Below are 288358 nucleotides of genomic sequence, written 5' to 3' on the forward strand. Positions count from 1 at the left end.
AAGCTGATAATAAAATGCTCAAAGCAATATGCAAGCACGTAGCCAAGGGGTAGGGGGAGTCCGGACCCCCCTACTTCGAAACCGTCAATGCAAAAATTAAGGAGCGATGAAACAAAAAGAAACGATAAAAAAAAGAATCAGCGTTAAAAATATAAAACTACAGCAAACATTGGGTTACTCTTTTTTATGAAGAGCTTTGTAGGAGGAAACGGAACGGGTTCAAGTTTAAAATGGACATTATTGGAACGGAGCATTCCGAGTTACATGTAACTCCACGCTAATCCTAAGGACTACAAATGACAATCGATGAACCGGTTCGATCCGATAGACTCTCAGGTAGAACTTAAGAAATACCCACGATCACCAATAATATGAGCCTGGTAACTTAGATTCCAGTTACACGTGTGAAAGAAATTTTCAATTTCACGGCAACACTAATCCATTTTAAGGATGTCTTTACTGCCAAAGAGATCTCATTGTTATACTTGACGGCATTAAACGAAGATAGGAAAAAAGAAAAAGAAGACAAGACGAACCGAGTTCGAATGAGCTCGAAAGCCTATATATTTTTCAATATTTTTTAAAATATGCTTTTACTGGAGATTTCTTTATAGTTCATTAAAATACCTACTAACATGTCCTCATTTTATTGTCCTAATAAACCAATATGGGTATGTTTCCAGTAAAATAGTTTAGATTGATCGAGCCCCTGGTGTGTAACCACAATATTTCATATTACGACACCCCCATTACGAAATCCTGGCTAAATTAACTAATGTATGTTGCCAGTAAAATAGTTTAGAACGATCCATCCCCTGGTGTGATAACTACAGTGTTTCGTCACGGACCTCCCCCCCCCTCCTATTACGAAATCCTGGCTACGTGCTTGCAATATCAATACAGTAGAAGCAATATTGACCGAACTAATAAGGGCCTGACAAACATCGGATAATACAGAATTTCTGCTGAATGAATAGTAGTACTATACGTATAACAGGAATGGCAGAATATAATAATTAAATAGGCGTGTATTAATTGCTGTAGAACACGTTCAATCGTTTCAGTGCAACTTGATAACGAAAACAAACGACAAAAAATTTTAAAAAGCAAAGAAAACCACAGTACAGTAATTCTCAAAGTTACATAGCAAAATAGTCCTAAAATTTCTATCTTGGTTTTTGACAGCAGTACACATGGTTGTACAGCTGTTCCGTCAATACACTCAGGGGTGTAATGGTTTACAAAGGAGAAAACCTAGGTAAGGAATGACTACCTTTTCTAAATAGGCAACAAAAATGGCCTTATAGCCGTGCATGTTAGAACTTTATGTTTGTGATGCCTGGTAAGGCAGCAGAACCTTCTCGATTTTTTCTCAACTTTGTATTCTTATTTCCGTTTGTTTACACTAACTGGAGTGTCGCCTTCGCTTCTGCGTGTCATAACGCGTGTACATATAGCGCGTGTCATTTAAAACGTAGGCCGTTCGCTCTTCCATTTATTCCTTTTCAGGAGCATCTCGGTTAACCTGGAACTCGGTTAGTCGGAGCTCAGATAATTTTGTATCTATTGTAATTACAAAATACATGGTTAAGAAAAGCAACTTAGGTACAAGCTTAATTACACATTTTGTAATATCGGTGCTGAACAGCACTCCACGTCGATGTGACTTAAGTTATCTACAGAGTCCCGAACATCTTTCTACCATACATAAGAAGCCATTAGATTATATACTTAGACACATAGTTAGTTGATTGCAAATGAAACAATGCAAGTTCATGATAAGTGTATGTCGACCATTGTATTAGCAGCCCTCACTTGCGTTTATACTTAAGATATCAGCATTGCATTTCTAACAAAAGCCACTGCCGTGACATAGAGGGAACGTTTGGAGATTCTTGCAGAGAAAAGATATCCAGCAATACATTTAGTAACTAACTAACTAAACTAACTCTATGGCCTATGGAACCTGGAGGTTTAATTGGGTGTTCACGAAAACTCTCCACTGACTTCTATCCTTATCCAACTGGATCCAGTTTCTACTTTATATTTATATTTCTGCGACATCCATCTTAATATTGTCCTCGTATCCACGCCTAAGTCTTTCTAATGGTCGCTTCCCGTTAAGACTTGTTCTTCCAGTTAAGACTTTGAAAGCGTTCCTACTTTCTTCTATTCTGTCTACATCACCTGTTCATCTGAGCCACCTAGATTTAATGGGTCTTTCGCAGAGACGTTCTGACGAGTGATTAGTGTCATACTAAAGAGTTCGACTAACATATGTTTCCTCCTGTCAAAAAGCCTTTAGTATGACGTTAATCATACGTCCAAACGACTCTGCATAAGGCGGGATGACTCTACCAATGTTTGGTAAACCACATAAATTAGATAGTTCCTCGTTATGAAGTATCTGCCATTCCCCATTCCCGTTTCTCTTGGGTTCGAGTATTCGCTTCAGGATTTTGTTCTCAAATACTTTCAGTCTATGTTTCTTCTTCAGAGTAAGCGACCATGTTTCGAAACCATACAGAACAACAGGCATGATTATCGTTTTATATATTTTAAGCTTCAAATTTCTCGACAGAATTCGCGACGACAAGAGATATTGAACAGAATAATAACACGAATTCCCTGCTTTTAGTCGACATGTAATGTCTTCATTAATATGGTTTTCATCTGTTAATTTTGATCATAGATATTCGAAAGTATCCACTTTATCAAAAGTATTATTAGATATTTTAACGCACGCATAATTTGTCATATTACGATTCCGACGAACTTGTATGTATTTAGTTTTCTCTGTATTTATTTCTAAACCCATGTCCCTGCATGCGTTGAATAATATCTCTGCATTCTTTCTATTGTTCTCCTATCATCTCCTATTAATTTTACAACATCAGCATTTGCCGTAGCCTGGTGAATACCGTTCAACTCTAGGCCCTGGTTGCTATCTTTGATTTTCCTTATAGCGTATTCCAGAACAAAGTTCAATAATAATGGCGACAACGCATCTCCTTGTTTGATTCCATTCCTCAACGTCAAAGCTCGTGGACAAAAATTTTCCTATCCGGACTTTACTTTGGGATTCATTTAAACATATCTTAGTTAATCTAATTAGCTTTTTTCGGTATTCCAAATTCTGTAAGAATGTTGTACAACGTTTATCTTCTAACCGTGTCCTAAGCCTTTCTAAAATCAATAAATAGTTAATGTACCGGGGTATTGTATTTCCACTTCTTTTCGAGTATTTGGCGAATGGTAAATATTTGGTCGATAGTTGATCGATTTCGTCTAAATCCGCACTGATAATCTCCAATAATTTCATCTGCGTATTGGGTCAATCTCGCTAATAGAGTATTTGAAAGCATTTTATAGGATGTTGACAGAAGAGAAATCCCTCGATAATTATTAAAGTCAGTTTTGTCGCCTTACTTGGGAATTGGAACAATGACTGATTCTTTCCACTCTTGTGGCAATTCTTCCTTTTTCCAGATAAGGAGAATGAGTTTCTGTATCTTGTTCCACAATTTTTGGCCTTCAGCTAAAATTAACTCAGTCGGAATTTAGTCGACACCCGGAGATTTGTGTTTCTTTAATTTCTTTATAGCGATTTCTACTTCTATTCGGTTACGTTCTAGACTATACAGTTCTGCGGTGTATATGTCCTTTCTCCATGCACATAGTTTTTGTTTTCATGTTAAGTAAATCGTCAAAGAAATCTTTCCAACTATTTAAAATAGTATCTGTATCAGTGAGAACTGTTCCGTCAGCTTTCTTTAATATATGACCAAGAGGTTGATAGCTTTTCTTAAATTCGTTGATCCCCTTATACATGTCCCGAATGTTTTTATTCTTGTCATCATTTTCAAGTTCCGTAATTTTAGCTTTCAAAAATTCGCGTTTCTTTGTTGTAAAAGTTTTGGAAGTTTCTCGCCTGATGCCTACGAAATTTTGTGTAGTTATTTCACTCGGATTTTGTAGCCATCGTAATTTTGTCTGTTTTTCTTTCTCTTCTAGTTTATTGCAGTCCTGGTCGAACCATGGTTTGTTTCTATTTCCGCGTGTCCCAATTTTTCTTTTGCTGAAATTTTAATGCTATCTCTAATTTCAATCCAAGTATCCTCAACACTAGTGCACTCCGAATCTTCTAAAGCCAAGAATCTATTCGAAACTTCAATCTCGTATTCCTATCTTACCTGGCTCTCTTCCAATTTATTTAAATTAAATCTCTCCGTTTTCAGACATTGAATATTTGTTTTATTCAACTATAATCTCACTTATGTTATCGCTGCTACCAGGTATTGATAAGTGTTACAATCAGCCCCACTAAACGACAGAACATCAATTACGCTAGATTGTCTACTTCTGTATAGGCCTACTAAAACGTGATTAATTTGATTATTTGTTTTTACGTCTTTTGAGGTTCAAGTGTATTTGTGAATGTCGCGATTTATTAATTTTGATTTCTTCGTGATCAGGTTTTTGGATGTTGCAAAGTTCTTGAGTCTAACACAGTTGTCATTACTTCCTTATGCAGACTTTCGTTCCCTATAATCGGTTTAAAAATATCCTCTGATCCTACCTTCGCTTTGAAATCCCCTAACGGAATTTTCATATGGTATTGCGGGAGTTGGCCAAATATTCGTTCCAGTTCTTCGTAAAAACTGTCTTTTAAATCGTCATCCTATCTTCAGTTGGGACATGTACATTTAAAACAATAATATCACACCACCGTCCCTTAAGAGTAATAAAAGAAAGTCTGTCAGTAACAAATTCAACCTGCTTAATTTCTTATATTATTCATTTGTGAACGAAAAACTCTGTTCCTAATTGTTGATTTTCATTTCCTTCCCCGTAAAAGAAAGTAAAATTTCCGGAATTCACAGTTCCATATTCTTCGAACCGAACTTCCTGAACTCCTACTAGGTCCATCCTGTATTGCTCTAATTCACTCGTTACGGAATTTAACGCGCCTGCCGTATAATGACTCCTAATATTCCATGTTCTAAATCTCAAGTCAATTTTCTTTTGCTGAGATCGTGCCAAGTTATTGTCCGAGGCTTTTGTAAATATTTCTGAACAAATGATTTTTTTTACAAGATGAAATTGTTAGCCTTACCCAAACCCCCAAGCTGGAGGCTCACTCCTTGTCGTCTGTCCGCTACTCCTTATTTGGTTACTGCTTATTCAGTATATTCGCAGCTAACATCTATATCTAGAGACCTTCTTCTCGATCCGCAACCTAAGGACGCGCAACGCCATAGTGGGAGGAAACCACATTACACGGTTCAGAGATATGTAATGGGTCAATAAATACATAAAAAAGGCCTCATTGTCTCATTGCTTACCTTGTCATCACCGAAAATATGTCGTAATTGGCTCCTGGCGAGTAGTGAATCATACATCGTACAAACAATGTGCATAACCTCCGTCATATTGAAAACATTTGAGCAAAAATTGCATTATGGGGAATAGGGCAGTGGACTGTAATGGTTGGGAAGTCAGTGCTTTTCCGATACCATGTAACAAATCCAGGACTGACATGGCATGGAGCTCCATCAGTAGTAATACATAAGTTTCCAAAGAGGAAGACTTATTTCATTGATAAATTCAATAAATTGTTCGTTATATAGATCACATTCGTAAATCTGTCAGTCGCTGCTACCACAGCACAAGCTACTCGTTTCGTACTTGATTCAGACCGATAGTACCAAGCAGGCACGTACGCAGGTTTCTGTCCGAAAGGGGTAAAAAGCATTTCGAGGGCAAAAATTCAGTAGTTAAATTACATTAATTTTTAAAAATCATCCCTAAAATTAGACTAAATTTTAAAAAAAAATCAGGATTTCAAAGGGTTTCTGAACACAGAGGACACACTCCCTGCGTACGTTCCTAATGACAAGTATCACAAGATTGTTAACCTCGTTTCTCCAAAGTATCGCGTTTAATTGAAGGCGCAGGCGAAGCCAGTTCAGAAAAAAGAAATTAGAAAAGATACAGGATTTACCAGTTTGTTTCTATTCGTTTGATATTTTACAATTGGTGTGTAAGATTTCTCTTCTGATATTTTTATCTCTTTCGAACAAATCTCACGATCTACCCGATAATCAGGGGCGAACGACGGTTTCATCAGCCTTGTCGTGAAATTACGTACAAATTTATCGCCGAATACCATTAGAAAAAGTGGATCTGTAAAGGTAGGGGGACGCATGACGTCACACCATCTCCCGTGCCTATCTTTGCCTATTGTTATTCTTTCAGAAAGTAGGGGAACGACACACAGATATTTTCTGGAAGTCGGGGACGACGTCCCCGCGTTTCCCATCACTTTTACCTCTGCCCCATACTACAGACTAAATATTAAGGGCCGCTTGGACTCACTGGTAGAGACAGCACTATGATGCATCGTGTCTCTGGTTCGATCACAGTTCGTGCCAAGTGAACTTTGTGTTGGATAAACACCGTGTGTGATGTTACATCGGGATCTTTTCCACATACTTTCCTTATTCTACCACTTCATTCATTATCATTATCATCGTTCCACTCAGCATTAAAAAAAACTCTTCAATCCATTATTGCTTAAATAAATAATATCTGATAAATTGATTGTCATCCTAATAAAGAATTGCATCACGTGCTCTTCACGAAACGAGATATGTGGCACGTATTATCCAACTAAACTTTTTTTCTCTGTGTCTTTCATTCCCATCATGCGATGGGCGGACCGTAGAAGGTGACGCCTTCTCTTAGGCCAGAGTGATGTTACAATGGGAAGAGTATTATTGTGGGTGGATACAGGTTGCTAGTATATTGTAAGTGCAATCAGAATGCTTCTCAGTATTACTGGTTTTGTGTCTAAGTATCGGTAGTGCCATGTGTCGGGTTGGTTTGAGGTGAGGTAGAGAGGATCGGCAGTTGTGTCATGGGAAAGCATGTAGTGCCACTAAACGCGAGAATTTAAGTAATACATCGTTTATACTCTTTTAAAGTTCTGCTGAACACACTTCTTGTTACGCGTGAAACAAGAATTATAATTTAATTTAATTTAGAAACAATACAAAAGAAACAAAGTACAGTGTATTTCAGGTTTAATACAGATATTTTAAGCACTGACAGTGCCATCTCAAAATTTTCTCTAGAAGTTTTATCTGACGGAAAGAGATTACTTCCTAAAGTTACGAGAGACGTTCAATTTCTAACCGAAGTTCCTTTCTCCCAAGTGTTGCTGTGCGCAGTTCGGAATACGTGTCTCATCCTGTGATAGTGTAGTCCTAACACACCTGCGATAACGAGTAGTTGAGGAGATAGAGTCTCAACGGCGATAGACGACAGCAACAAGCCTGGCCTCGCAGCCCCAGTAGAGCATTCCTGCATTACCACTTCCTCTAGAATGAAAGCGTCTCTGCTGAATCTCCCTACTGAAATCTCCAGAAGATTAAGTGGAATATGGCGAAGAAACTTGTAAAATATGATTTAATGGTTTATTAAATATACTGGAGTGTCAAAATTGGATCTGTGCTAACTATCTTCCAACGTTTCAAATCCAATAGAACATCTTATCTAACTTGTTATGCCAAAATGCTTTTACACCAACAAACATAAATGTACAGATTACTATTTATATATTTATTCCACTAAATTCCATATCCCCATGAGAGTATCCAATATAAATCCAGATTCCATTAACTTTCCATGTATCTATTTCCTACTCACTGATTATACTTATCGAAATAACATCAAAGATTCCTAAATACCCATATACATTGTACTCTTATTGAAATCCATTTTGATATGCTAATTTGTTTTCACAGTGTCATCCCTAGCAACTAACATTCCATATCTAGGCATGTGCAAACTTATATAACCTTTGTTATCCATACTCCATAGCCACATTACCAACAAAACTCTCTCGCTCTCCCTTTGTTGAAAGTGTATAAGTGGTGTTCAAAATTCAAGGCAGGAAGAGAATTCATTCTGAACGTGGCTGTACTCCACACCGAGCCACTGCAGTCCACGAAATCAACATTCGTAGGGTAGAGCTGCTCATTCATAAGTATTCAACGCATCAGTATGAGAGATTTGTGTGCGAAAACAAAAATCAGCATGGGAAGTGTGGAAACGATTATCCATGAACACCTAAGCTTACGGAAAATAACAACCAGATGGGTCCCAAAAATGCTAACATTCGATCAGAAGCAGTATAGGTAAAATCTTTCATCTCAACATCTGCAGTGATTTCAGAGAGAAGGCGTAGCTCAAGTGGTAGAGCGTTGGCTTCGCATTCAGGAGGTCGTGGGTTCGAATCCCGCTGCCGACCATCCTGACTGAGGTTTTCCAGGGTTTCCCTCAGTTCTACCAGGCAAATGCCGGGATGGTACCTACTAAAACAGGCCCTGGCCGATACCTTCCCAAATCCTTTCCATTGTTATTGTTGTTGTTGGATATCCAGTGTAAAATGCCCTCTGAGCTGTATCTGGTGATTGTTAAATAAATAAATAAAAAAATAAATAAATAATAACCTACGATGAGAGCTAGATGCATTTTTACAACTCTCGCACAGATGAAAACGTTCCAGCATGGGGTGAAAGCATTCAGATTCGCCGCAGCCGAATAAATTCAAGGCACAAGCGTCCGCTGGCAAAATAATGTTGACGGTATTCTGGGACAAAGACAGGATTATTTGCACTGATTTCCCGGCACGCGGGACCACTTTCAATGCCACGTACTACAGCATTTTTCTCTGTACCAAAGCCAAAGAGGCTTTGAGAGGATAACGACCATTGAACGGTGAAGGAAGGGCGTCATCATCCTGCATGACAACGCGCATCTGCATATGGTCACGACCAGTGGCGTATTTAGAGTGGTGGCTTCCGGGCTTAAAGCCCCCTTCCCCCGAGATCTTACTTAGTATAGTAAAGTAAATGAAATATCTAGCAGAATTTTCACATTTCAAGGCAAAGCCCCCCCCGAAAGTTAGCAAAGCCCCTCCCGAAACAAAATTGTAAATACGCCACTGGTCACGACAATTGTCAAGGCTATCACCAAACTTGTTATCATCCGCAGTATAGCCTCGATCTGTCTTCTTGCGACTTCTATCTTTTTGGTTCTCTTAAGGAGCACTTGGAATGAAAAATTGGGATGACAAAATACAAACATATGTACTAAAATGGCTGAAAGATCGCCCAAAGAATTCCAAGAATACGGGCACTCCCACACCAATCGATGGGACAAAAGTGTGCGTACAGAAAGGTACAGAAATTGATTCGAATGTTGTCTTCTTTATGTAAAAAAAAAATCCGGTTATAACTTAAACGTCCTTGTTGTACAGATTGAACGATACATGACGTTGTATAAAACTTTAATTTTTGGTAGTTACACTCGATCTTTTTAAAAAGTATAGTGTACACTTACCTCTGCATAGACTTGCTTTTTAGTAAATTCAAGGTAAGTGCCTATGCCCAGCAGTATACTAATACTAGGTAAGTATACGAGTATACGCACATTTACATCCCAAGGAACAAGTTATTAATTGAAAATCATCGTCCGACTAAAACGTTACCAGTATCAAATGATATAACAGGTTTCCCTCATATTACACGCTCCAGCTCGTCTTTATGCCAATCAAATGCACGACTGATTTAGCAGTAGTTTGCGATAAATGGCATTATGTGTATTTACTGATAAGGTATACATAACGAAGTAGTGCCGATAACTGTAATCAACATGAATCACTTTCTGATAGGTATTGCACCTGATAAGAGACAGAAGAGAGCGAAACAGCAGGGTCTACGTGGTAGTGCGAGGGAGTATTCACAGCGAACATGGGCGTCATTTAAGGTAGCCAGGGGGAAATGTACCTTCATAAATGGTATACAAATAAACTAATAAAAACGTGAAAGTCTTATGTCGGTAGACAATCCCTCCCTGGTAAAATTTGAAATGATGTTACTAATAGAGAGCAGGTGCGTTATATGTATAAAGGAGAATTTGATTGTTTCATCTTTTCTTTTTACGACTGTACGTGTTCTGGTTGAAAGTTGTGGTATTGTTCATGTACGGGAGCAGTTAAACCGGAACCAATTAAAATTAACCCAAAATAGCCTGCATATAAAATGTTCCCTAAAATCTTGATAATGACAAGTAACAATTAAAAGAGAAATTTCCTGCAATGCAAGGCTACATGAACATGTAACGTCCCATTCAATTGTTTGTAAAATTTCAAAATTTCATGGCGGCTCTTTATATTTCGAATATTCTGAACTGCCATACGCAGTTTCAGGCCATGTAAAATTAAAGAAGAAAATTATTTTAAAAATCATGAATCATGTAGTCAATCTAGTCATTATGCAATTTGTGGCATCTAGTTCGACTTCCTTGGGGAGCCTTAAAAAATTCAATATTTTCAAAAAGTTGAAATTTCCATAAAAATTGAAAACATTTAAGGCTCTTGCGGGGGAATGAAGATGAAGTACAAAAATTATTCACGAATGTTATACTAGTCAATACACAACTTTTGACATTTTTTCACCCTAATCCGTAGGACAAAAACTCTTAACTTTATCTGGATCTTTTAGAGTATTTTCCGAGATGGCACTGTTAGTTAATGCAACTGTATTAAACCTGAAATGGACTATAGTTTGTTTCTTTTCTATTGCTTCAAAAAAAAATAATAAATTGAACTACAATTTTTGTTTTATGTGTAACAAGAAGTGTGATCAACAGAATCTTTAAAAGAGTAAAAATGATGTATTACTCAAATTGTCGCTCAGAACTTATTAAACCACTAGTATATCTAGGAAAATAGAAATTTTTATTTCGAAGTTCAATGACTGCGATCAACCATATGGCCTATAAAAATGCATACGATAATATATAGTCAGGGTTCTATCCAATTTATCTTATATCATTTATTTAAGTAATCATGAAATGAAGTGAAATTTCTATTTTAACTTGTATTGCATTGCTAACTGGAATGATAACAGACGAAATGGCACAATAACGAAAATAGGAGAAAACATAACCCCGATGTAAAAGTCACACATGATGTTTATCCAACACAAATAAATTCACTTGGCACGAGTTGCATTCGAACCAGAGACCCCGTACACCAGAATGAGCGCTCTGTCACTGAATATTTAGTATATGGCGATAGTATATATCGCGCTCTGTCACTGAATATTTAGTATATGGCGAGTATATAGTTTGTAATATATGGCGATAATTTGTAATACACGGTTAAAGTGGATCACTAGGTGTTCCCAGTGCTATGCTAAACGCTGCTTAAATAGAGTGGCGTTGCCAGATAGTGTCGAGTGTTTACTGATACCAGATAATAAAGGAAGTAATCATGGAATTCTGCTTGGATACTTACTAGAAAAATTAGTTTTCAACTCTTACCGCAATTCCGCTTGTCAAACTGCAACGCTAGAATCCAGGAATTTTCTTATTGTGACTACTACAGTAAAAGTACAAATTTGGCGACAACGCATTATGGCGTTCTGCGCAAGTTTCGTCTCAAAATCTATGTAAATTACTTCCTTAAATGTAAATTAATATTTAAATAAAATATGAAATATAACACGAAAAACGGTCAAACAATATATCTATTTCGTAATAAGATCGTTACTTTAAAATACTTTACACATACGGATAAACATTTCGTAAAACTGAGCACTTCTTGTAAGATCTTAATGCAAGTGCCACCTTGCGTGGTCATTGTAAAAGGAATCAAAGATTTTCTTTTATTTGTTACATTTTTCGATATGAGGAGACACAACCAAATTAATCAGTGTCTTGTGCTGTACCTGATACATTACTCTATCTTATAGTACAATATTTATAATATGTAACGTTTCTTTGCGCAGTAGTTAAGGCAATGAGCTAAAATGTGTACTGACTTCCGGGTGGTGATCCACCTTAATATAAATGATTCATTAGTTTTGAAACGCCTATATTTTCAATAAGAAGCAGCAGGTGGTCGAAATAGCAAAGAAAAATTTCAGCGAACTTCGATACTCAAACGCAATTTTTTGCTCAGTAAATCAGGCAAATATCGAGATAGTATCTTGTTGAAAGTCAGGATTATTACTTTTTATTCTTAAATATACCTAGTAGGTATCTCTAGCCTCTATGCTGGTAATGCTTTCTTCTAAGAATATCGTATGGGTATCGTGAGGCAAAACAAAATATCATAGAGCTGCATTTGAACACTAGGCTATTTGGTGAAGGAGTGTTCTTCACAAGAGTGAAATGTAATTTATCTTTGGTACTGGTTACATTTTTATTCATATTCGACCTTAGAGAATCAAGTGCCCGAAAGTATGTCTGGAAGTAACATTGCTGTGGTTGCCCTAACCTTCTTTCCCTTCTCTTGCTTTCTCTCTCTTTTATAAATAGAGTGACATTTTCAGTTTGGCGAGAATTGGTCACATGCTATTAACAGTCACATGTTATACTTCTTTTTTTAATATCAGAACATGAGCAACTCTAAAGGTGTGACTTCATCTTTATAACCATATCGATCTCTGGGAGGGGGACTAATGTGCAAATATTAATTTTAATGTTAAATTCGTAGTCGAAAGACATCATGTTCTATTGTACTGGGTTGGAATTTTGCGACCTCTTAAACAACGTGGCTATATTAGAACTGAGATCCAAACTGCATGTGCTCCTGCCGAGAATCGAACAGGATGTCAAGCGCCGGAGAAGACTACGCTGACCATATAGCCGCGGATGAGCTTTCATCATTTGCGAATTCTGATTAGGAAGTATTGGATTTAAATACCTTTTTCTCTATGTACTGAAAATTAATTATGAATTTTAATTAGAAAATAATGTCTCGTTTTGTGCAATAGAAAATATTAATTTAGCTGAAATCATGTATTGTATAGAAAGACTGAAACTAGATTGTAATGATGATTTCTGGTGAGTCTACGAGCAAACCTCTGCAACGGTTCGCGATGACAACGCAAGAACAGGTTTTCTCTTCTGAAAACAATAAGACCAGACCGAAGAGATCTGAAAAGGGCAAGAGACCACATGCTGCTCGAAAACTCTTTCATCTGAGCCATTTTTACGCGCCGTATTTACGCAGCCAGACTTTTCCAGCGTATAAAAATTCGGTACGTAAACTTACGCCAGGTCCCATACAGTAACGTATTGACACAGCTGCTAATAAGACTAGCGCATGAAGTTTTATGGCTACGTCGGAAAAATGCATCAATGTATGGCCCACTTTCCTAATCATCACACTATCACTTTGTATTCGAAACGAGACTACTACCTATATTACTATTAACATTTATATTAACGTCTGAGAAGGATAACGTTACGTTTTTGAAACTGTTATGAAATACAGTATTTTTACTAAAAGAATCTTCATTATAATTACAAAAAAATTGTATTGAGCAGAGCAGAGCAGAGCAGAGATTTCTTGGCGGTTTTTGTGGTTGATTTAAGTACCGGGCTTGGGCCCTTGCCTTCCATTTGTGTTGTTGACTGTCGTTTGTTTTGCGTGCGTATTTGTTGTGAGAGAGGACGCAACTGTCGCGCTCCTCTTTTGCTGTTCCTATGTCAGTTTAGTGGTTGTGCGTTTTAGGGGTGCGGCATCTTGTAAGTTCGTCTTCTTGGGTTGGCCGTTCCTATGGTGGCTATGTGTTGGTGTGGTGAGACTCTGATTGTCCTCCAACCAAGCTTACCGAATTATTCCTGAAGTTCAAACATTTATATAATGAGTTTCTAACATTAATATTGTAGACAAAAAGAAAACGATATTCAATCTCTATCGTCTATTATTTTATGCTATCAAGGAATGAATTGTCAAATAGTAAACTCAAGCAAAGACCTTGTTTGAAACAATATTTATTGAATGAGTTTGAATTAAATTTATAACATTAATACTGCCATCTGGAATTGTAAAAATAAGCTAAATAAAATATTTTATGAATATTGAGTATGGTGTGATGTTCAGTTTGATGGTATAAATAATATTGTCCAAATTAGACAGTGATTAATAATAATAATAATAATAATAATAATAATAATAATAATAATAATAATAATAATAATAATAATAATAATAATAATTAAAAACTAACTAACTAACTAACTAACTCTATGGCCTATGGAACCCGGAGGTTCAGTGCCGCGTTCACAAAAGCTCTCCACTGACTTCTATCCTTAGCTAATTGGATCCAGTTTCTACTTTGTATTCCTATATCTGCGAGATCCATCTTAATATTATCCTCCCATCTGCGCCTAGGTCTTCCTAATGGTCGTTTTCCTATGGGTCTACCAGTCAAGACTTTGAAAGCGTTTCTACTTTCTTCCATTCTAGCTACATGACCTGCCCACCTAAGCCTCCTAGACTTGACGACCCTAACAATGTTGGGTAAACCGTATAAACTATGTAGTTCCTCGTTATGAAGCTTTCGCCATTCCCCATTCTCGTTCCTCTTGGGTCCGAATATTCTTCTCAGGATCCTGTTCTCAAATAATAATAATAATAATAATAACAATAATAATAATAGTGAGTTTCATTTTACGGCATATTTTTGGTACTGGGGGAGGATATTTTGCTTAATTTTTGTACTTCGTTGCTACATTTTCTGTAGACCTATATTTTATGGTTTAGGTAGGTTAGGTCAGTTTAGGTTAGTTTGGGTTAGTTTAGGTCAAGTTAGGTTAGAATGTTTGGAGCAGTACTCGAGCAGACGGTTCTACCAAATGTTCACACATTTATTGCATTTCCGGTTTATTTTTGCAGAACATGCACTACTGCATAAACCACGAAACAACTAGTGCTAGGTGGCCACTAAAAAGCACAAATGCTATCTAAGCAAGTCAGTGTAGGAGGGGGGCCCGAGCGGAGCGAGACGGTGTGTTCGTAGGGAGCAACACATAAATGAGGTTAGTGGGAAAATACATAAAATATTCGCAATAATTTTTACATGGTGATTTTGCCTGATTTTGGCCCCCAATTCCTACTTTTTACGGTGTAGATTATGGTAAATTTGCAATCTATGTGAAGTAGTACCGTAAAACGGGGCTACTTTGACAGGTTTTGGACTAGTTTAGATGTGTACATGGGACACTTTCTGCAACCAATGAATGATACTATTCTCATCATAACAATAGGTATCTAGGCTATCACATCCACTACTAAACCTAAGTCTCTACAAGTAAGTTTTGGCGGGAATAAATTAAGAAATACCGGTCAAAGTAGCCCCGGGAGTGGGGCTACTTTGACATCTTATGTATTTGCTGCATAAGGTCAAAGTTACTCAATGTATGGAGTTATTTTGACATGGAATTTATGTAAAGTGTATAAAACACGGTTTTGGTCATGTGTAAGGTACTGCATGCTGTATACTTGATAGCCACGAAATCTTTATTTTGTTGTGGTACATCATTATACACCACTATACAAGTTTTTCTAAAGCTTTGCTTTTAACATCTTTTACTTTGAACATGCACGGTGCTTTACCTTACACTGTTACTTTATTTTTTTTACTTTACTTTACTTTTAATATAATTACATATGTATCGGTATGTTATCTTTACATGTAACAATGGAAAGAAAAACCTTAATCGTCAACATCACAGTCGTAACAAGCATACAGAGGATTTTTTGATCCACCATTACAAAACCCACGCACCCATTTTTTGCACAGGACAGATTGAATCCACTCTCTTCCACCCTTCCACGACACGTTGATATACATCGTCAGAGTGCGAATTAGATTATTCATTTTGGGGGGAATAAATAGTGGTGGATCTGGTCTTTAAGTTTGGGGGACAGGAAGGATATTGAGAGGGGGTAGAAATACAATGGGAGAAATCCCTCATCCCCTCCGTCAATTCGCACTGGGGACAACATATCAGCCTTTATCTATGAAAGTATATGCAACAATTCTCACAGGAAGCACGAATTGCTCATTTGTCAAAGTAACCCTAAATGTCAAAGTAGCCCCGTTTTACGGTACATCTCTATGTGAAGTAGTAGTACTACTACAATCTATGTGAAGTAAGAGTAGTAGTACTCAACCTGAAGTAGTACATCTAAAATGAAGCAGTACATAATTTGTTAATTATGATTACGATTTATATTTCTGGACTTTTGGAATCTAAGGCCATTTTAGTCTGTCAGGTATTAAGAAGACATTCCTCGGCGACCCGAGGAATTGAGCAGGGAAGGAAGGAAGCGACATGAAACTTTCGTGCTATGCACTGTTACGGAAAATACCTGGTATGAATGAGAAAAATTCAGGGAAAACCTTACTCAGGAGTTGGCCTGATAAAGGCCTTTACTCTTTTTCGACTGAGTGTTGTATCTAGAACTATTAGAAACGAAATCTTTAAGTTTTACGTCGTCCCACTTTTATGCCGACTAAGCTAAAGGAGATGATGATGATGATGATGATGATAATAAATGAATACAATCGAGGAATAAAGAAAGTGGGAAGAAATGGAAGAATCCCGAGAAAAATCACGCACACAGTGTTTGTCCACCACAAGGCTCAGATGGCGGGAGCTGGGATCCAACCAAGAGCTCCATGCACCAGAGGTGAACGCTCTACTACTGAGTCACTGCGGCCCCTACAACCACTTGAATAGAGAAATAGGATCAAAGAACCTGTTCCTTGGACGCTAAATCCGTAACAAAAAGCCATTATTCACAATGTCTTACTGCTTTCGCCAAGGATTTTATAAAATAGAGGATCTGCCCTTACAACAAAATCTTGAAGCCATACGTCACAGTTTCATCACCCCTACTCTGCCCACTCCGCCCAATACGATCGCAATGTTTTGAGCCAGCAATCAGGGCGAAAACGAAAGTAGCCAATCAGACGATGGCGGAAACGAGAGTAGCCAATCAGACGTTCCGGCTCAGACGATGCTCTGTTGTTTTTTGGCTTAATCGATTTAATAGGATGAAGATACATGTGGGCAGATCCTCTATTTATAACATACTTGGCTTTTGCTCTATGGACATTAATATTAAAACCGGAAGTTCCAATTGATGTCTATATGACTTCAGTTGCAATAGAGGAATAGAACAAGCGGTAAAACACATTCTTGAGATATTGAATCCAAATCAAAAACTGTTTGCTGCTATCTATTTCCGTTTCATCTATTATGCTATTCTAACCAGAAATCATAAACCTTCACCTTTTCCGCTTTCAACAGATAAATAAAAGTAAGAAACAAAACTCATTCTTGAGAACTTGAATCTGTCAAAATAGGCTGTTCGATATCCCATCGTTTTTGCTATATAAAAATAAGTATTCAAACCGGAAGCAGTGGCGTAGGGAAGGGGGGGGCCCAAAGACAATGTACTTTGGTACTGTGATGTTTGTAACTTTTTATATATTTTTATGTTTATATATTTTTTGTTTGTAATTTTCTATATGTACCTATAACAGCACTTGCCCCCCCCCCTCAAACACACATCCTGGCTACGCTACTGACCGGACCTCGCTACGCTACTTACCAGTAACTTCACATCCCGAGACGTCCGCATCCCTACAGACGTCAACGATCTTTCCCGACATGGTTATGCATAATTGGAAATTACAAAGTATTTCAGGTAGCACTAAATATAATACAGTTTCTGAATTGAGATGTCTATTATCGTTCCGTTATTAGTAGGCATGGGCGGCGATTAGGGGTGGTAAAGGGCGGCAGTTGCCCCTCCCCACTTTTTTGAAGTAACCCATTGATGTATATAGTATCATTTGGAAATGTAAAGTTATTGTATATATTACTAATTCATAGAAAAGAATGATGCCATATATTTGCCGTTGAGTGAGTACGTATTGGTTATTTCTCTTACCGTGGTGTTAAGAAAGCAGGAATTGCCACGGAAAATAGTCCAAAATTTAACCAATTGGAGCACAATAATTTCAACGTACTTTCATTTTTTCTTACAATGTTAGTCAGCCACTTTGAAACTAATTGAAATAACACTTCACAAAATAAAGAAAAAGAAAAAAGAAAAGAAAAGAAAGAAAAAAGAAAGAAAGAAAGAAAGTCTTCCGCAAGTTATTCTTTAATTGCATAAAAATTGACAGATCCTAAAATGTATTTTCTTTTTTCTAATAGTAAGGAATATTGAATAAAAACAGAGTAAAAAGACACAACTTCTACCTTTTCCATTGTTTTGTAGTGTAATATACGAGTAAAGTGGTGTGTTTAGGGGTGTACGAGTGTATATACAATTGAATTTAGTGAATTCAACATAATTCTAGATTTCAGGATTATTTTGTATAACTAAAATAAGTCGTAACTCTTAACATTATCTTTATCAGACGTTAACTGAAAGAGATATCTTGATAACATTAAATTATTATTGATGTATATTTTTTCTTTTTTAAATTTAATCTAATTTAATTTAATTAATAATTGTTTAATTGAAGAACTAGACAAATGAAGTTCTAATACATGAATTATGGTATGGATTGTTAGAACGAATGGAAAGATAAAAATCAAAAATATGAAAAATTACAAAGGGAAACAATAAAAATAAAATTATATGATAGAACACTGAATTGAGAGTAAACTTCAAAATTAACTGATATTTGGAATAATAATAATAATAATAATAATAATAATAATAATAATAATAATAATAATAATAATAATAACGCTTGTAATAAAAATTTAAAATGAAACATTAAATTATAACAATTTCTTATTGTTACATATTGAAATTTTAGAATTTTAAAATGAAACAATTAAAATTATATAACAATATTCATTTAATGTTATGAATACATCTTTTCCAGCCAGTTAACGTCTGATGAAGATAACGTTAAGATATTGAAAGTTTTACTACCTATTTTAACTTTAAAAAATAAGCATATACTCTGGTCAGAAAAGTATTAATTATTACTTAAGATACGGATCTTGAGTGTAACTAATTATTCAAGTATCATTCTTGATTCATTAGTTTAACTACGTTAGATATCTCCTTTGTCTTAAATTCTTTTTCCAACACTCCGTTGTCATGACAAATTAAGATAATATGTTTTTAAGTAGAAGATCCAATCTATACTACTATATACATAGCAAAAGCGATTTACTCAAAAATACACAGGTATAGATAGAAAACTTCGACGCTTGAACCGGAAAACTTTGACACGAAATTAAAAGATAAGTCGAGAACTGTCTTGAAAGTCAGAAGTAAAGAGGAGTATCATAAGTCAGAAGTAAAGTGGAGTTTAAATTTTATGTCAGGAGTAGAGTATTTTGCTAATCCCACAAGTTAGGGAGAAGAAACTCTGCATATAAACTCCTCACTGGAAATAACTAATCACATTTTTAAACGCTTTTTAAAATTCTGCCTCTAAAGGGGAAACTGGAATAATTTCTATGATAGTCAAATTTTAGTTACTTTACTGAGAAAGTGTCTAATATGAGGATTCGCTTAACTTGGACGTATGAAATTCTGTATTTATTATTATTATTATTATTATTATTATTTTGTTTTGTATTTTCGCTAAATGCTGTATGGATTTGTTATATATATATATATATATATATATATATATATATATATATATATATATATATATATATATATTGTATTTTTTAAATCAAATTGTAAGATCCTTTTTAATTCTGAACAGATACACATGTTTGTTTCTTATTTTTATTATATTTCTGGAGGTCATTTTGTAAAGTTTGTTGGGTGCCATTTGAAAGATCCTTTTATGTTTTGTTAGTTTTCTTTTTAATTATTCTCTCGTCTTTTATTTTCCTATAATCTTTTCTTCTATGCTTAATTCCTTCTTTACTACGTATACTGCACTTTTTTTAAAACTTGGTCATGGATTTTTTAGTTTGTTTTGTATGTTATTATTTTATGCTTATTTTATCTTCGTCATTATTAGTAGCCTTATGAATCAGTGTATTTTACTTGAAGTGTTTAACTTAGAAATATTTATTTTCAAATTGTATTACCAGCTACATAGTGTCTTATTGAACTTTTCTCTTTCAATATTTTGTAAACTGTTAAAATTACATGGTTAATAATAGTTTATTTTTGAATTTTACACTGTATACTTATCCTATATGGTATACCTTTTCTATATGCACGTTAACTATGCTTATTTTTTTTTTTACTATTGTTATTTTTGTACTTCCCAGTTTGTAACAAATACTTCATGTTTTTATGTTATTTTTCTGAACAAATATTTTATCCATTTCATCTATTTTTGTATAATCAGTTGTATGTTGTTAATTCTATTTGCATGTTTGTAAAAACATTTTTTTTTCTTTCTTTGGGGCACCTGCGGCTGTAATTCTGTTCGCTTTCAATAAACATATTTCAAAGATTTCAAACATTATTATTATTATTATTATTATTATTATTATTATTATTATTATTATTATTATTATTAAGGAAATGCGTGTTTCAGGTGTTTTCCAAACTTTCCTTTCTAAAGGCATAAAATGAAGGCAATTTCTGTAATATTAAAGCTTCTGGATTTACATTCATGTGATAAATTACTTACACTCTTCTTTTGGTATTGTGAGCTTTCTAGTTCTAAGCTCGAGCTCGGTAATTATCAATTATGTTGCTCAGTTCTACTAGTCGAATATTCTTATGGTATAATTAAATATATAAATAGATGGACGACAACTTTTTTTCTTAAAATATTTCCAATTTCTGTAAAATTTTTCAGATTTCCAAACTGTGCTATGCAAAACTGTCGAAAGTATTATAGAATAACTTTGTCCGTCCATCCATCTATCGACAGGTGTCAGAGCAAAAATGGTAAGAGACATTCAGAAGTGTTTATTTTTTTTAATCGATTCTGCGTCCCAAGAATAGGTTCCGTCTCCTCTCTTAACTCTCTATTCAAATCGGCAGTGGTTCAAATTAGCCATTTCCTGTTTTTCGGGTTTATCGTACTACAACAGAAACAGCAATAAATAGTTACAAGCAATTTTTTACAACCGATTCAGCGTATTGAGAGAACATATTGTCACAATCCGCAACAACATACACCAAGACACGCAGCGGTTGAAAGTTACTAGTATATTTCCTGTTTTAATACTGGTTTCTATAGAGTAAAAACGGTAAAAAAAAAAAATATCTATCCAAAAACGTTTTCTCGCAATCGTTTCAGCGTCCCCAAGAATAACCTTCCTATCTTCTATTAACTGTCTATTCAAACCGGAAGTGGTCGAAATCAACCATTTCGGTTTTCAACATTTATCACCATAGATCGAAACTGGTAATGGTTAGCGAAAAATGATTTTTAGCAATCGATTCAGTGTCTCAAGAGAATATATAATCACTATTAACGAAACTACCATATCGGAAGTGATTGAAATTTTCTAGTACTAACGGTTTCATCACTTATTTCATAGAGCAAGGACAGTAAGAGATATCGAAAATTGTATTTCTGACACTAATTCAGCGCACCAAGGATGAGTTTTTTTTTTTTTTTTTCAGCTTTCATCTATCTGTTGAAATGAGAACTGGTAGAAATGTACAATCTTTTTTTACAGCACTGATTATATAATGGATAAAACGAAAGTAGGTAACGATAAGCAGTTTTTTAATTATATATTCAGTCTGCAAAAATACGCTTCCCCTCTGATTTTATTCTTCTATCGCAATTGGAAGTGACAGATATAATTACCACTTCCGGTGTCGGTGTCAATAATAATCTTCATAGAATAAAACAGTAAGAAACAGCGAGTAATGGCTTTTTTTAAAAAAAAAAAAAAAAAAAAGAAATATGGATTCAGCAGGTGAGAAACACAGTCTAGATTTGATCTTATTTCCCTACTGCAATTAGTACTTACAGATGTACAACTTGAAGTTTGAGTACATGGTTTGACAGATGTTTCACACTGTCAAACAAAATTCGCTTGTTTGAATTCTAACTTGTCGTGTGATTTAACCGGAATACATAAAGACTTTTTCAATTGTAACTCATCGTTTGACTTTGGAAATTAGTTATTACAAAAAGACTTTCATTCCTAATTCACGTAACTGTAAATCAAATAAACTAAATAAAAAAAATTCAGCTGTTGTGTTGTATAGTTTCTCCATGTAAATATTTTACTATTGTTAAATTTTATAATTTATACATGTATTTTTTTTTTTTTTTTTTGAATTTTAAAAAATTTTGAATATGTTAATATTGCTAGATAATGTTGAATATTCAAAGTATTTACAACTGATTGGAACATTTCTTTTGTTTTATGTATAGTAAATATACAATGAATTAATACTTTACTTATAGAGAAAAAAATAACAATTATATCCAAATAATCCTTTTTGTATATTTGGATTTTTTATATCTCTTTTCTTAAAGCAGGAAGAGCTTCTTATTTCTTGTTTTGTTCCTGAACAATTCACAACTCGGATATGACAATGACGGAGTCCTCAAACTGGATCCATTCCAGTTAAATTGCTGTATAATTTTTAACCAACTAGCTTTACCGTTTTAGTAATTTCTTACTATATGAGTAAGTAGGCCTGTCTTAGGTCTGCCACAACAATATGGTGTTTCTTGCATACTCATTATGGCTTCAGAAGTAGTATTTGATAAGTGACCTTCCATTCCTTAGCTTATATTTAGTTTAAAGATACACAAGGGAATATTTGAATTAACCAGACTTCGAAGTAGCTTAGGTGTAGGTTTGGTAGGCTCTGGTTTGCTTAAGTTAGGTAAGCACACCTTAAATTTAGGTCGGTTAAGCTTAAGTATGCTTCATTACGGTAAATTAGGTTTCGTTAATTCAGATTACAAAAGTTCACTTCATATTGGTTCCAGTAAGTTATCTTGTGTTAGACAACTTCAGTTTGGTAAAGTCTATCTTTGTTTAGCGTGGCTTTAACAGCCATTTTATGAATACGTTACTTTTAAAGTGACTTTTATGCTTGCTTAAAACTAAAACCTAAGTAAACTGCGACTTTTTAAAGAAACAAACAATAGACTTTTATGTGAAAACTCATTATTTAGACAATTATACTAATGGCATGGTTAATTTAGGTAGATTACGTTAGTTTGGCTTCGGTTAGTTAAGTTTACTGCAGACTATTTTCGGCTAGTTAGATTGTGTTCGATGTACTTAGGCTAACTCTACTCGCAAAATGCTGCTTTCAAAGTAATTTTTTAACGCATGTGTAACATTGAAACGCGACTTAAACTCAGGAATGTCATTTGCTATCCAAATGCAACTTTTTACAGGAAAAACAACAGACAAAGAACAGACAGGAAACAAATTATTTATAAATATTTAATTTGTACTTTCATAAAGTAAATATGTACTAACTCAAAATTGAAAAGAATAGTAAGTGGAACATTTCTTTTATACTATTCTTCTTTGAATTATATTTTTAAAAATTTTAACCGTAAAGTTATCAATTTTAGGCAGGTTTAAATAAAATCTGCACCATACATTTGTAGTTAAACATAGGATAGCTTAATTATAAATTAATAAATGTAACGTAAATCGATAAGATACAGACCTGAATAAACACTAAGATAGGTAAAGCCCATAACAGCTTCATTTTCCTTGGCAAAACCAAAGAATAAGCTTCCGACACTCTGTTGTCTTTAAACTGCTAAGATATTAAACAAATCTTAAAACAAAAAAAGTCCAAAGCTTTGTGTAGCGTGAGCTATCGTTACAATACGACAGAAGGCCACAGAAAAGATATTCAAATCTCTAATTACCAGTAATTCAGAGCAACCATTTCTTCGTGGTAAAAGAAAGAAGAAACAGAAAAACCACTTAAAAAAAATCTTCAATTGTTTAAACTTTCCACAATGTTCTGATAACACTGTATTTTTCATCGTTCTTTTTTTCTCTTTCAGGTTATAAATAGTAAAGACAGTTATACTTGGCCCCCATAGAGTTTACAACAGGCGGCTTCATCTAAAATCAATCGCAAGATATGAAAAGTTCAAAGACTGATAAGAAACTATGCAACTAGAGCTTATTATTGCCACACGCTTTAAGTCAAACAGGATCATTTGCAACGCACAATTGCAACGCGAAAGCCATATGAAGGGCAAAACAACGCAATGAAGTTGAATACAAATGACATATTTACCAACCAGTGTTCAACTAATATTTCGACATTTTGCTTACTATAAATCCATTGTTTCTGCATGCTTTTTGCTATTTCTCAATCAACAAACAGTATGATATCTTATTCTTTTCCTCAAACACAAAAAGAAGTAACTATTTAGTGTACTGTGTTCTTATTACTTTTCACACACCTACGCAGAAATATGACAGACACGTCGAGAATAAGTAATATCATTAAGAAAGTTTATTCTAAAACCCGTAGTTCACAACAATTTGTTTCATTTTTAGGCCACCATTTTGTAACTTTTAAATTTACATTTTACTACATCGTGAAGTCTTGTGTCATAAAACGAAGATTTTGTGATGACAGATCACAGATGGCGCTAACAATAGATTATTTTCCAAGGTGAGTATTGAAAAAGGAAAAGTGCTTAATTAATTTTTTGTAGCATTTCAAATACTGCTTTTGTTACTGGTATAATATAGTTAAGTCAATACGTTAATAACATTAAATGTGTACTGCGGGTATGATCAAACGAATTGGTAAATGACAGAGGGAAACATATTCTTTCAAATAATTAGTAACGTAATACCTTAAGGATTTGAAATGATAATAATATCTCACTGTTGCCAGTTACAACGACTGGATTAGTATGTTTATATTTTCGGAACAAACTATTTATTACAGAATAATTAGTTTTCTCTTATAGACACTAACTATTGTATTTTAAAAGATACTTGTGTAGTTTTGGCTCACCACATTTTGAAAGATGTACACGCAAAATTCAACACTCTGTATGCAAAGGCATGTTTATAAGGAACAAACTACTGCAGGTTACAGAATTAAATACAAAATAATAATATGTATTTTAGGTTTACAAATGTAAAGTTACTAGTGTAAAAATATTACAAGTGCTTTTCGATGGATTTTAGTGAGTGCATATGAATTATGACTGTCACCAGCGGTATATTTCTGCACAGTATAAAACCTGTATTTATGTGTTCTAGTATGAAATCATGATAAGTGCTATGGCTGAAACTCGTATTATTGCCAGAACCCACTTGTTTTTAGTACATTCGCTTACGCGCATGCGCATATTCACCATCGTTCACGCGCCAGATCCCTTTGGATGCAGGCCGTACCATCACTGGCTTCGCACTTGCCCCTGACTCGGTTAGATACCGATTTCTAGTGACCACTTAGCACAGGTTGATTTGTAATTTTACACTAGATTTTATGCCTAACACCCGGAAGCCGTATTTATGTGCAAATCGTAAAAGAATGTAATTTTCAACAATAACTTTTGGTGGCCTCCTTTGATTTTATCTGTGTCAAAAAAGATATTTTCATGTCGCCCAGCGGATACCGTTTAGAAGACAATGAGAAGGTAGTTACTGAAAAAAATACATTTTTTTAACAATTCTTTCTAATAATGCGCCAAAACTAAACCAGCACTTTTTAAAATTTAAAAGTGTCAAGAAACTTTGTACACTTCTGAAAATATTAATTAATCTCTCTATATAAAAAAGAGGTTCTGAGTGAGCTTCAATAAGAGAGTGACTAACTGATTGATTGATCAACGCGCAGGAGTATATTTCTCAAAACTTTTTTTTTCTTTTTTTGTTCGCCGTCCCGTTTAAAGGGATGTGCCCTTTCTTCGGGTAATTAAAAGCGCCCGAGTTCCAACGTGTAACTATGGCTTTCAAATCTTTCATTTACGGTTATGTGTGATTTCACGTTTAACAGAGACAAACATTTTAAGTACGAGTACTTTAAATAAATCAGTTAACTATATCTTTTTCTTAAAGTTTATGATATAAAATTGTTGTTCAAAGCCTTTGTATTTTAATAAGCCTTCTCTAACATCAATGCACATGAATTGTGCTTCCATCTTCCGAGTTCTTTTAAACTATATGTTGTGGAAATTTATATGTTTGTGGCTAATCCTTTCAACAATGAGATCTCGGAAACTACAGGCTCTAGAAATATGACGTTTTCAGTGATCGATTGGAAATTTTGCGTAGATTGTCCAGTTCTAATTGAATATTTTAAAAACATGGCCGTTATTTCTCTATTACATGTTTTAGGGTACGCATGGAAGCGTTGAATTTTTTTTTAAAAAAGCACCATATCCTACGCGTTATACATTCCAACAACACGCTGTTGTATATAGGGGTTGCATATGCCCCAGGCGTTTATTTCATGGCCAAATAATAATGAAAAAGGAACTATAACCATTTCTCCAGTTTAAGCAGTAAGATGAATATTTAGTTTTGGAGTGATTTGCCCAATGAACACTGCGATTATAATTAATTGCGTATGTAATGTATTTGCTTATTACATACTGCATGGAAGAAGAAAACACTGGTCATGCATGAATTAGAAACTCCAACCGGAAGTAGGCTCAAATCTTGCAAACGGTGCGAAATATTGAAATCTTCTTTATGGTACGCCTTGCCGATTTTTTTTTTAAATCAAGACTTTTTCACTTGTGTCTGTAAAGGGACATGTACAGATAAGAGGAATGAGAAGGATATTTATGCTCATATGTGAATGATGCGCTGTGTAGAGAGCGCAGGTTCAGCTAGTACTAGTGTAAAATTTTTCAAAGTCAAACTTTGTACAGTTCTATATACCATAAAACTATGAAATATTAGAGATGAAATATTAGAGGTCTTAGCATTGAATTTAGAAATGATTTTACTATTATTTCTACAAGTTAACTAAAAAAAATTCTCGCCGTTTTGACGCCAAACGACCGTGAGTTACTCTGACCATCGACCTTCAGTAATACAGGCACATTGTACACATACCATATTCATATCTCGTCCAATGTCTAAGAAAATTGGAAGTATCGAAATAGCTTGTTTGCGTTTATTTTTGTATGACTTTAAAGTGGGCTTGTCAGTTGCCGGAACCCAGGCATTTTGGAAGAATGCCGTGATCGAACACATCGGCAGACACTGATTTCAGAAGTTCCGTTTTGGGGATGTGAGCCTTTCGGATGAAGCCCGCAGTGAACAACCACATGTGTTGGATGACGAGGCCCTAAAAGCAGCCATCGAGGACGACAGTGGTCTAACGTGTGATGAACTTGCAAAAAAGGTTCCATGTTTCCGATAAAACAGTCAGATTGCACTTGCAGGGAATAGGGAAGTCATACAAGTTAAGCAAGTGGGTGCCCCACATGTTTTCGAAAGCCAACAAGTAATAAGTGAGAGCCTGTTTCTCCTTGATACTCAGCTCCTGAAGACACCCATCTTTGATAGCTTGGATCATCCATAAACGTAACAAAAAGTGGATCATCCATAATATTCCCAAGGGTACCAGACATTGGTTGTCACCACGCGACCCTGTTCCTCTCACCTAAGGACCGACTCTGCATCACGCAAGATTGTGCTCTGTGTATAGTAGATTTGTGGCTAAGTGTTCCATTACGAGTTCGTTCTACCTATCAGGCGATCACCGCTGACCTCTACTCTCAGCAGTTGCAAAGGATGCACCTTGCTATGAGACAGAAGGATCCGGCGTTGGTGGATCGAAAGAGTGTGTTGTTCCTGCACACCAACGCCAAGTCACATGCGGTAAAAAGGATCCGGGAGAACCCTATTAGATTAGGAGATTATTGTTAACTCATTAGATCTTAATTTTTATTTAATTATATTATTGCGCGAAGATGAGACTTGTATCAATTGATACACGACATCGACCTCAAAATTAAATGTTTCAAGGTAAATTCTAATGATTGATCTGTTCGAATATAGACCCAATTGTTGATTTGTGTACTGTATAGGCTCTAAGTGGTATATATGAAAAAAAAATACACTGTTAACTACAAGAATGTTTGTGTTCTCTTAACTATGACACACGTAATCCTAACAACGATATTCCTATTAGTTGTAACTTAATAATTAACATCATCTTCATGTTGTTTTATCCTTTCTTTCACTCTCTCTCCTTCTCTCCTATATATGACATATCGCAGTTCTCACACCATACCCTGTAAATGACTCCTTCCTCAACATTAATGTTTTAAGTTCCTTTTCTATTCTTCTTCTTTATTGATCTTAATAAATTTTTTCCACTCTTTCTATAAGTTTTGACCCCACCTTTCTTCAATAAATTCTCCGTTTCTTCTCCCATACTTTCTATACCATGACATTTTCCACTCTGATCCTCTTCATTTCTCTTTCTACCTCTCTTTCTCTTCCTGCGTTCTTCTTCCTTCTCTAACTCCTTCTTGCTGTAACCGTTCTACTCTAATTATCTGTAGAATTTCTGTATGCTCTCTTTCCTTCCTTCCTCTTCGTCCTCCAGCATTTCTGTTCTTCTTATCATATTTGTTATGAAATTTCTCTTTGTACTCCTATCCACGTCGCTCCTCTCATGGCAGTACACCCCCGCTGAGCACTCTTTTTTGGTACCATCTCGAAACCAGTCCTTCTCCTTGTTTTATTATGGTAATGTCTAAAAAGTTCATTCTTCCATTTTCTTCCAACTCCATTTCCAAGCTTATGCCTTTTCTTTATCTTCCACACTATCTTTGAAGTTCTCTAATTGTCTCCTAGTCCCTTTCCACAAGCCTAGACAATCATCCACATACCTACAAAACATGATCAAGTTCTTACCCCTTCTTCTTTCACCTTTTCCCCCATTTGTTCATAATTATTTCAGCCAATACTAATTTTATTGCTTGTTACAAGTAATATGTGCGTAGTAAATGTTAGAAGAAATTAAACCTCAATAAATACAGTGTGTTAGTAACAGTGTCTATTTTCATTTTTCTACCAGTTTTTTTAAGTGCGATTTTATTCCCATTTCAAAGTAGGCGGGCCGCACAAGGTAACGCATTCTCTTGGGCCATGAGTATTTATTTATTTGTAGTTTTCATTGATAGATGGGTAACTGGAATTATTTATTGATTTTAGCTGTTTACAATTCAATATTATAAAATACAAAAACACAGAATGCCTGCAACAACAAGCAACGACGTGCTGAAATGGCTGAAAAGGCTTCTTGACTCTAACTTAATAGTTCAGAGAAGAAATCCGTGAGGATGGTGAATTTGCTGAGCAGATCTGGAGCGGATTTCAGCTTTATCATGTAGGTGCGTAGCGTGTATACTATGTTGGTCAGGTTTAAATCCTTCAAGAAGTTCTTTACTAAAATAGTTTGGATGATGTCTTCAGAGGATGAATGAGGCTCAGGTCTTGAAGTGGATGTAGGAGTAATGTCTTGAAGAGGTGCTGAATGTGAAATTATGTTTGTTGCTGTTGTTTTCCTTTTTTGAGCTCCTTCGTGGCTAAGCGGTTAGCGTACGCACCTTTCTTGTGGGAGAGGGGTACGATTCTCGGCGCTAACTCATGTGGTTCGGATTGCACGTTAATCAGTAGGACCCGTCTCATATAGCTTTGCTGTCCTTTTTACTTGTAGAATTTGTTTTATTCGCGAAGATTCGGAGTAATTAGCAGAATGAACGCCTTTACAGTTTACACATTTCACTGGTGTGACTCTAACCCTCTTTTCGTATTGGTACGTACAATGAGAGGCAGCGCATTTAACGCATCGAGGCAGAGCTTGGCGAGTTGCTTCCGAATGCCCAAATCTTTGTCACTTGAAGCATTGAAACTAAAAAAAAAAGTGATTCAATGTGAACATTTATGTGCAGAAATTAAGTCTTCTTTTAAGAATTTGGTGACATGTAGTTTTCTTGAAAGTAATCAAGAAAAGTAGGATGGAGACTTTGTCGCCTTCACGATTCTGGGTTCGCATTAGTGAAAAGGAGAATATTGCTGAGCTTTTCCGGGAGTGCTGTTGTGATTTCTTCAGTACTGGTATCAATTGAAAGGAGGCGAATAACTGCTTTGACGGTCAGTTCCTTCATGATTTCAGCGGCATATTGTAGTTAATGGAGCTTCGTGTTGAGGTGAATTGATTTTAAGTTTAGCGTCCCGTTCAGCAATGAGGCTATATGAGACGGAACCTACTGATTAATGTAGAACCGAACCCGGATCTCCCACACCAATCGCGCCTACGCTAACCGCTTAGCCGCGAAGGAGATCGTGGAGCTTAATTTGTATTATTATTATTATTATTATTATTATTATTATTATTATTATTATTATTATTATTATTATTATTATTATTATTATTATTATTATTAGCGGTTAACAGGTAAAATGTCCACAGATCAGAAATATAGTAATTGATTGATCTAATTGACTAGAACAAAATGATATATGCCATTATAAAATCTGATGAGTAGTTTTTGAGAAAATCAATAATAAACAAATAATTTTGTAAACCAAAAAATTTATGCTGAATGGAAATCATGCTATCTATTAAGGTGAGACTCATACTGAAGTTCTTCATGAGCTTCATAAGTGTGTTAAGAAGAAGATGAACAAACAAGAAAAAGATTAGTATACATAATTTTATAATAGATAATCAATTGTAAAATGTTTAGAATTATTATATAACCTCGTCTGTGAATTCGCTTTATGTCCTAATTTACATAATGAACTTCCTCATTATCAAACTCTTCCATTGACAGATTTCCATCGTCTGTCCAAATTCCGATTTGTACACGAACCTGCATTTCTGGGTTAATCTATCAAGGAAACAGGAATACTCCAAAAAAAGAAAAAACACAAATACGATTTTGTCCATCGAAAACTTACTTGGACGGAGATCAAACCAGGGACCCCAAGCACCAGAGGTAAGCGCTGTACAGTGTAATTTTAGTTCTGACATTGCTAACTCCGCTTTCATGTTCACACAGAGCGCTGCCTGGTTTTTAGATTTCAAGTACTGTCTGATATCTCTACGTGGAGCATTTCACTTATTAACTCATGTCTGATGTGAGTGTTTTTGCACAGATTGTGGTGTGAGTGGTGTGAGTACACAATTCAAAAAGTTATCGGGTGCAGAACCGAGAAACGACTACCTACACAAGACAAACAGTGACCCAAATAATAACTGCGTTTGGAGATCGCTTTAGCAAAGACTCACCTCGTAAAACAATCTTACTTCATTAGGAGAAATGTGCGTTTACTTCAGCAGGTGTCAAAGACAAAGCGCGTGATGAAAATATGTAGACGTGTGAGGAAAGACGTTATGCCAAAGCTCGGTGAATTCACACGTCTTCAACTAAATTGCCTGGCAAAATAGCAGCTGAATTAATACACCGCACTGTTCAAAATAATTTCTTAAATTTGACAAAACATTTCTTATCTGTGCACCGAGACAATATTTTCTTAGAAATGAGATTTGGCGATTCTCATTCATAAGGAAAGTAACAGTATATTTTCTCATTTCGCTTTAAACCCTGTTCGGTCTAAGCTCTAAACTGCGATAAACAAAGCCACGTGAAACTAAGTCTCGCTAATTTGCTGTTGGCCTAGAAACCCTTGTTCACCTCCGCAAAGTAGTTCATATGATTTCATTATTACTTTTACTATTGAAGCTCCATATAAAACTAGTACATTATCATAAATGACAAAAATATAATACGGATTATCTAATAATACTGCAATCGAAAGTGGTTAATGAAACAATAGAAATAAACTCTAAGCATGCGCAGTAATTATGGCGCCAATTCAACTGTGGAAGCGTATTCTGCTTTTAAGTCTGAAAGATGACTCACATGAATTCCAGTTCCGCGAGTGTTGTGGTGAAACACCAACACGGGAAACCTATACTCACTAAGCAACAATTGCTTACCAGATAAACTTATTTTTCAAGTCTTTTTCTTTCTTATCTGCTGCTGCCCTAAGTATCTGGACAACAGTATTGTCAGAATGCACGTGTATAATTTGTTCTTTCCCCTGGGGAGTGGAAGTGATACATCGCTAGCCAATCGTATTTGTGACGAGCGGAAGGATACAAATATTTTGTTTATCGGAGTTTAGAGCTTATGCTGAACAGGGAATAGAGTTTCAAACTCTTGTTTCAAAGAAAACATATTCTCGGTGAACAAATAAGAAATGGTTTCTCAAATTTAAGAAAGTCAGTGCACGTTCAACAATGCTCACTGTGATACTAAAAATTAGGAACGTGGTGACTGCTCGAACACCCTGTAGAAGAAGAAGAATAAAGATAATACACTGTCGGTGATAGGAACACGTTTCAGAACAAACAATTCAAACTACAAAAAAGTAAAGCAGCATCTTGTGTTTTGGAAGTCCCTATTTTCATTTTCTGAATAGTTTTAAAATATCATTACTGACTGTTGCGTTACGCATCTATTTCTAAACTTGAAAGAATCTTTTATTTTATGAAGTCTTTGAGCCACAACGAGTAGTGTTTGAGCACAAATAAAATTTTGCTCTCCAGCGCAAGTAATATGCATCCATCTCTCAAAAATGTATATGTAAAAAGCAACTACAATTGCCACATGTACACTCCGTGGAAGAGTTTGCTTTGTGTGCCGTGATAGGTTTCCAATAATTATTAAAACTGGAAGTGATAATAGATTTCTGAGAGATATTAGAATGGATGTTAAATACATTGTTGCCGTGCTTAACTGATAGTAGAAAAGCGCTTCTCGCTATCTATTACCGTTTTTACGCAACAGCGATCAACGTTAAAACCGAAAGTTTTTTGTTAAATTGTTAAGAGGATATATGGTACCGGTATCTATTCTTGTAATGCTAAATTACCGAAACTCCGAAAGGAAGCATTTTCGCATCCTGATTGGTCTATACTTTTTGTCTTATCTTGGTGTCAGAAATCACCGCCAAAACGTTGTCGGTGTTGTTTTGAAACACCCTGTAGTTATATAAGCGCTCCAACTACATCTAGTAACATTGGACATATGGCAGGGAGCGAAATGGAAAAGCACATTTGTACTTGCTTCACTCCTATCTTCCCACACTATCGTCAAGTGGTTGCAGTAACTTGACAATCAGCAGCAGTTCACTCCCATAACAGTTATATAAGCCCTGCAACTACATCCAGTAACATTGGGCATAGGGTAGGAAGCTAAATGGAAAAAACACATTTATATTTTCTCCGTTCATATCTTCTCATACTATCATTAAGTAGTTGCAGTTACTTGACAACCAGCAGAAGTAAACTCCCATAATAATTATATAAGCGCTGCAAGTACATCCAGAAAATTGGGCATACGGCACGGAGCTAAACTGAAAAGCATTTTTTACCTATCTCCCTGTGTTATTCCTAAGTGATGATAGTCATTTAAGAATCATCAGCAATCTACTTCCGTAATAGTTACGGTTTTGTCCACTCACCAGCGCTACACTCAGCTTCTTTTTAACTCTTCTACGACCAAACCCTAAAAATTCCACATAAGTGACCCTATTGAGAATCGTAGTTTCTAAACACTGGTTTGTCTGATTAGAAATTATATTAGTACTCTGTGTATTCTGTTATATATTTTAGAGTAAACGGCATACGTTATTTACTTAGAAATCAATGTTGGCTCATGGGGGAAGTCTCATCGGTTGAAAGTAACATTTAATGCTCGAGATTCTCGTACATACGTTCTAACGATCAAATATTATTTCTTTATCCATATCACTTCTTTCACGGGACTCCTCTAGTCTTGAAAATTTAACAAAAGATAACAAAGTTTGTGAGGTATGCCTATAAACTATGTTTAAGAACAATTATCTTTCATTTATTATATATCTATACATTTCTTTCATTATATCACTAAAGATTCATAATTGTTTTTAAACACTTTCTGTGGTCTTGAGCCATCTACTTGTGACAGACATAACATAAGCGTTTGAACTTTGTATTACTATGAAAGATTGTTTAACAACATAATGCTAAATATAAATGGGCAGAAAATTTCCCAAATAGTTTTTCTTTTTTTTAATGAATATCGTTTTTATTATCCTTTACTCACCGAGTGGGAGACGTACGGTACCCCAAAGCAATTGTTAATCACTCTCGTAATAACACCAAAAACATAGCACGCGCTCCAAACATATGTATGATGTATAACTAGGGTGACCAAATCGTCAACTAGAAAAAACGGGACACCTTTTATTTCTGGATAGGTTGCTCCCCTAAATATAGTTTTTAGCCTCTCCGTTCTCTCTCTCTTTTTTTTTTTTTTTTTTTTTGTCTCTCTCACAAAAAAGGGTAAATTTACTTTTTTTTTTTTTGTTTTAAGACCTATTGAAAAGGTTGTGGAATTAATTAGATAACAAGTAACTAACAGCAGCTAACAAAAAATGAAATATTTAAAAACATTACTAAAAATATATGAGCGCTCATATCTGTCACCGACAGGATTTATAATTACTCCCAGCATCGGATTCCAACTCCTTTTAATTGCATTTTCTTACTTTTAAACATTATTTCACTTACAACTAGTTTTCCTTTTACTTTCACTTTTATAGTTCTGTACCTTTGCTCCCCTTTCGTAGTGTGTTACATCTTAGTCTAATTTGAAAACACTGTACTGTACTGATGACAGCGCCTCAATCTTCCACCGCCCGAAACAGAGAGTAAGAACAGGTTAGGTTTGTTCTCCATAAGACTTTCAGCCCATTGCACTGTCGTCTGTGGAGTGAGGAGGCCTAAGAAGGAAATCAATGAAACCACCACATCGAATACCGCAAACGTCGTAATGACGTTGCTCAGTAATTAGACATATTCCAATATAATCATATAGCTTAGAAAATAATCATATCAATTAGGAAATTTTAGCAATTCGAAAGGTTTTTTGTACCTAATGTAAGTAAATACGGGACATTTTGGTGTCCCGGGAGAATTTTTCGGGACACCGGGAATGGTAGTGAAAAAACGGGACAATCCCGTTTTTACGGGACGGTTGGTCACCCTATGTATAACTAGCAAGGGCGCCCATGTTGTGGTTTCCAAGGGGGGCAAGTATAAGCGACTTTTCAAAAATAGTTTCAAATTTTGCTGTAACTAATGTAAATATTCTATTGGATTTTCGATATTCTGAAGTACAATTTCCTGAAGGGGGCAAGCGCCCCACCTTGCCCCCATGATAGACGCCCTCGATAACTAGATTTAAAAAAAAAAGCAGCAAGTAGAAAAAATGAAAAAAATAACGTGATCCTAAAATTCCCGACTTGGTCGTCGAAAGGTTGCTTAGATCCTTTCAACGTAAATGAAGGAGCAAAGAATATTGGCGCTGGTTTACATAATTGAATTCGACATCTTTTCAGGACGGACGAAGTGCTCTGTAAAGTGCTCCGAAAGTGTTTCTAAATCAACCTATGAAAATTAAGTACCAAGTATTGTCTTATTTTGTTGGAAGTATCCTTGAGAATGGGATAGTTCCTTTCTTTTAGTTCAATAAATGAAATAAAGCATACATAATCACTAAAATGTACTTCACAATGATTATAATATATTTTGAAATAATGCATGCTTAATCATTAACATATTCTCCATGACGTTTAAAACATACTTTGAAATATGATATAATTAATCATTAAAATATACTTAATGAAGATCATCATGATCATTAAAATATTCTCCTTAATGATTAAAACATACATTCAAACTAAGAAGTAAAGGTCATGTTTGGGTCAGTGGCCAAGAGTGTCATGAGGAATTGGGTAGACACAACACCACATACACACACACACCTATTTATATGTGTGTATCCTCTATAATCATTCCTACAGAGGGTCTAGGAAAATGGTGCCCTTCATTTCTAGGAAATGTGATGCTAGTCGGAAAACCTAAACTTCGGAGTATTAACATACTACATGTATATAAAATCTACTAATTATGAAATTTTATACTTTATGCTCAAGGTATGAATGATCAGGGTTCATCAGCGACGACCTTTACATAGAGCGACCTGGGCAACTGTCTGGGGTATCGCACTTCAGAGCCCTTGATCATAGAGGACACATGTATGGTCAATGCGTCATCCATTACAAAGTTTACGAAGTCCTAATCGATTCGATCACAGTTTTATAAGTAGCCCATTTGCAGGACACTAGAAAATGCAGCATGGATAAAAGTATTCCTTCCATCAGCGTGGGATCTACGACTAGACAAACTGTCTAGGGCCGCTGAGCTCAGAAGGAGCGCAAAAGGAAAAAAATCAACCTTTGGAACAATTTCATTAGTGGATAGCGTATCAGAAGGTAGTTCAGTGACAGGCGAACGGGCATGCGACCATAAGTTTCCTAGGTCGCAAAACACCTAAACCCACCATTGTTCTTCATCTACGTATATATTCAGTGTATTAGTGAGTCCCGTTGTTCTTCAATTTATCCTGTTATATCCTTTAGGTAAATTAATAAAATTTTAAAATTCAAATTTTATTTTCTGAGGAGCCTTATGCAAGTGATAGCTTTCTGCAGCGGCATAGCGACGTAAAGCTAAAACATTAAGTTTTTTTTTTTTTTTTTCCAAAGTAGTTCAACTTGCTTTGGTGTGAAGCCAATTAATGAGAAAAGAATGTCGTTCGCAAGGATCAAACTTCGCTGAAAATAATAAGATCCATTTACTGACTTGCACACAACTGAGAATAAATCTTGAAATGAGTTGTTAACCAACTTTTTAGAAATACCTCCCCCCGCTGGCACAGTGTCTAAGGCATGGGCCATTAATGTACACTCATGTCCAAAATTATTGTCGCATGTCTATAAATATGTTTTTCTAGGGGTATAATTTGATAACGAATCCGATCGGTATTTCTTATAATGTTAGTTGAGTTGATTTTGAGTTTAACGTCCCGTTCAGCAGCTAGGCTATATGAGACGTGGACCTACTGATTAACGTGGAATCCGAACCACATGAGCTCCCGCCGGGAATTCTTATAATGTTAGTATGTGCATAATCGGCAAAGACATGTATGTGGCAAATTTCATGTCAAAAAAGCAGCAAATAAGAACAATGAAACGAAAATAAAACTTTCTTGTCCATTTAGCAACATTTTGTTTTACTCATTCTAATTTTCGTATTTATAATTCTTTTCTATCAAATTGACCACAAATATACATTTCAAGATTATACACATATTATCAGTATTAAAAGTACCCTGCAAAATCATTATCAAATTATATTCTTACAAGAAGACAGTTATAGATATGCGACAACAATCATTTTGGACATGAGTGTACATAGTTCTGGCTTCGATTCCAATTCGGAGAGCGTTCAAAATTTCAAGGCATTACGATGGTTCCATTTCCATCTTAATCTGAAATTCCACGTCTTATATAAACTTGATACTAAAACGGGACGCTAAGGGACTTCTTAGAAATTTTCTAAGCATTATACACTAGGGATTCCATAATACAGTGTAAATAAACACACATCCAGAGCAGGGCCGGATTAAGGGAGGTCTTAGGGGGAATATAGCCCCGGGGCTGCAGGTGGGCACGTGCCTCCACTCTGATCAAAATCTCTAACTGGCTATCAAAAAAGAATCATGAAGACACAATCATCATCATAAAATAAAATATGATAAAAAATATGAAACATATTCCCTTAAACATGTACGTCCAAACCCTTTTATATATTTTCCCTGTCTGTCTATGTGTCTCTACGTCCAGGATACAGAAAATCCCAAGAAATACTTGATGGATAACCAATGTACCGTGATACATCGTCATTTTCAGCACATGTAGCTCCAACGGTGTGCAACATTGTACCACTACACTTCACTGTTATGTTTAGTGATAATAATGTATTTTAAATTTGTGCACACTAGTAGAATGATGCTATTTAAATAAAATATTTAATGCTGAGTTGGCAACACTGCTTCTCCTATGGTAACACTGTTTGTGGTTTTCGATATACATTTTGTTCTCATTATATTGTGCAACTTTTGTTTTGATTACTAATTCCATGGTATAATTTTTTGGCTTTTCACATTTTGAAGTCCCGTAGCTCCTATCCTTCTGGTCCATAATACTTAAATTTTGCTCATGTTCATTTGTCATGATGCTCTATCAGATGTGGTATGTGGCAATCAGGTTTTAACAAAAACTTGTGGGACCCTTCCGTGTGGTAAAAAATATAATTAAGGGAATTAGTGTTAAACAGTTAAAGTAAATACAGCGGAGTATTTCCTTCACTTATATTTGCCAGGAAATCCATTCATGAGTCAAGAAGGAATTGACTCTCCAGAACTGAGTCTTCTTATTGATATGTTGAAGAAATTGACTGAAGCGCCGAAAACCGAGAAAAACACAAACATTGACGACATATTTCTCTCCACTTGCACAAACTACAGGTGGCTCTGAAGCTGAACACAAACAAGGTCAGAAACGCGTAGTCAGCAATGATGAACAGTATGCTAATATCCCAGCACTTGAAGATTTTGCTCATCAAATTGAAGTTGAGATGTGGAAGTGTAGTTAACATGATGGAGCTGAAGAAGTGTTGCTGCATCGAAACAGCAGAAAAGTGGTGCTGCCAGCAGCAAAAGTGATAAAGATACAAGTGTAGAGATATTGGATTTCCCTCATTAGTATTATTCAGTATACAGACAATTCAAGATTAAATAACGATTTCATTTTTTATTTTTTATTTTTATTATTTTTTCTCCTTATTTTCTGTGGATGATGTAAAACAGTCATAACTTGGAATAATAAGACAGTCAGCAAACATTTCAAAATTCTCTTCAGCAGACGATTCCTCATTCTGTGTAATTTTATGTAACTTATGTAACCTGATGTAACCGAATTGTTCTGTAACTGTTGACAAATTATTAAATAAGTCGAGAATTCCATTTACCTTGCACTTTCCTCAATCCTTACACGTGCGTACTTTGGATGTTTTCTGTATTTTCGATGGTCAGATCCAGGATTTTCTAAGGGGGTGCATCAATAACTACCAGTACATTTGAAACATTTGAATTGAATTTAAAAATGTTAAAAACCCTTTAGGCATTTGTGGTGTGAATGGGGAAATGCCCTGGAAATGCTAAGTGTCTGTTCTCGGTGAATCCTTTTCTTCCAACTTTTAGAAAATTGACTTTAAAATATCGATTTTGCAAAACTTCCCTTTGTTTTAAGCCTAAACGGAAACATGACAGCAGGAATTTTCGGAAAGGGTTGCTATTTTTACTGCTAGCTTCTTACTTCAGATTGTGTACATTTCCAACAGAGTTGGCAAAAACCATGGTTTTTATTGAAAAAACCAAAAACCCTTTTTTTTTGTTTGTTTGTTTGAAACAGGTTATTTTTGGTTTAAATAATTTGCTCTATGTATATATATATTACATATGGACAGAAATAAGCTTGTTTCATCTTGGTGTTATTATGCAACAATCGGATTATGCTGGAAGGGATCACATAACCTTAAAGTGCAGTCCAAACCGTTTCTCGACTTACATCCGAAACAAATTGTCCTCCATTTGAACTCGAAAACGGGACTAATTGGCCACAAATGCGATATGTCTGCCGACTTACTCACGAAGGATCCTGATAAAAATACCTTGTACTGATCTTCACATGCTTCTTAATATAATTGTCAAGAGTAATTTCAGAAAGACAAAAAGATAAAGAGTTGCACAAGTGAAATCATTATAGATAATTACATATGGACAATTTCAAATTACTGCAGAGTACGGAAAAACTAATTAAGTCCAAGTTAGTTCACTACGACTTTTATTAGACCAAGTTAAAGAAATGCAACAACTTAATTTGCATATCAGTAAGAAAAGTGAATAAAGATAAGAATTATTTGAGTCCACTTTGGCTCTGACCCATTTATACATAAATAGATATCAAACATTCTTCTGATTTCAGTAAATGCCTCTCGTGGGGTTTGTATAACCTCCCAAAAATGTACGGTATTTCGATGTATTTTATCAATAGTAAACATAATTAAAACGAAACAATATTTAGAATTTTTCTTTGCAATTGCATAACAATAATAACAAACTATAATAAATCATAAAAGAAGCATTCATAAACTTATATAAAATTGTTGCTTTAGTGGTATTATCCCTTTGAGTAATGAATGGGAAATTTAGGTCTCAATATAATACGATTAATATGCAGGAGTGACACGCGATAACCCACAAATGTATGTTCATCAAGATTTTACGAACGCTTACACTTTTACGAACGTTTTTCGTTCTTTGGTTTAAACCACGTTGGTTTAAACTACCCAACCCTGATTTACAACGAAGGGGGGTGCACGTTCACCTTTTCACTCCTAAATCCGGTGGCCATATATATATATATATATATATATATAGGATGTATCAAAAAGAACATTACAACTTTGAGAACTCATATTTATTTATTTATTTATTCACGGACATGGTTTTGGTGTCACTGTGTAGCAAAATATATCACTTTTTTTTTTTTATCTTACACCTAAAGAGATTCAATATGACTTCCATTGGTGATCTCTTGAATGAAATCTTCATCCAACCGATGTAGCATTTACACACAAAATCCCTTACGAGCAATTCTATCAGTGTCTTTTAATTCTTGCACCATTTGTAATTTGTATGATTTGAGAAGCAATCGTTCTCTTAACACGCGCCAAACTGTCATGAGTGGGACGCCCAGCTGTCGAAAAGGACACCGGTTAATTTTGTAGGACTGTTCACAAAGCTATGTGCTCTATAACGTCTTCAGATGTACAGGGACGACCTGAAGATTTGTTATGTCTTACAGTAGTAGAAAATGGATCGATCTGGGCCAGACCTGAGCCAACCTAGGACAACTCACAAGCCACTGAGAAAATGACCACCTTGCACCGTGAGACCACGGCCTTTTACGACCTCCATTTTAGGGGTGAATTCGTTCCCTTTTATGAGCACTTTTAAGGGGGTGACCTCGTTCTCTTTTACGACCTCCATTTTAGGGGGTGAACTCATTCCCTTTTATGAGCCCTTATTTTAATATAGCAGAAATTACGAACACATAGAAGAGAAGATAACACATAACACTACGTAACATACAGCAGAACAGATAATACATAGCACAGCTAATAAAAGAACATGGCTTATTTTCCAACCCCTATTTTACCATAGCAGAAATTACACTGAGATTATGAACACACAGCAGAACAGATAATACATAGCACAGCTAATAAAAGAACATGGCTTATTTTCCAACCCCTATTTTAACATAGCAGAAATTACACACGGTCTTTTACGACCTCCATTTTAGGGGGTGAATTCGTTCCCTTTTATGAGCACTTTTAAGGGGTGACCTCGTTCTCTTTTACGACCTCCATTTTAGGGGTGAACTCGTTCCCTTTTATGAGCATATTTTTCAACTCCTATGTTAATTACGAACACACAGAAGAACAGATAACACATAACACTACGTAACACACAGCAGAACAGATATCAGATAAGAATATGAAACATAGAAGGGGTGTAATCATTCTCTTTTACGACCTCCATTTTAGGGGTGAATTTATTCCCTTTTATGACCACTTTTAAGGGGGTGACCTCGTTCTCTTTTACGAGCTCCATTTTAGGGGGTGAACTCGTTCCCTTTTACGAGCATATTTTTCAACCCCTACGAACAGATAGAAGAGCACATAAAACTACGTAACATAACAAGGGTGAACTCGTTTCCTTTTCCAACCCCTATTTTACCATAACAGAAAGTACACTGAGATTATGAACACACAGCAGACCAGAGAATACATCAAATCATTCCCTTTTATGAGTACATTTTAAGGGTGTATTCGTTCCCTTTTATGATTACTTTTCCAACCCCTATTTTAAGACAATGAATAGCGATTCGATACGCTCTTTGAACCGATTTGGATGAAACTCGGCATATGGGGGGTTTTCAACCATGCTGAGTACGAATATCATACCATTTTAAGGGGTGTATTCGTTCTCTTTTACGAGCACATTTTCCAACCCCTATGAACAAACAGCAGAACATCAGACTACGTAACATAACGAACATAAAGAAGAGCAAATTGAACCCCTATTCTGAACATAGCAGATAGCACAGCTAATAAAAGAGCATGGCTTATTTTAACATAGCAGGCCTCCATTTTTAGGGTGAACTCGTTCTCATTTTTCAACCCTTATTTGAACATAACAGATAATACATTCGAACCCTATAGCAAAGATTCTTTTAAGGAGTGAACTTGTTCTAACCTATATTTGAACATAACAGAGATGATTATTTAAAGAATGCGAAACTTCCGTGTTTTGTTATCAGTTACATAATAACTTCCGCCATATGTAGATAATTCTCATTACGTCATTTATCCGGATTTGAAAAAACATTGACCTAGTTTTCTCTTTAACAGACAATAACTTGTCATTCAACGATAGGAATCCCTGAACGTAATGTAATCAATCACAAAGGTATAAAAAAAAGAGGGGAATCCCCCAGAGGATGACTCATACTATTGCGCAATATTACGCAATGCTGTCAGACAGGTATAAAAGACTGCCCGACATGTTTTTTGTAATCACTTCCTGTTCACCATCCGAAGAGTAAAGTTCAGATATTTTTTGTGTGTGTGTGTGCGTTTATATTATTAGTGTGGTTTATTAATAGTGTGGTTTTGTTTTCTTTTGTAAGTAAGACATTTTATAATAATACTATTAATATTATATTATAAAAACTCAGTTCAAAATTATTATAGTAACTTTGAAGAGTTAGTTTAAAAAAAAAAATGGCAACAAAAAAGGTTAAATCAAATACTATCAATTCTGATACTCTATTTAATAATAATTTAAAAAAATTTATTTTAAAATGTGATACTGATTTAAATGAGGATAGTGGATGTTTTTTAAATAATAAAATAAAAGACTGTTTAGATATATTACAACAAGAACAAATTAAGACATCGTTTAAAGTAAATTTTTCTTTGGGTACAACTTTTGTAAAACCAGTAGATTTAGAAACATGTAGATTCTTTGTAAATAGTGGTAACGAAATTATTTTACCGAGTACAGATGTGAATTCTATAATAGAAAAATTATTTAATAAAATTTTAGTTGAACAAGAAAATAGGGCTATTAAGAAATCAGGGTGGTCTTTATGTTCTGAAGCAAACCATCACTTAGAAATTAAAATCAGTAAATATGATCCGCTTTCCGCTTCTTCTTTTATAAAATTACCTCAATGGATTTTATCCAAAAAATGTGTTATAAATATTCAAAATAATGATAATAGATGTTTTATGTACTGCATTCTAGCTGCGTTGCATCCAGTAAAAGAACAACCAAATCGTGTGAATAATTACAAACAATATAGTAATACTTTATTACCATTATTTGAAAAAAACAATATAAAATTTCCAGTCGAAGTAGAACACATAAGCAAATTTGAACATATGTATAATTCCATATTTCCTAAGGAACAAATTTCCATTAATATATATGGCATTAACTATGATAATGAAACTATTTTCCCATTACATATAAGCGAAAACACAGCTGTAGGTAAACATATTGATTTACTGTATTGTGAAGAAAATTGCAATAGTCATTATTGTCTTATAAAAAATATCAATGCGTTATTGAAGAGTCATAAAGAGAAAACTTATGTAAAATTGCCTCAATGGATTTTATCCACAAAATGTGTTTTAAATATTCAAAATAACGATAATAGAAGTTTTATGTATAGTATTCTAGCTGCATTGCATCCCGCAAAAGAACATCCAAATCGTGTGAATAATTACATACAATATAGTAATACTTTATTACCGTTATTTGAAAAATTTCCAGTCGAAATAGCACACATAAGCAAATTTGAACATATGTATAATTCCGTATTTCCTAAAGAACAAATTTCCATTAATATATATGGCATTAATTACGATCATGAAACTATTTTCCCATTACATATAAGCGAAAACACAGCTGTAGGTAAACATATTGATTTATTATATTTAAACTCTCATTATTGTCTAATAAAAAATATCAATGCGTTATTGAAGAGTCATATAAAATTGCCTCAATGGATTTTATCCACAAAATGTGTTTTAAATATTCAAAATAACGATAATAGAAGTTTTATGTATAGTATTCTAGCTGCATTGCATCCCGCAAAAGAACATCCAAATCGTGTGAATAATTACATACAATATAGTAATACTTTATTACCGTTATTTGAAAAATTTCCAGTCGAAATAGCACACATAAGCAAATTTGAACATATGTATAATTCCGTATTTCCTAAAGAACAAATTTCCATTAATATATATGGCATTAATTACATTCCTGTGAAAAATAAAACTGGGAAAGAAATTACACAAGCATTTATAACAGTACTGAGAAAAGCAAACAAAAGCCCTAAATTTTTACAAACTGACAGGGGTCGAGAATTTTATAATTCAGAGTTTCAGAAGGCGATGACCCAAAATAACATTAAACATTATTCCACGTACAGTGATGTGAAAGCAAGTATTATTGAAAGATTTAATAGATCGTTACGTAACATAATGTGGAGACAATTTACACTGCAGGGAAATTATAAATGGATTGGCATTCTGCCGGAATTACTACATAAATATAATAATACTATTCATTCCACTATTAAAATGAAACCTATCGACGCTGTTAAAAAAGAAAATGAAAAACATCTATTGACAAACATCTATTGCAAAAAGTTTTCTGTGATAAAAAGAAAAAGTAAATTTAAGATAGGTGAATATGTAAGAATTAGTAAACTTAAGCGTCCTGGTTTTGATAGAGGTTTTACACGCAATTGGAGTACAGAAATTTTTCGAATTGCTAAAGTTTTCTTCACTAATCCTCCGACATATCACTTAGTAGACTCAAATAATAAACCTATTGAGGGAAGATTTTACGGACACGAATTACAATTAACGAAATTTCCAAACACATATTTAATTGAAAAAGTGTTGCGAAAGAAAAATAATAAGGCCTATGTGAAATGGTTAGGTCTGCCAAAAAGTGAAAATTCTTGGATTGATTTAAAACATACTATATTGTAAAAAAAGAGAAGTCAAGAATTTATAGGTGAAGCATGTCGTCACAATATCTGTAATAGAAATGGAATGGAAAATTCCTTTTACATGTATGGTAGCAGGTCCTACAGGTTGTGGAAAATCATATTTTGTTAAAACATTTCTTGACCATTATAGCAAGTTATTTAAAAATATTTTATGGTGTTATGGTGAATGGCAACCGTTGTATGATACTATTTCAAACTGTACGTTTAAAGAAGGTTTACCTCAAAATAATGAATTTCAAGCACACGAGGGTCCACATCTTGCCATTATAGATGATTTAATGCGTGAGTGTGACCATCGGATTGTAGATATATTTACTAAGGGTAGTCATCATAGAAATATAAGTGTAATATTTATCACACAGAATATTTTCCATCAACAAAAAGGAATGCGGGATATTTCGTTAAATTGTCATTATATTGTTTGTTTTAAAAATCCTAGAGACCAAGCTCAAATTAATTATCTCGCACGACAATTGTATCCAGGTAATACAAAATTTATTCAAGAAGCATATCAAGATGCAACTCGAATTGCTCATGGTTATTTACTCTTTGATTTAAAACAAAATACTCCTGATGAGCAGCGAGTTCGAACAAATATCTTTCCAACAGATTCTTTTAATTATGTTTATGTACCTGTAAAAAAATAATAATTGTAATATGGTTTATATTCTAACAACTATTTGTGCTTTAATAGCCGTAAAAATGATTAGTAAGGAAAATGCACTTTTGTTAAAACTTTTAGCAAAGTCAAAACCGAAAGCACGTAAGGCAATTTTACAAAATGCAGATCCTGATTTAATTCGCTCTATTTGTGAATGTTCCTATAACGTATTACAGGGAAATGTTCCATTAACTAAAACAGAGATAAATAAACTAAAACAGAGATATTTGGTGAAAAAAGGTCCGTCATTAAAACAGAAGAAGAAACGAATAATTATACAAAAAGGTGGTTTTCTTACTGCTTTGCTTGCACCTATTATTGGAGGTATACTATCTAGTTTAATTAAATAATTATGCAAAACGCACAAAAACTTATTTTAATCACACCAGAAAAATTACATCATTATCAAACGATATTTAATCTTGATGATGAAATGAAAGAAATTTTAAATAATAAAAGTTTAAATGTAGAAGATAAATGGACAAAATATAGAGAAGTCTTACAAAAATATTTAAATATAATTCAAAAACCGGCAGCAGTTACAACAACAGCAACTACCACTACTACTACCGAGGAAGAACAAGGGGACGAGGATGAGGAGGATGATGATGAAATAATATCTACTCTCCCTGAAATTTGTAAACGTAAAGCGAGACCTTTATTACGTAAATTGAAACAAAATCCAAATATTCAATGGGACGATAATGGAAATGTGAATATTAATAATAAATTAATTCCAGGTGCAAATATAGTGGATTTGATATCCGATTTTGTTAGATGTCGTAAGAAAAATATTTCAGTTGCTGGCTGGAAACCTTTTGCTACATTATTAGCAAAAGCCAATATACCTTTAGAGTACATTGGTAATCCTCAACGAATAGATTATATTAGAAAACTAACAGAAGAAGACGAAGAAGACGAAGAAGAAGATGGTCCTCCACCCCGTAAACGCAAATGGTGTACTTATAAGCAATAATACTAATAATATTCTATTGTTATCTATTGATATTTTTAAGTATATAGAAAGAAAGAAAGAAAGATGAATGAGCCCTATCTCAATTACTACATACACCAAGCAGGAAGTGATTATAACGTGTATAGAGGTGCACCATATCAAGAAGGTTATGGCATTGGTAGTTTTCTAGGAGGTTTATTTCGTACTGTATTTCCTTTATTAAAACAAGGTGCAAAAACTGTTGGTAATGAATTGATACGTACAGGAATTAATGTAGCAGGAGATGTACTAGATAATAATAGACCTATTGAAGAGTCTTTACAAGATCGATGGCAAGAAGCCAAAACAAATTTAAAAAACAAAGCTCAAAATAAATTAAATCAGGTGTTGGAAGGATCTGGAAGAAGAAAAAGAAAGAACGTTCATTTTAGTGGTGGTGCTGGTGTGAAACGGATAAAAAGATCCAAAGATATCTTTGATTGATTAATTATGGAGCAAAGTGATAGTTTTTATCTCACACTTCCTAGCAATAGTTCTATGAAATATTTTCCTCAAAATACTCTTGCTTGTTATACTACTAAATTATATCAACCTATTGTACTGGAGAAAGGAGTGTGGGAAACAGCTGTTGTTGAAGTGCATTATACAAGTTCATTTCAGAATGTTTCCAAATATACTAATAATATTTATTATCGTCTCATGAATACAGAAAGCTGGAACATAACTCAAATCTTACCAGGACACTATTATAATGTCGATGATATTCTATCTCAAATTAATCATAAAAGTGATATATTAAATTTACAATTAAAAGTCAAAGCATCAGTGAAACGAATTGAGGTTAATAGAGTAATAAAAGATCAAGAGAAGCATATAGAAGTACGCCTATCTCCTGAACTAGCCAGAATACTAGGTTTTGATCATATTCAACAAGAAGATATTGCAGTTGTTCATCATGCTCGTTATCCACCTGATTTACAAAAAGCGCTACCTACACTTATGTATATTTACAGTGATATTGTAGAACCACAAATGGTGGGTGACACCGTAGCTCCATTGTTACGTATTATAAATACAAATATTACAGAGCATGGTGTTAATAATGTACATATTTTTGATAATCCTCATTATGTCACTGTGCAACGTAAACAATTTGATCAAATTATTATTGATTTAAGAGATAGTACAGGTAATCCACTTCCTTTCCAATATGGTAGTGTATGTGTAAAATTACATTTTCGTAGACGTAATACGGTATTGTAAATTTTACCATGTGTGAATATAATAGTAAGAAAAGAGAAAAAAGACAAAAATGCAGTGTGAGTGTATGAAATCAGAATTAGATTTATTTGCTGGTTTACCCACTCAAACCAGTATTATAGGTAATAAAATAGTTCCATATAAACCTGTGGCTTCATTAGCTGATAATGCACCAATAGAATTTGTAGTCCCCGGTCATGGGGATGACTATATTGACTTACCGCACACAATGTTATATGTTAAAGGTAAAATTACTAAATCAGATGGTTCTAATTTAACTTCTGCCGATAAGAAAATCGGCCCTGTAAATGATTTTCTCAATGCAATGTTCAGTGAATTGCAAGTATATTTAAATAATCAACTTATTTCCTACTCTTCACATACATATCCATATCGATCGTATATTGAAAAACTACTAAATTATAATGCTGAAGCTAAATCAACGCATCTTCAAACATCAATGTGGTTTAAAGATACTGCAGGGCATATGGACAGTGTGGCTGATGCTAATGTAGGATTTAAACAACGTTTTCTTCTCACTGCTTTAAGTCAGTCATTTGAATTATTGGGTTATATTCATGCTGATATTTTCAATCAGGAGAAATTTTTACTGAATGGTGTACAATTGCGTATTAAACTAATTCCAGCTAAACCTACATTTTGTCTAATGGGCGACGCAGATGCTGATGGAAAAGTTGTAATTACAGATGCAACATTGCTTGTGAAAAAGGTTGATGTATCACCGGCCGTTAAAATAGCACAAAATAAAGTATTACAAAATCCTAAATTTAGAGTAAAATATCCTATAACAAAAGTGCAGGTGAAGACAGAAACTCTGCCACAAGGAATTATGGATAGTACACTTCCAGATCTATTTTCAGGCCTAGTGCCTAAACGTATTATTATTGGTTTTGTTACTAATACTGCTTTTAATGGTAATTATCAAACAAATCCATTCAATTTTCAACATTTTAGTATGTCATTTTTTACATTGTATGTTGATGGAAATCCAGTCCCCTTCAAACCATTACAAACGGATTTTGATAATAATCTATATGTACAAGCATATTCTACGTTATTTACAGGTTCAGGTATTTATTATTCTAATCAAGGTAATGATATTTCACGTGCTGAATATCCTAATGGTTATACTCTACTGGTGTTTGATTTAACTCCTGATTCAAGCGCAAGTGCTGCATTTCATACTAGTCCACAACGGCAAGGAAGTGTACGTTTAGAGGTTCATTTTAAAGAAGCACTGCCATCTCCTGTAACAACAATTATTTATGGTGAATTCTCTTCAGAATTAGAAATTGATTTTCAGAGAAAAATATATATTAATTAAAGAAAGAAAATGTTAAATACAATTGAGCTTTATGAAGCATTACAACAAAATTTGCCTAAAGATCATTTTATTGGTGTGTATGCTGCTGATGAGTTACCTTTGTTTATTCATACATTTCCAGCCGCTATAATTATAAACACTGATTCTAGTGATAAGCCTGGTGAACATTGGGTTGCTGTTTATATATCTAATATGTGTGTGGGAGAGTATTTCGATAGCTATGGTATACCTCCCTATATACAACATCATATAAGGTTTTTAAAACGAAACTGTCTGTATTATACATGGAATAATAGACGTATTCAAGGTGATTTATCTCAATTTTGTGGACATTACTGTTTCCTATATTTAGCATGTCGTGCATCTGGTTATTCGATGCAGGATTTTTTAAACAAATTCTCACTCACTACTATTGATGCTAATGATATTATGCTTCATTCATTTATGAGAGTATGATGATGTTATTTTTTTAAACTCCGCCATTGCCGGTCCCAAGCCCTGGATGAGAAAGGAGGAGGGTTGGGGGTCTTGCTACCCCCGTAAAAGAAAATATGCTCATAAAAGAGAACGAATACACCCTTGTTGTGTTATGTACTCTTATGTGTTATCTAATCTTCATGTCATGTTAAAATAGGGGTTGGAAAATAATCCATGTTCTTTTATTAACTGTGCTATGTTCAACTGCTGTATGTTCGTAATCGAGTCCACCCCTATTCTCTGCTATGTTCGTTATGTTCACCCCTGCTATGTTTCGTAGTCTCTGTCTGATGTGCTATGTAGTCTGATGCTAAGGGGTTGAAAAAATGTGCTCATAAAAGAGAACGAGTTCACCCCTGGCTCTGTCTGATGTGCTATGTTATAATAGGGGTTGAAAAATATGCTCATAAAAGGGAATGAATACCCCCTAAAATGGAGGTCGTAAAAGACCGTGTGTAATTTCTGCTATGTTAAAATAGGGGTTGGAAAATAAGCCATGTTCTTTTATTAGCTGTGCTATGTATTATCTGTTCTGCTGTGTGTTCATAATCTCAGTGTAATTTCTGCTATGGTAAAATAGGGGTTGGAAAATAAGCCATGTTCTTTTATTAGCTGTGCTATGTATTATCTGTTCTGCTGTATGTTACGTAGTGTTATGTGTTATCTTCTCTTCTATGTGTTCGTAATTTCTGCTATATTAAAATAAGGGCTCATAAAAGGGAATGAGTTCACCCCCTAAAATGGAGGTCGTAAAAGAGAACGAGGTCACCCCCTTAAAAGTGCTCATAAAAGGGAACGAATTCACCCCTAAAATGGAGGTCGTAAAAGGCCGTGGTCTCACGGTGCAAGGTGGTCATTTTCTCAGTGGCTTGTGAGTTGTCCTAGGTTGAGCCAGGTCTGTTCCAGATCGATCCATTTTCTACTACTTCTTACCGAACAACAAGTTTCAATAAAACACTTATACCACTGATAAATACAGGGTATCCAATATACAATGCAGCCCGGAGTTTGGAATAGGAGAACTTTTGAACCGCAAGCGGTACACAAATAATGGTTATATGAAAATGAAGCCTTGTTCATGCATATAATTAAGAACTAGGAAGAAACGATAGAAGTACATGAGGGACCACACAGTGTTGCCAGATATAACAGAAGGTGTAAATTAATTTATTTACAAATCACGTAAATTGACTCATAAATCATAGTATGGATGTTCTGTTGTAAATTTTCAGTTTGTGTAGTTGGAGTAGCTTGGAAACTATGGAGCAGAATAAAAGAATTTTTCATTTCCATCGATAACCAATCGAAAGAGGCCTCTGAAAGGGGTAATTAGGGAAATCGTAGTTTTCATAAAATAACACTCTGAATTGGCAACATTGCTGATGTTTCCGTGCATCAAAAGATGTGTTAAGGATCTGTCTATATTGTGCAATTCCTAAAACCAATGAAAAAGAAACTTTGAAATTATCATGATAAAACTTTTACTCACATACACCCGGCAATACTGCTATTCATCACTAAGTGAATTGTCAGTTCTACAGCAAATGTTGGAAGTGTCTCCCGTTTTGATTCAAGCACAGGTTCACACGTTTCACAATGTTGGCAGCATCTATACGAAGAGTAAAAGTGTTCATGTTCTTAGTGCCACCTTGAATGTTTGTTACGAGGTCTTGTATAGTTCAAGGATTGTTATTATATACCTCTTGCTTTAAGCAGCCCCATAGAAATGAATAGCAGTGTTGCCAGATGTATGTAAGTAAAAGTTTTATCATGATAATTTCAAAATTGCTTTTTCATTGTTTTCAGTAATTGCATAATGTAGACAGATCCTTAACACACCTTTTGATGCACTGAAACATCAGCAGGGTTACCAATGCAGAGTGTAATTTATGAAAACTACGATTTCCCTAGTTACCCATTACACAGATCTCGTTCGATTGGTCATCGCTAAAAATGAAAAAATATTTTTTACGCTTCATTGTTTCCAAACTACTACAACTACAGAAACTGAAAATTTACGACAGAACATCCATACGTATGAGTTACGAGTCAATTTATGTGATTTGTATTTGCACCTTCGGTTACATCTGGCAATACTTTGTGGTTCCTCGTGTACTTCAATAGTTGCCTTCTAGTTTAAAATTATATGCATGAACAAGGCTTCATTTTGGTGTAGGGGGTGCGGTGGCTCAGTAGTAGAGCGTTCACCTCCGGTGCTTGGGGTCCCTGGTTCGATCCCAGCGCGCGCCGTGAGACTTTGTGGTGGACAAACACCGTGCTCATGGGTTTTCTCGGGGTTCTTCCGTTTCCTCCCACTTAATTTATTCCATCATTTCATTCATTTTTCATCATCACCGTCTTCTTTAGCCTAACCGGCATAATCGTGGGACGTAAAACTCAAAGACTTCATTTCATTTCATTTTGGTATAACCGTTATTTGTTTATCGCTTCAGTTTCAAAAGTTCTAGTATCCCAAACTCCGGATTGCATTGTATATTGGACACCTGCAGTATGTCTACTGAGAGGATCTTTAAAATACTTTGTACGAATATTACGTTGCACAATTGTCGCAGACTTAGATTCTTCAAACCAAAACACACAGTTAGCACACTCGGGACCAGTAAAGGCAACTATCTTTGCTGCAACTACCGCTAGCGTTTGTGGCGGCTTGTTTCTGAATTAGTGTACTACGTGAGTCAAAACTTGGTGTATTTTGCCAGAAAATGACACCAAAACCATGTATCTAAGATAAATGAATATGAGTTTTCAAAGTTATAAATTCCTTTTGATACACCCTGTTTATATACATATATATAGTATTAAAAAAATAAGTTATTATGAAAGTTACCTATAAATGCACATATATATTTATAGAAGATAATAAAGCTAAACTTGGAATATTTTATGTACGTGAGCGTAAGAACGTCGGGTAATAGAAATCAATGTTAGAAAAGGAAAATAAAATTAAATGAACTATTGCAAGACATACACAAGCAAGAAACCAGAGCTGCCTTCATATACTTAAATAAAGATAAAACGGGTTACAAATATCACGAACTACATGTAATCGAAAGAAAGCTAACCTAACGTAAATATTAATCTTAGTACATGCAAGCATTCGCACAATTTAACTACAAAATTACTTACCAAATTTCAATGGTATGGAATTAATATCCATAATGTGTTATTATTAATGTCCGGATTTGTATGTAATTACATATTTTTTTCTTCATATGTAGGCTCGTCAAATCCTTAAATGTTTGTGATTCACACCTGTAGGGTATTTCAACTCAAGTTTCATATTGTGGCAGAGCCCATATTTTATGATTAATTTTTATGTATATTTTGAAATATTCACTTGATTAAAGATTTTATTTTTGTTTTGGTGAAGGATTAAAAACAAGGAAATAATTAATGAAAATATAAGTTATCTCACGAATGCAATTCTGAGTAAAATTTACATGATTGTATTGTCAGCTTTTCAGAAAACATCGCAGCACATTGTTCTCTGTCTGAGAATTCAGGAACTGAATTCTGCAAATGTGTAAGAGAGAACAATTGACAGAATTTACGATGTTGCATTTGTAAAATTATTGTGAACAGGAAAACACATTCACGGGTATGTAGAAATTGTCTAGAATCATGAGACAATGCATTCCAAGTGTTGCGAGTTGTTGATTTACTATGAGGAAGCGACCTCGTTTTCCTCAAGAAAGGAGCACGCACGTGTCTGACGTCATTCGCCACAGTCGAATTCCATGGCACCGGAGTTCAACAAAAACGGAGGGACGAGAGGTCTCGAGACAGAGAGACAGAGAGAGAGAAGTGAGAGTGACAGACAGAAGCGAGTCAGGAGAGGAGTCCCAATGCTACTACGTTTAGCTAACTAACGTTTGAGTTATCCATTGAGTACATTGGATGTGGGACTCGATCAGACCAGTATCGTCGATGACTGCAGAGGAGTGTCTTATCCATTGAGGTACCAAACCACGACAGAGATATCAACCCAGGCGATATCTTCCATCCAGAGACCCGTCATGGAGAAGACCACCGAGGACCACCAGCTGAATTTGAATCCAGAGGTATGTGCAACCTTAATGACAGTAATCAACCGCTCAATGCTTGGATTGCGCTGCTCGATCTGGTGATCATTCTAAATACCCGAAACTAAACATCACATTTTTACACTTTGACATTAATTATGAGAAATACAAAGATCTATCATTAATTTTATATCTGAGTTGTCATTTTATGGTAAATCCTTATAAGAGCATGTACGAATCATTAACCTCTCGCTTAAAAGTATAAAACGTTCCCACTCATTTTAGATGGTGAGTGGAAGGTGACTTTTTCAGTTCAACATTTTTATCCCCGTTTTAGACACGAACTGAAGAATTGTCAATATTACATATTTTTTACATATTTTCGCCAATATTACGTATTTCTATGGTTTCTACATATTTTTTTTTACATCAAACTGTCTTAAAATTTTGCGTTAACTGAAATTTTAATTTAAATTTTTTTTAAAAAAAAATAAACTAACCAATTGTGCAAGGCTTGCAATTTTGTCATGTCTATCTTTTCGTTTCTTTACCGAAATAGAAATATATATCTCATTTTTTTTATTTGTCAAACCATGTTTCGCAGAATTTTCGTCGATATCAAAAGAAATATAAGAAGAAACAAGTAAAATTCCTTCCTCCGGGGTACATTAGCAGCGCCCTTTATTCTCAACTCTGGAGGAAGACAGATCACGTGCCTGACAGACAATTGGCCAGGAAATATTGCATACTCATACGCGTGTTAATATTACGTTTTCATAAATATGTAACACATGTAATATTATATATTCTTATATCATATTACATATTTCTTACATTTTTAAGCGATTTTGTAAGACACACGGTAGGCTTCAATAAAAGCCAACAATGCCTCACTTTTACTTGCAGCCATGATGGCAGGACCTGCACTGACAAGTAAACCTTACGTTTGGGTGAATCGAGTTGCTGACTGAGACACATATGAGAAAGTAGTACTAATTGTGGTCAGTATTTCAGTGAAGTTGTAGGTGCGAAGCTCCAGGGGTTTAGGAGATACAGCTACCAGAGCATCAGATGGAAGTACAGAATAGTCTTCATACAGTTGGAAATAAAAACTCTGTAAGACCTCTTGTAACGACAAAAGGTGAATAAAAAATATATGGGTACATATTAGGACTAGGGGGAAGTCATATAGTAAGGGTATCATTGACGGCGGCCATCCTGAAATCCGCCATTTTGAATTAAGGTTAAGTTTTTAAAATAGGAATAGGGTCATGTGATACATGATTTAAGGCGCAAATTTAATCAGAAGAACAATGGTGACGTTAATTTTGATTTATGCGCAGTTGGTAAAAAGTTACAGGGAAATTAAATATTGTCGCAGCATATGTATTAGTCCTTTACCCCACCTTGTAAATTTTGTGTTAATGATAATAATTAAATAAAAAGCAGGTGGATAAATATTAGGTCTGTTGTAAGAGTTACCTTGATGGCGGCCATGTTCAAATCCGCCATTTTGAATCAGACAAAAGTTTTAAACAAAACGCATAACATTGACACTTTATTAATAGCAAATTTTACCATAAATCCAACGGTATAACAATTTTTGCTTTATCATTATCCGGCATTTTATCGCATAAGCAAGTTGCTAATTTAAGGAAAAATGACCAAAGTGGAATTGAGTCATAATTGAACTTGGGTCTTTCTTCCAGAAAAATCCTCAATTAGTACAATCAATATGTAGTTCAGAAAAGAGTGCATGACTTGCACAAATGCTCTGCTCACAGTGAGCACACCTGACAAAGGCAATCGAGTTACACTTGACACATTTGTCGTTAAGAATTCCGTCAAAGCAGTAGTCGTAAGGAGCGATCCATTTAATTTTGTGCTGGTTAATGATAAAGCAAAAATGGTTATACCGTTGGAATTATGGTAAAATTTGCTATTAATACGGTGTCAATGTTATGCGTTTTGTTTAAAACTTTTGTCTGATTCAAAATGGCGGATTTGAACATGGCCGCCATCAAGGCAACTCTTACAACAGACCTAATATTTATCCACCTGCTTTTTATTTAATTATTATCATTAACACAAAATTTACAAGGTGGGGTAAAGATCTAATATATATGCTGCAACAATATTTAATTTCCCTGTAACTTTTTACCAATTGCGCGTAAATCAAAATTAACGTCACCATTGTTCTTCTGATTAAATTTGCTCCTTAAATCATGTATCACATGACCCTATTCCTATTTTAAAAACTTAACCTTAATTCAAAATGGCGGATTTCAAGATGGCCGCCGTCAATGATACCCTTACTATATGACTTCCCCCTAGTCCTAATATGTACCCATATATTTTTTATTCACCTTTTGTCGTTACAAGGCGTATTACAGAGCTTTTACCTCCAACTGTATGAAGACTATTCTGTACTTCTATGTGATGTTCTGGTAGCTGTATCTCCTAAACCCCTGGAGCTTCGCACTTATAACTTCACTGAAATACTGACCACATTTAGTACTACTTTGTCATATGTGTCTCAGTCAGCAACTCGATTCACCGAAACGTAAGGTTTACTTGTGAGACAGCTGTGTGTTTCCGTCAGTTAATAGCACAGTTATCGTAGCAAAACATGATTCGTTTGTTCAATCCAAAATAACCGTTCTTCAGTCCAAGCCCACCTGACGCTAAATAAGGTCTAACCAGAAACCCCACGCACAAGAAGTAAGGGCCTACTAGTAAGCCACATTGGCCCAGTTGGTATTTATATACAAGAAACAACATTTCTGTGTACAGCTAATGATAAAACATAACGTAACAACACTGACACGTCTCTCTATGGGGTCATAGTGGTTCAGTGGTTGAGCGCTTATCACCACTGTGAGGAAGTGCCTGGTTTCATCCCACACCATGTGAATTTATTGTGGACAACATCGTGTTCGTGAGTTATATTGGGATTTTCCGTTACCTGTCCATATGTAGGGCAGTGATGTGATTCAATATTGTTATTTGGACATAACTAACTTTCAGATCTTTTTTTTTAAGTACAGGTACTACGATTTTTAAAGTGCCTAAAGCATTAGGATCAATCGGGTATTATACAAGTGCAGCTGGCTTAAAAAAAATAATTGGGATAGATCACAAAGAAATTAAGTTCAATTACCAAAGCTAAGAGAAAGAGAAACAGAAAGTTTCTATAGTGCGCTTCATTACGCTGTTGGACATTACAAGAGTTACTGTATTTACAATATGTACAGTAGATATGAATCTTTCAAGGTCTAAACGAAGCCTAAGATAGAGGTTTTAGATATGAACTATATCCAAAAAGATCGAAAATTGAACTTGATTCATTTGCACTCTGAACTAGTGATAGCTCCCTCGTGGCTAAGCGGTTAACGTACGCGCCTTTGGCGTGGGAGACCCGGGTTCGTTTCCGGCGAGAGCTCATATGGTTCGGATTCCACGTTAATCAGTAGATCCACGTCTCATATAGCCTCGCTGCTGAAAGGGACGCTAAACTAAAATCAACTCAACTTTGAACTAGTGATATGTTACTCGCGAACGAGTCTGATCTTCTGAACGGTTCTTTTGGATGCGTGAGTGAATGATATTCGTGAACCATTTTTACTGAGTCATGGTTCTTTGGAGCTCTCTGGGAGCTAAGATTCTTCGAAAACCTTGATCCTTAGGAAGACATGACTCTTCGGGAGCCAATTTCGTTCAGTACCTTGCCGTAGCTTACGTACGAGGAAGGGTCAGAAACTAAGGTTACAAAGACTGCAGTGCAACCTGTATGTATTATTCAAGACAACCAATTTAGGCAACAGATAGTAGGCTATATACATTAGTGTTTTTTTCACATAGTCACCATATCGCTTGATACACTTGCCGCAACGTGGGATGACTTTGAAGATTTCCTCCTGATAAAAATCCTGTCTTTGTGTGTTCAGCGATGTTGTCACGAATTGTTTCACCTCTTCGTCTGAAGCGAAGTGACGAACATTTTGCTGAATTTCGAATAGAGAAATTCCAGATTCCGTAATCCAGATTTCGGAAACTTTTGGCCATATCTAATATATATATATATATATATATATATATATATATATATATATATATATATATATATATATATATATATATATATATATATAGATAGATAGATAGATATATAACTATGATCCTGACTTAACTCTTGAACCACCCAACCGATCTTGATCAAATTTTCAACATAGATTAGGTTCGGACCTGGGATGGTTTTTATCATTTCACTTTGACAGTACATGTTGAGGGATGGGGGAGATATATCAAAATGATCTAAAATGACCGATATTATTGCCGAGTGCATAGTTTTCGGGGTCGCTGAGACAAACAGTGACACATTCGATGCCATTTAGATCCGAATTCAGCCCCACAACTTGGAGGAGGGAGGAGGAAATATCTAAACATGATAAAAAAATTACAGATATTAGTGTAGAATCCATAGTTTTTGCGGTCACTGAGATGAACAGTGACACTCCCGATTCGTTTAAATCCAAATTCAGCCCACAATAGTATATTTAATTTTTATTTGCATAGATTGCATATTACTTTCTGGTTTTTCATTATTTTTTCTTTGTTCCTATCGAGTTGAAAGTGCTTCAATAACACTAGTTAACAAAGGTTTTGTTACATAAAAGGAAATACCTGTTCTTAAAGGAACTTTTTGCGCTGAATTCGAATATGCACTCGGTTTTTCTCCATCACGTACGTTTTTCCCGTAACAGAGGGATTTTCGGGAAAATCCCTCAAAAATTTCCCTTTTCGTTTATTTTACACCCCAAGATCTTGTCCCCTTGCATATACTAACATAGAAATTATACCTAAGTATACTTTGATTCATATTTAACAAACCCTCCAAGTTTCGTAATAATCGCTTTATTCTTTCTAGAGAAATAAATATGTTTGTATGTATACTGTGTGTACTGTTTATTGCACCTTATAGTAATGCTTTCAGATCTCTTAAGTTGAGGTAAAACGTTTTGCTTTATTACTACAAACACATATATAAAATATAATACAATATAATTTACAAGTGTGACAATTTACAATAAACAATAATACAAATGTACCAAAAGGTCATGAAAAGACAATCAAAACTATCACAATATATGAAACTTCCATTGGGTTACAAAAACGTACACTACTTCCTTCTTTTGTAAGAAATGTTGCATTCTCTAACAAGACCCCAACAATAGTCCCCCATCATTGAAGGATCCCATCGTCCCTGGTACCTTTTCTCCATTGCCATTATATCTTGGTGGAATCTTTCCCCCTGTTCGTCGCTGAGAGCACCTAGGTTAGCAGGAAAGAAGCTGAGGTGGGAGTGCAAAAAGTGGATTTTTAAAGACATCCTACAACCCAACTCTTTGTATTTCTGTATCATGTCCTGTACGATTTCTGTGTAACTCTCAGCTTTGTTATTGCCCAGAAAGTTGCGCACAACACACTTAAATGCTGTCCAGGCAGCTAGCTCAGCACTGTTTAACTTGCTGTCAAAGCTATCATCAAGCATTAATTTCCTAATTTGGGGACCAATAAACACTCCCGCTGAAATCTTAGCATCACTCAGGTTAGGGAACTTATCTCGCAAATACTTGAAACCTTCACCAGATGTGTCCATGGCTTTGACAAAGTTTTTCATAAGTCCTAACTTGATATGAAGTTGCGGTAGTAATATCTTATTAGGATCTACCAAAGGAGCGTATTTGACGTTGCATTCTTCAGGTACGTATTTCACTCTAGGTTCCCATTCCTTCACTTCATAATGTTTGTCATCAGCTTCTTTCTTTCTTTTGCATTCTGTTACATTTGATAACAAATATTGATAACCATTTCATGAACAAAACGAAAAAACTTGGAGAATTGTATATATATGTATTAAGATATACATATACTGTACGTTTAAAAAAATATACGTTGGAAGTACATTCTATTTTTATACACGTTTCTAATTTACAGAGAGCAATACAAGTGTGTTGTTGACTATTGTAAATATTCATTTTTATGTCTGTGTTTGTAGTAATAAAGCAAATCTTTTTACCTCAACTCAGGAGATCTGAAAGCATTACTATCAGGTGCAATAAACATTGCACACAGTATACATACAAATATATTTATTTCTCTAGAAAGAACAAAGCGATTTTTACGAAACTTTTAGGGTTTATTAAATATAAATCAAGGTATACTTAGGTATAATTTCTATGTTACTATATATAAGGGGACAGGAGCTAGGGGAATAAAATATCTGAAAAAGGGAAATTTTTGAGGGAATTTCCCGAAAATCCCTCTGTTACAGGAAAACTGTACGTGATGGAGAGAAACCGAGTGCATATTCGAATTCAGCGCAAAAAGTTCCTTTAAGATCAGGTGATTTTTCTCATGTAACAAACAAAAAGTTTAAATTTGTTAAATAGTGTAATAGTAAAAAGTGATTTATTAACGAAACATATTACTAATTTTTCTTACTTTAAACCAGCGAAGTGGGTAATTGATGCTAGTCTTTTATAAAACGCATTTAATCTGTTAATACGATTTTAGTTTTAAACTCCACACCCCTTCGCCGTTTCTAAAAAAAAAAAAAAAAAAAAAAAAAAAAAAAAAAAAGCAAGTGAGCCGTTCAAACGTGCCGGCTGTTTGTCGTGAGGGAATCGTTTTGCCTACTATTACACTGAACGCACCATTTATAGAATAACGTTTAGAATTATTATTGCTGTCACTGACATTCAGACTTCTCTTCTGCGCAGTATGAAAAATATTGCACTTAAGACTCACTTTTCTGATTTCTTGTAATATTGTTTAAAGCTTAACACATAAATTAATTTTTAAAAAAAATCGTTACAACATTGTAATAGGAGCAGTAACCCTCAACCATGTGCGTTTCCTGTCGACAAACTCTCACCATGAGACCCATCTGTTTTCCTTTCGAGTTAGCAATAAGTTCTATTGCAATAATTTATTTCCCAAGTGTTACAGAGTAAAGAAGACGTCGGATACCGAGATATGTTTCTTTTAAGGAGCTGAGACTAGCGCACTAGGGCAATGTCATTTTTCTATTAAGTTCTTATCTTTCTCGCTACATATTTGCTTATGTAGTGAAGCATTTTGATTTTAGCCTCTTGAAATATTTATAATTTTAGTTTCCGGGGATGGGGTATTTCCACCATTTGCACACATGCAATATATATATATCAATCAACTCGTACTGAAGAAAGAAACGGATCGGTACTGGAATTAGTCACTTCTGATCAACCACTTCCGGAACATGCAGGTCATGGGTCGATAGGACATGATCCACCACCCATCGTTACCCACTGATCAACCGACACACCATTGTCCACTCTGACACACCGACCCACCAATCTACTCTCTTCAGTACATTGTAGACAGCATCTTCTGAACACTGGTGAATTTGTCTACGATTTACTTCCAAGGTCTCCATTTCAATTCCTTTTTCATTTATTTCTATTCACTTACCTGAGATGAGCATATCTAAGTGGAAAAAGAACTTCAGGTACTTTTGGATATTGATATTTGTAATTGTAATAATAGCAATCAGACTTACTACTTGGTTTTAAAGACATAGTCTATGCGTTTTACATTGTTATCCTTTACATTGGTCCTTGAATTGAGACTTTCAAATTTCATCATATTTTCCACTGAAAATTATCTGTAGTTCAACAAGGAAGTAATATGTTAATAAAATTGATTTCGCCGTAATATGGCCCATGACAATCCCTTTACCATTTTGTATCGTAACGGTTAGCTCCACTGATATTGTAACAGAGCGGTGCTTGAGCGATTGGCCATATAAATTCAAACTCCAATTAGTGATTATTTCACTGCCTTGTTTTATTACAAATGTAAATTCTTTAGCCAGTGGACAGAAGGGCGTGGATTATGGGTCAGAGTTGATGACGATGGGTTTTAGTTGGTGGTGAGTCAGAGTGGGTCACGGTTTGAGGTGGGTCATGGTAAGTAATGGTTCGGAGTGGGTCACAGTGAGTCATGGGTTACTGTTGGTGGTGGGTCAATGGGTCATGAGTCAAATTTTCATTGATCCACTACGTCTCTGCACGGTACCTAATACAATTTCCAGGGTGCTGTTTGCAGCGATTGCACACGCGCAACATATATATATCAATGAATTCGTCTTGACGAAAGAAAACGTTCGGTACCGGAATCGGTCACTTCTGGTCAACCACTTCCAGTACACAATACTTAATACAGTTTCCAGGAATGGGGTGTTTCCAGCAATTGCACACATGTAACATTTATATCAACCGACTCCACTTGATGAAAGAAACTGATCGGTACCAGACCACTTCAACCCCGTAAAATGTATTAAGTACTGTGTACGGAAGTTGTTGACCGGAAGTAACCTATTCCAGTATCGATCGCTTTCTTTCTTCATGACGAGTTGATTGATATATATGTTGCATGTGTACAATCACTGGAAATATCTCATCCTCTGACACTATTATTCTCGTATCATTTCGTTCAGAAAACTAATCAAATTAAATTCATACTACCGATACAATGATAATATAAGCTAAGAATTGTAGTTTTAAATTATATGATGTTTTGTTAACTCTTCTTGTTTACGTTGAGGTACATAGTTGAAAGTTTTCACAAGATTATGTTGTCAAATATCGGATGTTAGCAAACTGTGTTGCTATATAAATGCAACCAAGAATGTTCTCTCCCTTTTTGTGGAAGTCTGCGTTCCATTGGCCCTCACATCGTGAATTGAATGCGAATAGAGATAAGGCGAAGGTCTGTTGTTAGTGAGGGTATATCCAACATACTACCTGGTTATGGCAGTTCAGTTACACCGTGAACTTTTGTACGGACAGAGTGAACATGGGACCTCCACAGAGCGTCATAAGGGCGTGTATGCTATACGAGTTCAAACTGCGGTCAAACGCCGCTGCAGCGGAGCGGAAGATATGCCAGACCTTTGGTGAGATTGTCGTAACGACGACGACAGTGCAGCGGTGGTTTAACAAATTTAAGAACAGTGACGAAAAACTCAAAGACGCACCCCGTGCCAGAAGACCAACACATGTATAAAATGAAGGTCTTCAGGCAGCAATTAAGACTAACAGTGGTCAGACATGTGAAGAACTGGGACTCCAATGCAGTGTGAGTGAAGAAACCGTTCGACAGCACATCCATCAACTTGGGAAGCACTACAAGTTGGGTCGATGGGTCCCACATGACTCACTCCTGGTCAAAAGACAACGCGAGGAGACACCTGTGTTTATTTGCTATCTCGTCTTAGGAAGGAGTCATTTCTGGACAGGATGTTGACATGTGATAAGAAGTAGGTGCTGTACGAAGATCTACAGCGCCGTCATCTTTGGTTAGCATCGCATGAATCGGTTCCAAAACAGCCGAAATCGGTACTGCACCAGAAGAAAGTCCTTCTGTGTGTTTGGTCGACTGTTCGTGTTATCGTGCATCGGGAACTGCTACCACCCGGTCAGAGTGTGAATGGAACAGTGTTCAAGTTAGCAGTTAGCAGTTGAGTTGAGCAGTTGAGCAGTTAGCAGGAACAGTTAGCAGTTGAGCAGTGTTCAAGAAAAACTCAAAATTCTGAAGCCAACACTTCTGAATAGCAAAGGGGTCCTCTGTTATATGACAACGCTAAGCCACACATGGTTAGAATGACGCGGGACACCATTCTACGCCTTGGATTGGAAACACTATTGCATCCGCCATACTCCTCGAACATTGCACCGCCCGATTATCACCTGTTCCATTCCTTGGACAATCACCTTAGGGCACACAAGCTCAAATCCTTAGTAGAGGTAGAAAATGCACTTGATACCTTCTTCGCTTCACGGCCCACCAAGATTTACCGCGATGGAATCCATGGCCCTCCAGAACGTTGGCAGAAGGTCGTCGATGCTGATGGTTTTTTTTTTTATCTCCCAAATACGTCCTAGGTGACGTATGGTTGTTCGAATGTGGTGGGTGAAAAAGCGGCAGAAATTTCTTGGTTATCTTTATATTTTGATTGTTACAGACGGTAGAAACGGTTCGAAGAAAGAAGTTGCCCTAATGCTAGGGTCCAGTTTGGTACTCCCGTTAAAGGAAAAGAAAATAAGAATCCTAAAGGCATCCAAACTTTTCAATGTCCCTTGGTGTTCGACACATAATTAGTAGACAATAAGTGCAAAGACATAAAAATCCTATACCAACCAGATTGGGAAGAAAGTCACTTATGTGTAGGTGCGCATTCAGAATTTCTATTGGGAGGGGTTCAACACTAAAAGACACTACGTCCATGTAGTATTGAACAGGTATTGAGCTACACCTGAAAAAACGGTAAGTAATTCTCAAGTATTGCAACCTATATTCTCGGCAAATATAATAGAACTTCTTTGCTTTGTAAGGACGGAAAGAGTACAAAGGAGCAAATCTTCAGACTACATCAATAATTTCTCTCCTCCAACAAGTGTAATTTTATTAAGAAAGTGTACAAATACAGGGTGAGTCATAAGTCTCCATACAAATGATGATAATACTACACTACAGTTATATGATAATATTCCAGGAAACTTACTACCTGAAATATGAAAAATAAACATTAGTCATCTTGTATAGAGACTTATGACTCACCCTGTATATGTCGAGTTGCCAAGGTTGGGGGGTGATCCACCTCGGCCAGAATAAACTTTCTAGCTGTCTATCGCAAAAAAAGTCAAAATTTGCTTACATCTATGGAATATAAATAACCATCGTTACAATCATGCTTATGCGTTAAAATGTTTACGGGTTGATTACATTAAAGTACTCAGTCGGATAATCGTTCTGGTTATCTATTGCAGCAAGCAAAATCCAAAAATTCACTTTTATGTGTGAGATATGAGCTTTATACAATAGCCACCTTTAAAGTCACCATTACCCTTTAAGTTGTAAATGTTCTGACATTATTAACGAATCTGATATAGATAATCGTTCTAGTTACCTATTGCAAGAAACAGAATTTTATAGAATCCGTTATATGTATGGTGTTTGACTTATAAATATTCTCTGTTAAAGACCCCGTTATCCGTTAAGATGTTAACGCTCTGACTTCATTAACAAAATCGGTTGAGATAATCGCTCAAGATATGTATTGCAGAAAGCAAAATTTAAACCAGTTGAGAATGCTCCAAGAGCATTGCCAGAACGAACTTAGAAAAAATCGAGAGATGGAGCAGGAAGGATAACTGTGATTGTTCCTACAAGTATATCTTTTAACCCCACCTTCTTGTCTTTCTCGCAAAATATCATCTTTCTATGACTTACAGTTCTCGAGATATGGCTCCTTAAATCCCCCGAAATTAGAACTTTTTGACCTATATCTGTGGAACGGTGGCCAGTTGGCCAGTATCCAGTTGATCAACGGCCACCGGTTACTATTTGGTACCAAACGGTTCAGCATCCTCTTAGGTATTGATCAACACCAATATAATATCTCTATAACTTATGGTTCCCGAGATATGGCTCCTTAAATATCTGGAAATCGGTCATTTTTTGGACAAGATCACGAGAACGGTAAGTCATAGAGAGATGATATTGGTATTGATCAATACCTAATAGATTAGTAAACATTTTGATACTGATATTGATTGGTGGCCACTGGCCAAACCAGTGGCCAGTTGGACAGTGGCCACCGGTCATTATTTGGTACCAAAATATTTACTATGCTCTTAGGTATTGATCAACACAAATATTATTTCTGTATGACTTACGGTTCTCAAGATATAGCTCCTTAAATCTCTGGAAATCGGCCAAATCAGCATTTCCAATGCAGTAACTAATTGTTATAACTGTATTGGTTTGTATTTGTTAGGTGTAATATTAAGTGTCTATGTCCGTTATTTCACGGGATAGCTCCTGAACGGGAACAAATTTTTAACTTATTTTTTCGCAATACAAAGCTAGAGCGATTATCTTGCCCCAGTTCATTAACGGAGGTAATCCGTTAAAATTTTAACGGTTAACAGTGACTTACTTCCATCCGTTAGTATTTCGCATCGGTGTTCAACATCCAGAGGAATATCTATTATTAATGACATAGAAATGAAATCGTTTCAATGTGACCAAGTAATAAATACCTATATTGCAATATCTCCTTATAGTAGTAAACAAACCACGTGCTTCGGCACAAGTACCAGCAAGCAGCCAACGGATGCCGTAATAGATGGAACACAAAGATTTACGAAGAGGACCTGTCACAGAATATTTTGGTCCTAGAATATTTTGGTACCCCCAATAAATAAAAGAACATCCGAAAAAGAGGCAGAGCAATAAAAGTGACAGCGGTCATAACCGCAAATTATCTTTCCCTCAGAAGAAGAAGGACAACTTGGCACGCGACACAATGATTGACAGGTAATAAACAGACCGCTCAGAATATGCTGCTCCCTTCAAAACAAATGCTTTATTCTTGTCTAGCATATTTTGGGTTCTGCAATGAATAAAAGAACATCCGAAAAAGAGGCAGGACAATAGACCTGATGACGGTCTTAATCGCAAGAAGGAAAAGTTGCCACGCGACATAGCGACAGACAGCTAATAAACCAACCTGTGAATAAAGAAGTAAAAGAGAAGATTTGCTGATAGTATTCTCAATTTTTTTCTCTTCTTAACAATTGTGAATGAACATCTAAAAATCACGTTTAGATTTCTATGGAATAATGCTTATTTAAGAAGACAATATATATATAAGAAAAGAGGTATATAAACTGGTTATAAGAAAATGACGCATATAAATGTTCAAAATTTCGGCTTTTATATATAAAAGCCGAAATTTTGAACATTTATATCTGTCATTTTCGTATAACCATGGCGTACGAAGATAAGGGGTTCGTGATTTAAACCTCCTCCTGAATCAAGATATTATAGAATGTATGTAAATGAAAATGAATGCTTTCTTTTGCCACTGCGTGTAATGATTTATATCAAGCTATGCATATTAACAAGAAACAACCATGTTCGAAATACGTATTCTTAAGGAGATGCAAGAGATTCAAATCTTTTTGGCAAGATTAGTGTATCTTACAAGTTCCCAAAGTAAGGAAGATAAAAGTCAGTATATGAATTTCCCATTAAAAGTAAACTAACAATCGTTGCAGCTCTTTTGGAAATTCTGTGCCCAAAGTAACAAATTCATATAATATTCGAATTTCAAAATATTTATTCAGAAAATACTCAATATAAATTAAAGGTGCCAAATTCGAATATTTAAATTCTTTTTAAAAAATAAGGGAAATTTAAGCTCTTTATTAAAACTGATCGGATACGTGTTACAGCATTTATAACAAATTCGTCTTCTGGAGGAGGAATGGGGCAATTTAGATAGAATATTCAAATTTCCGGTTTTATATTAAATTAATTTTAACTGTGCGAAGAACGGACACTTCTGACAATGGTCTATATGGTGAGTTATGAATTATTTTATACATTCAAAAAAGAAATTTTATTTCATTTTACTACTTAAAATGTCCGGCTCTTTGAACCTCTACGGGAACGATCTGTTGTGTACACTGGTGACTTTTCATATAGCATCAGTGCTGAAACTAAACCCTAATCTTGTAAGAAACAAACAAATAAGAGCATGCAGTTCTATGCACAATATAGCGTATAGGATTTTTTTTTCAGCTTTTATCAACAAAAATAAGGTAAAGGAATAAGGAATTGTGTGAATAATGATGTTACACTAACCCATATCCTATTTGTTTATGGCTTTAATTTTATAAACTGAACTTTCTGAAGCTTAAGGTGAAATGCTTCTCAAATGGAGAGCAGGACGTAAGCAATATATATATATATATATTATTTACCAAATCAAAAATCGTTTTGTATGTTTCTTTGTTGTTTTTTTTTCTGTTAGATTGAATTTAGTAAACCTAAACACATATGTAAAAATGCGTAACTTCTGGTAGTTGATAAAATAGTTAACCAACCGAAATGACACTTGCGGTATTTGGGTTGTATAACTCACACATTGCTGGTGACAACTGCAATGCAAGTTTGAAAACTAATCAAGACACCCAGCCCTGGATTGAACATATAACTCACAAGTAGTGCAAGTTGTAAACGCACTTGATTAATTGCAGTCTCCACTACAAGGAAACAAACATAGTTCCTGAAGAAGAAAGTCATTGAAAAAAATTAAAAATGAAAATTTCGTCGTTTTGTTAAAAAAAAAAAAAAAGACGCGTTTTTATGGGAGGAAAACCTCTATCTGAAAAAAGTTGGCTTTTTAAAATCTCTATCGGTCACCACTAAAAACCTAGATTGAACTTTCAACATTATTTATGTACCAGACAATTCTATTCTTCCACGGCAGACAGTCAGCGAAACATGGACGAAAAAGGACGCGCGATGCTGGCTGGCTATAAGGACTTGTTTGTTATAGTTTATTCGTTTCTATTTTCGTTCCCATATGATTTTTCACCATACATTCATGTCCAAAATTGTCGCATGTCTATAAATATGTTGTTGTAGGAATATAATTTGATACCGAATTATTATATTTCTTATAATGTTAGTATATGTATAATCGGCAAAGACATGTATGTAACAAATTTCATGTGAAAAGAGCAGTAAATAAGAACAATAAAGCGAAAATAAAATTTTCTTGTCCATTTAGCAACATTTTATGTTACTCATTATAATTTCGTAAGATAATTTTTCCCTGTGAAATTTACCACCACAAATAAACATTCCCCGATTATACACATAGTATCAGTATTAAAAGTACCCTGCAAAATAATTATCAAATTATATTCTTACAAGAAGACAGTTATAGATATGCGACAATCAATTTGGACATGACTGCACATGTTACGCAGAATATGTGTCACTCGAGATACAAATGTGCAGAGTAAAAATGACGTTGATAAAAAAAAACAAAAAAAAACAATAAGTAGAATACGGAATGCCAGAATAACATTGTAAGTGATAGAGCAATAAATGATTTAGCATAAAAATTTGAGGTAAATAACCTTCTGTCTATGGAAAAAATTCGATTATTATTAGGTATATTGTATAATAGAATGACTTCACATGCAAACACGATACAAAGAATGTCTTTGCACACGGTTGTGTGAACTGAAATTGTAGCACTGCATATATTGTTTTACGCAATTTTACGTATCAGTAGACTTACAAATACTTCAGTGAACCACGAACTCTTATGTATTTCAAATTTAACGATTACGAATTAATCATTGAGCTTTACTTCCAGGTTCTAATTTCCTCGTGACTGTAAGTGTACTTTTCAATATGTCAAGTTCAGTAATATAAAGTTGAACCTAAAAGAAAAAAATGTCACATGAGAAGTGATATAAATTGCTGCCAGTTATTCGAAGTACTAAATAAATTAGTTTTGTAACTGGATTTCCTGTACGATGCAATTCGAGAATACTTTGCGAGCAAAAATAAGTTTGGAAACATTTTATTACATTACTGACTTGTCTAATAAAAATACCAGTTTGTTACTCCATGGGGTCTAACTTTTTATTTCAAACACAGTAGTTACACAAAAACAATATTACTTATTGTAATATAGTACAGTAATTGTAATAAAAATAGTTTACTTAAAGAAACTTTGCACAAGGATTTCTCGTTAACTATTGTTATAAAAAGATATCAGTTCTATTTTATATTGCTTTATTAGAACGAAACACACAAAACTCTAGTGCATTAAAGTATTTATCGTTTATATCATAATCTTTGCGCCATCTATGTACAACCTAACGAGCTTAGCAAAACGAATTGATCTAAACTTAGATGTTAGGGGCCAGGATGGCTCAGTGGTAGAGCGTTCACCTCTGGTGCATGGAGTCCTTGGTTCGATCCCAACTCGCACCAAATTAACTTTGTGGTAGACAAACACCGTGTTCGTGGGTTTCCTCGGGGTCCTCCTTTTCCTCCCTTTTCTCCCTTTCCTCCACCATTACTTTCATTTCTCATCATCACCGTCTCCTTTAGCCTTGCCGGCATAATCGTGGGACGTAAAACTTAAAGATTTAATTTTCATTTTGATGTAGGCCTATGTGTTATATTTAGGGTAAAGACATACCGAAGATACCTCGCGATCGAGGTCGAGGTTTAAGTCGCGTTTGTTACCTCCATGTCTAGGTCGCGATAGATGAAGGGCGCACATAGAGAGGAGGTCGCACCCTCGCTGTAAGTTATCAGTTTGAGGAGAAACATTACTGTGACGCGTGTGAAATTATCCCGCCAGTGCATAAAAATCACTGCGAAACCCCATTTTGAAATTGAAATAACCAAACAGTTTATAAATAGGGATGGACGCGAGACGAGCTATGAGAAATGCTAAAGTCTCGTCTCTTATTTCGCAAAAATATTTGAGTCTCATCTCTTGTCCATCTCTATCAATAAATCAAAGACTTTTACATTTTTTCAGTTTTCTGTGAAGAAATGCTCCCTTTCAGCACTCAGGCGAAAAATTATTCTCCAGTAAAATAATAATAATAATAATAATAATAATAATAATAATAATAATAATAATAATAATAATAATAATAATATTAATAATAATAATAATAATAATAATAATAATAATAATAATAATAATAATAATAATAATAATAATAATAATAATAATAATAATAATAATAAAAATAGATATGTCTTCAGGTTTCGAGGTGGAGGGGTATCAACTTCAACAAATGAAGTTTCGTCACTGCAATTCCATTATTCGATGTTACGTCCCTATGGATACGTGCCTGTCTTTACAGGTATTTCTTTACCTTATTGTCAGTAACGAATTTAGGTTCAGAGCGCAAGAACGTTGTTGGTTGTGTTCAAGAAGTTTTAGCCTTTTTCCACATGTCTTCGAAACGCAATTATGACCTTCAAAATGTGTTAGGACACTCACTACGAAGTTATTGTGAAACCCGTTGGATCGAGAGGCACGTTTCCATTTTGGAGTTCCAGGGAGATTCGCTGAAAATAGCCGAATCTCTTCAATGTGTATCCCGTTGGCAAGACAACGCTTCTGCATCTATGGCAAACTGTTTATTACATTCGATTCTTAACGGTGAATTTATAATTACTATTGTCAGTTTAAGTGATATCCTGAACACTGCTGTGTGCTCAGTAAACACTTACGAGAAGAAAACATAGATGTGTGCGCGGTACAGGAGAAAACACATGCAATTGAAGTACTGAAGAAGAAGACAGTTTTTTCTATTATCTTTGAACATAAAAAAAAGTGTAATTAGAACCATGGATGTCCTCTTCGCATTCTACGATTGACTGACAAAAAAGCCAACCGGACAAACTATCCCAATGTTTCTGATAAAGAAGAAGCTAATATTAAGTCTTATTGAAAAAAAAAATGTGTGTACATTCCATTAGTAGATTGTGTTAATGTTGATCTTCAGAACCGTTCTATAAACAGTCTGTCAATTGCTAAGATTTAAACACTTTAGTGCCCGTATAGCTGGAAGAAATCTCAGATATGAGTGATTGAAAGAAAGAATTGAAAATATTTGTGACAAATGCTTCCCTCTGCTTTTTTGCGATAGGGACACGATAGAAACGAAACTTTTACATGAGGTATGATCTTTGAAGAAAAGTTGCAACTTCGAAATTATCAAAACGTTCAACACGGCGCAAGTAGCATTCATATTCCAAAATTGATGTAAATATCTATCTATTTTTGAACTCTGTTACAAATATTGCTTTCTTGGCCAATATCCACAGCGACAGCAGAAAGAAGCTTTTCAACTCTAAGAAGATTCAAGAGCTGGATAAGGTCTAGGATGACAGAAGATAGGTCGACTGGACTTGCATTGTTGTACATACATCGCAATCTTACGTGGACATTGAAAATGTTATTAATAGGTTCCTAATTTGATAAAAAGGATGTTTCAGTCCGTACTTTAAGCAGCACTAGTACAGACAGATAGCATTAAAATTATGAAACGAATAGCAAGAAATTATTATTTTAAGACTTATTTGTCATTTCGAAATGATACAAACTTTCAGTTATTGGTATAAAGTAATATGATAATTTTTTTAATCCATTGTTTTGCCGTGTGCTTTGATATGCACCTATAAATAGGCGAAATAAGGATTACATCTTTTTAAACTGTGTTTACATTCTCAACAAATTTGTATTTTTTAATGTCGTTTTGTTAGATAAAATTAGTAATTGACAAACACTTAAGCCGTATTCGAGTTGATTCGTCCTGTATTGCCGTCTTAAACTTTGTATACAATAAATTACTTTTAATAATGTGTATTACCGTTGTTGCAATAAGTTAAATCAGTGTGTACAGTCAAATTAATCTTACAAGAATGAATTCTAAAGTTGCCATATATTAAAATTAGAATAGCGGGGATTCTAAACCGTAAATACTGATGTGAACTTGTGTATTAGAAATACTAATCTCGGATCCTTCGAACCTTTTTTTTAATTGATTTCTTTTTTAAGTGACACATCCAATGTACTTTTCTAAAGAAACTAAAGTAGACAAATTTACTTTTTGCGTTTATTCAGTTCAACAAAAGTGAGTCTTGATTGTAAAGTAAGTATTACAGTAAGATATCTGTAATTGTAAGGATATATGTAAGGCAAGTTTAGAAAAAAGCAAACGACATATGGCAGATATTGTTCATACGGTTTTCTCTCTAAGAAAAACAAAAAATAATTTCTAAATTTTTATCATAATAAAGGTAAAACATATTTATTCTAATGCCACATTGACTTGATCCCTAGTCTTCCGTTGCAAGCGCTGCTATCGGCTGAAGGAATTCCACTCGCTTTCTCTCGCTTAGCAACAGCTGAACCCTTATTGGCTCAACGCGTGGGTGTGTGAGGGTGTGAGCTTTAGTTCACATTTTTGCCACGGCTCAAGACATTTTGGCAACACAATAGTAGTCTTGGCCCATCTCTTATAAAATTTCTAATCATTTTTAAAGACTGCTACTTGAAATCGTACTAGCATACAAAATTACTACGGTTTCACAATATATGAAATACAGCATAAACATTTTAAAATAAAAAATATTAATAATGAATCTAAGCTAAACAAAGTGCTAAGGATCAATTTGCAATCATTTCTGAATATATAAAGACTAGGTAAACGCGTAGACTAGGTAAAAACAGACTTGTTCAGCTGGACTGAATAGAATGGTCATCAAAGAAATACACACCCATGAGATCATACATTACCATTCATGGGTTGAAGCAAAATGTGTACGATTATGACACATTTTTTGAAGTTTATAAAGTCATTAATAATTCAAGTATGTTTGTCACAACACGATCATTCGTATATAACATCCAATACATTACAATAAAAACACATGAACTAGAAAAAATAAACAAATAAATAAAAATAAAAAACACTGTGCATTAGAACAGATCTCTTATTAGCAAACGGCTCTGCGCACGCCCACTGGCCAAATAGCTCACAGCCTGAGTCTTGAGCTTGAGTCCAAATTTAACTCAATCGCGATTGAGATTGACACAGATATGTATCGGTTTACGTTGAGTATAGCAGTGTTGGGTAAGTTACTTGTAAAAATGTAACGCGTTACAAGTTACTTTACTTTCTCTTAAAATGTAACGCGTTACTAACGCGTTACTTGCCCCAAAAAAGTAACTGTTACTTTACTTCGAAAGTAACGCGTTACTAACGCGTTACTTTTAGGTCGGAAACTTTGAATATGTGAAAAAATATTATTACTTCAATTTTCCGTACTACTATTACTACCGCTATTTTATTATTATTATCAGTAATAGTAGTAGTATTAGTATTAGTATTAGTATTAGTATTATGAGTATTATTGCACGTTCTGAATTGCTTTATGTAAATGCAAGGACAAATTTTTACTTGACAGCTATATGAATGTTTTCTTATAATGTAACATTGACTAAAATGCCATACTGCGTTACTCATAGGGATGGGCTACGGTGATGAGACGTACTGATTTTCGCAGTAGAGTACTGTTTTTAAAAGAGCTGTCCTGCGTGATGCGAAGACGCTGAGAAAGTCGAGAAATATCCTTCTTTTAAATGTTCTGCGAAATGTCCAGAGTTAATTTATTTGCAATATCTTAATCTTTCATTCTTATTTCACATTTTGAATCAAATGCACTCTTTCCCTGAATGATGAACCGCTGTGTTTTTTAACACTCCTCAAAAGACTAGGGATGGAGAATAATCAACAAACCATTTTTTTTACAATACATTCATTGCGTTTACTGAGAAGGGCTTGTTGAGATATCGGTAAGGTAGGAAAAGTTTATTTTTCAACTTATGTTAATGATGATCAAGTTAAGTACCTGTAGAAGTTTCTTTGTGCCGGTCTAAAGTTTCTCTCATTTCTTAAAATAATACCACGCTTCGAAAATCTTTTTATTTTATTTTTTTTTTAAGCCCTACACGAAGTTTCACTGTATGTTCATAGAAATAAACCATTTTGTCATTCATCAAAGCTGTTGAATTCCTGGAATACTTTAGTTCAGTGCTTCTTTTTTTAAAAAAAACGTTGATTAACTTAAGGTTAACATTAAATGAAATAAGGATATGCGTATTGCCGACGCAGTAAACTACCATATACTAGTATACCTGTGTCCTACTTTTCGTTTGTTAGAATCTGGTCACTCTAGGATGGGCGAGTTTTTTTTAAACTCGATTCGACTAGAAACAGACATCTTTGAGCTCGACTCGAGAACTCGGCTCGAGAAATTTCCTCCAGCTCGACTCAAATTCGGGTCGAGTTTCAAGTGGAATCGAGCCAAATCTGGTGTGTAGTTTCGAGTACTCTCTTCAAGTATCTTGCATAGACAATCTATGTTATTAATGATACAACAACAACAACTACTACTACTACTACTACTACTACTACTATTATTATTATTATTATTATTAATTATAACAATACTGCGTTTAAACATGAAAGATAGGCGGTTAGTAGTTGAATACTAAAAAGCTAGTTGATTGCCAACCTCGGTAGTCGTGAAGTCTAGGAGTCAAGAACATTGTTCACGAGCTTCTGAATTTGGGTTGAGGGTCTAGGTTGAGTATTCGGCCTCGAGTCAAACATTGTTAAAAGTTATAGGGCACTGGCCAAATATCTTCAAAACTGCTCGGCCCAGGTTTAGAATTGTCAACGACTTGAGCAGCCCGGCTCACAGCTCATTCACTATCGACCCGAACCGAGAAGTGAGCCGAGTCAACAGCTCGCTCAACCGAGTCGGCTAGAGCCTTCGACCCAGATGAGCCGAATCGAGCAAATGGCTCATTCCAACCAAGCCAGCTCGAGACGATGGTTCACCCCAAGAGAGCCGGCTCGAGCTATCGGCTCAGTTGAGCCGAGCCGGTCTCGATATTGAGACGAGAAGAGATGCGAGCAGTGTCCCCTCTCGTGAGCAACACTAAAAGTATGCCATATTACTTCTTAGATTACATTTCTCATGGCTTTCGCTTTCCACTGTACTCAGGCCATGATTTCAAAACGAGTTAAAACGAGTGAACCATTTATCAAACTCAACTCAACACGAAACTAGACGCCAAAAATAGTGGTTCGGCTCGGAACTAGACTCGACAATATTACCTTCGACTCAACTCAAAACTCGACTTGAATCTGAGTCGAGTTTTAGCTCGACTCTTGCCCATCAATATGCGATAGAAAAAATGATTGCTTAATATTCTTTTGCTAAACTAATTACCTGTATATAATAATAACAATGTTGTTAGGTAATATTGAAAATACAGAATATTGAGAAACATTACAATACAACTAATAAAATGAGAACACATTAACTGAAGGTGAATCAAAACTTGCCAGTACTAAAATCGATATATGCTTTTTAAAAGTAAAGTGATGCCCCGGCGGGAAATTTTGTCAACAACTAGGGTACCATATTAACGATATAGAGTAAGGGGTTAATGTAAATAAACTCTGTTCTGATGAGCAAGCCTACTTTATTACTAGAAAATAGTTTGTTGATGGTTTGTAATATTAGAGTTCTTTCAGATCAGTTTGCGGATCCTAGAGTCCCGTGGATTATAGAGTTTGGAACAACTAGCTTTAAATTCTATCCACCATCATCTTCAGCTTTTAAGAAGTATCTTTCAAATGTCCGAACGGTAAAATATTTTCGTTCTCCATCTTTATAGAAACAACACCAATCAAAGTAAAATAGACTACCGGTACAATTGCACTCGTAGTTCACTCAGTGAATGGATTGGAGCTGTCAAAATCTATGACAAAACTTTCCAGGTGCTTGCAATCAGTACAAGTGATTTCCCTGAGCCTGTCCTCATCTTCCAAAAACAGCAAGTGGTGCTATGATCTTATCTGATTCTTTGAGTGCCGGTGACTCACTGTCGTCAATGACATCGTTCATGCTCCATTCCTCCATTCCGAGAAATTCACTTACAGGAAATAAACGTTTGTTTCCGAAAAATAATATACATATATTGTAGTTACTCATCCGAAATGTAACGCGAAAAAAGTAACGCAAACTAGGTACGTTACTTAAAAATTTGTAACGCGTTACCGTTACAGTTACTTTGGAAAAAATGTAACGCGTAACTAGGAAACGTTACTGAAAAAGTAACGCGTTACAAGTAACGCGTTACTTGCGTTACGTTACTTCACAACACTGGAGTATAGTAACACTTTATCAACAAAGTGGTCTTAGATTTTTCTCCAATCCAAAAAAGCGGGTGTTTTTTCATGATTAAGAGATGATTAAGCGGGGGAAGAATATGGGACCTAAAAATCAGGCGGTACCCGCTAAAATCGGGTAATCTGATTATCGGGTAATCTTCAGAGTATTGTGAAGTTTGTATTAAGGAACAATTGAAAGCCATCAAGACACTGAATTTTATTCTGGAAATTCTAGAATCTGTGGAAACATTTTAGTTGGAAGGATATTAACTTCGTTCAGAGGTAAGTTAAGAAATACTTTGTTCTCTCTCATGAAAGTATTTTTTGAATAAGAGTGTGTGCAGTAAAAATAATTATTTTCAACGATTTCAGATAAAGATAATTTAGTATTTTAATGAGTTTCTATACATTAATTGTAATTATCCGAATTCAACCTTTTTGTTTAGGAATATAAAAATGTGGGTGTATCTCTAAAACTGAATTTGGCAATATGAAGATAAATACGTATTACGCTTACGCCACACTTAAGTCTATATTTTTATTTAGCGAACCAAGTATCAAAAATGTCTTAAGTTTATTTTTCAGAGCTGGGCTCCCCCTCAGAAAATTCCTGGATCCGCCCTGTCTCTGCATTTGTATTGCGTTGCATATTACATTAGTACTTTAGCGTTATTTCTTGTTTTTGGTTCTTTTGCTTATACATATCAACTGTATTACAACACATTGTAGAATGTAGTACAGCATAATAAATGTTCTTTAACTTTAAATTTACTGCGTTATTTATGTATACAGTGCTTATTTAATGCTTATTCGTGAAATATCTAGTGCATTTGGTCCTAATAGATAAACGGCGGGTTTTTCTCCTATCTTTGGAAAGCTATAGAATGTTTTTCCTCTTTATAATACAATGTTTTTACTCTTTATAAAATGCACTGTAGTTCTGAATGTATCTCCACTATGTTCCGTCACTGAAAGTAATGTCGGGAAAACACTGAAGGCAACCTAGAAAATGCAAGAAAATTGTTGCCCAACAAATAGGGGATGTTATCTCCACTATGTAAGGTAAATATATATATATATATATATATATATTTCAATGTAGTAGTTCTATCTCTCACTCTTCGGATCTGATCACTTTATATCTACATGAAAACTATAAACCTAATCGAGATTCTTTATCACCCCACTCTAACGAGTCTGCCATTTCTACTTTACAACAAAAGAAATAAATTCCTTAAGAAATAAATCGTCCTCTCGCTGTTGTCTAGGTAACAGGTTCAAAATACGGTTGAGTTAAAATTATACACTCAAGGGATTTACGATGGATAACTATATTTATTAAACTTAATATTTTTCTAATTAGGGTAAGATGAGTGACTAGAATTTTGAGGTTCAAAGGACGTTACTTCGCCCTTGAAAGAAAATCTTTAATATTTTCTCGGCTTCCCAAAGAACTCATCATGAGAGTTCAAGGAGCACAGACTCTAATTTAAATATCACTAATCATAAACAATAAAAGACTTCTCTAATATTTCTTTGGGAACTGCGGTAATATGGAAAACTAGTACTCTCTCTACTCTAGGTCCATATTCCTTGCTTTCAAAGACTGATTAACTTCACTTCAGTAACAATCTGGCCTACACCTGGTTTGGACTCTCAACACTCTGAGAAATCCAGAAAAGGAAACTAACTAAAATCTTAAAGGATTGGTAAGCTTAGGGAATTAGGAGTAGCAGCCGTCACTCATGGCCCAGCTATATTATTACGTCTTCCATTCAAGACTCTAGGTTAAAAGGTAAACACACACTCTAATACTTTCAAACACGAAAGTAGCAGTTTGAAACAAAAACACCAGCCAAGCCTCACTATTGCCTGATTGTACGGGGAACGAACCCAAACCGCAACCTGGATTCAATTTTAATGGGAAAAGAACCCTAGCACCTGGAAATTTTCAAAAAACCTAAGTGACCTGGGTTCACTCTCTCCCTAGGGTCACCTCAAGAGCAAATTACTTTTTACTCCTTCTAACCATTTACTACAGCCCATTTAAGTCATTACTCTGACGTAGAGCTCAAACTCCTACTTTATTCTTTAATTCCTATTCCTAACTCTGGAATTTCACCTAAGTTACGGCCAGAGACCACTTTCCCTAGCAGGACAGGAAGCCACGGACTAACACATCCACTGGTCATCCAGTAACTAATCTAAAGGACAAACTCCCAGGAAAAAGCTTACTTGCTGATTCCCTTTGGACTGAACAGCCGCCAGCATAGACCTCTACTCTAGAAGCCTCCTTAGCTGAAACAGCAAAAACTATGTAAAAAAATCCGCCTTTTTATATGTTTTGCCGGGGACAGAAAAACTGAAGAAAAAATTTAAGTATTCAACGGTTCTAGAAACTTCTACAGCAGTAGAAAATTACTGGAAAAGCAAGCAAGAAAAGATAAATCTTCAAAAAACTATAGTGGGAGCGAGAGTAATACTCGATCTAACTAATTGAATCTTGATCTTAAAAGAAAATTTGGCATTTATAAATGAAAGGGATAATGCACTAATTGAGATTTACATACATTTACATATTATAAACATAGTAAGATTATATATTACGCCAGGGTGCGAATTACCGGGGGGGATGAGGGGGATTTTCCCCCTCAATCACATTTTGTTCCCCCCCAAAGAAGTCAGCTGAAGTATCCCCACCGGGGATGCTCGCTTTCCCCCTCAAACTATGGTTAGTATAACTCCAAATTTCACTGATTTTTGTTATTTCCTGTAAATTTAATCTTCTAGCTGTATTTCGAAATGATCGATGTAAACTGTTCAGTTTTGGTCATTTGTACTTACCACCTAATTACCCACTATTTTCAACGTTGTTTAGTAGAACTATATTATTATGACTACGGTTGTTACTTGCAATTGTACCTTCGTACCCTTCAGTTCGTCATCGTTTGTGAATTTGAATGTACTTATTGCGTATAACAAAGCCACATATAGATTTATAAATGTTCTTAGCGGTTGGCCAAGAAGAAGTAAACAAATAGCTTCTTCTACCATACTTGGCGAAGTTCGGATATGTCATATTCATCCTCTATATTTGTATCGATTATCATCTTATTTTAATTTTTGTTATAACATGTTATTTCATTTTCCAGTGTACTCTTTGTTAGCACATGGTCTTCATTCCCTAGTAGGTTGTGTGTATGCAACTCAAAAGTTGCATTTAATTTGTGATAATTAGCATAGTAATCACTGCTTTTACAGTTTACGGAAATGAACTTTTGAAACTGTACTCAAAATCTGAGATATAGGTATTCTCTCGTAAGTATATGTTAACGTACACGCTGGGGGATACGCTCTTAGTGAGCATACATGTTAATGAAGGTGATTTTTAGGTGAATAAGCGAATAATTCAAGATTTGTTTCAGCATTTGTTAATATGACTGGTTCTCCGTGTCATTGTCCGTGTCTGTATAAGCATTTCAACTGGAGCGGTTTTTTTTTAAGTTAACCCTTCATTTTTCCATCTTTTCGCTGTACAGTTTGCTGTCCACGCAATTAATGTTGTCTGAAAAACTTCAGTGTAATGTTTTACTTTATTTGAATAACGTAGCCCATAGTGAATCAACTCATCTTCAACCTAACAGTAAAGTAATTTTTAAGTGTTGACTTTCTGTACCCATCACGGAATATTTGGAGAAAAAAAGTCGTGATGAGCACAGATTTAGCGGGAAGTAGAAGCACAAGCTCGAAATTTGAATTGAGAGATTTTAAATATTTGGCCTTCGATTTGACCTTGATGTGAGAAATCGGGGCCAGCAACAATCCATTTCCTATTTGATAGGCTAATATCTAGATTCTCTTAAAAAAAAAAAAAAAAATGTCCGGTTTAACTGATAATTTTAGTGGTTTTCACAAGACTGAAGTAGGTTTCTTTTCGCAACCTGTATGTATTAATGCAAAGTGGAAGCTTTCAATATGAGTGAAAAAATTAACATATGCTTCTGATCATGGCTATCGCTCAAGCCGAATTATTAACTAAATAAACCTTAGAGAACTACGAGGACAAGAGTGAGTACAACATTAAAACACGTTCAGAAAGGTTTAGTGGGGTGTGTGTATGTCAGACAATATATATGTGCATATTTATTGTCGGTATATTTATTAAATTAATAAATCTCTTATTTATTACAGATGTCACACACACACACACGCATACATACATATATATATATATATATATATATATATATATATATATATATATATATATATGGGGGTAAGACATTTATTGTCTCAGTTTGAAATTTGAACCTTCAGACTATGTCCTTTGGCCTAATTTTATACCCCCCAATATAGATTATCTAATTCGCACACTGTATTACGCTATAATTATTAAATAAATAGTACTAGATACATGTGTTAGATAAATACGTGTCAAGCCTGATTTACTAATTAATATACACAACTTAATTATATATATATAGATTTAATCAGTGGCGGCGGTTGGACGTCAAAAGTCGGGGGGCAAGACATGATCTCAACATTTGTATCAATGTTAGTTTTTTGGTTGCTTCTAACATTTTGTTTGACGAAAGGTTGTATAACTATTAGGATACTGTATTTTGCAGTTAAAATACCGTATATCGTGTTTCATATTTTACTAAGTAAATTGACAAGAGCAACGCAAGTAGATACTAGCAGTTTGTACTCTTAAACAACGAAGGTGTAAGAAGAGATTTGATTCCTTGCTCATGAACATCTTAAAATTCTGTCTGGAAAATTGTGTGGTCGGATTAGGGGCTTATTTGATAAATTCGCAAAACAAACAGAAAGGATAATATTAATCTAACAGTAATGACGAATGAGGCTTGTTTCGCAAAAGTTATATTGAAACTGGAAATTAATGTGCAACTTATATTTTTAATTCCATGCATGTTATTACATGTTATTACTCTTAGAAAAACAGTAAATACTACAAGCATATGCTGCGACATTTAAAGAAATGCTTTTGCAGCTTCCCGAAAAATGTTGGTTGTCATTAAGTACAGTTTTCACTTTCTTGGAATACATCAGAACTCAACAATACTTAGAATCACTTCAGACTCGGGTTATGCAAAATAATTCTAAAACTAGGGATGCCCACGAGACAAGATTTGAGGCTGTTTCGTCTCGAAAATGTGCTGTAAAAGTGATGTCTCGATTCGAAAAGTGTATTCTTCTCTATTGGAAGAGCAGTGTCTCGACTCGAATTTTGTCAGGAAAATTCTGTCTCGACTCGTCTCGTGCGCACCCCTACCTAAAACCTAGAATTATGTTGAATTCACTAAATTTAATTGTATATACAAAATTGTATACAGTATGTATACCCCTAAATTTATATATTACACTGCAAAACAATGCCGCGCCTTTGACGTGGGAGACCCGGGTTCGATTCCTGGCGGGAGCTCATGTGGTTTGTATTCCACATTAATCAGTAGGTCCACGTCTAATATAGCCTCACTGCTGAACGGGATGTTAAACTCAAAAAAAATCAAATCAAAATATTCCTTACCATTAGAAAGAATAAAAGACATTTTAGGACTGTCGATTTCTGTGCAATTAAATAATAATTTGTGAACAGTGTTTCTTCCAGACATGCTTTTGGGAAGCACTGCCCCCCGAAGCTCTGAGAGTATCCCACCCCCCGAACGAGACCAAAATAATACGTCTATAATATAATAATAAATAGAATAGTACAAGCAGTGCTCCCCCCGGAATACTAAGTGTGCACCCCGGAACATTGTTCCTGAAAGAAACACTGCTTGTGAAGAACTTCTTTTTTTGCGAAATATTATCTCATTTAGTTCTAAAGCAACTGACTAATATATCTAGCCCTTGTAAGAAGAAATGAAAGTACACTCGAATTGTGGCACTCCAATAGGTTAATTTTTGGGCCATTTTTCGTGGCAATTAAAACACAATTCATGTAACTTTCTTCACTGGACGGGAAGACAACCAATACGTACTCACGGAACGGCAAATATTTTATGGCACCATTTTTATTCTATGAACCATTAATACATATAAAAACTTTATATTTCCAAATGAAATTATATACATTGATGGGTCATTTCAAAAAAGTGGGTGGGCAACTGCCCCCATTTGCCCTCTAATCGCCGCCCATGGATTTAATATTAAAATATATAACATGAATAATCAAGCAAGGTAACGAAGTGCCCCTTGCAACTACCAGCTTCATGAGATGTTGGAAACATGAATGATTAAATGGTATAATTCTTTCATTAAAATACATGAATACTAAATTCTTGATGTAACTTTAACAGTTGTTATTGTAATTATAAATCAAATACACAAAATGCATATTTGAAAAGATGCAGCAGAATTTGAGTTGGTAAAATAATAATCTTTAGTCTGTAAAATGTAATGGTTTGTAATTTAAAGTTCCTTCAATATTTCGGCTGATTACAATACCTTTATGTATCGAGGTAGCCCCATGAGCTGTCGTCCAACGAAGTAATTTCGTGAAAATCTTATGCACACTTCCCCCACAAACTTTGTGTTCGTAATTTTATTCAAAGCTGTTTTACAAAAGCCCACCCCTTTTCTTATCTTCTCCATAAAAGGTAGTAAACTTCGAATGTTAGGGAACACCCACAGCCAGGTTGTCATTACGTAGATCGAAAGTTCTAGAAGGAGTAGGACAAATCTCCAAGGTCCAGTACCTCAAGCATTACCCTCAATCGACCTCACAGGAGGTGACATCGTCCAACGTGAATTTATCAATACAGCTGATTAAAGTAGAAAAGATGGATTTCTACACTAAATATTGTTTATGTATGCCGATATAGATAACATCACTCTGTAGAAAGCATTATCTGGCATGTTAGTCAATATCAAAATATTGACTCGACAAAGTAACACAACAAAATATAGAGGGCCGCGGTGGCTCAGTGGTAGAGCGTTCTCCTCTGGTGCTTGGGGTTTCGGGTTCAAACCCTGCTCCCGCCAAGTGAACTTTGTGGTGGATAAACACCGTGTGTGTGGGTTTTCTCGGGGTTCTCCCGTTTCCTCCCACTTTCTTCATTCCACCATTTCATTCATCTCTCATCATCACCGTCTCCTTTAGCCTAACTGGCATAACCGTGGGACGTAAAACTCAAACATTTCATTTATTTACAACAAAGTATAGCTAACATATAACAAGATGTGTGTTGTGTAAAAGTAGCAAGTAAGGGAATAAAAGTCAAGATATGGAATATGATGTAGATATGTGCAGGGTGAAGGGCTTCTGCTATTGCACCTAGTTTAGTTAACTAAAGAAGTTTTTACAAAATGTTTCAAAGAAGCTTGAGGCTAGATAAGTGTATTTCTTCTTGGGGGGAGGGAAATACAGTTTTGTGACATCCCTAGAATCGAACGACGGACTTCCGGAATCATATCCCTCAGCATGTAAAACTTGGTTTCAGAAAAGTCTCGTCAAATATGTTCTTTAACCACTTCTATTTTATTCATTTTAGGAATTTGTCATGAAATTCTCGTACCTAAATTTGAATGATACGAATTTGTAGAAAATTTAAACAGTTAATTCTTACAATTAAATAAGTTATATTATGTAATTCATGTATAACTGCAGATTTTAGTATTACAAATGTAACTGTTACCGTTGGAATTAGCTACATTTGTAACACTATTGCCAAGTAGTTACTGCATCGTCGCAGTGTCGTGTCATGATGGCGAATTTCAGAACTAAGACACTTGAATGAAAAATGGACAAGATCTGAACGGCATAAGACCTAAATGGCACCATACCTAAAATTTAGGTCTAGTGCTTATATTTTTGTGTCTTATGCCGTTTAGATCTTATGAATGTTACCCACTTACATCACTACTTGTTGCCGGGAAGAACGATAGACTCGGATCTGTATTGTCAACAGTTAGCGCTAGTGCACCTAACAGTTCAAAGAAACTGTCGAAACTGGTTAATAGAAGTGGTGTCATATGGCTACAACACCAGACCGCATACATCTTTAAAGATCCGTTAATATTGCGAGAACTTGCCTGGGAGCTTTTAATGCATCCAAAGTACAACCCGGGTCTTGCACCATAAAACTATCATTTAATTCGGTCTCTGTAGAACTTCCGGAACTTAGTTTCAAAAAAGACTTGTGAAAATCACGTTTATTTATTTACTTTTTTTTCAACAGAAAGCTTAGAAATATTATAGCGACTGGATGTTGCTCGAAAAATTACAGAAGTTCACCAAACAAAATATTACATATGTTTTTTCATAATATTATTTTCAAATAACAATAAATTTATTCTCAATTTTGACCTTTGAAGGCTCCATACTTTTTTTTGACAGCCTGATGAAAGGACAATGTGTCCCGTCACTGAGCATGATTTTACTAATTACTAATGTTGGCCATGAGATCACGTATTGGTTCACGAAATATTCTCGTCTCGTCAGGGTTCTCGAAAATTCTTCTCTCGTATCGATTTCTTATTTTATTTAATTGACTTCTGTTTCTTGGAAGTGTTATAACTAGCTTTGGCAGAACATTTCATTTAGTATTAAGTTTTTTCCTTCTTAAATACTGATCACCCACATTCTTAATTAATACTCATACGAAACTAAACTAAAAGTCACTGATTTCACAAAACTACTAGCATATAATTTTGAAAAATAGAAGTTTGAGAATATAGGATGGAATGCAAAAATTCTGACTAAACATCTGACCTCTTACAGGTATCAGCATGGGCGGTCGAAGGGGAAGGCAGGGCTCCAGTCATTTAAATATAACAAAGTTTACATATAATTAATAATTTACGTTAAATATTTACCGATTGAAAAATAATATGGTATCTCTTCTGTTTAAGGAATGACCAAATGCACAGGTTGCTACCACATCTGCTATAATCGATTGATCTAATACTCCTGTGCGGATCATTTCCAAATTGGTTGAGTTGATTTTGAGTTTAACGTCCAGTTCAGCAGCAAGGCTATATGAGGTGTGGACCTACTGATTAACGTGGAATCCGAACCACATTAGTTCCCGCTGGGAATCGAACCCCGGTCTCCCACGCCAACATGTCCAAATTGGGTGGAAATGGTTTAGATAATGGAACTGTATTATTCCACACCATTTATAATATTTTTTTGCAATTTTTATTTAGATTTGTGTCCATTTGTTTGTTATGAGTTTATATTGACACAAATCTAAAGAAAAATTACACAAAATATTATAAATAGTGTGGAATTATATATATATATATATATATATATATATATATATATATATATATATATATATATATATATATATATATATATATAAATATATATATATATATATTTGTAACAGCAGATTACACAATTTACTGTGATTATATATCAGAGGCAGATCCAGAAGGGGCGATAGCCCCCCAGAAGATGATGATTTCTTATTTTATATATAAATAAAACCCATCCCAGAGTTTGGAGCTCTTAAAGGTAGCTCTAAGTAGCAGTATTATAACCCACCGACCCCCAGAAGTCCGTCCTGGATCCGCCCCTGTTTTATATTTGACAGTTTGAAGACAAACGTTTCAACAAGGTACTATAAATACTGCTACACAACTATCGCACTAATCTAAGTGTTTAAAAAAAAAAACATTTTTTATCAGATAGAAAATATGGTGGAAAAACAACGTTTTAATTCAGTTTTTGAGTTTGAATTTTATTCGCTTTTTTCCACTTGGTGCAAAACAAGATGTGATATATAGCTGTTAATAAAATAACTATAGTGTTTTTTAGTCACGAATAATAAATAAATATTTTTGTTAGGAAATTTTAAAGAAATTAAATGAAATTTTAAAAAAAATCAGTCTTATGTAAATAGGTTCTGTGTACAAGGACTTGGATTGAAATAGTTTTGCACAAAAGTATACCGTTTGGTTCGGGGCAGTAGTTCTTGGTTAAAGATAATAAAAACTACCTGGTACTATAATATTTATGAAGAAAAAAGCTTAAAAAACAGTGTGTTTAGATTTTCGGACGGAAACAAAAATTTTCCGTTTTTTCAGCCCTCAAAATCTCTAGCTGTAACACATTTTTTGGTGTTTTGTCATCAATTGTGGCGTCTGGTTGAATCTCTCTCAGCTTTTCTAACAGTTTTTCATATGCAGAATTCTTTACGTCCTTCCCCACACAATAGGCTTTTTTTTTATTTTACTTTCCACAAACATGATAGTTCCTTGTATACCTGAATAAATTCACGCACAGAATCCCTTGTTATAACGACCTTATCAACGCAGACCATTCATCTTCAATGACCTTGGCATGCGACGGAGGAGAGAGTCACGTGATTTCTTCCGCTGTCGTGATTGGCGGACCTAAACATAAAACAGCCACCTTGCATGAACGAGCCCATACACGGTAAACATGCATGCAGAACGGCAAAAACATCAAGCATGTTTTCAGAAGATTTTGAAAACTTTCAACATGAATGAACGAGGCCATACACGATCAATTTGCCTGTGGTTTTATCATTGTTCATGCAAGTCGGGCTGTTTCTTCAGCTATGTGTTTACGTGTATGGGCCGCATTACACGATCAACTTGCCAATTTGATAATTTTTTATAATTTTTTATGCATGTTGGAAGATTTCTTCATGCATGTGTCTGCGTGTATGGATTCCGCATACCTAAACGACATAAGATTAAGTGATCTCTGCGGGGAACGGACAGAATGGCAGGAGGACAAAATGGCAGGGGACATAATGGCAGGAAATAATGGCAGAGGACGAAATGGCAGGCGGACGAAATGGCAGGGGACAAAATGGCAGGCGGACGAAATGGCAGAGGACAAAATGGCAGGAAGTTAATTTGAATTGTCGGGTTTTAAACTATTTTGTTTTTGCTTGATAAATGAAGATTTCAACATAAATTTTCTATTTATTCATTATGCTCCAAAATTCGAACTGCTAATAATATTTCAATTCTAATTGACAGTCATCTACAAACACCTTACTATTGCAAGCTTTCTATTCATGCCAGCAGTGTCTTAATGAACGAAATTAGTTTTAGTCGTTTTCTTTTTTATATATATTATTTAAGATCTTTTCGGGTATTACTAGAAGGAAACAGCTTTTATCTTTATTTCTCACTGTGATCTGTATATGCTCAAGTGAAGACAAACAGTTTCAAAAGTTATTGAGGTTATTTGCAAAACATTTTAAGTATAAAGAAAAAAAATGGAAAATATATACATCATCCATATTAACTTGCGAATAAACTAACCTCGGTATTGTACAAAGGATCAGATACTTTTTGTGGCAAAGAAAACGAATTAAAATTGGTCGATTCGACTCGTTCCGAAGTTTATGACGAGAGGATATGTGGGATGTGTACTCATTATTTTCTGGTGACTGTCTCCAGTATTTTTGTCTATAAAATATGCATAGGGACAAATTCAAGGGAAGCTCGGGGCAAAAATCATCGGAGGAAACAAATTGTAGAATACTCACAAGAAACACTAGAACTTTCGGTAGACATAGGCAGGCCCGTGCTGGGATACTAATGAGGGCGGTGGACAAGTCTACTGAAAGGGCGCCCATACAAACTGGAATATATATATATATATATATATATATATATATATATATATATATATATATATATATATATATATGGAGAGAGAGAGAGAGAGAGAGACTGAAAAAGTATGGGTAATATTTTATATCAAAATCATCACAAAATTTGTTTTAATATTAACGTAAATGGCTAATTTGTGGAAACCTCGAACAGTGTTTGGTAAACGTATAAATTATGCACTTCCTCGTTATGAAGTTTCCGCCATTCTCCTGGCCACATCACCTGCCCATTTGAGCCTCCTAGACTTGATGACCATAACAATGTTTGGTAAACGTATAAATTATGCACTTCCTCGTTATGAAGTTTCCGCCATTCCCCATTCCCTTTCCTCTTGGAGTCCGAATATTGGTCTAAGAATCTTGTTTTCAAATACTTTCAGTCTGCGATTTTCCGTCAGAGTCAGTGATCAATTTTCGCAACCATACAGCCCAACAGGTATGATTATCGATTTATATTTTAAGCTACAAATTCCTCAACAGAATTCGCGACAACAAAAGATTTTTAACTGAATAATAACACGAAATCCCTGCTTTCAGTTTACATCAAATATCTTAGTGATTATAGTTTTGGTCTGTTAATAATGATCCTAATATGTAAAGATATCCACTCTGTTGAAAGTAAATATTATTTGGTATTTTAACGCATCCATAAAATACAGTATTACGATCTCGACAAACTTCCACGTATTTAGATTTCCCTGCATTATTCTATTCTCATATCCCTTTTTATCGTCATCCTGTCTTTCGTCATCCCTGTCTTTTATATCGTCATCCTTATTTTCTGTTGAGGCATGTTCATTTAAAATAATAATATTACACCACCGACCCTTAAGAGAAGTAAAAGAAAATCTATCATTAACAAATTCAACCCATGTAATTGCCGATATTATTCGTTTGTGAACGAAAAGCCCTGTTCCTAGTTGGTAATTTTTAATTCGTTCCCCGTAAAAGGACGTAAAATTTCCCGACTTGATTTCTCCATTTCCTTCTCATCTAACTTCCTGATATCCCACTAGGTCTATCCTCTATTTCTAAATACATTCGTTACAATTTTAACGCGCCTTCCCTATAAAGACTTTTAATATTCCATGTTCCAAATCTCATGTCGATTTTACTTTGCTGAGTTCGTGGCAAGTTATCAGTTCTGATCCGAGGATTCTGCGAATATATCTGAACAAGCCTCTTTTTACAGGATGAGATTGTTAGCCCCACACCAAATCCCCAAGCTGGAGGATCACCCCTTGTCGTCTGTCCGCGATTGCTTATTCAAGTATGTTCGCTGCTAACTCTATATCTAGAGGCCTTCTCCTCGATTCACAACCTGAGGGCGCGCCATGCCGTGGTGACAGGATGACCACATTTCACGAAAATTAATATAGCTATATTTTAGAAATACAATAGGTACTGATTATCCGAACACTGCTTTAAAACACATAGGAACAATCAATATGCTGGATATATGGATGCATATTAAAACTGTGAAAGCTTCGATGCCGTGAAAATCGTAAATTAGAGACTAGTGTCAATGTAGTATTTCATGAATGCATCGTACGTTTGATTATCCGAACTATCTTGATGTATCACATTGTTTCGTTTCATAGCTACATAACTTCATAATATTTTTGTAAGTGATTATACTCTTTACCTGTTTTCTTTCAATAGCAACTGTATGAATTTATAATATAAAACTGAAACATAGAAGAATATTTTTTTAAAAATATAATGTGATATTTCGTAGGGCATCTTATGTAAAGGGCGCCTGATATCCTTCACAGGTTCTTTATTAACAGTTACTATTTGAATTTATTAAACAAAGCTGGTAAACAGGATAACTAAAACCACTTATCTATAATGTGATGTTTCGTAGGGTGCCTCATGTAAAGGGCGCACTGTACCTTTCACAGGTTCTTTACCAACAGTAACTGAATGTATTTATTGTACAGAACTGTGGTATAGAGAAAAATAAAAAAATCGTTCATCTTTGATGTGGTTTTGCAAGGGCGCCTAATGCAAAGGGTGCACTGCACCTTTCACGGGTTCTTTACCAATAAAAGTGTAAGAATTTATTACTAAAAACTTGTACCTTTATTTATATTGTGATGTTTCGGAGGGCGCATCGGAGTTCATAAGTTTTTCAAAGTATCAAGTTTGAAAAGAACGAAGTTTGTCTTCCACTGTTGTTATCTCATTGCTCATAGATACCAGTGATGAAATAATTGGTCGAAAATCACGCGGCCGCTTCTTACATCAATTCATGAAGAAAATTAGTTCCAATATTAGGTACCTAAGTGCAGTATTAACAAAAAAAATCATATTGCAACCATGCGTAACACATTTTAATACTTACACTTGGAATAAAAATATGACTGGATAAAGACGATTGCCTTTGTCTTTGAATTTCATATGTGAATAACAATATAGGGCTTTTCAGATAGAGGAGCGGGAGGGGCAGGTTTTATTAAACAAGATCGTACATCTGATATGTTTTAACTATAGGCAACTTGTACTTGCAGACTAAACTCAGTCTTCTGAAGTCAAACGACAAATACCATTAAGATGTTCAAGAGAATAACGTATCAGCATTATTACATACTACAGACACAAAGATACCACTAGGCTCCCAAGTTTCAAAATTATATTGTGTGTGAAAGCAGTTAGTAGATTTAATTCTTTGTCACATGATAGCTAGACCCTGAGAGAAATTCAGAGGGAGTCCACGGGAAAATTCTTTCGTAGTAAATAAACGTTGTACTACTTAGAATTATTATAAAACCAAGATATCAATTGGAAGATGGTTACAAAGAAATAAATTTAAGAAAAAAGTTAAGACATGGATAACTGCTATTTACCCTCTTTTACGCTCTTTAATCAATTTAGCTGTATTTATATGCTTTGGACATTTGAGGTAGAAATGAATAAATCGAGAACCGTTACCTACTAACAAACACAATAGGTAAAACCTAAAAATACGAGCCCTAGGAGTTATAATTTTTGCCAAATTAACTTCCTGCCATTCTGTCCTTCTGCCATTTCGTCCGCTGCCATTTCGTCCGCTGCCATTTCGTCCTCCTGCCATTTTGTCCGCTGCCATTTCGTCCTCCTGCCATTTCGTCCGCTGCCATTTTGTCCTCCTGCCTTTATTTCCTGCCATTATGTCCCCTGCCATTTTGTCCTCCTGCCATTTTGTCCTAAATTCACATATTCATGTCCACCACAAAGCTCTATGGCTGGTTTCGGGCCAGCTGATAAATACCGTAAATTGAAAATATTATCATGAACGCATTTTATTCTACTATGGACTCACGATTTAAACATTCCATAGCTGCCCCTAGAAGATCATCAAAGGGAGAAGTTTTCTACATGTATTGTCATATTAAATAGCATTGTTCCGATAATCGAGTAATCAACAACAATTCAATAAAATTTCTAAACCGTTTCGTGGTTAAGAAAAAAAAATTATCTACTTATCGAACTTTCCAAATTATCGAAATGTTAAACATTTGAAGTGTTCTAAATTTTAAAAACTTTCAAGTCACTCGGCTCGAGACTGGAAATGACTGAGAAACTCGAAATGTTCGAGACACTCGAAGTGTTCGAGATTTTCGAAATTTTCAATACACTTGAAGTGTTCAAGACTTGAAATGTTGGAGACCCTTGAACTGTTCGAGACTATAAACGTTTCAGACAGTCTAAGTGTTCGATACTCTCGAAATGATCAAGACACTCAAAATGTTCGAGATTCTCGAAATGTTGTGTAGTACGGTATCTCACTTTTACGACGGTGTAGAAGGGTTATTACAATTTATAATTTGTCATATTTGAGGTTCTAGTTTCGATTGAGACTCCCACAGTAAAGAATACTATATCAGAAAGACAACGAGCAGCCTACAGTTCCTTGTGATGTCAAATTAATGATGCTTTATTCAATAAACAACACATTAGTAGTTATATAATAGTTTAATTGAAAATCAATTCCGAACTTACTTCTAACAGCCTGTTCATCAATTTATACATTATAATTAGCATACACTCATCACATATTATTATACTATTTATATCTACTATATATTCATTTTCCATATTTCACTATTTTTAAAAATCATCTTTATGCCATTGTAATTCGTAGAAAGCTGTTTTAATAATAGAAATTAGAATCTTCATCTCAATTCATATACATATAGGCATCATACTATAATCTATCGGTCACGGTTTCATAAAGGCTGCACATTATGTTATCTGATATATCAATTTTATATATTAATTTTACACAAAATGTAAAAGTATAAACTACAAGGTAAAGCTTCGACGTTTGATCCGAGGCACACATATTTTAACGACGCACTTTACTGTAATCCATATTAACTAACTCACAAACTGTCTTTTTTACTATATAATCAGTTTATATCAGTTTGTTCATCCAATAACGATTCGTAAAATTTAAATTTCACGTATATTTTAATTTTAGTATATGAGGATACAGACTAGTGTCTAAATTTCCCTTGTACACATACTAAGTAATGCGCTGAGGTGTAGCTATACAATAGCTGCGCATTACAGTTGGAGACACTTGAAGTGTTCGAGACTCGAAATGTTCGAGACGCTTGAAGTATTCGATACTATGTAAATGTTTTAGACACTCTAAGTGTTCGAAACTCTCGAAATTTTCAATACACTTGAAAAGTTCAGGATTCTACATATTCGAGACACTTGAAGTGTTCTATATTGGAAATATTTGAGACACTCTAAGTGTTCGAGACTCTCTAAATGTTGGAGACACTTGAAGTGCTCCAGATTCTAGAAATTTTTGATACACTAGAAATGTTGGATATTCTGGAAATGTTTGAGACACTCGAAGTGTTCGTTCGATACACTCGAAGTGTTCGAGATTCTCGAATTTTCAACACACTAGAAGTGTACGAGACTCGAAATGTTGGAGACACTTGAAGTGTTCGAGATTATGAAAATGTTCTAGACACTCTAATGGTACGAGACTATCGAAATGTTCGAGACACTCGAAGCGTTCGAGATTCTTGGCATGTTGGAGACACTTGAAGTGTTCGAGACTCGAAATGTTCGAGATACTTGAAGTATTCGACACAATGTAAATGTTTTAGACACTAAGTTTTCGAGAATCGCGAAATTTTCAATACATTTGAAATGTTCAAGATTTTGCATATTCGAGACACTTAAGTGTTAGATACTGGAAATATTTGAGACACTTTAAGTGTTTGAGACTTTCGAAATTTTCAATACATTTGAAGTGTTCGAGAATCTCGAAAATTTCAATACACTTGAATTGTTCGAGACTCGAACTGTTCGAGACACTTGAAGTGTTCGAGACTACGGAAATGTTTCAGACGCTCTAAGTGTTCGATACTCTCGAAATGTTCTTGAGTCTCGGATAGTTTGAAACAAGCCCTAAGCCAGGGAGGGGCTAGAGGGGGCACTGCCCTACATAAATTACTTTTCGTCCCCACTAAAAGTGACGCTGAAGAGAATTTTCAAACTGACTCGAAACCAATTAAATTCTTCCGATGATATTTACCAAATTAAATTCAACTTTAAGAATTCTACTCATTTCTGTGTAAAATCATATTTCTTGGTAGATGGCCGAAATATCTTTCATTGTCTTTATCAACGCTAACCGCATAGCCACGGAGGACCTCTGTGAATATTATGAGTTTGGATATTATGTTCTGATAGGAAGAGCATTTTCCAGGAGAATTGTTGGTCACAACAGTAATAATAATAATAATAATAATAATAATAATAATAATAATAATAATAATAATAATAATAATAATAATAATAATAATAATAATAATAATATTAATAATAATAATAATAATAAAAATGTTTCCACTATGGTTTTCTTTTCTTATAGGTTAATTCTCATTTTCTTCTTTTTTCTCGAAACTTTGAAATTGTGGGTTAACCTTGTCTTTCAACACCACTCAATTTCAAGTGTAGAAATGAAGGACCAACGTTAGGATTGGTAAAACTAAGAAAAGTAAAGAAGTACTGACCATTATATTACCTGTATGTGATTGTTAATAGTAATATGTGATTAATCTGATTCTTGGACATGTTTAAGTAAATAGCTAAAATGTAATGTCTCAATTTTCCCATATTATAACTGTGTCCATACCCCTACTTTACCAGTCTCGATTGTCATTAATTTTTAGTTTCATTTGAGCGTTTTGTATATTTTTTAATATTTTTGAAAGGTACAGAAAGCCTTTTATTTCTGTTGTTGTCAGATAAACAAAGAAAAATTCGATTTAAAACAAATTGTTAGGAAGATGACGCTTTTAAACTACATCCTTTGTAGGAAGACTAATTAGATTGGAGACATCTAGCGAAGAAACTGTCTCCTTCATAACGCCATAGAGGGAAAAATGGAAGGAATGAGAAGAATAGGAAGAAGATTGCAACTGGTCGATGATTTGAGAAACGGAAAAAAGTATTGAGAGTTGAAAGACGTAGCTCAAGATCAACAAAGGAGGAGAAAACATTTCAAGACCCATACCTGAGGAAACACACGCACACATCAAGAGAACACGCTCAGAGAAACACACAACTCTTATTAGTCCCAAGAAAGGCGACAAAACTGACTAATAGTTATCGAGACATCTCTCTTTTGTCAACATCCTATAAAATCCTTTCAAACATTCTATTAGGAAGATTGACCCCATACACAGATGAAATTGTTGGGGATTTAGAGAAATCCATCAACTATCGACCAAATATTTACCATTCGCCAAATACTCGAAAGAAGTGAGAATACAACTTTGTCCTGGAATACGCTATAGGGAAAATAAAAAATAGCAACCAGGGCCTAGAGTTGAACGGTGTTCAACAGGTTGTGACGTACGCTGATGACGTAAATTTAACAGGGGATGATAGGAGAACAATAGTATGGAATGGCGAGGTCATATTAAAAGCTTGCAGAGACATGGGTTTAGAAGTAAATGCAGGGAAAACTAAATACATGGAAGTGCGTCAGGACCGTAATACAGCAAATTATGAATGCGTTAAAATATTAAATAATACTTTTGATAAAGTGGATACTTTCAAATATCTAGGATACTTTCAATATTAGCAAACGAAAATCATATTACGAAGAAATTAAATGTCGACTAAAAACGGGATATTCGTATTATTATTCAGTTCAAAATATCTTGTCGTCGTTAATTCTGTCGAGGAATTTGAAGCTTAAAATATATAAAACGATAATCATGTCTGTTGTTCTGTATGGTTTCGAAAAATGGTCGCTTACTCTGAGGGAAGAACATAAACTGAAAGTATTTGAGAACAAGATCCTGAGACGAATAATCGGACACAAGAGGAACAAGAATGGGGAATGGTGGAAACTTCACAACGAGGAACTACATAATTTATACGGATTACCAAACATTGTTAGGGTCATCAAGTCTAGGAGGCTTAGGTGGGCAGGTCATGTAGCTAGGATGGAAGAAAGTAGAAACGCTTTGATAGTTTTGCTGGAAGACCAATCGGAAAACGACCATTAGGAAGACCAAGGCGCAGATGGGAGGACAATATTAAGATGGATCTTGCAGAAATAGGAATCCAAAGTTGAAACTGTATCCAGTTGGCTAAGAATAGAAGTCAGTGGAGAGCTTTTGTGAACGCGAAATTGAACCTCCGGGTTCCATAGGCCATAGAGTTAGTTAGCTTATGAACCATGAGTAGATGCCTAGGCTGATACTACAAATAGATTAAATGTGCATTTAATGAAAAGATGGGTTCTACTGACATTGAGTAGTCTATATACTCTTCGTATGCTAGAGCATAGGAGAGAGGAGGAGATAAGATTTCACATCAGGTTACGTCACACACAGTCACACACCTTCATTTTCATTAAAATTGGAAAAGCCAAGAGAAACAAATTTCATCTCACTTTCCTTTGTGGCAGTCGGACGCAAATCATTAGGGATGCGCACGAGACAAGATTTGTGGCTGTCTCGTCTCGAAAATGTATATTTCTCTATTGGAGGAGCCGTGTCTCGAGACTCGAATTTTGTCAGGAAAATCCTGCCTCGACTCGTCTCGTGCGCATCACTACAAATCATCACACTTATCTGCAAAAAGCACTTTTCAAATCGGATTATTGGGATACCCTCCAGTTCCAATGTTCGGGGGACATGTCCCCCCCCCATTTCCCCGGAATTTATGCTCGTACCTACAGCTGAGACAACTTTCTAGCATGAGGAGAGGGACATATCCTGCTCTGGCGTTTTTTGTACCCAAGTAGCGGAAGTGGAATTAATACATATTGATGAGATTACTAAACGCACTACAGCACGAAGTTCAGTTTGAAATACTACAGAATACGATTGTTTTTAAAACATGGAAAAGACAAGAGAAATCAATTTCATCTTAGACTCCTTTGCGGCAGTCGGACAAAAATCATCACACTTATCCCAAAAAGCACTTTTCAAATCGGATTATCGGGGAGAAAGTCTCCCCAGGTCCAAGATTGGGGGGCATGTCCCCCTTGTCCCTCCGGGATTTGTGCCAGTGATTAAGAGTGATCGGTAAAATGTTTACAGAAAAGGGGAAAGAGGTGTACGTGGTATTTATTGATCTAGAAAAGACTTTTGACTTCGTGAATTGGGAATTGTTGTTGGAAGTTCTGAATAAAGCTGAGTTGAAATGAAAAGATCAAAGACCAATACGAAACTTTATATGAACTAACAATTAAGTGTTAGGATAGGGAGGAAATGGTAGAGGAGAGTACAATTGGAAGAGGAATTCAACAAGGATGCTGTCTCTCACCTACATTATTTAATGTATATCTAGAAGAGAGAGAGTGAAAAAGAGTCTACAAAATAAAGACGGCATTTCAGTAGAAAGTACAATGATTAGGTGTAGGGCCTATACGTTTTGCAAATGATACGGTGCTTGTTGCAGAATCTGAGAAGAAAATCAAAAAGATGTTAGCAAACTTGAGGAGGGGCTGTGAAGAATATGGGATAAAAATAAATGTTAGAAAGACAAAAGACATGGTGATTGGAACAAGGAAACATTGTCAAATATAGAAGTAGAAGGGGAGAAGGTGTATTATTAGTAATGATCTGAAATGTGAACGTGAAATAATAGCAAGAATGAGAATTGCGAAAGAGGCCTTTAGGAGGGAAAACAATACTGTTTTGTGGGGCCTTGAATAAAGAGTTGAGAAAAAGACTCTTAAAATGTTTTGTTGAGTTGAGTTGATTTTAACGTCCCGTCCAGCTTAGAGGCTATATGAGACGTGGACCTGCTGATTAACGTGCAGTCCGAACCATACGAGCTCAAGCCGAAAGAAAATGCTTCGTGTGTAGTATTGTACTGTATGGGTCAGAAACATGGACATTACGAAAAAAAAATGGAAAATGATTGGAAGCTTTCGAAATATGGTTGTGGAGAAGAATGGAGTGAATTAACTAAGCAGAAAACGAATAAGAGGGTGTTAGAAATGGTGGAGAAGAAAAGGAATAACTTTAGATATTATTAAGAAGAGGAAGAGAAACTGGTTAGGGCATTGGCTTATAAGGAACTGTATCATGAGAGACGTGCTAGAGGATAAAGAGAGGGAGGGGGCGAAAGAGAGTATAATTGATGGACGATATAAAAATAGAAAAATCGTACGTGAAGACGAAGGTAGCGGAAGACCGTGGTGAATGAAAGCTTCTCAGTTGCGGCAAGTGACCTGCCAATAATGGCAGAATACCTACAATGATGATGATGATTTCTCCCAGTAACTGCCATGCAGCCTTATTTTTCTTCTACTATCGTTTCTTCTCTTCGCACTCACAGGAGTCTTATCTCATGTTTTTCCAAATACAACAGATCATCACACAGACGATCATAGAAGATCAGAGTTAAATTCAGACCTTCTTCTAAGGATGCACCAAGAAAATTTAAGGAGTTTGAGCGTTGACAAAGTTCACACTCATGAAAATTAATATGAATAAAATTGTAATTTTTCTCGGAAGAATAAAGTGCACAAAACCAAAAAGTTAAGAGTATAGCATGTCGAAGCGAGTTTTAAAAAGTTGATTCATTTGTCAGAAAAACAACAAATTATAGAATCTAGAGCATTTGAATAGATTTCAAGTCTGTAGCAGTATCTACTTTCATCAGAACACTACAAATATATTTTTCTGGAAATTTAGAGGTTCGTAAAGGACAGCAAATATATATATATATATACAGTGGCGGATCTAAGGGGGGGGCTATAGGGGCTATAGCCCCCCCCCTTGACGCTCAGATATACACTGGATAAAATGGGCTTCAATCCTGCTTTACACTGGATAAAACGGCAAAATATGGTTTAGCCCCTCCCTTGATCATATCCTGGATCCGCCCCTGTATATATATATATATATATATATATATATATATATATATATATATATATATATATATATATATATATATATATATATATATATATATATATATATTGAAGTTAAGGATGGATATACTTTGATTTATTCACTTGTAGGATTCATAATTGTAGAAATATGTAAAAATAACCAATATGCACTTTGAGTTAACCTTATATCTGTCAGTGGAGTGAAATCTATGTAAACTTATTTTACTTACTGGGCATATTACCTTTACTCCTCCCAACTTACAGAAAGTACTATAGTTTTGTTGTAGTTGACTTAAGAAATATAATCCAAAACTATTTAATTTATGTTACTTTCACAAATTTTAATTCCTTTTTCGAAATTTATAAACAGATATAAAATAATTTTTTTCCCGTAGAGTATCAAAATGCTGCATTGATCACACTTTGATGCATATATATAAATTCTATATCATTATGATTTTCATTATAAGCATCAAGAGGCAATTCTGATCTATGTAATTTTAGAAGTAGCAAAATGGGATCTACAAAGAAACAATACCGCAAGCATGCAGTACATTCTTCCTTTCCTTCACCCCTTCCAGGTTGATGATACATGAAGGTATTTACTTAGCGATGTGAATATGTTTGACATTTTAATGATTCCATGCATGTGTTCACCAGAATTCAACATCCTTGCAAAATGATTCACAATCAATATACCTATTTGAGGCATCAAGACGACATTTGCGAGTGTCTTGGGAACTAGAGCAAAGGCTTCTTTCATACATTTGCCGACATTATGAATAATAACAATAAACCACACGGAAACATGGAGAAGTCGTGTCTACGTGATTTCTTTTTACCCCTTCTACCTGGCTTCTGAATAGAATTTTAACATGTTGGCCCCACATTCGTTGACCTATTGAAATACTAAAACTGACTTCCATTTTCCAAGAGATAGACATCAAAAACCATATAGCTGTACAGCAATGATGCCAGTTGGCGGGAAATTATGAGAACTGGCTGAAATTCGAGAATTTTTTTTTAAATATACTAACATGGTGCACATTCTCTCTCACACAATTCATATACTGACTCATCTCAAGGTTGACCGATTTTGCATTCATCTAAGCAGGCAAATAGACAGCAACCATATGACTGAAGAAGGGTACTAGATAAAAGCAAAGAAAACGAAGTAAAACGAATCTGGTACGATGGACTCCTGCTGCGAACTGATAGTGAGTAAAAACCTACCTTTTCCCTCGCACACCTGAGATGTGTTTGTTGTTTCCGCAGTTATAAAGTGTTCCTCCATTTTTGAGAAGTACAAGAAGAAATATCAAAACCATCCGATACTTATGAATACATGGAATAGATGGAGACAAAGATTGCAGCTGACTAACTTTTCTGCCTGGCACCATTACTGAAAATAAATCTTTTGATAATATCACGTTGGTGTGCTTGAACCTATTTCATCTGTCCTTATAACTTTTCGGCAATTCTGGTCTCACGAATTTCTCACGAGAATACGTAGGACATATGTCTGGAATAGTATTCTTTCTTTCTAAACTAATGAGTAAACTCATTAAGAATACCAACTGATATCAATAGACAAGGAAAAAAAAAAACAATTCTTCATATTCCTATCATTCGGTGTACATCTCTATGATTTTTTTTTTTTTTTTTTTTTTTGCATAGAAGCATAGTTTTCTTTTTTTCGAATTCGTGTTAGGACGAAAGAGAGAAATGCAACACTTGCTCCACGGAGGTTTTGTTTTTATTTATTTATTTATTTATTTATTTATTTATTTATTTAAGATAAGCTATGGTAAGAATCGAGATAAAACTGAGATTAAACAAGAAGTGGCTTTCGGATCAACAATTTAACGGGTTGTTACAGTCCGTGTCGGGAATAGATACAAAAGTAAGATCCGGGTTAGATACCTGTAATATAGAGCTCTTTGTGATAAAAGTTAGTTTCAGAAACACAAAAGACTTGAGACGTCAAACTAATGTAAAGTAACTGCAAAATACCCTGCATGTTGCTGCATCTTTTTGTAGCAAGCGGTGTCCACTGACACAAAAATCGTGTTAAGATCAGTAAAATGGAATTGATTATTGCTTTGCCGAATACATCCACTTCCAAACTATAAGAACAACATTGTGTTCATTAGGAAAAAGAAAGAAAGAAAGAAAGAAAAAAGTACATAGCACTTTGTAAATGTTGTTTGTGATCTTGTCATGCATAACTGTAAATAATGTCTTTTTATACTAGAGAATGAATTCAATTATTCATAAGCTCTGTAAACAAGTATTTTTCAATTTTTTTCTAGATATTGTAAATTAGTTGGCGGCAAATTTTGCATCTAGTCGGGAAATTTCATGGATTCGGACTGGAATTTCACTGTTACCAAACTGGCATCACTGTTGTACTATCGAATAGCGTGACTATGGGAATAGCGCACGAGTCTCTGGCGCGGATTCGATTCCAGGCAGAAGCTCATGTGTTTCGGATCCCACGTCCCATATAGGTTGCCTGCTGAGAGGGACGCAAAACTAAGACAATCAAATAAAATCAAATATACAGTCCGCTATTAGGTTTCTGTGGTCATAATGTATGCACTGACCACATAAAGAATTCAATGAAAAGATTGTTTAGTTTTGCTTGTAATCCTGGGGCAGCGGCGGCTCAATGGTAGAGCGTTCACCTTTGGTGCTTGGGGTCCCGGGTTCGATTCCAGCCCCCGCCAAGTGAACTTCCTGTTGGACAAACACCGTGTGCGAGGGTTTCCTCGCGGTTATCCCGTTTCCTCCCACTCTCTTCATTCCACCATTTCAATCATCATCACCGTTTCCTTTAGCCTAACCGGTATAAACGTGGCACGTAAAACTCAGATTTCATTTCATTTTTTGCTTGTAATCCATGCTAAGGGGATGTCCACATATTACGTAACGCGGCAAAATGTGGGAAGGGGTTTGGCCTAGCGTTACGAAGTGTGTCAAGGGGGAAGGAGGGGGTTATATTTTCGTTACGTAACGAGTTTTTTTTAGCTGTAATATTTATTTTTATTCTCAGGTTTATTGCAGTCTTTCAAACTAGTTTTTTCAATTCTTTTCTTTTCTATAAATAAATAAATAAATAAATAAATATTTATATTGTTTTGGGAAATTGTGAACTACAGCCTGTATAAACTTAATAATGCAGAAGGGATTCGTAAACGCTATTTGATAGTAGCATGACTGCTGACGAACCTTGCGGTTATTACAATACAATAAAACTCCGTTGGGTTGATTTTGAGTTTAACGTCCCGTTCAGCAGCAAGGCTATATGAGACATGATTATCGTTGAATCCGAACCGCATGAGCTCCCGCCGGGAATGGAATTCGGGTGTCCCACAATAAAATTACGTTTTGTTACTATCCCAGCATTGCATTTATGGCATACACTTTTCTGCAGGTAGTTATTAGTGATTGTAACTAGTATCGCGTTCCCACTAGTATCGCTATTTTTGAGAATATTAGTTTCTGCGACGGAACGATCCTCGATTTGCATAAAAAAATAAGATATTAAAAACCTAATTCGTCGGATATTCATTTCGTACGGAATTTCTTTATTTTTGGATTTGAATGTTTCTGGAGAAATCGAGTTTTTTTACGCATTTTGCCACTGATTTAGAATAAGAACAATTTGAAACGGGGCAAACTGAAGTCCAAAGAAGACGCTCGAAAGCAAGTTCACAAACGAGATGTCCCTGCTCATTTACGAGTGCAGCCACTTCTAATCTGTGGTCGACGAGGAAAAAAACTTCTTTGCATTGTCACCAATGGTGAACTTCAAATGCATGAAGCATCCTGGATCGTGGAAAAAGCAGTCGATATCAGTTCTTTAGATCTTATTTCACCTACATATTCCGGCAGTATTTCCTCCTTGCCAATCATCGGTCACCTAAAAGGATGGGTGCGATATCCTTGGGAAAACGACAGTATGAAATGTCGAAGAATTAAGACTGGTTAGTTACAAAACTTTATGGGGTTAAAATACTTATTATTACGGTAATACAAGCATTTTATAGTAAAAAAGGTCTACCATTAATAATAGTTTTTTATTGTAATAACCACCAAAATAAGCCAAATTGCTGAAAAGCAAGAATCAAAAAGTGTTACGTAACACATGGGTTCGGCCTTGCGTTACGAAGTGTGACAAGAGGGAAGGAGGGGTAAAAAATTGGTTAAAAATAGCGTTACGTAATATGTGGTGAGCCTCTAACTAAGAGCATCAAATGTTTCACGTATTCATTATCTAGGCAAATTGTTGTCGTCTTCAAAAGTTATTACTTTAAGAACAACCAGTAGCTTGAAACTCATAGGTTAAAATCTGCAGAAATTGATAATATGATTGTTTTCATTACTCTTTTCACACGTTTACTTGGTTTCTGCGGAAAAGGAAAGTACAATACATGCGTACTATCAATATTTGTTATGGATATTAAAAAAATGTTTATTGTCTCATGGTTATGGCAATAGGGTTAGGCAAAATGAGACAGGTGGGTATAGAAATTGAGCTATTATAAAATAATTGGTGGAATGAGAATATGCGAGAACATGAAGAATACAAACGGACATGATATTGCCCTCCACAAACTCGTGTGGGCAAGGATCAAAGCAGGGACCCATGCATCAGAGTTGAGTTTTGTATCTCTCTTTTTTTTAACAAAATAAACTTTTTTGATTGTTATTTAAGTCTTTTTCAGCTGTTGAGAAATACCGGACACTACAAAGACATAAATAAAGAATCGAGGATAGTTAAATTAGCAAAGGCTCTCCTACAGGGAATCGAATCCGGAATCACATACACCAAAGGCACACGTAGTAGCCACTAAACAAGCAGAGAGGGCTACGATATTGATGATATGGATAAAATTGTAATCCTAATCTGCCGCATGCAATGGGCATTCGGTATGCTAACCACCAAACCACGCCGACATCTACTTGTTCCAATAACAATAGGAATTTGATATTTTCAAGCAATTTGTTACATTTTCGTTTTATTTCTTCCTTTCGTTGTAGTTATTCAAGATGTTGAATACTTGCACCATCTTTGATTTTCAGCCCATTGGTTTATATGGGGAAGTATTTTCTTTCTTAATCAACTGAAATTTTAATGGTTCGATTTTCCTGATTTCGTTGCCAAATCTATTTTGTGAAAATTAAATTTATTAATATAATTTTTATATTTAGTAATCAAATTTTATTTTAGTAATATTAAATTTATAAGTAATTCAAATGTATTTTGAAGAAGCAAGGAACATTTAACTAGATTTGAGGAAAAAATAAATAAAATCACGTCATGAAAATTAAAGTTCACATAAAATACAAATAGAAAAATAACTCTACAGAAAAATTAATGGCTTAAAAGTTAAAGATGGAATAGGTTCTTAATGAATTAACCATCTAAACTGCTGTTTAATGCGACTTTCACGATGAGAATCAACAAATAATGGATATATGTGTTAACGAAGCCTTTTTCTGCATTTAGCAATCGGTTTATCGAACTCACTGTTTCTGTATGGCTACTATACACGCCTTCGCTGGGAAAGATCCCGATGTAGTTCTAATGTTGTTCGGATTCATGTTAAGCTGTATGTCTATATCTCATGCATCTTTGGTGCTGAAAAGGCATTATACTCCAAACCAATTGAAAACCCAGTTTCTCAGAAACATTATATAATCTATTCTTTTGCTATTTACATATATCGTCCCCAGAAAGCAGAAAGGTGCTAAGCGTCAGTTTCTTTAATTTCCAGCTAAGCGCATATCCTGACTACCCATTCCATGTTTAATGTTGTGCAGAAAGGAAACAAGTGGCAGGAGACAATATGAAAAGTTTGTAGTGAAAACTGAATTCTAGAAGAAAGAAAGAATCGGAATTAATTAGTGTTTCATTCGTTTTTATTCATCTCCTGAGAAATTTGCAATTTGGCGCTTAGCACCTTTCTGCTTTCTGGGGTGATGTGTTATTTCAAATGCATTTTACAAATTCATAACGGGAGTCAGTTAATAACTATTACATTTAGTACTGAATCATCATTTTATGTGCGTTTATCGAGATTGATTCAATCGTTTATTATGCCATTTTTAGAGATGCTATTTTTAGAGAACAAGAAACAATCTTAAACTTCGCATCTTGGAAAAGATTTCAGATAAATAGCTGGTTCCAGTCAATAACCGGTTAAGTGGAGAAAAGTAAATTTTACAGGAGAGCAGTTTAAAGTTAAATTTTACAACAGTTACCATGCTAATTTTGACAGAACGAAATGCTGTAACTTCCTCAATTTTATGAATTCGCCTTAGCCGCTTCTACACAATGTAGAACTATCACTTTTCAAAAAAAGTCGACTTAGGCGGTTTTTACGGTCAGCATTTGCCATGCTGTATCTGAATTAGATCTACACCAGATAATGAAAGTGGCGGTTAGTCCTATAGGTTGCATGATTGTGCACAGAGATGACGTGGGTCAATAGAAACTTGACTCATGATCCACTGACCCACCACCCACCGTGACCCATGACCCACTGAACCCACGACCTACCATAACCCTCTCTGACCCAGCACCCACCATGATCCACACTGTCTCACCATGACTTACTCTGGCCCATCATCCACCGAAACCCATTGTCATCAACTTTGACCCATGATCCACGCCTTCCACTAACTAAAGAGTTTACACTTGTAATAAATAAGGCTGTGAAATTATCACTAATCGGAGTTTTAATTTCTAGCTCAAGCACCGTTCTCTTACAGTACCGGTGGATCTGACCTTTACGACATTAAATGCTAAAGTGTTTGTCATTAGCCAAAGTACAATGAATTTCAACATAGTTATAATATATAATTATTTCCTAGTAGAGTTACATATACTTGTCAGTGGAAAATAGGATTAAATTTGAAAGTCTCAAATCAAGGTAAAGTAGGCGAATGTAAAGAGGAAAATAAATAAATAAATAAATAAAAGCAGTGTAAAATTTTTCATATAATTAAGCATACCGTCCAAGACTTGAAATTTCCAAGGAATAGAGTTTACAGTACAAATTTTATGCCTGTTTTTCTCCCAACTTTATTGCTTAATTGCCTTATGCTCTGAACTCTACATATAATAAACATAAGCTTAAGCAATTATTAAAATAGAAAACAGTAAATATAAAATTCGAAGCACTGTAGTTTCTTTTCTTTTTTCTTTCTTTCTTTCTTCTTCTTCTTTTTTGTTTCTCAATTCTATTTCAAATGTGACTGACCCGAATCCGAACTATCTAACCTAGTTATCCATTTAATAGGTACATGATATTTCAGATCAGCACACGAAACTGAGATTTCGGCAATAAATTCTTAAAATTCTGACAAATCTTTATCTTTTTAAGGGTGAGAAACATGTTCCAAAATTCGATTCAGGATGTTTGTTGCAAAACACTAAGGGTAACCCAAAATAGATTTTAAAAAAAACTTATAAATATAAATATGTTCTACTGTATTCTTTGTAAAAAGAAGAAAGAAAGAAAGAAAGAAAAAGAAAATAGAGAAAGGAAATTGGGAACATTCGTTGAAGGGATCTGCAGATTCTGAGCGGTCTGTTTATTACCTGTCAATCATTGTGTCGCGTGCCAAGTTGTCCTTCTTCTTCTGAGGGAAAGATAATTTGCGGTTATGACCGCTGTCACTTTTATTGCCATGCCTCTTTTTCGGATGTTATTTTATTTATTGGGGGTACCAAAATATTCTAAGACCAAAATATTCTGTGACAGACCTCTTCAACCTCTCTATAGGCTCCACCTGCAAAATTGACTATAATAGCAGGCACCTTGAGGCAGGAGATATCAGCTATTAACTGATAACGTCTTTCCTATCTCTCCAAGCTGTACTGGACGGGAAATACTCCTTTACCCCAGTGTTGTCAGATGGCGGGAAATTTCATTGGCGGGAATGCTGGAAATTCTGGTTGAAAACGGGAAATTTTGTTAACTTTTCTTTCTTTTCATGGCATCTCTTTCTCGCTCCTTGTCTTCATCTCTTTGTACTTGGAATAATACATAGATTGGAAGCGTCTTTGAAGATAAAGAGAACCAGAACAGCAACAGAGGTTTATAAACTGAACCAAATGGAACTGATTGTTAATCGCGCCAATATCCATTTTCTGCGAGGAAAAAGGAGGGAGAGAAAGTTTATAGCCTTTTGCTTACTATATTTGTTATGGCCAGTCATTAAAAAATGTTAGTCTGAAGTGAGAGATAGGAAGAAAGGATATGCTTGGAAGTAGCACACACACACACACAAAATGTATATTTCTCTCTATACCAAATAAACTACAGATAGAAAATAGAAGAATGACCCTATAATAGATTTCTCCTCCCGCAGGAAAAGATCTAGGCTGCTTCTGATTGATTACTCATAGCTATTTGATTTTAGCTTGAAGTTATTAATATAATGATTAATTAATTAATTATTAATTAAATTAATTAATGATTGCTATTATTCCTTGGCGGGAAATTTCAAACACTTTGAGCGGGAAACTTGTTATTATGAATCTAACAACACTGCTTTACCCTTAGAATAGAATAGAATAGAATATTTTATTGTCATTGAGCTTTACAAGCAATAGACAACGTCCGAATGAAATATACATAGCTATAGATATAGATATATATATAAAATAATCATTACATACAGACAATCAGTTATTGGTTAATATTATTATGAACAATCTAATAATATTTGAAATAAAGTGATACTGCAAACTAGGACACAATATCTTGACATTCAATAAACTCTTGAATCGAGTAAAATGGATTCGTTATTAACCAGTCATATAACTTTTTCTTAAAAACCTTAAATGGCAGCTGTTGTATGGTGGATGTTAGTTTATTAAATAGCTTTGGTCCTATAACTAAATAACTATTTTTGATCTTCGATAATCTAGTGAAGGGTATATCAATTTTCTTACACAATCTAGTATTATATGTATGTACTTCATCTCTGAGTGTCATATTTGCCAGGTTTTGCTTAGTGTAAAGTAGCACTTGATAAATATATACATTAACTACTGTCATTATCTTAAGCCTGATAAATAGTGGTTTGCAGTGTTCTTTATCATGTGTTCCAACAATAATCCTGATGGCTTTCTTTTGCAAAACTAGAACATCATGTGCTTGGCTACTGTTACCCCAAAGCAAAATCCCATATCCAATTATGCTGTGGAAAAATGCAAAATATGAATTCCTCAGATACTCATAAGGAACTGTATCTTTCAATTTTCTTAACAGAAAGAGCACTCGGGAGAGCTTTGTACATACATATTTGACATGTTGTTCCCAGGTTAGTTGGCTGTCTATACGTATACCAAGAAATTTAACCTCAGATACATCATAGTTTCCTCTATCATTGCAGTGATTGAGACTAAAGGTTACTTTTTTTGTTTTATCTTGATTTAGCACAAAACCATTTCTTTTAAACCAGGTCGCTGCCTCTCTTAATGCAGCTTGAGCTTCTATATACACTTCTTCAAAGCTTGTATTTATGTTAAGTAGCGTAGTGTCATCCGCGTATAGAATTGATGTGGTATTAGTATTTAGAGGCAAATCATTTATCATTATTAAAAATAGTACCGGACCCAGAACAGAACCCTGCGGTACCCCATATTTCACTTCTAAGATGTTTGAATGCATGTTGTTAACACTGACTATTTGTTTACGTTCCTTTAAATAGGATTTTACAAAGTTTAAACTGCTACTGTGGAATCCGTAATACGCTAACTTATCACATAGAATTTTATGATCTACACAATCAAATGCTTTACTTAAATCGCAGAATGTAGCTAGAGCAAAACCCTTATTTTCAAAAACTTCATATATTTTTTTCGTTAGTGATTCTACTGCATCAATTGTGGATTTCCCAGATCTGAATCCAAATTGAGCTTCTAGAATTATGTTTTGCTCAGTCATATATTTATATAGCTGATCTTTAACAATAATTTCCATAATTTTAGAAAAAACTGGAATAAGGGATATTGGACGGTAATTAGATGAACACGATCGATCTCCCGTTTTGTATATAGGAATAACTTTTGCTATTTTAAGTGCTTTAGGAAAAATACCTTGAGAGAAACATTTATTGAAGCATATTGCAAGGGGTTGCGCAATTTGATTAATGATAGCTTTTATAAGGTTGTTCGATATGTCAAATATATCCTTACTGTCCGAAGTTTTCATTTTTTTAACTACTTTTATGACATCATCAGGGCTAACATGGTTAATAAGAAAAGAACTATTAAATGGACTATGTTGACTTAAATACTGATACATATTTACATTAGTATCTGCATTGTTTTTCTTGATTTCCTCTACGGAAGTAACAAAATACGTGTTAAGAGTATCAGGCGACAGCGTAACATTATTGTTGTTATTATTATTACTATTGCTTACCTTGTTGATTATCTTCCATGCAGTTTTGCATTTATTTGATGCTAATTCAATGCAATTTTCATTGTATGTTGCTTTCGCTACCTTTATTGCAGATTTATATTTACTCCTTTGAGACTTATAAATATCACTGGATTCACTAGTCATTTTATTCTTATATATATTATAATACTGCATTACTTTAGCTTTCATGGCAGAGAGTTCTGGGGTATACCACGTTCTTTTACCTAACTTTGTTTTCTTTGTTGAATTATATCGGACCACCCTTTTAGGCACACACATATCAAAAATATTTAGAAACTTTGTTAAAAAAAGATCAAATGTATCGCTGGCATTTAAATTATCATACTTAATGTTTACTTCCCAGTTTATACACGATAATTGTTGAATGAAACTTTGCAAATTAGTTTCTGTGATGGGCCTAGTTGCTATAAGTTCGGTGGTGGGAAAACTAAAGTTGCAGGATTCTACTTTTGTTGTACTTAGACTAGCAGGGCATCATGATCTGAGAAAGGAAATGCATCAGGCAAAAGGTATTCTCACTCATTTCCAAGGCTGCCAACCGTACCATAATTATGGTACACGTACCATAATTCCAAGTCGTGTACCATGTACCATAGTATTTTCATTATGGTACGCAAAAGTACCATAATCCAGGAGATGCGACTGTCTTTTTCATTTCGCTTAAATATTAGAAAACTTGATGGATATGGATTTTTTATTTTTTTTTTTCTTTTTTTTAAGTTTTCTTCTCCACATAAAGCATAGAGCTATAAATACGATACTGGTTTCACTTCTCCAGGTATTCTTTGTCTGCAGGTTCCGAAGTATGGTACCATAAACACATTTCTCAATGGCTTTTATTTCCCTGTTTTCCTAAGTGGGAGGCTAGTCGAGCGAGCGTTACCCCCCAGAGCGAACGCGGCCTAGGTGGCTATACGGTAATTTTAGTTTCACCAGAGTTGTAAATCATACTATGAGCCAGTCAGGGTTTCCAGGTCTTTTCTTTTCACTTCCCGCGCCAGAAGTGTAGAATGAGAATGAACTGCTTCAGTTGGTTTCTTGTGACAAGATATGAAGGTTATCGAAGAAGTATTGGTGTTAGCTGCAGTTTCTTCTTATGTAAAGAAAAAAAGACGCAGAGGAAACTAAGTGCAGACAAAGTAAACGACCAAAACAGCTTACTTTATCTTAATCAAACTTGGAAAACAATTCAGTTGGTGTTAGATTCTTGCTTTTTCAATTTATTCCTACATCCATATTAATCTGTGTATCTGTATAAAAAGGATGTGTATGTATGTTAGGAATGGTATAGAGACGAGATGAAACTCAATACACTCTCGGTCTCGTCTCGAGTCGAAAAACATCGTATTAATCTTGGTCTCGTTTCCATCAATATATGGAGCTCCTTCGTGACTAAGCGGTAAGCGTACGTGTCTTTGGCGTGGTAGACCTGGATTCGATTCTAGGCAGGAGGTTATGTGGTTAGGGTAGGGTGATCAAATCATCAACTAGAAAAAACGGGACAACTTTTTACTTTTAGATAGGTTGCTCCCCTAAATATATATTTTGGCTCTCCCTTCTCTATTTCTTTCTCTCTCTCTGTATCTCTCACAAAAAAGGCAAATTTACACTTTTTCGTTTTAAAACCTATTGAAAAGGTTGTGGAATTAATTAAATAACAAGTAACTATCAGCAACTAACAAAAAAACAAATTTTGAAAACATTCTCTCTTCCAAGCGACAGAGAATGTTTATCCATGTTGCCCACCAAAATATGGTTGAGGTGAACAAGAAGACTGAAAATATATGAAACACTCATCAATATGTCAACAACAAAATCTGTCACTGGCAGAATTTATAACGAACTACTTTCAACTTCCAACTAGCTTTATTTTCTTTTTCTTACTTTTAAACATTATTTCACTTAGAACTAGTTTTCTTTTTACTTTCAGTTTTATTGTTCTATACTTTGTTCCCCTTTCGTAAATGACAGTATATTATATCTTAGTTAAATCACGGAAAAACTGTACTGATCTGATGACAGCGCCTCAGTCTTTCACCCCCAAAACAGAGAGTAAAAACAGTTTGTTTTTCATAAGACTTTCAGCCCGTTGCACTGTCATCTGCGCAGTGGGAGTCTTGAGAGGGAGGCCTAGGAGGGAAAACAGTGCAACCACCACATCCAATATCGCAAACGTCGTAATGACGTTGCTCAGTAATTAGACATATTCCAATATAATTACATAGCTTAGAAAATAATAATATAAATTAGGAAATTTAGATTGGAAAGTTTCTTGTACCCAGTGTACGTAAATACGGGACATTTTGGCGTCCCGGGAAAATTTTTCGGGACACCGGGAATGGTAGTGAACGGATGGTTACCCTAGGTTAGGGTCCCACGTTGAGCTGTAGTTCACGTCTGATGTAGCCTCGCTGATATAGTCGAAAGAGACGGAGCAAGAGGCATTTTTTTCTAAGATATCCTCTGTATCGAAAACAAATATTAGACCCCAATCAATAAATTCCAACATTTACACTACTTTATACTTTACTAGCTATGCACGTGCCTTTGGAGAATGGGGTTCCGGATTCGAATCCTGTGGGAGATCATTGAAAAGTTTCAGCGCATAAAGGTTGTTTAGATTCCACCTTAAACTGTAGGTTCACATCTTGTATAGCTTCGGTGCTGAAAGGACCGCTAAATTCCAAGCCACCAAGTATAAAATTTACATCATGATATTTTTAACCAATTCTCTGGTTTAATCTTTTAATTTTTTTCTTCTCATGATTTAGGCTAATTCTGAAATTCCTACTCTCTACCAATTTTAGCACCTTATTTTAAGTTTCAGAACAAAGTTGATAAAACACGAGCAGTTGCAGTTAAAATAAATAAATAAAATAAAATTACATATCTTTCCCAGGAATATTTCTAAGCTGCATGGAAAGAAATGTCTAGAAACTGAAACATTATGTGTTTGTTTTACAAAACTAAATTTCGAAATAATTTGGCAACGTAGTTTTTCGGTCATTTCAAAGACTGGAAAGAGAATAAGATGTATTGAATCCCAATTTAAAATTATGGTCTTTGCTGTTTAAAACATTTTCGATATACCTAAGTACCAAACTATTAGAGGTGGCATTTTCCGCCTTTCTCTTGTGAACACATCTATGGCTTAGACCATCTAAGGGCAATTGTTCCATCATCTAACATATCCACCCCATAAAATGCCGCATAGCCGGCCCTGACCCTTTCGGGCTGTTGCGCCTTAAGGTTTGGTATATATTAGGTATATTGGAAGTTGGCACAACATTAACAAAGTATTTATCATTATTATTATTATTATTATTATTATTATTATTATTATTATTATTATTATTATTATTATTATTATTATTATTATTATTATTCATAGTGAACATACAATTTAGCTCGATGTAGCTCTACTTAACGTATTAAATGAAATCATAAAATAAGAATATTCTTCCTTCTTCATTCTGAAAATTCTGTTCCATTCCCTCCTACTCTGGAACAAATATCGCAGCCACTTCTCTCCACATTTTAATTTTTAAGTCGCGATTCATGTAGTTCGGATCTCTTAAATTATATAGGCATGGCCTTTTTTTTTTTTTTTATTATTATTTCGATTATAAACGCCTCTGTGTTAAACACACTAATCATGATTGGAGATGTACACAGGACACGTTTTCAAACACAACTGAAAATTTCTCTTTGTGATTACACTTGTGGTTATCTGTTTGGGGGTGGAGTTTGAGCTTCGGAGATAGGGGCTCAAATTCAAGTTATTTCGTTGTTTCATCTTTTGCCTAAAGCCAAATATTTTGCTTATAGATTACCATGGCACCAGCTAACTGTGAATCAAGTGTATCACGAGAAATCACCGTTTTACATAGATTTTTCTGTGATTAGCTAATTTTTTCGGAATTTCCTTCTATTTTTGTGAATTTTCTTTTGTTATACACACACATACATTATAATAGCAGAGTTCCAATCTCTGCACAAAGCGTCTTCCAAGCAGCTGTTTCTTGCTACAATCCCCTTGCCTGGCAACACGTCTTTCCTTTCTGTCATTCCTTTTGAAATCTTTTAAACAGCAGGCGGTCTATTGTTCCGACCCGCACCAAATACGCTGGAGCCGGCGTTTCCTCAGCAATTTTATTGCTTTCGCGTTCATGTTTAGCCGCTCAGATTTAAATACATGGTCAGCGTATTTCAAGCTTACGCATGAGCAATAAATGCGCTTTGCGATCGCTACAAATAGCCGGGGTCTAAAGGACAACTTTGTTGCACTTCAGAAACAAGCGACTGGGATGGTGCGAGAACCGTTATTGCCAGATGAGAAATTGCCTCTCTCTCTCTCTACACCGCAACAGAAATTAAGAAGAAAGGGAACGGTAGGGCCTATAAGAGGATTGTATTGTATTGCATTTTCTTCAAGAGTCATTTTATTCATGTATTATAGATGTTAAAAGTACGAATGAAGTGGACACAGGAAATATATACAATTATAATGGGAATGGAGTTTAAAGTTTTTTTTTTTTTTTTTTTTGTTAGAATGTAATTATTGTTGTACATATAGAGCCATTCAATTTTGTGCGTGATAAACCTATCCACACCATGTTTTCTTTTGTCAAAGTACGTGTTTCTTTGATTGAAGTTTAATATTCCTTTCAAGACAGAGAGATGTAATGTTAAGTTGAGACGAGATTTCGACCTGTCTTGTCTCGAAAAGATGTAGAAAAAAATAGTGAAAGACAGAGATTGCCTTAGCTTTTGCGGGTTCCGCGGAGCTTTTTGCTGGTTGCATTTCACAATATCAAAAGTAAAAGTGTCGATGACAGAATCAAAATATCGGCAACCGAATATACCTATTCTCGATAAGAGTGGTGTATTTGTTCACAAATCGCAATATTACAGAGAGCTGTTTAACATAAATCATATCTTGTATACAATCTAGAATAGCACTTTTAAAAAAGAAAAACTTTTTTTTTTTGGTAAATTTTTGCGTTTGCTTGCCATGAAAAGTGTAAATTAATTTTCAGTACCTTTTCCAAGATGACTTCTGAATGCTAAATTTTATGAAGCTATTTGTTTATTAATACACATTTCTGGGTATTACCGGCATCTATGACTCATCACGTTTGAGGGATGACATCCCTCGACGAACACACTATCCGACGAAGGGAAAAGGAAGGAAGAGGCCTGAGGCTTATATGTTAACAGGTGTCATTCCAGTATTTGTCTGCTGTGAATGAGGAAATACCAGGAGAAACCACTCAGAATGACTGGCCTGAAAAAGTTATTACACCCTTTCGACAGTGTGTCCCCACTGGGAATCGAATCGTGGACCGCTCGTACGAAAGGCGAGAACATTAGCCACCACGCTACGCGGGTCACCTATTTATGATACTAGAAACTGATCAATTGCTAATAAATTGCCTCTCTAAAACATATTTCCAGCGCTGTTGTTCTATTCAAGTTTGCATCTGTGATATGCAGTTATTATTATTATTATTATTATTATTATTATTATTATTATTATTATTATTATTATTATTATTATTATTATTATTTCAGTCTTTTTACTTCGGGATAGAATCAACACTCTCTGTTACGCTTGTTAGCTAGCGTTTGCTCCTTTGGCCCTAAATTTGACTCCCAGTGCGATAATATTACAAGGAATGCATTACGGTGGCTTGAATTCTGGCTGAAACTATAGATCTACGTCTCACACAGCCTTAAAGCTGAAAAAGGATGATAAACTTCAACAAACAAACAAACGACAGACACGATGCATGGAGAGATGTACGCTGGAAACCACTCGCAAATATAGGAAAATAATCTCTTGGATCAGATTGGTGACGAGAATGACAGATATTATGATGAAAATAAAGGCATTGCTGCGGCAGTGGGTCGATCTTATTGTAAGAAGAAATGCTGATGGATTCCTTATTAGACATCAAGGAACAAGAGCAATCTAAGAAACCGTTTTATATAAGGTAATTTGTGAAATCAAGAAACACTAGAGCAATCTGGAAAAATGCCAAAGATATATGATTCTGGAGAAGGGTTCTAGATAGATCTATTTATCATGGTTTGACAACGTTTCAGTATGCTAAATATAATTTGTTTTCTGAATATAAAGAGATGCTTTGAGTTACTTCATATTTTTTATTTACTTTTGACCAAATAATTAGTATTGCCCGGTTGCCCGGTTCGCCTGTGTAAAAGGCACCAGTGCTGAAAGAGCTGTCTCGTCTCGAAAAGTATATCTGTTTCCACTGGAAAAGGGTTGTTCATCTTGTATTTCGTTTCGAAAATTCTGGCTCGCCTGGTCTCGTGGGTAAAACTAGAGAGACACGGACTTATTCGGAATCCGAACCACATGAAATTAACCGGAAGTCAGACTCAGGTTTAAACACCAAAGAGAGTAACAAAGTTAGGTACAAAAATCCCTTTGAAACTTCCATACACTCTATATCACCGAAAAAGCGTGGGTAAGTGGTATGCCTGGGTACTTCGCAATCGGGAGGTCCCGGGTTCAGCCCATGGCAGGTTTTTCCAGAATTTTCCCCCTTAGTCCTACCAGGTGAATGTTGAAATGATTCCTTTAAATATATAGGCCCTGGCCAACTTCCAAATTTCCCTTCCTAGATGTTGCTGGTACTTCAGTGTAAAATGGCCCTTCAGATTCAGTCTCTGAAACCTTGTTAATAAATAAATAAATAAAAGGATAAACTTACAGTCAGAGACAGAATCTTAAAATTCCAAAACTATTGTCTGCTATTAATACATAAAAAAAGAGAACATACTCATGAAATACATCACAAAGTTGTGAAAGTTCTAATTTTTATTGAAAATTAATGCTTCAGTGAAGCCACTAAAATTCTCATTTTAGTGTTTTCTCTTTACCTTCGTCATAATGTAGCATGATAAAACTGATACAATTGTGTTAGCCGTCTTCTACGATGGGGTACTAGATTAATTACATTGAATATATATTGAACCCCGAATGAAATAGTTTGAATTATATTTCGAGTACAATCAGTGAGTATTTTAGTTTTCTTTTTTCCGGATTCTTTGTCCGAGAGTCAGGGGCGGAGCCAGGGGGGGGCGATCGGGGCGATCGCCCCCCCCCAGAAGAGGAAACTTTCTTATTTTATATATATAAATAAAACCTATCCCAAAATTTGGAGCCCTTAAAAGTAGCAGTATTACAACCCACCGCTCCCCCCAGAAGTCGGTCCTGGATCCGCCCCTGCCGAGAGTACAAACTCCAGCTCAATATCATTTTCTTTATACATATACGATCTATCAACGATTGGTTATAATTTCGAAATTTCATCGAGTTTGTAATCTACCCTTATATCAATCCTGACCCGGAGGTATGGTCCTGTAATGTAACTTTCTTTGAGGTAACTTAGTGTAAAGGGGAAAGCCTATACCGTGAGTTATGGTCTTAAATGATAATCTGTGGACCCACCGCAAATGTCCCTGGTTTGGAACCCACATAAATATTAGGTTAAATCCTTGATAGCTTTGGACTTAAGTAAGGACTAAAACACAAAAACTCAAGCCCCCTTCATATCAACAACATCAATTATATGAATGTTTTACACTCAGCTGACAGTTTTACATTAAATTATCATCGTACCGTACACTTATGTTAACAAAAGACTTTTTATTAAGTGCCAAGCAGAAATAATTTGAGGCCCATCTTTCTCTCCCCCCAATCCCACAATTGCGGAAAGTACGAAATGAAATCTTTGAGTTTTGCGTCCGATGCTTATGCCGGCTAGTCTAAAGGAGGCGATGATGATGAGAACTGAATGAAATTGTGGAATGAAGAAACTGAGAGGTAACGGGAGAACACCGAGAAAACCCACGAGCACGATGTTTGTCCACCACAAAGCCCACTTGGCACGATCTGGGATTGAACCAAGGATCCCATGCATCAGAGGTGAACGCTCTACCACTAAGCCACCGCAGCCCTTGGAAAGTACGAGAGGATACAAGGTACATTAATTCAGTTCTTGCTTCAACAGTAACTTATTTCTTGAAAACGAGGAGAAATATGTCAAAATGTGCTGCTTGAGAGCCAGTTTCTGCTACCGCTATTCTGACCCATTGTTATTTAACTTTTTTTTTTTTTTTTTTTTTTTTTCATGCAAACTCCACGGCTTTCCAATTCCCCAAACCTCAAGTTATAAAACGGAACTTCTTTCCTTCCTGCATCAAAGAGAAAATTTAAGATGAGCCATGACCAGGGAATACCGAATACCTAAGAGTTGGGGGTGGAACTAGAGAGTGGACTGTTTAAACAGAGCCATCATTGTTTTCGAATAAGGTCAAAGGAACATTGATCCTTCGGCGACATATCGACTCTAAATCGTCGGCATCTGGAAAAAAGGAAAACTTTCCGCTTATGTCTTCAAAAGGGATGAGAGGGAAGCTGATTTAGGTTTGAGAGGCAGTATTTTTGTGCAGTTTCTCTTGTACTTCTCCCCCTTCTCTCTCTCTCAAAGAAAATAAGTACATTTGGGTGGGGTCACATCACATCTTGAATCTTGGAAACCGAAGGACCGAAACCGAACCGATCTCAGTTCGCAACAGTGAGTGCTAGTGGATAGTGTTGTCGCCTGTTGTGTTATAATGGAAGTGGAATTGAGTGGTGACGAATTCGGTGGTGATAGTGGGGGGCGTTTAACACCGAAGAAAAAAATGATAAATCGTGGGGATGCAGCAAGAAGTGAACGTGCGGGTAGTCGCAAACAAAAATATAGAGCTGCTTGGGAAAACGATAGTGACTTTAAACTATGGCTGGTTCCCGACAAAGACATGTTCAAAGCTCGTTGCAAGTTTTGCAATGATTCCATGAGAGCAGACATTTCTGTTCTGCGGAATCACATGAAAAGTAAAAAACACGAAAGCGCGCTAAAAAGTGTTCAGCCGAAGTCAACTTGTATGCAAAAGTTTTTACAGCGAGGAGCTTCAACTTCTGCCGAAGCTGATGTTAAAGAGGCTGAAATTAAAATATCTGCATTTATGGCTGCCCATAACATTCCGTTTTCTGCTGCTAACCATCTCACGGAGATGTTGAAAAGTGCTTTTCCGGATTCAAAAATTGCACAGGGACTTTCCATGAAGAGGACAAAGTGCACTAATTTGATTACAAATGTAATCGGCGCTAGCTATAAGGAAGAAATCGCTGCTAAGCTTTGCAGAAGAAAATTCTCAATCTTAGCAGACGAATCTACCGATATAGCAGCATGTAAGACGATTTGTGTCGTGGTGCGATTTTACGACGATGAGGAAGGCCGCATTGTAACTAAGTTTTGGGACTTAGTAAATATCTTTGACAATGAAGATACTGTTTCTGAAGGTGCTACGGCTTCTCGATTGTTCTCAATTATCATGAAAACATTCGAGAAATATAAAATCCCAAAATCAAATATTGTAGGGTTTGGTTCTGACAGTGCAAACGTTATGATGGGTAGCCATGATTCAGTATCAAGTCGTATGATTCTGGAATGCCCAGGGATCAAAATTATGCGCTGCATTTGTCACTCCCTCCATTTATGCGCGAGTGAAGCTTGTAAAGTCCTACCGAGGCGTTGTGAGGATCTTGCCCGCAACATACACACCTTTATGAACCATAGCTCGAAAAGGCAAAACGAGCTTATTCAATTTCAAAAATTTGCCGAAATTGAAATACACAAACTCTTGAGGCCTTCACAGACAAGATGGCTGTCCTTGCTGGATGTTGTGGTGAGGATTCTAGAACAGTGGGAAGCGCTGAGGCTGTATTTCTCAGACAAATGGTTGTCTGAAAGGACACTAGCATCAGAAGAAATTTATAAGGATCTGCACGATCCTTTTGTGCGTTTGTATTATTTATTTCTAAAGTGGGTTCTTCCCAAATTTGTTTCCATGAACGTACACTTTCAGTCATCGAAAGTGGTGGTGACAACATTAATGGAAAAAATGAAAGTCACGTTACGTGAACTACTGACATCGTACCTAAACCCCGAATATGTAGCTAGGACCCCACTACATAAGGTGAACCCAGAGGAGTCAAAATATTTCATTAAACTGGAAAACATGTATCTGGGTATTGATGTAATGAGAGAAATATCTTCACCACAGGTAACAGCAAGGGCGGATCTTTTAGAAGATTTCCGCACAAGAGCCAGAAGTTTCATGATTGCCGGTGCTAAGGCGATTATGAAGCGCTTTGACTTCGAGGATGAATTCCTCTCTGGTATTTCGGTTCTGGAGCCAAAGAAAGCGCTCTCTGCTAGAGAAAGAGAAATCACGCCTTCACTTCTTCCTCTAGCAAATTTACTACCCCCTGCTGAACCTGATAATATGCAAGGAGTAGATGACCAATGGAGACTTCTTCCACTGGATAAACTTCCGGAAGGACTAAAAGAAGAGACGGAAATCGACGTTTTCTGGCACAAGGTAAGCAACTTTGATTCAGCACATTATTTTAGGCATGAATGAATAATGTTAAAAGTTACTTCAAAAAAGATGTTGCGAGAATCTTGATGGTTTCTAGTTTATCATTTCACTAGCGATGGGACCTGTAGTTTAACATGGAATCCGTACCACAGTACTCCTGACGGGAATCGAACTCAATCCCTCTCGTAAAAGATGAACACGTTTACCATTTAGCCATCGGGAATGTGTTTTTAAACATTGTCTTGAATATTTTTCTGTGATTTTTTGGAGCACCTTTTCTATTATTTTTTCCAAGTTAATTTAACAATGTTCAGGATTAAATTATCGAAAGTTTGATGAAGTAGTGGTTTTGAAGTCCCAATGCTTTGAAATAAATATTATGTTTTATGTATTAATATTTAGAGGAATGTAGTATTCAGTTGTTTGAATTGCGTTGAACATTAAATCATTATTATACACTGGATGTTGGACGTATGTTATCCACCAAATTTAATGTTTCTGTTTAAAACACTCCTTGAATAAACGTCCGTTTTCAGCACTGCGGCTATATGTAAGCCAGTAGCCATGATTTTCTTATAAGGGAAGGGCGAAAATAATAATAATAATAATAATAATAATAATAATAATAATAATAATAATAATAATAATAATAATAATTATTATTATTATTATTATTATTATTATTATTATTATTATTATTATTATTATTATTATTATTATAACCTATTAATGGGAAAGATGGGAGGGAAGCGAAGATGAGGAGGAAGAAGAATACAATTAATCGATGATTTTAAAAATAAAGACAAAAGAGAGGAAGCTGAAGATCGAAAAACATGAAGGAAACATTTCCAGATCCGAACCTAAGAAAGGAAAAAAAAAAAAAAAAAACATTTGTCCCAGGACCTGCCGACAGGAAGTGCCGACTTAATAATATTTTATACAGACACGTACTCAGGAATTTATTTCGGGTGGAATCCAAAACTTTTTGGGTGGGGTTTAAATTCAATATGAGGATAAATTATATTAGAATTATAAAATCGCCCACAAAATTAGATAAGTTTACAGAAAAGTCGGAATTTCGGGGAGGGTCCTGACCTCCAGGACCCACTCCTCTGCGTACGTCCTTGATTTTATCGGATCGCACCTCTGCTCTAGAGACTAGATCGCGCACCATTAATGTTTGGGGTCGCGAGTTTGATTTCCGGTAGGAGGTCATAGAAATCTGAATAGATAAAAGTGGACATATTTCACTTAAACTGTAGAGTTAACTTTCCTATAGGCCCGGTGCTGATTAACATCCAGAAATATTGATTTTACGCGCAGTTAAAGTTAAATCAGGTTTTTTTTTTTTTTTTTTTTTTTTTTTTTTTTTAAGGAATTAACAAATTGCGAAAGACTCATGTTCATCTCTAAAAATATCTTTTTTTCCCTTGTTTTAGGTCTCCCAGGTTAAAAATTCGGAAGGGAACTCAATTTACAAGGAATTGGCAATATTCGCATTAACGGCACTTTCGATTCCTCATTCTAATGCGGACTGCGAACGAGTGTTTAGCAAAGTGAATTTAGTAAAAACTAAATTGCGGAGCAGCTTAATAACAAAAAATGTAGCGGGGGTAGTTATGGCCTCACAATGTGTGAAGAAGGAAAATACATGCTGCATTAAATTCAAGCCAACACAAGCTATGGTGAGCTCATTTAATAAGAATACTATGTATGAAGCCAGGTCTACTCAGCCTGAAGACAATGAAGACCAGTTTTACTTCGAAAATACGTAGTCGGTGTATGCATCTTAGGAGGGAGTGATTTGCAATGTGTATATATGTATATAAGCGGTTAGTTTCCATTTTTATTTAATGCAGTGCTGAAGATATATAGATTAAGTGGAACAATCTTCAAGAATTGTGTATATATTATTAGTGGATAAAACAAGCATTACTATTCGCGTTCCAGCAGTACCGGTACCTGTTTCCTGGTAAGTAAATATAGTTTTAATATTTATTATAAATCTGAATGCCGTTCATACTAGCTTTGGAACTATGTTGTCTTAATTAAAAATAAATTCTGATCAAAGCAAAACACTTTTAAAATAATTATGTTACAGTTTCAGTAATGATAGGCCCTAGATACATTCGGCATGATGCAGTACCGAAACTGTAACACAATTATTAAAAGTTTTTTGCTTTTATCAGAATTATGGGGTCTATATATATATGGGGTCTATATATTCAGAACTTAATATTCTCTAGATAGTGCTCTGTCAAGATGGTCGAATGTACAGAATACATGAATATCATAAACGTGTTCATAATTTGCTGCGTAATATAATCTAATGCATTATATAAAAATTAAATCATTTAATTTACAAGTGTGTGTGTGTATGTGTCACTGTTAGGGGAAATCAAACAATAGACAGAATCTGCTACTTAACGGCTTATGTTTTTCTTATACAATATATCAATTATTATTAATAATAAAACTATTACAAAAGAATAAAAGCTATCAGCTGCATCACATTCGGGAAGAGTGACGTAATATTTAACGGCACAAAAAATTTTATTCTGGTTTTCACGAAAACAAAGATTAAAATTTGTTCAGCTCAATAAAATTCCGAGTCGATTTTCTCGGAAATTACGCATCAGAATTTATCCTTAAGTATGTTATTTTGTTAAACTCATTGCGATCTATCAACTGATATATGTCTATCTTTGGATACCATACCAGTTCAAGTTTACTATACTATTTAAGAGTTCATGATAAGTTTATGCTATATTTCATTAACTATGAACTATCATCTTGCTAGTACCCATAATGAAAAGCTTGATTATTGTATACTTCAGCATTAGTTTCATCTTAATAAGTAGCGTGGTTGTCGTCCAGCATCAATTTTTAGTTTACAAAAAGAAAAGAAAAAGTTTTTCTCAAGAACTTTGCCTGAGCTTTTACACCACTGACGCACATCACTTTCCTCTGCTCGGCAAGATGTATCGATTGGTATATGTCTGATCCTTGGACAGTTTTTCTGTTAAACGTTAATAATAATAATAATAATAATAATAATAATAATAATAATAATAATAATAATAATAATAATAATAATAATAATAATAATAATAATAATAATAATAATGGTGATGCATAATTTCGTTCAAATATTATTATACCAATACATATAAGAAAGAATGCTCATCTTATTCTTTTTTAAAAACTAATAATAATAATAGTTTCAGAAAATAGTAGTTTTCCAACTGATAAATAAACAGGGGGGGGGATTAATAATTGCTCTATGTGTGACCTCGATTTTTGGAGCGTACCATAATACTCTACGAAATACCATAATTTTGACCACTGCGCACAATAATTGTCAGCTTCTGAGTTGGCAGCCCTGCTCATTTCCGCGCTGCATCGGATAGGAGGTATTACTCTACCTCTAAACTGCATCGCCGAGGTCGTACCAAACCATCAAATCCTAAACCTACGAGCTGCTATAGACAGGAGGTCCAATTTATAGAGGAAAGAACTATTACACAAATTACTTATTTGTAATCTAGTGTACAAACTGTATAGTAACTTTTATAATAAAATAAAGGCGAGGGAAAACCCATGTACAGTTACTCTACCGTATGCTGCAATACCCAATTTTAAAGTTCAAGTCGGTACCTTAGTCCTGTAAAGCAGCTCTCTTAAAGGTGTAATAATGTGCTGGGAAACGACCTATACTTTGAGGGTTGTTCTTGAATAATGGCCTGTAGATTCACAAATTACTCCGGATTCAAGGCCTTATCATTGTTCAGAGATCACATTAACACTAGGCCCCGTCCTTCATAACCTGAGTATTACATAAGATTATACTGAGAAAAGTCCGTTATCCAGACAGCGGTATATTGTACAAATATACGGAATCCATAAGTTTAGTACGAAAATCTGTAAGGAGCATAAGTTATCCATATGTTTCATACGTACTCTACTTTTCCATGTTACAGAATGTAACATCATGCCACTGCAGGATGTCTGACATCTAACAGTTTTCCGCAGATTACATGCGTTTTCCTTATATTACGTATCAGCTATATGATATACATATACGTCTATCTGTATATGAAATAGTTACCGCCATATACAGTTCTTTCTTTTATACGTAAACATTGTATACTTATGCGGAAAATATTTATACTTATAACGGAAAATATTTATACTTATGACGAAAAATATTATGAAAGGTTTGTTTTCAGTTATAAGTTTCATGTAGGATGTTACATATGGTAACACATTAAGTTCAGAAACTACTTTATTAACGCTTGAAACCTACGTTCCTACGTATGTCACATATGTTATTTTCTCAGTGTGTAAAACACACCCACACGAGAAAGCAAAATGTGAAATATGTAGACACATAAAGATATGACTAAGTTTCGCAGGTGGCTACCTCGCTAAGCAATAGTTTTTACTGTATTAGATCTCCTAAAAATTTGAAAGATACAAATAAGAATTTGATAAAATCTAACTTACAATACATTTACAAAGCATTGTTGCCAGAGATTTTTGTTGTAAACAGTTCCGCTTCTTTATCAATGAGTGCACAATCTTAAAAAAAGTTTCAAACAAAAATTTCGAAACAAAAATGTTCAAACAAAAATTTTTAAAGAAAAAATTCGAACAAATTTTTTAAACTAAAATTTCAAACAAAAGATTTTCGGTTTTTAAACGAAATAAAATTAAAACAAAAAATAGTTCACACAAATTTCAAACCAAAAAAATTTCAAACAAAATTTTGAAACAAAAATTTCAATTAAAAATTTTGAAACAAAAATTTACAAACAAAAATTTCAAACAAAAATTTTCAAACAAAAATTTTGAAATAAAAAATTTGAAACAAGAAAATTCAAACAAAATTCTGAAACAAAAAATTCAAACAATAATTTGAAACAAAAATTCTTCAGAAAACTTTCAAACCAAAATTTTCAAATCAAAATTTTCAATTTTCAAATACCCACACACGTGAAAGCAAAATGTGAAATATGTAGGCACATAAAGATATGACTAAGTTTCGCAGGTGGCTACCTTTCTAAACAATAGTTTTCACTGTATTAGATCTCCTAAAAATTTGAAAGATACAAACAAGAATTTGATAAAATCTAACGTACAATACATTTAACCACCGCAGTGAGAGGGAAAGGCGGTTAAATAACAACTTGACTGTACGGATGGAAAGGTAGATATTTACTTTGTACCCTTAACTCACAATTGAAAGATACCGAGTAGCCTATGTTAAATAATTTGGCAGAGGCACAGTATTTTAATGGCCCTAGGCTGCAAAACATTTAGATGAGGTCTTGTCCGCACCATACACCCGCTACCACTTGCCTACACTGTAGATACACTGCACTAGTGTTCCAGCAAAGACGAAAAATAGAGACATACTTCTTTAGAAAGATATCCAATCTTGCGAACTCAGATCTCTGGTTCGAGTTCGATAAATAAACGTGTGCCTGTGTAAACTCGTGTCCTATAAATCGATAGGGCTCTAGAGCACGAGTTCCAGCTAGCACAAGCCTCACCGAAGCTAATGAGCGTGGGCAGGAGCTACTACGAGCCTAATTAAGGATAGCGAGCTCGAGTCGATAGAGGTTGATGAACGCAAGATCGAGCTAATAAAGGTCTCCTCAAGGATAATAAAAACCTGAACTAAAATGAGTGTGAATCTGAGTTAGTGCGAGCCTAATTAAGGGTAGCGAACTCAAGTCGATAGAGGTTGATGAACGCAAGATCGAGCTAATAAAGGTCTCCTCAAGGATAATAAAAACCTGAACTAAAATGAGTGTGAATCTGAGTTAGTGCGAGCCTAATTAAGGGTAGCGAGTTCAAGTCGATAGAGGTTAATGAACGCAAGATCGAGCTAATAAAGGTATCCTCAAGGATAATAAACCTGAACTAAAATGAATGTGAATCTGAGTTAGTGCGAGCCTAATTAAGGGTAGCGAACTCAAGTCGATAGAGGTTGATGAACGCAAGATCGAGCTAATAAAGGTCTCCTCAAGGATAATGAACTTGAACTCAAATAGGTGTGAATCTGAGTTAGTGCGAGCCTCATTAAAATTAGCGGCGAGAGCAAGTCGATAGAGGTTAGTGAACACCAGATCGAGCTAATAAAGGTCTCCTCAAGGGTAATTAACTCAAATGAGTGTGAATCTGAGTTAGTGCGAGCGTCATTAAAATTAGTGACCACGCGCCCTATTGAGGATAGTGAGTATTAGTCTCCATTACCAATAGGAACAGAAAATAACGATTCATGGTACCAATACAAATTACGGGACAACTTAACCCAAGAAAGTACATTTATAAAGCAGCCACACTACATAGGATTATGTAGAATCTTTAAACTCACAACTGTTTCGGAAAATGCATGTGCATAAGTTTGCTGCAATGTCTGTGATCTCATGGTAACTGAAATTGCAGGAAATGCTGAATATGCAAGCCATATAGATGACTTTCTGCCCTCCACTACTACCATTACACTGATTTCACACAGTGATACTGTATATCAAAACTAGACACAACTCACTAGCACACTCACTATAAGGGATATTTCATCGACACCTGCGAATTCCTGAAGTTCATAAGCACCAATTGAAGATTTAAACGGTACATTTCGTAATCATGCTCTTATGTGATTTCCCGTCAGGAGATACTGTCAAATAGCGAGCTTTTTATTGTCAGAAAAGATCCTGAAGTCTTCCACAAATAATAAAGAAGGGAAGACATTTAGGCGTTATGAGTTATATCAAAAAGCTTGAGAACGATATAAATTGTATAATTTTGGGTTTTTTCTTCGTTGTTGAAGAAAGTGCAAGTTAGATGGGAGTTTCATTTGTGAAATGACTTAACCGATATAGTCATATAAGAAAAAACTGTTAGTTGTGATCCAGTAAAACAAATAAATAGAAATAATAAAACTAAAACACAAAAAATTAAAACCCATTAACTTCCAAAATATTTTAAATGAAGAGGTGGAGAAGTAAGTTTATTGTTCAAATATGATTAAATAGAAAATGGTCTTACAAATGTGTGATGGAGAAAACTCAATTCAAAACACCATATCTTTGTTTATTTGGAAACCTTCAGTTGTTTCGTTGTTAAGAGGAAAAAGTTTTATCAATTGTTCGATCTAGTAGCAGATCGAAATTTATAGAAAATTTATTCACAGATTGAAATTCTTACTAACATGCAGTAGTTGTATTTTTCAAATTTGAGATTTTCGGTAACTTTTTGTAACTGGTTCCAGAACAGAAGGAGATTTCATAATGCTTTGGATCGGCATCACTGGTTTCAACAAAAGAGTTGTCATTGCTAAACCCGCAAAACTAGAGGACGACGTTTGCAAGTTGGCCATGACTAAATTGGGTAGTCAGTTGTTTACTGCATCGCCCCTATGAGCCTTTATCAGTCATTGAATACGAGCCTTATGCCGACAACCATTCTCTACAGTGTTGCCGTCGATTCGTCACTTACTCCTCTTAGCACTTGTCTCAACTCACTTTCATACTACGCCCGATGTCGCTAACACAACTGTTAGGGCAATCGATGCACCAGATCTTTGGCACTCCAGACTTTGAACTTCGTCAAACACATAAACCTTGGCGTTTATCTATGACGGGTGATCCATAAAGAAAGACAATAAGGAGGATGAAGTTCCATAAGCGCCTATGTTACATACGCATCTTGCAAGCGAGGCTTTCGAAAAATAACCTTTTCGGCTTCTTTTCTTAGATAAAAGAGAAGAAAGATATCTTAGCTGTTGTTAGAGACAAAGTTGTTAGTTGTTGTTGAAGCCAAAGAGTTAGTTGGCGAAACTGTAACACGTGTTGAATTTTAACGAAAATATATACTTTTACTCAGCAAATAATACGTTTATATTTAATTATAACAAAGCAAAGCTTCTACTTATGAAAAATAACACTTTTAAATTCATTTTATGTTATGCATTTAGTCTGATAATACAATTTTAGTTTTTAATTTCCTTCTCTCCCCGGTGTAAAAATATAAGTGAGTCACTGAGTCGTTCAAATGAATCGATTAATTTTAGTGAGCGAACTATTGAGCGGCGATCTCAGAGGTGAATCGGTTTGCACATTACTAGTTTGTACAGCGGTGGACACTTCTAAATGGTACAGCCATATGGAGATTTACGGCTAAGGTGTACCATTTAGAAGTGTCCACCGCTGTACAAACTACCTATTTTACGGACTATAATACGTACTTTTTTTTCGAAAAATACCCTCCAAAATTCAGGTGTGTCTTGTACTCGAAATTAATATAAATATGTCCAGTGTGCGATTTAAAATTCACGCCAGTCTTAAAAATGGCCATATATTCGATGCTGAGGGAAACCTATCTCTATCTGGCAACCAGTGGCAACGGTTGGACGTTAAAAGTGGGGGGCAAGACATGATCTGGATATTTTATATCAATGTTAGTTTTCCTGGTTGCTTGTAACACTTTGTTTGACGAAAGGTTGTATAACTATTAGGATACTGTCTTTTTCAGTTAAAATACCGTATATCTTGTTTCATATTTATTAAGTAAATTGACAAGAGCAACGCAAGTAGATACTAGCCCTTTGTACTCTTAAACAACGAAGGTGTAAGAAGAGATTATATTCCTTGCTCATGAATATCTGTCTGGAAAATTGTGTGATGAGATTAGGGTCCTATTTAATAACAAACTGGCAAAACAAATAAACAAAAAGGATAATGTTAATCAAATAATCATAGTAATGAATAATGAGGCTTGTTTTGCAGAAGTTATATTGAAACTGGAAATTAATGAACAACTTATATTTTTAATTCCACGCATGCTATTATATGTGTTATTACTCTTAGAATGACAGTGAATATTACAAGCATATGCTACGACATTTAAAGAAACACTTTTGCAGCTTCCCGAAACATGTTCGCTGCCATTAGGTACAGTTTTCACTTTCTTGAAATATATCAAAACTCAGCAATACTTAGTCACTCCACATTTCAGTTACACAAAATAATCCTAAAACCTAGAATTATGCTGAATTCACTAAATTTAATTGTATATACAAAACTGTATATATACACCCCTAAACTCGTATATTACACTGCAAAATTAATATTCCTCACTGAGCTCCTTCGTGGCTAAGCGGTTAGTGTACACGCCTTTGACGTGGGAGATCGTTGCTCGATTCCGGGGATTCGGGGGAGCTCACGTGGTTTGGACTCCACGTTGATCATTAACTTCACGTCTCATATAACTTCGTTGCTGAACAGGATGTTAAACTGAAAAAAATCAAATCAAAATATTCATTATTATTAGAAAGAAGAAAATACATTTTAGGAACTGTCGATTTTTGTGCAATTAAAGAATAACTTGTGAAGGATTTCTTCTCTTGCAAAATGTTATCTCAATTAGTTCCAGAGCAGCTGACTAACATATCGAGCCCTTGCAAGAAGAAATGAAAGTACGCTCGAATTGTGGCGCTCCAATAGGTTAATTTTTGGGCCATTTTTATTGGCAATTCAAACGCAATTCCTGTAGCTTTCTTAATTCCACAGGAAGACAACCAATACGTACTCATGGAACGACAAATATTTTATGGCACCATTTTTTCTATGAACCAATAATACATACAAAACTACTGTATATATTTCCATATTAAACTATATACATTAATGGGTAATTTCAATAAAGTGGGGGGGAAACTGCCCCCTTTGCCCTCCTAATCGCCGCCCATGCTGGCAACATTGGATTCAACTGGCAGCAGCAGTGCACCGATGCGACGAATATGAGTTGAGAGGATTCACAAGCTTGTTAACATTGTCTCCCTGCTGCTCCGCCATCAAGGGCGCCGAATTCTCTGTAAATTTGTGGGGGGGGGGGGCATTCAGATGCAGAAGGTATATATATGAGGATTTTAAGACAAATTGCATTCAAATTATGGCAAATATTGCATATTCATAAACACACTAGGGGGGCCCACATGAGCTTTGGGGGGGGGGGGCAGGATCGACATCCTTGCCAGCCATCACATACCTACAACCACAGTCTAGAATATACAGACCGTAAATTCTGCGAAAAACTGGAAATATGGCAAACCGTAGCGCCTCTAACATGCAACGACAGAACTAACCAGTCGATCTGTTAGTCGACAACCCATGACGTCACGCTTCAAAACCATGGTAGCTCCAACCCACTTACGACAAAAGATTGTTCTCCACCAAACGTGCCATCTAATAATAAAAATGGTAAAAATGTTACGGTATTTTTTTAAATGCTTAAAAATTAAGGTGCGACTTATAGTCTGTAAAATACAGTATCTGATTCTCATTCCAGATTATTTCTTCTGGTGAAAATGCAATTTAGATCGGAGAGAACCACTGGTCCTTCTCGCGTATCACATTAAGATATAATTTCTTTTTCTCTGCACAGAAACGCTTAAGTGATTGACTTACAGAAAAAAAAAAACGTTATGTAGAGCATGAAATGACAAATGGTAATAATTGAGAATATGGACTTTCGATTCATTTAGCACGAGACGCCTGAAAAAGTTGTTTTTACACCTCGTGTGATTCACCAAACTGACTTCATCAGTCTTAATTGACATTGAAACTTGCTTCGTAATGTTCATTTAACTCAGACTTCCCATATAATTGGTTGTTGGTTGTTGAAAAGAAAACATACTTTCTTGCATAGTTCTGTGCTTACAAATGAAAATCTCAGTCGAAACACAACGCTTTCAAACCACAAGTGGTTTACAAAATACAAATACCATTAGTTTTAGTATTTATTGAGTATAAGAATGGAATTTCTGGAGAAAACAAATGAAATCTTTGAGTTTTACGTCCCAAGGCTATGCCGGTTAGGCTAAAGGAGACGGTGATGATGAGTAATGAATGAAATGGTGGAATTAATAAAGTGGGAGGAAACAAGAGAACCCCGAGAAAACCCACGCACACGGTGTTTGTCCACCACAAAGTTCACTTGGCGGGGGCCGGAATCAAACCCGGGACCCCAAGCACCAGAGGTGAACGCCCTACCACTGAGCCACCGCGCCCCCAAGGAATTTCTGGAGAGAAACAGTCTGACTTGGATCTGCATATATACATAACAGTGCGATATTTTATTTTGAGTACTTAACCCTTACATCTATAATATCATTATTCTGTGTCTGCGTACAGTTCACTTAAACTTAGGATATATCAATCCTTAGAATATGACTGTTATAATAAAAGTCATTGGAGTGACATCCTACGCAGATATCCACTTCGTTTTCTTTCTTTTTTTTTTCATAGGATAAAATGTTAATATGATACATGAATTGTCATATACCTCCATTACTTCGTGGCCTATAAAATCTAGTTTGGAATAAAGGAATGTAATTACGTTATTACATTTAGATGAACACATAAAATTTATTGATTAGGCTTATCGTGACTTTTACCATCTATGTGTTGTATTTCTTGGTATAATTACTCTGTTCATATCGCATAAGATTCAAGCTGTAATTTAGTATCATCTTAACATAATAGTGTCTAAATGTTAGATATTACTTTTTCGTAGGAGCATGATTTCCAATGGCTGTTTCTCAGAGCTAAGAATCAGGGTTGCCATCTGATTAATCTTTTTAGACACAGAGCCCGAAACGACTCAAAACGACACAAAAATACATGTCTTTAAATTTGTACGTACTTTAATGTATACAAATGAATTGCCTTCTAATGGTGGACATAAGGAAATATGTCGATTTTTTTAACATTACGGATATGTCCGCCATGAACATAAAAAATGTGAGCAACTATAGCATGTCAAAATGGTCTACTGTCTTGTTTTCATTAGTTTTGACGGATTAGTGATATGTTTTGATCTATTGTACATCAAAAATTTATACACATGCGCGGAAACGGGGGCGGTTGTCGCTTGTCTCTTGTTATCAGTGTTACCAAGGTAGCGCTTTGTCGCTTGATTAGAAATTTTTAAGGATACTTTTATCAAAAACAATTGGTTCATTTATCATTGTTAGAATAGAAATTTAGCACCTTTTAAACATTGTCTAGTGGCTAAACTAGCATTATTTCCACTAAAATTAATATTTCTAGCGTCTTCTTGCAGTGTGTTTAGTGACAGTATTATTCACGTTGTTGGCGGTGTGTTTAGTATCATTACGACATATGTTTGTGCCCTATTAAGGACAGGTTTGACATATATTTTTATGCCATGTCTTGTACTTCGGGTTCTGTGTGTATACGGTATTCTGTTAGGAACGTGTGTGTTCCTTCCTAGCCAAGTAGCTATACATGCGTACCTCCTGAACACGTGGTTCCGAGTTTGGCTCCCGATGCTATGCTTCGGTTACAAAAGTCTAATATTTGTTCAAATCCAACTTTATGGCCAACATCTCGTCTTCTAAAGCCTTAGTCAGGACTCTTGACCTGGTCATGTGATCCAGATCTCTTGGAGGAGATATATAACGGTGGGAAACGACCTTCTAGTGCGAGAGAACTCTGGTTATATCAAGTTAATGTGAGTTTTTGATGCATAACATTGTGTCCACAGGTTTCTCATTATTTTACCAATTACTCCCACATTTTCATTCTATCGATTCCTTTCATAATTGTACACAGTTATTAATCATCCGTCTCCTCTAGTCTGTAGGGCATAAGCGAAGAACGTAAAACTGAGTTGTTTTTTTTAAGAGTTGATTTTACATGATAGCCTATGCACCCAACTCGTTATCTTTTCTGTATTCATGCCTTGGTCCGGATTCAGAACTTGCGTTAATAATAGGTCCCATCTTTCATAACCTTGGTATTACATAAGGCCATAAAACACAAAAGCTAGATCCAACTTTGGTAGTGACGCTAACCCGTGGGGAAAATCCCATTTTGTGGGATTTTTTGACATTAATTTTTCGAGTGGGGATAGAGGGAATTTACGTAAAAAAAAAAATTGGCAGCATATATGGGAATCTCAAAAAATCCCATAAAATGGGATTTTCCCACGTTTTAGCGTCCCTACCAAAGTTGAATCTAGCTTTTGTGTTTTATGACCTTGTGTAATACCAAGGTTATGAAAGATGGGACCTACTATTAAAGCAAGTTGAGAACCCCGACCAAGGCATGAATTCAGTGAAGAGCCGGAAATAGCCTAATGACAATTCAATAAACATATAATCAGTGCTAATTGACAATTTTGGTTATCGGTATTGAAAATTGCATGTTAGTTTGAAAGTGATTTAAATCCCAGAAAATTGTGAATAATAAAAAAAATAGGAACAACAAGGAACGTAAAATATACTCTGGAGTTAAAAAAGTCATGAACGAAGAAGGTAAATTATCAAACGAGAAACAGTGAATTTCCAAATGGTCTCACACGAAATAACTGGAGATTGAAGTTTCATTACGTTCAATAGAACATTATGGCACACAGCGTAATGAAAATACAAAGATCTGACAACAAAATGTGCTTGTTTTCATCATCAATTTCAATAGTCTATTTTAATTAAGGAAAATACTTATATTAGGAATTTAGAAGATCGAAATTTACAAATAATTTCCCTAAACATTGAAGAAAGTAAATGATATAGCTTCAATTTTCAGATTTTATAAACTTTGAAAATTTTATACGCGAGAAATTTACGAGCAAAATGGTAATTTTTGACTTTCAAGGTGCAATTTTATAAGGTTACAGGTTGGCATCACTGAACTTTGGTCATGCAAAACAGCTTCGAAATCTTCAATGTAATGTGTTAAGAGATAATTCAGACTCATTATTGTGGGGCAAAAGTGCGACAATTTTGGAAACTTACAATTTTTTCTTAGATTTTCAATGATTGTTTTTGATTTGATGCAACTGTAGAGCAAATTATTACTGTTATGCTTGTCTTGGTAGCTATAACAAAAATAATATTTGTAAATTTTGTCAAGATCTCGTATACATTGTCAGCTGCAAATTGTCTACACAATTTAGTTTCGGACCTCCTTCGTGGCTAAGCGGTTAGCCTACGCGCCTTTGGCGTGGGAGACCCAGGTTCGATTCCCGGCGGAAGCTCATGTGGTTCGGATTCCACGTTAATCAGTAGGTCCTGTCTCATATAGCCACGCTGCTGAAAGGGACGTTGAACTCAAAAGCAACTCAACTCAACAATTTAGCTTCGATTTGATTGTGAGAAATCACTTCTTTTACCTCACTCATCATTTTTCAACCTGTTCAATTGTTTAGTCGTAGTGAAATAGAGAGCCCTGTATAAAGTAACCAACATGTGTCCAGGCCCCAGTATTTGCTAATGCTCTCTTCTTTGAGACGAGCGGTTGCGGATTTTATTTCCAGTGGGGACACTTGGTCGAAACGTTGTAAAAGCCTTTCCATGTCACCTATTGTGAGTGAGTTCTTTCCTGGCTCAGTAGCTCATGTGTCAAATGAACGTGAACCACTGCGAGCCACCACTCATCGTGATATACCGTTCCACAATGCTTAATGCATTATCCACAGCATCTTCTGAAGACTAGTGAATTTGTCTACGTTTTACTTTCAAAGAATTCATTTTTCTTCTTTTTTAATTTGTTTCTATTTACTCACCAGAGATGAGTATTCCAAGTGAAAAATAACTTCAGGCACTTTTGGATATTGGTATTTGGAATTGTAATAACACTAATATGACTTAATATTATGCTTCCGAGACGCAGTCGAGCTTTACACTTCTTTTCTTCACGTTCACCTACTTTGCTTTGATTTGAGACTGAGATTTCATCCTATTTCCCACTGAAAATTATATGTAATTCAACTAGGAAATAATTATATATGATAACTAGATTAAAATTCGTCGTAATTTTGCCAATGATAAACACTACTATTTTATATCGTAAAGGTCACATCCACCGGTTGTAAAAGTGCGGTGCTTGAGCGATTGATCGTATAAAGTCAAACACCGATTTGTCATAATTTCACCGTCTTGTTCTATTACAAGTGTAAAATCTTTAGTCAGTGAAGAGCAGGAGGGCGTGGATCATCGGTTAGAGTTTATGATAGAGACCTGCACGGGCCGGGCTTGGCCGGGCCGAGTCTGTTATTTCTTTGTGCCGGGCCGGCCTTGGGCGGGCCGACACTGTTATTTCTTTGGGCCGAGCCGGGCTTGGGCTGGCCGACACAGATTTCTCTTCAGGTCGGGCCGGGCTGGGGCCGATTAATTGCAATTATTTAATAATTATTGACTTACGTTAATCAATAATTGGAATAAAGCCAAACGTTGAAGAAGTGTGTCCGTGAAAAATGTTACAAAGAATTCAGTAGCTATTTACCTTTGTGTTGCTTGGCGGCTCCACTTTCACTATAGAGGATTGCAGGCATTATGCGGTAAATTGAGCTCTGACCTTGACCTTCACTGAACTCAAAATATAAAAAGAAGAGGTGGAAATGTTTTGCCTGTCGCTAAACAATATTACCATCTTCACTTTATGCTAAAAATCAATTAAGTTAGAGTTTTGCTACAGGGAATGGAGTTTTTGTTCTCTCGGTGACGGGCAAAGTTCTAGGAGGCAATGGTACCATTCGGGAGGCAAGCGTCAGGTTGTGAACCAGAGTTTAGAAAATGTTTCTGAGGGTTAGGTCAAATTTAGTACTAAATTTTGAGAAAGATTCAGGCTCGAACTAATTTTTAAAAAAATTATCGGACCGGGGTCGGGCCAAAAACTTTTAAAATTTATCGGGCCCGGGTCGGGCTTGGGCCAAGAATTTTAAAAACTTATCGGGTCGGGCCGGGCTCGGCCCGAAAATCTCCAAAACTTTTCGGGCCCGGGCCGGGCCTGGCCTAGGTACGTTCGGGCTAGATTGGGCTTGGGCCGAAAAATTCGGCACGTGTAGGTCTCTAGTTTATGACGATGGGTTTTTGTGAGTGGTGGGTCAGAGTGAGTCACGATGGAGGGTGGGTCGTAGGTCAAGGGTTCGTGTGTCACGGTGAGTGATAGATCAGTGGGTCACGGGTCAAGTTTTCATTGACCTACGCAATCTCTAGTAGTTCTCTTCGCTGGTCTAGTAGCTGTCAAGTGTGCCTTTGATGCATTCGGTCCCGAGTGCGATTCCCGATGGGGGAACACATAAAATTTAACTTTACCCTTTATGTGAAAAAAGTCTGTTAGTATCTTCTACTTAAATAGTTTCCTTCCTACTAAAATCCATGACAAATTTCGTCTTAACTCAGATGGCAATACTGCTGAAAAATCTAACTTCTTGCTGTTAGTGGAATGCATAATTTTATCTCCTAACCGAATACCACCAAGAAATGTTACGTCCTTGTCACTGTCACAAATAACAATACTGATAGTTATTCAATACAAAAGAGTAGTTGATAACCTTGTAATGCATGCACATGGTAAATTTATGATGATAGTTAGGCATCATAAATGCATTTCAGATGCGTTTGCTGTTAGATTATAGGACATGAGTGTTATGTGAGACACTCAATTAAATCTGTAAGTACCATATCATTTTTTATTGCTGTCATTCCTTTCACATAACTTCAATATTCAAAATTCTATATTCAATCTCTGTATTCTTTGGTAACTGGCTTACATAGTATTTTCTTCTGGGGTTCTGAATGTGTTCCTAATGATTTTTTCACTACAGAATCTAACAAGAATTTTAGCAATGATAAAGAAAACTGGATAAAAAGACTGCGATCTTGGAAAGTGATTAGGTTTTGAATCAGGGCCCACAACATTTTTGAACGGCCCTAAAATCGAATTTTCATATTTCATACGGAATAAGCACAACATACTGAGTTAATTGATAGCTTGGGTTTGACTACACTCCGGATATAAGGCGTACAAGAATTTTTTTGATTGAAATATATTGGATTTTTTTTGATCCAAAAATGAAATCAGAAAATATCTGTCACTTACAGCGTTTCGTTTATTATTTTATGAATATTAATTAGACCCATATATTGACGCTCATTGTTCATAGTGCATATTATATTTTTAAAAATCTGGTATTACCGAATATATTACAGATGTAACATATTTTTATTATTATTAAGTATTCTGTCTAGGAGCGTCATTTCAGATTTTGCTTGGGGAGGGGGCAAGACCCCTTGATATAAGTAAAATTTCGTGTTTTTCACTGATTTTCTACTATTCTATTGATAAAATCCATATAAACCTCAAACTCAGAGGGCAATTGCCCCTCCCTGCCCCCCTAAATGACGCCCCTGATTCTGTCTTTTGGCAGGTTCTGGGTTTTCCCAATTTTAGATTTAGGCCTCCTGGAAATGTTTCTTGCACGTTTTACCATCTTCACCCTCCTCTTTTAACTCCCAATATTTTCTTCTGTTTCTCAAATCATCGATCAGCTGTGTTCTTCTTCTTCCTATTCCTCGCTTCCCTTCCATCTTTGCTTCTATGGCGGTATGAAGAAGAAAATTTCTTCGCAAAATGTATCAAATCTAATCGTCCTTCCTACGAAGGATGTTGGCTAAAAGCATCCTCTTCTCTCCTACCCTTTTAAAACATCGTTTGTTACTCTCTCTGTCCATTTTATCTTCTCCATCTTCCTCCAACAACATATTTCGAAGCTCTCTAGATATCTCTTCTCTAACTTACGTAATGTCCAAGTCTCTCAACCATACAGTCCTGGGAGACCCGGGTTCGATTCCCGGCGGGAGCTCATGTAGTTCGGATTCCACGTTAATCAGTAGGTCCACGTCTCGTATAGCCTCGCTGCTGAAAGGGACGCTAAACTAAAATCAACTCAACTCAACCATACAGTCCAATACTTCATATATAGCACTTGACCAACTTCTTCCTAAGTTCAATATTGAGCCTGCTAGTTAAGAGTGATCTTTTCTTGCAGTATATTATAATATATGTAGTATTATGTATGTTAAAGTAACATATAATGTAACATTCGTGGTGTAGTAAACATTTTCTAATCACGGACAACTTCACGGTAATCGGAAAGACGGAAAATTGTCGCTATAGAAGAAAAGACAGAAAAGTATATTTACCCAATTTTGTATTATGTATATATGATTGGAGTATTCCAGATTGGTATATAAATGGATATCTATAATACATGAAGTTTGTCATCATGGAAATGTTGGATCCGGAATAGTAATAACGTATGCAATACTGTTGATAGAAGTCCTGACATTGTATTAAGTCATTGATTTATTCTTATTTCTGGTTTTTGGGCTGAAAGTATTGGTGCGGAAAGGTTTCCCCACTGCTATTCTGCTGTAAATTGGATACGTATTAGACAGGGGTGTCCACAAGGGGGGGGCTATGACGCAAAGTGCGTCATTGAAATTTTTTGGGGGGGTAAAAAAATCTGTATAAATATGTTTGAGAGAGTGTAAGAATTAATCGAAAAGAATATTGTTTTCATGGAAGAACACCTACGGGTAGACAATTGGGGGGTGCGTCATGGACATAAGGGGGGTGCGTCATGGACATAAGGAGGGGCACCACTGTATTAGAAATAATATTGAAACACCGTGTTTGCATCAATAGTGTTAAACTTCTGTTACATATGTATTACATATGGGGTGAACTTACATTTGTTAAATGCAGGAAAGAAATACTTACCCATAATATATATATAAGGCTTAGAAATCATAATTCGGGGTTGATATTGGCGATGAAGATAAGACATGGGTACAACACAAGCGTTGTACAACGTGTTATGTTAAATTAACACAGTGATGGAAAAGTGCAGAGAACTCGAAACATTTTTACAATACCGATGGTGTACAAGGGCAGTGTGATCCCATGTTGTGCATCCGGAGCTACCTTCCTCAAAACCCCAGTGCAATACTCAAGTACTATCCCGATACAGGATTCTCTTGAGATAACCAAACATGGAAAAAGTAATAGTGACAGTGAAACAGGGCGTGTCATTATCCGAGAAAGGATACCCTCTTTTAGGGTGTAGTATGTCGTTGAAGGTTCACTTCATCGACTCTCATTTAGAATTTTTCCCAGACATGTGAAGTGATTTATCAGATAAACACGGCGAGAGCTATCACAAAGCTATTTAAACAATTTAAAAGCGGTATGATGAAAGTGGATGCCAAATTTGTTGTTCGATTACTGCTGGAACATTATTCATGAGAGTGATACACGTCACAAGCGAAGAAAAGAATGGACACTTCCGCTGCAGGGATTCTATTATCCCGAAAATTTTCCTGACACGTTCTATTCCTTATACTAGTTATAACACTCACATGATAATGTGAATATTTTCTGTAATATGCAGTAAGATGTTTATAATGTTAAAAGTACCATAAGTTCAAAGCAGGTGCAGAAATGTAATAAAAATATTTGTAGTCAGTGCCTTGTTCTTTATAAGAATCAGAAGAGTTAATCCAGAAAAAAAATTTAAAAGTTTATTTATTTATTTACTTTTCTAAGACAGTGATTGTTTCTAAGGAGTTAGTTTAGCAAAAACTCTTTTTATATTTTCTCTGTCAGTCCGTGTCTCCTTCCGGGAGACATAAGATCTCAAAAACTACGAGGAAAACGATAATAGATTGCAAGAAGCAATTCCCTGCAATCGATTTAACTTCCATCTGTAACTCTTTACTAAAACCGGAAGTGATAGAAACCTACTATAACTTCCGGTTTCAATATTGATCTACACAGAGCAAGAACGATAAGGGATAGCGAGAAGTGTTTTTTTCTTTATATACAGGGTGTCCCAGAAATCCCCTGACAGGGCAACTCTCTTATTATCACAGTTAAGCAAAATGTAAGAGGAGAAACCGTTTCTAAATATGATGTTTTCAATTTAAAGTGAAGGATTTTTTTAATCGGACGAGCCGTTTGGGCTGTACTCTTTATGTGCCCAATGTTAAACGAAAATGCAACGTTGCCATTTATCTAGACACACAACATAAGTGAGTGAAGTTACTGTCTTTTACGCTAACGTGTAGATGGTCATTCCCCATTTCAAACATGCCCTCTTCACTTTATGTTGTGGGTCCAGGTAAATAACAACGTTGCTTTTTCATTTAACACTGGGTGCATAAAGAGTGTACAGTTCAAACGGCTCGTCCGATTTAAAAAATTCTTTCACTTTAGATTGAAAACATCATATTTGGAGATGGTTTCCCCCTCTTACATTTTGTTGTAACTCTGATAAAAACAGAATTATCTTATGTCAGGGGACTTTTGAGACACCCTATATATAAATTAAACACAAATTCTGACCAAAGCCTTCTGACAATTTTGCCTTCATCAGACAAGATAATGTGTCTGATGAAGGTAAAGTCAATTTGCCGAAACTGTAACGCTATTTTTATTAGTTAATATATGCTTTGGTCAGAATTTTGTCTTTTAATTTATACAAGAAGTTCCAACTCTATATATATAGAATAGACTTAACGTTCTAAGAATAGGTACTATCTTCTATCTTAACCCTCTATTCAAACTGGGTAGTGGCAGGAATCAACCACTTGGAACCAAATGTGGTAGAAATTTACTGTCACTCCCGGTTTCAATATTAAGAAAATATCAGCTATTACAAAAATCAGTTGTTGTGGCAACAATAATGCTTTTGAGTGTAGAACGGATGGTAAAAGCAGTAGTAATTAAGACCGAGACTACTCAACCCCATAATTTTGCAATTTATGAAGGGCTATGGCAGGCCAAATGGCGCATATTTCACTGAATAGTGCCAGGTTCGAACATTGGCTTGCCATGTCAATCTTTCTCAGTGGTAGAACTTTCATCTCTGGTGCATAGGGTCCTTAGTTCGATCCCAGTTCTCGGCAAGTGCTTTGTGGTGAACAAACACCGTGTGCATGGGTTTCCTCGGGGTTCTCTCGTTTCCTCCCATTTTATTCATTCCACCATTCCATTCATTTCTCATCATCACCGTCTTCTTTAGCCTAGCCGGCATAACCATGGGACGTAAAACTCAAAGATTTCATTTTTAATATGGGACCAATCTATCATACCTTCAATGTCTTGATCTAAGTATTAAAATTATTATCATTACTATATCTCCGTTTAAACCGATTAGGCTCTTTCTAGCAAGTGTAGATTATTGGAAGAGTCTTTGTTCCCAAAGAACTTCCTGGCTACATGACAATTGTCCAGAATTAGGTACTGAGTTTTGTAGATTTGTTAAAAGATATTTCTCGTGTATCTGTTCCAATTGTGTCACAGTGGATTTAGAAGCATAATGGCTGTAAATGAGTTAATGATTGGTCTTATTGTAGCATACCGACATTTCCATATCTCTTTTATTTTACATTTTTTTTTTTTTTTTCATAATCACGATTTTGCTCCGAGGCTAAGGAAGACTGTCATTACGATAATGAAAGAAAGTGTAAAACTAAGAAAGTGGGAGGAAGTGGGGGAATTCACGCACACAATGTTCGTGCACCTCAAGACATTTGGCGCAATCTGGAATAGAACCAAGGACACCACGCACCAGAGATGAGTAGCGCTCTACCACTAAGCCACAGTGGCCATTTTATGGTATATGTACAATATTACTACTACTACTACTACTACTACTACTACTACTAATAATAATAATAATAATAATAATAATAATAATAATAATAATAATAATAATAATAATAATAATAATAATAATAATAATAATTTTAGATGAGTTTTATAAAGGGAAATCAATTGTAACAAATCTTGTACATTTTAAAGACTTTACATATTTAGGACTTAAGAATAGATTACAAGTAGACACTACATACACACACACACACACACACACACACATATATATATATATATATATATATATATATATATATATATATATATATATATATATATACCAAAAGCCTTTGAATCCATAGCGCATGAAGTTGTTATTAATAAATTAACAAATATATGCCTCTCCTTTTTACATTCGATGGTTTATGAGTTATCTAGGAAACAGAAAATTTAGAGTAAAAATGGATCAATCAACCAAAGTCATGGTTGTATAAAGAATGGCATACCTCAGGGATCTCCTTTGGGACCCCTTCTTTTTTTCCCTATTTATTAATGATCGGCCTGAGAGAATTAAATATCCAAATATTTTGTTATGTTCTGATGATTTATTTTTTTTTATAATAGTAAACAGTGAGTATGATAACTATTTACTACAGGAAGATTTCGATATTATTATTAGTACATGGTGTAAAAATAACTTATTGAAAAGTAAATTGAGAGAAAACTAAATATATATCATATATTAACAAAACCCAATACTAGGTGAGCAAATATGTAGTTAATGGAATAACGTTGCCTAAGGCCGAATAGATTAAAGATTTGGGTATAGTATTTGACAGAAATATGAAATTTAGCTATTATATTAATGATATAGTCCAAGGGACAAGAAGAATAATAGAGTTTATTTTCATACAATGGCTTGAGTTTAAGAGTGCTAGTTCATTTGTACATTTACACAAGATGCTTGCAAGATCAAAACTAGAGTTTTATATAGTTATTTGGAAGCGTACAGGTATAACATTGGCAAACAAAATTGAATCAGTCCAAAAATGTTTTATTTGGCTACTATGCCATAAAATGAATACAGATTACTACTCACGTAGTTATGAATACTGGAAACAATTTTGTTGATTACATGCATAAAGTGACAGCAGAACACTTATTTGAAAGAGATTTTATTCAAAAAATACTAGACAATAGATATCATAGTGAATACTGCTTACCTAATATAGTAATAAGAGTATGAATGTATAATATGAGAAATAAATCAACATTACTTCCCTTGAATCCAAAGTCTTTAATTTGGAGAAAAATGATCAATTCTTTTCTTTTAGCTTAATTTGCTTTTATCAGTACAGAAGCATAAATATTGGAGCTCCAAAAATATTATTTGTAGTATTTTTGACGATATACCTATTTTGAGACTGAAAATATTTGGTATTAATTTGACAAAAAAAATGGTATTTATTTGATCGTTCCTATCTTACTTGGATAACTGTGGTAATTCGAGAGCTAATACATGCAACTAGAATCTCGCCCAGCAATAGAAACGATGCTTTTATTAGATCCCTGGATGATCCTGCCAATAGTCATATAACCGCTACCAGGTTATAGAATTAATTTTTATGGACGCTCTGTATATTTCGTAAAGACAGTGATTATTATTTTCGATTTATACTATATTCTGCGACGCAAATGAGTTCTTTCTTTGGTGGGAATTGCTTCCTTTCCACCAACTGGACAAAGAAGTCTTTCATTGCTTTTTCATATATATATTTAAAACATTGCTTTTTGGTGAGAACATTTCAGTGAGCCACAAACCTTTTCAGTGTTTCTCCCTGACTTATTAATATGCACAGTATATATTCTGCAGTTATTTGGATCTGAATTAAGTGCTTTCTTTAATCATTTATGGAGATACTAGCTGACCAGATTTTCAAGTGACCAGAGTGACGCCAGTCACATTGCTTTTGCAGTTTCTTATCTGTACTTTCTCACGCCCGAGTTATCACAATGCATCGTGACCAGTAGACTAAAATTAACATAAATGCTTTTCCGTATTCTGTTTGCATGTGCATGCAGGTGATTTAATTGAGTGGTTTTTAGAATGAACTGCCAACACTCTTCAGTCGACCACTGCAGCTCGTATCTAAAACTTTTGAGCTCGGGGAGTTTGACTCCAGGCTTAAAAGCCGTAACCACGCACGTTGCGTCGGGAATCAAGTATCATTTTGTGTTAAGGGGCATAAGCTATTAGCTGCTGAAGGACGTTTTCTTACGGCTAGCCCCAACCAGTGAAGTCCCAGGTTCATAAACCTTGTGCGCCAAAAAGTTATAAACGCGCCCTCTAACATCAGCATTCCACGTCGGAAATTATTTCGCTGAAGATTCACGTGGACTCTTAAGAACTGCTTGGAGTAGCAACCAGGATACTACGTGGGATTACCCCGGCGAATCTTTCCCCAGTGCTAATCCCCCAAATGCGTCAATGGTGTGAGAAAAGTATTTATAGTGTAATTTCAGACATAATCTCATATATATAAAGGGCTACAGAGCATTAAAAAGGCAAAGTGTTATTTTAGTGATGAAGATTATTATACATATTCTGTCTTAGGTGTTGTGTTCATTCCTCTTCGCTATTTTTTATATAATAGCAGGCCCGTAGCCAGCCCAAAAATTTAGGGGGGGGCGGTAGACGTTAGGGGGTGGCCGACCCAATTATATTATACTTCATCACCATATTATAGTTCATTTGCAAGCGTACCGCGAAACTTTTAGGGGGCCAGCCAAAGTTTAGGGGGGGCCCGGCCCCCTAGCCCCCCGTGGATACGGGCCTGTATAATAGTATTCTAATAAATAAGTATAGTGTTATTTAATCCAGTGTGTTTTCGTTGTTTGAGTGAGTGATGTTTGTGCGCGTTATGGTCTGGATAACCGTCTGATCGTCCGTGAGGTTTTCGGGACGAGACATTCGAACCTCTCGGCGCCTAATGCTCATCTCATCGTTGAGACCGACGAGCGATTTGGTAACAATTTGTAACCCCTCCTATCCAGGTAAGTTCTGGTCTTAGGAGAATACTTATTGGCAGAACCACGGAGGACAGAACCACGAATACCGAACTCAAGTTAGTTACAAATAAATGGCAGCCCAAACAGTGACCCAACACCAGGTTGGTTATAGTCATATGCTTGTCTCAAAGATTAAGCCATGCGTGTCTCAGTGCAAGCCAAAACAAGGTGAAACCGCGAATGGCTCATTAAATCAGTTATGGTTCCTTAGATCGTACCTATCCTACTTGGATAACTGTGGTAATTCTAGAGCTAATACATGCAACTAGAATCCCGCCCAGCAATGGAAGGGATGCTTTTAAAAAATTATTGTTTAATAAGATACTATTTCATTTTTTCATTATTTCTTATTATTTCAGTAGGTAGGTTATATTGTATGCTAATACAATAGGTTATATTGTATGCTATTGATATATGTACTAATATTTTCTATACCAGAGTACCACTGACACAGTTTCCTCAAACGATAAGAAAAGACGAAAAAAAAAAGTTTACAAGTGTACAGGAAACAATCCTCACAATCAAAAGCTATTGAAATTGTATAATTCTTTAATCTATGGTGATTGTTTGGCTGATGAATTCCTGAAGTTTTAAAGAAAGCATTGTATATTTTTAAAGATAGATCAAGAACATAAAAACAGACATGTGACATGTGATAAGTACTAGTACTTATATAGTTTACGTGTACCTGCATTGTGCCATGGTGATCATTTAACAAAATTAAGCCAAGAAGATAATACGAAGATAAAAATTTATTTCGCTAATCACAATAAATACTGTAGTTTTATGTATATAATAAAACAACATTAATAATACAAGAAAGATATCCAATCTAAATGACATTAAAATTCTTTTTTAAACAAGATACGCTCATAAGGTTCAAGTTAACTCTGAAGAACTCAGTACGAACCTAGTTTATTATCATTTTATATCTTAAACAATCCTGCTGTCGCTTTAAAACAAAGGGTAATTTTGCCGGGAAGTTTATGGCCAATCACAGGAACCGTTTGTCCTATGGCAGTGCAGAGAAGAAACGACAGATAGATATGGATTCCAGACGGTAAGTAAACAGTGGAGAACGCGATGTTGATACGGCACTTTTGTCTTCCAATCATATTGCTTGTGCAGGTCTGTTGAAAATTCTTTTAATATACTGTATATATATATATATATACATGTTTCTTACCTAGCAGAAACTTTATATTGATTTCTAAATAGTTTTTAAAAACTATAATATTCTTAAGTATGTTTATATAATTAAGCCAATGAATTTGAAGGAAATACTAACAAATGATAAATCTTATGATATGATGCTTTGTTTTGATAGCCATAATTATTTGGGGAAAGCTTTCCGATAAGCACGTGATATTTGTTTATTTATGTTTACTTTTATGTGGTCAAAATATTCCTGGAAAACTTTTTGCAGCACTGATACCAGTAGATGAATCATATATGATCTTCATAGTGTTGTAGAGTCTATCTAGTGCATGGTTTCTCAACCTGGGGGTCGCGAAGATAAGTGGAAGAGATAAATATAATTAGAATCTAATACTGGAAAATATTTTTAAATATTATTTTGAATTTTGTTCTAATAGGCATATTTTTATTTTTAGACATACTGTTAAGAACAATAAAAAAATAGGTCTACTAAACATTTTCAACGGGTGCAGAGTTGTTTAAAAATCAATTTAAATGAAAGAGTTATGATATGAAACTAATGAAAACTGCATATTGAAATACCAGAAAAAATCAAATGCAATAAAACGTGCATATTGAACTACAATTAAATTTTAAAGCTAATGAGATACTTGAGCAAGCGATTTCTTGTCTTTGTTTTAATGCTTACTATGGAAGAAAAACCACTTTTGCACAGGTACGATATAGCAAATGGAATTATTACTTTTAAAGCAGCAGATACCAGATCAGGATATTCTTTTGAATTTATCATTTTATCATATGACCCAAAATTGAGAGAGTTATAAAGTTTTAAGATTTTCGAACTGTCTCCATTTTGAATCAAACAGTATAACGCAGCGTTTCCCAACCTTTTTCAACTTGCGGCACACTACAGGTGTAATTTGAATTCTCGCGGCACACACACATACACATACACACACACACACACACATACATATATATATATATATATATATATAATTGCTACTATTATTTCTAAATACGAAATACCTTGGTATTTTGCTGTGATTACTGATCTCCTTCTTACAGAGAAGAAAGCTCGATCACTGGTTTTCTCCCGTGGTTAATCATTATGCTTATTTTTCATTCTAATTTTAATATAGAAAACAATTGCAATGAAATATAGGACTCGGGTTTTAAAAAGTCCAGTTTCTCTTTCGAAAACTGTATCTAATCTTTCACTAAAAAGGAAGATCACTAAATAACGAACAAATAAACATATATCCTATACCTTTAAAACACAAATGTAGGTAATTTGTATACATGTTTGCTTTGTTGAATTTATTGAATGATAATTTAAAATTTCAAGTTACGAAATAGTCTGCAACAATAAAGAAGGTCATGACAATGATAAATACTTTTTTGAACATTAAAAATGTACAGAAAAGTAACACAGTATGAAACTTAAAATTGTAGATTTATAGTAGAGGTTCATAGTAATGTGAAATACAAATATATTAATACATTTCCCCCTATGTCTTGCAATTTGGTTCCTATAGAATTAATAATTTGTTTCGATTTCCTCGCGGCACACCAGCGGCCCATTCGCGGCACACCAGTGTGCCGCGGCACACCGGTTGGGAAACGCTGGTATAACGGATCGCATTCAATATTTGTAATATGAATGAACTGACCGAATTTGGTTTTAATCCATCCGCTTTTGAGGAATTACTGTATCCACTATACACAACAAATGGGTTCTACTGTTATAGAAATAGATGCATATCTTGAAATGTCCCCAATAAGTATATTAAAAATCCTACACAAGCTTATTACAAACCAGAAGTTATAAGGGGCTCACTGGCAAGAGGATTTGATAAAATGGGGGTCGTGATAGGAATCAGTTTGAGAACCACTGGTCTAGTGTGTTATGTGTAATATCCTTATGACAAATGTTTGGACCAGTAGCGTCATTTCAGATTTGGCTTGGAGGGCAAGACTCCATGATATATGCAAAATTTCGCGTTTTTTACTGACTTAGTACTATTCTAATATATATATATATATATATATATATCAAACTCATGGGGGTAAATGCCCCTCTCTGCCCCTAAATGACGCCGCTGGTTTGGACACAAAATGAATCCAAAGAGATGGAATCTGTTTGGATTTCTGAAAATTACAAAATTAGTCCTTTACAAGTTGCAAATCAGAACCTTTCAATTTGGAAAGAATTTGCTATTTTTTTTTTTAAAGAATTCTTTTTAAGAAGTTGTTAACTATCTAATTGTTTAGTTTTACAAGACAGAGCTTTATTTTTAAAAACCTACAAGATCAATAATACTAATCTGTGCACTTCAAATTCAAATGTTTTTAAAAATCTACGTTTCCCCAACGTCTTACAACAGCATTTCAATAGCTGACGGAACCATAAAGACACATAATATGACAATACCTTACAAGGTATTTACAAGCATGTGAAAAATTGGAACAGTGAGATTTTATTTTACAAAATACTACTCTAGTTAAACCATACATGAGCTAGTAATTTAAAAGCAAATGTTCCCGAATGGTTAGAAACATGACATTACATTAAATTTATCATTGATTTAATTTTAAAAATGAGAGCTGTATTCAATTGTTTTTTTCTGAAACAATTTATGCAGACTTTTGTGATACAACTGAGAAATAATAGATAAGATCTACAGCTAGATTTGGGATAGTTGAATCATATTTTCGAGGCAATGTGTTTGTCAAGAGTGTGCAGAGAGGGCGCTAAAAGTAAATTTTTATTCTAATTAGCCTTCATGCATCAAAACATTTCAAAACATAATGAACATTACAGACATTCAATCATTGGTTTCAAATTGATTACTATTATTATTATCACTACTCTCTCTTGGTTTATTCCAATTTTGTCTTAACCCTTTGGGGATCCTGGCTTTTTGGCCTATTTTTTAGACTTTCATTCAAGCAGCTACTGTTTCGTCACTATTTATCCTAGGATCATGGTTCATACCTCGTTCTCTTCAGAATAGAACTGGCTTTCAAATGGTACCACTTACATGCTCATACCATATACCAGAAGCGGGGAAAAAATGTCAAAGTGAAAATTTTGGAGGGAAAAATTTTTTTCTCGAACTTTGGCCCCCCCTGGACCCACCCTGTGTGATCGTAGCCATCTAAAAAAAATCTGATAAATAGTACTTGGTGTACTGAATGTGTGTGCCAAATTTCAAGTTTCTATCTTGAATAGTAAGGGAGGGAGAATTTTTATCAAAAATTCCCACAGTGCCCCAACGTACCATAAAACACTATGATCTGAGGGAAAAAATTCCTGAGACATCCATAATTACCCTAGGACTATAATCCACCAATCATTCTCTTCAGAATAGAACTGTCTTTCAGGCGGTACCATTCACATGTCTCCATCATGTATCTAAGGTGGGAAATTCCTCAAAAAAGGGATTTTTTGGGACAAAATTTCCAGTTTTTCAAACTTTGCCCCTCTGGACCCCCCCTGTTTTTACGCAGAAATCGGAAAAAAACTTCTGGTAAATACTACTCGGTGCACTGAATGTTTGTGCAAAATTTCAATCTTCTACGTTCAAAAATAGGCCCGCCAGAAAAAATTCCCCTACTTTGCCCCACTTTTACCCTATACAGAAGTATATTTGGATAAAAATTCACTGAGACGGCCCTAATTACCCTAGAATAATAATTCGACCGTCGTTCTCTTCAGAATGGAACTGCCTTTCAGACGGTATGACTCACGTGGTCCTATCATGTATGTGTGGCGGGAAAATGACAAAAAACGGGATTTTTTGCGGCAAAATTTCCCTTTTTTCAACTTTTGCCCCTCTGGTTCCGCCCCTGTTTTAACACTGACATCGGAACAAAAAATCTGGTAAATACTACTCGGTGGACTGAATGTTTGTGCAAAATTTCAATCTTCTACGTTCAAAAATAAGCCCGCCAAAAGATATATATACCGACAATGCCCCATGTTTCCCTATATAAAAGTATATTTTTCAAAAAATCCCTGAGACGTCCCTAATTACCCTAGAATAATAATTCGACCGTCATTCTCTTCAGAATGGAACTGCCTTTCAGATGGTATGACTCACGTGGTCCAATCATGTATGTAAGGCGGGAAAATGACCAAAAACGGGATTTTGGGGGTAAAGAAATCCCTGTTTTTACCCCTTCGCCCCTCTGGTTCCCCCCCTGTTTTAGCACTGACATCGGAACAAAAAATCTGGTAAATACTACTCGGTGGACTGAATGTTTGTGCAAAATTTCAATCTTCTACGTAGAAAAATAAGCCCGCCAAAAAATATTGAACATAGGCTTAGAAAATGAGAAGAGAAATTTTTGACTTATGACGTCATCACCTCCTGTGTCTGGACGCAGGACGGTCTGAAACCATACGTAATGTCTTCTACAAGGCCTCTGGACTTGGAAAACAAAAAAAACCCGGACGAAAAAGCTCAAATAGAAGAGAAATAACGCAATGTACCATGAAAAGTGCATATGGTACAAATTGTACCATAGGATCCCCAAAGGGTTAATAATCTAATAGTTGTCTCCAGTAAGTGCTGATAGTTTCTAGATCTTATATGAAGAACTTCTTTGCTAGCAACGAGTAAGATATTCATTTGTGTAGGTTTATTAAAAGATGTTTTGCTTTTATGTATTCCAACTGCATGAGGGACAATGACTGTACTTGGAATGGTGATTGGTCGTACTATGACTTTCAAATATTTTCATATCTCTTTTTATATAGTCTGGTAGGTCCTTAAACTAGCTTATTTTTATAACAAATGTTGTGAGTCAGCGACACTACTATATCTCTCATTCATTGATCCCTTTTATTGGCTATAGAAGTTTCAGGTCTCTTTCGCAGCCACCGTTATATTCTTTCAATTTCCATTACAGTTCGTATTTATCATTTAAATGTATCTGATTTTGGGTGATTTTTATAATATGTTTTGGTATGGGAAATCAGTTTCATGTTATGTACCAGCAGCTGGTGAATCATCTTTGCAACAGTCTTGTGCCTTTCCAGATAGTCTGTGTAAGCCTTGTACAGCATGAGCCAGTAATATGTTCAATTATTTCTGACGCATATCCAGTGGTATTATTACAATTTTCTAACAACGCTTCTGTACATATCTATATCTATCTATCTATATACATACATACATATGTATATAGTGTGTATACATATGTTTCTCTGTAAATGGAGTTTGGCTCTGTAGAGGACTATTATAAATAAATAAATAAATATATATACAGAGTGTTCAATATACAATGCAACCCGGGGTTTGGGATAGTAGAACTTTTGAACCTGAAGGAATACACGAATAATGGTTATACCAAAATGCAGCCTTTTTCATGCACATATTTCTAAACTAGGAAGCAACGATTGAAGTACTCTAGGAACCACATAGTGTTGCCAGATGTAGCCGAAGATGTAAATTAATTTTTTTGCAAAACATGTAAATTGACTCATAACTCATATGTATGGATGTTGTGTCGTTAATTTTCAGTTTGTTTAGTTGGAGTAGCTTGGAAACTATGGAGCAGAAAAAAAGAATTTTTCATTTCCACTGATAATAACTAATCGGATGAGGCCTCTGTAAGGGGGAACTAGGGAAATCATAGTTTTCATAAGTTAACACTCTGAATTGGCAACTTTGCTGATGTTTCAGTGCATCAAAAGGTGTGTTAAGGATCTGTCTACATTATGCAATTCCGGAAAACAATGAAAAACACACTTTGAAATTATCATGATTAAATTTTTAGTTACATGCACCCGGCCATACTGCTATTCGTTTCTATGGGGCTATTTAAAGCAAGAAGTATTCAAGAACAATTCTCGAACTATTCAAGACCTGGAAATGAACATTCGCAGTGCCATTGAGAACATTAACACTTCTAATCTTCGTGCTGCCAACTGTAATTAACAAGTTGCTGCCAACCTTGTGAAACGTGTGAACCAGTGTTTGAATCAAAACAGGGGGCACTCTCAGCATCCACTGTAAAGCCTGGTGACTCATTTCTGATAGTAGCATTGTTGCCGGATGCATGTAAGTAAACATTTCAAAGTTTGTTTTTCATTCTTTTCAGGAACTGCTTAATGTAAACAGATCCTTAATACACCTTTTGATGCACTGAAACATCAGCAAAGTTGTCCATTCAGAGTGTTAATTTATGAAAACTACGATTTCCCTAGTTCCTCCTTACAGAGGTGTCATCAGATTAGCTATCGGTGGGAATGAAAAATTATTTTTCCTGCACCAAGCTACCCCAACTAAACAAACTGAAAATTAACGACAGAACATCCATACGTATGAGTTATGAGTCAATTTACATTTGAAAAAAAAATATTCACACCTTCGGTTACTTCTTGCAACATTGTGTGGTTTCCAGTGTACTTCAATCGTTGCTTTCTATTTTAAAAATATATGCATGAACAAGGCTTCATTTTGGTACAATCATTATTCTTGTATCACTTCAGGTTCAAAAGTTCTACTATCCCAAACTCCGTGTTGCATTGTATATTGGACACCCAATATATATATATATATATATATATATATATATATATATATATATATGAGGGAGAGAGAGAGAGAGAGACAGAGATAGCAAATGTAGGGGCGACTTTAGGACTTTAATTTTGGGTAGGCCCGCTCCCTCGTTTATAGATACATATACACAGGGCCGTATTTAGGGGGTGTACTGGTGCACGTGCACCCCCCTTCGTTGTAAATATACAATATCTAAAATGACAGTCTAGGAGTGAAAATACCAACATTTTCCGAAACTTTCTGCTATTATTTTTCTGTTTGGGACTTAAGAGAAAGCAGAGCTTTGCAAAAGCAATAGTTTATATCAATTTTCCTAACGTTGAAGGAAAAGGATTCACCAATCAAAACAAAATAACATGTGTCAAGTAGAAAAAAAAAACACAAGCCAGGAGAAGAGAATATTTTACCTACATATCACTTGCGACCCTCTTTAAAATACTACCCTCCCTCCCCCCCCCCTTCGTTCTAGATATCAGCATTGTCAGGGATACACAATATCGTCGCAAATCACTTTGAAGAGTTTCAGTGTGATTGATCATTTTGTTAGTTATTGGTGCAACCCCCTCAGAAAATCCTATATCCGACCATGCAAATACACATTTGATTGATTAATGACAGTAAGAAATTACTTTTACAGTAGTGGTTGAGTATATTTGTTAAATAATTATCTACCATTAATATAAATAGTGGAAATTATATTTATTCTTTATTGTATCTTTTAGCATTTATATATTTTCCAAAAATTTTGAAGGAGACCCGTGGCTACCCGGCCTACCCGCTAAAGCCGTCATTGAATAGATGGATAGGTAGATAGATATGATTCTCTTAGGAAACAAATCATAGAAGTTAGGAATCACCAATGTTTCTTACTGGATACCACAAGGGACAAACGATATATACAGTATCCTAATACAAGGTGGTGTGAGGAAATTATGTTGCACTGCCAACATATTGAAAACGAATTGTCCAAGATACATGGTTGTCAAAAAGTATTGGAAAGACCTTAATCCAGCAATGATAATTGACGATGATAATAGGTATGTGTTTCAAATATAAATAACCCCACCGCAAACTCAGCGAAAAACTGGAAACTTGGCGACAGTAGCGCCCCTAACACGCGACGACGGAACTAACCAATCAATCTGACGTCACATACGTGGACATTTCGAAAGTAACTATTATTCTTTCGCTCCTTTAGTTACATTTGGGGAACACCTTTTTCTGTTGACGTATTTCGCGGAACTTAGATATTTTGAAACTGAACTCTTTAAAAGAAAGAATAATCTGTTAATATAAAAAAAAGTTGGAAAGGAACGTCCAGTCCAGAGACAGTACAAGAAAAAGTGAACATTAGCTTCTCTGATCTTTCTGCACTTCATCTAACACTGAGATGCGAAGCAGACGGCAACAATCGTTGGTTACTATGACAACCCATGACGTCACGTTCCAAGACCGATGGCAGCGCCATCCACACACGACGACACTGATCCCGCCCACTGAGAGCGCTGATTGGTTCTTTAGCTGTGCAGACGCTCCAAACTGATTTCAATAGCGTATATAGGAAGTTCCTCGTCTGTATGTATTCTAGTCTGTGACCCTAACCACATCACTCATATAATAACAGTTCTCATTCTTGATATCTGTGAGCATTTGAGATTAAAGAATAAACGTTTAGACTTCTTCTGAGAGATCATATCGTGTCCTTAGAGCGCAAACGTTCTAAATTCAATTTTAGAAATTTTTACACCAGAGCAAAAATAATGGACACATGATATATGAGGACATATGACATGGGACAATATTTCATTCACTATTTCTTGTAAATAATGACGATTTCGTATGCTTTCTTATCGCAATGTGAAAGAGCACATCATGCGCCATCTACCTAGGTATAAGTATAAAAAAAAACTCAATTTCGAAAAAATTGGACTTAGAACCTTTGCGCTCTGACTCGATATGTCTAACCCTATAGCTATTAGAATTTCTAAAAGACAAGATAATATAAAATTTACCATTCCCTCATCCCGCCAGTAACATTGTGATATGTTCAGAGCAAACCAAGGTTCTTTAAATAGGTCATTTGTTTTAGGCTGTGAAAAATTTAAATCCAACAAGCTCTCCCTTCCAGCTGCCTATATATATGTGGGGGGGAGAGGTTATGAAACGGTATAACAAACGGTTCTGCGAACTCAAAATATTTTTACAACCGGTTCTAACGAACCGGTGCGAACCAGCTGAATAGCATCATTCCGAATATCCACATTTTCTGCAATTTTCACCTGATATTTCATGTTTTAATATGTATTTACAGAAGTTTCAAGTTGTTACTTCTCTCAATATGAAGGTAACCAAGAAAGTTCTGTCTCTTTTTGTCTTCTTCTTCTGCGTTCAATTGGCCCTCACACCGTGAGTTGAATGCGAATTGAGATAAGGCGAAGGTCAGGTAATGGTGTAGATATATCCAACATACTACCTGGTTGTGGTAGTTCAGTTACACCATAAACTTGCGTAAGCACAGAGTGAACACGAAATCTCCACAGAGCGTCATAAGGGCGTGTATGCTGTACGAGTTCAAGCTGGAATCAAACAGTCGAAGACAAATCATGTCCCGGAAGACCAACACATGTACAAAATCAAGATCTTCAGGCAGCAATTGAGGCGAACAGTGGCCAGACATGTGAGGAACTGGGACTCCAATTCAGTGTGAGTGGACAAACCGTTCGGTAGCACCTCCATCAACTTAGGAAGCACTGCAAGTTGGGTTGATGGCTCCCACATGATTTGACTCTGGGCCTGTTATGCTGTCTTTGCTGTGTATCTTTGCTGTCTCGTCTGAGAAAGGAACCATTTCTGGACAGGGTGTTGAAATGTGATGAGAAGTGGGTCCTGTACGACGCTCCACGGCACTGTAATCATTGGTTAGCATACAATTAACCGGTTCCAAAACAGCCGAAAGCAGCACTGCACAGAACAAGGTTCTCCTCTGTGTTTGGTGGACTGCTCGCGATATCGTTCATCGGCAACTGCTACCAGCTGGTCAGAGCATCAATTCAGCTGTGAACTGTCAGTAGTTGAGCCGTGTTCAAGAAAAACTCAAAACTCTGGAGCCAACACTTGTGAATCTTAAAGGGATTCTACTGTTATAGGACAGCGCTAAGTTCTATATGGTTAGGATGACCTGGGACACCATTCTACACCTAGGATGAGAATAGTGATGAGCAAATGGAAGACCAAGACCAAGACCGGTCCGGTCTTGGTCTTGGTCTTGCATGCAAGAATCTTGCAAGTTTTGCATTTAAGAAATCTCAAGCTTTTCATAGGTAAATTTTACTATGGATATAAGGGATAATAAACTCTGCAATGCGCCAATAATAACGGAAATACAATGTACGTTTCTAAATGTAATATAGTTTAACGTCGTGTAAGTATGATAATAGTGTACAACATAGGTGATGACTGTAGCAACCCACATTATGCTTTATTTTTTGTGTAATTATGCTTTATTTTTTTTCCAAATTATGCTTTATTTTTAATTTCAGTCATTGTTTTATATTAATCGTGTATAATGTATAATATTTACTATACATTAAATATTCTAAATATCTTGATCTATTTATTAATATTTATGCAACCAGCTTCTTTCATATTTAATGTAATTTCTACTTAATGCATTGTAAAGAGATACGTATACTTTACTCGAGTCAGTTTTTTTATCTCTTGTGTGCGCCTTAGAGGTGCATATATACAGAAAGGAAAAGTAAAAGATGCCACCAAAAAGTACAGAAAGTTTTTAAGTTCAAGAGGTATACATAACAATATAGTGTGGAGTTCTTGTGTATTATTCATTGTTGGCGGAAAGTTTTCTTTTTTTCCTTTTTTCTTTTCTCCATACCAAAGGCTTACACCGAAAAGTTTACAGAAATAAAAATATGCTTTTCATTGTTGCATTGTTATGTTCTCAATGATTTTGCATTGCAAATATTGGTTTTAAAAAACTATGCAATAATTGCAGTTAAACAGAATTTTGCGCTATTGCGCTATATATATTTTAAATTATGCTTTGTTTTCTAAGATTATGCTTTATTATGCTTTTAAAATTAATTTCTTCTGTACCCTTAAGCAACCACAACCATGTTCAAGGTACCAACCATATGTCTAAATTGCTATTACGCTTTTTATGCTTTTAAGTTGCCCTAGTGATGACCTTTATTTTTTTTAATGGGTGCCCACGCTTCACTACTTATAAGATATGCCTAAATCACAACGTTTCACAATCTGTTTATGTTTTTTTTTAACAGATCCAACACTCCACTGGTTCCCAAACTGGGGAGCCTACCCCTGAGACGCATTAAAGAAAATCAGACGGCACAGATTATTAAAATACCATGAATTGCAAAATTATTTTTACACTCTAAAGGCCTCAGATTTTTCTTTTCAACCACGATTAGCTAATCCTTGTATTAAAAAAACTTCCAATTAAATAATGAAATTTTGGTTTTACTGATTCCAATATGTACTCTATGGGGCAGAAACATTGACATTACGCAAAAGGGATGAAAAAAATTGCAGACTTTCGAAATATGGGCATGGAGAAAAAAAAAAGGAGAGAATTAGCTGTGTTAAACGGACGGAAAACGAATGAGAAGGTGATATTAGTATCAGGGGGAAGAAGAATTTTAGATATTATTAAGAAGAGGAGAGGAACTGGTTAGGATATTGGCTAAGGACGAACTGTATTATGAGGGACGTGCTAGAGTATTGTTGAAGGAAAGAGAGGGGTAGAACGAAGGAGACTGTAGTTGAAGGAAGGTATTAAAACAGATAATTGCTACGTCAAGACGAAGAGACTAGCTGAGGACCACCGAATGTCGAACCTTGTCAGTTGCAGCGATGATGATGATGATATGTTTACCAATATTCACCAAAAAAGAGAGAGGAAATTAAAATAATAATTATTATAATCTTTAGAATAATTTGAGTGAAAACTGAAAACGACTCAACTGTCTATGTCTTTTGTGTAAACTCAATTTATATAAATACTATTGACCTGTATTAGAAATACAAAATAAAGGCATCAAACTCCAAGTTATTTGAAGTCTCAATTTGTGAATACGGATTACTAGCATCAATTACTCACTTCGTTGAGTTAAATTATAGTAATAAATAATAATAATAATAATAATAATAATAATAATAATAATAATAATAATAATAATAATAATAATAATAATAATAATATATTTCGTTAGTCAGTCACTTTTTACTATTAGTAAAGCGGTCATTTTCGATTATTTTTATATTTCTCTCCCCTTCTCCTCCCCAACTTGCGAGGCAGAATTTGGATTTAAACGGCATCACAAGTGTCACTGTTCGTCTCAGAGACCCCAAGAACTATGAATTCGGCAGTAATATCGGTCATTTTCAATAAACTTATATATCTCCTCCTCCCCCATGTTGCGAGGCACGGCATCGGGTGTGTCATTGTTCTTCCCAATGACCTTGAAAACCATGGGTTCGACATTGATAATGATCATTTTCGATCATTTTTATATATCTCGTTCCTCCCTCAAGTTGTGGTGCTGAATTTGCATTTAAACAAGATCGGAAGTATCATTATTCACCTTAGAGACGCCGAAAACTATGGATTCGACACTAATGTTTGGTCATTTTTTATCATTATTATGTATCTCCCTCTCCCTCAAGTTATGAGGCTGAATTTGGTCATAAACGGTATCGGAAGTGTCAGTATTCAACTCAGCGACCTCGAAAACTATGGATTCGACACTAGTATTCGTCATTTTCGATCATTTTTATATATCGCCCCTCCCCTTCGCCAAGCTGCGGGGCTCAATTTTGATTTAAACAACATCGGAAGTATCATTGTTTATCTCAGCGACACCCAAAACTATAGATTCCATTTTAATGTCGGTCATTTTCGAGTATTTTAAAATATCTTTTCCCTCCCTCTTCCCTAAACTGCATTGTCAAAGTGATATGACACAAACTATCTCAGATCCTTTTTTGGGCAATAAGTTCTTCGAAATATGTACTAGGCGGGCTGCAGAAGAAGAGAAAGAAATGTTTCAAATAATATGATTCTCGATAATGTTAAAAAAAGATATTCATATGTTAAAATAATAAGGCAACTAGTATGTTGTCAGGGGCAACCATAAATATAATATAAATAAATGAAATCAATGTAAGGGACAAAGTGTGTGTTATTTTAAGTTCTCAAATATAAAATCAAAAAGGAAGAACCAGTGATAAGAACTGTTGTATCCTATCCTAATTTATCCTGATGCTATCTAATCACAGCCGAAATAATACGATTTGTCAGAAAAGCTGTTCAGATAGCAGGAATTACGGTAAAAATTCTCAAAATAAGAAACTAAGAACTATAGAAGTAAAGAAAACGGAAAGCCGTATTTCTATTTGTGACTTTCAATGTGACTTGAATGAACTTGTTAGCCATGTAACTTAGTCTGGAATTTCGATGTTCGCAAAGATCGTATTTAATGGATTTTTCTTTAACTATCATTATGATTTCTCGGTTTATTGTATTTTACTTTATGTTATTTTATCCTTGAGTTTATATCTATAATAGTAATTTCTCGAAGAATGTCTACATATGTCTTAATGTTATGTGTTTTCCTGTGATTGCCAAAATGAAATATCAATCACACTATTTTTATTATGATGCTAATAAGACGTTAATTATTATGCTATGTCCTGATTATTATCGATATTTCAATCTCAATTTATATTTTGTTTAACTACATCTTATATTCGATCATTTCTGTGTTCAAAGAACAACTATATGAATATCACATACATCTTTTTCAAAACCTTCTTCATGAAGCCTAAGTAAATAATCAATAGCTTCTAACCAGCATGTAATGGCCCCAAAAAGGACTTAAAAATCAAATAACTTGTAAATCAAATTTCGAATGTGCCTTATCGTCGTTGAATCGTAGAAATAAATGAAGATGATGATAAAGTTTAAAATAAATATGATGATGAATATGATAATAATGTTATAGAATTAAATATGAGATATATGTATATTTATATGTGAATTGTAATTTTCAAGTATACGAGGCGCATTCGAAAATTCAAATGATTAACATGTATATGTAAACGGTCCAGAATTCTTTTTATTTTTATGAAGTTAATGAATAAAAAGAAAAGTCCGTCGGGCGCCATAATATACAACGGTACGTTTGTATATTTTCTTGTAATTTTGGGCAATAAGTTATTCGAAATATTTACTAGGCTGGCTGCAGAAGAAGAGAAAGAAATGTTTCAAATAATGTGATTGTCGATAATGTTAAAAAAAAGATATTCATTTGTTAAAATAATAAGGCAACTAGTATGTTGTCAGAGGCAACCATAAATATAATATAAATAAATGGAATCAATATAAGGGACAAAGTGTGTGTTATTTTAAGGGCTCAAATATGATATCAAAAAGGAAGAACCAGTGATAAGAACCGTTGTATCCTATCCTAATCTATGTTGAAAATGAGATAGAGTTCTGTCAGGTGGTTCAAGAGTTATTAAATTTTTATTTATTTTGTACATTTTCCATCCCCTCCCCCTTCCCTAAGTTATACCGTCAAAGTGATTTAATAAAACCACCCCAAGTCCGAACCTAATCTATGTTGAAAATTTGATTGAGGTCGATCGGCTGGTTCAACAGTTATTAAGTTTTATTTATTATTTTATAACTCCCCTCCCCGAAGTTTTACCGTCAAAGTGAAATGATGAAAACACTCCCAGGCCCAAACCTCATCTATGTTGAAAATTTGATCGAGATCGGTCAGATGGTTTAAGAGATTAGGAGTCACAAAAATAGTCACTTTCAATTTTATAATATAGATTTATTGTTGTAGTATAATTTTATATCGCTGAATCCTCGATGTGCCGTATACCTAAGGAGGCTAAAAGTTATATTGATAAACAATTATTCAACGTATAAGTATCCGCCCATGAAATCAAACTTGCGGTCACATGCACTAAGTTTTGTCAATGTCATGAAAATATTACTTCGCTATTAATTTTATGATCAGAGATTAAAAATTTCTAACGGATGCTTGAGTCTCGGAACCAAGGTCATACCCATGTAGTCGGCACCTATGGTGTACGGAATTACTGATGTTCAATACTACATTTCTCTTTAGTTTTGGAACAACACCACTAACATGTTTTGAAATGAAATGAAGTATCTAGCTTAACGTTCCACGATTATGCACTAAGGCTAGGGGAGACGGTAATGACGAGAAATGACTGAAAGGGTGGAATGAAGAAAGTAGGAGCAAACGGAAAAACGCCGAGAAAATCCACGCACACAGTGTTTGTACACAAAAAAAAAACAAAAAAACTCACATGGCGCAAGATGACACCTGTGTGGCTTGAAAACGAGCAATATCTACAGAAAACGCGAACAACCAATTCAGAAAGCGACATACTATAGCTACATGGTACAGGGGCAGATCGACTGACACGGATTGCATAAACTACTGGGAACGCATTCACTCCAGCAGCATTTTTACTGAGGCCAAGAATCCCATCTTCTTTTTTACATTTTATGAAAAAAAATTCAAGTAGTGCCGATATTTGTGCAAGACTCTTGCGCAAGAGTCTTGGTCTTGGTCTTGCAAAAACTGCAAGACCAAGACTCTTGCGCTCATCACTAGATGAGAAACATTATTGCATCCGCCATACTTCCCGGACAGTGCACCGTCCGATTATCGCCTGTTCCTTATTCGGAAAATCGCCTTAGATTATGTCAATTCAAATTCCTAGTAGAGATGCAAAATGCACTTGATACCTTCTTCACTTCACGACCCAACAAGTTCTACCGCGATGGAATCCACGGCATTCAGAACGTTGGCAGAAGGTCGTCGATGCTGATGGGGACTATTTTTGATCTTCCAGGTACGTCTTCAGTGGCATATCGATGTTGGAAGGTGGCGGGCGAAAAAGCGACAGAACTTTATTGGTTACCTTTATACATATTAATCTGAGTCCTCTTATCAAAAAATCTAGTGTTTTAGAAGATTCAAGTTTTGTTGAACCAGCCATTTTATTCTAATTTACCCTTTATTATTATTATTATTATTATTATTATTATTATTATTATTATTATTATTATTATTATTATTATTATTATTATTATTATTATTATTATTATTATTATTATTAAATATCAAATGACAGGACGTCCTTATCTTATTGAGACCAAAAAAGCTCGTACCAATCGGGATATAGTCTCCATGGTCATCTGTTAAACATTCTATGTAATCTAAACACGACAGGGACACGAACATAGAAACATCGAGAACTATCAAATTCCTTACATGCTAGTACAGGCAGATTTGAACCCCCAATAGGCTTCACCACACGATCGTCAGCCTAACACCTAAGACCGCTCGGGTACACTCACCAGTTCACCACTGAGCTATCACGGCCCTAATGATGCCACAGAAAGCTCGGAATACAAAACTCCGAAGCATACACCGTATGTGCACGTCCTAGATCAGAACCAAAATAAACTATAATTTATTTTGTTTCAAGCTTGAAAATTATCTAGTGCACGTAGCGACATCTATTAGTGTCAAGTGGGCAAGTGATAGACTATTTATTATTAAGAATTAGCGTGACGCACTCAGTTGACCTGTGTGAAGTTGGCCCGAAAAATCGAGATAAAATTTAAAACTCTATATAGAACGATTGCCCATCGTTTGCCCATGTTTGCCCACCCAAAATTTTTGTTTGCCAACAAACAGAACCTAAGTTATACATAAAAAACAATTTTAGGGCCAACTTCACACTGGCAAAACAAAGTGTGAAAATAAAATATTGCAACATGCAAATCGATTGCCCATCGTTTGCCCATGTTTGCCCAACAAAAATTTTTGTTTGCCCACAAACAAACAAAAAGTATAAACAAAAACTTTTTTACGCCTAATGAACTTTACAAGCAAAATAAAAGATTTGTAAATATTTATATTATTTCTACATTAAATATTAATTGCTCATATTTCTCTATCAAAACCAACCATTTTGCGCTACATAAACGGAAAATTATGGAACGGACTATGCATCCAATATTAAAAATGACACAATCATATTACTTCATTTGTAGTAGGCAAATTGTAATATTGCGGAATCTAACTTTTTTCTATATGTGTAAATACAAGAACTATCATTAAACAAACAAAAAAGTTTGCTGGATAAACAAAATTATTTGCTGGACAAACTAAGGCAATCGTTGGGCAAGTCAAACAAGGGCAAACATAGGGCAATCAATATTTGTGATAAGAAGCATAGCCCGCTTGAATTATCACATGTAGTCTCAAAATCGTACGAAAATAGGTTCCAGGTTCTTTTCTATCGTTGGGTAAACAAAAACTAATGCTGGGCAAATGAAATCAGGTGCTGGGCAAACAAGGGCAAACATAGGGCAATCAATATTTGTGATTAGAAACATAACCCGCTTGTATTATCACATGTAGTCTCAAAAACGTACGATTTAAGGCTTTTCTACCGCAGATCAAGCAATAACTAATACTGGGCAAACGAAATCAAGTGCTGGGTAACAAGGGCACACATAGGATAATCAATATTTGTGATTAGAAACATAGCCCACTTAAGTCTCAAAAACGTACGAAATTAGGTTCCAGCTTCTTTTCTATCGTTGGGCAAAAAACCTAATGCTGGGCAAACGAAATCAAGTGCTGGGCAAACAAGGGCAAACAGGTCAATCAATATTTGTGATTAGAAACATAGCCCGCTTAAGTCTCAAAAACGTACGAAATTAGGTTCCAGCTTCTTTTCTATCGTTGGGCAAACAGAAACTAATGCTTTGCAAACGAAATCAAGTGCTTGGCAAACAAGGGCAAACATAGGGAAATCAATATTTGTGATTAGAAATATAGCCTGCTTAAGTTTCTAAAACGTACGAAATTAGGTTTCAGCTTCTTTTCTATCGTTGGGCAAACAAAAACTAATGCTGGGCAAACGAAATCAAGTGCTGGGCAAACAAGGGCACACATACGGCAATCAATATTTGTGATTAGAAACATAGCCCGCTTAAATTTTCACATGCAGTCTCGAAAACGGTTTGCCCAGCACTTGATTTCGTTTGCTCAGCGCTAGATTTTGTTTCCCCAACGATAGAAAAGATGCCGGAACCTAATTTGGTAAGTTTTCGAGATTTAAGCGGGGTATGTTTCTAATCACAAATATTGATTGCCCTATGTTTGCCATTGTTTGCCCAGCATTAGTTTCTGTTTGCCCAACTATAGACAAGAAGCTGGAACCTAATTTCGTACGTTTTTGAGACTTAAGTGGGCTATGTTTCTAATCACAAATATTGATTGCCCTATGTTTGCCCTTGTTACCCAGCACTTGATTTCGTTTGCCCACCATTAGGTTTTGTTTGCCCAACGATAGAAAAGAACCTGGAACCTAATTTTGTACGTTTTTGAGACTACATGTGATAATTCAAGCGGGCTATGCTTCTTATCAGAAATATTGATTGCCCTATGTTTGCCCTTGTTTGACTTGCCCAACGATTGCCTTAGTTTGTCCAGCAAATAATTTTGTTTACCCAGCAAACGTTTTTGTTTGTTTAATGATAGTTCTTGTATTTACACATATAGAAAAAAGTTAGATTCTGCAATATTACAATTTGCCTACTACAAATGAAGTAATATGATTGTGTCATTTTTAATATTGGATGCATAGTCCGTTCCATAATTTTCCGTTTATGTAGCGCAAAATGGTTGGTTTTGATAGAGAAATATGAGCAATTAATATTTAATGTAGAAATAATATAAATATTTACAAATCTTTTATTTTGCTTGTAAAGTTCATTAGGCGTAAAAAAGTTTTTGTTTATACTTTTTGTTTGTTTGTGGGCAAACAAAAATTTTTGTTGGGCAAACATGGGCAAACGATGGGCAATCGACTTGCATGTTGCAATATTTTATTTTCACACTTTGTTGTGCCAGTGTGAAGTTGGCCCTAAAATTGTTTTTTACGTATAACTTAGGTTCTATTTTATTTATTTTATTTATTGAACAAATTCCCAGATACAGCATAACTTTGCCATTTTACACAGGGACATGCTAACAAAAGAAAGAAAAAAAACAAGATAACAATAACAACAACATAGAAAAAAGAGTGTAAGAGTAAAACTATTCCGTCAAAGCTCGTTTAATTGCTCTTTCAAACACTGGGTAGCTCGAAAAAATGTCCACATCAGTTGTTACTTGATTATAACAGTTTGGTATTCTATAAAAAAGAGACCTCTGTATAACAGCCAACCTAGGATGGGCAAGATGGAATAAGTGGGTATTCCGAGTGATGCGGGAAGGGACACGTAAGGATAGTTCCTGAAGTAATATTTCCGACCTTAAGTTTCCATTAACTATTTTATGTAGATATTTCAGGTCAGAGATAGTTCTGCGTACTTCAGGAGTCTGAATATTAAGATGTCGCAAGAGTTCCTTCTTAGATAATATTCGAAGTGCAGGAACACGAAAACGGACTATAGCGATGAAGAAATTGAGAACAGAATCAAGTATGGAGAGATGTGTAGGTGCTGCCATGGCCCATATGGGAGAGCAGTATTCGATCTTCGGCGCTATTAATGTCTTATAAAAAGTTTTTGGGCAAACAAAAATTTTGGGTGGGCAAACATGGGCAAACGATGGGCAATCGTTCTATATAGAGTTTTAAATTTTATCTCGATTTTGCGGGCCAACTTCCAACACCTACTCAGTTGCTGTTTATTACAAGGATCTCACTGTGCCCGTTGTACATTATGCAACCAGCATTACCTATCTTTAAATCAGGGTTGTCAAATATTCCAGGATATTATCGTTATTCACAGAATGATTTTTTTTTTTTTTTTTAATCATAAACAGGGTATGAGCTACTTATAATTGTAGCTGTTCTAGCCTAATGCTAAGCCTATGTGCTTTTGTAGCATAAGTTTCAGCGTTCAATTCCCTGTAGAGCGTTTACAGTGGTTCTAGATGTGCCTTTCAACTCTACATCTTGTCCTGTATAGCCTCACTGCTAACGCGAAGTACAAATAAAAATCTGTTATTTTTATTTTTTATTTTTTAAATAATACATGTTTCGATGCCTATTCCAAATCTCTTGTCGACGCGAATTCTGCTGAGGAATATGAAGTTAAAATTATATTAAAACGATAATCACGTCTATTGTGATGTATGGTAGCGAAACATGGTCGCTTACTTTGAGAGATAAACGCAAGCTGAAAGTATTCTAGAATAGAATCCTGAGACGAATATTGGATATCCGGACCCAAGAGGAACGGGAATGGAAAATGGCGGAAACTTCTTAATAAGGAACTACATAATTTATACCGTTTACCGAACACTGTTAGAGTCATCATATCTACAATGTTTAATGGGACAGGTCGTATAGCCAGAATGGAACAACCAAGGAACGCTTTCAAAGTTTTAACTGGAAATCCAATCAGAAAAAGATCATTAGGAAGACCTAGGCACAGATGGGAGGACAATATTACGATGAATCTCCCAGAAATAGGAATACAAAGTAGAAACTGGATCCGGTTGGCTAAGGACAGAAGTCAAGGGAGAGCTTTTTTGTGAATGCGACATTCAACCTCCGGGTTCCATAGGCCATAAAGTTAGTTACTTATTTCTTTAATCGAGTACAACAAGAATCTACAAAATGTTGGTGTCTGAATGTTTTACCCTTAACCGTTAAAATGATTTGAAGAAAAATACTTTCAACATCGATAAACAACTTGTATTTTACTAGAATGGTCAAATTACCATACAAAGTAAAAAAAATCGATGTGTTAATTCAACACAATGGGTCTGTGTTACCCTTAGTTGCCTAGTGCTACTTCAGTTCCATCGGATTTTGGGGTAGATTATTATTCAAATGTATCAGATAAATCTACTAACTAGCATAGTCTTTATAGGTTGAAAAATACCGAGAGTATGTCTAAGAAATTAAAAAATAGATGACATCACTTTGCTAATGTGGATTTTGTCTGAAAATTCTAGGCTAGCAAAACTATTTTTGTGAAAGATTATACAAAATATAACACGCTTTTTAATTGAATTAAATATCAAGTATAAAGCCTTCATCATAGCAAATATATATAATAATACAACTTCTGAGAGTCAGTTACTTGTATACGGGTAATGAACGATATTTTAAATCTAGTTATTGAAATAAGAACAAGCATAAGTGGGAGATATTCGCTTATTGCAATTTAGAATTTAACATCTTAATTGGCAAGTATTGATAGCATTACATTTAAAATATTTAGTTTGGTTTTATGGTTGAACCATGTCTTCCTGATCATAATTTCGTAATTTTTAAAGTATTTTTGTACTTTGGTTACAAAATACACGATGTTTATTTCAAAGCAACATTGCCATGAAATAGGCCTTATATATAGCCACTGAACAGCATTGCCCTATTATGGTAAAACATCATAAGAATACTCTCATTAATTAACAACAGTTTCGTTGAAATATTTTTTCCTACAGAGCAACTAAAAAAAATTAAAAAAGAACTTTCGCGGAACGTAGGAGATAAAGCTTCTAGAGTACTAAATTTGAGTGTTCCCTGTTGACGAAGATTAGAAATATCTTTTTTTAAAAAAAAAAAAAAAAAAAAAGGAGAGAGAGACCCGCAAATCATGTATATGAATATTGTATGAAAGCAATAATGCCAATTAAATTATCACTGAAGTCATAATTCGTCCGGATAACGCAATAGAATGCAATGTTGGTTGAGAGCAATACTGCCTAATAAAGGGTTAAACATTAAAAACTATTTTTACACTTATATTATTATTATTAAGTATTCTGCCTTTCGGCAGGTCCTGAGGCTAATTGTTTTCAATTTTAGATTTGGGCCTGGAAATGTTTCTTCCACTTTTGTCGATCTTCAGCTTCCTCTTTTAACTCCCAGTATTTTCTCCTATCTTTCAAATCATCGATCACCTGTGTTCTACTTCTTCCTATTCCTCGCTTCCTTTCCATCTTTCCTTCTATGGCGGCGTGAAGAAGACAATTTCTTCGCAAGATGTGTCCAATCCAATTGGTCTTTCTATGAAAGATGGTGGGTAGAAGTGTCCTCTTCTCTTCTATCGGTTTTAAAACATCTTCGTTTGTTACTCTTTCTGTCCATTTTATCTTCTCCATCTTCCTCCAACACCACATTTCGAAGCAATCCAAATATTTATTCTCTAACTTCCGTAATGTCCAAGTCTCTGAACCATACAGTCCAATGCTCTATATATAGCACTTGACCAACTTCTTCTTAAGTCCAATATTGAGCCTGCTAGTTAAGAGTGATCTTTTCTTGTTGAATGCTTCTTTAGCTATGGCAATTCTTGACCTGATCTCTTTGGTGCAGTGTCTCTTGTCAAAATAGTTCCCAGATACTTGAAATTATCGACCTCTTCAAGTTCTCCTTGTTTTACTCTGATCCGTAAGGGCGTGTTTCCACGGGATATTCTCATGACTTTCGACTTTTCGATGTTAATTCCCATTCCATACAGTTTTCCAGTGTCAACTATTTTGTCAATCATCTCATGTAGTCCTCCTTCGGTTTTAGCTATTATAACAGTATCATCTGCATACCTGATCTTGTTAATGAACTGCCCTCCAATCTTGAAATCTCCAATTCCCATTAATGCTTAATTCATTAAACATTCACTGTAGATGTTGAATAATTGGGGCGACAAACTATAACGTTGTCTGACTCCTCTTTCAATCTCCACACTGCTGGTTTATTTTTCATTCAAGCACAAGTTCACTCGTCGTCCTACGTACAGGTTTTGAATGAGTCGTCGGTCTTTCCAGTTGACTCCGATTTCTTTAAGTATTTTCAGAAGTTTCGTCCAATTGACTCGGTCGAAAGTTTTTTGTCAGTCGATGAAGCACAAACACAACTCTTCCTTTACATCAAGAATTCTTTCTGATATAATTCTCGTCAATCGAATAGCATCTCTGGTGACTTTTCCTTTCCGGAATCCAAATTGATCTTCTTCTAACCTCTCATCTATCTTACTTTCCAGCCGCCTGTTCAGTATGCATGCAATGACCTTTCCAGCGTGGGAAATCAGGCTAATGGTTCTGTGATCACTGCACTTCTTTGCTTGCTTTTTCTTGGGCAATGCAATCATTCTAACATCAAGAAAATCCTTTGGTCATTCTCCACTCAGGTAGTTCTTGCTGATAAGTGAGGTCAGTAATTTCATTGCATTGTCTTCTAATCCCTTGAGCAAATATATTGGTATGTCGTCGTCTCCAGTGGCCTTTCTCTTTCGCATGTCTTTGATTGCTTGTACTACTTCACTTTTCAATATACTGAGTCCTTTTTCATCATCATCCACCTCTTCATCTGCTTCGATCGCAATATCTTTCGGGCGGTTCTTCTGATCATGCAGATCTTTTATGTATTCATCCCAAATTCTAAGGCTTCTTTGATGGCCAGTGGTTACATTACCTTGTTGATCTTCAATGCCGAAAGTTCGTATACTTTTGTTAGCTCTCCCACCTAATTCTTGTGCTTTTTGGTACATCAGATCATATCTGCCGCGCCGTTGAAGTTCCATTATTTCTTCACATATCTGTTCCATGTGCATTTCTTTGGCTTTGTCCGTCTCTCTTCTCAGTTAATTATTCAGCCTTCTGTATTCATTGATGTCCGTGTTTTTTGCCCTTCTGTGTTTCTCCATCTTCTTAGGCATTGCTTCATTTATCCGTGGTTTTCTCGGTGTTCTTTCTATCCTACCAATGTTATTGTGGAGTGTGTCAAGTAGAATCTGTTTAACTTTTCCCCAACTATTCTCTATATTGTCAACCAGATCGCTCAATGTACAGAATTTTTCTTCAATCTCTTCTTTTACATCATCCTCGATATTTCTTAGTAGCTCTAAGTTCCATTTTCGATTTCTCCTCCCATTTTTCTTGATCGACTTTAACCAGGTTTGCATTTCCGCCACTAGGAGATTGTGATCCCAATCAATGTCCGCTCCTTGCAGTGTCTTCACCTCTTGTACATTATTTCTGATACGTTGCTTCACAAGAATGTAGTCGATTTGGTAGCGATTCTTATCTCCTGTACTTTTCCACGTTTACAGCTTGTTTTTTCTTTTCTTAAACCACGTGTTCATCTCCACCAGATCATGTTGCCTACAGAAATCGATAAGCATTTGACTCGTTCGTTTTTTCTACCTAGTCCAAATGGTCCTACTACCTTATTCGCAGCTCCTTCTCCTACTACGTTGTTGGAGTCTCCCATTACCACCTGGCGTTGATCTTGCCTCTTCCTTCCTGATGCGATGTGTCACTAATCTTATTATACATTACTCCTACTTCATTTTCATCATGGTCGGTTGCTGGCACATACACTTGTATTATCACAATATCCACTGGTTTTGCACTTAGTTTTACAAATATCAGGCGGTCATTACAGTATTCTACTTTGGTTACACTTCTTGCTACTTCGTTCTTCATTGCTATTGCGACACCATTCTCGGGCTTATCGCCACCCGAATAGTATATTCTGTAATTTCCCGATATTATCTCATCTTTCCCCTGCCATCTCACTTCACTCAAGCCCACTATGACCACTTTACATTTGTCCATTTCCACTTTTAAATTTTCAAGTTTTCCTTCACGTCGTAGAAGTTCCCATGCTGAAATGAAAGTTATTATTTTCTCCTCTGATGATTCTTCCCGGAGTAGTCCCCACCCGGAGATCCGAACGGAGGACTATTTTACCTCCGGAATTTTTTACCTCAGGAAGAACCATTATTACAGTGCATAGTGTTTTAATATCGCTGATTTTGAATGTTATGTATATGATTGTATTCTAGTAAGTACTACAAGAAAGCATCAACGCTATTCTGCCTTTAATATAATATTGTATCTTTAGAATAAATGCACTTTAAATTCTAGTATTTGAGGAAGAAGGAGAAGATAAAATGGGCAGAAAGAGTAACAAACGAAGATGTTTTAAAACGAATAAGAGAGAAGAAGACGCTGCTAGTCACCATCTTTCGTAGGAAGGCCAATTGTATTGGACACATCTTGCGAAGAACTTGTCTTCTTCACACCGCTGTAGAAGGAAAGATGGAAGGAAGGCGATTAATAGGAAGAACAAAACTAATCGATGATTTGAAAAATAGAAGAAAATATTGTGAGTCAAAAGAGGAAGCTGAAAATCGAGAAATATTGAAGAAACGTTTCCAAACCCAAATAAAAACTTAAGAAGAAAAAAAGCTCATTATTCCCAGGACCTACCAAAAGGCAGAATACCTAATAATAATAAAATCTTGTAACTAACTTTCATGGCAGCTGCATGGAGAGAATAATAGTTAGAAATAACTTAATGGTTGGCAGCGCTGTAGCAGACGGCTATTTTGGATGGAAGACGTTGTTATGTATATCATGTTCACGTTGGCCAGAAAGTCTTTATTAAAACTTGTAATTACATATCCAAAACGCAGGGTGAACACATCACTGACGCACTAACTTCTGCACACCAGCGCTGCCAACCTCGAAGAACAAAATTATCGATTTTCGTCCTTAAAATTATCGTATATTACAAAAAATTATCGTATATTCATTATAGGCGCGATAATTGTATAAACAAGTACAATACTACTAATAATAGCAATAATATATAATAAACTTAGCTAGTAATCTCAGTTTCGAACTCCAAATCGGTGTCACTATCCTTATCATACTTAATTACGCAAAGTAATTACGCGATACGTAATTTCACTTGCCACAGAACGATTCTAACTTCTTTGTTTTTCACATCCAAACAAAGGCCCTAACATTCACGTGAGCGAATAATAGAGCCATCTATCATGAACAAACAATATTGCCACCTCCACGTAAATGTGATGGATGCAGGAATGCAGGGTTACCAATTCTCAAATCGTTATTGATTTACTTTGGCGAGAATGACTGTTAAAATGCGTGTTTTATAATTCTTTAATGCACATTTACAATTTATTTGCACATTCAAAAACTACTAAAAAGTTTACGTTCTAAAATTATCGTATATTCACCTATTATCGCAAGGGCATTATCGTATATCATACTAAGACTTAAATTATCGTATATCACGATAAATTATCGTATGGTTGGCAACCCTGCTGCACACGTTTCTTTTCGGGTTTATGGATGACTAGAACGACGTCTATCCAAATACTTTCCAGGTGAAAAGCTTCTTTCTCCCACGTGATTAAAGTATGACAACTTGGTGGCTCCTTATTGAATCGTTCACGAAGCATATCCATCAACTCTAGCATATTTTCGTTGTTGTGCTTCTGTTCACGGACCCACACACCGTGACTACTCCTCCAAAGTGAAGTCACTGGTATCCAGGGGCGGATCCAGAATCGACTTCTGGGGGGCGGTGGGTTGTCATACTGCTACTTAGAGCTACTTTTAAGAGCTTCAAATTCTGGGATGTGTTTTATTTATATATATAAAATAAAGTTTTCTCTTTGGGGGGAAATCACCCCGATCTCTCCCCCACCTTGGATCCGTCACTGCTGGTATCTGCAGTTATTGATCACCAAACACGGAAAATCGAGACAATGAACTGGTCAATCACAAGACTTTATCCTGCTTCCTCTGAGGGCAGTCACGTGACAGTTATGCAGGAAACATTTGGCAATTCACGTGAGGAGCACTGTTCCCATATCAATGATCAGAATGGGAGGTGCAAATCTTAAATACCTTAATATCTTACAGTGTTACACGCATTTAGTTCAGATGTAAGGTGGTTGTCTGGACACATTGCACGTTGTGAGTGAAACGGTGTGGATATAATGTAGAGTACAGTTCGTGAAATGTAAAATCAGGGGCGGACTGGGCATATTAGAGCCTAGGCCGCGGTTACCAAGGAGGGCCCTCAGCCTATAACACCAATTTCCAAAATAGCGTGCAATGAACATCTGCGATGAACCATCGCGTTATGCAGTTGTAAATTCGTTGTTACTTGGTAGTTTTTGCAAGCTATGATTTTAAATTAGTCATTGGAAATTTGATGTTACAGCAAGTTTTAATCAAGCAGCAAAGCACAGGATTTCCAGAAACACGAACTCTCAAGAGAATATTTTATAGTTATTATTGTATTGCCATATAGTAGCTGAAACACTAAACACATAATACCCAATAACTTTTTTACTGTGGAATGAACAGAACGGCTTACTGAAAATTGAAATACTAAAGAACTAATAATAAATTCTGACTGTGGAATGAACACGACAGTTTCACTGAAAATGGAAAACACTGCTGAAACACTAAACAACTAATAATTTTAAAAAAGTTAAGATTCTTTTCAGTTCAGATGATGAATTGCAGAGTTCCTGAATAACTTCTTCCACGAACACTAACAAGGAAAGGACATGAACATGTCAACGGGACTTCCAAATTAAACCTTGTCCATTCGATTAACATAACAAAGATATGTTCATACACAAAAAGTAGGTGCCAAGGACAAAGGAGTAAGTCCCTGGTGCTCATTAACGCTGTTAATATAAAGAAAATCGTAGACTCGCAGTGAAATAGCTATTGCATGAACACTGTTCATTGGAAAGTCATGGTTTATAGTTAATTCTCTACAGCATGAAACAAGCTTCCCAGAGGTGTTATGTATTGGGGCTCACGATGTACTTGAACAGGCTAAATTGGGAGAATTTTAGGAAAATTCCCTTCAGAAATCCCTACCATCAACTTTGGACCCCTCTGGAGTAGCCCCGGGTAAAAGTACACAATTTAAATGTATCTCTAAAAGTACTATAGAGGTTAGTAAATGTGTATACCAAGTTTTGTATTGATAGATGGAATATATATGAGGGAAAAATGTGTATTGTTATACAAGCTTTTCCCTCATATCTATTCCGTCTATCAATACAAAGCTTGGTATACACATTTCCTAACACCTATAGTATTTTTAGAGATACATTTGGATTGTGTGCTTTTGGATTGAGAGAGTAAGTCTTTTTCGATTTCTATCTCTACATCAGATTGCGCAAGCTGTTGATTTATCTCCTTAAAATATGTTTGTATTTTCGTAAAACATTAAACAGGCATCTTCTTTTGCCTCTATTTTCTTCTGAAGCTGCAGCTGCAAATTGTCTTCAAGTTTTCAACCCACACAGTGGTTGAAACAGAAAAAAAAAGCTGGACAAAACACCAAAAATGAACTCTATCACTGGAACTTTATCACTTAGAATTAGCTGCAATTACCTGCTGCTGTCTGGCAAACAAAGCGAGCTTCAATGAGTCTGGGCACGAGCTTAATGCTCACAGAGATTGACTGCTTGTCCCGTTATGCCGTCTTCGCACACATGGTAAACTGCTGGAGGATTTACTTTACCCGTAGCTCCTCTCCCAATAGAGATGCTAAATGGGAAGCTCAGAAGTCACGAAACAGACTTCCACAGGTATCGCGGGAAATGGTGCCAGGAAAACTCTAGGAAAGATATAAACCTAGACTTGCTACACATTTTTTGTCATCGTCTTACCCGATAGTTTCATCGTTCAGAAATAATATGCCTCAAATCATAACAATATGTCGAACGAAATGTTACAACTTTTAAATAGCCATCGCCAATCTAATGTTTGGACACGCGAGACTTTTGAAAATGATTAATTTCACAATCAAATTTTGTGATTTTTATTCTATTTGATTGGACAACTCTCACTGTTTTGTTTCCAAATATACATGTTGCGAGATAGTTTCGCTTCTGTCAACATTTCTTACACTGACTGACTTTGAGTTAACTTCATTATTCATGTTTATATGTAATTTTGCGTTACTGATCGAAAACATGTTTATTTTGCTGATAATGAGATCTATACTTTTAGTAAGAATAACATTACCACAAGTCCTATTTTTTCATAACGACCCAAGATGGTATTTGTAAACCTGATTTTGAAAATGTCGACTTTTTTCGCCACCTACATAGGCAACCCGCATCACTGACCATAAACGATAACATTATTCACATTACCGCAGAACAATCGAAAATACCCTAATATACCTTCAAAAAATATCATATTGACAAGAACGCGCTTGTCGATACGCCTGCAAATAGTTTCGCCGCATTTTCTGGTCATTTCGACCACTGTGTGCCATAAGATAGTCCAATCCGTAAGACTGCAGGTTTTTCTAAACAGGCTCCGTTTCTGTAAACAAGTCCTGATACACAGAGCACTTCATTACAGTGTTAAATTTTGTCCATTTATTCGGCAAAGATTCAGCTTGAAATTTTGATTTCAGATCAAAGCGCTTGTCCTGTACAACATCATTGAGGAACAATAAAAATGTAAGAAATCTTGATGATGATGGACAGTCATCGTCTTGGCTTCATTTTTGGTAGCGAAACTCGTTAGTATCAATTATCGCTTCCAGTGTCTTGTTTTTGCTCCATGATCGTGTTGCACCATCTTTTTGAAGTTTTCGTAGTCTGTCATATCCCTCGTGGCTTGCATCAATCATTTTCGTCCAAGTATCCATTCTTTTGTAGGATTCAGACAGGAGCACAGCACTGCTGGTTTGAACCACTCCACTTCAAACAAGTTTGCAGCTTCAGGAATTTGCTCCGTCGAATTTGTCATGACCAAATTAAGAACATGAGCCATGCAGTGGGTGTAAATGATTTTAGGATTATCCTTCTTCAGTATTGCTTTAACTCCTTTATAGCAGTGATCTATCGAATTAGTTTTTATTTCTGTTTTAGCTTTTCTCTCTTTCTCTTTCTTTTTTGTTTTCATTAATTTTTCCTCCGAGAGGGCCTAGGCCAGTCCGCCCCCGTGTAAAATATCAGACATGCCACATCATTAACTCATCAGGTCTCATACATTTCTCGCCAATAGAATTGTTAACTAACAGATCATATGAACTGAAGATCGAGCAAACTAGTTCATTGGTCTTTCTTGAAAAAGAAGATGCTCACAAGGGAACATCTTATATTGAAAGTAGCATTGCCCACTCAAACAATGCGCAATCGATAGAGGAGTGAAGAAAAGTGAGAAATCAAAAGTTTTACGGGCCGACACCAAGAAACACAGGAGATACAAAGGAAAGAAGGATCTAGAATCATGTGAAGATAGCAATGCAAAAGATACACTGACACAGAAATAACTTCAAAATGATTAAAATAATCAAAATGGCATGCACACAAAATGGAGGTTTCTTAAATGGCACGGAACACAAATTATAACATCTAGCAAATTTAATTATGAGTAGAACCGCACCTGTGAAGTCTTGATGTACAGTGTTGACTATGTTTGAAGTTAGGTCTATATGCATTCCTATATGGAGTTTTGAGTGTTGTGTTTGATACTATTCTGATTTTCCACTTGGGCAAAACTGCTCGGACACGGTGCTTCGTTCCATATTTTCGCACTTCAGTGATTATATTCTTGTTTGTGGTTTCATATTTTGGTTTTAACTAGTTCGAATTGTGTACTGTATGTAGTCTTCTACATCCAAGATTCATAAAGGAATTCATATGACGTATCCTCAAACGTTGGCAACACTGCACATCAAGATGTCACAGGTATGGTTCTGCTCAGGGCAGCGGCGCAAATCTGTCTTCAACATTGGGAGAGACAAATAAGCCGTTTTATTTATTTATTTATTTATTTATTTTTTTTTTTTTTTGTTAAGCGATGCTCAAAATATTTGTGAAGTTAAGAAACAATCCTGTGGAGGATCGGGGAACAGAATTGTCTTCAACATTGGGAGGCGGACAGATTTGAGGCTTATTCTGGGGAGAGACATCAATTTCATCTCACTTTCCTTTGTGGCAATCGGACACAAATCATCACATATATATTTTTTTTTTACCATAAAGCACATTTCAAATCTGATTATTGGGGGGACAGTCCCCCACTTCCAAGATTGAAGGGGACATGCCCCCCTCATCCTTCCGAGATTTGCGGCAGTGGTTGTAGTCATAATTAGATTTGCTATATGTTATAATTTGTTTTCTGGGTCATTTAACAAAACTTCATTTTGTGCTCAGTTGGCAACACTGCATTACATATGATGTTATTGAGCATGTCTGTGGGTACAATGTTTGCTTACTATACTGTTGTGTAGGCTAAATGTGATTTTGATTACATTACTTCGAAGCTATTTCTGTGTCAGTGTATATTTTCCATTGCTATCTTCAAATTATTCTAGATCCTTCTTTCCTCTGTATCTCCTGTGTTTTTGTATGTCGGCCAGTAAAACTTTGGATTTCTCACTTCTCTTCACTCCTCTATCGATTGCGGATTGTTTGATTAGGCAATGCTACTATCAATATAAGATGTTCCCTTGTCAGCCATTTTTATTGGTAGTCTCCTCAGCTGCATGGACATCAGCTCCATGTCACTATGTGTTTTGTTCAAGTCAATGGAGCTGACAGTATGACATGGAGTGAAGAAACTTTACTTTTGTCCATTCAAGATACTTTCTATGGAATAAACTAATGACTAACAGGGTCGTGTTCATATTTAAGAGAATTCATTTCAACAAATGTAAGCTACCGCTTTTTGCGATTTTCGTTATATGTCGGGACAAAATTAACTTTGTTGGTAAATTTAAAGTGACTAATATGCAGCACGTTATTCACCTTTGGTATTGGGGGTCGTATGTTCGAATTTCACTCCGAACATGTGAGTTCACCACATCAAGCTCAGCTCCTTTGGAAGCAACACATAACACCGAAAGTCTAGATAATACAAATACTAAATATAGAACAGAACTTCCGAGCAATACTTTCTACTTACAGTAAGTAAAAGAGAATGTTATTAAAGACAGAAATAAGCAATTGAAACTACGTGTGCGTCAATATTACGAAGAAATATGCACCAGAATCAAAAGTGAGGTTTTCAATTTTACATTCATTTAATCTATCCATAAGTACGGTAAATTAGTTTGTGTATAAATTGGACAATATTTATCAATGTATTAGATTTCTCATCTGTTGAATGAGAAACGATGCTATTTCGCTCTCTCGAGGAAATGTAGAACTAATTATGTTAAAATCAAGATTCACTTAAATTAAACTAAACAAGAACAGCAGCTCACCGCTAGGGGTCTCACTTCAGCTCTGAAAGGTCATCAACCATTAGGAAGTAGTCACGGAGGCTTAGTTGCCCTGAAACTGTCAGTTTTCTTTTAGGTAGAAAATGTGTTCAGATTGATAATATGAATGAAAACTGATATGTCAGGTCATACAAAAATCACGCATCAACCTAGGCTAGAGTAGGTTAGGTTAGTAAATTAGAATCGAATGTCTCTTGGGACAGAGTAACGAAATGGCCCCCGAAAAAGAAACCACCCCTACACAGTCGATGTGCCATCATGGAGCGTGAGTTTAGGCGACATACAGTCCTCTAATTGCTGTTTGTCGTCTCGACTGCACAATGTATGAGACACGCGCTGTTGTAGTAGGCCGTGATTGGCTGCCAACTTCGGAAGAGTCCCCATGTACGTGTAACAATATTGTGGCAATATCAAGGCTACACTCATTAAAGGTTATACTTCTTCCAATTTCTCGATCATTCTTCTCCGTGTGGACTCGTATAACTCTTATTTCCAAGTCATGTTGCTCTGAATAATATCTCCACAATGCACCTTATCAGTTCTCCGATTAACACGCGCTGTCTCGTTCCTTTCTTTTAGTTGCACCGTGTAGGGAAAGTAGACCCCTTCGGTGCTATGGTCACGCTGGCATTGCGCTATATTTATTGCGTCTGATGTTTTTATATTGCACGTCTAATATTTTTACCATATATTTATAATATTGTAATTAGTATGTACGTAGATAATTATTAATAGCTGCATTACACTGAGAAAAATCTGTTATCCGAACAGCAGTATATTGTACAAATGTACGGAACTCATATATTTACTACGGAAATCTGTACGGAGTATACGTTATCCATGTTCTACACATGCACTGCCTCTTTCCCCTTTAGATGTTACATCATGCCACTACAGGATATCTGACATCTAACAGTCTTCCGTATATTATATTACATACGTAAGCTATATGTTATATACGTCCATCTGTGTGTAAGGTCCTGACCGTCTGTATACAGGTCTTTCTTTAGTACGGAAAGTATGTTTATTCAGAACACTTATACAGAAAGTACATATAAAATATAATTTTTCAACTATAAGTTTCCTGCAGGATGTTACATAGGGCCAGTGGCGTATTTGGGGTAGGGATGGTCACAAAGATCCGGTTCCGGAGGAACCGGTTCTCGGAGATACGGTTTTCAGAACCGGTTCTGGAACCGGTTCCGGACCTGGATCCGAAAATCCTGTTCCACAACCGGATCTTAGGAACCAGTTACAGATCTGGATCTGAAAACTCGGTTCCAGAACCAGATCTTAGGAACCGGTTCCAGACCTGAATCCGAAAGACCCCAAAGACTCGTAAAGGAGGCACAAAGTTCATCTTCAAAACACTGCAAAGAGGATCATGCACTTGTGCCCTCCCCGCACAAACCCGCTTGTGTCTCCAGAAAAAGAAATTGATCCACCAGTGGATGTTTAGCCAAATGAGTTGGCCAGTTTGCCTGTTTAGCCAATGAGTTTGCCAGTTACCCAGTTTATTTAGCCAAATGAGACAAGCGGCCGCCGCCTAGCATCTAGCACACTGTTCAGTCTGCCAGCAGCTCGGGTTTAGCGTAAGGATGGTCACAAAGTTTCCGCGAGGAACCGGTTCTTGGAGATCCGGTTTTCAGAACCGGTTCCAGACTTGGATCCGAAAAACCGGTTCCAAACCTAGATCTGAAAACCGGTTCCAAACCTGGATCTGAAAAACCGGTTCCAGGCCTGATCCGAAAAACCGGTTCCGGAACCGGATCTGTTCAGACCCTAAAACCGGTTCTACTAGGAACTGGTTTTGGCCATCCCTAATTTGGAGGGGCTTCCGGGATTAAGCCCCCCCGAAATCTTACTTACTGTAGTAAAGTACATGAAATATCTTGTAGAATATTCATATTTTCAGGCAAAGCCCCTCCCGAAACAAAATCGTAAATACGCCACTGCATAGGGCTGTACGTTAAGTTGAAAAACTACAGAATTTACGCATGTAACTACATTTTTATGTATGCCACATAAGTTTTTTTTTTTTTTCTCAGTCTAGATGCATTTATTACGATCTTACAATTTACGCAATTTTTCCTTCACAGTACATTTATTTCCTGAAAATTGTCAACCTATCTTAGTTTGTCATTACCGATGGTGGCCAGTAATGACAAGTTACACTGTATTTGGTTTCAAAATTTCCATGCAGAATAACTGATGATCAACGTGAAGCATTTACAATATTTGAGGTAGCAAACTATAGTAGATGCTTATAATGTATTTTCTTTACCGCGTGAAGAACATGTTTTTACATGTAGACACGTTGTAATCAATGTAAACAGCAGTATAAAATTATCAATCTGAACATCCACATAACGCGTAGGCTACAGAGATAATGACTTATTGTTTCTTATCAAGTAAAAATTTGTAATACTTTTTTTCTTGAATCGTACTTTACAACAGGAGGGATGATTCAAATTAATTACATTCGATTCGAATCGTGATCAGCTTGTCTTATGAGTGATATGTAAAACACATTGTCGTTCTTTAATTTTCGCTTTTTATCGACTTCAAATAACACTGCAAATTTATTGCTTCCTCGCGTCTTGTAAATGTCAGTTACTGATAATTAAATATAATCTATAATTTATGTAAGGTGCGATCAATTAGTTCATTGTAACATGTGGCATTTGATTTACAGTACAAGTAAAAAATTGATATTGTTTTAGTGTACGAAAAAACCTGTTAACTTGACCAAGTTCATAATTTAAGTTAACCACCTCTCTGTCTATCTATAATAGAAATGATCGATATTAGAGTTAAATCCATAGCTTTAGGGTCGCTGAGATGAACAGTGACACTTCTGATGCCGTTTAAATCCAAATTCATTCCCGCAACTTGGAAGATGGGAATGGGATATTATATACTATAAAAATAATCGAAAATGGCTGGCAAGACATAAAATTTCGTCCTTCGGCAAGGGCGCCGATCCTGGGGGGGCAGGTTGCCCGGGCCCCCCGAAAGCCCGTGTATGCCACATGTATTTTTATGAATATGTATTTTATAGGTATTTTTTCTATGAATATACAAACGCACATCTGATTACCCCCCCCCTCACAGTCAAAGAGAAAACGGCGCCCTAGCCTATCATAGAGTGCTCCAGTAATAGTAGTAAAAAGTGGGTGATTAACAAAACATTTTACTATTTTTTCTTATTTTAGTCCAGCGAACCGGATAATTGACACTAGTATTGTATATTGGTCACATTGAATTAGCATTATTCCTTGCTTCTAAATGTTTAATCTATTTCTGAATGTTGTACATTTAATAGTCGATAGTGTATATTATATTCCTCATTTCGTAGAAATCCTTGCCGAATATGTTTGTTACCTTTTGGTAAGTCAGTGAACTCAACGGAAATAATAGACAGTTTGTTCTTTGAGAGTAGCTACTTCAAAAAGTTGGAAGCTATCCCATTCATGGACAACACACTAGTCTGGACTGGACTACTAAATATATTACAGTGTATAATATGAATGGGATAGCTTCTAACTTGTTCTAAAGACTTACCACTAATAGACATACAGCTGTAAACTATACCTCTAATTCCTGTATTTTTGAACTAACTACTCTCAAAGAACAAACTGTCTCTTATTTCCGTTGAGTTCACTATCGAGGCGAGAAATAAGGTTTTATTTTCTCGTCTCCTAAATTCTGCAGAAATCTCGTATTGATTCTCGAAAGCTTTCTTGTTTCGGTTCGTCTCGTCTTTTTATATTTATTTCCAAAATTTATTCCTCATTTTCATCTAAAAGTTATCAATATCTTTCTACACCACAAAAAGTCCACGAAGGGTATAATGTAACAAACATTTAAACCATTGGAGTAGCTATATTGTTTATCGACTTGGGCATCTCTAGACCTTGATTAATGTTTTTCATTGTGTTTATACAATCATTTTATCAATTTATACCGTTAGACTTCCTTACTATATTTTACATAAGTATCGGAAGACTTGTAGAACGGTTTTTATCAGTTCGTCCCTCTGTCGACAGGTATCAAGGCCAAAACTGTAAGAGATATCGAGATCAGGGGCGTCATTTAGGGAGGGCAGGAGGGGGCAATTGCCCCCCCCCCCAAGAGTTTGAGGGATACATATACTTTAATCGATTGTATACTAATATACTAGTACAAAACGTGAAAATCTTGTCAGTGGTGCTCTTGCCCCCCTCAAGCGAAGTCTGAAATGACGCCCCTGATCGAGATGCTGTTTTCTTACAATAGATTCAGCATCTGAGACTCCTACATCAACTATCTACTCAAACTGGAATTAATCATTTGGAGTCTTAACGTTTATCGCCACAGAACAAAAACTGAAACACGTAGTGAGAAGCGGTTTCTCGCAAACAATTCAGCGTCTCAATGCAATATACCATGAGTATCCCTAACACTCTATCAATAGTGGAAGTAGTTCAAATTTAACATTACTTCCGGTTCTAGTATTGATTTCCACAAAGCAAACACGGTAGGAGATGGCTAGATACAGTTTTCTATAATCAATTCACTGTCCCAATAAATAGGTTGCATCATTTCTATTAACTCTCTATTCAGACCGGATGTTGTTCAAATTAGCCATTTCTAGTTTCAACACTTATCACCATAAAGCAAAAACAATTGGGGAAAGCGAGTACTCTGAAACGGCTTTTTCATATCGCTTCAGCGTCCGAGGATCAGGTTGTATTTTTCATCTTACTACTCTACTGCAACCAGGAGTTATAGATGTAGCACTTTACGTTTCAGAATTTAATTCCCACAGTTTGTAGCTGCGGTGAAGCAGCCCGGTCCAGGGGAGTATTATTCTGTAGCTGCTAGAAAACTACTAAGTCGAAAAACGTATTATAATCCTGTGTACTTGCAGTAGTCAGAAGGACTCAATAAAGTATTTGATTAATATCTGACATTTATCAGTGCTTACCTTAAAATGGTCAGAAAAATTCCAGTTGCCTGAAATTTTGTTAGAAGTATCTCGAATTTATCATGAAGTAAAACCCGTCAAAGGTACTATAATTCCCTCTCAATAGAGTATTACTTCCGGATAACCTCGTTGATTACTTCTGAAGTTAACATATTAATACAGTATAACCACAATCTTTTGCATAAACAATAGTATATGAACAGCACTCGTGCCTTGACTCGCTAAGGCTTCCACACTCTTGCATATATGAACACTTATATGTCTGTCAAAATATAAGGAGTTGATGAATTAAATCTTTCCATGTCAAGCAGATTATTCTTTATACACCATGAAGAATTCCATACATTATAGAATGTTGAATAAACCTACCTTGTTAATCAACGACTTTTTTTTTTTTTTTTTTTACTGAAAAAATGTCAAAAGATTGGTATGGTTAAACTTATACTTTGGTACAATAAAAGTATGTATCTTTCAGACGTATTCTTTACTATAATGCTATGAGCATATTCAAATACTTGCACTGATACGTTTAGTAATCACTTCTTGCAATTTTACTTAATAGAACTTCACACAAGATTTTAACAAACAAATAATGAAATATATATATTCTGATGAGAAATAGGGCAGAATATTATATGAGATTTCACACACTAAAAGTTTTCTTTCCAATAAACCACAAATAACTATACTATTAACACACGTGATTCCTTTGTTCTTCCGTTTGTTTTTAATATGTGGGCTAAATAACAAATCTTTCTCCGTTTAAATTGTTCTCTTTATGAATTTTTGTTTGGGTTTCACTATAGATGAAGTTATTCTTTAGCAGAATACAAAAAGTCAATTCTATACTTCATTTTAAAATAATTTTGCCATCGGTAATTTGTTTTACAACTCCACTCGCCACCATTCACCTTCACTTTTTTTTTTGACTTCCTTTCACTGTTGCCAGTTCTCGCTAGGTGGACAATATTCTTGAACAATAGCAAATACGAAACGACGTTAGCTAATGCAGGAAAAGTCGGAGAAATTTTTTTTTTTTTAGTTTCTATAGCCGAGTTATAAGTTTAGAAGTCTAACGTAGTTTCACACTTGAAAAGATAATTGTGAATCCCGTAACACTTTGAGATCTAACAAGTAACCCTTTCGTAAAGTCCGAAGTTAGTAATAATACGAAATTTGAGTAGCAGATATCAAAAGGTATAAGAGTTAGAAAGTTGTAAAATTAACATTATAATCTATGACAGATCTTATTTGCACTTTAGTTTCGAACAGTAAAGTACTATATAAAATGTTTATGCGCAAAGTGACAAAGGCTCAGAAGACAGGAATTACACAATTACAATGCGGTTACAATGGAAAATTGTTATTTGAAGAAGTTGAAATGAGAGTCAACGACAAATAATTCCTGTTTGGAGTTTAAGCAAGATCAGATAAGAAAGCATGAGTTATGCAAATACTCTGCTCAAATTACAAATTCAAAAATGCAACTGAGTCTCATTTGTAGCATTTGCCTTTCACTATAGAGTCAAAACAGAAATCATGCTGTGAAATCCAAGGTTCAGGCGAACTCGTCTAAGTATCCATCCTTGTGAAAAGAGAAATGAATCATATTCATGGAATGCGGTGCAGAAAAAGGTACAAAGTGAACGACTGATGCCCTGTCACGGTGACAGATGTGTTTCTTTGCTTTGAAATCACTACAACAGTGACGTATATGATGAAAGACCTATACAGTCGAAAGAAATGGGCATCCAGAAGCTGGATCAAACCAGTACGATCTCTCACGGGCGTCGTTAGTAGGGATGGCCAGAACCGGTTCCTGGTGGAACCGGTTTTCGGGTCTGAACGGATCCGGTTCTAGAAGATCCAGTTCCGGAAGCGGTTCTTCGGATCCAGGTCTGGAACCGGTTCTGAAAACCAGATCTTCAAGAACCGGTTCCTCGCGGAACCGGTTCCGCTGAAACCGAAACTTTCTGACCATCTCTACGCTAAACCCGAACTCTTGACAGGTTGTGAACAGTGTGCTAGATGAAATGGTAGAAGTGACAGGCAGGCGCACAGGTTTATCTCGGCCGCTTGTCTCATTTGGCTAAATAAACTGGGTAACTGGCAAACTCATTGGCTAAACATGCAAACTGGCCAACTCATTTGGCTGAACACCCACTGGTGAACCAAATTTTTTTTCTGGGGGCACAAGCGGATCTGGGCGGGCAGCGCACATGCTCATGGACCTTTTTGCAGTGTTTTGAAGCTGAACTTTGTGCCTCCTTTACGGGTCTTTGGCTTCTTTCGGATCCAGGTCCGGAACCGGTTCCTAAGATCATGTTCTGGAACCGGTTCCTAAGATCCTATTCTGGAACTGGGTTTTCAGATCCAGATCTGGAACAGGTTCCTAAGATTCGGTTCTGGAACCGGTTCCTAAGATTCTGTTCTGGAACCGGTCCCTAAGACCGGGTTCTGGAACCGGGGTTTCGGATCCAGGTCCAGAACCGGTTCTGAAAACCGGATCTCCGAAAACTGGTTTCTCGTGGAACCGGTTGAATCGGAACCGGAACTTTGTGGCCATCCCTAGTTGTTAGCGGAGGATCGGGTGGACGCGTCCCCCTCAGATTTTAGTCAAATATAGGCCTATTTAAAGAAACTATACTACTTCGTGTATATATAACTTTGTCGGAAAGGGGATTTTGATTTTTATTCATCCTACCCCCCCCCCTCCCAGATTTAAAAAGCTATTGACGCCAGTGGATCACTACAAGTAAGATGTTTCATCAGTTTAAATGATTCTTGGGTAGTCTGATGAGCAGGGCCCGGATCTTGTTGACAAGTCACCTTTTTTCTGTTACGCATAGGATAAGGCAACTTCAAATACAAACGTTATCCGTCAACTCAAGGTTCTAAAAGTGTACTGTTTTAGGGTCAACTTTTGGTCACTTTTTGCCTTTTTGAAGTTTCAGGTCATTTTTTAATATTTTAAGGTAACTTTCAGGTCACTTACGGTCTTTTTAATCTTTTTTCTTCTACATAAGAAACTCTTAAAACGAACACTGGTTACGGATTTGGAAAATACGAAGTTATATCTTTTCCTGCTTCCTTTCTATTGGGGTGGAAAACTGCATTTCTAAAAAGCTAATGAACAGTAAGCTGTAGCTGGTTGATTAGGGGTAAGGATTTGTAGGTGTCCAAGCAGATGGCTTTGAATTATTGACCGCAAAGGATGTGATCACGAGAATAACTAACAGTGGATTAGAAGACTTACAGAGATTTTAAAGTTTTTTTTTGTTGTTTTTTTGTTTTTTTTATCTATTATTCTCATGTATTCAGTCTACACTTGCGAACTTCTATTCTTCAAGTGTACTCCTAGTTTCAATTCCGGAGTGAATTGACGCTTTCAATACGTAAAATGCCGTACAATGGACTGATCAATAGACCAACTAACTGAAACAAAACTTTTGAGAATGAATGAGAAATGGTAATTAAAATCCAATAAAAATGACAATGTTTACCTAAATAAACGTTTTTTAAAAAAACGTAAATTTGAAGGTCAATTTTTGTGAATTTTAAGGTCATTTTACAGGAATTTTAGTGTCATTTTATAGGTCACTTTTTAGAAAATTTTAGGTCAACAAGATCCGGGCCCTGCTGATGAGTAAATTTACAAAACACGAATTAAGTAAGAGAGGAAGGCGGAGGAACCAAAGACTTGGGGAGAACCAAGTCTACTTATAATAGAAATTCATCTCAGTCTGTGAATAACGTTAACTTCTAATTGTTAACAATCACCGCTTCGTTACTTGTATTTACAAGTATTTATTCCCTGTCAAGGATAAATATAATTTATTAAATAAGTGAAATGAACATAGTATATAAACTACAGACAGTTGTTATCGTTCCCGCGAACCTACGTGAAGCATATTGGCATTAACACGTCGTTACCGCAACTTCATCCAGTAACATTAATCAAATGGCAAAGAAGCCTCTATTTCTTAACATGGAAACGCACATTTAAGTCTACATTGTCCCTATTTTCTCGTATTGCCGACAAAAGAGGTTCATCTCACTTGACAACCGGCAGTAGTCTGCTTCCATAAAACTTGCGAGTTTCAACATTTTAACAGCGCTTAATACAACTTGTTTATAGAGTGTTTGATTTACCAACCGAATCTAATTTATATATTTACCCTTTCTGTCCATTTGTCCATCCGTTCTGGAGATTAAAAAAAAAAATTCTAAAGCTTCATAACGAATCACTAAGAAATTTGATTAGGATGTAGAGTTTCGAAAGTTAAAAACCAGGTTCATTTGATGAAGGTGATATTCAAACTGGAAGTGGTAGAAATCAACCATTTCCAGTTTTAACGTTGAGCACTGTGGAGTAAAAACATTGATAGATAACAAGAAGTGGTTTTCTATATAACCTATTAAGCATCCCAGGAATCTATTATCTCTATACTTAACTCTCTACTAAAACCGGACATGAAATAAATCCATTATAACTTCCGGTGTCAATATTGACCTACACAGAGCAAAAATGATGAAAGAGTGAGGCGTTTTCTTACGATCGATTTAGCGCTCTAAGTACCTTCTCTCTCAAATTCTTTCTAACCAAAAGTGCCAGAAATCAATCACTTCTGCTCTAATGCTGATCGTTATAATGTGAAAACGATAATAGATAGCGAGAAGCGGTTTTTTGAGTACAAAGATTATGTTTCACTTCAGTCTAATCTCTCTACTAAAAGTGGAAGTGATAGAAATACACTACGACCCCCAGTCTCACTATTAATTGACAAAATACCACGCCATAAATCCGAAATCTTTCACGTTATGTATTTCTGATAACGTCACTTCTCACCCACTGTGCACAAGTGACGGAGAAGTGGGATGAAGGAAATTAGATATGTGGCAAGGCACAAACGCACGTCACGTCAAGATAAGAAACAAATACTACCGTGATAAAATTATTTTATTTTATTGTAAAGAGTATTGTAGTGGTTTTGTTTTTAATTCCGGAAATGAAATCGAGTATACTGTACGTGAATGAAATGAAGAACTGAAATGAAGAATAATCCTTCAGTTTAAGGGTCTTCACTACAGCGAAATTAAACTATCGCTTAATTTTAGAGTTTTTCTGTAATATCTTCAAAACAAATAAAAATATTAGAAAAGCAGAAACGTAGTGAACTAGACAATATGATTTTGCATGTGATACCGTTATCAGAACTCATTTATCTGCTTTCGATCTGGAACTGTAGATGGATTTAGCATTTTTTACGGGTTCTATAAATAGAGCATACCAAAAGCAGATAGGTGAATTGTGGTAAAGGTATCACATGCAAAATCGTATTGTCTAGTTCACTAAGTTTCTGCTTTTCCAATATTTTTATTTGCTTTGAAGATATTACAGAAAAACTCTTAAATTAGCGGTAGTTTAATTTCGCTGTAGTGAAAACCCTTAATGTCCCACGATTATACCCTTCAGGCTAAGGGAGACGATGGTTAAGGCGAGGAATGATGATGAAAGAATTGGTGGAATGATCATGAAAGGAAATGGAAGTACCCTGAAAAAAGCCAGGGACTCGATGTTGTCCACTCCAATCTTACTTGGCAGTGGCTTGAACCAGGGATCTCACACAGTAGAGGTAAGCACTTGACCACTGAACTACGGTCCTGCACTGTATGTAATAATTAAGGTGCACTTTATGCCTTACAATATATGATACTTTTCCTTTAAAGTATTTAATAAGAACGAAATAGAAGTTTTCTATAGAAATATGAATATTATAGTAACAATAGCCAATGTAAACTTAAATCACTTAATATTAAAATAGGAAAAAGATATTACAGTACTCGTATTTTCAAAATGTAATGGGAAATAGGGTGCGCGACTGTATATATGCCCTTGTCTTTGATATTGCAACCACTTTTTCTATAGGCTACTAATCACTACTGCCTAATTACAAAGAGGAGTCATAAGCTCTGAAATATTACCACAACTCAAACAGTAGGCGCGTGTATACGCATTGATCAACCGTAAGTACAAGGTCAAATTGACCCTAATGGACTATTTAACACGGAGACCCCTACTCTGTCAGTAACTTCAGTAAGTTCTAGTGACAGTGACGGTTATTACTCAACAACGTGTGGTACGTGAACTGTTGCTGTGCGAGTTTCAACTTGAGCATAACACTGTGCAGCAACCCAAAACATTTGCTCGTATGTAAGGAAGAAGACTCTACGGACAGGCACCAGTCTTCTATTGGTCTCCCCTCCTCTAGCTTGCCTGGAGCTCTAGGAGTAACCCAACCTCAAAGCCTCTAGTCTGCTGCGTGATTCCAGGTTTCCCTTTTATCTTTCTTAGCTTCTGTCGGAATCCCAACCTCAGTTTCTTAGCCTGCTTCGGGCTCTGTGACTCTTAACCCCTTCACTGCTTGCTTCGGAGCATTGTGGTTTCCTACATCTCTCTACCTATCTTGCCCGAAACTCTGTAGAAATTCTGCCTCAAGGCTGCAAGGTCTCGGGCTACCTTTTCCTACCCCGTATTAGAGAAAGTTGTATTATAGTGTTTCTGTACATACTGTTGTTATATTAGAGGATTTTTATAATAAACCGGTAATGGAAGTGAATTCTGGATTCTGATTTATTCAACCTAGAACTACCTACCTCTTCAAAGGGAAGAATTTTTGCAATATAAAGCCCACTACTGTAATCCCAATAAAGTATGAACCATATTCGTTTACCGCCAATAATACCTTATACTATGCGGAGCACTGTGTTTACTACATACAGTAGTGACACCATGTGGTGCTGCTGTAAATCTTTTTCCTTCCATCGGAGTCAACAGCTTACCTGCTTAGAATAGAAGGAAAAGGCAAAAAAAATTATGAATCACACAAGCATAGGTGTGTTATACAGGGTGTGTCAAAAGTTCGATGCCATAGCCCAATTCCAGGGAGAAAAAGAGGAAAGTTATTGGAAATAGGTGGTTTTAATCTACAATGAGCTTTTTTTATTTTTTTTTTCAATCGCACCAGCTGAATTCCATTTTGGTGTAGTGTATTCACTCAATAGGAGTGGAGTTCGGCAAATATCTTTAAAGTTTCTCATGCTGAATTTTACAACAGTATCCCTTTCTCCCTCCGTCCGCATTTGCGGGATTACAGTGTCTTAACACCCACTGCGTCTGTTCTATCTTCCCAATACCATGGCTAATATGAAGGAGATGTCAGGCAATGTAAGACGGCCTTGAAAACCATGGTACGTGAACAGATGTTTGTAACTGTAGCAACGAAGACTCCACGAGGAGTTCACAAGCGGCTGTCGGATAGCCACAAAGTTCCAGTTCCGGCAGAACCGGTTCTCGGAAATCCGGTTTTCAGAATCGGTTTCGGGCCTGGATCCGAAAACCCGGTTCCAGAACCGGATCTTAGGAACCGGTTCCAGACCTGGATCCAAAAACCCTGTTCCAGAACCGGATCTTGGGAACCGGTTCCAGACCGGTATCCGAAGAACCGGTTCCAGACCTGGATCTGAAGAACCGGTTCCAGACCTGAATGCAAAGAACCGGTTCCAGACCTGGATCCAAAGAATCAGTTCCAGACCTGGATCCGAAAAACCGGTTCCGGAACCGGATCTTCTAGAACCGGATCCGTTCAGACCCGAAAACTGGTTCCACCAGGAACCGGTTGTGGCCATCCCTATTCTGGTTGGCCATTTAGTTATCGGGGGTGTTTTCCAGAAGTTCTCACGGATAATGACTTATTTATGACATGAGCCATTAGACGTATAGTGCGTCAGACTTTATATTCGAACTGCACTTGGTTGAAGAAACAAACTCTATGTTACTCTATGTTAAATGAAAAAGCAACATTTACTGTTCAACAGGCAATTTCGTTGGCCTCTTACCTTACTTATAATACAGTATTGCTAACAAACGGATTTGAAGGAGTTTAGGTTCTCTCACGCAACAACGTACACATTCTCCGTGTCACTTTGCATGCACTTACGTTCTGCTCCAGTAGCCTGCTGAACTGAAAACGTTCCTTTTTCATTTAACATAGAGTGTCTTGCCAGTGTGGAACTGAAACAGCTGGAACCACTGGAAAACTTACAGCATCTCTGTTCAAGGTCGCCCATGTTGTGGTTTCCAAGAGGGGGGGGGGAGCAAGTATAAGCGACGTTTCAAATATAGTTTCAAATTTTGCTGTAACTAATGTAAAAATTCTCTTAGGTTTTCGATATTCCCAAGTACAATTTCCTCTTAGAGGGACGAGCGCCCCACCTTGCCCTCCCTGATGGGCGCCCTTGTCTCTGTTTATTTCCAACAACTTTTCTCTCTTTCCATTTTTCGTATTTTTACTCACATGTAGAAGGCACAGTGGCTCAGTGGTAGAACACTTATCTCTAGTGCATGGGGGTCCCTGGTTCAATCTTTGGCCAAGAAAGTTTATGGTGGACATCATGTTCGTGGGATTTCTCGGGGAACTTCCTTTTCCTCCCATGTTCTCATTCCACCAATTCTTCCAGCGTCCATTAACTAACTAATTCTATGGCCTATGGAACCCGGAGGTTCAATGCCGCGTTCACAAAAGCTCTCCACTGACTTCTATCCTTAGCTAACTACATCCAGTTTCTACTTTGTATTCCAATCTCTGCGAGATCCATCTTAATATTGTCCTCTCATCTGTCCCCCCATTCCTAATGGTCGTTTTCCGATTGGTCTTCCTGTCAAGACTTTGAAAGCGTTTCTACTTTCTTCCATTCTAGCTACATGACCCGCCCACCTAAACCTCCTAGACTTAACGACCCTAACAATGTTGGGTAGACCATATAAATTATGTAGTTCCTCGTTATGAAGTTTCCGCCATTCCCCATTCTCGTTCCTCTTGGGTCCGAATATTCGTTTCAGGATCTTGTTCTCAAATACTTTCAGTCTATGTTCTTCCCTCCGAGTAAGTGACCATGTTTCGCAGCCATACAGAACAACAGGCATGATTACCGTTTTGTATATTTTGTAATTAGTTGCTTTAATTATCGTCTCCTTTAGTCTAAAGAGCATAATCATGGGGCGTTAAACTCAAGGATTTCATTTCATTATTTTTTTCTTATTTTTGTATATTTTCCTTTTATGGGGGAAATAACACCATATCAGTTATGGGGTAAGCACCTCATTATGAATAAAACATATGCAAATGGGGTAAAAGTCCAAATTTCTTATGGGGTAAAATCCGAATGCGGATTTTATACCCCATCCCTCAAATTTGTAAATAATCTTATTCCTAAATTTAAAATGGAACTTACAACATTCTTTAAAAATTGTTCCAGGCTCTCTTCCGGACTTTTGATACACTCGATATACAATTTTTCGCTCTAAATTCTGTTTCGTTATCAAACCAAAAAAAGTTCTTCTTCGTGACTGGCATGACGATTGATCAATGGTGTTGAAATTACTCTATGACAACAATAGTAATTATAAACGCATATATGCTTATGTAGTGACAGACTAAACGATTTCTCACACACGTGATATTATAGCCTTCTTTGTTATTTGTTGAGCCACATTTTTCTTAAGCAAAAAATCTATGAATTGATTTCTTTTCTTAAGAGAAAAGATGGAGATGATTGGAGGTACTGTCGTTCTTGCCTGCCGATAGAATAACTAGTTTTGCCTTTTTAAACGTTACAGCTTGTCGCTTTATGTTTGCGCTATATGAAATTAACGAACTGTTACATGTTATGAGCTCAGATTCATATGTTTGAGTTTGTCTTCTTTTATCGTACGTACACGTCATGTCTTATCAATAATGGTTAACATTTCTCTCGTCTTCTTTGTTTTCAAATGTTAGTCATCCCTCCCTCTCTTATCCCCCTTTACTTTACTCACACACATACGCATACTTACATACGCATAAGGTGGATGAGAAGTCATTCTTTCTATCCATAATTATTAAATCTAGACCACAGAAGTCCCTGATATGTCATTTGTTTTTTCTTACTCCCGAGTGAAATAAGTATCGTCATTTGTTGCTCCGCGTAGCGTAATCGTTAACGCTCTTCCCTCCGATGCGAGTGGTCTCAGGTTCCATTCCCGGTGGGGGCATTCAGATGAGAAAGTGTAAAACGCTTTGTTTAGACCAGCTATCCTGAATGAGGTTTTCCTAGGTTATGCTCATTCACACCAGGCAAATGCCGTGGTGGTACCTATCGTGTAAGTCCCAGGCCGCTACCTTTCCTTTTCCAATCCTTTTTTTCTTCCCATCCCCCGGATAGTGGGCTCGCCGAGGGACATCATCCCTCACACGTGATGAGCTAACATGGCCGTTGATGCCCAGAAACCTAAATCCTAAAATTCTAAGTATGATCATCGTGAAAAAAAGTCGAAACCAAGATTTCAACAGATTTACAAGATTCTACATGTCGAAGATTTATAACCTCGATTTATGGACATTTCTTTGCTCTTCCTGGTGTAAGTACACTCCGTTAGAGGCCATACCTTCAACAGACCAGCACTAAATTTGGAGCTGTTTTTTCTCTATTTTAAAATTTCTTCTTACCCTCAAAAACAAATGATACTAGTAAAGAGTAAAGATTAAAACTTGGAAATTTTTCGAAAACTGTTTTAACGATTTTGTTTGTATTTCAAAAATAAGATTTTTCATTAATAAGTTTATAGTACAAGTATTATTAGTATTACTATTAGTGTTATTGGTGTAAATAAAACTGATAAGGGGTAGTTAACTCATGGTGATTAGTTCTTTTCAAACATTTTTTTCTCAACAAAGACTTCGACGATTTTCCTTATACAGGGTGTTTCAAAACAACACCGACAACGTTTGGGAGGTGATTCCTGACACCAAGATAAGACAAAAAGTATAGACCGATTTGGGTGCACAAATGCTTCCTTTCGGAGTTATAGGCTGCCAAAAACATAAAAAAATGATCTTTAAATGTCCATAGCTCCAAAACTATGAGACGTACCGTAGTCAGGTCAAGACTTCACTTAGGAGCTAATATCTGCGCTATCCAAAAATACGTGTTACAGAATTCTAAGGTACTCACGCAACAAGTTTTATAGAGGGAGTTTTTCTACGGGCATTTAGTTGGAAGTATTCAGTAACTACTTCTATGAAAACTGTTGCGGGAGTACCGCAAGATTCTGAAACTTGGGTATTTGGATAGGGCATATACTGATTCCTAAGTGAAGTCTTGACCCGACTACGGTAGGTCCCATAGTTTATGAGCTATGGGCTTTTAAAGTTCACTTTTTCATGTTTCCGGCAGCCTATAACTCGGAAAGGAAGCATTTGTGCACTAAGGTTGGTCTATAGTTTTTGTCTTATCTTGGTGTCAGGAATCACTTCCCAAAAGTTTTCGGTGTTGTTTACCAGACTCTTGCTAATCTGGCCTTCAGTAGCCCGGCCTCTCATTAATCCGGCCCCACATCTAGCCTCTGCCACATGGCGTTGCAACAATCTGTGAACGAATGTCTTTCATTATACTCTAACTGCGCTTCAACTAAAAGTTTGGGACATGTTTCAGTGTCAGTTATAATCTACGCACAATCCCAAGTACTAAGTCTTCTACTATCTTTTACATGATAGTGCATGTAACTTTATATTTAATAAGGTATATTAAATATTAACATATTCATACATTACTGTATGTATGAACCTATTTTCGCTAATCCAGTACCCCTCTTCGCGAGGAATGGCCAGATTAGCGGGAGTCTGGTGTATTTCATAAATAAGTGCTTGATTAATAATTACAAAATGTAACACAAGTAATTTTTTCAAAATAAATCCGTAAGAGGAGGCTTACCTTTAATGATGTTTTCTTTCGGAAGATTATCTTAAAAACGACTCAGGTTAGTTTGTTCGTATTCATAAAATAAATCCTTTAATAATAACCGCAACATGCATGAGTCATCATTATTGTAGAGTCAACTTAGCCTGCCATTCAATTAAATCAAAGTAGTTACCTAGTACAGTTATTTGTCCTTTTTATGATAAAGGATGTTTGTGATAAATTATAGTTTCGTGTAGGAGATTTAGGTTCATATTGACTTAAGAAGAAGTTGCTCAAATGCTATAAATTATATGGAGCATTGGACTATATTCTTCAGAGACTTGAACATTACGGAAGTTAGAGAAGAAATATTTGGAGAGCTTCGAAATGTAGTGTTGGAAAAGATGAAGAAGATAAAATGGACAGAGAGAACAACAAACGAAGATATTTTAAAACGGATAGGAGAGAAAAGGACACTTGTAACCACCATTCTTCGTAGAAAGGCCAATTGGATGGGACACATCTTGAGAAGAAATTGTCATCTTCACACCGGCATAGGAGGAAAGATGGAAGGGAAACGAGGAATAGGAAGAAGAAGAGCACAGCTGATCGATGATTTGAAAGGTAGGAGAAAATATTGAGAGTTAAAAGAGAAAGCTGAAGATCGACAAAAGTGGAAGAAACATTTCCAGGCCCAAATGTAAAATTGAAAAAAAAATCCTCATTAGTCCCAGGACTTGCCTAAAGGCAGAATACTTAATAATAATAGCGTGTTCAGAATTTACTGAATCTTACCGTAACCGCATAAATAAACAAAGAACGAATGCCATCCGGTAGGGGAGATGTACCTAGATATAAAGGTAACCAAGAAAGTTCTGTCGCTTTTTGTGGAGGTCTGTGTTCAATTGGCCCTCACACAGTGAGTTGAATGCGAATGAAGATAAGGCGAGGTCAGTTATTGGTGTGGGTATACCCAACATACTACTTGGTTGTGGTAGTTAAGTTACGCCGTGAACTTCGTAAGGACAAAGTGAACATGGGACCTCCACAGAGCGTCATAAGGACGGGTATGCTGTACGAGTTCTAACTGCGGTCAAACACCACTGCAGTGGAGCGGAAGATATGCCAGACCTTTGGTGAGGGTGTCAGCCGTGGTTTAACAAGTTTAAGAACAGTGACGAAACACTCGAAGACCCGCCATGTGAAGGAAGACCAACACATATAAAAATGAAGATCTTCAGGCAGCAATTGAGGGGAACAGTGGCCAGACATGTGAGGAACTGGGACTGCAATTCACTGTGAGTGGAGCAATCATTCGGCAGCACCTCTATCAACTTGGGAAGCACTACAAGTTGGCTAGATAGGTCCCTCATGATTTGACTCCAGGTCAGAAGACAAAGCGAGCAGACACATGTGTTTATTTGCTTCCTCGTTTGAGGAAGAAACCATTTCTGGACAGGGTGTTGACATGGGACGAGAAGTGGGTCCTGTACAAAGCTCCACGGTGCAGTTATCATTGGTTAGCATTCCATGAGCCGGTTCCAAAACAGGCAAAACCAGCACTGCACCAGAAGAAGGTATTCCTGGGTGTTTAGTGGACTGCTTGTGGCATCGTGCATCAGGAACTATTACCAGCTGGTCAGCGTATCAATGCAACTGTGTACTGTCAGCAGTTGAGCCGTGTTCAAGAAAAACTCAAAAATCTGCAGCCAGAACTTCTGAATCGAAAGGGGTTCTCATGTTACAGAACAATGTTAAGCCATACGTAGCTAGGATGACCCGGGACACCATTCTACGCCTTGGATGGGAAACACTGTTGCATCCGCCATGCTTCCTGGACATTTCACCGTCCGACTATCATCTGTTCCATTCCTTGGACAATCACTTTCGAGGACGCCAGTTCAAATCCCTACTTGAGATGCAAAATGCGCTTGATACCTTCTTCGCTTCACAGTCCACCAACTTCTACCTCGATGGAATCCCATGGCCTTGCAGAACGTTGGAATAAGGTGGTCGATGCTGTTGTGGATTATTTTTGAAGTTTCAGGTACGTCTTAGGTGACATATCGATGTTCGAAGGTGGTGGGTGTAAAAGCAACAGAATTTTCTTCGTTACCTTTATATAAGAGGGATCCGTGTTCATTTGTGAATTTTTGCTCACTCGTAGAAAGCGTCAGTTACAAGGAGTCAGTCTTTTAAGTGTGAACGTGTAGTGAGCGCTGGCCGGATTTGCAATTTGCACCAAATTACGCTACGACTTGACCAGAGCGTGTGCATCAAGTTTTGCCAAAAGCATGATGATATCCAAGCAGAGACAATTTGCAAGATCCAACAGGATTTGAGGAGGACGATGATATGGGTATCTCACAGATCAAAGAGTGGTGAAACAGCTTCAAACTTTCTTGGCCAAACAGAACGTTTCGGTGATTCGTCAGGCTCTATGTTCCCTATACGATATCGGGGCCACGGTGGCTCAGTGGTAGAGCGTTCAACTCTGGTACGTGGAGTCCCGGGTTCGAACCCAGCTCCCGCCAAGTGAACTTTGTGGTGGACAAACATCGTGTGCATGGGTTTACTCGGGGTTCTCCCGTTTCCTCCCACTTCCTTCATTCCACCATTTCATTCATTTATCATAACCACCGTCTCGTTTAGCCTAGCCGGCATAAACGTGGGACGTAAAACTTAAATATTGCATTTCATTTTTCCCTATATTATATCATTTGATGTTTCTTCCTTTCCAAAGTCGGAATTTCGGTTGAAAGGGGACCGATTTGGTTCCAGAGAAGGCATTATTGGAGTACGATGCCAGAGCTTCAGATCATTCTGAAAATGTGTTCCAGAATTATTTCCAGCAATGGCATGATCACTGCAATAAGTATGAGCTTTTCCAAGGGGGATATGTTGAAGGAGACACTGAGTTGAGTTGAGTTCATTTTTTACTTTAACGTCCCCTTCAGCAACAAGCCGATATAAGACGTGAACCTACTGATTAACGTGGACTCCGAACCACATGAGCTCTGGCCGGGAATCGAACCCGGGTCTCCCAGATGAAAGTCATTGTATATCATCTAAATAAATGTATCTTTGGTGAATAGTGTATCTTTGGTGAATGTTCTTTTATCACACAACGTGTTTGTCGCTAATTGCAGGATATACGTGGGATTTTATCTTGAAATTGCTGGCAAAAGTTATACCCACATGTATCTTATTTAAGCAAGAACATTGTTCTGTTGACTTGAAGCGTTAATCTTTAACATGACTCGCAAGACGATAATAGTGCCGCTTTGTTGATGACATGAGACGAGTGTCCAGAAAACAGCTAGACCATCAATCAGATTGTTCGTAGCAAGGATTGTTTATCTGTGATATATGCTATATGTAGTTTGGAGGTAAAACTCCTTGTCCAAATTACCTGTACATTTGTGTGTATTGACGAGGCGAGGTCGCCACGGTTCATGTGAAAATGTCATTAGACGAACAGATTATACAGGGTGTTGAAGCACAACACCATTATACTTTGGAAAAAGAATCCTTACATGAAAACGTGAATAAAAATGTAGAGCATCGTGGGTGTACAAATATATCATTTCAGAACTGCGCTTTCCCAATATCGGTCGGAACCATAAACCAAAAAAAGGAGTCAAAACTGGAGAATAAAATATCCGACCAAGTTCAAGTAGAAATGAAAAAATGAAATGAAATCTTTGTTTTACGTCCCACGGTTATGCCGGTCAGGCTAAAGGAGACGGTGGTGATGAGAGATGAGTTAAATGGTGAAATGAAGAAAGTGGGAGAACCCCGAGAAAACCCACGAGCACGGTGTTTGTCCAGCATAAAGTCCACACGGCACGAGCTGGGATCGGACCAGGGACCCCAAGTGAACGCTCTACCACTGAGCCACCGCACCCCCCACCCCAAGTTCGAGTATAAAAATATGGGGCGTTATGCAGAGTCGTTTTGACGTACGATTATCGTCATACTAAAGGCCTGACTACTGCAGGAAACTTATGTTTGTCCAACTCTTTGTACGGCTGTAATCAAGCGTCAGAACGTTTCTGCATAAGTCCTTTGGAGTTTATTTCCATCCTACATTCCATTAATGAAACCAATAGAAATTCATAGTCTTCAAGAAACAAACGATGTTAGATAAGGAACTGTAAACTAGCACAGGTTTCACATCCATTAATATAATACTGAATGCAGTCTACGCCATTGCAGTAATATACAAACAGAAGAACTTGTTATGGGATTAGTTCATTGGGAGGACTATAAGTCTCGGCCTATAAGACTGTATATGGCAGAATTTATTTTTACCAGGAAGTCTATAATAATGAGATAAAATCAGTTTTTAGGAATTTGAGTTCGATACCTGTAATTTTCTTGATTTTAGTTTTGAGTTTAGCGCCGCTTTTCCCGGCGAGGCTATATCGGGCGTGGACCTATAGCTTAAGGTTAGATTCGAACCACATGAGCTTCTGTTCGAAATCGAACCCGGATCTCTCGCATTACTGGTACGTACTTTATGCGCATAGCCAGGAGGTAGCTTCAATATACAGTTCACAGATAACGAGAAGAACCCTAGAACAGGGGTTAGCGGGGAAAGGTCAACGACACGGTCAAGTCCATTTTCGGTGTTTGAGGTGTGGTCTATACTTAGATGTCGTCTGCCACTCTGGGTAGTTATATGTGTGCTATTACGTGGTGTCATTTGAAACCCCCCGTGCGAAAAGTGGGCGAGCCCATACCTACGTCACACTACTTCTGCTAGGGCTTTTCTCGTCATCTGTGAGCTGTACATGTGTATATATACCTAGGTATATACAGGGTGAGTTTTTTAACCTAAGCTGCAAAATACTTGAAGAAGTTAACATTTGATTTTTTAAAAAATATAAATAAAAAACTAATTATTTTGGAGGGAGAAATTCATCTGTAATAAAATTAGCCCGCCCCGACAACCCCTACGGGAGGGTAGGGAGCAACTTGGAAAGATTTAAAAGGATATTCCCTCTTTTTATTGCAGTTCGGGTTCTACGGGAGAGAGCAGGGAAATTGTATTCGAAACTTTTTCGAGTTTTGATAGATGGCGCTGTAATTAGTGAAAACTAGTTTCAGTAAAGTTTCTTCAATTACTGAAGTCCCCCCCACTAGGTGCGCATCCAGGAATTTTTCTTGGGAGCGATCCAATACTACTAACGACTACATTTATGAAGTATTCAACTGGAATTATTCTGCACGTGGGAAGGAAATAAATAATTGTAAAATACTTCCATCTGTATTATCAAAAAAAAAATAAAAATATATATATATATATATATATATATATATATATATATATATATATATAGAATTAAAGATTGTTTTTATTTATATAAAAGAAAGAGGGCACAGCTGAAGTGTGCCCTCTTCAAAAAAGGGCACATGCAACATCAATCATTTCCATGTTAAATAAGTATAGTCTTATTGATAAAATGTACAAATGTCTGTTGAGTTAGGAAGTTTTGTGGGGGTCCGGGCATGCCTGTAACCAGCCCAAAAATGTAGGGGAATCCCGATCCAACCATATTATAGTTCATCACCATATTATAGTTCATTTGCCAGCCTACCGTGAAACTTTTAGAGGGACCAGCCAAAATTTAGGGGGGGGCATCTAGACCTCCCCTGGATACGGGCCTGGGTCCGGGCCCGCTGGATCTTCCACCATGGGTACGCCACTGATCCTCAAGTTTCCTTTCAGAATAAATATGCTATAAACAGTACCGATCTTTTGTTTCAAACGTTTTCTTGTCTCGTGGTACGTGCCGTAAAAGATATCTCTGCTTTCGGCTTAAGTACAGACAATTCATGTGTGTCATGTGTGCAAATGCATTTAAGTGCAGTGTCTGGTACAGTTGGTAAAGAAGTACTCTATTGGTTTACATTTGTCGTGGTCCATGTCCACAAACAATACCCTCAGAGGCTATCTGATGTTTTATATATTTGAAATCCGCTTCTTTAATTGAGTGAGAACTATGTTAATTTAATAATTTAAAATATTTACTTATTAGACATAGTCGCTCAATTCGTATATTTTTATATTACTTTTGAAGTGAGCTTTATTTCACATTTTGAGTAACGCTGACACCGCATTTAATAGTTTAATTTCTAGTACACTGCATTCAATTGAATGTTAGAATTTGCTACTGCATTCAATTGAATGTTAAAATTTGCTACTGCATTCAATTGAATGTTAGAATTCGCTACTCCATTCATTTGAATGTTAGAATTTGCTACTGCATTCAATTGAATGTTAGAATTTGCTTTATCTGTTTTGAATTGCGTTTATTTGTTGCTTTTGACTAAGCTTGGCCTATTTTTCTTATTTTGTTACATTTCGCATTGTCATTTAAAATGAAATGAAATCAAAGTTTTACGTCTCACGATTATGCCGGCTGGCTAAAGGAATGAAATGGTGGAATGAAGAAAGTGGGAGGAAACGGGAGAACCCTGAGAAAACCTACACATACGAGGTGTGTCCACTACAAAGCTGGGATCGAACCAAGGACCCCATGCGCCAGGGATGAACGCTCTACCAGAGAGCCACCTAGACTCACGCATTGTCATTTGGATCCTACTGTCATTCATGAGTATGGGTTATCTCTCTATATAAGAGACAAGCGAAATGATTCTGATTTACGGACCATCTGAGAGAACCTTATATCGCCAAATTCCTGTAGTTGGAGTTCCTAAAAGACAAGACGCCCCCCCAAAAATCTTGTAAACAGGTTGAAGCAAATCCTTGCGTGCAAATTAGTGTATACACGCATTTAAGCTGTGTGCAATCATTCAAAGTTCGGATCAATCAATGCATGGAAGCTGAAGATAGTCAATTTGAACAATTACTGTAACTGAAAGGTGTGAAACAACTTGAACGTAACTGTGTCGCAATGTGCGTCATGAGTCAAAAAAAGAAATTGAGATTAACTTCAGCAGTGTGTTGACAATTAGAGAAAGTTTGGAAATAATTGAATTTAGCATTCCAAGATGTGTGATGGCTTAGAACTGATCTTCCAATGCATTAACAAACATTTCTATGTGTGACAATTTTGTTTACAAGTTTTCATGTTCAGTGAAAGAAAACGTATATAACAGAACATTCTAGTATATCTGCACCTGAGAACTTGATGTGCAGAAAATTAATGACGATAATTTTTTCACACCGTACCTCCCAAGTCATAAACTATAGCATCTCTTGATTGCCCATAACTTTACTCACAACAGTTTGAAGGCACAATGGAAGATTTTGCTTCATAAACTTTTATTGTAAATTTACTCATGTATTGCAGGGTGTATAAAATGTATTGTGTTACTAACAGTCATTTCTAAAGCGTTGTTACTAGTAATGTTGGTTGTTCTATTTTAAAGCTTTTAGTTTGAATGAAAATGCATCGTTTAGGTTATTGAGATTGAGAGGTGGTTAAGCTGAGACCCATCAGGACACAGAGGTCTGGAAATGCAATATTTCAACTACAGAGTTTGTCCGGAAAAGATCCATAAATCAGATCAATAAGTTTTAAAACCTCAACCCAATTCCATTCTTTTCCAGACAAAAGAATGAGATTGGGTTCAGGAAATAAAATTTATTGATCTGATTGGTACAACTTGTTAAAATTCCAGTGCTCTCCTTGGCTATCTACATACCACTGTCAGCGCGGTTTCCACGCAGCGTACACCTCCAGGAAGTCAGCTTTAGACAACCCCCTCAGAACAACCATCATTGTTGCTTGCATGGGCAAAACATCGTAAAAACGACTTTAAAACTTCTCACAAGCTTGGAGGATAGAAAAAAGTCCGCTGAGCTCATATAAAGAATACGGTGGCTGAGGCATAATAGCAACGCCATTTCTAGCCAGTAATGGCGTCACAACTCAGTGTGTTATAGTAATAGAGCATCCAACATTTGTCAATCTCTGGTCTAACCCGATAGACTGTCTCACAAACGTTTGGGAACTTCCACATAGGAAGCCACGTTGACAATCTTTCCGTGAGGCATAAATTCCTTGTGTAGCACCCCTTTCTGTCCTGTCTTGAATATTATCTTGATTCTGGACTTGGACATCTTTGCCTTTTTGCGAAGACTCCTTGGTGTGCCATTCCGAATTTTGGCGCTTACTTTCAGGGTCGTATTGGAACATCAATGCTTTACCGTCTGGTATTATATTGTTTAAAAATTCCGACTTACTCTCCACTTGTTCTAACATTTGACGAGAAATGTCAATTCGTTTTTCTTTTTGTCTATCATCCCGACTTTCTGGCACCAACTTCGCATAAATCTTGTGCATGTTCAAACTTTCACTAACAATTTCGTGCAGCGACTGTTTTTAGTATGTTAATTCGTCGGCTATCATTCTCACACTTAAACGACGGTCTGGGTCTAAAAGTTCCCTCACTTTGTCGAAAGTTTCGACCACGCGACTCGCCAAAGAACATCAAGAGCATATATTGCGTTCTTCGTGCTCCACGTGTTCCCGTTCGTTCTTGGAATCTTCATGCTAACGAAAAACGTGGGATCTTGACAGAGCTTGGTCCTTTTAAAGCTTCTTAATCATGGTTAATGTCTTTGAGACGGTTTCTCCAAGCTTCAAGCAAAATTTAATGGCGTATCGTTGACCGAGCAAACTCTGTATTCTGAGCTTCCAAAAATCTCGACGTCGGTTTAAAACACGGTTCACACAATAAGCGACCCTCACTCTACCAAAGCTCGAAAGCAACTGATCCAGGTAGCGTTGGTTAGCCAAGATCCGTCATTACCAATCACGCTCGTGGCGGATGCGATGTTGACGATGGGAACGCCGTGCGGTGGTCAGTCTTATTATTTTCCGAATAAACCCTGTAAGGTAACAATGCACAATACCTTCTAAACACACTAAAATGTAGTTATCTGATAACAGTAATAAACAAGAAATTTATGAAAGCAATCAACTTAGAACAACTACTAAATTAAATTGCCTGAGATGCCTACAACTAACCGAATGTGTGGCTTTCGTACAGGATTAAAATTATATTTTGAATAAATGAATAATGTAAGACATATGGAACTGCATACATGACTTTGTTACAGTGATGATTTCAGAGAATGGCCCGATTAAGAGCCCCCAGAGCCGCAAAATTACCGCGGGACATTTCGCTGATTATCCTGAAGCTGGGTCACCAGTATTTTTACAGTGTTACTTTCATCCTTTATTTATTGAAATCCTCCCCTCCTGGAAAAGTTTTCTGAAATAATCACTGATTTGTTATAGTGTATGTAGGTAGTACGTACAACGTTGTCATTAAAATTCATCTCTGACGATGAACACAAGAGTGTAATGATACGATTGCAAGCCACAAATACAGGAACAATAAAATAGTTTAAAAGGGCAACAGTGAAAATAGGGAAATAAAATGTGTACATTGTGGTAACTGCAGGTATATAATTAGACGCCATAAGTGGAAAGTTTATACTAGATTTCAATCCAAGTTTATACTAGAATGCAGAACAGATTACATGAAAAGACAAACACCACTGACATTTCACAATATGTTAAATGTTTTATCATGGTTAGGGAGCAAAACAAGCATCTCTAGCTTCTTTGGGAGAAGAGGGTCAAAATGTGATTGAGGTGCAAAACTCCTCTCATTTCCCAAGTAATTCATCCCCTGGTCAGTAGCATACAGTAGCATAGTAGCCAAGTCAGTAGCATACAGTGAATGAAATCTATGTTGCCACCGTCGATTTCTTTGAAAATTGGCCATCTTAGACTGGTGGCCAATTCACTGAAAAATGGTGTCATTTTGAGTCATCTACTATTACAGATTATGATGCACGCATTTCTAATGTGGCATCTAACTATCGGTAATGTGTTAATTTGTACTTTATAGATTCTATGACAGTATTTCCAAAAGTGTCGGGCCTGACACAGAATTATCTCCCCACTGATAAGCTATTCGTGACATATAGTGCCATCTATGGAAGACATAATGTATCAGTTTTAACAGTTCTAGCTGCGTCAATTCGTTGTAGACAAGCATTTGAATCAGTTGATGTACTTGAGCTCGCTTACTGCATAATAATACTCCAGCTCACATCATTGTTGTTACTAAGGATGAGTGCCAAAGACTGTAATTCCAAGGAAAGTTAGCACCCACCATACCGCCCAGGTTTGCCAAGGCCTACTACAAGTGTCAAGGCCACTTGCAGAGTAGTAGGTGGGCATATATTGTGATGGGACATGCTCGTTTTACATAAGTGAAGTCAAGTTACGCAGCTGGCCAACTTCGAGAGATGTCCACCTTGTAAGAATTGACAAAGTTAGCAGGTTGTTTTGTTATATTAGGTACAGAGACTATTATTGTAGAAATTATTTTATTTATACATATTTCTAGCAATTACTGCATCTATGGCTCCAAGCCCGTCAAGTATGAGGATGACAAACACATTGGCTGAGTGATGGGTGAAGGAAGGTAGGAAGAAAGAACCTTATGTTAGGTACCATCCCGGTATTTGCTTGTATGAATGTGGAAAACCAAGGAAAAAATTTTCAGGATGACAAGCCTGAAAACATCTTAACACTTTTTCGACCGAGTGTTCCTATCCCGATATTGCAGAAATGAAGGAAAATAAAACTTTAAAGGGCTTTTCTAACAATGATAAGGTCCTTCCATTAGCATTATATGATTTCAATAGAGTTGCTTTCAGTACAGGAGTCTTTTTGAGAGTGTAGCGTTTGATATAAATCTAAGGTTGTTCTAAGAAGATTCTCTGCCCATTCTATTGTAAAGGGTGTGTGGGGGGAGGAAAAATAAAGGGAGACTCCACCTACACACAAGCAGTCAGAAGAATGAAAGTGGCAAATTCAGCTCATAATACAGGTACTGGGTTCGGACGGCTGTCCTTTGAAGTACAAGATCATTGGGAATACAAGAGAAATTTACAAGGAATTTCTATAAAAAGAAGAGAGACAAAGTTTGGGATAAGGAGTATTGGGTTAGGAAAGGAATACCTTCATTATGGCGTCAGTTTCTCCTTGGTGCCCTGGTCTCTCGCTCACTCTCTCTCTGGTCAGGATCTGGTCTACTGGCAAGATGCAACGGCCATCTGCCAGTTCGAAGTGGGAGTCCAAAGCAACTCCAAATCTCGATCAGCAACTCCAATCGCAGCTCCGAATCTAACTCCAACTCTGAATCGCAACTCCTCGAGGCGGAAGTATCCAGGGCTATTTATGGAAAGCCCCCAGGCTCGGCGACTATTCTCGATGACCTCGGAAGCGAGTCCCAGACGTCATAGAAGGTGTGGTTTTAGGTGTTGGGAGGAGTCAGGAAGGTGTCTCTCGTAACTTTATTACAAGACAGTGAAAAACACATTAAATACATTACATCCACAAAATGCTGATACAGCGAAACATGAATCAGTTGGTTGCTGGCTGTTCTGAGCGCAAGTTCGTAACACACTTATTTCTCGTTTGTAATTATAATCGTATAATGAAAGGTCTCTGTCCGTTTCAGAAACACACCGAAACTTCACAAAACACAAATAAAATAAACAAAAACATGTTGCCCACATCATTGTCCGCTGATAGAAAACATAGGCATAAAGTCAATAAATCAATAATAACAGTCTTCGATGTGAGCCCAGGCACAAACACATTGATTCCTTTACACTATGTTCTTCGTTAGCTGAAACACATAATCAGCTTTCTTCTGAAGCGAATTAAGGACCCAAAGTAACTTGTATGCTACTGATTAGCTTGTTTAAATTTATCTTAGACTCAGCCTCAAGATATTGTGGTATGCTTTGCCTATACTTTCTTTGGACTTCCAAGAAGATATAAATAAAACGTTGTGAGAGTTACTAAGAGGACATATACTTTCAAATCTAGCTCTTTCGTGGCTAAGAGGTTAGCATATGCGCCTTTGGCGTGAGAGACCCGGCTTTGATTCCCGGCGGGAGCTCATGTGGTTCGCATTCCACGTTAACCAGTAGATCCACGTCTCATATAGCCTCTCTGCTGAATGGGATATTAAACTCAAATCAACTTAACTCATCTTTTAAAATCTAGCAAAATTATTTTTGAGAAAAAATATAATATTTGCAGATTTGGCGTCTTTTCTTATTTGTACCCTTCTACTATTTTTGTCGTAACAAAAGAAAAAACCCTCCAGGAGAGAAATCCACAAATCTAAAGTTTGAAAGTGCCCTTTTATCTGAATGGTTAATTTCCTTGCTTCCTGGGAAACTAAGCTTCGGATTAGGCCCACAACAATTGTTAGAATCCTGTCGCCTAAGTGTCGAAAGGAGATGGTTAACTCCATTTAATTTACCTCCACTCTAAATATTCATTTCTCCTATCCGAATCAATGTAGTTTTCTCCTAGGCTTTTGCACATATTAACGGACAAATAGCGGTACCAAATGAAAAAAATGAAATGAAATCTTTGAGTTTTACGTCCCACGATTATGCCGGTTAGGGTAAAGGAGACGGTGATTATGAGAAATGAATGAAATGGTGGAATGAAGAAAGTGGGAGGAAACGGGAGAACCCCGAGAAAACCCACGCACACGGTGTTTGTCCACCACAAAGTTCACTTGGCGGGGACTGGGATCAAACGAATAGCGGTAGCGTAAAGTGGTATTTCGAAATGGAGATGCCAAAGTCACTTGTGCGATACAATACTGCTACTTTTAGCAATACATAGCTATTCCGAAGGGAATATAGAATTATAAAAAATTTAGAGTGGCCACCCCCCCCCTAATTGGTGGCCTAGTGAGGCATACAGAAGCAAATGCGTGGATTACGTTAGAAGCCAGTAAGCAATTGTCTCAGCTCTTTCTTGCCACTACCATTGTGATGTGAAAACTCGGCTCCACTGTTGCATGAACATTGTTTTTAGTATTGTTCCCTTTACTTCTTTCTTATGGGCAGTTTCTTTCTCCGCATACCATACTTCAATCTCGTTCTTTTATATATATATATAAAAGATATATATCACTCCTAGAAATTTGTCATCTTGGGTCCGGAACTCAGACGCCCGTCCTGAGTGTATACGTATACCATTTGAAGAACCAAATAAAAAGAACTCAACTCAGGGGCCTGTTTCTGGGTGTCTATTTCGTTGTCAGGTATCCAGATACTGAAGGGCCCAAGCAATCTTTGCGAGAAGCGGGGAGTGCTGGCTCTTTTGGCATACCAGATCGATGACCGTGATTTATACTTGTGTGTGTGAACTCCCTCAAAGTGTTTCTGGCTACGCCAATTAGTATACTATTTATTTGTGACGAAGATTAATAGTTTGCCTTTATTTACGATTACAATTGCGAGACATTTAATTACGACTAAAGCATAACCGATATGCTTCAAAAAGGCATGGAACTATCCATTTCTGTTTTGTTGTATTTCCATGACGTTAGCGCTCGTACGTTCTGTACAGAAACTATAGCTTAGTTCAAAATAGATAGAGTTGGAAATACTTGAGAATATGCCATCTTATATCTAAAGAAATATGTAGAGTTGCAAGGGATGAGGAGGAGTGAGAAAACAAGTAGTTTTGCATGCGCATTTGACAGAAAGCAGACGAAAACCCCGGTGCTTGCAGTAGACCTGGAAGCCCAAGGAACATAGCATACGTACAAGAGAAAAGACAGAAATGTACCTGAGTGACGCGCATGCATAGGTTCTGCTTGTCCAAGTAACGCGAGAGAGCGCATTCAGAAGATTGGAGTGAAAATATTTGTGGTAATTACAAGCACACAATTTGTGTATAATGAAATACGTACTTTTATTAACAGGGGATGCCGGGCATACCGGCGTTCCCTTATGGTACGCCGCTGACAAATAGGCATGTATTTGGAGGAAAAATGTAAAAATTCTTTACATTTAAATTGATTTACTTGTTCATTATTAAAAAGTCTTTATTGCTGCTGTGTCCTAGAGGTTTGTCTTTTACTCACCATAGCTTGGGCTAAAGTAGCTACTGAGGAATAGTGTGAAATAAAATACATAAACAAAATATAACACCACATACATATGACCTAATCAGGGTTCCAATTTATGGACCTTTGATAGAGTTAGCAACCCTGAAAATTAAAATTACTGCCATTCAGTCATAACAGTGGCGTATTTACGATTTTGTTGTATTACGGCTTTGCTAACTTTCGGGGGGCAGGCTTTGCCTGAAAATGTGAAAATTCTGCAAGATATTTCATATACTTTACTATAGTAAGTAAGATTTCGGGGGGCTTAAACCCGGAAGCACCCCCCATAAATACGCCAATGAGTCATAAGCCTCAAAAGATGACGAAGAATTATATTGTAAACCTTGAAATATATAGTTGAGCCTGACAAAAATACCCAGTTGGCAACCCTACACTCATGACAACTATAACGACTGTTGTTTGCATTTTACTTCGATGAATATTTTAAATTTTAATAAATTATGTTTAGCAAATTAAACATTATGCAAATTAGTAATACATTTCTAATTTAATTTACTTTTAGCAGAATACTCGTTCTTCACACTGGAGAATACGTTTCATTTTGTACATAAAAATACTAATGGAAGCTGATTTTGGACTTAAACGGCATCGGAAGTATCGCCATTCATCTCAGCGACACCGAAAACTATAGATTCGACACTATTACAGGCTATTTTCTATCATTTTTAATATCTCTCCTTTCCCTCTCCCAAAATGCGGAATTAAACGTGAGTGGACGTGTCACTGTTCACCTCAGTAACCTTGAATTGAACGCTGTGGATTCGGCACTAATATCGGTCATTTTCGATCATTTGTATATATATATATATATATATATATATATATATATATATATATATATATATATATATATATATCCCCTCCCCCAGGCCCGCAGCTAGCTAAAAAATGTAGGGGGGCGATAGAAGTTAGGGGGGACCCGATCCAAACATATTATAGTTCATTCGGAAGCCTACCGTGAAAATTTTAGGGGACCAGTGAAATTTAGGGGGGCCGGCCAACCCTAGCCCCCACGTGGATACGGACCTGCCTCCCCCTCCCCTAAGATCTACCGTCAAAGTGAAATAATAAAACCAGTTCCAAGTCAAAACGTCATCTATGTTGAAAATTTGATCGAGATCGGCCGGGTGGTTCAAAAGTTATCAAGTCATAATATAGTCATTTTCAATTTTATATACTAGATACACAGATCACAGCTAGATACATAAAAATCATGAAAAATATTTAATATTTCCATTAATAATAAAATTCATTGTTTGCCTCTTCCAAAATTTATTTGCAACAATAGTAGCTAATAATCACCTTTCAAACATATTTTCTCCGAAGTCCGCGTTTTGGATATATAAACAGATTCTGAATCATTGTTGCTTCATTAATATTCAGTCAGCTGTATAGGAAAGATAACAGCGTATGACTGTTATCAATCGTTGTAAATCGAGGCTATGTACTTTGCTGAATTTCTTCACGAAGGAAACTCATCTTAGTGTAGAGTTTCGATATTTCTTCTTCTTCATGTTACAAATGGTTGAAACTCTTATCTACGAAGTTTCCCAATGGGAAAAGACGGAGCGAGGAGTTGCGACTAATTGAACTAAAGATAGCTGACTTCCCAATTGTGAAGCCAAACGGGACTTCCTCCGCGACTTAATTTTGGCATGTGAGAACCGATCTGATGTGACAACCCAGATGGAGGAAGCTTCTCGTTTAAACCCGGACGTGACTTCAAAACTCCTCGCCGTGAAAACTCTATCAGTATCTACCCAAATAGTGACAATCCTGGCTTTGACAAACCGAACTCACGGCTCGAGGACTCATTTCGCTGGACTTGACGCAACATCCCATGTCTTAGCTAGATCTCTTCTGGTGGATGCCTATGTCTTCAACTGATAAATCAAACCCAAACAGCGCCTACCCGGATCTCAGAACAAGCGGGGCCCTCTGGAATCGACGATTAGCTTGCATGGTGATGTTTTAAGGAGGAAGTGGGTCAGAGGAGGGTACACGTTCAGGCCTCAACCGATGTTGTTATGAACGACATTGAAATTAATTCTATAGTTGATATTACATGTTATGGAGGAAGTTTTCGATCATAAAGATGTTCTGATTATACCTTGGACCGTATCACAACAATTGCCTTGAAGATACTACTCATGTCTACACATCAAGTAATTAGTTGTTCCCGTTGAAGAGACGGCCTACAAGATGCAGTCTATGAAGTTGTGTTGCAGTTTCATCAGCTGTCAATTTTGGTACGAAGTTATGTACCAAACTAAAAAAACAAGAATTCTTGAGAAGAGTCCAACACAGTTTTGCAGTAACATGGATCATTGATCGCAATTCTACAACATCTGCTAAATCCTGAGATTTCGTTGGCTGGGTTTTCAAGGAATTTGATATTTGTGTTGCTCAACTTTGTGTTTTACATATGATTATCCTGAAGCTGAAAGATAGATTTGAAAGTCTGAGTATGATTGTGCTAGTACAGGTTAATATGGTTGTATTATATTCAGATCGTCAACTTCTGCAACTGGTTGATGCTTGTGGACCAAATGAAAGATGGGGTCATTGAAACCTAGATGTGGTTTTTAATGAGTGGCTTCTTTATTTTGAATCATATGTACAATTGGATCATCCAAATTCCCAAGCAGTATGTTACCGTTCCGCCATTCTCTATTGCTACGAAATGTTGTTGGGTTCTGGAATGCTGAGTTTGTGCCTAGATCTCCAAGTTGCTCGTCCAGGACTTCAACAACTAGAGATTAATTCATACTCCAACTGTACTTAGATCTATGAGTTGCGCTGTGCATTGAACCATCTGAATGGACTCTCTGAAGATAGATCATTGTTGATGAACTTCGGTGTGATAGCGTTGGACCAATTAAGGGCGATATACTTTACTAGTCTTATTTTTGCTCATGAGTCGTCTTTTGGACAAGTGGAACATATGGTATTTCTCACAGGATATATGTGTGAAATTTTGCTCTTTTGGAACGGAATACTATTGGATCATGAAATGCTGTCTAGATTCACAAGTCACTTGTGCACAATGTTCCTTTAAATAAAGGTAAACTTCAAAACATCAATCATATAATATTACAAAATGTCTCGAGAACTATTGTACTTTAAAAGAGAGGTGAAAAATACAAGTGCTTCAAAAGTTTCTTAATCTGTTTGCCTTATTTCTCTACATGCTGGGTGTGATTGTCTTGACAATGTTTGTAAGGTTTAAAGCGGTCAGTCGTCAACAAAAAATGCGAATCCCTATAAGTACGGTAATTTCTTTTTTTTTTATTATTATTATTAATTCTTGAATTTAACTCCCTTTAGCGTAGAGGGAGAGAGAGAGAGAGAGAGACAGAGAGGGTAAATCGGAATGATGTCACAAAACTGTAATCAAATTCGTTTGTAAAAGCGCGGAACACAACGATGATATGTCAAAGGCTGGCTAAGCAGATGCGAATCAATGAAGAATCGCATCATTCATGCATAAACTGACGTGAATCACAACAAAGACATCGCAACATCGCAGCCATTTTATTTGGTAGCAACATTTAAAGGGAACTCGAGGTGCTACCTTCAAATGTTATAAACATTGTTCCACATACACTCTCGAAGCTGTTGAATTTGACTATAGCTTTTGATATTACTGGTATATAAAGTTACACTTTGTCTATATTAAAGGGAGTTATACTAATGATAATGCATTCTTTACGAATTTAGGATTTAGGATTTAGGATGTGGATTTCTGGGCTTTCGGCATCTAAGGCCATTTAGCCCTTCACGATTTGAGGGATGACGTCCCTCGGCGAGCACACAATCCGGGGAAAGGGGAGGAAAAAAGCATGGGGAAAGGAAGGAAGCGGCCTTGGACCTATAAGTTAGGTACCACCCCGGCATTTGCCTGGTATGAATGAGAAAAACCCAGAAAAACCTCATTCAGGGTGGCTGGCCTGAAAAAGCGTGTTACACTTTTTCGACCGAGGTATTTACGAATTTAGTTCTATGGTATATATTTATATATTTATTTGACATGCCCTTTAGCTCACGATTGTAAAGTTGTGGTCAAATGTTTCTTGGCGTATGATGGTAGTTAAATTTCTTTACATGTACCAAAGAAACTTCCCTTCGATAGAATAAGTTTATTGTCTTTTTCAAGTACGAAGGCTTTATGAGTGGAAACTACGATTAAAAGTGGAATGAAAATAAGTATTCAAATTTATGTCCAAGGCAGCAGACCGATTAAGAATCGAACCCGCGACCAAGCGTAAAGAAAGCACGAGTGTTAGTAAGCTTGGAGGAACAAAGCACTTGTTTATGGTTGCTAATACACCTACTGCAATTTAATAACAAAGTTTGCCGTTCGCTGCCAACTAGATTGGTTGATTGCTTATAACTGTTTATATAAGGTGCATTTCGCCAGCCCCCCCCCCTTTGAATTTCGAAAAAAAAACCTATGCCAATCGTTTGTGCTACGTTTGTGCCGGAATGTACCGCAAAAATTTTCGTTTGTACAACTTCCGGTACGAAGTTATAAGGGTTTTAAAGTGGGGGGGCTGGGAAACGGCAGCCCCCCACCTAGGAATTTCGAAACGAAACCTATGCCAATCGTTTGTGCTACGTTTGTGCCGGAATGTACCGCAAAAATTTTCGTTTGTACCACTTCCGGTAGGAAGTTATAAGAGTTTTAAAGTGGGGGGCTGGGGAAACGGCAGCCCCCTCACCTTGGAATTTCGAAACAAAACCTATGCCAATCGTTTGTGCTACGTTTGTGCCGGAATGTACCGCAAAATTTTCGTTTGTACCACTTCCGGTACGAAGTTATAAGGGCTTTAAAGTGGGGGGGCTGGAGAAACGGCAGCCTCCAAACTTGGAATTTCGAAACAAAACCTATGACAATCGTTTGTGCTACGTTTGTGCCGGAATGTACCGCAAAAATTTTCGTTTGTACTACTTCCGGTACGAAGTTATAAGGGTTTTAAAGTGGGGGGCTGGAGAAACGGCAGCACCCCCACCTAGGAATTTCGAAACAAAACCTATGCCAATCGTTTGTGCTACGTTTGTGCCGGAATGTGCATCAAAAATTTTCGTTTGTACCACTTCCGGTACGAAGTTATAAGGGTTTTGAAGTGGGGGGCTGGGGAAACGGCAGCCCCCTCCTGAAAATGTCAAAACAAAACCCATGGCAATCGTTTGTGCTACGTTTGTGCCGGAATGTACCACAAAATTTTTTGTTTGTACCACTTCCGGTACGAAGTTATAAGGGTTCTGAAGTGGGGGGCTGGGACACGGCAGACTCTCACCTAGGAATTTCGAAACAAAACTTATGTCAATCGTTTGTGCTAGGTTTGTGCCTGAATGTACAGCAAAAATTTTCGTTTGTACCACTTCCGGTACGAAGTTATAAGGGTTTTGAAGTGGGGGGCTGGAGAAACGGAAGCCTCCAAACTTGGAATTTCGAAACAAAACCTATGCCAATCGTTTGTGCTACGTTTGTACCGGAATGTACCGCAAAAATTTTCGTTTGTACCACTTCCGGTACGAAGTTATAAGGGTTTTAAAGTGGGGGGCGGGAGAAACGGCTGCCTCCAAACTTCGAATTTCGAAACAAAACCTATGACAATCGTTTGTGCTACGTTTGTGCCGGAATGTACCGCAAAAAGTTTCGTTTGTACCACTTCTGGTACGAAGTTATAAGGGTTTTAAAGTGGGGAGGGGCTGCAGAAACGGCAGCCTCCAAACTTGGAATTTGAAAAAAAAAAACTATGGCAATCGTTTGTGCTACGTTTGTGCCGGAATGTACCGAAAAAATTTTCTTTTGTACCACTTCCGGTACGAAGATATAATAGTTTTAAAGTGGGGGCAAACTTCAGAAACATCAAATTCTATACAAATAGAGATAGAAACATTGAGTTAACGGCAATCGTTAGTGCACTTAAAAGCACTAAGCAATAACGTTAGTGCTATCATATTTTGGGATTTATTCAAGTTTTTTGGTGGGGGGGCAAACGTAGCACAAACGATTGGCATAGGTTTAGTTTTAAAATTTTTAGGTGGGGGGGCTGCTGTTTCCTCAGCACCCACTTCAAAACCCTTATAACTTCATACCGGAAGTGGTACAAACGAAAATTTTTGCGGTACATTCCGGCACAAACGTAGCACAAACGACTGGCATAGTTTTTTTTTAAATTCCTAGGTGGGGTGATGCCGTTTCCCCACCCCCACTTCAAAACCCTTATAACTTCGTACCGGAAGTGGAAAAAACGAAAATTTTTGCGGTACATTCCGGCACAAACGTAGCACAAACGATTGGCATAGGTTTTGTTTCGAAATTTCACTTTAGGGGGTTTCCGTTTCTCCAGCCCCCAACTTTAAAACCCTTATAACTTCGTACCGGAAGTGGTACAAACGAAAATTTTTACGGTACATTCCGGCACAAACGTAGCACAAACGATTGGCATAGGTTTTGGTTTTAAATTCCTAGGTGGGGGGCTACCGTTTCCACAGCCCCCCACTTCAAAACCCTTATAACTTCGTACCGGAAGTGGTACAAAAGAAAATTTTTGCGGTACATTCCGGCACAAACGTAGCACAAACGATTGGCATAGGTTTTGTTTTGACATTTTTAGGAGGGGGGCTGCCGTTTCCCCAGCCCCCACTTCAAAATCCTTATAACTTCGTACCGGAAGTGGTACAAACGAAAATTTTTCCGGTACATTCAGGCACAAACCTAGCACAAACGATTGACATAAATTTTGTTTTGAAATTCCTAGGTGAGAGGCTGCCGTGTCCCAGCCCCCCACTTCAAAACTCTTATAATTTCGTACCGGATGTGGTACAAACGAAAATTTTTGCGGAACATTCCGGCACAAACATAGCACAAACGATTGGCATAGGTTTAGTTTTAAAATTCCTAGGTGGCGGGCTGCCGTTTCCCCAGCTCCCCACTTTAAAACCCTTATAACTTCGTACCGGAAGTAGTACAAACGAAAATTTTTTCAGTACATTCCGGCAGAAACGTAGCACAAACGATTGACATAGTTTTTGTTTCGAAATTCTAAGGTTGGAGGCTTCCGTTTCTCCAGCCCCCCACTTTAAAACCCTTATAACTTCGTACCGGAAGTGGTACAAACGAAAATTTTTGCGGTACATTCCGGCACAAAGTAGCACAAACGATTGGCATAGTTTTTTTTCGGAACTCCAAGGTGGGGGGGCTGGCGAAATGCACCTGTTTATATACTTATGTACTATCCTTATTATAAAACGAAAATGATCCAGTCTGTGAGTAATATCAATTCCTGATAGTAAAGGGACCCATACACGCAGATACATGCATGAAAAAAACTTGCAACAGGCTTGTGTATAGCCCGTTCCCCCCAGTTCTTTGTCACCGGAACTGGAAGAATCACTACTACTAATACTACTGCTACTGCTACTACTACTACTACTAATACTAATAGTAATACTAATACTACTATTGCTGCTACTACTAATACTACTACTGCTGCTGCTACTACTACTACTACTACTGCTACTGCTACTACTACTACTACTTATATCGAGAACAGAACCCAACCAACCCCTGCGGGGCTTCTAACCCGTTCCTACTACTACTACTATTGCTACTAACTACCACTACTACTACTACTATTGCTACTAACTACCACTACTACTACAACTACTACTACTACTACTTATACTAAAAGAGCTTCCTTACCACAAGATTTACATCTTAAATCTTTATAACATACGATTCCGATTCATTATGAACTAGTATGAATCGTTAGAATCACTATGATTCGTTAAAAATCACTGGGGGGAGCGGGCTATACTCAATCCCTTCCAACATGAAAAATGATAAAACTACAGGTAAGTTGATGGTGTATGGCCTCGTTCATGCATGTTGAAAGTTTTCAAGATCTTCTGTAAACATGCAAGATGCGTTTGCCGTTCTTCGTGCATGTTTACCGCGTATGTGCTTGTTCATGCAAGTTGGTTGTTTTACATTTAGTCCCGCCAATCACAACAGCGAAAAAATCACGTGACTCTTTCCTCCGATTCATTCTGCTAGTAAGTTGGACAGCAAGTTCGTACGTGTGTGAGCAAAAAATTCTTCCAATATGCAAGATGAAACAAATCTTTCATGTATGTTGTTCATGCAAGTGTGTGCGTCTATGGCCTCCACACACTCGCCGCTCTGCACGTGCGTTGTCTACTTTCTTGCCTACGTAGCAGACCGGCAAGTTTTAACTACTAGGAATTGGCGTCACTCACAGACTGAGATATTTTCCTTTTATAACAAAAATAACACATTCCAAACAATACAATACTCCTTCTTTAACCCTTTCGTCCATTCTTAAGAAGTAACTCTTGTTTACTTCTTACGGATCGGTCCTCGCGTCAGTTTTTGAATACGTACTAGCCTTGTCGATCAATATTTCATTTTGCAATTCCTTTTTACAACCGGCTGTCAACTTGACGTCAAGCCTTAACCTGGAGGACCAGGCTTGTCTGTCAGGGTTTTCTCTTCTAATTTAATCCCCCAGAAATAATTAAATAATAAGTCAACACTTACCAAAACGAAGTGATAGAGTAAATTATTCCTATCCGTTGAGTATTATCAATGACTAATTAAAGTGAGATTTTCTTTTTGGATTAACACTAAGGCATTTAAGGTTTTGAAAAATTTTGGGGAAGAAATGGTGTAAATCTGGGATTGTCGCGGCAAGGGTCAGTCCTAGGCAATTTGCCGTTTCATGCAATGGGATCACTTATCGCCCCTCCCCGTTTCTCCAGAAAGAACAAATCTTAAAAGCCACGATTTTAAATATGCTACCCCACCATGAACAATGAAGGGGAGGAAAAATGCACTCGTACTCAGAAAGACCTAAACACTACAAACATAATTTCGTTGCGTCTGATTTTTCTTTAAATAATAATCTATTATATTAGTAAAAGATAAAGCAAATACATCTCTAGAGGTAAGATGGTAATCCTTTTTATAGAATTCAATATCGAGCTTCATTCTCAATATATCAGTTTGCAATTCCAGTGCAACTAGCTCTTTTATCTTTATTTCTTGATTTTCCTTCTACATTTGTTATTCTTTTTAAGAAAATGTTCTTTCCACCTGCAATAATAAGAAACTTGTTTGTGACAAATACAAGACTAGTTTTCATATCAAAACTGTGATATCTAACTAAATGGAACAGGTATTCGCTTCTGTACACGTGAACTTAAAATAATGCGACCTAAACATGATTTATAAGAGTAATATTCAAATAACAGATCAGGTACTAAATGCAACTACCATCATCATGAAGTCTGTTTTTATCAAGAAATATTTATTTATGGTAGAGTCCCTGGTCCCAGCTAAACCAGAGTACCTGGGGTGCTGAAACTAGAGGACCTGAGGTTCGAGTATAATCTAACATGTCCTCTTCTTTCCTTTCGATCTCACTTTATCAAAGTTATTTGCTGCTTGGATCGGAATTTAGCGTCCTGTCCAAGGTGAATATGTACAAATTAAGTTAAATAGCCTAGTACTTTCCTTCCGGAAGTTAAAATCTTTGAGTTTTACTCCCACGGTTATGCCGGTTAGGATAAAGGAGACGGTGATGACGAGTAATGAATGAAATGGTGGAATGAAGAAAGTGGGAGGAAACGAGAGAACCCCGAGAAAACCCACGCACACGGTGTTTGTCCACCACAAAGTTCACTTGGCGTGGGCTGGGATCGAACCCGGGACTCCAAGCACCAGAGGTGACTGCTCTACCACTGAGCCACCGCGGCCTCCATTCCTTCCGGAAGTATACTTAGCCGTAAACACAGACTTTCATTTTATTTCTTCAACAATGTCTGCGCTTTGATATTTAAGTTATCCTTATTATATTCATATATCAATTTCAATCGTCTTTTTGCCAATACTATTTTATCTTTTAACAGAGAGCAATATCGTTTTATATGTCCTAACATTTTCTGTTTTACTTTTTACTGTATTCATTATTTTCTTCTCGTCTCAATCATATTTGATTACTGACGTTTCGTTTCGCCTAGATAATTCCTCATTCTGCAATATCCACATTTCGTGTACTTCTAGACGTTTTATTTCCTCTTTTGTCTTAATATTTGGATCTGTTCTGTAGAGGGACACTCACAAAATAAGTGGATCAAGTAAAATGCTAGATATCGATATTTTAGAAGATCATGAAATCACCTGTTGATGCTTTTATAACAATTACGTGAATTCACTCTTTTATAATAGATCAATTCTTTGGGGGGTAATTTTACGTCGTTTTGCTACTATAAACTATGTTATGAAAAAGTATTGGAAGTATTTTGCAACGAATCTGTCCTTTCGTCCATCCATCTCCCTACAAAACGGCATGAAATATAAAGAAAAACATTTTATCAAAATAAAGAAAATATCTGTAGGTTGGAATATGATAGATTAGGGTTTCTCATCATGGGGGTCGCGAAAGGATTTCATTAGGGTCGCGAAGATAAGCGGGAGAGAAATAGAATTAGAAACTAATACCGATTTTTTTAAAAATATTTTGAATTTTGTTCTGATAGGTATAGCTAGTTTTATTTGTATAGGTGTACATACTGTTAAGAATAACAAAAAAAAAAAAAACAAAAAAAAAACAAAAAAAAAGGTAGTCTATACTAAACATTTTCAACAGGTGCAGAGTTGTTTAAAAATCAATTTAAATGAAAGAGGTACGATATGAAACTAATGAGAACTGCATATTGAAATACCAGAAAAATACAAGTGCAACAAAACCTGCATATTGAAATACAATTAAAAATTGAAAGCTAACAAGATACCTGAGCATGGTGTGATTTCACTAGTGGGGTAATGTCCGGTTCAATCCTCGTGACGTACTTATCAAGTCATTTTCAACTGATAAGCAATTTCTTGTCTTTGGTTTAATGCTTACCATGGAAGAAAAACCACTTTTGTACAGGCAGGATGTAGCAAATGGAATTATTACTATTAAAGCAGCAGATACTAGACCAAGATATTCTTCTCTCCTCTTCAGCTAGAACTTATCCAAGTCTTCGTTACGTAAAGCCAGTAGCAAGGACCTGTCGCACGAAATTCTATTAGTTGGTTAAGAAGTTATGGGCTTAGATTAGCTACTTTAATGGCATAATGCACAACTAACGTTTTTGGAATTGCCTATTATGTTTCAATGAGTCCACTTTGACAATACTGCCAACAACAGGCCCTGCTAGCGAATGACCAATCGATCAAGATTGTGCTCTGAAACTGCAACCTTGCTAACATGACATATAGGCAGCTTAATACTGCTTTGAACCGTGATTTCACGGTGTTCCACGAGAGTTAAATCCGATTTCAGACGGACATCGTTCTTCTTTTTCTTCATACCTGTCAAGCAAAAGTTTATTGAAGCTCGAGTGTGCTCCGCCCTCCTTTCCCGAGTAGCATCTCTCGATATTATCTGATCTTGCTCCGGGCGGTAAGACCAAGGCCACATTGCCACGTTAAATGAATATTGTAGCTGTCATAAAAAAAAAAAAAAAAAAAATGCAACCCGATCTTTCTATTTACTGTGTACATATTACAACTTCTTGAAAGCAAGAAAGGTGTCTCCACACATGCAGCACTGCACTCTGGTGGACACACAGTGAACCTCCTCATTAAAAACGTGTATTTGGGCGCACTCTCCCTCCCTGTCCAAAAGAAACCGTTGTTTCGGAAGCGACGAAACTGGTTTTTCTTTTATGTCAGCGGGAGGGCGATGGCAGGTAGCAAGCAAGACGTTCCAGAAAGTTGCACACTGTTCGACTCCTTGCAAGATGGAAAAAATGTTTTATGACCATTTCAAGACTATGGTGAAATATGGTAGGGTTTCAAGATTTTTTTTTTTTTTTATGAAACCTACAAGTTCTTCTAACGTGGCAACTTCTATTAACACGTTCCAATCTCAGGGGGACACCATGAAAACTGACACTTTTTGAAAAGCTTTAGAAGAGGCAACATATTACCATAGACCATAGATTACCATAGACCATAGACCATAAACCAGTCTCGGACTGGGGGCTATAGGCCCCGCCAGGAGGGTCACTTGAGGACCCCATCTCCCCTTTCCATGTAGCATTTAGGATCCTCACAATGTATTACAATACACATTACACAATATGATGCTGGGGCCCCATTCTTCATATTGTTGAAATATATTCTTAGTAGGCCACAAAAAAGGGCCCCAAACAGGACTTTATATATTGTTAGTTTCATTCCAATTATGGGACGCCAAGACTACATTTAATGTTGGGGGCCACCGAACTAGTGGAACGGAACAAACTACAACGAGTTACTATGCTGCAACACAACAGACATGTTTTATCTTATTTTCCATGTTATTCAATAGTCATTATATACATATAGAGGGTCACGGCAGGAACCCCTGCCCTTCTGCCCTGGCCAGTCCGAGCTTAATTAAACTTACTAATTAATCTATTACTAGTAAGTAAGATTTGAAGAATATGGATGCTTTAAGCAGTATCGCAAGCCTACGTGTTGCTATCAAAAGGAACAGATTAAGAGAGTTCCTTCTGAACTGGAATCTTTGAAAAAATTCAAGTCGGTACCAACCCAAATCAACTAATAGCTACTATGAAAAATACAGTTTTGATGGTAATTTTATAAGCATTAATTTGTTTGACTTGGTACCAACTTCATTTTAGAGTTTTTCTTCCAAAGTCGGTTAACAGTTTTATTTTCTGCTTTCTTAAAGCCGGTTTTTCTTCTTTTAAGTTTGTTTAACGTTTCCACTTCTTCGTTACCTCAGTGGTTTACATAATTTCTAGACCATTATTGTTCATCCATGTACTGATCTTAGATAAATTATTCTTCATAAATGGTAATAGACTATCAATATTACTTGTGTAGGTGCTTATTAACACATCATCTGAAAATGCAGTGATTGTATTGTGTTTACAAGATGAAGAGATTAAGTCAGCTATATAAATGTTAAATAAAATCGGGCTTAATTTGCTACCTTGAAGCAATCCTAAAGATCTTTCGCGCGCAGTTGAATATGAATTATTTACTTTTATGAACACTTGTCTGTTAATAAGAATGCGTATGTATGATACGAATTATTTTTCCTGGAATTTGAAATTTGAACATTTTTTCCACAAGAAGATCTAATACCACGTGATCATAACCTCCTTTTATATCAAATGATTGTGACCAATAAAGCGCCTCTTGTGATGAACGCTTTATATACAGGGTGTTTCAAAACAACACCGACAACGTTTGGGAGGTGATTCCTGACACCAAGATAAGACAAAAACTATAGATCAACCTGGGTGCACAAATGCTTCCATTCAGAGTTATATCCTGCCGAAGACATGAAAAACTGAACTTTAAAGGCCCATAGCCCGAATACTAAGGGACCTACCGTAGTCGGATCAAGACTTCACTCAGGAACTAATATGTGTCCTATCCAAATATCCAAGTTTCAAATCCTGCGGTACTTCCGCAACAATTTTTATAGAGGTACTTTGTGAGTACTTCAATTTATACACTCGTAGCCAAACTCCCTCTGCAGTAATTGCTACGTGAGTACCTTAGGATTCTGAAACGTATTTTTAGATAGTGCACATATTAGTTCTTAAGTGAAGTCTTGACCCGACTACGGTAAGTCCCATAGATTTGGAGCTATGAACTTTTGAATTTCAATTTTTCATGTTTTCGGCAGCTTGTAACTCCGAAAGGAAGCACTTGTGACCCAGGTTGGTCTACACTTTTTGTCTTGATATCAGGAATCACATCCAAACGTTGTCGATGTTGTTTTGAAACACCCTGTATATCTATGATTAATAACGTCAAAGCATCATATACTGAATCTTTTTTTCCGAAAGCAAGTAATGTGTAAAGAAACAGTCTTGCTAGTACACAAAGATCCAGTTTCTAAAATTAGATTTTCGAAAATTTTTATATGCATAGGGTAGTAAAACTATAGGACGAAAATTATTTGTAACATTTGAAACTTTGTTAGATTTTGGAATGGGTAAAATTAATACTCTTTTCCACTGTAATGATAGATGGCCAATATTCCAGATATAATTAAAGTAGTTAAGCAACATCTGAAGTCCCGAGGTTGGAAGATTTTTATAATGTGTATATCTAATGCCATCTAGACTTGGTATAGTGTTGCAACGAACATTTTGAAGAACTTTCTAAATCAGGTTCTTGTCAAGTGCAGCATTCGGATTATTTAACACGTATGAAGGTAATAATCGATGATCATTATTGACTGAGCAAGGAGTTAATTGTTGGTGGAATTAAGGCATCTAATCGAGATTATAAAAATGACTTTAACTATCATGTGAGGAATGCTAATGATTTTTTTTCAAAAATACCATATTTTGTACGTCGAAGAACGACCCGATAGTGAATTGCAAAGGACTTGCCAACTCTGAAGTTTGCTATTATTAATGACTAATTCGGTTTGAACTCTTTGTCGTTGATAATGAAAAATGCTTCAGGACAATGTGTTAAGGTAAAAGAACGAAATAGTTGAATAATATTATCAGCGGCGTATTTACGAATTTTGTTTCGGTGGGGGGGGGCTTTGCCTGAAAATGTGAAAATTCTGCAAGATATTTCATATACTTTACTATAGTAGGTAAGATTTCGGGGGGGCTTAAGAACGGAATCCCCGCCCTAAATACGCCACTGAGTATTATTAACATCTTTGACATAGAGAGTCTCACCGTATAGGTCTGCGGTTCTGACAAGAACTATGACTAAAATCTGACTTAATATTCTTTATATTGTAGCAAGGGCGCCCATGTTGTGGTTTCCAGGGGGGGCAAGTATAATTGACATTTCAAATGTAGGCTCAAATTTTGCGGTAACTGTTCTATAATATCTATTGAGTTTTCGATCTTCCGAAGCAGAATTTCCTCTAAAGGAAGGGGGGGCAAGCGCCCCCTCTTGCCCGGGCGCCCTTGCATTGTAGTGATGAGCCCGTTGATTGTATCAATTTAAAGATTTCAGAGTAATAACTAGACTGTGAAATCTGATTTTGAGTCGTTGTTTAATAGTCTGACTAAGGAATATTATCAGGCACATCTTGTAATATCGATTTTTTTTTAAAAAGTCATTTTTATAACTAGTTTTATTTGTAGATTGGAAGTAATGCGTTTTAAAAATAATTGGAAAATGATTTACTCGTGCATTATGAAAGTAGGTCTGGTAATGAGTTTGTTTCGTCAGCATGAAATCAGGAGCACTAAATGAATTATTTTGTACTCGCGTAGGAGATCCATTATTAAGATATATGTAGGGCGAATCTCAAAGTTCCTTGAGAAAACACTTACCTGCTGAATGACTTCCATTAGATCTCCATAATTCTGAATGAAGGTTGAAATCTTCACCAATGTCATTATTAGAAAATAGCTGACGACAAAAAGCTTGATCCACATAAAGTTTAGGTGGTATATAAATGATTACTAATTTTAAATTCATAAGTTTAACACCAATTAATTGAAGATTAGGATATAAATTTTGTACATTTAAATTAAAAATTTGGAAATTCAAATTGTTTTTGACGCAAAAAGCAACTCCATCATGAGCATCGTGGCGGATCTGATTAATACATTGATATCTTTTGAGTTTCAAGGGAATTTTCAGCACACACCAAGTTTCTGGTAAAAGAATTACATCTGGAGAAAAAAGAGTAATCAGTAATTTTTAGATAATGCAATTTTCCGTAAAGACTTTGAGAATTTCATTAGATGATCGTTTAGACCTTGGATTCACCTTTCCAGTCCGTATCCACCAAGGATCTTATAAAATATAGGATCTGCCCTTACAACAAAATCTTGAAGCCATACGTCACAGTTTTGCCACCCCTACTCTGTCCACTCCGCCCAATAGGATCGCAATGTTTTAAGCCAACAATCATGGCTGAAACGAAAGTAGCCAATCAGACGATGGCAGAAACGAGAGTAGCCAATCAGACGTGCCGATGCTCAGTTGCTTTTTAGGTTCACCGATTTAATAGGATGAAGACACATATGGGCAGATCCTCTATTTATAACATCCTTGGTATCCACAGTTAGGGACAAATAACCAATATTTGCAGCATTGAGTGACTTTAAAACTCGTAACAAAGAAAATCAAGACATATTAAAAAGTCTTTGAAAATAGCTATGCTTCATCCTCATAGAAAAGCACTTTCTACCCACTTGTTATGAACTACACTTTTAAATATCAATTTAAGAATTCCAACGCCTATATTTTTCCGTTATCCTAAACATTTCTCTCTCTCTCTTTGTCTTAAAGTATATACGAATACTCCCACTCTTTCCTATCCTATTAGTTTCTACTTTACCATATCTAGTAATAAATATCTGAGACAGTAATAACCTATTAACCTGATCCACTTTAACTCTTTAGCTTCCAAGTACGAATAAATCAGCATAAAAAGGGTAAAGCAAAGAACACCAATTACAGATATAGCCGTACATGAATGTAGCTGATGTCTTCTAGCATATTTTCATGTTGCTAATAAATTATTTCTTTTTGTTGTAAGATATTTATGAATAAGTAAGTTGAAAACACTTCCACAAGTTTCTTTTTTCTTTAAACTTTCTCACAAGAGGATTCGCAGCGCAATGAACGTGATTGGTCAACAATTTATGCTTTCACTTGTCTTCCAACACACTTCAAAGGCATATAATTTAATCACGCTTGACTCTAGGCACAGGAGGTAAATGCCAGGTACACGGTTCTGATTGGTTGAAATTATCCGTGTCCCGCCACATAGCGTACATATAGGACAAGTCAGGCGCCATTTGTTGTCGGTCTTCGTGGCCGAGCATGCTAGGAACGGGCTAGTATAATGAAAATCGCTTTTGGTGTGGATTCAAACTCAGCCCAATGAAAGTTTTATTATTATTTTTTTAAATTTTAGAACACTTTTTTCATTAAAATAAGACGGATACAATGCTTATTTTCCCTTGTACGTAATAGTCTATATAATGCATAAAAAGTTATTTACTTACGTTACGAAAGAGCTGAGCGAGAGTTAGGGGGCGAAGTGGGTTAGAAGTTCCGCAGGGCTCGTTTTGTTTCACCTTTACCCCCATGATAATACCACGTGACATTACGTCACACTCGGATGGTGCAACTTCAAACCTCACCCGCTTTAGGGTGACCAAAATGGATATTTTTAGGATAGCTAGTCAAAAAAAAGCCTCATGTTTTTTTTACGAAATGTAGGCCAAATATAATTAATTATCTTCTTATTTTTATCAACACACAAAGTGACAAGTTTCTCCTATTACTATAATACACAATACATGCACCAGAAGGTTTGGACAATCGCAAGCTGCAACCAATCAGAAATGTTTATTTAGTTTCTATAGCTAGGGTCGAGTGTGGAAAAACCGTGCACTTGAACGCTCTAACTGCAACGATAGCATAGCGTATTTTAACAGATATTTATTATCATTATTACTTTGTTTCCGGGGGTGCGCAGTGGCTCAGTGGTAGAGCGTTCATCTCCGGTGCTTGGAGTCCCTGGTTCGATCCCAGCTCGCGCCGTATGGACTTTGTGGTGGATAAACAACGTGCTCGTGGGTTTTCTCGGGGTTCTCCCGTTTCCTCCCACTTTCTTCATTCTACCATTTCATTCATTTCTCATTATCACCGTCTTCTTGAGACTAACCGGTATAACCGTGGGATGTAAAACTTAAAGATTTCATTTCATATCATTTTTACTTTGTTTTTCCAGGAAGATTTTGTCAAAGAAATGTTAGATTCCTCACACCATAATATACTTGTACATACACTTAATTATACATGAATATCTTTATATATTTAATTTTCGTATTAAAATACAATATTTTTGTTTCCTCTTTTATAGGCTGGTCTCGTTTTTGGACATCGAGGATCAAGAAACACTAGAAAATCAGCAGAATATTCATATAATGAACAAAGAGACGCCGAACCATACGACGACTATTATGCTCCGCCTTCAGTTCAACAAGATGCTGCCGCTTTGAGCTATCCAGTAAATGATATTCTCAACGATGACGAGGAAATTTATCCCAGGATGAATGATGACGTCGTGGCTCTGCCCAGTAATGATACACAAAATGCAATTCCTTCTGCCCCAACGCAAGATACTGGACTTCGGCAAGCAGAATCTGCTTCAGGTGCTTCTGAAAATCCTGTAACGAACTCCACATCTGAAGGAGGAACTGATGGAAATAATGCAAATTCTTTGAAAACTGACTCAACTGCAAACAATGGGACGGAAAATCTTGGAACAGCTCCAGCTGAAGGTGTCAAGAGCGCCAATGAATCGAATCCGCCAGCGGAATCTCAAAGTGGACTGACAAATGATAGCACAGCTGCTAGTACTACGAGCCAGGAGAATTTAATACCTTCGACAGATGAGTCGAGTGGAAAGAAAACAGGTGTTCTAAGTCCTACAAATGAAACAGAGGTTATAGAAGGAAACGGAGATGATCAATTGGAACCGGATATATTTCCAAATAAACGTCGGAATCTATCTTCACCTTTGAAAGGAGATGGAAGCGAGACAACACCGATTATCCCAGGTCCAAGCACAGATCAATATAAGAAATTGGAAGTCACAGAACAGTTACCTGTAGAACAACCTGTACCATCTGAAAATATTAACGTAATAAGCAATAATCAAGAACAACCTATATATAGTGTGCCACAAACTGCAGCTGTTCCTCCTCCTCAAAACTTAGATTTGAACCCAACTACGCAAAGGTTACCACCAGAGCCACAAGTAAATATGAACAGGGAAACCAAACCTATTATCCCCATCGCCGAAGAAAATAAACCTTCAAATCTAGTGAGTTCCAATACAAATGTTGCGAGTGGACAACCGTTGGTGGCAGAAAATTATAATAAACCAAATATAAAAGCTCCAGAAATAATACCTGTAGAAGTACAACCTAAAAAGGTTATCCAGCCATTAATACAGCCAAGCAGACAACCAAATAATATGATACAACCTGTCGTAGAAACTGAGGTCGTGGTACAAAAACCTCAAAGACCAGCTGCAATTGCAAATACTGATCAAGAGATACCGAAAGAATCCAGATCTAGAAAAACACCAAACAAAAAGGAACAAAAGTCAAAATCAAAATCAAAACCAGCACGAAAGAGTAAATACAGGAAAAGGCCCAAACAGAAGGTCCCAAGTGAAGAATATGAGGAAGAGGAAGACGAGGAAGAAGAACAGGAAGACTACGAAGAAGAACAAGATGAAAGCAGAGAAGCAGTTGATGAAGGCCAAGATGAAGATTTGGACTACAATGAAAATGATGGAGAAAATTATGACAGCTACGAGGATATTGGACGAGGAAGACACATGTCTGCGCCACAAGTATTCATACCAGGAAGACGCGCACAGTACAGATACCGACAACTGTTTCCAAGAAGATCTCGTAAGTTCTTCGGAGACCCTCGACTAATCAGACGAAGCCTTCGACGGCCAGAAAGTAATTATGATTCAACGTTTGAGGATTTAAGTCCACTCAGAAAGCAAAACCATTTAGAAGACATAAACGATATAGAGAATGATAATTCTTTCCCTTACCGTGGTCAGAGTAGAGAAGTAGATACAATTGTCAAGAATACATTAGGGAAATTCAAGATTAACGAAGACGATATTAAGCGAAGAGCTAAGCAATTAATTGCTACCGCCATGCCAACAGAAGATGACTTCAATGGAGAAGATGTATCAAATTACGTTTCTTTCATACCACGTCCACCTTCATTACCTAGAAATGTATTTAGTTACCCTCAAGCTTCATTGGTTAATTTGCAGAAGTACCAGTCACCATCGAAAACAGTAAGTAAAGTAATTATAGAAGCATTTAGTTACAAAGTAATTCAATCAATGTTAACGGCAGTTAATACTGTTCATATTTGCTGATAGGCAGGGCCGTGCCGTTGGGGGGGGCGAGTGGGGCGACGGCCCCGGGCGCCGAAGTAAGGGGGCGAAAAATTCGGGAGAAAAAGTCAAAGATAGGAAAAATTGGTGGAAATATATGTATGGGGGCGCCGCCGTATACTCTCGCTCCGGGCGCTGATTTTCCACGGCACGGCCCTGCTGATAGGACTCACATTCTCGTTACTAATCTAAAAGATAGTGTGTGTGCCTCTTAACTGATAAGGTCCCTAGTTTGACTTTCAAGTAGGAACGCACTACAATGATTCATTTTTCACTTTAAACTATAGGTGTCTCTATATACTGTAAGTTTGATGCAGACAAAAGATGTAAACAAATCAGCCAGTCAATTCAATGGTTCGGGAACATATATGTGCCTTGCAAACCATGCATGAAGCACATTTTTATGGTATTCTTAGAACGATATACAGGACATATCTAAAGCAGAAGGCCATAAGTGATTTCCGTTAAGAGTAAAGAGAGATACGATAAAAATTAAAAGGTATTAAGATTATTGGAAATAGATAGTTTTCAATCTAAGATGCTCGAATTTTTCCAATAGCACCAGCCGTTTGTCCTCCTCTCTTGTAAGGTATCCTATGTTAAATAAAAAAAAGTTTCAGTTAAGTAAGTTCTTCTCTTGAACTCTCACTACATCAACAATACGGCATTCCTGTGAAACGAAGATGTGGAGATGGCAACATAAGCACCTTTCACTTCCAGTTTAAGATCTTGATGGTAACTGAAATAATTGCTGGAGCATATACAGTCACTATGTTAGCTGGGATATTTGCTAATAATAAAGTATATACAGGATGTTTCAAAACAACACCGACAACGTTTGGCAGGTGATTCCCGACACCAAGATAAGACAAAATGTATAGACCAACCTGGGTGTACAAAGGCTTCCTCTCGGATTTATAGGCTGCAGAAAACATGAAAAAATGACATTTAAAGGTCCATATCTCCAAAAGTATAGGACCTACCGTAGTCGGGTAAAGACTTCACTTAGGAACTAATATATCTCCTATCCAAAAATATATGTTTCATAATCCTAAAGTACTCACGCAACAATTTTCATAGAATCAGTTTGGCTAAGGACATAACTTGATTACTCACCAACTACTTCTATAAAGAATCTTGAGGAAGTACCGCAGGATTCAGAAACATGGATATTTGGATACGGCACATACTAGTTCCTAAGTGAAGTCTTGACCCGACTACGGTAGGTCCCATCGATTTAGAACTATGGACCCTTGAAGCTCATTTTTTTTATATATTCTCGGCAGCTTTTAACTCCGAAAGGAAGCATTCCTGCACCCAGATTGTCTATACCTAGGTACGTTTGGTCTTATCTTGGTGTCAGGAATCACCTCCCATACATTGTCGCTGTTGTTTTGAAACACTCTGTATATTGAAAGAACACAGTAGCGCTGTTAATAATAATTCAGGATTTCTTCGTTCATTCGTTTAGCTATTTTGTTTTTCAACAGCAGCTGTCAACACTGGCAGTACGTTACTCGCAACACGGTCTCTTGGTGCTAAAATTAGACACTAAGATGGTATTCATGTTGGGCAAGTGGTCTGTGCTAAAATTGAATTCTATTAACATTGTCACTTCTTTGTGTAGTCACTGGTAACTATTAGTCAATCATAGGTAGATAAGAGAAAGGGAATACTAGCAAGATTTTCTCTTTTCTATTGAATTCGTTGATTGGTTGACTACAGTTTAACGTCATTTCCCAGCACCAAGATTGTAACACTCACGAGATGGGACGTACTTCTTACAGTAGATTTCAAAACATTACACGCATTCTTACTCGACCAAATATTAAATGTACCAGCTGACAAGGACCCTTACGGAAGTGTCAGTCATCGATTTGAATGAAACTTTGCATACTCGTAGAACATCGAAAAATAATCGACACGTATTTTGTTGTTGTTGTTGTTGTTTCGGTAATGGTGAAGATTTAAGGGTGGAAACTACCCTTTGAACGTTAGGGGTGGTATCTAAGCATAGACCGAAAACAACCATTTAATTCAGAATAAAGCATACTGCCAGGGTGGTTTTAGGACAGCTAATTCAAAATCTGGCGTCAAAATTACAAAATTCAAAATGGCTGATCCAATTAGTGATTACAAATACAAAATGTCTTCTGGTTTGAAATTCTCTGCAGTTAATCAAGAACAATTATAGTTGGTAGAGATTACTGCGAGGAGGTTGCACACCAATTTCAAACCCCTTTCTGTACTCATTTTAATGGAAAAAAATGAAATGAAATCTGTGAGTTTTACGTCCCATGGTTATGCCGGTTAGGCTAAAGGAGACGGTGATGATGAGTAATGAATGAAATGGTGGAATGAAGAAAGTGGGAGGAAACGGGAGAACCCCGAGAAAACCCACGCATACGGTGTTTGTCCACCACAAAGTTCACTTGGCGGGGGCTGGGATCGAACCCAAGACCCCTAGCACCAGAGGTGAACGCTCTACCACTGAGCCACCGTCATTTTAATGGGTTGCTTGATTAAAGTGGGTATCTGTACCTCTCACTATAGCGTTTACAGAGACACAAACAGTAGAAAGTGTGGCACAGTCAATAAATCTATGACTCACAGCTACATCATACAGCCTTTGATTTCTGAAAATGGTGTTCTGTTATTACCATAGTTAATTATTTTGCAGTAGAAGAATGGAACATTTGCCCCTATAATCCAAAACAACCTCTTTTAATCTGAAAATGTCGTGAAAGCATCAAATTCTGGAAAATTAATATCAGGTCTTGTGAGATCATGGTTTCAAGAATTTTTCTCCCAGCCTTTAATGTAAAGTCTATTTGGTTATTAGATTCGTAGAGTGGTCACAATTAATCAACTTTTGAACCTATTTTACGAACAAAAGAGTATCTCAAAATAGAAACCATTCGGCACTAACAACTGGTAGGATTCAGCCTCTTGGTGTGTTCGTCTTCAGGCCATGGAAAAACTTCTTGAGACATTTTACTAATATTGTGCTCTACAACTATAACATAAATTTACATCTCCGTAATAATATAATTTAGATCCAAATTGCTAATTCATAATCGGTTTTCCTCCCAGATTTGCAAATCATTTTTAGATATGTGTGATACAAAAACAGTTATTTGGAAGAATATTGCGCTTCATTTTGCGATTTGTCACAATTATTGCTGTAATAAGGTGAGCTTAGTGTAAACATTGTTTATGCATTAGACATTTTTTTATGTAATATCATTACTGTCAAGCGTTTTCTAAATAAATTAATAATTATAGCAATTGAGAATATATGAAATTCTGACATAGTGAGAGGTGAGGCAAGCATTCCGTTAAAATAAAGATGTTTCAAATCAATAGAAAGGGATTTCAAATCGGTCTGCAACCTTCTCGTAGTAACCCCTGCCAACTATAATTGTTCTTGCCTAAGTGCAGAGAATTTCAAACCAGAAGACATTTTGTGATTGTAATCACTATATTGGATCAGCCATTTTGAATTTTGTAATTTTGACGTCAGATTCTGAATCAGCTGTCCTAAAACAACTCTGGCAGTATGTGTTCTTCTATATTAAATGATTGTTTTCTGTCTATGCTTGGAGACTACCCCTAACGTTCAAAGAGTGGTTTCCACTCTTAAATCTTCACCATTGCCGAAACAAAGAAATACGTGTCGATTATTTTTCGATGTTCTACAAGTATGCAAAATTTCATTCAAATCGTAATGTCTCCTTGTTAGTGTAATGTTAGAAATAGTTGTAGTGCCCTTGAATGATATTCTTAGATTTTTCCTTGTTTAACTAATTCGTCATCAAATTACAGCTATTCCTCAATGATATCTACTGTCCGATCATTCCATTTCATTAATAGGATCCAGCAACCTCATGGAATATAATCTATACTATAGATTTTATGTTAAAATTCAGTTTATGTTGTATTGTTTAACTAGATTACAGTACGTCCAAGAGTTACTTGGATACTAAATGAAAAGAAAATTAGTTGAAGTGATGACCAACCAAATTCCAGTTAACCGCATATCAGAAAGTCTTTCGTCACCATTTATGGATTTTGCAATCAAATTTCAAGTTGCCAGATAGTTTCTGAAAAAGCCATACAGTTATTTTGTGAACAGTTTAAGTAAAATGTGTTTGATGTTTTACTTAAATAAATAAGAAAGGCTGCAACCAGGATAAATTTCCGCCCTATTCGTTGCAAGTGTACAATAACAATCTAAAATTTAATTGGTGTGGTTTTCTTATGATGATAGGGAAGAGAGTTAGCGACAATTACGTCACAAGTACCTAAGTAGTAGAGTAACCGTCCTCAAATAAAAGAAAACGGGTTCAGCGACAGTGTTTGTAAAACATTTGTATTTTCTTGCGATCAATCTGTACAACTCCTTGCTCTCATTAAACAATTACGATCGAAAGTACACTATTTTCAAACAGAAATTATTGTCGAATGCTTAAGATTTTTTTGTGATTATTATTATTCAACTGGAGGAAATTAGTAAATACGTCCTTAAAAATATTGCCCAAAAGTACATTAATATCAAAATTTTATTCCATTTTATATAAAAAAAAGTTTATCAAAAACTTTTCTTTAAACGTAAAATACACAGTTTGTCGGAAAGTAACGGAACTGTTTTTATTTACAGACAGCCACTAGCTCCATCTATTGAAGCAACATATCAGAAAGCTGCATATCCGCTCAACAAAACGAGACCACAATCATGAGAACCGATTAATGGAGTGTCAAGTTATAGCAAGAAACGTGAGTGTAATCTGGTGTCACTTCGTCACAAAAACACGATGGAGCAAAGAAAAAATATTACTTCAAGCTTGGTAAAACATTTACACAGACATTGGAAATGATGAAGCAAGTGTATGATAATGAGTGCTTATCTCGTACACGTATGTTCGAGTGGTATACATGATTCCGAGACGATCGAGAGTTATTTGAAGACAACCTAAAATCAGACAGTCTAAAAAACAAAAATCGCGATGAGTTTTTACGATTTCAAATGTATTATACTTCAGAAATTCGTTCCATAGGATCAAACTGTTAGCGGTGAATATTATCTGAGTGATATGGTGCGTTTATGGAAGCGAACTGTTCGCGTAAGGCCCGAGTGTCCAGCGCCAGGCAATTGGTCTTTGTTGCATGACAATGCATCATGTCACAGTACCGTCGCAGTTTGTAACTTTTTTGGCTAAAAACAAATCAGTGTACTTCCATATCCTCCATATTCGCCTGATTTTTCGCAGTGTAACTGTTTCCTATTCCCTAAATTAAAATTGGCCATGAAAGGAACATTTTGTGACAATGTTACACACATCCAGTCTGCCCTGACGAGGGTCATTGAGGCGATTCTAAAAAAGCACATTAAAAACTCTATGCTAGCATTGGTTGAACATGCCAAGCAATGTATTGATGCGGAAGGGATGTATTTTCAATAAAAACAACTACATTTGGTATAATACCTAATCCGTTTTGTTAAATTTAAAAAGTTCCGTTATTTTTCCGACATTGCCCAACTGTGTATATTGTGTATGGTTGCATAAATCTTGAAAATAATATTGGTTGTTAAATGAAAGGAAAAAGTTATTTTAGTCATTTATTTGGTTACTAACAGATTAAATAAATAATTTCTAAATGGTACTTAGTTGAATATTAAATCAAGATGTCTAACGCAATTATACTTTAAAAATGTATATATCCAGGGGAAAAGTGGATCTGAAAAGGTAAGAGGACAGACAACGTTACGCCGTCCCCCGTGTCCATCTTTGCCAATTGTATTTTTTTAGGAAGTGGGGGGACGCCCTAGATATTTCTTGGAAGTGGGGTAACAGCTTTCTCCTACATATATATATAATACCATAGTTTTCTCAGATAATTGTAATAACATTATCATGTGTAATATTTAACAGAAATGTTCGATGATACCAAAGTGATCAGTAAAATAAATATCCTCTATAATACATGATAAATACTGTTTTATTTTTCATTCTCAGGTTACTTCTCAACTTGGACAACATGCTAGGCCCAAAAATGAGTATCCTGCAGTGGAAATACCAGGTAATAGAACCATAGTTTTAAATAACGCTATGGCTGAGGTAGCAGACACGACTAAATTTCCATCAAATTCTTATATCAATAGGGTATATAGTATTTTACTTACTAGAAGGTAAAGCTAAATTATATTGTACTAGCTGAACCTGCGCTCCCTACACACCGCATCATTCAGATATGAGCATGAATCTCGTTGTCATTCCTCACAACATCTGCACATGTCCCTTTACAGAAACGAGTGAAAAACATCTTGATAAAAATCGGCAAGGGGACAATAAAGGGGAGATTTTTTTAGATTATTTTTTCAATATCTCGCACCGTTTGCAAGACTTGAGCCTACTTGCGGTTAGAGTTTCTAATTCATATATTATCAGTATTTTCTTTCTTCTTGCATGCAGTATTTAATAAGCAAATACATTACAAACACACAATTAATTATAATGTTAGTGATATATGGTGTTCATTGGGCAAAACACCCCAAACAATAAAGAATTATCTTAGACTGGAGAAATGGTTATCCTTCGTTTTTCATTATCATTTGGCCATGAAACAAATGCCTGATGGATATACAACCCCTATATACAACGATGTTGTGTTGGAATGTATAACTCATAGGATATAATGCCTTTACTTTTTAAAAATTTCAACAATTCCTGTGTAGCCCTAAAAATGTAATAAAGAAATAACGACCACGTTTTTTAAAAAAATATTCGATAAGAACTGGACAATCTACACAAAATTTGGAATCGACCAGCGAAAACGACACGTTTCTACCATTTGTGGTTTTCGAGATCTTATTGTCGGAAGGATTGGAGACAAACATATAAACCTAGCATTGTAAGATATAGATTAAATATTATTGTTGAAACTAGTGTTTGGTGCAGAATCGCCGCGCTAGTCTACCAGCTCCTGTTAAACCACCAAATCAAACAGTTCTGGGCATTTGTCGAACAAGTACACCCTTAGAAATCTCCAAGACGATATTGGTATTACGTAGTTCGCCCAGTGTCGTGAGGATAATTTGACAGCTATCTAAATCAAGGAGTATCGAGCTCAGATAAGAAAACCTGGCATGGATAGAAAGAGTGAGAAACTCTCTATGTACTGATCACACATTACCCACATCAAACATAGTTGAATATCAAGAATGATCAGTAAATTATGCCTTTCAAGGGCTGTTTTGCTACGGAGTTTATTTTAATAATATATACTGACATGTTGAAATTAACAGTCATAAGACAATATTGAAGTCATTAGTAAAATTTGCACAGCCCATAGTGTCGTTAATACTTAATATCTCAATCGCTTATACACTTTGTGCTGCAACAATATTATCACAAATCTTCGTTCAGTTTTACGAGATGGCGTCAAGTTGAAAAACTTGTCACTTTCCCGGATTTAAATGAAACTCTAATACTGAAAAGGCGAGCCAAAAGTCCTTGTAGGCGCTCATTCAATACGTGTTTCTTCGTAGATAGTAACCTACCTCTTGTATATTTCATTGCAGACAATTTTCACTGATGTATTGCATTGCACGTATTGAATATATTTTAGTGCTTGCACAGATAGTAAGATCCATGGCTAATGAGTCACCGTGTAGAAACGGTAAAGCACACTGGAGCTCATCAGAGATCTTGCACAGGCAAATGAATGACAAACACCCAAAGGAACTTCGTTGTAAGATTTAACAAGACTCCCCAATTCAGACAAATGAACCTGTGCTAGGAGTCGCTATAAGCGAGTTGTATCTAATCTGGTTCAGGATATTGCAAAGCGACATACATGTATGCAACATTGCTGTGAAGATGGTGTTAAGCATGCTACAGCCATGCACATCCATCGTTGTTTTCTGGTGTGAATTTTGTTATTTTACCGTTTTCCTGAAAGGCAATTCGTACTACTAAAATTATATAAGTACTCATAGATATTAGGAATAATATGACTTGGAAGATAACTAATAATGGTTTCAAACGCATGTTATTTACTTCTAAGCAGAAATAGAGGTATCTTGCATTGCGCAGAAATTGAACGCCATTGTTTTTCACACATAGTTACCCATTTTAACAGTAAAATTATCATTTTTATGACGACATCTCGTAAAACTTCGCCGTATACTTCATAACACTTTGCAAAATAACCAATCACAATTCAATATACCTATTATTTGATTCCTTTAACTCTTCCGGTATGTTCATTGAGCGCCCAGAATGGACTCCAACTATCGGTTTATTTACAAATCCTCAAATAGATTACAATAGTATTCACAAACACTACTATGCAATCCTCTAATATAATGTTCGGGACAAATGCAGTTTTCCCTCGACCTGACAGTCGTGGGAAGGACTCCTCACTAGCGTGCTAGGTGAGGGGTTGTAGGACACACTCTACCCTCATGCAAGTAGAGGGGATTAAGATTTCCGTTAAGGCTCCGCTGCAATCCAGGTCGGGTTGTGATTAGAATTCTCGTGCTGCTCGACTGCAAGCAACAAAGAGAGGTATAGTCTAGGAACCGTTAGCTCTCCTGCAAGGTAAGGCTTTGGGGAAGGGTAAGTGCCTCTTAGACCCCACTGTAAGTCTATAAAGAAGAGACCAGGAAACTGGTGTAGATCTGTCGGCTGCGTCCCATTATATAGGCGTTCTCGCGGCTGTGGTTCATAGGAGGCACTGGTGGTATGTCGTCTGCTTCTTATAGTAAATTCACGTGTGGTGTAGTACTCTCTTGTAAATCCATACGGTGATGTTTACAAACAAGAGCGTGAAGTATTGTTTGTATACGGAAACACGTGGTACATCACATCTTTTTTGCTTGTCTATCCATAAGGAATCCACCTCTGAAATTTTGCCGTGCCTTTCCCCCTTTCCTCCCAAAAAAAAAAACCTGATGCAAAAAACAAGAAAGCACGTACTTTACCCTCCTTCTCCGGTGTGGTTCCTCTCACATACATAAAATGCATATCGACCATAAACTCCATCCTTCAGGAACACATTCATACCAAAATTATCTTCCTAGCTTCCTAGCGGCTGTGTTATTGAGGTTTAAATTTAGTCACATTCAGAGGCGACCAGAATGTGACTATTTCACACCGTTAGGTGGCTTAATGGCCGTAACTCTCCTGGCATATTGCCACATGAACGTTTATGCTTGTCTACCCTTGAAATTTTGTAATACCTTTTTATTACACCCTATATATGCGGGTTGATCTAATAACCATTTTTCCATTTTGTTTTTCAGTTTACGATTATGATGATGAAGACAACATTAACATCAATACTAAAACTAATAATAATCATAATAACAGAAAAACAAATAAAAACAATGATTTCCAAGATGAGGCACAAGATGCGGTGTACTACGACGCCGTTCCATCAGCGAAGAAGTACAAAGACTATAACAGCGATGAAGTGCGATTAGGAAAGAACCCCGTACGATTTCGTCATTTATCTTTCGAATCCAAAAGGCCAAGATTTCAAGGTATAAAAATAATTCGTGGCAGTGATAATGAAGAGGATATGGTTGATGACGATGATGATGATTATTATTATGGAAATGAAGACGAAAAGGACTATGCTGAGTACTCGTACGAAAGAAAAAGATGATTTTGGTTTATAAAGTGTATTTATTATAGCATAATGGGGGATAGGTACATATATTTATAGTATAAGAAGTTACATATATACGTAAAATGTAAATATATATTATAAGATTTTAAAAAATAATAAAGTTTATGTGTTTTCTGGTTCTTTTATTTTAATGCAAGCTTTCAGTTGATGCCAACTGAAGATTTTAAAATGTCTATATTTTGGAAAGTAGTATGGGTGGAAAATCCTGGGAAAGTGAGATCTTTCCCTACTAATATGTTTGAAATAAAATTTCTCTCATTAATAAGCTACTGGGAGGTGAATAAAGTTACACTATTGCAGTTCCATGCAGTGGGGGGTGGGAAAGCGGGGCGACGGCAAGGGCGCTGATCCTGGGAGGCCCGGGCTCCCGCAAAGCTCATGTGGGCCCCCTATTGTATTTATGAATATACAATATTTGGCATAATTTGAATGCAATTTGTCTTAAAATCTTCTTATATATATACCTTCTGCATCTGAATCCCCCCCCCCTCAAATTTACAGAGAAATCGGCGCCCTTGGGTGACGGACTCTGCTCTGAAGTAGGGAGCGCAAAATTCGTTCAGAACAGAAAATAAAGAAAGGAGAGGAAAAATTACTTGTAATATTACTACTATGTACTTAAATTCTCTTCCTTGTTTTTCTTGTTAGGAAAATGCACGTGACACACAAAATGGAAGGAAAAAGTTTTAAAAAATTAAATGTGCACAAAATTAAGGAAAAACAGGATTTAGTTTTGAAAATTTTCTTCCGTTTGGCGCCAACTATGGTGGCACTTCGCTTCTGGTCTGTCGACCTCACTCATATGTACGGGGGCGCCGTCTTATATTCTCGCCCCGGGCTCTAATTTTTCACGGTACGGCACTGTACTATTGTGAGAAGTTTGCAAATTAGCAACTGTAATTCATAGGTAGATATAAAACAGTAGCGGATCTAGCCTGGAGCTCGGGGGGGCCTAAGACCCTAGTTTTCCAGTGACAAAAATAATTGAAGCTATAATTATATATTTTTTTAAAGTTTATAGTAAACTCATAATATACCTATCGTATTCTGGGGTCTGACTCGTCCCCAGTTTCTATCTTTTAGATCCCCCACTGGATCTAACTCATGTGTAATTAAAAGATTAGTGATTAAGCTTTCAATACTTCCACCTAATTAATTAATTTTGGATGTTCAAATATTTGAACTTTATGTCGAAGCATTAGAATGCGAAAAGTGCTTTTCTGCCCCTCTCTCCTCCCTGGACTTTGACTATGATCATTTCCCACTCTGCCCTTTAGTACTTACAGAAAGGAATCAGAAGAACATTTTAAAAGATTCATAATCTGTCATAACCTGAATGCGCAATATAGTGCGTATGCACTTGTTGACACAGACATCAATACATGCCGCTGCTTTGTATTGTCTCCTGTCAGTCGGAGATGCGTAGAAGTTAAAATGGATAAACGATTAGGACATTCGTCTGTTTGAAGTTGAAAATATAAGTAAGGGTTTACTCAAGCAGGTGGTTCTACCAAACAGAAAACTTTTAGGTAAAATACGATGTGAAATATTTTTCGTGAAGGAATGAGAATGTGATTATAAAAAATTTCTGTCCGTGCACTGCATATTGAAATAAATTTTAAATTTTAGTGAAAATATTGTATGTGTAACTATTTACTAAATCGAAAGGTGGCAGGATACAAGAATGCAAATTAGATAGAAATAAAATGGCGACAATTTTCAGTTAGTATGTTAGTAATGGGCGTTTGCGAGTGATGTAAGCCAGTTCTAAGCTCTAACTTAATCTGAAAATGTAAGAAATCTTTCAAAGTTTGGTAGAACCATCCTAAAACCTCTGACCTAACCTAAAAATGTAACAAATCTGTGAAAATTTGATAGAATTCTCTTTTAAAATAATGTCGTATGTAAAGTTATACTTTTTAAGTAGGCTCTGCGACAATACTTCAACGTCAAATCCTTTAAGTTTCATGACGAAAATACCAAGAGTATGTGTAATAGAGTTACTTTCATGCACAGCAATTCAGGGGCGGATCCAGAACGGACTTCTGGGGGGAGCGGTGGGTTGTAGTACTCCTACATAGAGCTACTTTTAAGAGCTCCGAACTCTGGGATGGGTTTTATTTATATATATATATAAAATAAGAAAAATTCCTCTTCTGGGGGGGAAGGGCAATTGCCCCGATTGCCCCCTGGATCCGCCCCTGCTGCAATTCGAGAGCACTCATCATGTTCAGCACACAGCAACTGCTCTAAAATTTTAGAAAGAAAATACTGTAATTTCCTCCGTTCACCTCGGATTTGTATCCCATCGAATTATACTTGGCATATTATTTTTGTGATGTATGATTCGTCGTGCGATGTGTGATGTATGATTCGTCGTGCCGACTCAGTAAAACCAGTAGCAGGAATGGTTAAATCAGAAAAGATGTGACTTCAAAATGGAACCAGGATTATAAAGTTAATCCTCTGGTCAGATGTACCAGTATGTCTTGTTGGTTGTCTTTGAGTTCCAGGCGTAAGTATACGAGAACTTATAGATTTGCTCCAGGTGTATGTGTGTGTGTGTGTGTGTGTGTGTTACTTTATTTGACAGTAAGTACTGGTTGGACCTCAACCAAATTTAGTGGACAAATAGCCCTTGACCAAGTGAATAAAAAAACTCTGTATTTGTTGACAGTCCTCAGCCATGGACACACTCGGCTCAGCTCGATTCTCTTTGTATGTGGTATTTTATTTCTCTGTAACTACTGGCCAGATGTGAACTTAATTTGGTGATAAGTAGCTTATCGTCTATTGAGTAAAGTTGGCTGTATATGGTGACCCTTATCTCCCAAGAACAGGGTCAACTTGCCTTGTGACATGCCTTTGCACTTGTACTATCTCCATAAACAGCACCACTTCCGAAATAACACCATATGCAGGGTAAGTTCAATTTATCCCAAATATTTTGGAAAAGAAACTTAAAACTTACCTCTATATGAAGCGACAACATTTTAGTTCATGGTTTTCAAATCGAGATATCTTGTCATCTAGTGGATTTCTTGTCAGTCACTGCGAGAATAAATTAAATTTGCCCAGCACAACAGAACAATAAAAATCTTGGCTTGCAAGGATCCCAAATTTAAGACATGCTGTAAGTTGCTATTAGATTGTCTGAAAAGTATTGAACTTTTCGCGCACGAGATGGCGTTAGTCTCAGAATATATGAGTCGCAACGGGTGGGGACTAACTTCATTTAACAGGTGATAGTTCAAGGTAACAGATGTGCAAAATATGTTAGAAATTTTATAACCAGACGTAAAGTATCGCGTCGTAAAGAAGAGTGAACATTTTATAATATTTCGCTACAGCTTACAATTTTATTTTGATAAAGGCGCAAAAGCATCTAGACCCGTGAAGAAATTTGTGATGATTATAAGAAGATAGATTATCAAAAGCAACAGACAAAAGATGGTTTCATCGCTTTCATTGTGGAGCTCCAGGATGCTCCTCGCAGTGGGCAATGGGCGTAATATTCTGGGAAAAGTCGAACAAGACCGCCATGCAAACAGTCATGGCATCGTTAATAATGTAAACATCCATCAACAAACAGAGTTAAACCATTTTGGTTAAGCTGGCTACAAAAAGGAAGCTTGACGTTCAGGTACCGCATAATCTGATACAAAAACATGCTTTTGATTGGATTTCCATCTGCAAATCTGATTCAAAAACATGCTTTTGATTGTATTTCCATCTGCAAATCTGATTCAAAAACATGCTTTTGATTGTATTTCCATCTGCAAATCTGTTTCAAAAACATTCTTTTGATTCTATTTCCATCTCCAAACCTCTACTGAAACGTAACGCACTCGAGTCATTTCTGACGAGATTGATCACGAGCAAGGAAAAGGGGAAAATCTACAAAAACGGTGTGCGAAAAAGAGTGTGGTCGAAGCAAAGAGAAACTCTGTAGTGTGTGACAAAGCCCACACTGACTCCCAGAAAAGTTATGTTGTGCGTTTGGTGGGATTGGAAAGGTATCGTACATCATGTGCTTCTGCCGGCAATTATTGTATCATGAATGCACAAAGTGACTCAAAAGAAATGACCGGAACTAGTAATCATAAAGGGGTAACTTTGCACTTCACGCTCACAACGCTAGTTAATTTACGAGGAGTGATCAGAAAGTAAGGTTACAAAACCTGCAGTGAAACGTGTGTGTATTATTTCATACAACCAATACAGCCAACAGATATATTTGGTTATTTTTCAACATAGTCTCCATATTGGTTAAGGCACTTGTCACATCGTGGAATGAGTTTGAAGATTCTCTCCTGGAAAAAAATCCTATCCTGGCGTGTTCAAACACGTTGTCACGAAGTTTTTGCCTCTTAGTTTGAAGTGAAGCGACGGTCTCTTAGATACTCCTTCAAGTGCGGCAACAGGTGATAGTCACGAGCAGAGAGATCAGGTCTGTGGGGAGATGGTCGATGATGTCCCAGCGAAACTGCCTCAACAACGTAGTGGTCTTCTGGCTTCCGCGCTCCTCGTTAGTGGCGTTTTCTGTATCAGCCGCAAACGTTCGACACCATTCTGCGACATGCTGACGTAATATTAAACTCTTCGTAAACCTCTACTTGAATTTTAGCCGCAATTACATGTTTCGCCCACAGAAACTGAATAACTGAGAGGACTTTTTCGCGACACGTTTTCCAAACGAGTCGTCATTTGTATTTACCTACAACTAGCGCCGTAGATGGTGTGTGTCTGAAACTCTGCACAGTTGCCAACTTCATTACCGCACACTCTTCATTGCTCTGTAACAGATGAAACTCCACAAATATCGGCCTTGTAACCTTAGTTTCTGATCCTCCCTCGTACATATTTAACGAACTCTCAGAAATTGAGAAAACTTGGCTGGGAAGTTTCCATGCATCCACCGTATAGCCCGGACTTGGTACCATTATACTGTTCTTTGTTTCTGTCTCTGTAGAACTTCCTGAGTAGTGTTAACTTAAAAGAGACCTGTGGAAACCACGTAACACAATTATTTAACCAGAAAGCGCATAAATTCCATAGTGACGGAATTATGTTTTGCAGAAGAAAATGACAGAAGGTAATCGAACTAAACGGTGCAGATGCGATTTTATAATATTATTTTCAGATCACAATAAATGTATTCTGAATAGTGACCTACAAAGGGTCTTTTTTTTTCACAACCTCATGTTTATATAAGCAACCGAAAGGTTCAGGGAAGGTTCAAGCTGGTTCAAGGTTTCAAGGTTTCAAGGTTCAAGGTTCAAGATTTTCAAAGCCAATAAATCACAATAACATTTTTGTGGTGGTATTTTCGTTTTAGTTGTTAGGCATGGGAGACCTACATTATGGGACTTCACGTGGTTCAGATTCAGGGACGTGCTAAGGAGGGGTATCCACTGGATCAGCCCCCCCCATAAAAAAATTCTAACTCAATATACAATTGTACACTTTCTCAATAAAACTATACTTGTTTAAGAGTCTTCATCCGGGCGAAATTAAAATAACACTAATTTTACAGTAATTATGTGATATCTTCAAATAGATAAAAGATAATTGAAATATGGAACAAGAGCGCCCTAGATAATATTATTTTGCGTGAGGTACCGATATCACAAGTCACCTACTGGCTTTATGTTTTCAGCTGTTTAGAAACGCGAAAATAAATGTCGATTTTCAAAATGGCTCGATATCGAAAGCAGATAAGTGAGTCGTGATAACGGTTTCTCATGTAAAATAATATTGTCTAGGGCGCTCTTGTTCCACATTTCGAATATCTTTTTTCTATTTGAAGATATCACATAATTACTGTAAAATTAGCGGTATTTTAATTTCGCCGGGATGAAGACTCTTAACAGGGAAATGATTGATGTAGCACGAAAATTTGGTCTTACACTTCATCTGAACTCTCTCTGTCTCTTGTATAAGTAACATAGTTCTATTATATTTTTCCTGTAAATATAGGTGGAAGTATTTTATAATTATTTACTTATCGACTTTTTTGGATGCAAAATAATACCTGTTTAATACTACATTTACGTAGTGGGTTGTAATAATGGATCCCACCCGAAAGCTTTTGGGTGGGCGGCTATTCAGATCCCATGTTAACTTGTAGGTCCACGTTTCACATAGCCTGAAAGGGAGCTAAACTCAAATCGAAACAAACAAAATCGATTAGGAGATTTGATTGTAATGCATCGCTCGTGTTCTGATGTTTAGATGGTTATAAATAGGTAAGAAATAACACCTATCTTTCCTATGTTGCAATTAAGTTCGATATCCAGGTTTCTCTGCAACAATAAAACCATTCTGCGCAGATTTACAAGTAGCACAGACTATGTGTTTCTCACATTGTGAAACTTGTCTTGTTTTGGTAAAAGTATAAGCGAAGTTTGGTGCCAATCAATGTATTTTCAACAATTTGTTGCCGCAAGGAAGAAATTTGTAATGATTATTTGTGTTATAGTTACTAATTCTGCCCACATTAAACCAATGCTTCCACGGAATTTACACCTAATTTAATTCAAGTTATATTGTTAACCTGTTTAACTAACTAACTCTATGGCCTATGGAACCCGGGGGTTCAATGCCGCGTTCACAAAAACTCTCCACTGACTTCTATCCTTAGCTAACTGCATCCAGTTTCTACTTTGTATTTCAATCTCTGCGAGATCCATCTTAATATTGTCCTCCCATCTGCGCCTACGTCTTCCTAATGGTCGTTTTCCGATTGGTCTTCCAGTCAAGATTTTGAAAGCGTTTCTACTTTCTTCCATTCTAGCTACATGACCCGCCCACCTAAGCCTCCTAGACTTGACGACCCTAACAATGTTGGGTAAACCATATAAATTATGTAGTTCCTCGTTATGAAGTTTCCGCCATTCCCCATTCCCGTTCCTCTTGGGTCCGAATATTCGTCTCAGAATCTTGTTCTCAAATACTTTCAGTCTATGTTCTTCCCTCAGAGTAAGCGACCATATTTCGCAACCATACAGAACAAGAGGCATGATTATCGTTTTGTATATTTTAAGTTTCAAATTCCTCGACAGAATTCGCGACGATAAGAGATTTTGAACCGAATAGTAACACGAATTCCCTGCTTTTAGGCGACATTTAATTTCTCCGTGAATATGATTTTCGTCTGTTAATATTGATCCTAGATATTTGAAACTATCCACTTTATCAAAAGTATTATTTAATATTTTAACGCATCCATAATTTGCTGTATTTCGGTCCCGACGCACTTTCATGTATTTAGTTTTCTCTGCATTTACTTCTAAACCCATGTCCCTGCAAGCGTTTAATAAGACCTCTGCATTTCTTTCTATTCTTCTCCTATCATCCCCTATTAAATTTACATCATCAGCATATGTCATAACCTGGTGAATACCTTTCAACTCTAGGCCCTGGTTGCTATCTTTGATTTTCCTTATAGCGTATTCCAGACGAAGTTAAATAATAATGGCGACATTGGAAGATTCATTAATTTTTGTGTTGTACGTAGGGTTGCCAACTTTTAAAAAACATCTTTCTGGAGTACCTACATATACCGGTACTCTTAAGATTGTGAAGAATTCAAAATCAAAAGTGTGAAGAATTTTATATGGTACTTCACGTAAAATTGAGCGATTCGGAGTTCAAGCATGTTCATCGACAAAGATTTCTTTCGTCACAACAAACTTACCTGAATAGAACAGAGAATAGGACTAGTAAGAAGATAAAATACCGGACATTTAACGTCCGGTTTTGAGGTCATACCGGACATCGAACAAGGAGGTCAAAAAACCGAATTGTCCTGTAAAATATCGTACGGTTGGCAACCCTAGGTGTACATATTTATTTTATTAACAATATTCAGTTTACAGAAAAATTCATATTAAAACACTCGATTGCGTTAATAAATTTGTTATAATTATTTTTGCTTTTATAGGTTGCTGCCCTGCTTTTATCGATGTTGGTAAACTATGGTCTCATCGTTTACGACTTTGTTCGTCGCTTCATTTGATTATCATGCTCATAACACCAACTGCACGAATAACGTTAAGCACAAATGTGGAATCATATCTAAGTCTTAATTTCAACAGTTCGACACCAATTGATCTTTCTGTTTCCTTGCATTCTTATGATACGTCAGTGTGAAGATCAAATTTTCTGTTAAACTTCCAACTGAATAATTTATGGCATAAAATTTGATGACTCTTGCCCTCATTTAAGTTCAGCACACTTGATATCATTCGGACAGTAGCATGGTAGTCTTCCCGAAGAAACGTCCTTCCAGTTTTTTTATGTTCAGCTTTATATCGTCGATGCGCCTCGAAGAACCGCTATGTGTTAAGACCACAACTTTTCAGGAGAAACAAAAAAAAAACATTCCGAACACTTAAAATTTTGCCAAATACACGAAAACACTTGAAAAATAAAATTGGTTCTGCGTGCATTATGCATTGGACATTGTTGTAGTTTGCTTCAACAATATTATATTACTATTTTTGTGTTTAGGTAGCGCCTTTTGTGCCTTTATAAGCACATAGAGGATTTGTGTACATTAATCAATGCTTACCTGATGAGAACCTGAAGCCTTTAATTTCAATTTATAATTTTTCATTGTTGTGACGAAGCAATTGAATATTAACTTATGACATTATAAGGGACGCTGCCTGACAGCTTTTAGGTTTATTTGCATGACATAACTCATTTTCGACAAAAATGTAACATAGCGGTTCTTCGAGGCGCAGCGACGATATACTCTTGATCGTGAATTGTCGTTCACTGAAGCCTTGCTCTGCCGAAAACTCTTGCGTCACTCAAACATATGGACTCTAAGTAATAGACTTACTGTATATATATTCTGTGTTACTCTACTCTAACTAAACACTTAAGTAACTCTTCCCCAATGCCGTTCCATCACTTTACATGTATAACAACACAAGAAAAAAGTCATCTGTAATAACATTAATTAAATGTACAAAAAAATTAGGAACAGTAAGTGTGTTGCTATACACAGTCTTGCCACCTAGGGACAATTTCGGGGAAATGTACAAAGAGGCTCATCCGTTTCCTTCCAAACAAATCGAAGTCACTGATAACGTGAAATATTCCATTCCACCACACCGATCATAATCTATGATTGTCACCGATAGGTAGCATTGTACGACACGACATCACAGTTTCTACTGCAACAGACTTCGTTGCAGCTGTGCCAGGGTACCTTGTCCCACTCATGCTTGCACTCAACGTGATGAAAGACACCTTTGAGGACTCCGGATACTCAATGGGAATACTTTTGAAGGCAATAGCATGGATACGAGCTGCCGTTGCCACATATCAGTAACAGCCCAGCGATTTTGGGCATGTGATTAGAAACTTTGTACCGGTGCAATTCCATACAACATGTATTATCGCCATATAATGCTGTTATCCCACCTGTATACAAATTGGGGATATGATATGTTTTTAATAATAAGCAGCATTGATTTTGACATTTTTTCGACTTTACGAATCTCCAGCTTACCTTTGTAGCAAAAGCCAGCAACAACCATAAACCCTTCCAAGAAACTACCTTTGCATTGACACACAAGGTTTCATTAGTCTTTTTCATGTATACCTGTATAGGCGATGGACCCAAAATTTCCCACAGTCACTTAGACAGATTCCATCGTCACAACATTGTCCATTGCTTATTTTATTGTCAGAACAAATTTCCAGCAGCCTACAGCTAGATGGCGCTCATATAGCCTTCCATTCTTGCCTTTTCAATCCGTAATATGCTGTAGTCCGCGTGCATGCTGCTAATGCGTATAGTTTGCAGCTTTAATTTGTGAAGGGTTGTTATGATTTACTACTGATTGGATAACGTGTAATCATTTGGTCATAAAATGCTGTGGGGTAACTGATTCTGATCGGCAGCTATATGCCAGATCTTCTTTAGTACAAGCATTTTGAGTTTCACGGACGTCCTCTTTGGATACAATTTTGTTGGTGATGTGTGCTGTGGAGGTGGTAACAGTAACAATTAATGCTAACACTAACAGTGGCCATAGACAGACAAGAAGAAAATATTGCAAGGTTCTACATGGGCTTCCAGCACCACGTGCTAGCTGTAAACGAACATCGACCATAACCACGAAGAAGACCTCGCCAGTCATCGTCAACGATCGGAGATGACAAACCTTAATGCAGTCAGCAACATTTCTGGATAAGAGGAGCCATACCACCGCAGAAGGCAACTATCTCCACCGATTGATCATCACCTCCACTCTCTAGGACACCTGGTCTCTGAGAGCTCTTTTATTCTTACCACTCTCTAGGACACCTAGTCTCTGAGAGCTCCTTTATCCTTATCACTCTCTAGAACGCCTGGTCTCTGAAAGTTCCTTTATCCTTACCACTCTCAAGATCGCCTGGTCTCTGAGAGCTCCTTTATCCTTACCACTCTCTAGGACTCCTGGTCTCTGAAAGTTCCTTTATCCTTACCACTCTCTAGGACGCCTGGTCTCTGAGAGCTCCTTTATCCTTATCACTCTCTAAGACCCCTAGTCTCTGAAAGTTCATTTATCCTTACCACTCACTTGGACGCCTGGTCTCTGAGAGCTCCTTTATCTTTGCCACTCTCTAGGACGCCTGGTCTCTGAGATCATTATCTTTACCACTCTCTAGGACGCCTGGTCTCTGAGACCATTATCCTTACCACTCTTTAGGACGCCTGGTCTCTGAGAGCTCATTTGTCCTTATCACTCTCTAGGACGCATGATCTCTGAGAGTTCCTTTTGCTAGAACCGTCTGGTTTCGGCAAGCACCTCACCACACCCTAGAATACCTCGTTTCTGGGTTTTATCCCTCTCTTTATCACGACTGGTCTCTGACCGAGATATACCTACCACCGCAAGAGCCTTGGTTCCTGTCACCCAAAAACTCTTGGTCGTTGGGCCCCTACAAATTCACCAGCAAACCACTAACAAGTAAAATATCTAGAGAAACTTATATTTATTACCACTGTATATAAGAAGGATCTTTTATAATATAAGTTGATTGGGAAAAGTTCAAATTCCCGTGTACCACTTTCGAGCTCTACCCTAAAAAGACAGAATTTGACAACATTGAAGAGGAGGCTAGGGTTGTCCAAGAGACGACCTGAACCAGAGATCTAGCAAGAGAAATAGATGCAGTTTCCATGGCTAGAAATCTTTTTGAAGATATTTTTTCGCCTCACCTCTTGTCTCATGGGTGTTGAGGGAGCAGAATGATCTTCCTACGTGTTTCTTGCGATTCAGTTGTTTTGACTTGGAAATTATTCTATTTATATTTGTTGATTTAGATGGTCTAGTACTGTATGGAGATTGAAGCAAAGAGGCTCGTGTGGCAGAGAATGATAAATAAGTGTAAGTTGAACTAATAGTTGAATAGTTTCTTCTGCAACTTAATACATTATTGAATTCTATTAAGATATCTTCTCATTAGTTTGAGTAAAATAAATTACTGCAAGATTTAGTTGTGGCTAGTTCTTCTAGCATTGACTTAATTAGTAACTAACATAACGTGTTAATTGATTGCACTCCGTAAAACAACAGTTGGCGCAGTTTAAATACGAATTCACGCTTCCTGGTAGAACTAAGAGAAGCATGACATGGGTTCGCTCTCTTCACTGGAACCTTTCCATGTTGAAGTTGATAAAGTGCATTCATACATTCAACGTTTCCAAGAAATGCACATCGACGGACTTGCCATAAGGTATAAAAGAGTCAAATTTCTGTTCGTGCATACTAGATCTTTCCTACAAATTTCTTCAAATTGTGTATACTAGATATTTCCTACATTAAGAAATTCGAAGAGATGATTGCACATCTTACTGTGAAAATATATGAGGTTAGGGATAGGTTCCGTTTCCAAAATATTAAACCAAAAAGCACGTGGCATAGTTTGTGTTAACCCTAAGAAAGCAAGTATTGCAATTAGGGAATTACTTGGAACATCCTCTGTTTGATCAATTTATATTTGAGGTTCGTAGCAAGATGGCTCGAAGACACAAGCTAACTGCACAAAAGCTTACACTTCAGCAGAGCGTGGATCTGGCTAGCGTAGTACAGTGGATAGAAGTTTAGTTGCAGTTCTTCAAAACCAAAAGCTACGCTTCTTAAAACATGTTCTGAATAGAAGTGAGAAGCAACATATACAAATGTCATAATCACAGCTTCATCACAGACTACTTGCAATAGCTACAAACTAGTACTATCCACCTATAAGCGCTATAGATGTAGAAAAGTTCACTCCGCAGGGTGACTGCACATCCTGGAGTAAGCACTACTTCCACTGTTCAGTAGAAAACCATTTTGCTTAAGCATGTAACGTCAAACAGGATCAAAAGAACATCAAACATATAACCACTTTGGACTTCACTATGATGTGGAAAGTGGAAGGAACGTTGTGGGAATCCAAGAAGTCCAGGATATGGTTTAACTTACTAAGGTTGGATCCGATTGAATTCGCCTTGGAAGCAGACGAGATGAAGAAGATCTCACATGGATGAAGTTCATCGTTTGGATCGTAGAGTGGTTTGAACAGGTCATGGTACTAGTCACAGAGAAAATGATACGGTATCCTTACAGAAAGAGTTACGGGATGAGAAAATCGGCAATTAAATTTTTTGAACACCGACAAAGAGGAAGGAAGAAAAGGTAAAGAGGTAATCAAAGAAGAGGGCCGATAGAAGTTGTTGATTGTTTCTAATAAAAGTGAAGAGAAAGAACAAAACGAGCCAGAGAAGAAGAAGACGAAGTCAACAAAAAAACAGAAGAAGAGAAAAATAGAAGTATAAGAAAAGCTGAAGATAGAAGTAAAAAAAAAACAAGGCAGGAGACGAGAGCGGAAACGGACGAAGAAATGCGGAATGAGGTAGAAAGGAACAATAATGGGATGAAGGAATGAACCAGTTAATACAGGAGATATGGTTTATTACTATCAGATCCATGGCTAGGAAGACTCACTTCTCCTTCAACCACCTTCAGCCCCTTAAAATTCCAGTAATTGAATTTAAAGTGAACTGAAGTCAACTTCCTAAAAAATGATGCCACTCCCTTTAATGTTCTGGCTAAAGCTTGATTATTATACTAATGAGTAAGGTTCTAGTGAACAACATGGAATCTATAAGTTTCCTCGGACTACTCCTGTTTCCTCCCAATTCCTCATTCCATAATTTCTTCTATCACCATTCACTTGCCTAAATCATCCGTCTCCCTGAGCGTAACAGGTAATGAAATGAAACCTTTGAGTTTTATGTCCCATGGTTATGCCGGCTAGGCTAAAGAAGACGGTGATGATGAGAAATGAATGAAATGGGGGAACGAATAAAATGGGATAGGTATTTTCGTGGAACGTTCAGCTGAAAAATTTCATTTCATTATGCTAATGGCAGGTTACATACTGAAGCTGCAAGTTGAATTGAATTTCTACTGTTTCCGGTTGCAATAAACGGATTCGAGCCAAGAATACACTTATTCTTGGAATACAAAATTCATATTAAAAAAAAAAAATATTCTAGCGTTCCTTTTGTTTAATCGCTGTCGATATTGAAACTGGATATAAAAGATTTCTGCTACTTCATTTACAATAGATTGGGTAAAGACTAGATTGAACCTTACCTTGGATCACTATAAATTAATATAAAGATGCCGTTCTTCCCATCTATTAATATTTTAGTTCTATGAAGTCAATTAGACAATCAGAAGTTGCATTGGATTGCAACCACTTCCAGCTCCAGTAGAGAGAGAGAGAAGGATAGAGGAGGGTCTATTACTGAGAACCTGAGTCCATATCAAAGAACTGTCTCTCGATATCTCTTACCGTCTTTTATGGTGATCACTAAAACCAGAAGTGAAAGATTTCTACCACTTCCGATTATTATAGAGGGATAAGAATGAACAAGGAACACGTTCTTTGGTAGTCGAATTCCATTTTTGTTGTGCTATTTGTCAGCAGACAGACGGACTTATATTCTTCTATAACACTTACAGAAGAAAATTGTTATTATGCATCAGTTTATAAATGATAAACAAGACAATGAAAAATAACCAGCGAGAATAACGTATTTATTTTTTATTAATGTTGATGATACAAGCAGTGGCGTACGTCACTGGGTACAAGAGTAAAAATACAAGATTACGGTAATGGTTTATCGAGAACTTAGCTAAAGAAATACCATAATTTCACAAGAATATGTCTAAACACATCAATTTGCTTCATTTTCAGAATAAAGGCAGACAGGATTTGAAGGCATAGTTCTTGATTTGTAAGCATTCGACTTTAATTTCTATAACTTCAATTTTATATAACTGCTACATGTGACATCTAGAAAGCATTATTAGAAGATTAGCATTTAAGACAAACAGTTACTAGTGGCTATTTTGGCGGAGAATATTATTTCCGTTACTTTTATTGTTTCGTTTCAAAAATAAATCAAATTAGCTCAATGTTGCCAGATTGGGCTACAAGTAGCAGATTCGGCAATTTTTAAATTATCTTCGCTACCAAAATTTCAAATTGGGCGACACGCTACTTTTGGGCTACTTTTAGTTATATTAGCAGGCTATTACTTAAAAATGCGTTTCTTTCTTATTTTCATGTAAGAAATCACAAAGTATTAGATTCATATAGTACCTAGGTACAATAAAATTTTCGTTTGTTGAATATTCTATTAACAACGAATAACAGTTTTAGTAAAACTAACATGTTCGATACTAGTTAAATTCTTGTTTTAGTACTTTTTAATATCCAGATCTGTCAACCAAGGGCGCCCATCAAGAGGGAAAAGTGGGGCGCTCGACCCCCCCTAAGAGGAAATTGTACTTGGGAATATTGAAAACCCAATAGAATTTTTACATTAGTTACAGCAAAATTTGAAACGTCGCTTATACTTGCCCCCCCCCCCTGGAAACCACAACATGGGCACCCTTGCTGCCAACACTAAACTTTTGTTGAGTTTGTGCAATTGCAGTATCGCTGACCGTGTTGACGTCTCAGTTAATGCCTAGGCCTCGTAGCTGTAGGGAACTGTGTAAACGTCAACATCACAAATTTAATTGTGTTATTGTATCATCCATAGGCGCCGACTTTGGGGGGGGCAGGATAGTTTTGGCCCCCGCAATATTTAAAGGTGGAGTCCTCGTCCCCTCCCCCCCCCCCAATATAATCCGGTCGAGAAAGAGTTAACAAAGAAGAGCAAGCAAGAATTTCTGTCGTAAACTTCATCGTGCCTTTAATTCAATATTAGGAACAGCCTTATTCGATAGAAAACGCCGTTTTTGAAACGGTGCTTAATAGAGCACTAAAGTTTCAACCAACACTCTGGCAGCACTGATATGACAAATGAAGATCACTGCAGCTTGAATTTTGCAGCGAAGTAGCGGACTGAGATCTGGTGTGAGGGGAGGCTTCATCAAGCAGTTGATAGAAAACGGCTGAATATCTTTATGATATACAGGTATTTATTCATTGTTTCGACCTTCCAATATTTTGTTCAAGTCGGCGCCTATGGGTCAACGTAATGTCAACGTAATGAGTAAGTAGAGTTACAATAAAAACTTACAAAATCCTGGCTCCCGATCAAGACTTGAGCAAATGTTTTAAAGAAGTGACAAATATAGCTGGAAAAGCATACTGTAAATGTTGTAAAATGTATTTCACAGCCCACAAAACTGGCTTAAGCAACCATGTCCCCTTGAGAATAAGAAAGGTCGCCCATTATATACTATCACCATCTGCCCAGTTCATTTCACACTGCCGTTCTACTATTCTTGATATACAAAGGTTGTCCAGTCTATATTTGGCCAATTTCGACTTACATAAAAATTTAGAAGAATCCATGGGACCAGGTCCGTAAGTGCTCGATGTGTTTCCCTTGGTTCCTAACAATAGCCCGACAGCGTAGGCTTCTCTGAAGAACTGGGAGGGGAATCTTGTTCCATTTCCTTTGCATAGCTTTCCAAAGTCCTTCCACAGTTGTCACACGCTGTTTTCCCAAAGCCCGCTTCAGCAATCCAAATCCACAATAGTCCATAGGTATCACCTGTATACCACTTGCCTCCTCCATCTCCCTGTAGAATGCGAGGAACGATCGTGAGGTATGTGAGGGGCCTTGTCCATGTGAATGCGCACCAGATTGACGTCATTTCCGTACATTGTTGGAATCTCATGCTCGTAGATCGGCCGCATGATCTGCTCCTGAAAATACTGTGAATTTATTTTGCAGTTCTACGCCACCCTACGAATCTTCAGTTTACCTCGGTAACAGTAGCCAGTAACGACCATGAACCCTTTTGGGAAGGATTCTTTACAGACACAGACACACCTTCTGAAGTTCTTGGCGCCTTTCTCTCGGTACATGATGGTTCTCGGTTTGCCGCAGTAGGAAAGGTAAATCCATGCTTCATCGAGCGTTACGACGTACATCCATCTTTGTTTTGCAAGATTAAGCTCGTACAGCTTCCGGGCGTTACACTTTCGTTTCTTTTGGTGGGCATCCGTGAGAAGATGTCCGCGAGCTTTCATGACTTTTTCCAGCTTGAGTTGATGGTGTAACGTCCGGTGTAACGTGATAGTCCCCAAAGACACGTCAAGACGATTAGCCATACACCTTTGTGTTGGCGGATTTTCTTGCATTGCCATTTTACGAAGTTTCCTCTGCATGGTGGAGGTGGCCTTGGTGCATTCCCACTTCCTAAGCAACTTAGTTGGTGATCCACATGGTGGAGCTTCGTTGCCCTTGTACTCTTTAATAACATTTTTTATTCCACTTAAACTGATGTTGCAATCATTCTTCTTTCACTAGTAACAGAAACACTAAAGTGGGCGTCATAAAGAGCCGCAACATAGCCTTTCCAAAACCGGCTTAGTTTGGGCGACATTTTGCTCACAGAGCGGAAACCCACACACTTGGAAACAAATTTAACACAAAACTCACAACAATGGTCCTGTTTTGTACGTTATTGTCATCCATGCGGAAAAGCAACTCCGTTCTCAGGAAGCCACTGCACAACACTGCAGGACGCCACGAGCAAGGTCGGGTGAGTCCATTCTGCCCGGGAGGGGAAAGGAACGAAATCGGCCAAACGTAGGCTGAACAACTTCTGTATGGAGTTTACCCTAACACACCACCGCCAACAGTCCGAACTGCCGTTTGACCGTTGCCAACCCAGATATCTTATAGCTGCAAAATAATTCACTTTTATGTTTGGGCTACAAATAGTTCAAATCTCCTACTTTTAGAGCAGAACCTCGCTACTTTTTGATCTTCGGATCTAGCAACACTGAATTACCTAATTTTTATCTGGAAGTAAGGAAGTGTCACGAAAAATTCACTTTCTTTGTGAAAAATTAAAGAATACCATCAAAGAATACGAATTTTAATCAAAGTATAATAATAAAACCCAGTTCGATCCCAAGTACTATATTAAAATATGAATTTTAAATGAGTTTTAGGGGCTCATAAGAAACTCAATTTTTCATAAATGTTGAACCCCTTCCCTTCTATGGAAATTGCTCCTCCCCTTCCATTACAATTATTGTCACTTATATACCATCCAAATGAAAAGGAAAAACTAATCTACTGAAAAACTGGTTGAGAAAAAATCACAATTGTCTCTAGATAAAAGCCCCAACTTATGGATAAGGTATGATATCGTAGACATTTCAGTTTAATGCCCTGCGATTATGCTCTTTTAGGCTCAGGGAGACGATGATTAAGGCAAGTGAATGATGATGGAAGAATTGGTGGAATGAGAAAGTGGAAGGGAACAGGAGCATTCCTGAGAAAATCCATGAACACAATGTTATCCACCACAAACTTACTTGGCCGGGGATCGAATCAGTGACCCTACGCACGCAGTGGCTCTACCACTGAGCCTCCGTGGCTTTCCCACAGAAAAAAAATGAAGCCTATAAGTTTTACGTTCCACGATTATGCCGGTTAGGCTAAAGGAGACGGTGATGATGAGAAATGAGTGAAATGGTGGAATGAAGAAAGTGGGAGGAAACAGGAGAACCCCGGGAAAATCCACGAGCACGGTGTTTGTCCATCACAAAATCCACACGGCGAGAGCTGGGATCGAGCCAGGGACCCCAAGCACACGAGGTGAACGCTCTGCCACTGAGCCACCGCGCCTTCCCGACAGAATTACTGATATAGCTTTCTGCCCGCATAATTTACCAGCTGCTGGTACTTGAATTTCGAGCAAGTCCGTAGATAAGATCTTTTAATTTCGGACTTCAATTTTAACATCTATTCGTTTCTTCGGTGTATCTAATGTCACATGCTTCCTATTCGTGGTCAAGTGACTAACACAAGTGGTCATAGATTTGATTCCAGTGACTTCGAATACAAAATCGAGAAGTGATCACTACTATATAACTAAGTCCCATCTCATGCAGATTTGACATTGAAAAAAAAGACGATATGCTGACCAAAAAAATCAACCAATTAATGCTAAATGAATGGTGTTCATTTGAAGTTAAACGTCCCTTTCGGCTGCAAGTCTACCTAGGTATATGAGGGGACGAGCGCAGATTGACATGGAATCTGGACCACTCAGAGTCAAGCTCTAGTCTCCTGTGCCAAAGACCTATACGTAAGCCATATAACCAGTGGCGTATTTACGATTTTGTTTAGGAGGGGGGGTGCTTTGTCTGAAAATGTGAAAATTCTGCAAGATATTTCATATACTTCACTATAGTAAGTAAGATTTCGGGGGGGCTTAAGCCCGGAAGCCCCCCTAAATACGCCACTGCATATAACCATGAGAAATTGGATTGAATTGGATTTGAATTTAGCATCCTGTTCAGCAACGAGGCTATATGAGACGTCGACGTACAGCTTAACGTGGGATGCGTACCACATGACCTTCTGCCGAGAGTAAAACCATTGTCTCCTACTCCAAAGGCGCGTTAGCTATTCACATAGCCACAAGAGAGCTCTAATCATTGTAAAACTTTGTAGGGTAGCTAAATAGGAAAATTAGAAAAGATCACAACAATAGTAGTCAATATTATATCATGTTATATTAACATCCCTTTCATTGCAAACGAATCTCAAACTTGTTACTTAGTCTTGCACTCTCCAGCTAGCTTCTCAGACAACTCGTGTAGACACATTGCAGCTTCTGAGAATTGACAAAGTAGCGCACAATAACTTTAACCATAAACTTATTCTTCGAAACACATACAGACGTACAAGAAAATTGTTTCTACCTTTTTGACGTTACGCTGGTTAGTTAGTTGGCAACACTTGCTTTTCAAAAAAAAAAATCCTTGGAAGCTGAATGCTCCGGCCGCACTTACACGCTTGTTGCGAGCTGCGAGCAAATGGTGGCATCAAAACAGGGCACATTTCTGATGGAAATTGGTATAGAAATTAGAATTGTTCTTCAAAATAAACTTATAATTAGGTCCGAAATCATAGGGGGCAGGCCACTTCGTTATCCCCGAAGACCAAAATGCGACATTACGTGCTACACAAAAACAAATATACATATTTCAAAAAATAGTTTATTTTAAATTTATTTCAATCTCTTTAAGAAGATACAGGATGAAGCAATTTAAATAGCTAGAAACGAATGCAAAAGAGTTAGAGACACAGGTCTTTTCGGCAAAATTTTAATACAAATTCCTTGGTAATTCCTTAGTGATATCTTAAATAAAATATAGAGTATAGACTGGTGGTGATTGAATTAAGCGGAACATCGCGAAATACATATGAACTTAGTAAAACCCAAAGCCTTGATACAAAACAAGTTTCAAAATCCGAGGATGTTCTTTGCGTGTCTGAGTACTGTAGATATCTAGAAGTTTGTAATCGCTTACTACTTCCTAGTCCTTGGAAAAATAATGCTGAATAAGCATCGAACTCAGTTACCCCTGGTAACATTAACTTTGAGAAGTAGCCTGAAAGAGTGGTAATTATTACATACCCAGGTGAAGGTAGTCTCTGTTCGGGAACCTAGTATGTTATCCTAGGTAGAAAGAATATCCTGAGTGGTCAGAAAATTGGAGATTTTCAACACTCGTAATAGATAGGAAAAGATCGTACATGTAAATCTTAAATATGGAGTGGCCAATATTATTTTCTCTACAAACTGGTAAGTGCCATACATGCAACAATGTAAAAAGTGGATGAAATGTCAATAATCCTATTAGAGAAATTCGAACATGTTAAATGGATACTCAATATTCCAGAAAACGATGTATGAAAATATAACATAAATATTTCCACGCATTTACACTATATTACACCATTTAACCCTTTCGGTATCCGAGGTTTTTGGGGTATTTTTTAGACTTTCAGTCAAGCAGCTACTGCGTCGTCACTCTTTATCCTACGATCATGGTTCATATCTCATTCTCTTCAGAATGGAGCTGGCTTTCAAATTGTACCACTTGTATGCTCATACCATTTACCAGGAGAGGGAAAAATGATATCAAAGTAAAATTTTGGTGGTAAATTTTTTTCACACTTTGGACCCCTCTGGAACGGCCCTGTGTGAACGTAAAGATTTCCAAAAAAATCTGATAAATAGTACTTAGTATACTGAATGTGTGTCCTAAATTTCAAGTTTCTATCTTGAATACTAAGGGCGGGAGAAATTTTTATCAAGAATTCCCACAATGCCCCAAATTACCGCAAAACACCATGATCTCAGGTTAAAAATTTCCTGAGACATCTCTATTTACCCTAGGACTATAATCGCCAATCATTCTCTTCAGAATAGAACTGCCTTTCATGCGGTACCATTCACATGTCTCCATCATGTATCTAAGGCGGGAAAATCCCGAAGAACGGGATTTTTTGATCTAAATATCCCTTTTTTCAACTTTTAGCCCATCTGGACCCCCCTGTTTTAACGCAGAAATTTGAAAAAAAATCTGTTAAATACTACTCGGTGGACTGAATGTTTGTGCACAATTTCTATCTTCTAGGTGCAAAATAAGCCCGCCAGAAAAAAAAATTACCGAAAATGTCCCATATTCCCCTATACAGAAGTACATTTTGATAAACATTCCCTGACATATCCCTAATTACCCTAGGACTATAATCCGCCAATCATTCTCTTCAGAATAGAACTGCCTTTCAGACGGTACGACTCACGTGTCTCCATCATGTATCTAAGGCGGGAAAATCCCGAAGAACGAGATTTTTTGGTCTAAATATCCCTTTTTCTACTTTTAGCCCCTCTGGACCCCCCTGTTTTAACGCAGAGATCTGAAAAAAATCTGATAAAATACTACTAGGTGGGCTGAATGTTTATGCACAATTTCAATCTTCTAGGTGCAAAATTAAGGCCGCTAAATATATATATATACCGACAATGTACCATATTCCCGTATACAGAAGGATATTTTGTAAAAATTCCCTGAGACATCCCTAATTACCCTAGGATCATGGTTTGCACATCATTTTCTTCAGAATGGAACTGCCTTTCAGGCGGTACCATTCACATGTCTCCATCATGTAACTAAGGCAGGAAAATCCCGAAGAAAGGGATTTTTTGGTAAAAATATCCCTTTTTTCAACTTTAGGCCCTCTGGATCCCCCCCCCCCTGTTTTAACGCAGAAATCTGAAAAAAATCTGGTAAATACTACTCGGTGGACTGAATGTTTGTGCAAAATTTCAATCTTCTACGTGCAAAAATAAGCCCACCAAAAAATAATGAACATAGGCTTAATAAAAGAAAATATATATATATTAGAATTATGACGTCATCACCTCCTATATCTCGACGCAGGAAGGTGTGAAACCATACGTAAGGTCTTTTACAATGCTTCTGGACTTGAAAAAAAAAATGGACGAAAAAGCCCAAATAGGAGAGTTATAACGCAATGTACCATGAAACACCCGTATGGTACAAATTGTACCATCGGATACCCAAAGGGTTAAGAATATAAATTATAAGCGTTCAATGATGTTATGCTATATTCAATACATGAAAAACGAGCTAATGAGGTTCTTCGAATGGAGTACACAGATATACTATCCTGAGAAATACGAAATTTCTCAGTGTGTGGTTTCGGTATTATCTTATAAAGTTGGAAATTCTCGGTGTTGGTAATGCTTTCTTTAAGATGTTACCAGTAGACGTATGAAAATCCATATATGGATGTATAGTAATTCCCCTTAGGCTGATACACTCAGCTCTAGCAACACTGAAAGTTACTACGCGCTTTTACTTGCTTGAAAAAATATCAAACAATTATTTCTCACGTTTTCAAATCTCCTATAAATATTTCCAACACACTTCAATGAAAAATGTAATGAGATAAATGTTTTAGGTTATCCATACACAAGAAAAGAGTTTGAAAAACAATAATAATGCATTGGCAATTTTGAACGTGTTATCATTCATTTGGCTTTCTGCCCAGTTACACTTTGAAATTCACCAAACTCTTTTGTTCCTACGTTTTAGTGTCACATCATGAGTTCGTTGGCACCAAATAATCTAGAAAACACCTAGCTGGTCTCTTGAATAGAAAAGTATTGTTCGTCGTAAATGTAAAAAGAAAATTGATGATTTGAGAATATTTTAACTTTTGCGTTTTTCACAGGAAATCAGAAATGTGAAATTTACAACCCAATGAGAAGCTATATGTTTTCTTAATACTGTTTGTATTCTTTTTTGTATTTTTTTTTTTTTTTAATTTCTAGAAAGAGGCTAGGAAAATGAATATAACTGAGTTTCAGAAATAATCGGTGCCAGTCCGAAATTTGGAAAATTTAGAAGAAATTTGTCATTTTACCAAAAAATAGTGCTAATGTGCTTAAAGTTCTTCCAGGTTGATATAACTCAGAATGCATAATTGCGGGAAGGTAATGTAATACTGTACTCCTTCTTTCTTACTTTTTATAAGATCAGTCTCAATGGTGTTTCTACATAACTTTTGCACGTCCGATGCTATTCTTTTATATGCTAATTAATTTCTCGGTATTTTTACCTTCGAGCGTCGGTAGGAAAGAAGAAAACGTGGAATTCGTGAAAATAATCGAGTTCAAGGTTTCAACGAATTTACAGTTTTCTTGGTTCTCATACTAAGAAAGTTATTTTTGGATGTCAGTCCGTCTGACGTCCGTTTGTTTGTTTTTCCTGATGAAAACGCACTCACTTAGACGCCAAAACGTTGATCATATTCAGATTAAATATTAAACTTACGGATTTTTTTTAGATTCCCTAGGATTTCTAAGAGCGTTTTTCGAATTTACCTCTTACTCCAAAAAATAGGACTGGAGACTGAAAATCAAAATTTTTGATTTTCTTTACAACAGCTCTAATTATTTTGTTTGTATTCGATAAATCAATACACCATTACTAGGGTGACCAACCGTCCCGTAAAAACGGGATTGTTCCGGTTTTTCACTACCATTCCCGGTGTCCCGAGAAATTTTCCCGGGACGCCAAAATATCCCGTGTTTACGTACATTGGGTACAAAAGAAATCTTTCCAATCTAAAATTTCCTAATTTATATTATTTTCTAAGCTATGTGATTATATTGGAATATGTCTAATTATTGAGCAACGTCATTATGACGTTTGCGATATTGGTTGTGATAGTTACACTGTTTTCCCTCCAGGACTCCCACTATGCAGACGACAGTGCAAGGGGCTGAAAGTCTTATGAAAAACAAAACTCTTTTCACTCTGTTTCGGGCAGTGGAAGACTGAGGCGAGGTCATCAGTGCAGTACAGTGTTTCCTTCATTCGACTAAGATGTGACATACTGTCATTTACGAAAGAACAAAAGTATAGAACTATATAACTGAAAGTTAAAAAAAAAAAAAAAAAAAAAAAAAGCAGTTGTAAGTGAAATAAAGTCTTCGTAAGAAAAAGCAAATAAAGGAAATTCGAATCAGGTGCTGAGAATAGTTCGTTATAAATTCTGCCGTTGACAGATTTTGTTGATTGGCAGATATTGATAAATGTTTCATATAGTTTTAGTAATGTTTTCAAAATTTAGTTTTTTTTTTTTTTTTTTTTTTTAGTTGCTAATAGTTACTTGGTTGGTTGGTTAGTTGCTAATACTAATAGGAAAACCAAGGGAAATCTCATTCAAGGTGGGCGTTCTGAGGATGGATCGTGCCCATGCTCGAATTATCCAAATGTCACGTCGCGTTGTAGGCATTGTGGCCTGTGGTAGGTCTATAAGAAAGTAAACAAAAATTACATAACATTCTTAACATAATTAAAACATAATACAGCAGAAATAATAGAATTCTACGTAGTACAAAGAAAATTATCGAACTTGACTGGACTTATTCATTATTAGGCCTATGTTTGTAAATTGCTGTAATAGGCTGTAATAGTTATTTCTTTTAACTTTTGGAGTAGCTATAATATCTTTTAGCTTACAATAAGCATGTTTATTAGATACAGCCAATAATAAAAATAATAAGAAATAAAATAATAATAATAATATTAATAATAATAATAATAATAATAATAATAATAATAATAATAATAATAATAATAATAATAATAATAATAATTCTTTATTGAGGGCGAGGTTCAGCTAAGGCTGCCTTAGCACCCAACCCTATGAAGAATAAAAATATACATAGTAACATAATGCAAATTAATAAATGATAACGATTACAAGGAAAAAAAACATTATAAACGATAGTAATAAGGAAAGAGACCGAGAAAATAGGGTGTTGAAGGAAAGAAGGATAAATAATTCAATTTATTGATCATGTGTTCCGTTTTGAAGCTTCTGCTTCTGCATCAGTAAATGTTGCACTACATTTTTGAATTTTACAAAGTTAGAAATAGAGACAAATTCCTCAGCAAGTGCATTCCAAGTTCTTGGTGCTGACACTGAAAAGGATGCACGACATATATTTGTTTTATAATGGGGAAAATTAAGTTTGAATTTATTACGTGTGGAATGATTGTGTACATTAGAACGTTCACTTAACTCAGCATGATGTGCTTATTCCGTAGAAAATACAAAAATTCGAGTTAGGGCATGTTCAAAAATTATGTGGCCCCTGATCCAAAAGCTAATTAGTAGCGAAGATCGCAATCTTTGAAGGACTTTTTGGGGGGAATCACTCCTAAAATTTTTTACCAAGATCGCAGTCAGTGTTGCCACAGTCCTAGCCCTAGAGTGGGCTGAAAAATAGTACCAAATTGAAACAAAAAGGGCTGAATTCATTTCTTTATACCAATTGAAGGATAAGGGGAAAAAACAAGGAATATCCATGTGTGTGCTTTAACGGGTGCTTTGCCCTATATGTTGATGACTCTTGGTACTATTTGCCTGTATATGCATGCATGCGTAGATGTAGAAATGTCCAAGGAAAGGGGCAAAAGATTTAACTAACCCTATTCATTTTGTACGCGGTTTTCAAAATTAAAACGTAGTTTTCTCGAAAATACAGTTTTGTGACATTCCTTCTTTCTTCCCCTTACCCTTCAATTGTAATACATGGCTCTAGAAGAGTAAAGTTCTAGAACATTCATCCCCTCTTCCAAGAGTCTAAATGAAGAAAGTGCTCTTTTTAAAAATCACTTTAATAAAAACATCCAAATAGGAGGATCCCGAACAACCATGGAAGTATATGAAGCTTTTCTCATACGTAGGAAGTATAACGGAACGCAAATTAAAAGGGAAAACAGTTATCATCTTCGGTATGTATTGTAAGGAAACCAAACGCGCCTCTATTTCAAAGTGGCCAATAAACCTAAAGGGTATTATGGCTATATATGAAAAAATACATAAAACCACCTCCCGAGTTCGCGTGTAAACAGTACGCTATAATAAAATATTAAGATATAAATTATCAGGATGCGTCCATTTAGCATCACTTGTTTCCCGGTATAGTTCGAATTACGAATTTCGCACACAAAGTTCATGGCGTTATGCGATGCGACGTCACAGAATAAATGTTCAACATTATTTTTTTAGAGAGTCCAACACACAGTATGAGTAACGTGAGATGTAGGAAACGTCTTACTGACATTTTTGAAAATGTGTATTTATATTTGTTAAATAGTGCTGAATTGGGCAGAATTGTACAAACTTTTCCACAAAAGGGGCTGAAAATGCCAGCGTGGTACCAACGGGCCGATGAATGACAAAAAGGGCTGAATTTGGTACAATTGTACCAAGTGTGGCAACAGTGATCGCAGTCTTTTGATGCAATATTTTGAATCACTCCTCACACTAACCGAATTTGAACCCCATTATACTAGATCAGAAATTATTTAGCATCAACAACTAATATAGAGTAGAAAGCAGAAATAAATCGATCGGTGATCATATTTTGAAGTTTTGGGTTGACTTAAAGGATTGAATTTTGTTTTCTATTATCTTTTTCGTAAAATTTAAAGACACAATTGTCATTTTAATTTAGTAACAGTATTAACAATACATTAATCGTTTGTTTCCAGTAATTACCACCATCTTTTAGGAAAGTTTATAATTTCGTCTACCCCAACTCCCTAAAAGCGTTTGATCTTTCAAGTAATGAAACTGTTTCAGGCCAAGATGGGTGACCTCACTCATTCGCCCTAATGAGAACAGACCTCATTAGTCACCCTCAGACGTCCTCATTTTGGTAACTGGCGATATGGGCTACAAACTTCAATGAATTTTAAGTACATGGGGAAGAACACCGGTATATCTTGGGAGCGATGGCATACCTCCGAAGTTTAGTATCGTTTAATACACCATTTAACTAACGTAATGACTCGATCTTTCCGAATAGATCGGATTACTTCCGAAATATCTGCTTTTGGTTTACACGTAGATAACCTTGAACATCAATATAAAGATACCTGTTCAACTAACTAACTCTATGGCATAGGGAACCCGGAGGTTCAATGCTTCGTTCACAAAAGCTCTCCACTGACTTCTATCTATAGCCAACTGGATCCAATTTTTACTTTGTATTCCTATTTCCAAGAGATTCATCTTAATATTGTTCTCCCATCTGCACCTAGGACTTTCTAATGGTAGTTTTCAGGTTGGTCTGCCAGTTAAGACTGAAAGCGTCAATGGCGTATTTACGATTTTGTTTCGGGGGGTTGCTAACTTTTGGGGGCCCGGAAGCCCCCCTAAGTACGCCACTGGAAAACGTTAATACTTTCTCCCATTCTGGCTACATAACCTGTTCACCTGAGCCTCCTGACATAACAATGTTTGGTGAACAGTATAAATTATGTAGTTCCTCGTAATAAATGAAGATAGGTAGGCCTACCTATTTATTTAATGGAAACACCTGGAATGGGAGCTCGTCAGATGGCGACAGCAGCTTCGGATTCCGTTGATACTATGTTAGGACAAATTTCGTACTACGTGAGGAGCAAAAGTACGGCAATGTGCAGTGAGTTGAGCAGATGCTAATAGTGTAAAACAGACGACATCTCTGATTTCAGATGATAGCAAATTCTTGGCGCTCGGTTTGTACAGATATTCTTTCGCTCCATATTACTCTATTTCCATGCAAACCTGATGGTTGTATTATTAACATCGTTTTTCAAAACATTTTCCCAAATTTTACAATTCTGTTCATTATTATCGTGGTGAAGTGTAGCGATTCTGCGTTGTCAATAGCAAAAAATAAAAATAAATAAATAAAAATAAAAACTTAAAAAAATCCATTTTAACATAATTTTCTCATATAACAATTCCCAAAACAGAAATGTCGATTTTATTTACTTAAATTCAAATTTTGTTTAGATGACACTTTGATTTTTGTCCTTATATTAATATTGTTGCTAAAGAATAACATGGTCCATAGGACATGTTTGGAAATTTTGGTTTCTTATTTCAATGAAAATTTTCCTTATACTTGAAAATTAAAGATAAGAGCATTTATTATTACTATTATATCTTGAGAATTTTATTTCTCTTTGTCACTACATGAAAATTTATTGTTTACTAGCTGAAATACCCATTCTTTGCATGGGAGGCTGTATTTGGAAGTCAACGCCTTAGGAGAATCACCATTCATCTCAGCGACTGCGAAAACTTTGGATTTGACACTAATATCGGTCATTTTAGTTTATTTTTACATGTCTCTGTATTCCCCAGGTGAAGCCCGGCTCGCAGCTGAATGGTGTGAATTTGGAAGTTAATGTGATCGAAGTTTCACCATTGATCTCAGCGACCGCGAAAACTATAAATTCGACACTAATATCGGTCATTTCTAGACCCTACTATTTTTCTATGTCCCGGTAAACAAACCCTTCCTCCTCCGAGACCAACCTCTTTCGAATTTAAAAAAAAAACGCTTCGTAATGGTCTGGGAACCTGGATCAAGGTACCCATGACCAAAATTTGGTAACTCTCGGTCCATTCGTCTGGTCCCCAGGCTGCACACAGACAAACAAACTCTTTATTTTATTTATATTAGATTTCAATATTTTCTTCTCTCATTTTATTTTTTTATTTGCTTTATATTTACTAGCTTCAACACTACGTGAACTCTGCCAACACTTCTGTACAAGGGCGCCGATTTCTCTCTAAGTTTGGGGGGGGGGCATTCAAATGCAGAAGGTGTATATATATGAGGATTTTAAGACAAATTGCATTCAAATTATGCCAAATATTGTATATTCATAAATACAATAGGGGGCCCACATGAGCTTTGGGGGACCCCCACGTCCCCCCAGGATCAGCGCCCTTGCTTCTGTACACCTTCCTCCACCACTTTCGCTCTTCCCGTTTCTCTGTGTCGATACTTCTACGTCATACAGCGGCCACTTTGAAGAGAGTATTGTATTGAATTAACACATAGACGCAAATTTTAGTACAGTATGCGGCAAAACAATCAGTACTGAAATTAGCATTTATTTATTTATTTATTTATTGTACAACATAATGAAACGTAAGAAATGTTGCCAAATGGATATTAACTGAATGTTATTCAAAATATTTTGTAAATTTAAGAGGAATTGCGCCTGTACATCATGTGTTCAAAATGTTGATCATTACGTCTCACACATTCTTTATAGCGATCCTGAAGATCGATGAACACGTTAGTGAACACGATTTGCTGGAACGACAGAATCTTCTCTCTTAACTCCGATATTAGTGGTAAGGAGTTATCTGTTCGGAAAATTACGTCCTTCAGCATACCCCATAAATAGGCATCTAGAGCCGTGAGGTCAAGGGAGTGGGAAGGATATGGAAAATCCGTTCCACGGAAAATTAACCAATGTCCAAACTCTTTTGAGCAGAAGAGTACATGACTCACTTCCAGTGTGGACCAGTCTTGTTGCATCCATTGTTGTAGGGCAGATTTCTGGCACGGCAGAAAGTACTCAAATCACGCACGAATGGGTCAATAATCAACTGTTTGCATCGTTCCTGGTTCACAGTTTCCAGATTACTTTCATCATTCTTCAAGAAATACGAGCCCAATGTTTCACCTTCGGACACAACACACCAAATCGTAAGCCGTGGACTGTTCAGTGGTTTCTCAATGATCACATCCAGCCGTTCAAACTCGAGAAAAAAGGTTTTGTCGGTCAATCTACATATGGATTCCATAACTGAACCATATGTTGCTCATGAAATCTTCACCTTCATATGCCAAAGCTAACACTCCAGGGCCATACAGTAGACGTGCGGGATCATCTTCTGCCAAGGGCGGCCATGTTGTGGTTTCCAAGGGGGGGCTAGCATAAGCAACGTTTCAAATCTAGTTTCAAATTTTGCTGTAACTAATGTAAAAATTCTCTTAGGTTTTCGATATTCCCAAGTACAATTTCCTCTTAGGGAGGCGAGCACCCCACCTTGCCCCCCTTATGGGAGCCCTTGTCTTCTGCCGTAAGACGCTGCCCCACACCATATGAGCGGAAATAGTGCTGGACAGTAAACCGCATACTCTAGAATCTATGTAGAAGTACAAGCAAGTATTACGTAATCTTGTTTTGTCAGAATGTATTGTACAAAATTAGATCTAATTCCCATACTCAAAGCAATTAATAGGTTCATTTAAGTAACAACATAGAGTAGAGTGGCCAGTTACTTTCCTCTGAGACTCATAAATTAAAAATTGAAGAACTATAAATAGAATGAAAAAATTAGAAGTTAAGTGTAGGAGTACGACATTTATAAGAACAGCATGCTGCACGTCAGACGTATAGCATGTAGGCTACACTGTTCCACAAAACTTAAGCAACTGGAAGGAAGAAGCAGAAAATGAAATGATAAGATCACTACACCAAGTATAATTAACAGAAAGAGAGTACAGATGTACAATGCAATACAAATGAAGGTCAACAATACAGTTAGGATGTACAGGGTGGCTAGAAAGTTCAAAACCAAAATACTTCAACATGTGATACTGAACTGTACAAGGATATAAGCAGTCAATATGGCGTTGACCACCACGAACAGATAAATAGGCACAACATCTGGCTTCCATGCTGCAAATTAGAGTGTTTATCAAGTGTTGCGGCAGATACATCACTCCTCGGCGAGAGGTGTTCGCAGTTCGGCAAGAGTACGTGGTAGTGGATTGCGCTGCTCTATTCGCCGCCCAAGAGCATTCCACACATGCTCGATGGGATTCAAGTCCGGCGGATATGCAGAACATGCAGTGCGCGTAATGTCTTCGCTCTCCAGATACTCGGATACCAGATGTGCACGGTGTGGGAGGGAATTGCATCCATAAACAGGAAGTCCGGACCAAATGCTCCGTGAAAATTGCGCACATGTGTACGGAGAATTGGATTCTGATACCGTTATGCCGTCAAAGTGCCATGTTCCACAAAATGGAGGTCCGTTTTTCCACCCAGCATGATCCCACCCTACACTATGATGGAACCATCGCCAGCAAAGAAGTTTGGGTGATAGCATGTTCACCGTTTCAATGGCGCACACAGCACAGGCCTTCTAGCAAACAGTCCTGTTATGTTGAGACGCTGAGGAACAATTTCACTACTACATGTTGTCCCGCGGCTTGAAACAAACCATTTGCCAGTTGTGAGCATGATACATGACGGTCACGTCTAGCAGCAATTATGAGAAACTGGTCATCAGTAGCTGACGTCTTCCTCGGTTGCCCTCCGCCACGACGTGTACTGACTGTATGTCAATTTTGCAGGCGACTCCACAGCCTTGATTCCACTTTGTTCACAATGAATTCCTGCGCCACGTCCACTTGGGATCGGCCTAGTTCCAATCGTCCAATTATTCGACCGCGTTCCACGTCACTCAGATGTCATCTGCCAGCTATTGCTGTGTGTTTAAAGCTTGATATCTCACCAACTCACTGCTTGCATTCTCGGACACAACTGGGCTGTCGTGTACGTTCAGTCGTAAAATCTGTTCAAGGTGGTTGCGAAGGTGCTACGCATGCACAATAGTGAGTCTTCCCTTTACCTGTGCGCCTCTTTGTATGTCATGCCTCCTACCAGTGTCTAGTGGGCACCACAAGTCACTTCCACGTTCTCTCGTATTGCTAAGTTTTGTGGAACAGTGTATTTGTGCGGAAGACATAGGTTGCGAAGTAACTTTCTTGTTTAGAAAAGCGACATTCGACATATGGCAGTGTTGTCAGAATTACTGATTTTACGTGGACTTTCTTATGTACCTGTATTTTTCCGCAAAGAAACAGAAAAGTGGAACCTAATCCAGTCCGTGTGACAGCATTCGTGTGCATATTTTTAAAAGTGTTTTAAGCTGCATTTGTAAAACCCATTTAATATTAAATTAAACATTAAATAATGCAAACATTAAATAATTTAATTTCATACATAAAATACAATCTTTTAAAACATTTTGAAACATATTAACACGTCTACAGTGTAAAGTTTTCCTTCTGTGCAGTCTTTCAACATTTTACACATAGATTTTTCAGTACGGTATCAAACTTCACAACATTATGTAATAATTTTTCTCGTATTGTTATTTTCTTCTTCAAACTAAAACTACGAGAGTCATTTCAAAAGTCTTGCACACAGCGCATGCGCGACCGTTTGAGTGGTGCGATCAAGTTTCATTTTATGTCAGTTGTGAGTCAGAGCTCGGGCTTGACAGTTGTCTGTGTTTACTGGTTCGCGTAGCTGTGTTATGAGAAATTCAGTGTCAAAAAGGCAGGTGAACCCAATCCAAGTTGGATTACATATATATCCACCAGCGTTCCTATATCAAAATCGAAACTACGTGGAAAGAACCAAACTGGAATTTACAATACTTGGGAGAGGTTTATGGAAATAGTGTAGTGGATCATTGCACTGTATCTCGGTGGTCAACTCGTTTCAGTGAAGGTCGTGTAAGCACTATGCACAACCCAAGAACTGGAAGACCATAAACTGCTACAGACTACACCTCTGAGATTATTGTGAATGACATTTTGAGAGAGGATCGACGAAAAACATATGAGGAAATTGCATATGAAGCTAGAATGTATCTCACTTCAGTTTACAAAATCATTACAGAAAAGATAAAGATGAAAAAATTCGCTACCATATGGGTTCGGCATGATCTAAGTGAAGAGCAGAAAGCATATCGCAAAAAGAATTGCAGAACTGTTTCAACGTTACTGAACAGACGGAAAGCAGTTTCTATGAAGGATTGATGCAATTGATGAAATGTGGTTACTAGATTTTGAACCAGAATTGAAGTTTCAGTAGTCACAATGGAAAATTATCGACTCTCCACGTCCGGAGAAATTGCGTTGCCAATAATGAAGGGTTAAATTCGTGGTGATCTTCGCGTACGACATGAATGGACTGATAGCTACAGAGTGCCACAGGGAACGTCTGTAACAGGCGCATACTACAAACTGTTTCTGCAAAATGTTTTGTTTCCAAAAATTCGTCAAAGAAGACGATACATGCTTGATACTGGTGTCCTGATTTTGCACGATAATGCAAGACCGCATATTACTCTACAAGTGAGGGGAAACACTCGACAAGTATGGGTAGCAAATGTTTCCACACTCACCATTTAGTCCTGATTTAAGTCCACCAGACTTCTATTTGTTTCCTAAATTGAAGGAAGCACTCAGTGGAAAATGTTCCGATACAATTTACGAAGCTTCCAGTGAGGTTACCGAGTGATCAGACAGCTCAACAATGAAGGTGCCCTATCTGGAATACAGAATTTACCAAAACGTTGTGAAGTTATCATAAAGCAAGAATGGAGATTATATTGAAGGCCTGTAAAGCTATTTTGTACAACAAATTATTTACTTCCATAGCACCTTTCAGTGTGCAGAACTTTTGAAATGACCCGCGTATCACCTTAACAATCGTATATAATAATAATAAAGGAAATGAGAAGTGAACTATGCTTGCTCACTTACTACTCGTATATTTTGGCAATCCTGCAAAGTAATGCACAAGCCACTCACGTCACCCTTACTAAAAGCCATTCTTCACGTAAAATATCTTTCAAAAATATCACGTAAACGCAACAGAAGTGACTCTACGAAATAAATGGGGTAAGTAATCAGATATGTGGTAACTATCTCGTCATTACTCAGAAGTGGTAACTATCTCTTTATTACTCAGAAGTGGTAACTATCTCTTCATTACTCAGAAGTAGTAACTATCTCTTCATTACTTAGAAGTGGTAACTATCTCTTCATTAGTCAGAAGATTACTTTCATACAACAACTAATATTCCTCGATCACGAGGCATTCTTGCTTCTTGTGATCTCGAAAACAGATCCCAGTCAACAGGTCAAACAAGAATTTAAAAATGAAGAAAACAATTTTCCTCGCTGCTTTGATCGGCTTTGGTATACTTGTAAAAATACTGTCCTCTTCACTCTTCATGAAACTTCCTGTCAGTCATGTAATGTTAGTATTTTTGATAGTTATACACTCAACTGTTTTCCAAAGTATAGCGTATACCTATCCCCGTATACGCTCGTTCTATCATACATTTAATATAAGTATACGCTGTGTTATAAAGATATTTGGTGGTATACGCTGTATATTCCCCATTACGTCCTTGCTTTCCACAAAGCATTGCGTTCCCTCAACCAAATAGGCTGAAAAAAATAGAATTTCACTATATTATACAATAAAATAAATTGCATTTACTACATGTAATATCATATTATATAGATTACATAACTAACTGGTTCATACTAGTTTTGCTATCTTAAATAACTTACAAGGGACGTATGCGAACCATGTCAGCTAGATGTTTATGAAAATTGGTACCCTGATTAATTGTGGATCGCTAATCATTGTGGTAGTAGTCACTCGGTGCGGAAATGCCTTGTTTATTCGCTATGTATAATACATATACCAAACAGTGACCGAGTGAGGTTGTGCCGAGTTATACCCCAAAAATGCCCGAAAAAGGCGGAAAATGAAAAATATATGGAAGTAACCTGATACTATGAGAGGGGGACACATGACCAAGAATACGGCAGTAGTGTCACTGAAGCAGTGTTGCCATCCCAACATAAACATATGGTATTTTTCATTAGAAAGTATCCCATTCCATGGCATTAAAACAATTACCATGAAACGTGAAAGAAAAGAAGCAAAGATGGGTTATCAGTGCTGCCAAATAAGGGAGATATGAGGCTGCGAAGTTGAGAAATTATGGGATGCGTAAAACGAACTAATGTACAACAACAACAAGACTGCAGAAGGAACAAATGTATAGTAGGAAGTAAACTACAGCATGTACAGCATGTAATGTACCATTACAGTTGAAAGTAATGGCAACTTTTTTACTCACCTGTACCTAGTGATTTTGTTTTAATTCGATTTCGGTTTAATTACACAATTTATTTATTCTCTTTACTTCAAATTAAATATAATGAATCGAAAGGTCTCATTAGTAATCATATTTTAACTGAATAATATATTTATTTATATTTTGATTAATTGTAAATCCCATTTTCGCATATACAAGTTGAATAGTTACAAGGTTTACCATTCTGACGTCATATCGAAATATAGTTCCGCCATTGGATATAAAATTTCTTAATTTCAGACCAATGTAGATTTTGGCCAGGTACCTAAATTTTCCCTCACCCCCTCTCACTAGTCCATAGTCACTTTCAGATCCGGTTATATCTGGATTTGCCAAATTTCTATTCGCTTTGTAATTTCCGCGGCTGGTAGGCTCTGCCCTGATTGGTGGAATCCTCCAATCTCTGTCGTTTTCGGCGCAATGTTCTCACTCTCATCAAAACCATCTTAGTAGGCGCAGCTCGTGATTTCTCTTTCTACATATCTGCTTAAAAAACCAGGATTTCGACGAAAGTCAAATAAAATTTTAGTTTCATTTGTCATAGGAGACGCCGTATGATGAATTAGAAGCATACAAGCCTATACTGTGTTAAGTGAACTGTAAAAATAAAGGAGAAATAGGAACCAGCTTTTCAGACGCCATATTGCTCGTCATTCAAGCCAAAGCATAGATAGTTTACAAGATTTTTGATCTTTCAAATTCAGTTAGGGATTATGGAAGATACGACCTGCTTCATACATTTTGTATATAGTAAATGTGATTTTTTTATTCAGTAAGTGCCTGTACGTAGTAGGTTTTGTAGTGTAATACTAACCATCAAAATGACAGCTTAATTTAACAAAAGGGCTCCTATTTCTCTCTCCAAATTGAACCAGTTCTAGCGGGGGAATGGGTTAGTTATTGTTTGTATTAGGGCCTTTTCCCCTTTCAGGGGAAGGGTCCCTCAATAAACCTCGTTAAGGTGCCCCCAGGGCATCAATCTTTAGTAATCATTTTGTAAACAATTGGTCAGGTCAATTGGACCTAGGGTAACTCTTCTCATTTTGTCCCCCTAAAGTTTAATAGAGCCAAATTTATATACCAACAAGGGAGTACTTTTCCTCAATATACATGTAATGAAATGGTGCTTGTTTAGTTAGTATTTATGTGTAGTATTTATAGTGGTGTGTGTAGTTAGTAGTTCTGTGCGAGTGCGTGATTTTTACTGTTAGGACAGTGCAGTTCACATGTCTTAATTTAATACCATTTGTTTAACTCGAAGCACACTAAACGAGAGTAAATATTATATTTCTGAGTAATAAGTGCAAGTATATATTTTAGTACACAGCGGATTATTCCTTACTACAACGCCATCGCGTTTGTTTTCGGTAGTCAATTGTTTGTTGACATTACGACATCGCCCAAGTTAGTGATCTAGATTGTTTGATTTTGGCCTCTTATTTCCAAATTACATCCCGTGGACATGGTTTTCGGTTCAAATGAGTGTACGTTTTGATGGAATAGCATGAGATCTCGTAGTTCTGAAAATTACAGCTTGCTAGGTCAATTAGCAATCGAAATATCCACTGAAATCAAGAATGCCTATTTTCTTAATAGAAGTAAAGCCCATATGCTGTCACTGTTTGTTTCAAAATGCAGTACTAAATTCTCTTTTCCCGTGGCTGTAGAAAAATGCCATTGTTGCTTTAGTTTTATCAGCAAATCAGAAATAAAATCATCGTTGACAACTTAACTTTCAGTGAATGCACGTATGATTTTTTTTAAAACAAGACTGCGAAGTAAATATAAGTTGGTGTTTCGTAATAAGAGTCCGTGGTTCGATGAATGTTATCGTGTAGTAGTTTGAGCGTGACAGATTGTGATAATTATATATTTATTAGTGCGTAATATAAATATGTGTATGGCCTGCGTGTAAAATGTATGAAATAGGGTGTCTGTAAAATATTACTTCGTGTGGAAATGAGTAAATAATAAATAAATGTAACGATATAATAATAATACGATTATAATATGAAATGAATGAGATGATATGACACCTATATTTAAATGGATAGGCCTAGTGTATATTATATATTGAGAATATGAATATGTTTACTAAAAAAATCTCTCGCGTTTTGACTTCTACACCAATAGATTCATCCAACTGAGTTTGTTATCGGATAATAAAGTGTAGTTGGGAATTATATGTTACTTCGCATTTAAGGACCTCATATTAACAGCCCCGGAACTTAAGCCTTTCATCAGATAGGGTAGCATCATGTGGGAATTACTTTTAAAGGTCGACTGAAATGATAATTAAGAACAATAACTGCTATATCCTGTGATCATCGAAAAAGTACAGGTTTGGTCATTTGTACCTGTAACATTCATTGACTTTCCGAGATTTTTTTTCGTTGCTTACCTTGTTTACCGTGCAGTGTTTATATAGCAATGGATCGGACTATCCGGTTAAATCAACCGCTACTAAATTAAATTTATGTCCATCGCGTACCCGGCGGTCGGCCCATGACCCTCTTAAGTATTTTAGTTTCTTTTCTTAGTTTAATTAGATGATGGAAATTAACGACGTCCCAGACTTTGGCATGTCTGCGCAGGGTACCCATCGGTGATGTTTAGTTACTGAAATCACCGATCCAAAATTCAGTTTATTTAATTTTTTTTTATTTTGGCAAATCACTAATTAGGGATCTTAGCTATTATTTTACTCTAGTTTCATTACTATTCTGGACTTTCTTAGTTTCTAAGAGGTCGGATGATTTTTTTCCTTTTGGAAATTCTAAATTAGAGCCTTCTCTAACCTTCCGGCATGGCCGGGGTTTCCAAGGACTCAACCGGATACAGCGAGGAGGGGAATTTCCTTAAAGCTTTCGTCTTTCTGAAAATTCCCTTGCGGGCACGGACTAGTTGTGTGTTTGGAAATAACTTTTGAGTTTACGTATCTAAGTAAACCACCCTCTTTCGGCATATGTGAACTTTTTGGCTGTGAGTTGTTATATACATAAATTCGACCATTTATCTTTCGTAGTTGTAGTGTTCTGTCTCCTCTCTGTTTACCTATCCTTCTTCTATTCCTTCTCTAAAGTTTTTTTTTTAATTTTCAACCTCCCCCCCGGTTCTGAAACTCATGAAAACATACAATGTTCATATCACTTATTTCGATCGTATGTACTAACTGAGAATCGAGGAATGCAATTCGTGGAGGTATTTCAGCACAACTCAGGACCATTTTCGCGATATTCAATCCACCAGGGGAGAAACTGACGAGAAGGTACACTATAATTTCAGATTCCCAGAAACTTACTTGTTATTTATCGATCGTACAAATTATGTCCATTGACGTTTTCTCTCTATTGATTGGTTATATGGTGTATGTATTAGTCGTTTGGGCCCACTAGTTTCAAATAACCTTGATTTTTTTCTTTCTCTGTATATACACACACATATATATATATATATATATATATATATATATATATATATATATAAGTACTTACATAGTTTGAAAAGTTACGTGCCTGCTCTATTTTGTTGTATTTCCACCTCTTATGTCAAGTTATTAAATATCATTCTATACGCGGATACTAATGAAAAGTTTGCAACCTATTTGGGAAAAATGTGTTTTGTCAGGGTCATGTGAGCCAAAGAGAGAAATGTGAATGTTTAGTGAATATTGACATGAATATGAATATGTATGTATATGAAATATATTTATCGACGATAATATAATTATTGGTTTCTAAGTAATAATGAATATAATAAGTAGTTATATGGAATATATTAATGAATATATTTAGCATGGGCTCGGTATCTACCCTGGTTGTTTTAGGTTGCCATAGATTTTTGACACCCGACATTGACCAACTATTTGTGTTGTAAAGTATTACCGCGTAATTTGTGATAAATGACACCTTGTTGATTTCTTAGTAATGTTCGTGACCATTAAAGTTTAATACTATGTTAAATGTTGCATGTAAATAGAACGAGTAACAGGTCGTAAAAATAACCCTAATCCATATCCAAAATTATTTTGCGAGATCAATAGTGAAATCAGTGAATTACGAAACAGTGCGCCCCAAATCCTTCCAATACGATCGGAAACCTAACTATTCAGTGACTAGAATCTTTTGACTACACGATCTAGACCAGAAAAAAATCGATGAACTGATTTTGGTAATAATTTAGGAATGTGAATACAGAACCTAGATAGGTCCAGAGACCTAGCTCCATTCAGACATATAGTATTATGGAAATATGTTCCCAATGTCTGGGACTGGATTCGATAATTTTTTTAACTTAATAAAATTTGAATTCTTATACCAAGTGCGTCAAGTGACGAAATGAAAACTATATATAATATGAAGAAACTATTTTTTTTGTCTGTAGTTAAGACAAACGATTAAATACTCTCATGGACACCAATCACAGTGCATAAAGAGAGTTGATAAAGGAGTTACTATCGACGTGAGAACAAGGACTCATAAAATTGTCGAAATGTTCCTCTTGGGATAGAGACTCAATAAAAGTGCTACCAAAGTTTTTTAATAAGTAACCAATTTATTCTTCTTTCGCATTGATATGTACTCGTTTTGTACTGAATGTTAAATATGTTAAATGTTAATTTTTTTCTTTCTCTCTCTCCTCCTTCTTTCGTTTTGTCGATTTTTTTAACGTAATCCAATTTTTTCTAATGTATCTACAAAGAGAAATGTATTATTCTATATTGTTGAAAGTAACATATTTCTGTGCATGTCTAAAAACCATATTATTATTATTATTATTATTTTTAATTCATGTATCAAACTTTTTCTGTTATGTCAAACTAAGTTTTCTTTTCTTGAAATGTAATAAATGTCTATAGAAATGTAGTTAGGTTAGTTTAATTCCACTAAATGCAACCTTAAGTATACATTGCATTGTATGAATGTGTGTGTGAGTGAAATGTAGGTTTAGTATTAAGTGCACCAATTCTTTTGACATATATGTGTGACTTACTATAATTAATGGTAGTTGGCAATTAAAGGCGTTGAAAGTCAATACTAACTTAATTTAAGTTGGCTCTATAAAGGAAGCAAAGAGGACCGAAGTAGCCTGAACGAATGATCATCATGGGAGAACTGTGAGAGTCAAAATCTTCGACAAATATATGTTACTCTGATTTTTTTTTCTTTCCGTGGTCGATTCTAACATGCCATCAGCTTCATCATTTATCTTTTCAAATGTTGGATATTAGTCGAGAATTTTCGGAAATATTGAATATACTGTTAAATTAAACTTTCTCATCTATCTCAGATCTAGATTGGGATAATTCGGTAGTTGGGGTTACATGGATCTAGGTCTGGGAGGTATGGGTTGACATGTGTTTACCTTTGATCACCTTAATATCAAATATTCCCCCCATAGCTATTGGAAATGATCCCAATTCGATAATTATTCACTTTCTTTTACCATATTTCTCAAAATATCCAGTAACAGTTTCCCTCTTTCTCACCTTCTTACTTTCCCTCTTTTCTCTTCTATCCTATCTTCATTTTCCTTTCTTCATCTTCTTCTTCTCCTATTGTGAATAAAACTGAAAAGGGGTCGTGACTGGGAATTCCATATATAATAAACACGGTCATGTATTTATTTATTTTATTTTATTTTCTTCAGAAGTCCGATAAAGAGTTTTCTCATTTCGATCGAACCTAGTATGTTCGAAATTAAGAAATGGATAATATATTCTAATATAATTAGACATAAGCCTATAGCTTCATGAATATCCCCACCAGGGGTGAAGGGTTCCCACTCACGACTTATTCCATGCATCACATTTGTTACAGATCTTTCTTTCTTTTTCTTTTTTTTCTTTCCCCTTTTCTGTTTTAGATTGGCGACCGTGACAGGATTGGTTACCATGGCAACCATGTTTGCTGTGGTAACGGATCTGAAAATGCTTATTGAACAATACAAGTTATCACGCCAATCAGTTTTAAGCATCCATCATATCAAGCGTGCAGCTAGGGCGAGAAATGTACGTATTTTACAATACTATCTATGGCTTTTCTGTTCCATGTATTAGTATATTATGTTAAAATATTTTGCGCCTGTATACGACTGGTAACCTGAATACAGTGTGTTTTATCTTCATCGTTGTCTCACATGCTAACCTTTTCTATATTCTTGACTGACACCTATCACGGGACTTTAATCTTTGCGAATCGATTCTGACGTACTTTCTTGTCACAGGTTTATTACTTTAGATGCCTCAGCTTTCCTGCACTCTTTTCAGGCGCTACGCCGTCATTTCTGTGGTTTGGAAGGTATGCAGGATTTTATGCAGTGTTGCAACGCCAACAGTTCGTTTTATAGCTCTCAGGAACGGTTTGAGATATCGATTCCACACAAATGCCATTGGAAATGCTGCGCTACGGAAAGACTTGCTGTTCACATTTCCGCATTATGTCATAAGGGACTTCTTTCTACGGCTACTGTAGCATGTGCCCTTTTTGGGTGAATTCTGTACCAAGCCCGTTAGTCACTCGATGATGCACATGCTGTAGTCTACTCCGTACAGTACATTTGTTCCTTCTGCAGTCTTGTTGTTGTTGCAGATTTGTTCGTTTCTCTGTACGGACCCCATTAATTCTCAAATTTACAGCCTGAATTCTCCCTTATTTGGAACACTGATAACCCGCCTTTTGCTTATTTTTTTTCACGTTTCATGGTAATTGTGTTAATGCCATAAAATAGTATACGTTCTATTAAAAAAGACTATATGTTTATGTTGGGATGGCAATACTGCTTGTGTGATACTACTGCCGTGTTCTTGGTCATGTGTCCCCCTCCCGTAGGTATCAGGTTACCTGCATACATTTTTCATCTTCTGCCTTTTTCCGGCATTTTTGGGGTATAACGTGGCACAGCCTCACCCTCTATGCTTGGTATATGTATTATACCTAGTGAGTAAACAAGGTATTTCCACACCGAGTGACTATCACCATGATGATTAGCGATCCACAGTTAATCAGGGTACTAATTTTCATAAATATCTAGCTGTCACGGTTCGCATACGTCCCTTGTTAAACTATAAATACAAATCACTGAATTAGAGCAACGTTTTATTTAAATATAATAAATGCGTAACAATTTCGCCAACTAACTGAACATATTGGATTCATCAGTCACTGTAATCTCTGATGACGCCAATATGTTCAGTTAGTTGGCGAAACTGTTACGCATTTATTATATTTAAATAAATGTTGCTTCACTCAGTGATTTGTATTTATAGTTTAGATTACCTTAGCATTCAAAACGAGCTGGAATTATAGCAATTTAATATATTAAAAAAAAAAAGCATTGTGAAAATACGATTCACTTCCAATCTATGAAGATTCTATATTAATGCAAGTAGAAAGACTTATGAAAATAAACTTATCAAATAGCTGGGTCTAACACAAATTGGTTTCATTGCTATACTTTGCTTCGACTTTTTTTTTTTTTTACTTATTCTTCATTTGTATTTTCACAATACTCTTTTTTAATATATTAAATTGCTTTAACATATAAAGATTCATAAAAAAATGGATGCTTGGAGTGCTGATTTGCAGACAACGACTTTCAATAATATATCACTAAACTTAAACTTAATTAAGTTTAAACTTAATTACTACGTACACGGTCCATAGAAGGAAGCAGGCACGGTCGATTCAGGTCCAATAATGGCTACCTACTTCCATCCAGTGGCGGATCCAGGACGGACTTCTGGGGGGCGGTGGGTTGTAATACTGCTACTTAAAGCTACTTTTAAGTTTCAAACTCTGGGATGGGTTTTATTTATATATATATATAAAATAAAAAAGTTTCCCCTCCTAGGCGAGGCGATCGGGGCGATCCGCCCCTGCTTCCATCAGCGGATGACTGATCATATTTTGAATTTTTTCTTTATTTGCAAGTTTATATATATGGTTTTTGTTTCATTTTTCTTATATTTAATGAGACAATAATTTGTATGAAGTTTTTGGTTTACGTTTGACCTACAGTAGCCAAAGACTCTTGTGTCTTCTGGAAATTAATGCTGTTATCGATTTCGAACCTTTTACAAGCACATAGTTTCTAACGTATTTAAATTTCATTTCTTTTCAGTAATATGAAACGCTGTAAATAGTTGTAAATTTCCATAACTATTCTCAACGTAGAATTGTATACAAACCAAAGGTAATTTTGTCAAGTTTGAAAACAGCTCTTATTTGTAAAAGAATACCTACATAATGAACGCTTTTAGCTATTGCAATGCAGGGGCGGATCCAGGGGGGACGATCGGGGCGATCGCCCCCCCCAGAAGAGGAAACTTTCTTATTTTATATATATATATAAAACATCCCAAAGTTTGGAGCCCTTAAAAGTAGCAGTATGACAATCAACCGCCCCCCCCCAGAAGTCGGTCCTGGATCCGCCCCTGATATATTAGTCAGCGTACCATAACAACAAAAGCTGCTTCTATTTTGCAAAAAAAAAAAAAAAAGTTTGGTAAGGTAAGTGTAGGGAGCGCCGAATTCTACTTCGCCCTGGGCGCCGAAGTCTCTTGCTACGACTGTGTCTATGGATGGTGATATTCTACTAGTTTTTACCTTGCAAGAATTTGTCCTGGTAGAGAGAAACTTCCAGATGTAGCAAATTTTATTGGACCGATTTCAAAAGCAAATCCTCTGCTTAAGGACATACTTCCAGGATCAAGTCCTCTAGCAACTGATTCGATGTCAACGCCACTGCCATCTTTATGACGAGTCTTAACTCTGGTACCAATAAGACCAAATAAATCTCCACGTCTGGTTCTCACAGAAGATTCTATTGGGGAAGAAACATCTGAAATAGCAATAATTATTATAATAATAAAGAAATTCATATATGACTCTAATATTATTTGTTAGTATTTTATAATAACACACTTGTACAGAGAAACAAAAGCAAATTAATTGATAGGGGTAGTGGCAACATCGTATATTTGGCAATCGGATGTGGCTGTAGTCCTAAATCGCACAAGACCTACAGTATATTGTATGGAACCTCACACCAGTAGTCCTTTAGTACAGTGCATAGGTACTAAAAGCCAATTAGGTGAAAAATTTCTAAATAGCAGCAGTTCTGAATGTTAGAAGTTCTAAAAATCAACTAGATGCACAAGTCCTAAATTGCAGAAGTTCTAAAAATCAAATAGAAGTCCTAATGACAGAAGTTCTAAACAGTAAAAATCCTGAAAATCAATTAGGTGTACAAATCTTAAATGGTAGAAGTTCTAAAAGTCAACTAGGTGCACAAGTCCAAAATGGCAGAAGTTCTAAAAATCAGCTAGGAGCACAACTGGTAAATGGAGGAAGTCCTAAAAATCAATTATGTGCAGAAGTCCTAAATATAAACTATGTACACATGCCCTAAATGACGAAAGTCCTAAAAATCAAATAGGTGCACAATCACTAAATGGAAAAGTCCCAAAAATCAACTACGTGCACAAGTCCTAAATGGAAGTCCTAAAAAATCAATCAGGTGCACAAGTTCTAAAGGACACAAGTCCTAAAGATCAAGTAGGTGCACAAATCCTAAACAGTAAAAGTCCGGAAATCAACTAGGGGCATAAGTCCTAAATAACAGAAGTCCTAAAAATGAACTAGATATATAAATCCTAAGCGACAGAAGCTAAATAATCAACTAGGTATCACAATTCCTAAAAATCACCTCAGCACACAAGTCGTAAACGACATAAGTCCTAAAGATCAACTAGGTGCACAAATCGTAAAAGGCAGAAGTGTTGAAATCAACTAGGGGCACAAGTTGCAAATGACAGAAGTCCTTTAAATTAACTAGGGGCAAAAATGTTAAAAAATCTACAAGGCACCCATATCACAAATGGGAGAAGTCCTAAAAATTCAATTAGGTGCTCGAATCTTAAAATGAAAATCTTTTAACTTAACGTCCCACGCTTATGTCGTTTACGCTAAGGGAAATGTATGCTTATGGCAAGTGAAGAATGATGAAGAAATGGCGGAATGAGAATGTGCTAAGAAACGGGAGTATCCCGGGAAAACGTCCATCACAAAATTACTTGGCCGGGCTCGAACTAGGGACCCCACGCACCAGAGGTAAGTGCTCTACCGATGAGATACCGTGTCACCCTACTGAGAAGTTCCAAAAATCAACTAGATCCATAAGTTTAAAATAAGTCCTAAAACTCAAGTAGGTTCGTAAGTCCTAAATGGCAAAAGTCTTTAAAAAAAATTGGGGTATGTTTAGTACAAGGGGTCCAGAAGCACGTAAAAAACACAAAATTTACAGGAGAAACGAGTGATGCAAGTACTTAGACGTAACATAACGTAACCAAATCTAACCTAACCTAACATAAACTAACGTAGGCTAACCTGAACTAACCTAAACTAACGTAATATTAGTAGAAATAAGCGAAATTCTGTCATTTTTTTTGGAAAATTATGCGGGACTCCTACACTAATATAACATAAACTAAACTAACCTCACGTAACCTAAACTAGCCTAACCTAACTTAAACTAACCAACCCTACCCCAAACTAACCGAATGTGAACAGAAATTACCAAAATTGTAACATTTTTACAGAAAAGAGCTGGACCCCTTCTGCTAAACATAAGCCAAAAAATTAACTTGGTGTGTAAGTCTTAACAGGCAGATTAACTTATCAGATACGTATTAACTATTTCTTTATTAAAAGACGACAATCGCAATTGAGTTAGATTTGGACTCGCACTCGCATTCATTTTTCCTTTTAAAAGGTTTATGCTGTATTTCATATATTGTGAAATCGTGGTGACTTTCTATAATTAGTACGATTTCAAGTAGCAATCTGTAAAAATGATTAGAAATTTTATAAGAGATGGACCAAGACTCCTAAAATATGTTTTACCTTTCTTACGGTAAAATTTAGAAATTATTTTGTTTCTTGAGAGAAATCGTATAAACAATATATGCCATATATCTCTTTTCTTTTTTAACTTGCCTCACAGATATCCTTACAATTACATCTATCTTACTGTCAGTAGCGTACCAAGGAATTTATTTCGGGGGGGTCCAAACTAAATATGAAGGTATTTTATATTAAAATTCCTAAAATTGCCCCTAAAATTAGGCTAAATTTTAAAAAGTCGAAATTTCGGGGGGGGGTCCGGACCCCGTGACCCCCCCTGCGTACGTCTCTGCTTACTGTAATACTTACTTAATATTTACTTTTCAATTCGAGACTCATATTGTTGAACTTAATAAAATATTAAAGGCGAAAACTAAATTTGCTTTATTTTAGTTTCGTTAGAAAAGTACATTGGAAGTATCACTTAACAAAGAAATAAAAAAAGAAATGGTACAAAAGATCCCAGGTCAGTATTTGTAATACGCAAGTTCACATCAGTACTTACGGTTTAGAATCCCCCGCTTTTCCAATTTTAAAATATGGCAACCCTAGGTGCATGTGATTAAGGGGAACAAAATATATTCGACGAGGAAGAAGAACATAATCTTACGATGTTGCAATTTAGTGACTTTAATGTTGAGATTTGACAACCAAGCTTTGTAAATGAATGGAGACAATAGGAAAATGACCAGCAAAGCAAGTTAAGTGTCAAATGTTCTTGAATTATCGCCATTTTAAAGTGTATTTGTGGAGTGAATACACCGAGAGAAATATTAGTAGGTCGTAAACAGATGGTACTGTTTCTGCTATCGTAAATTTTGATTTTAACAATCTACACCCTCACAAATCTACTGTATAAAGAAAATTGTTATTGCGGCTTTTGAGAAAATAGTAATTCCGATTTTTCTCCTTTACTAATTATAATAATTGTTATTATTTCTTTATTTATTTTCCGTAGGACGAAAATTCTTCTTGCAGGTGGATTTTATAAGCATGAATTTAAAATGTGATCTGGATAAGAAATAAGAAATAAGAAATAAGAATGTGAGCTGGATATGTTCATAGACATGAATGTGTATTAGTTGGTATTATCAGGGGTAAAAGTGAGGGAAAATGTAACCAACTGACGGTTTCACATTAACCACATGTTGTGTTAAATCCCGTAATGGTCAATGTAACCTTGACATTTTTAACCCATTATTTCGTCATGTTTTAACTCCATCGTGGTCCATTTTACCTCATTGTTGGGTTCTTTGCACTCGCTCCCTTCCCCAAGTGACCCATCTATGTGGTCATTTCTTACCCCATGCTTCTTTACTTTTAATTACGCGGTTGGTCAAACGCATAATCGAGTTAATGGAATTTACACATTGTTGGGTCATATTGTACACCCAAGTTGGGTTAAACGTATTAACCGGTTATGCGATTTCACACCAATCGGGTCGTTGGGTTGGAATCCTACATTTAACTACACGTTGAATTGAACTTATTTCAACCCAATTTAACTAAACGCTTTGACCCTATTTGGGTCGGAGCAGTTTTAGACACCTGATTGGGTTAAAATATGCACCAATAGCGTTAATTTCAACCCAATCATTTTTCTCAGTGTAAGAAGAGGAAGACTACCTGATTGAGACATTGAATAAGAAGGTATTGTATCATGCGGAACGTGTTAGATGGTACGGTGGCAGGAGAGAGAGGGAGAGGGAGAAGGAGACTACAATTGATAGACAATATCAAAACAGAAAAATTGTACGTGAAGATGAATGAAGTTAGCAGAATACCGTGGAGCATGGAAGCTTCTCAGTTGTGGAACTGACCTGTCAATAATGCCAAAAATACCTCTGCTGTTGATAATGACATGACTTACCCTTGTATACACTATAATGCACATTTAAAATATATGTAAAGATTACCTGTTAAGAATTCACTTTTATCCTCTGTCCTCAACGGATATGCATGATTTGTAACAATACACAAATAAGTTATTAATAAATAATAATAATATACATCCATTTTGAATAGCCTTTAATTATAACAACGTTGAAATTATTTTGTCTAGTGTTCTAGTAAATCCAAACATTGAAATCTGCAGACACTGGCTGACTGATTTCCATTCAAGCCACTCACGATTCCTGGTACCGGTATGTAATCACAATATATTTTCCACTACTACTCATAGATGGCAGGCACTGTCACAGATTCATTGCGAAACCAAGTTTTTAAGCAATTTAAAAGTTGTTTTCTTTTCTCTCTCTCTTTTCAGTAAACAAAACAGTAGAATTAACGAGAAATGAAATCTGTGTAATGTATTTCACTAGCTTCCTTCTTTATAGAAACAAATAACTAATGATCCAGTTGCTAATGTAAAGGGAAATTATAAATTTGAGTATGTAAATTAAAGAAACTGAACACGTTGATCGTTACCAATCAATAATCAAAGTTGAAACATTCGGAAGTTCACAGAATACTGTGAACCAAGAAAACAAAAGCAAATAAAATAGTAGTTAGATTGGTGAATAAAGATTAAGTTTCTTTCAGTTGTATGGTCTCTCTATTGTACTCCGTTATAACAACGACGGTTAAAGCACAGCTGTTAATATTATTTTCTGTGAATCATACAAATTACGAAAGTGTTAGGTCTTGTGTCATACATTGTTTCCGAGAAAGTTGATAATGATTAAACTAAGGTATGTGGGAGCAAGGTCTACTCTTCCATATGTGAAACACGTGCATTTGCACGGGGCGACAAAGTCTGTCATAAGCAGGGCCCGGATCTTGTTGACAAGTCAACTTTTTTCTATTACGCATAGGACAAGGCAAGTTCAAATAAAAACGTTATCCATCAACTCTAGGTTCTAAAAAATATAGTTTTTTAGGGTCAACTTTTGGTCACTTTTTGCCGTTTTGAAATTTCAGGTCATTTTTAAATATTTTAAGGTAACTTTTAGATCATTTATGGTCTTTTTTTTCTACATAAGGAAATCTTTAAATGAACACGGTTTACGAATGTGGAAAAGACGAAGTTGAATAATCTCTTTTCTTGCTTCCTGACTATTGGGGTGGAAAAACTGTATTCTTAACAAGCTAATGAAAACTAAACTGTAGCTGGTTAACGAAAGGTGGGGGTTGGTAGGTGGCCAAACAGATAGTTTTGGGTTGTTGACCACAAAGGATGTGATTACGTGAATAACTAAAATGGATTAGAAGACGTACAAGGATTTTAAACATGTTTCTATCTATTATTTTCATGTAGTCTACATTTGCGATCTTTTAAGAGTGCTTCCTAGCTTCAACTCAAGAGTGAATTGACACTTTCAATACTTACAATGCCGTACAGTGGACTGATCAATAGAAATAAATGATCAATGGACTGCAACTAAGTGAAACAATACTTTTTGAATATGAGTGAGAAATGTTAATTAAAAATCCAAGGAATATTAAAAAATGTCAATGTTTAACGAAATAAACGTTTAAGAAAACGCAAGTTTTAAGGTCAATTTTTGTGATTTTTAGGGTCATTTTACAGGAATTTTAGTGTAATTTTATAGGTCACTTTTTAGAAAATTTTAGGTCAACAACATCCGGGCTCTGGTCATAAGTATATTATTTAAAATAAATATTTCTGGTTGGAAAAAGACTTCATGATGATAGTAGTTAAAGTTACTAAGTTGAGCTTCTATTTGAATACTACATTGATAAATCGTATTTAGGTCGCATTAGTTTAAGGTCACATGGACAGTGCTAAAGCAAATGATCAAACAAATCACAGCATGAATTGCTTAATCGTTGTCAAAATACAAGAACTCAATTCTCGAACGATAGCAAACACACAAATAAGTTCCTTATCATTAAAGGTGGAAGCCATTTTTTTCTTTAACAGTTGTAGAAGGAAAATCAAGAAATAAAACAGTGGAATTGCAAATTGATATATTGTAATTGAAGCTCGATATTGAATTCTATGAAAAGGATTACCATCTTTCCTCTGCAGATGTGTTTGCTTTATCTTTCACTAATGTGATAGATTATTATTTAAAGAAAAAACCAGACAAAATGAGATTGTGTTTGTAGTGCTTAGGCCTTTCTGAATGTTAGTGCACTTTATTTTCCCTTCATTGTTCATGATGAGGTAGCATCAGGACCGTAACTTGTAAGAGGCAGGGGGAAACTGCCCCCCCCCCCCGAGGGAAGCTCCCCGCCGTTCGAAAGGGGCCCATTTTAAGACAAAATTTTCTTATTCCATATACGATACGAACATGAAATTATAAATGAAGCATCAAACAGGTTCACTATATTACATAAACAAAACAGCACACAAAAGGTAAATAAAACAAAAATGAGTTGTGGGCCCATTCCAGTAAAAAATGTCTACTATTAGGGGTCCTAGAAATAATGTTTATTCCTGTGGCTTTGAGATTTATCAACATTGTCCGCTTAAAAAGATTGTCATGTATGGAACGGGCCCAGGAAATCACAGAGGGTTAGGAGTTTTATTGGATAGGAGTTTTATTCTGTTCATCCGTTATTATCTTCAACCGTTTTCATATTAGTGGTACTGGACGTTTTATCTGAAACAGACGCCATGTCTTGGCGGCCATTTTCAAACGTTGACCCATATGAACAATCTTTTGCCACAACACTGTTTAGTGTATGAAGATCTATCGAACGAGGTACGTATCACATGACCCATATTTTCGTTTAAAATTTCTAAGTTGGGCCTAGGCCCCCATGAAAGGCTGCCCTGGGGGGCACCACGATGACATTATTCGATTTGCCCCATGGCTTTCCTATTTGAATTTTTGTTTGGTTCATTTATTTTCAACCGTTTTCATATTAGTGCTACTGGACGTTTATCTGATACAGGTAACATATCTTGGCGGCTATTTTGAAAAACGGTGACCGATATGAAAAATCTTTTGTCATATCGGTTTTTAGTTTTTAAAGATCTATCGAATGAGGTGTCACTCGCTCTATGTCTCCATTAAAAATTTTAAAGTTGGTCCCGAGCTCCCTTGAAGAGCGGCCCTGGAGGGCACCGCGACATCACCATTCGATTTGCTTCATGGTATTTTCTATTTAAGTTTTTGTTCAGTTCATTTACGTTAAACTGTTTTCGAGATATTTCCGTGGAAAAATTAAAATGGGCCACCCTATATATATATATATATATATATATATATATATATATATATATATATATATATATATGCCTACTAGCAGAGTGTATGGCTGGTATATATATAAATGATGTCATTGCATGGGGCGCCAAATTGTCTAGAGCCGGCCCTGACTATTAATATGTCTATATCGTATTTCTTTTTAGTATTTGTCATCACAAAACATAGTATTTGGTATTAGTTACGAGGTATTACATACAATATAAGCCCCTCCCTTGATCATATCCTGGATCCGCCCCTGTACTTTGAGTTATTCAGATTAAAAACAAGAAAAGCAAAATTGTAAATTGAACAATTTATATGCTGTTCATATGTTTCTTTAGTTGTATTCTATTCTTTTCTATTCTATTCT

At 36.3% G+C, this 288358-nt stretch overlaps 2 protein-coding genes across 2 annotated transcripts; one reads left to right on the forward strand and one right to left on the reverse strand.

Moving 5' to 3' along the window:
* The first annotated feature begins 117519 nt into the window (after nt 1–117519).
* Nucleotides 117520–237289, forward strand: LOC145682710 (uncharacterized). Its single transcript, XM_081754098.1, has 5 exons — nt 117520–119331; nt 120771–121016; nt 225434–227404; nt 233524–233587; nt 236814–237289. The coding sequence occupies exons 1-5, from the start codon at nt 117520–117522 to the stop codon at nt 237176–237178; spliced, it is 4458 nt and encodes a 1485-aa protein (XP_081610224.1). The 3' UTR covers nt 237179–237289.
* A 31576-nt stretch (nt 237290–268865) lies between these two features.
* Nucleotides 268866–284976, reverse strand: LOC145683789 (uncharacterized). The gene is made up of 3 exons (XM_081755371.1): nt 284746–284976; nt 280532–280766; nt 268866–271203 (listed from the first exon to the last, which is right to left on the reverse strand). Exons 1-3 carry the CDS (start codon nt 284843–284845, stop codon nt 271191–271193), a joined length of 348 nt encoding a protein of 115 aa, XP_081611497.1. The 5' UTR covers nt 284846–284976; the 3' UTR covers nt 268866–271190.
* Between the last annotated feature and the right edge of the window lie 3382 nt (nt 284977–288358).

This window comes from Thermobia domestica, chromosome 4 (assembly GCF_964235325.1).
Source record: "Thermobia domestica chromosome 4, izTheDome1.hap1.1, whole genome shotgun sequence".
NCBI lineage: Eukaryota > Metazoa > Arthropoda > Insecta > Zygentoma > Lepismatidae > Thermobia > Thermobia domestica.

Coding starts and splice junctions, on each gene's coding strand:
- LOC145683789 (XM_081755371.1), bottom strand. CDS start 284,845: ATGGATGTATATTATTATTATTTATTAATAACTTATTTGTGTATTGTT. Junction 280,767..284,745: donor TAAAAGTGAATTCTTAACAG/GTAATCTTTACA, acceptor TTGCTATTTCAG/ATGTTTCTTCCCCAATAGAA.
- LOC145682710 (XM_081754098.1), top strand. CDS start 117,520: ATGGAAGTGGAATTGAGTGGTGACGAATTCGGTGGTGATAGTGGGGGG. Junction 121,017..225,433: donor TCAAGCCAACACAAGCTATG/GTGAGCTCATTT, acceptor CCTCTTTTATAG/GCTGGTCTCGTTTTTGGACA. Junction 227,405..233,523: donor ACCAGTCACCATCGAAAACA/GTAAGTAAAGTA, acceptor TTTCATTCTCAG/GTTACTTCTCAACTTGGACA.